The following is a 288,358-nucleotide window of genomic DNA, read 5'->3' as shown; positions in this document are numbered from 1 at the left end:
TCATCTGCCTTGTTGTCCTCCAAAGCAAGATTTTGGAAAGCACAAACACCGTGTCCAAACTTCCCCAAGCCCAAAACCCGGACCTCGCCACAGCTGGTAGGCTACTTACTAGACAGCACCATCTCAGACCTGCAGACCTTCCGAGACCTGTTTGAGGATGCCAAACAGACCGCGCAGGCTCTCGCAGAGAAATGGGGGGTGGGCAAAACCCTCGAGGATACACGACGGAGGGCAAAGAAAGGGCATTTTGATGAACTTTGTCAAGACGAACGTTTAGCAGACGCAGAGTCCTGTTTTCGCTTGGCTGTGTTCAGCGCCTCTCTCGACATTGTGATCTCTCAGCTGACACAGCGATTCATGGGTTTCAGGACAACAGTGGGTACATTCAACGTTGTACAGCCTAAAACACCGTGCACTGCAACAGATGATGGACTTTTTGAGCAAGCAAGTTGTGTGATATTTACAAAGATGACGTCACTTCAGCATTTCCAATGCAACTCGAGTCATTCCGTGCTTGTTTAACAGCAAATATCTCAAACGGCGAAACAGTCCAACAGCTAGCCAACATGTTGATCGTGGACAGCAACTGCATCGCTGCAAGCTTTGGGGAAGTCTGCACAGTTTTACCACTTTTCCTACCACTTCCAGTGACTGTTGCAACTGCAGAACGACCATTTTCAAAACGGAAGCTCATCAGGTCGTATCCGGGGAGCGCAACGGGACAGGCCCGTTTGTCTGGACTCGCCACCCTCTCAACTGAGAATGCTCGTGCCCGCCAGCTGGATCTTAATGGTTTAACTGACGACTTCGCACGGCGAAAAGCCAGAAGAGTGCACCTATGATGTAAGTAGAACTTATTTATTATTTATTTGACTTGTCAATGTGCGGTGCTTATATACATGTTGGTGCGCTGTCACCATAGTGTTTATGTAGGCCCATGTGTTGGTGCGCTGTCACTGTTATGTTTTCATCTGTGTTTAGAGGTGCGCGTTATGGTGATCCGACCTATTACTATAGCGCCCTCTTTGACCATCTTGCATTAGGGCCCGGTGCTGACTGGTTACGCCCCTGCTTCCCTCCACCGTTACCTACAAACACTGTCAATATGGGATTTGTGGAGATGAATTGGTCTTGAAACAAATGATAGTGCAGCTGCAAGTTTGTTCTCAAGTTTCCTTTGCAGTAACTCAAACATGTCCACCCATAAGACATGGATGTGATTTCAGCCACTCCTAAAAAAAATGGCGTCTACAGAAAATGGCACTGCAAGGCCCGAGGCCTCTAGATGAGCACTTAGGGGTAGGTACCTCTACATGAAACACATCTTTGCCCAGTTTGGGATGATATAGGTCACGAAACCGGTGCTTTAGATTGCTTACAAATTTTACGTCATGTGTGTGGACAGTTTAAAGACAACGATGTTTCAACGAGAAAACAAATAGATTCAAACCGTAATGAGGAAAAAGACAAATTCAAAAATAGAGAAACAGGAGAAAGACAGGGTGTTCAGATATTTAAACTGTTTTTTTTAATTCTTCTTAACAGCCAATTAATTGTAGAGTCGTCCTTTACTCTACTGTTTACCATTTTGGGTTCAAATTGGATCTGTGTGTTTGTGTGACTTTTAGCTGAATGGTTTCTGACCCACAAATAATGTCAATAAATGAAAGAAAATTAGAATAAAGAAATGAATTCCTCTTGTTGTATTTTCCGTGTATTAGCACATTAGTAAATTCAAGACCTGATCATTTGTAAGGATATCCAAGTCAGTTTGTCTCACTTGAAATTATTTTTGCACAGAGACAGTAACAGTATTACATAACAAGTAAATTGTGTTTGGTTAAAAGTTTTTCTTTGTTAACTTGCATATGTTATTATGCATTAAAATAATACTTATCAGTTTAAATCTGTGTAATTAGTACTCAATTACAATTGAAAATAAGTAATCTTAGGAGAAGAATTTATTTTCTTGTGGGTTCTGAACTTAATTAGAGTTAAGCAAGAAACCCATTCTCAGGGTTCAGTTAAAGATATTGTTAGGAATATATAGTTTTGCCTGATTTTCTTATTTCTAGAAAATACTGACCTTTTGCTGATACAAGGTTTTCATCAGACCGTAGTGACCCATTAAGACAAGTGTATATACATAGATACAGATGGGATGGGAGAGATGGCTGTGTATTTATGATGGGGTGGTGTTTTAAGGTGGACCATAAAAAGCAGGTACCGGGGTGTATACATCCATCTTCCTGAACAACATCACTCTGAATGTTTGATCGTCATCGGTCACGAGGCGATCAATAGGTGAGTTACATTCACTGGCCACTTTATTAGGTACACCTTGCTATTACCGGGTTGGACCCCCTTTTGCCTTCAGAACTGCCTTAATCCTTCGTGGCATAGATTCAACAAGGTACTGGAAACATTCCTCAGAGGGTTTGGTCCATACTGACATGATAGCATCACGCAGTTGCTGCAGATTTGTCGGCTGCACATCCATGATGCGAATCTCCCGGTCCACCACATCCCAAAGGTGCTCTATTGGATTGAGATCTGGTAACTGTGGAGGCCATTTGAGTACAGTGAACTCATTGTCATGTTCAAGAAACCAGTCTTTATGACTTGGTGCGTTATCCTGCTGGAAGTAGCCATCAGAAGATGGGAACACTGTGGTCATAAAGGGATGGACATGGTCAGCAACAATACTCAGGTAGGCTGTGGCGTTGACACGATGCTCAATTGGTACTAAGGGGCCCAAAGTGTGCCAAGAAAATATCCCCCACACCATTACACCACCAGCAGCAGCCTGAACCGTTGATACGAGGCAGGATGGATCCATGCTTTCATGTTGTTGACGCCAAATTCTGACCCTACCATCCGAATGTCGCAGCAGAAATCGAGACTCATCAGACCAGGCAACGTTTTTCCAATCTTCTATTGTCCAATTTTGGTGAGCCTGTGCGAATTGTAGCCTCAGTTTCCTGTTCTTAGCTGACAGGAGTGGCACCCGGTGTGGTCTTCTGCTGCTGTAGCCCATCTGCCTCAAGGTTCGACGTGTTGTGCGTTCAGAGATGCTCTTCTGCATACCTCGGTTGTAATGAGTGGTTATTTGAGTTACTGTTGCCTTTCTATCAGCTCGAACCAGTCTGGCCATTCTCCTCTGACCTCTGGCATCAACAAGGCATTTTCGCCCACAAAACTGCCGCTCACTGGATATTTTCTCTTTTTCGGACCATTCTCTGTAAACCCTAGAGATGGTTGTGCGTGAAAATCCCAGTAGATCAGCAGTTTCTGAAATACTCAGACCAGCCCGTCTGGCACCAACAACCATGCCACGTTCAAAGTCACTTGAATCACCTTTCTTCCCCATTCTGATGCTCGGTTTGAACTGCAGCAGATCGTCTAGACCATGTCTACATGCCTAAATGCATTGAGTTGCTGCCATGTGATTGGCTGATTAGAAATTTGCGTTAACGAGCAGTTGGACAGGTGTGCCTAATAAAGTGGCCGGTGAGTGTATATATTTTTCCTCATATGCTTTTTGGTTATCGATAAGGCCCATGGAGATGCAAAACCATTGTCTCAAAAAGTCAATATGGAAAAAAGTTCAGCCCTAACAGCTGTCAGCAATAAAATATGCATCAAACAGAGATGTTCAGAAGCCAAAAGCATCTTTTTGCCAGTTATTGTTGAATTTTGCAGGGTTCAGTGAAACTGGACTCATATGCGTGAGGATTGGTAAATCCTTCAGCAGAGTGGTGCTGTTTGACGACTACACTACACTTCCTCGAATGAAGGGTCCCAACATGACAACGCAGAGGAAGTAATATGTGATAAGAAATCCGGGTTATAATCATGATGTGCATTAGTTGTTTGGGTCCCAGAAAGGTGTCGTGACTCCTGCTATGGTTGACATGCACTTGTTGTTTCCTCTTATCCCTGTTTGCTTTTTCTCTGTCTCCTGTGTCTCTTCCGATAACCCAGTGGACATTTTTCAGAAGACGGTGTGTTTTCTTGCTGTTGACTAAATCCAGAACTATGATTGTGAGTCTTCTCACATGGACTGTTTGCCTGCTTGGCCCAGGTATGTTAATGCTGTATTTTGATTTAGTTTACGTACACAAGAAGGTGTGGATTCACCCACCTTGGAAGTGTAAATCAAGTCAAGCGAATTTTATTTGTGTAGTCCATTATCACAAATTACAAATTTGCCTCAGTGGGCTTTACAGCAATACAACGTCCTGTCTTTAGACCATCACATTGGATAAGGAACAACTCCCTAAAAAAACCTTTCAACGGGAAAAAAATAGGAAGAAACCCCAGGGAGACCAACAGAAGAGGGATCCCTCTGCCAAAACAGACAGACATGCAAAGGATGTTGTGTGTATAGAATAAAACACAATTTACAGAATATGACATTGAAAGAGGAGGGGCGTCAGTGTAGTGTGGCGGTCTATTCCATTGCCTACCAACTCGAGGATTGGTGGTTCGAATCCCCGTGTTACCTCCGGCTTTGTCGGGTGTCCCTACAGACACAATTGGCCGTGTCTGCGGGTGGGAAGCCGGATATGGATATGTGTCCTGGTGACTGCACCAGCACCTCCTCTGGTTGGTCGGGGCACCTGTTCAGGGGGGAGGGGGAACTGGGGGGAATGGTGTGATCCTCCCACGTGCTACAGTGAAACCCCTCACTGTCAGGTGAAAAGAAGCAGCTGGCAACTCCACATGTATCGGAGGAGACGTGATAGTATGCCCCCCCCCAGATCGACAGAGGGGGGTAGAGCAGTGACCGGGACAGCTCGGAAGAGTGGGGTAATTGGCCAAGTACAACTGGGGAGAGAAAAGAAGAAAAATATCCCCCAAGAAAACTTAAAAGATGATAACAAAATTCTAATATAATTATAAGATATATGAAGAATATGATGAGGAGGATGCCAAGCAGTGTCCAGATGCCACTGTGGAAGTGTAGAGATGTTCCTTTTTACAGACAATTTTTGCAACGACACTAAGGTTAACCTGCCTGACTGAGTGTGGTCCAAGACTGACAAGGAAGTGAAGCTGTCGCACATAACATGAAGGCTATATTTAATACTCTCAGTCACTATCTTACCGAATCAGAGTTCATTATTACGTACATTTTAGATTTAAACGTCCCTATCCGTAACTGCTTCTGAAACCCCTTGCTACCCTTTTTGCTTTGACTGCCAGCCATTTTATTCGGAGCTACAGCAGATGCATCATCATCTACAGTACCATACTCCACATTAGCTGTGACATCAAGGCCCTCATCCACCCCAGAAGAAACAACCGACGAGGCCACGATGCACCCTGACAACACCACTGCTACCAGTACAAATGGCTCTTTAGTCTCCTCCAGTCAACCACAGGAGGAGGAACTGTCTTCAGGAAAGATGGTGGCGATTACTATTGGCACCATTGCTGGCGTAGCTGCTGTGGGTGAGTGGGACAAACAATCACACCCTCTGTTATGTAAGACCTGTTGTTCTGGTTATATTTACCTATTCATCATTGACCAGACTGTTTTCCTACCATTAGACTTTACAATGGCAATACGAGTTGCATTAGTCAAAATGTCTTTATGCATGCTCAATAATGCAGGTAAGGAAATCACAGAAAGTTGAATCAGTTCATCTGGACACAACATTTATTGAGAGAAAAATTTCATCACTCGTTAATAGTCACGGCAATTTGCATATGAAACCAATCATTGGTTTTGGTTGTCATTGTCAAATAAAGCCAAGCATTTTGTATATACCGTACTGTACATTGTACGTATACTGGTACACTCTGTCATGTCCATCTACTTCATGCATGTATGTAAGTAACTTGCTAACATCTATTTCAGCATCTCCGATATATTCTCTGCACCATTGCACTTTATCACCTCTTATTTCGCTTGTATGTAGTCAATCCTTGTGTATATATCTGGAGGTTGTTGTGTTGTAGTGTTGTTATTCTATGTTATGCACACTGAGAGAGCCACGAAACCGGAGTCAAATTCCAATGTATGTGCAAACCTACATGGCCAATAAACATGATCTGATTCTGATTATGTCACTGCGCTGTTTATAAGGGTGGGGAAACCTGCAGTCAGTTGAGACTGAAGAGGTTACTTGGATGAGTGATGAAACGTTGTTCTCAATAAACGTGTTCAGATGAACTGATTCAACTTTCTGTGATTTCCATTAGATTTCTTTGTCCCCTTTCTGTTCCTCATTATGTGAAACAAGCCAAAATATTCCTATTCAAATGAACCCATCATGTGGTAGCCGGCACTGTAACTGCCATGTCCACAGGCAAATGAAAAAAAAAGAAAAAGAAAGGGGCAAATAAACTGGGGAAAGGATTGAGCAGTCTATAGGTCATAGTGGTAGGGGGTGGGGATAAGATGCAGAAAAGAAAGATATGTGTGAATTAAAACTTGCAAAAATGGCAGATGCATGACCAGTCCTAATTAGAACTAAATCGCCCTCCTCCATAACTCTGACAAAACAAAACTCTCTTTCTTTTCAGGTGGTGGTATATTTGGTATGCTAAAATTCACCGGGAAGCTTTGAGATAAGTTGATGTCAAACAGAGATAAAAGTGGTCAGGAAGTGGATGCTGACAGGTTTACTGTCCAACAGCCAATAAATCTCGTTTTTATTAACTGGACAATGACCATCTCCGGTTTTCTGATTGCAGCAGATTTACCATATATACAAAAGATCCTGCTGAGTTGGTTCAATTAATAATGGGAAACTGTGCTTGACATGCTATCATGGGGCACAAAAAGATCCTTACAATAACTTGCTGTGCATTAACTGCAAATGGCATTTTGATTGCGCAGCATTTATTTCAGGAACTCCCAATTGCTAAAAAAAAAAAAAACTAAAAAAACAACCCTTGACTTTTTGCACATTTGCTGTATTCAAAATGTAGCTTTAAATGCAATCATATAGAAAATTAAACCTGCATGTTAAGAAGGCTAATTTTGAACTAGAAAGGAAATTCTAAGAATGTATTTTGCTGTGTTCAAGCTGAATAAAGTCTAAATTGATTATTCATCCCCTTGTTATATACAGTAAAAGTGATACATGAGTAGTTAGCTATCCCCACTAATTAGCTCAAAACCTCTCAGGGTCCCATCCATCCATTCATTATCCAAACCGCTTATGCTACTCAGGGTCACAGGGATGCTGGAGCCTATCCCAGCAGTCATCGGGCGGCAGGTGGGGAGACACCCTGCACAGGACAGCAGTCCATCACAGGGCCGACACATACGCAGACATTCACATCAAGGGACAATTTAGTATGGTCGATTCACCTGACCTACATGTCTTTGGACTGTGGGAGGAAACCAGAGCACCCGAAGGAAACCCACACAGATATGTGGAGAACATGCAAACTCCACACAGAGGATAACCCAGACAACCCCCAAGGTTGGGTTACCCCAGGGCTCAAACCCAGGATCTTCTTGCTGTGAAGCGACCGCGCTAATCACTGCATCACCATGCCGTCTCAGGGTCCCATAATATAATATGTATAATATAGTAATAAATAATTTGATTTAGGTGTACCAGCACACCTATCAGCACTGACAGACAGATGGAGCCAACAATAACAATTGTCAATAGCACTTTCAGTTGTGGTTCTTTGGCGCAACTACATCAAATAGCCGTTTATTAATATTATTAGCTGCAGCTGTGTTTATCATGCTATGCTTACATCAGAGAGTATCAAAGACCAGCCTGGCATATTTTCAACCTTCAGATGGTTTTTAGCCTGTAGACATCACAAGCTCACTAAAATAGTCTTGGGTTTTGCTACACTTTAATGTGTTTAGCTACACTTTAATGCTTTCTGATACAAAAGGTTCCATTGTCCGTTGTATACAAAGAACCTAGTTGATGACAATCTCATCTAGAAGACAGAGGGCATGTGTGTACACCTAAAGTATGATATGCCCTGCCTCCTGTCGGGCTATAGCACAACAAGCAGCCAGCATGGTAATTTGCTACATGAGTACATCCCTGGAGGTTGATATTCTAGCTTTCCCTGCAGCTAGGTGGTGAACGCCCTCAACAATCTGTCAATCAATAACACTGTCATCACTGTAAACTACAGTGCCTTTACTTGTTCCCATAGCATTAGCATGGTTGTGTTACTTCATTCAGAGTTACATACTGCCGAATGAGGTGGGGGGGGGTATGTAGGTCGGGGGTCGGTGGGTGAAGACATGTTCAGCCCTTTTATTTTTATCTCAGTTCCTCTTTCATCTGGTCCTGTGAGGCCTTGACAATCTTGTGTAATGCATTTTTAAGGTCAAAGAAAACAAAGAGGGCAACAGCACTGAAAAGATTTCTGCTACTTTAATCGTACGTCATCACATGAAAGTCTAATAGAATATTTTCTGTCCCATCTCGGACAAAAAAACCAAAACCCAAATAGCTATATCTTGGAGGTATTTAGCTGTGTATATACGTATAAATATATATATATATGCAAACAGCTAAACATGAATACTTTTTTTCTGTATCTAAATATCTAAGTATGACATGTAGCAAATAGATGCAAATTGTATATCCTCACTGAGACAAAGCGGGAAGAGTTCAAAGGATGTATGAAATTACTGTACATGATGAAACTATTTTTTTTCCTGTCTGAAGTCCTATAATAAGTGATTTTAAGCTGGATATTGCTGATGTTATGATTGCCTATGGATCAAACTGTCAGATCTGAACCACAGTATGATTATAATAAATAACTGATAACTTTGTGGCGTCATTTGTTTTCTCATATTACAATGCACACCTACACACAGGACACAGGATGTACCCAAACCTGTCTGTCTGTCTGTCTGTCTGTCTTCAGGTTGTATTTGTGCCTGAGCAGCACATGGCCTGTGTGGAGTCATGACTATGCTAAAAAAGTCAGCTCCTCTGGTCATATCCTCTCAGGACTGTACGCTCTGCTAACAGAGATGTCACTGTGACAGCTAATTATCTCCCTTCAGTGTAGCTTGCACCAGGTTTCCCCCCCAGAGGAATATTTTGAGTCAGGGAAAGTCCATGTGTTGAACATGCCACTGCTTCTGACCCTGTGTGAGTCTTAGTTACAGTACGTCTCATTATACAAACGCAGTGAAATTACAGTAGGATAGATGTGCAGATGTCAGTCATTGCATTTTCTTCTCTTCTTCATATTTTACTTGAAAACATTCAGATTTAGACAAAATACACATGCATGTGCATGTGTATGACTTTGGAGGCCAAGAAGAGGAAGCGAGTGAAGGCAGAGCCAAAGATCAAATGGTGGAAGTTGAAGAAGGAAGACTGTTGTGTGGGGTTCAGGCAGGAGTTAAGACAGGCACTGGGTGGTAGTGAAGAGTTGCTTGGTGGCTGGGCAACCACTGCAGAAATAGAGAGGGAGACAGCTAGGAAGGTACTTGGTGTGTCATCAGGACAGAGGAAGGAAGACAAGGAGACTTGGTGGTGGAATAAGGAAGTACCGCAAAGTATACAGAGGAAGAGGTTGACAAAGAAGAAGTGGGATAGTCAGAGAGATGAAGAAAGTAGACAGGAGTACAAGAAGACACAGCATAAACGAAGAGAGGGGTGGCAAAGGAAAAGGCGTATGGTGAGTTGTATCAGGTTAGACACTAAGGAAGGAGAAAAGGACTTGTACCAATTGGCAAGGAGGAGAGTGTGCTGAGAAGGTGGAAGGAGTACTTTGAGGGGCTGATGAATGAAGAAAATGAAAGAGAAGGTTGGATGATGTGGGGATATTGAATCAGGAAGTGTTGTAGATTAGCAAGGAGGAAGTGAGGGCAGCTATGAGGAGGATGAGGAGTGGAAAGGCAGTTAGTCCTGATGACATGCCTGTGTAGGCATGGAGATGTTTAGGAGAGATGGCAGTGGAGTTTTTAACTAGATTGTTTAACACAATCTTGGAAAGTGAGAGGATGCCTGAGAAGTGGAGAAGAAGCATGCTGGTACCGATTTTCAAGAACAAGGGCGACGTGCAGAACTGTAGCAACTACAGAGCTGTAAAGTTGATCAGCCACAGCATGAAGATATGGGAAAGAGTAATAGAAGCTAGGTTAAGAAGACAGGTGATGATTAGTGAGCAGCAGTATGGTTTCATGCCACAAAAGAGCACCACAGATGTGATGTTTGCTTTGAGAATGTTGATGGAGAAGTATAGAGAAGGCCAGAAGGAGTTACATTGTGTCTTTGTAGATTTAGAGAAAGCTTATGACAGGGTGCCGAGAAAGGAGGTGAGGTATTGTATGAGGAAGTCAGGAGTTGCAGAGAAGTATGTAGGAGTGGTGGAGGATATGTATGAGGGAAGTGTGACAGTGGTGAGGTGTGCGGTTAGAATGACAGATGGGTTCAAGGTGGAGGTGGGATTACATCAAGGATCGGCTCTGAGCCCTTTATTGTTTGCAATGGTGATGGACACGTTGACGGACAAGATCAGGCAGGAGTCTCCGTGGATGATGATGTTCGCAGATGACATTGTGATCTGTAGCGAGAGTAGGGTGCAGGTTGAGGAGAGCCTGGAGAGGTGGAGGTATGCACTGGAGAGAAGAGGAATGAAAGTCAGTAGGAGCAAGATGGAATACCTACCTATGCGTGAATGAGAGGGAGGACAGTGGAGTGGTGAGGATTCAAGGAGTAGAGGTGACTTAGGCGTATGAGTTTAAATACTTGGGGTCCACTGTCTAAAGTAATGGGGAGTGCAGTAGAGAGGTGAAGAAGAGAGTGCAGGCAGGGTGGAGTGGGTGGAGAAGAGTGTCAGGAGTGATTTGCGACAGAAGGGTACATGCAAGAGTTAAAGGGAAGGTTTACAAGATGGTTGTGAGACCAGCTATGTTATATGGTTTGGAGACAGTGGCACTGACGAAAAGACAGGAGGTGGAGCTGGAGGTGGCAGAGTTGAAGATGCTAAAATTTTCACTGGGAGTGATGAAGAAGGACAGGATTAGGAATTATTATATTAGAGGGACCGCTCAAGTTGGACGGTTTGGAGACAAACCAAGAGAGGCAAGATTGAGATGGTTTGGACATGTGTGGAGGAGAGATGCTGGGTATATTGGGAGAAGGATGCTGAATATGGAGCTGCCAGGGAAGAGGAGAAGAGGAAGGCCAAAGAGGAGGTTTATGGATGTGGTGAGGGAGGACATGCAGGTGGCTGGTGTGACAGAGGAAGACGCAGAAGACAGGAAGAAATGGAAACGGATGATCCGCTGTGGCGACCCCTAACGGGAGCAACCGAAAGTAGTAGTAGACACATGCATGTCGTTAGCCTCATAGGATAAATGCCTAAGTCATTTTTTACGATTTTCGGATAATAAGAAAAAAACGCATTTTCATATCCGCTGAGTACATTTACACTAGGCCTACAGTAAATCAAAGAAATATTAATTATCTTACCAGATAAGGAAAGAGAAAGCCGAGCACCAGGAGCCTTTCTTGTATGCAACTTTTTTCTTTATTTTTTTCAATGTAAAAATGCTCAAGTCACACGAGTGACTTAGGCAGATTGTCATTTTTGAATGTAAAAAGTGTTCTGATTGGTTTAGGACATAGGCACTAATCCAGGGTGATGCAGCAGCTTGAGGAGAACACATGTAGGCAGAAATCTCAATTTGGCCAAAAAATGACTTAGGCATTTATCCTATGAGGCTAACGATGTGTAACACAAACCAAACTTGCACACATGAAGATAATAAAAGATTTTTAAAAAAAACCCTAAAACAAAAAAGCTGTCAGAGATGTTATTACTGAACTGATAGCCGCTTTCAAGACATCGCAAGGGTGGTTGCCATCATGACATTAATTACTTCTACAGGAGATAGTTAATGAATGGACCCCAAATTCTCAAAAACATATATATGATGGGTGGCATGGTGGTGCAGTGGTTAGTGCAGTCGCCTCACAGCAAGGAGGTCTGGGGTTCGAACCTCGTGTCTGCGTGGGTTTCCTCCGGGTGCTCCAGTTTCCTCCCACAGTCCAAAGACATGTAGGTCAGGCCAATTGGCCATACTAAATTGTCCCTAGGTGTGTGTGTGTGTGTGTGTGTGTGTGTGTGTGTGTGTGTGTGTGTGTGTGTGTGTGTGTGTGTGTGTGTGGTGACCCTGTGATGGACTGACGGCCTGTCCAAGGTGTCTCCCCACTTGCTGCCCAATGACTGCTGGGATAGGCTCCAGCATCCCATGACCCCAATTGGGATATGCAGCTTGGATAATGGATGGATGGATTCGTTTGATGTCTTAGATTCATTGAGAAGTGTATTTTCTCCACCTGGGTGATGTTGATCATTTTATCGAGCCATTTCTAAAAGCGGGGTGGGGGGCGGATGACTTCCAGTCCAACAGAATCATTTTCTTTACAACAACCATTCCCAGCATTCTTACCAGTTTTGTCCTCAGGTATAATCTTCAAGCGGTTTCTGAGCATCCAAACTGGGCCTGGAGTGATATCTTTCTCATAGACCTTCAAGAACCATTGAAACATCTTTGACCAAAAACTATGTAATGAATGTCGGAGTCAAAAAAGACGCATCAGCAAGCCTCTGCTCCCTAACATCTGTCAGACAGTGGAGGGATGGTTTGATCAATAATTTTTAATCTTTAAATAGGGATTTTTCTCAAGTGTAAGGCACAAATGCAGAAAGAAACTGAGCAGTGTTCTTGAATTTAGCCATCGCAGGATGTGACTGTGTGGCTCTCGCACTGGTTTTATGGACAAACTAGTAGTGGGTCAACTTCTTATTCAAGGCTTAGCAATTCTGGTGAAAATACGGTTGATTGATCCGGTTGTTAGGAATAACTCCTTTGCATTGCTGCATAAGGCCTATGTATATGGACTATGCATATGGATGATGCATAAGGCCTATGCATATGCCTGTGTATGTGTTTGTAAAAACCCTCCATAGGAATCCCAGCAAGTTAAATCAGTTCATCTGCACACATTTATTGAGAGAAACATTTCATCCCTCATCTAAGTGACCTCTTCAGTCTCAACTGACTGCAGGTGTCCCCACCCTTATTAACAATGCAGTTGCATAACGACCGAACCAATGATCGGTTTCTTATGCAAATTGCTGTGACCACTAACCAGCGTTACAAATGGTGACCGATGTACCCTTAGCGCTCCCCCCACCCGGTTCAGGGATGGTCGTCCCCTCTTCACATAGATGGCCTCTTTGACTCCCTGTTCAAAACAGCATTCCTCCCTATCAAGGATGTGCACATACTCATCCTTGAAAGAGCGGCCACTGGCCTGTAGATGGGTGTAGACTGCAGAGTCCTGGCCTGACGTGTTAGCTCTTCTGTGCTGTGACATCCTCTTGGCCAGTGTCTGTTTGGTTTCCCCAATGTACAAGTCACGGCAATCCTCCTGGCACTTAACAGCATAAACTATATTGCTCTGTTTGTGCCGGGGGACCCGATCCTTGGGGTGGACCAACTTCCGGCTCAGCGTGTTTTGGGGGTTCTCCCACTAAACTTTGTGTCTAGATGAACTGACTCAACTTTCTGGGATTTCCTTACCTGGATTACTGAGCATGCATCAAGACACTCCACAGGAATTCACCAATATCAGTAGAAACATGAGTAATTGAATCAATTTCATGGTGGCAGAATTCACGTTAATATAATTCCAAAGTTTAGATCTTTTCTTTTATTTTCAGATTTTTTTAAAATTTTTTATCAAGGTTAGATCTCATAGCATAGTCAAGTGATCAACTCAAACCCTCTTTTTTTACTCATTTCTCAAATTCTGAGTTGTCTTTAAAAAAAAAATCTGTTAGGCTCTACGACGTACTTTGCTGTTTGTCTGTGACCAGAATGTTCACCGGAGGGTGGTCTGCTTTAAGTGTTCTTCTTGAGGTGAACTTTAGTCCCCATCAGACTCTCCGAGCTTTATAGCACCATCATTAGCTGTGGAACTGTCAACAGAAGAGCTGCTTTGTGAGAGCACCAGCAACAACACTGCTGCAGCGCAGGTGCTATTTTTGCCCCCAAGCTGTGTGCTCAGGCAATATGGTGTGTATGGGGAGCCAGAGACTGTAACTGTGTTGGAGGGAATGGGTCATGGTGTGTGTGTGTGTGTGTGTGTGTGTGTGTGTGTGTGTGTGTGTGTGTGTGTGTGTGTGTGTGTGTGTGTGTGTGTGTGTGTGTGTGTGTGTCTGTGTGACATCATGTAAGGGTATGTTTTCGACACATATGACAGCGCTGTTTACTAAATAAAAATGTGTTTGTATTTATATATGTGAGCCCACAGGGCCTGGTTTCCACAGGTCAAGGTAGACGAATGTGCACTGGCTTGGGGGGTGGGAGGGGGTGGGGGTGGACGATGGTGGCGTCCCCAGCACATCGTCATCCTCTTGCCAAGCTCGGCTAACGTTACAGCTGGAATACCAGTCGGCCCTGCGTCGACAACATTATCTCTTTTCTCCGCACAAACAGATCGTCTGTCTTGGCCGGGAAACCTGATCTGTGAGGGGCACACGCCATTTGTGCGCCACACATGCACACGCACACACACACAGCCGCCTAGACTGGGGGGGGGGGGGATCGGCACACTCACAATCACATGCAAAAATAAAGAAACACAAAGAGGCTTGGACACAGGCAAGCCCGAGTTCCTAGTATTCCAATGCATACTCTGAGCTCGCCCACGTTCTAAAAGCACATCAGGGTTCAACAACCTCGGCGATGAAGGGATTAGATTCTACTCAGTGTGGTCATTAAACCGGCACGTGAGAGAGACAGAAAGAGGGGGCGAGAGAGGGGGGGGGATAAGATTGGGGAAGTGCCCAGTGCAGACAGGGAGTTGCAGCTCTCTCATGCGCTTGGCCTGGACCGATGGCCACAGGGGGAGACCTTGATGACCTCCACACACATATCGGACGAGCGCGTGCGCACGTGCGTGCGGACACGGGCATTCGCCGCGCACGCACCATCCAGTGGCTCTTGTCTGAACAGCACACACCTTCGCTGCCTTGTCTGTCAGATGACAAAACCGGTGACCTTGTTTTATGTAGGCTAAAAGTTTTAGTGACATAACTCCCATCTGCCATGTTACCACCACAATTAACCTTTTAGTTGAAACCCGTCAAGTGCAAGGCAGAATGTACGGTGCATAAACCCCCGCTGTTCAAAAAGCTGATCATGCAATTGATTGTTAACGGCTGTCTAGTATGTTAAAGCCCTTTTTGGTAACCAATTAGATATGCTCTTGTTTATGTCCCCCCCTCCCCTCTCTCTATATACATACATACATACATACACACACACACACACACACACACACACACACACACACACACACACACACACACACACACACACACACACACACACACACACACACACACACATATATATATATAGTAGCGAATTCAAGGGGCAACCGCAGGTACCGCCGCAGCCGGGACGCGAATCTTTATCTCCCGCACCGCGGGAGATATCGCTAACCGCCCGACTAAAGGGTCCGACCCATTAGCCAAGGGCTAACGTGTGCGGGAGATACGGGTTCGCGTCCCGGCTGCGGCGATACATATACACACACACACACACACACATATATATATAAAGTTTCTTTGTTAAGCTAGTTGAAAACAATACAACTATATGATATTTATTGATAAAATATACAAAAATACAGGTCTTGAGTTGACTTTTTTTTATTAATTTATAGACAGTAAATTAAGTACTACATTATTGTTAACACATCTCTATAGAGATGATTTGCTATGACTGGTGGTGCCACAATGCAGTTACATTCAACAGTTTCTTTGATCGGTACAAAAATAAAATGTACAGACTAAGAGTGTCACCATCTTGTGTTTTCTTGTATTTACACCGTTTTTGGAGGAAGACAGTGCTCCTCTGAGCAGTCATCCATTCCTGCCACTGGATGGCACTAGACACTAAAGTCACAAGAGCGAAGGCATCAGATTAAATAGAATAATTTACAACCTAGTGTCGTGGGCTTTTCAAGTGTCCGCAGCAAAAAAGGCAAAATAATAAACTTCATTAATCCATTTTCAAATTGCATGTAAAGGTGTCCTCATTGATGGCCTTGACATGAGACATGCATATAAATGCACCTGCAAGGACACACACACACACACACACACACACACACACACACACACACACACACACACACACACACACACACACACACACACACACACAAAGTCTTTCCATCCCTTTTCTGTCAAATGGAATGGCAGAAGACTGTCTCGTGAAAAAACATCTCAGCATAACTAGCTGCAGTGTTAACCGGATAGCCCCTGCTGTCCATACAGAGTCCACTCTGCTGGGGCCTACTACACGAGAAGTCTGCAAAGCGTAGCTCTCTCAGAGCGGGCCCAGTTTCTTAGGCCCAGTTTAGTACACAGCTCGGCACCTGGGACACTTCTTCCACAGGGTCTAAAGTCTGTAGGTCTGGTGTCGTACTTGATAGTTGGCAGCCAACTCATAGAACAGCACATAGGCATCACTGCTGCACACCTGGCTGGTGGACACGGGGCTCACTCTGCAGGAGAAAGACACGGTTAATATAACGTTTGAGCCTAACACATAGTAATGCGTGTTGTTCAACTGATGCATACATCGCTCTATTGTTTGTTTTTATTTGGATTTCCCCCCCCTTTTCTCCCGAGTTGTACCCAGCCAACTGCCCCACTCTTCTGAGCTGTCCTGGTCGCGGCTGTACCCCCTCTGCTGCAGACTACCACATGCCTCCTCTGATACATGTGGAGTCGCCAGTCGCTTCTTTTCACCTGACAGTCAAGAGTTTCGCCAGGGGGACATAGCGCGTGGGAAGATCACATTATTCCCCCCAGTTCCCCCCTCCCCCCTGAACAGGTGCCCCGACCGACCAGATGAGGCACTAGTGCAGTGACCAGGACACATACCCACATCCAGCTTCCCACCCGCAGACACGGCCAATTGTGTCTGTAGGGACACCTGACCAAGCCGGAGGTAACACGGGGATTCGAACCGGTGATCCCCGTGCTGGTAGGCAACAGAATAGACTGCCACGCTACCTGGATGCCCTACTATTGTGAGCATATAAGTACACAAATGGATGGCCAGACAGACTCAAAGACACACATAAATTCTTCAATACACACACACACACGCACACACACACGCACACACACACACACACACACACACACACACACACACACACACACACACACACACACACACACACACACACACACACACATTTGACCTACATAACCTGTCTGTTTAATTTACAGTCAACATGGTAACAAGCAGACACACCTTTAAGTGCAACAAAGAAATAAACTGCTTATCTGAAATCAAGGGTGTACAGTTTGGTCATATTCAATAGTTGTGTAGTAAAACAGAGGTTGATGTCAATGGCTATGACGCATACCTTGAGTCATTGTAGCTAAACCACTCCCCCAGGGCTGTGTTCCTGCAGAAGGCTGTGTAGTGGCCCCCCAAACTGTTTCCCGAGTGGTTGGACACTGCATATAGGTTATACACTGCGTGTGCTACAGGTAAAGACAATAAAGGGTTTCAACACCTAAAATGTACGCCATTATTTTGTCCTCTAAAACACACACACATGCAGGGACTTACCACTGCCCTCTGAAGCGAATTCACTGAGGTCAAGCTCTTTGAGAGGGAACCTGACAAATGCCGACACCTTGTTGGCTCGAACGTGGGACTCTTTGAAACGCTTCAGGTCTGGGGGGAAGAACGGGGTCAAGGACACTAAACTGCAGCTCTTTTACCATTTGGTTCATGTACCATGATGTCTAGCCAAGGATCACTATCCTCGGCTATGGCCATTCAGATTCGGAAATGACAGCGGGCTAGTTCAGCCAAAGAGTCACCGTCATTGAGTGTTCAAGAGTGCAGAAAAACTCATGTGCCTGCTTGACGTAAAAATTGCTACGACAGATTTTGGTTGGTATAGCAATATTGATGCCAAGTCCATGGCTCATCTGCAGAAAATTATTAAAAAATGTGGTGTAAAATAACTGGGGTTTAACGGCCGTGTCTTTTGGCACACCCAGTGAAGCAAAAGGCTTGAAGTGATCAGGGTAATGGATGTTAACATGCATTAAAAGGATACGGAGCACGAGAATCTGAGGAAACTTCTGGACGGTGAATCTTTTGATGCATTTTGTTTTGGCCGAACACTTGTTGCATGTCTGAGAACAAGAGGGACAAAAGTGACAGTGAGAAATTACTCCTACTGTATATCAGCAGTAAAAATGACAGTGAGGAAGGGATAGTTGTGCCTTACTGGTCTCTCCTCTCCGTCCAACACGTCTGCTCTGGTAAAGAGTCTCATGCACTCTGTCAGAGTCACCTCTGCTGAATTCTTCTGGGGTATCAAAGAACACAAGCTGAATAAATGCCCTAGGACTGCGAACGTGCGTGCGTGCGTGCGTGTGTGTGTGTGTACTGACCTGTGCAATGGGTAAAGACAGGTCCCAGAATGGATCAAACACAGTAGAGCAAGAGCCACACTCGGTGCAGGTCAGAGAGCTCTTCAGCTGGCCGACAAACAGATCTACAAGGACAAAGCCCACACATACAATGACACACAGATCCACAAAGGGCACTGGATTGTATCGCCATGTTGCCTCAGTGCAGCTAACTTACCAATCACTTTGCTGTCCTCTCTCTGCAGGTATTTATTCCACATCTTCTTGCCTTTCTCCTCGTCCCTGTGGAGGAAGCCATAGCCCTCAAGTCAAACCATTGTTAATGTTGTATCCAAGCCTGCCATTAAAAGTGTTGTTTTTTTTGGTGGAAAAGATTCCATTCTATTGCATAACCCGTCTGCAGCAGAGCTTCTTCTTCTTTTTTTTTTAAGTGTAAAAGGTTTATAGGATAAGTTATTCATGACTTATTGGGGGCAGAGGTTGGAGGAAATTCAGTTATGTGACTTACGAGAGGTGGTCAAAGTCTTCCACTGACGCTATGGGACACACCGACACTCTGTTGACCTCATTATGGAGACCATCTAATAGGAACCGCAAAAACTCTTGGGCATCTTGCTGGCTGGAGGGAGATAGATGAGATGAGGGGGGGGGAAAGTGAGCCAATAAGATGAAAAACTGTTTAACTGAGGAGATCAGCTATGCAGGACTGAAGGACATGGGCAGAGCAGTCGGGGATTTACTTTACCTGTAGCCGACAAATTTGGGAGCATATTTCTGGATCTGGGTCTTGAAATCCGAGGGACTGATGGCCTCATTGTTTACAGACGTCCACAGGGTCTGAGTGAGCTTTGCAAACTCTGATAGGGAGGGAGACAACGTGAATGAAGCAGAGACAGGCAGCAAGTGGTTGACATCCCTTTATCAAATGTAAGACTTTAAAGCGATACTGTAACACTGAGAGGACAGAGGAGCTAGCAATGCTCCTGCAGTCCCAGGCCACAATGTGATAAGTACAAAAGCTTTAGGGCAACTTGGAAAGGACAGATTTATTTATTTGTTTGTTTTTTGGATTTTTCCCCCCACTTTTTCTTCCCAATTGTATCCGGTCAATTACCCCACTCTTCCGAGCCGTCCCAGTCACTGCCCCACCCCCCCGCCGATCCGGGAAGGGCTGCAGACTACCACACGCCTCCTCCGACACATAGGGAGTCGCCAGCTGCTTCTTTTCACCTGACAGTGAGGAGTTTCACCGGGGGGGGGGGGCGTAGTGCGTGGGAGGATCATGCTAGTCCCCCCCAGTTCCCCCTCCCAACCGACCAGAGGAGGCGCTAGTGCAGCGATCAGGACACATACCCACATCCGGTTTCCCACCCGCAGACACGGCCAATTGTGTCTGTACACCCGACCAAGCCGGCGGTAACACGGGGATTCGAACCGGCGATCCCCGTGTTGGTAGGCAATGGAATAGACCACTACGCTACCCGGACGCCCCAAGATTTAAATTTCTAACCATTATGCAGGGCTGCAGATGGCAACTAAAATGGTTGCCAATGCGACTAACTTTTTAATTTTGCGACCATTTTTTCCCCTGCCAGTTGCCAGTGACCACCACAAGCAAAAAATAAAAATAAATTGAAAAAAAAAAAGGCCATCCATTTTGTTTGTATACTGAACTCTCAACTCCTTTTGCGCCTGCGTCTACCTGACATATCGCGTGAACTCTTTCTTCTTCTTTTTCTTCTTCTCTCGGTTTACTGGCGGATCGCAAACTACTTTAAAGTGCATACCGCCACCTACTGTACAAGAGTGTGTAACATCATGTCATTTTACTCCTGTACGGTTTCCAATACATAAACTTGTCTGCACTCCTGTCCTGCGGTGGTTGAAGGATCGGATGTACAGATGAACAGAAACAGTGGTTGAAGAAAGTTCCACGTCACATTTATCTGGTTAAAATTTTGAAGTGTTCACTTTATGAACGGTGTTCAATTTAGTTTGATGGAGTCTGAATTTAGAAGTTATATGTAGCTAACTGCGTAGTTAAGCTAAAGTTAGCCAGCTGGCAAGAAAATGAAATGCGCAAACGAAAAACCGGTTTTTTCCCTCACTCCCTGCCCGTCCAAACCAGCCTCCTCTACATCAGATGCCGACGATGTCGAGACCAACTCGACCAGTGAAAGTTCTCAAGTGACATTTGAGTCATCCCAGCCCGATTCAATCAGTGTGCAGTCCTTTACAGATGATGATAACCAAGCGCAAGCGAGTGGAGTCTCCCCTCGCATCCCTGCGTCTCCCATCCCTACAAGACAGTTTCAATCAGCGTGGCTACAAGAGTTCGCCTGGTTACGTTGTGACAAGGGGGAAATTTACTGCACAGTTTGTGCTCAAGTAGGACAAGAGATTGCTGGTAAAACAGAGTTCATTACCGGTTCCAGTCATTTCAAAAAAGAACCCGTGAAGAAGCATGGTGACAGTAAAGAACATAAAAACGCCAGGGATTGTGTCATTGCTCGGTCTGGTCTGACATATCTGATTCAAATGATCAAGTCGTTATGAGCTTCTGAAGCTGCTTCATAACAAACTGAGTGTGTGTGGATTAATTAACCGTAAAGCACTTTGGGTGGCTGTTGCAGCTAGAAAATCGCAACTTGATTGATTGATTGATTGACTGGTCATTTAAATCAGCTGTGTTGGAGCAGGGAGAGATCTGTCCACCAGTAAACCGAGAGAAGAAGAAGTAGAAGAAGAAGGGAGAGATCTAAAACATGCAGGACAAGTGGTCCCCCAGGAGAAGTTCGGGAAACGCTGGTGTAGACTATGGAAGGCAGAAAAAAACAAAGGCAGACAGTACAGAGGGGAAGGAAAGGCAGTGTGAGGCAGCCCTTTAACAATGTAGCATATGACATCACTATATTTTGGCTCCTGAAAGTTTGATTTGGCTCCTAAATATTTTGGGTTTAGATTTTTTTGTTGTTGCCTGGAGCCCTGTTACAGTGAATAAACATTCAAACACAATACGCAGATCCTTAGTATTTCTCCCCTCGGTAGAAATGGATAGGGTATAAACGTAATATGCATTGTAGAAAGACCTTTGTGTGCATGTTGGTTTCGACGTAGTGTCTTACCCTCCATGAGGGTGGTTGTTCTGCAGTTGTTGTTGAGATCGGTGCGATGTGTGTTTCTCAAGCAGTAGTCCCTCAGCTCTAGTGTATTACTCAGACATTGGAGAATGGAGTTCATGAAACACTGCAGAACCAGAAGAAAATTGGAAAGGGTGAGGGAAGCACTCTGGTGGTGACTGGTTTCAGTGGACAAAAATAAACATTGAGTGGAGCAGATACAGAGGTATATTATTCTCTTAAATATGTTGTTGAACTGCAGTATACAATACAACGTGTTGTTTCTCATTTAAGAGTAAGATCGCCCCATACTAGAGGCTATGCTACTTGGTCTATAGGTCTACTACCGGTCTGTGCTACTATACAGACAGGAAAGAGGGAGTGATGCTATGGATCGGACTGTTTCTCTGATCAGTAGGGCTGGTAACAGTCCTACTTTAATTTAGCATGTGATGTGTCTGTGAATAAAAGCACTTGAGATACGTAAGCATTCGGGACTGCATGCCTGGAGCAGAGATCAACCAGGGATTGCTGGCAGATTTATTACAGGAAGTGTGGATATTTTCATTTGCACAGCAATGCTGAAATTTCATCAAGAATGATGCCTTTTATTGAAATGAAGACATACATTCAGTTTTTCATTGAAAAAAAATTGGTGCGCAGTTATTCTTTAAGTAAAAAAACAAAAACAAAACACTTACAGTGTTGCCCAGGTTCCGCAGTCCTACCAGGCCTTGAGGATTCTTGTTCTGCAAGGTTAACAACACATATCACATTTGAGTGCTGTGAGACATTAGCAGGACAGGACCTAATGTGCAAACACTGTCCATGTACACAAATATAACTTGGGGTTTGAAAATTCATGTGGCCAACCCAAGAATGTCTATTATGTTCAGGTATGTGTCACAATTTTCTGCACTAACTAAGAAAGTAATACAGTTGCCTAGCTCGGACACATGCTTTAATCTTGTTTTAACCACTCAATTGAATGTTTTTTTATCATTATAAGGCACTCTAAAGGTTTAATTTAATACTACCAACACCTGTAACACATCCTGGAAAAGTCAGTGAAGGCACTGAACATAAATAACGTTTGACAGTGATGGGTTTAGAAAACCATGCAAAATGATACGGCGCCATTCTGAGTGGTAAAGTCAATTGCCATATTTTACCAAACTCTCTTCCCAAACCTAAATCATGAACGTCAAATAATGCCCCTAGACCTGGCAGAAAACTAAACAGCTATTGACTGCAGGTGTCCCTCTATTTTTCTCCATACTGCACTCCAGATGGAGCTCTGTGTGGAGCCTTGTAAAATTCTAGCCAACAGAAAAAACCTGATGGTGATTTATTTCAGGTTAGTTGGTGAATGTGAGCAGCCTTCACAACTATGTGAAATATTGTGACTTTCCTGGAGCACGAGTGGTACATATCAGTAGGAAGTGCCGAATGGTAATGGTATGATTGACCAAACATTAACCACCAACAAAGTAACCCCAAAGCTATACACCCACACCAGATTTCATAACCCCAAAGTCACACGCACACACACACGCACACACACACACACACACACACACACACACACACAAGCCAGAATACTTGGCTTGCACTTGCAGTGCTCAGCAAACTGCCGCTGTGGTCACAGCGAACATTACTTTCTTACAGATGATGACGAACACGCCATACATCTGTTCTGCTCTATCTGTATTTGTTTATCTTACTTGTTTTGATTTGTTGTTATTCACATCACTGAACCATAGAGGGGAGAATTCAAGTACAATTGCAAATAGCAGCTTTGACTGTGCATCTTTAACAATAACAAGCCAGTCGTAATAAATATAAACAGTAAAAGTAATTTGACTAATAAGTGTTGGACCGGATGGATTTCATATGATGCTGCAAAAATGAAAAAGCTTGCTTGGTGATGTTATCTTATATCCACGGGTATCTAGCGTAATTTTGCTGTTCATCGTTGCTGTTCATATAAATGTTGCTGTATATCAACATTTCCTCGAGCAAATGTGCGTTTAATTTCATGTTTTGAGATTTAATTTCTTCATTTGGGATTAGAAAGGAGCGATATTGACATCAACCAAGCAGAATATGTGCGGGTGTCTTGTGTGAGCCGAGATTGATGGGCGTTTTAACTCATTTTGAGGAGCGGCTTGTTTCGATCTTGATTTCAGGGGGAAACACCCCCCCCTTTTTCCCCCCCTTCCAATTGTACTTGGCCAATCACCCCACTCTTCCGAGCCACCCCGGTCGCTGCTCCACCCCCTCTGCCGATCCGGGGAGGGCTGCAGTTACACAGGAAAACATTTGTGCACCCCCGAGACGGGGTCACCGTCACATGACACGCATGTGATCAGTCACTCTCCCACTCCCTCACACGCCCGCCGTCGCTCTGCTCTGGCTAGCTTACTAGTAAGCAAAGATGGCTGAGGGAAAGATGACAGAGCTGTGTGTAAAACTGACCTTCGCGTTCGAACCCAGCCTCTACGGCAGAGCGTAATACCGACTCAACATCAACCGGAAACAACAACAACAACAAAGTAAGCGTGGGGCACAGTCATACACATACACATAGTGGCAGGCTGTCTCCCATTACAAGAGCTGCTCAACTTTTGCCGCTAATTTGCTGTACATCACTCCTGCGGCTCTTGTGTGTCACTAATTAAAGTCCCCCTTGCTACAACAGGTAAACCGGAACTACTTATTCATTTCATTAAAGATAAGGTTGGTACTATACAGACTATAACAGAAAATATTACACACCGGTTTTGAGAATGCTCACCAAGAAGACAAAATATATAAAATAAAGATAACATGAACAACACTCAGCTACATGTGCATAGTTCCCACATTTCAGAAACGTAACACAGTCGGGGCAAGCATGAATTGAGACTGCATAAAAGAGAAATAACAGAAATCCCATGGACGAATAGAAGTAAAAGTACAGCAGAAGCAATAGGGAAGAAACACTACGGGCACGAGTAAATGCATGGACAAGACACAATTTTTATTGGTGAACTGGATTAAAGTAATGTTCATGAAATACTAAAGTCAGAGTCACTCTCTGGACCAAACAAAACAAACAGAATTACAATAACAATTGAGTAAATCTGACTACAGGAGTGAATTGTAAGCCATTATTTGGAATGGGTTGAAACTATTACAGATTGTGTAGAACACACACACACACACACACACACACACACACACACACATTTTTTTACAATGACACCTGCATTACATGACTGATGCTGAAAGCTCAGCGTGCAAACTGTGTTACCGTCCTTACACGAAATCCTATCACCTTCCCTGACCTCTCCCCCAACGATGACCAACAGGTCATGACACCAGTAACACCACAGGGATACATATAAGTGGATCATTACCATCAAAAAAAGGCTCTGATGTGAATCTGTGGAGCATACTATTATGTCATATGGTGGGAAAAAAAACCTGCAAGCCGGCCAACTTAAAGAAACTATATATTAACATTTTACATAACAGATGGTTTGCACTATGAGCAGTGTTAATCATCTGTCGTGTAGCGCAGGATCAAGACCCTTGCACTGTGCCTGCGTCACAAGACAGGAGAAACCTGACTGTAAAGGGCCACCCACATTAAACTGAGCTCAGTGTGGTCCTCCTGTAACACAGAGTGGAATATTAAGCTAGCATAATGACGAATGGATGACTCCGTCCTTCCAGTGCTGCTCAGAAGTGTCCTACTAGACCAGACTGTGTTTTCAGTTTTATAAGTTACATTTTGGTGTCCAGTCTGTTGCTTGGTCTGTCCAAGTCCGATTAGGAACATGGTAACATAGTTACATGTTGGAATGGAGGGGCTAGTGTTCTCATGCGTCAATCCCTCTGCTGACGCCTGTGTGGAGACTGGAAAGCATCCCGAAAATGTCAGCACGCACGCACACACACATTTACATATGCACACTCGCATATTATCATTAACCTGCGTCAATACTGTTAACTGAGTGAGGATGAAACTAGTTAGTGTCCACTTCCTGTCCCTGTTATAGTTTTCTATTCCTTGGTGGTTCTATAATAAAGGCAATCAGAGGATCCACTTAAATGTGGGGCAGACTGATGCAAAGGCAAAAAAAAAAAAAGGTTCACACAACTTGTTCATCAGTTGTTTTTTTTTCTCATCCAGCACGACGTACAATGGATGTGGACAAGGGGCAATCTGAAACGAGTGTGGCAATAGGAGTGCTTTAAAAAGAAACACAACTGGATTTCATGTTAGAATACTGAAATGGAAAGCCGTGACCTCGGTACCGATTTAGATTTGACACCATTTAAACAATAATTGTTAATTATTAAAATGTAAATGTAATGTAAATCAAATATTCCTTGTATGCTTTACAATTATACGATCAATGGAAACCGAATGCTTAACACGCTGTATTTCTAGTGGCATTTTTATCAGTATTGAACTGCAATTACCACCCTGCGTATGCAAAGGCAACTCAGAGAAGTCTTTGCATATTGCTTTTGCCAGACAAAAATAAGATACCCCCCCAAGAAATGATATTTGTAGGAATGAAAAAAGGTAGCTTATTTCCTCATTTGGGTCCGCGGCAACTTGAAAGCACCAATTTGAATTTCTAGATGGTTCAAGGACCCTTCAGTCAGCAAACTTACTTAAACAAATACTCACATATAAGTCCATCAAAACAAGAAAGAAAAGCAAATAATCTACGACTGTGCATGACAGTTATTTTTCTGCAAATGCTGAGATGTGATTTCCCTATCACGATGAAAGTGGTGTAGCTGAAAAGGAATAAATTGTCATAGGATACAGAGCGACTGTTGGGTAACTTTTCTCGTTCATATCGTACAGTGTGCTTCCCTGCACATTGCAGTAGGGACCAAATACCTCACAGCTGTGTTTATGGGTCATGACTGGATCCACATGCACCAACGTAGGAATCTTGAAATGGAGGTATGATTTTAGGAACAGTGATGTCAAGAAGGTGAGTCAGCAAGGTGAGCAATCAAACAGAGAGAAAAAAAGTCTAGAACGAAAGTGTAGATCCACTCCGGCTAACACTTTTACCTAAAGTCTTCCCAAAAAGTGTATTGTAATCCAATTTTGCACATAACCAGCAAACTATGAGGTCGATGTAATCACAGCATAGCATATTACAATGTATTAAAGCTGCAGTGATGGGACACTTTATGAGACATCACCTACAGTATAATAATATATGCATCGCTGAGATAGTAAACAAAATTAAGATTGTATTTTTCCTTTGTATTGTCATTCTTCTACCATATCTGAAGCTGACCATATGGTGCAAGTCACATGCACAGTGTGCATTTGTCACACCTGGTATTAAAAGACCCAGAGCCAGGACAATGACACAGTGGCTACTGCAGAGAGGGCTCAGCATGCGGCTTGACATTTGTAAGGCTGCCCAAAAGCTGAAGATGTGATTTGTTTGGGTATTATGGTGCTTTGGACATGGAAGCATGTCATTGGTTGGCAGGGATTCAGAACACAAGGGAGCAAGGACGCGGTGTTCCAACCTGACTAAGCAGGCCCGGCCAAATGACTTGTGCTGAGAAGGGCATGGGGACACGCTTGTGCACCCAAGCTACTGCCCATGCCACAAATGCCATTCCTTTGGAAATACAATAAGCAAAAATGGTGGCAATACATAGCATCACTGCATGCTGACCATTCTCTCCTTTTCACTTAACATAAACACACAAAGATAGGCATGCATAACATTACGCACGTTACGCAATTAGCCTATCTTCTAGGCTAAAAATACTCCCTTTTAGCCAAAAGAAGGGGCTGTAGTTTGGCCTATGACCTTGCACCATGGCATTTAACATGACATTGACATTCCAACGAAGGACAAATATCTGTCTGAGGACAGAGTGTTCGTACAAACTATATCATAAAGTAGATAAGGGCCATTAACAGAGATACACTGAGATCAGGGGTGTTCATTATTATTATGCAACGTTGCAGACTTGTTGCTACTGTAGTACAGGCTGCTGGTGTGTGTGCCTGGAGTGCCCACGTAGGCACGCCAAACTCAGCCAAATCACATTGTTTACCACCGAAGGGAGTTACATAGGGCTCCTCTATCGCAGAGCTCCAAAAAGTGGGATAGGTTGAGCAAAATTGGCCCACGAAGAAGCTCTATGGCAAACCATCACTGTCACTGGCCACAAGACAATACAGCCTCGTCTCTGCCAGCCTCAACAGAAGGACGCCAAATGTAAGCTGTGCTTTGCTTGAGAGGACGGGTGGCTAGACTGACGTGTGACCTAAGTGTGACGGGTCACTCGGGGCGTTTTCCAAAAGTTAAAGTAATAAAATCTGACCCAATGGGCACCGCTTACATTGACACGACGGCGTGCGGCCCGCAGCTGCTAGCCAGAGTTTAGCTAACTTCGTGCCCCGCGTTTCGGACTTCTCAGGTTGCTTGTGTTTGAAACGGAACAAAACGAATCTGCCCGTTAAACAAAAGCGCAGAATCGAACAGCTTATATTAAATTAATTAACCTTTAATTAAGTTTTTTTTAAACCTGGACAGCGACAGGCTACACGAACTCGTGATGCGCTGCGCTACAGCCACGTTACGTAACGCGTTCAGAGGCGCACCTACAGGTGTATTACGCAATACTACGCAGGTGTACTACACAGGTGTACTATGCAGGTGTACTACACAGGTGTACTATGCAGGTGTACTACACAGGTGTACTATGCAGGTGTACTATGCAGGTGTACTACGCAGGTGTACTACACAGGTGTACTACACAGGTGTACTACGCAGGTGTACTATGCAGGTGTACTACGCAGGTGTACTACACAGGTGTATAACCTTAAACAGAACTTCTGTCCCACAGGCTGTCTCAATTCATTCAGCAAAAGGCGATACGATTCGCCACCGAGGCACATGAAATCCGGGCTGGATAATTCACCTACCTTCCAACACATCACCCAGAAGAGGTTTCTGACCATTTTTTGTCAAAGTAAAAATGTCAACGTGCACCAGCTGACTAACTCACCTTGGCTTGATTGATCAGCAAACCCATGAAGGTGGACATCAGCATGGAGCGCGGTAACGCATGACTCTTGCGCCGCATGTCGTGCTTGTGGAAGGGGAACGCGGCGGCCGGCGGGTCCGCCAACACGGTGACAGTGTAGGACTGTCGCATAGAAGGCATCGCTCTCCAAATACCCTCCCGCAGGTCGTCTGGACGAGGCTGGATACGGTTGGGTCTTCGTTAGAAAATAAAAACAAAAAGTTGTTCAAGAGCAAGATGTTTACATCGACGATGGCTTGCGGCTCAAATAAATTCTGTGATATCGCCGAACGGGGAGGAGGAAGGACGAACAGAAACGCATGTATGCTGCCAAATTTGAAGCGCCGAGCTGCTAATTCCGCTTTGCAGGTGTGCAACTTCAGCAGTACGCGTTGCTGGAGTGACTGCCGAGGACGGGACGGAGCCGCCGCGTTGTGCTTTTACTGCACGCTGTGCACGCCCCCTCACAGCGACACACGGGGCAGAAACCATGCGTCACGCATGTTGCCATGTCAATCACCAAGAGGACGAGGCGTTAGTTTGGAAAACAAAGAATTATGCTAGTCAGAATGAAGGATATTCTATCTATCTATCTATCTATCTATCTATCTATCTATCTATCTATCTATCTATCTATCTATCTATCTATCTATCTATCTATCTATCTATCTATCTATCTATCTATCTATCTATCTATCTATCTGTCTATCTGTCTATCTGTCTGTCTGTTAGGTCAGTGCTCTGGGCTCACAATTATGTCACCACTTAGTCATTACTGTCAAGAACCTCCAAGATGAGATCAAGGCTCACATTTCTAAATACAGTATGTTAACACATGATCATGTGTGTCTCTGATACAGCGTGAATGAATAAGCAGGTGTACTGACTTTAATTTTACAGACAAGGTCATTTCCTGGATTGAGAGCATCTGTGCTCATGTCTCTCTATGAAAAACACAACCAAAAAAAAAAAGAAAAGACTTATCCAGCTTCTCTAATAACATGGCACAAATCTAGCTTGTGGTCTATCTTCACCTTGAGGTGACAGAGCACAAGCAGAAACGACATAAGCCATCCGTCAGGGACCAGGGTTTGGATATTGTGTCCTGATGAAAGCTGGGCTCTGCTCTTCACCCTAAGAAGGGAACAAACTAATAGCAGATCCAGAAAGGAAAAGACGAAAACACAAGAAGTTCACTTTCCTCGGCATTAATCATTACACAATAGCTGAGAGTGACATAGAAACATCCGAGGCCCTGATCAGCGAATCTGATAGCAGCCATGTAAAATTTACTGCTCCTTCAACTTTGCAGATTCATTTCAAGGCCATATCGCCGTAACAGGGCACAGTTAAGTGTGCGGGCAGAGTTCAGTGCTTTTTACAGCCACGTAACACACTTTTCTGTGCTGATTAATCAGATTTGTTTGCCTCATTTGTGAGAGGTATGGAGCTGTGTGACACTCTAGAAGAAATAACTTGTTTCTCTTCATACACAAACACATACTCAAATTCAGAATGCTTTATTGGCATGACATAACACGGTGTACATATTGCCAATATTCACACATACTGTTCAGTCTCTGCTGTCTCATTAAATACAGAAACATGCATGCACACAAATTACATATACAGAGAGAAAGTGCTCTGTTACTTTTGCACAATTCACACAGAAGCCTGACAGAAGTATAATCTGACAAGATGTTAAGGGCAGCATTTTGAATCAGGTCACAATGCAAGTTTATCACTCCCAGAAGAAAACCTCTCTGGCATTGATTGCAACAGCCAGCGGGGACACTTTGACAAAATAAATGACAAGTGATAAGACATCTGTCAAGAAGTAACCCTCGCTATATCATTCATTCATCTTCAGCCGCTTCCCCGGGGTCGGGTCGCGGTGGCAGCAAGCTAAGTAGGCCACTCCAGATGTCCCTCTCCCCAGTAACGCCCTCCAGCTCCTCCTGGGGGACCCCAAGGTGTTCCCAGGCCAGATTGGACATGTAGTCCCTCCAGTGAGTTCTGGGTCTACCCCGGGGTCTCCTCCCAGTTGGCCGTGCCCGGTAAACCTCCAAAGGAAGGCACCCAGGAGGCATCCTAATCAGATGCCCGAACCACCTCAACTGTCTCCTTTCGATGCAAAGGAGCAGCAGCTCTACTCCGAGCTCCCTCTGGATGTCCAAGCTCCTCACCCTATCTCTAAGGCTGAGCCCAGACACCCTACGGAGGAAACTCATTTCAGCCACTTGTATCCGCGATCTCACCCTTTCGGTCACTACCCAAAGCTCGTGACCATAGGTGAGGGTTGGAACGAAGATTGACTGGTAAACTGAGAGCTGTGCCTTCTGGCTCAGTGCCCTCTTCACCACAACGGTCCGGTACAACATCCGCATTACTGCTGATTCTGCACCAATCCGCCTGTCAATCTCCCACTCCATCCTACCCTCACTCATGAACACAACCCCAAAATATATCAAACTAGAGTAAACCATAACTTGACTAAACCCTGCTGATAAGTTTCTATATAAATTAGACTTCAGTAACTGATGGAGTGGTGTGGATTAACACAAAGTATATATGTACTTAGATATTCATACAAAGGCAGGCAGATCAAATCAGGTGGTGTGTGTTTGGCCAGGGCCCGTCACACCACCTCTTTGTATGCTAAAGCACACCCAAATAATTACATGCCCAATCTTAAACACACGCCTTCCATTACAACACACCAGACCATTTATTCAAGTACATGCAAATATGTGTTCTCGCCCCGCCAAGTTTAGGTGGGTACACAATCGGTGAGGAAATACCTCAAGTGGTACTCACAACCCAGCAAACTCAATCAGTGGACACCTCAAGGAATACCATCATATTAATGCCATTATTATCTAACCACTGCAATGACTCCCTCTTATCAGCTGCCTTCACAGAGAGCAAGTTGTAAAACAACTCGTTAAAAAACAAAGAAATGTACACCCAAGCACAGCCCAGCAACAGCTAGCCAATAATCATTCATGTGAACCCCGTCAAGGGCTTAATTGTTTGCAAATCTCTCTTGCTAATGCAGTGTGAGGGAGCCCAAGGTCCAGGGCCCGTGGTTTGCCAGAGTGACGGTCTTCAATGTACACATGCAGAAACGTACACACGGGCAAAAAACAACAACCTCCAAGGCTTATGTAACTGTGCATACACAATAGGCTCAACAGTCAACACCACTAATACCTTTTCATTACACCCTCATATCTCGCACAACGACCTGAGAAAAGATAAGTCAGCGAAACAGGCACGAAATCACCCGAGTTCACCTTGAACTTGACAACTTCAGTGCCACAGGAATCTGAATGTGATCACACCGATTAAATGAAACGTAAATATAATAGGGTCCACTGAGCTAAACAGAGCAGATAGTTGTTGGTTGATCCACTTTTTGAGCATTTTCTCAAGTCAGTGTCCTCTACATATGCAAAACAAGTGTGAAATGAAAACCCGAGACTGATATCTTGTAGAATATGCTGTTTTAGAGGGGGAGACATTTTACATGTTACAAAAGTTCTGAATACACTTGCCATACTAGACCTGCAATGTGCAGCATTTGCACCTCTTAGGCAGACTAGTTATCAGCATAAAGGTGCTGTTAATGTTGAATCAGAATCAGTTTTAATTCTCCAGTTCCAGAGAGCTATGATAAATGATTTGCCTTATCGATTCAGATCAAAACCAGGTAAGGATACTATTGTGAATGCTTTGACAGTAATTTGGAAAACAGATCAGAGAACCATATCAATATTTAATTCAATGAACTTTGCAGTCTTATCGGTGTTTATGACTCTAGATTTAACTTAATTCTGGTCAGTTCTCCTCAATGACCTTTTATAGTTACTCCCATTTAACATGATCTCCTATGGATACATTGCATGTTTTTGTTTTGACACGAATCCAGGGAATTTGTCATAATGTTATTTTTTTACTTAATCATCATCTACTCCCAATGAATCCAAATCAGATAACGGGGGGTGGTCTACCCAAGCAAGCATGAGAGGAAGGCAGGGACGCTCACACACACCAATCATCCCTGCAGTCAATTTAGAGCCTCCAATGCATCTTTACATGCATGTCTTTGGACTGTGGACGGAGCGTATGAGCACGGGGACACCCAAACTCTACAGGGAAGAGCTGGGATCAAATCCAGGGCACTTGCTTTTGACTCAGTTGTGCAAATAACTGAACTACCATGCTGTGCTAATGTAATTTGGTCTGGAAAACAATTCAAATATGGCTAGCGATTCAAAATGATAATTCTGAGTATCTACTTTTCCATGTATCCACCACTATGACTTCCCAGTGCAGGGGACAACATCCTGTCAAGAAATGGTGGACGAGCACCTTTGGATGCAGTCCATCTCATATCTCAAGACTCTTGGGTCCTGATAGCTAGTGGTAATTGCTGACTTTCAGGGCCTTTGCAATCACAAATCATGGGCTATAACCATATTGTTTTACAAGCTCTTTTTTACATTACGTGGGAAGATGGTTTAAGAGGAGTACTGTGCAAGGACTCTACAAGTCATTCTAGCATCATAAGGTGTAGTATGCAGAGCTGCAGCCAACTGCAAAGTACAGCAACCATGTAGAGAGCATTAACAAAGAAACTACATCAGTCATCTCTAAAAAAAGCCATGTTCTCATTTTCAGGGTCACTTGTGAAACTGAAGATTCATAATAGTTATGACACAAGCTCTTCATCTTACCGAGGATGATCTATCAAGATTAGAATAAGTGCGCTTGGTATGCCGTTCACCATGCTTCATATGGTAGAAATGCCAATCACTTATCTTAATTTAAGGTAAAGAAAGTCATACCTTATAAAATCAGCTGTCAATAACTGCCTGAAATCTAATTTCTTGCTGATTAAAAAAACAAAAACAAACAACAACTTGGCGTCGATTCTGTTGCCTACCAACACGGAGATCGCTGGTTCAAATCCCTGTGTTACCTCCAGTTTGTTTAGGTGTCCTTACAGACACAATTGGGCGTTTCTGCGGGTGGGAAGCTGGATGTGGGTATGTGTCCTGGTCGCTGCACTAGCGCCTCCTCTGGTCAGTCGGGGCGCCTGTTCAGGGGGGAGAGGGAACTGGGGAGAATAGCATGATCCTCCCACGCACTATGTCCCCCTGGCGAAACTCCTCACTGTCAGGTGAAAAGAAGTGGCTGGCAACTCCACGTATATCGGATGAGACGTGGTAGTCTGCCGCCCTTCCCGGATTGGCAGCGTGGGTGGAGCAGCGACTGAGATGGCTCAAAAGAGTGGGGTGGGTAATTGGCTAAATACACTTGGGGGAAAAAGGGGCGAAAAAAAAAACAACTTTACATCACAAACGGATGTCAGCAGAACTATTTACAGGAGGTCATTTTTTCAAATACCAGAGGTTTATTTTTTATTTCATCACATCACACAATAAACATATGTCAGTGTTATTATGAACTGACATTCTGTTTCAAAACCCGATAAATATACATACATCTACAGTCAATGTCATTAAAAGCCCCAATCTAGATAATATTAGACCACATATCAGATTTCTCATATAACAACAAACATTAAAACAGAGCTTGAATCCTAGATTGGAAAAACGAGTTACGTGTAATATCCCATTGCAACAGAAAACACAGGGCTCCTTCTCTCCGGTGTTTAACAAAACTTTTTAAAGCCTCCCGAGTCAACCTGTAATTGAACAAAAACAAGTTGAAGACAAATAAATTAAAATGTATGCTGAGAACATAGTGTGCTATAAGAACAGACCACCATATAATAATGTACACGTGTGGGCCTTCAGTGAGGCCTGCAGCACACTGGGTGCAGAAACGTGGCAGCTTTGCAGACGTGTTGAATTAAAATAACACCCAAAATATCCTCAACATCAACTCTTATTTAAGTGACGATTCAGTGACAGACCCAGTTCAATTGGAAAGAGATATTTTACAGATCTACAGATGTATAGGTACCACAGGCTTGTCTACAAGACTCCCCGAATGCAAGTTATACTTTCCAGAAGAAGAAAAAAAAAATCTAAAGAAACACAAGTGAGTGCTTTAATGTGCAAGAGTCTTTGGAGGAGAACGAGGGAGGTTTGCATGTCAAGTTAATCAACAAAATAGAAACATACAGAGACAAAAAGGACCTTCAGCATTGTTTTTACCAAAAAGATAAGGACTGTGATTCTTTTAAGTCTGCCTTCATAACAGAATGTTAGTAAAACCTCTTTTTAATTCATTGTTATAATGGCCGTTTTACATCCACATAGTTCTGTTCTGTGCTAGACCAAACACTCTGATAGTAAACCATATACTAGACACTGCTGTTTATGTGTTTACCTTTGATCGACAAGTGAATGGGGAAGGTCTAACAACTAGCACACACTCCCAGCCATTGGCCTGTCCCCCTCTTTTTTCAATGTAATAAAAACGGCAACAGCACTGTTGAGGAAAAGAGGTTCATGCATGGACTGTGTAAAGAAACCAAAAAACTGGATATCTGGATATCACATCTACCAGATGTGTCAGGCCTGTTGTAACTCTAATGCATCACTTCAGCTCTGTGTCTCCTCTCCATCTGTTGGATTCGAGACCTTACAATGCAAAAATAACCGCTAACAGTTTCCATTATTATTCCCTTTTTTTTCTTCAATTTTTAAAAAGACAAATGGCATTTCTTAAACAACACAGACTCATACAGAAGTTGACTCACGTTAAGAGTGTTTTCACCCTCAATGTTTCCACATTTGAAATGTAACTCTTAAGAAGACAGTTGTGAAACTGCTGAATACCAAAGGACAATTTAAAGAAGAATTCACACTTGTGATTATTAGTAAAAATGTTTTGACCATTTACAATAAGTGGGCAATGTGACGCCAGATGTGAAAAAACAAAAAGAGCTTGACTATCAATTACATGAGATTAGAAATTCCCTTTTTTGATATTAAAACTCATTACAATATGCTGCAATAACATCTGTATGCCAACACAGTCATTTCCATCTCACAGTATATATATATATATATCTTTCTATACATCACACTGTATAAAAAGTATGTACCTGCCTCACACTTCTTTTTTTTTGTTTTATCATCTTAAAATACTAAATGAAATGCTAATACCCTTCGCAAAATTGCTCAAGTTCTGTCAAGTTGGATGGGGTCATCATGAGTAACCAGCGAATTTCATTCCTGCCACAAATTCTTCACTGGTCTGAGATCGGGACTTTGCCATTCCAGGGCAATGATCTTTTTGTTTGTCAGCTGTGTGACTTTGGTTGTGTTTGGATCCAAAGGAGTTGAATCAAGTGCAACTGGACTTGGTATATATCCGTGAAGACGTTTCGCCTCTCATCCAAGAGGCTTCCTCAGTTCGTGCCTTTCTGACTAGACCAAGCTAGTCTGAGGATTAGTCTTAATTTAGTCTGAGCATTCACAGACATGTTGCGGAACAATTTGGGTCTGACACCCTTAAAATGGTGACATTCACAGACATGTTGCGGAACAATTTGGGTCTGACACCCTTAAAATGGTGTCTTGATTCAACTCCTTTGGATAACCATGACCTGGATGAATGAGAACATTCACAGACATGTTGTGTTTGGAGTCATCCCTGCAGGAAGTTGAATCGTCTCCTAATTCACAGTGTTGTTGGAGACTGCAGCAGGTGTTCCTACAGAACATCCCTATACTTTACAGCATACATTCTTCTTTCCATCTTCACAAGCCTTCTATAGGCCCTGCTGCAGGTAAATATACATCTACCCGGCATGAAGCTGCCACTTCTGTGCTTCAGAGCAAGGGTAGACTTCAGTGTTAGGTTTTTCACCTTACATAGTGCTTAGTGCAAAAGGCCAAAAAGAATTTTTTTGTCTCATCAGACAATGGAATCATCTTTTACTTTGTCTTAGTCTGTCAAATGCTTTCTAGCAAACACTAGCCGAGAGCTAAATTGGGTTTTTCAACATCAGCTTTCTTTTGTCCACTCTCCCACACTGCTGAGACTAGTGAGGCGGTGGGCTACTGTTGCAGTTTGCACACTTTATCCCATCTCAGCTATGGAAGACTGCAAACTCCATCAGAGTCGCAGAAGGCCTCTTCATGGCCTCTTCGATGAGTGACTTTCTCATCAAGTTACTCAATATCAGAGGATGACCTATTCTTGGCAGATTGACAATTTTGCCATACTATTTCATTTTCCTTACCATGAAGTTTAATGTGCCAAGGAACATTCAGTGCTTTTTAAATGTCCTCCCTCTGATTAGTGCATTTCAAGAACCTACTCTGATTTGCTTAGGTTTTTTTTTTCCAAGATGGAGTTTGTGTTAGGGAATCTCCTAACCAATCGTGGGAGCTCCCAGACATAGGTGTAGTTCAACTAAAATCCACGTAAAATGCCTAAGATGCACACATGACATGTCTATTTGACTAAATTTATTACTTCTAAAAACAATTAGTTGCGCCACAGCTAACTTGGGGCAAATCATTTTGGGAATTAGGTATTTTCTGTTTTAATATGCAAATAATCTTGATAAATGATAATAAATAAATATACATACAGTATTTTTTTTGGAGGGGGGGAGAGAGAGGGAGAGAGGGAGAGAGAGAGAGAGAGAGAGAGAGAGAGAGAGAGAGAGAGAGAGAGAGAGAGAGAGAGAGAGAGAGAGAGAGAGAGAGAGAGAGAGAGAGAGAGAGAGAGAGAGAGAGAGAGAGAGATGATCAACGGCAAAAAAACAACCAAAACTTGAGTTCACTGTGATCCAGGGCTGTTAAACAATAAAATATGGTAAAGTTCAAAATAGAAAAATACTTTGTACAGCAGCTAACTAAGTACCACGCATAAAACACTGCAACATAAAACTGTTACGAGTGTACCGCTTGAACCAAATGCAGACAAGCTTAGACAAATCCTTAAGAGTTTTTGTCTACAGGGAAAGGCAGGCTAGTCATCCACGAACAGTGCTTTTCTGAATTTTTTCTTTCAAAATTCTCCTATATTGCTGTGCCACAGTTGCCTTCATACCTGTCTAACAAGCAGGCTGGTACTTAATTTACAAATGGAGATTTGCCAAAATCTGTATTAGCTAGTTGTCTGCTGAACACTCAGTCAATCAAACAAATTAGGGATGTCCACAAATAATCAACCAATGTATATATTCATCAGTTTGTAACAGCCAAGCTGTTGAGAGGAGTTTGGGATTTCTGTTGAGTTTGCACACCCCAGTGGACAAAAGTGATTAGTGCTTCATGAGCATTGCCTTCTGACGCAGCAGAGTGAGAGATGTTGTGGTGTTTTCGGAAAAAGAGGTGTTTGCAAGATATATAGAGATGAGGTAATGTAACTGTGGCTATGTATCCCATCTGTGTACTGTAAATCAGATTTTGTGGGGCATCAGTCCCAGAGAAGAGCATGTAAAATCATTATGTAGCAAAATCTTAGATCTCTTACAGATGGTTTTATGTTTTGTCTGTCATATAGAGGCATCAAATTTAAATTAACAATGATAATCAGTGGAAAAACTCCTTGTAGCAGCTTCAATCTAATTAATCAAATGAATAATACCACTTTTGTTATTAAATTCATCTTCTTAGCTGAAGGATTAACTGCAAAAAACTTAAAATTCTTGACATACTCCTGAAAATGTAGACATGCTGATATTTCTAAAATAATCTAGACTGAAAATCTGTTCTTTTTGCACACATTTGCAATTGCAATGGAGTGTATAATGTGTGATATGATAGAGCCGTTGAGAGCTAGTCTCCTAAGCCAGGTGACTTGTCGTAAGTTTGTGGGACTTTGAGCTTATCTGGCTAGCTAGTCCCCAAAAGTCCCGATTATCTATTTCTTAATGTCAATCAAGAAAAATCTTTTAAATAGATATCTCTAAAACAAGACAAAAAAAATCCCATGTCCACTTAGGCTTTCTTACTGAATTGGAGGAAGTCTCTATTTTCAAACTTCTGAATATTTAGTATTTGTTGTGGAGCGCCAACACAGAACTGCACAGCATCTGGAAACCCCTCCATGAGCAAACATCCCTCGCTTGGTTGATATAATCTCATAGGTCATTCAGGTGCATTGATACAGCCTTGTACTGACCAACTAAGACATACTCTGACCTGTAACTACCTTTTTGATATTAATTTTTAGGGATACTTGGCATCTCTTTTAGCTACCAATTGGACAGTTGGAAAGCATTTTAGGTCTAAATCTGAGAAACTGGCTAAAAGAAAGCAAATACCTAAGGTTGCTAAAGTTAGCCACTCTGGCCTGATATTAGCTTTAACAGATAACCACCGAAACGAAGATGAGGATCTCATGACAAAATATAAAATGTGACAATGATTAGAAATGGAAACTGACCTCATTAACTGTGTTTAACATGGAGGGCGAAGATTTAGAAATCCATAGATGCTCACATGATCAAAACAGACCCAATAGTTTCCCTATTTAAAAGCATACAAGTCTTTAGACGGATGTTCACCCACTTCCCTTTTGGGACTATGCTACCCAGAAAACACTTGGGGTGTGAGGGGCGGTGGCAGTCGATTATTCTCCACATTATCAGCATCAATAGCAGAGGCTATAGGGGGTCGGATCTCCAGGGGATACTTCTCCAGGATGTCCTGCACCTCCTGCTGCACGCTGTCCTGCCAGGAGAGAAGGTCACTCTGAAGGCTCTGAGCACATTCCATCAGTTTCTCCTGCCGGCTGCTCAGGCTCGACAGCAGCTCCAGGTTCTGATGGAGCTGGGCCAAAACAGGATTGGTAGTGGTGGAGCCATGTTCTGGACTGGTCTTGGGCCAGCTACCATCACAACTGGGATGTCGGGGGGAGGCCTGACCCGACATGTAGCGCTCAAATTCCTCTGGGGACAGGTTGAGAGACTGGGCATCTAGCTTCTCAATGAAGGCCACAGCGCAGCACTGTAATATTCCACATTAGAGATACAAAATTAAAATTCAAGACCTAGGGATGAAATGAGCATATTATACGTCTGTAAGTATGTATCTTACATAACATCTGTAAGGGTTGTGTCAGGAAGGGCATGTGGCGTAAAATCTTTGCCAAATCAAATATGCGGATCATAAGTTAGATTTCCATACCGGATCGGTCGAGGCCCGGGTTACCAACGACCGCCACCGGTACTGTTGGCCAGCAGAGTACCGGTGGAAACTATGCTACTGTTGGGCGAAGGAGAAGGAGAGGGGGAAGGCATGTCCAGAGGCAGCGGGAGAAGAGGAGGGGTAGGAGTGTGGAAGTGAGAGTCGGAACCTTGAATGTTGGCACTATGACTGGTAAAGGGAGAGAAAGAAGAAAGGTAGGTATACTGTGTGTGCAAGAGACCAGGTGGTAGGGGAGTAAGGCCAGGAGCATTGGAGGTGGGTTCAAGCTCTTCTACCATGGTGAGAATGGAAGGAGAAATGGGGTAGGGGTAATTCTGAAGGAAGAGTATGTCAAGAGTGTGCTGGAGGTGAAGAGAGTGTCAGACAGAGTGATGAGTATGAAGCTGGAAATTGAAGGTGTATTGATGAATGTTATCAGCGCATATGCCCCACAAGTTGGGTGTGAGATGGAGGAGACAGAAGAATTCTGGAGTGGGTTGGATGAAGGGGTGGAAAGTGTAACCAAGGGGGAGAGAGTGGTGATTGGAGCAGACTTCAGTGGGCATGTTGGTGAAGGAAACAGTAGTGATGAGGAGGTGATGGACAGGTATGGTGTCAAGGAGAGAAAGGTGGAAGGACAGATGGTGGTGGATTTTGTGAAAAGGATGGAAATGGCTGTGGTGAATACATATTTCAAGAAGAGGGAGGAACACAGGGTGACATACAAGAGTGGAGGAAAGTGCACACAGGTGGACTACCTTATGTAGAAGGCGCGCTCTGAAAGGGATTGGAAACTGACAGGTGGTGACAGGGGAGAATGTAGCTAGGCAGCATTGGATGGTGGTATGTAGGATGACTTTGGAGACCAAGAAGAGGAAGAGAGTGAAGGCAGAGCCAAGGATGAAGTGGTGGAAGTTGAAGAAGGAAGACTGTTGTGTGGGGTTCAGGGAGGAGTTAAAACAAGCATTTGGGGGTAGTGAAGATTTACCAGATGGCTGGGCAAGCGCTGCAGAAATAGTGAGAGAGACAGCTAGGAAGGTACTTGGTGTGTCATCAGGACAGAGGAAGGAAAACAAGGAGACTTGGTGGTGGAAAGCATACAGAGGAAGAGGTTGGCAAAGAAGAGGTGGAATAGGGAGAGAGATGAAGAAAGTAGACAGGAGTACAAGGAGATGCAGTGTAAAGCGAAGAGAGAGGTGGCAAAGGCAAAGGAAAAGGCGTATGGTGAGTTGTATGAGAAGTTAGACACTAAGGAAGGAGAAAAGGACTTGTACTGATTGGCTAGACAGAGGGACTGAGCTGGAAAGGATGTGCAGCAGGTTAGGGTGATCAAGGATAGAGATGGAAATGTGCTGACAAGTGAGGAGATAGTGCTGAGAAGGTGGAAGGAGTACTTTGAGGGGCTGATGAATGAAGAAAATGAGAGAGAGAAAAGGTTGGATGATGTAGGGATAGTGAATCAGGAAGTTCAGCGGATTAGCAAGGAGGAAGTGAGGGCAGCTATGAAGAGGATGAAGAGTGGAAAGGCAGTTGGTCCAGATGACATACCTGTGGAGGCATGGAGATGTTTAGGAGAGATGGCAGTGTTTTTTTTAACTAGATTGTTTAACACAATCTTAGAAAGTGAGAGGAAGCCTGAGGGGTGGAGAAGAAGTATACTGGTACCGATTTTCAAGAATAAAGGCGATGTGCAGAACCGTAACAACTACAGAGGTATAAAGTTGATCAGCCACAGCATGGCGATATGGGAAAGAGTAATCGATGCTAGGTTAAGAAGACAGGTGAAGATTAGCGAGCAGCAGTGTGGTTTCATGCCACAAAAGAGCACTACAGATGTGACGTTTGCTTTGAGAATGTTGACTGAGAAGTATAGAGAAGTTCAGAAGGAGTTACATTGTGTCTTCGTGGATTTAGACAAAGCATACGACAGGGTGCCAAAAGAGGTGTAGTATTGTATGAGGAAGTCAGGAGTTGTGGAAAAGTATGTAGGAGTGGTGCAGGATATGTATGAGGGAAGTGTGACAGTGGTGAGGTGTGCGGTTGGAAAGACAGATGGGTTCAAGGTGGAGATGGGATTACATTAAGGATCGGCTCTGAGCCCTTTCTTGTTTGCAATGGTGATGGACAGGTTGATGGATGAGATCAGGCAGGAGTCTCCGTGGACTATGATATTTGCGGATGACATTGTGATCTGTAGTGAGAGTAGGTTGCAGGTGGGGGAGAGCCTGGAGAGGTGGAGGTATGCATAGGAGAGAAGAGGAATGAAAGTCAGTAGGAGCCAGACGGTATACATATGCATGAATGAGAGGGAGGACAGTGGAATGGTGAGGATGCAAGGAGTAGAGGTGACGAAGGCGTATGAGTTTAAATACTTGGGGTCAGCTGTACTAAGTATCGGGGAGTGCAGGAGAGAAATTAAGACGAGAGTGTAGGCAGGGTGGATTGGGTGGAGAAGAGTATCAGGAGTGATTTGCGACAGAAGGGTACCAGCAAGATTTAAAGGGAAGGTTTACAAAATGGTTGAGACCAGCTATATTATATGGTCTGGAGACAGTGGCACTGACAAAAAGACAGGGGGCGGAGCCGGAGGTGGCAGAGTTGAAGATGCTAAGATTTTCACTGGGAGTGACGAAGAAGGACAGGATTAAGAACGAGTATATTAGAGGGACAGCTCAGGTTGGATGGTTTGGAGACAAAGCAAGAGAGGCAAGATTGAGATGGTTTGGACATGAGTGGAGGAGAGATGCTGGCTATATTGGGAGAAGGATGCTGAATATGGAGCTGCCAGGGAAGAGGAAAAGGCCAAAGAGGAGGTTCATGGATGTGGTGAGAGAGGACACGCAGGTGGTTGGTGTGACAGAGGAAGATACAGAGAACAGGAAGAGATGGAAATGGATGATCCGCTGTGGTGACCCCTAACGGGAGCAGCCAAAAGTGGTAGTAGTAGCAGATACATCTGTAAGTATATATCGGTGTATTTATGCATAAATGTTCTCAAACTGTGAAATACTCAACACGTGAATACATGAATAGTAAAACCCACAGGTTGCAGACTTTCTATTGTTAGTTTCCCTTTTTTGCATTCTGTAAAGGTGATACTTATTGCTTCATAAATCTCATGATGTCCTTGCCTACCTGATACATGGATACTGTTAGATTCGAAGACTTTTTTTTCAGATATTCTTAGATAATCTAAAATCCTCTCTGGAAAGAAAATGTATTTGCAGCAGAGGTCAACAAATTTTACTTTACCTGCCTATTGACACTGGTCACTTCAGGCAGCGTTACGAACAGCAAAATAATATACTGGGGACAGAACAATATACTGGGTAGAAACCGTGTCAACGTTATCCAACGTCACTGACGTAACCAAAGGAAAAGCCCATTTCAGCATTCTCCAACACCTGGTACTTGTTACTGACTTCAGCTTACTTATCTTCTTATGGTCCTGGGGTAAGCTTTACCTATTCCCTAACCTCCCCTGGCAATGCATTTGCATATCAGAGAGGGCTTTAGTCTACTTTTAGAATGTTTCATTTTGTCTTGTTTACATCAGCTAAGTCAAACTCCTTGTATGTCCCAAACTTGACTTGACTTGAAATCTACAGAGCAAGGCTCATGCACTGTTAATCACTTCTCACACACACACACACACACACACACACGTTTGACCTACATAAACTGTCTGTTTAATTTACAATCAATTTCCACAGACCCAAATAAACACTTACCAGGTTGGTAAAATAGTACCCATCCTCTCCAGTCATCAGTCTGCTGGGGTTACAGAAGCGGGTAATATATTGGATGTTGGACTGCAAACGTGGTGGATTGGCCTTCAGCACAATATATATGAGTGCAGGGAGGAAGTCATCAGCTGAGGCCGGCTCATTCTTTGTTATCTTAATTGCACTGAAAATGTGTTTGCTGCAACGTGTGATGCATGCCAGCTTGTCTCGCGGCACCCTCTTGGAGTCCATCTCAATAACATCTGTGGGGTGTGGTCAAGTGATAAACACAAGTCAGATACTGTACAGGACATTTCTGAAACAGCTTCACAGAAAATTAAAAAGTTTAATTTTCCCATTTACACAGACACAGCTCAGTATAACCATTATTAAATATTACACATTACAACCACTCAACGGTTGTTTCCTACATCACCTACTGTCTGATAAGCTAGTCTAACACACACTCTACAACATTAAAACCCCTGCAGTCATTATACAAACAAGCACTCAAAACCTTAGACAAGACGCCATTCACTTTTTATCATTGCCATATTTAAAAAAAGTATAATCTACTTAGTTGGGAAAAACTCATCAAATACAAAAATGTCTTCCTAATTTATAAGATCATGCATGGTTTAGCGCCTCCTCCTCTGTCCAGCTTCATCAATTTCAAATCTAGAAGTGCTGCTACTTGTCTACAAATCACTGAATGGTGTAGTTCCAGAATACATCACTGACATGCTTGAAGAGAATAAACCGGGTAGGGCTCTAAGATCCATGGACTCAGGTCGGTTAGTTCAGCCCAAAGTCTAAATCAAACATGGTGAAGCAGCATTTAACTGTTATGCTGCATGCAACTGGAACAAACTACCAGAAAATCTTAAATGTGCCCCAAATATAGCAATTTCTAAATCTAGGTTAAACACATTTCTTTTTTCTTGTGCCTATGATTGAGCATTAAAACTTGCACCTTATTCCTACTGCACTTTAATTCTGGAAGTAGTAACTATGTTTTTATTCTATTTTTTTTTGTACTTTGTATTTTCTTTTTACAGTGCCTGTCTTTAATTATATTACTTTTTAATTACTATTTCAAAGTACATTTTATGTAGTTTGTACTCTTTTAATTATATTTCATATACGATTGTTCCCATTTGCTTTTTATCTTAATTATATTTTATATGGCTGTTCCTTTTCTGTTTTTATCTATGCAAAGCACACTGAATTGCCTTGTTTATGAAATGTGTCATCATATAAATAAACTTGCTTGCTTGCTTACCACAAACAGAACTACTAGAGGTGCAGCTAGAGGGGACTGCACAATCCCACTGCATTTAGTCAGGTCGCCTTCTCCTTTAGAGTATCACACCAATGAAACTCAGTACCACAATCAATTAGAGACCCCATCCTATTATTAATTTAAGTGTAATATCAAGAAATGGCTTATGAAGACCCAACAATGTAAACAATGATACTATTCACACACACCTTTAACATGTTGTATGTCTGCCTTTTTATATATATTATTTTCTATATTATCTTTTTCTACATTATTTGTATATTCTGTATATATTTTCTTATTTACGTGCTCTTGTTGTTCTTGTATATTAACTATGTTGTATGTTTTTTTTGTACTATTTTATTATCTTAGGATGCCTAACAACATCAGGCAAAGGGACTGTGCTGAAGGAAACTAGCCTATTAGCTAACTCAGGTACATTTACATTTGCTTCAAATGTAGATTAATGTACATTGTCCCTTCCCAAATAAAAGTTTAAACTAAACTAAATATACAGCATATTCAAAGCTCAGCGTTTTCGTTTTTTACCGATTTTCACCGAAAAATACCTAGATTTTTTAAAAGGAGCAATCAGTTTAAACTGATTTTCACCCGGATTTTATGTTTCCACGGATCCAAAAATTGTTCCTGTTCGTATGAGGTTGTGTAACAGAGTCCTGTTGTGGCGAAATTCGGCATGCTGGATGGCTTTGAAAACTAAAAACCGAAAACACTGAGCCTTGAGCATATTACATATACACCTGGATGTCCAGGTGCGAAAGCAGTTTTGTCCTATCAATAGTTTGCTAGGTCCCAGTGTCACAGATGTCCCTTGTGAGGAGCCAGCTCATCTGGCTCATCTTAATTTAGGTCAATGAGCTTTCAGTTTCAGTCTAGTGTCTGATTTCGAAAATCTTTAGTATACACAGTAAGATTGAACGTTACAGCATATGGCCTGACCTGTTATTGCTTTGACTACGTTGTCGGAGACTTCAGGAATCTCCTCATCCATTGACACACACAACATCTGGATTGTCACCCAATGTAAGGCCCTGGCACACACAGAGACAATATATATGTCTATGGGCTTTCAATGTTGTGTTAGTGTACATAATGCCATGCAGAAACAGAATCAATTGCACTGACAAATAATAATCAACTGCAAGGGTTAAGACGAAAGATTAGACTGATCATTACCAACATTAGTGGAAACGGGTGCTGTTTATAGGGATGTAACTATATAGTTTTAGATAGAAGGCAAGTACCGGTGTAAAACAGGAAGAATTTCTCCAGTATAAAACTCTTGATACTAAGAGGCACATACAATGTGTCAGAAAAAAGGGATTTGATTGACTATTTGACACATAACTATCATGTGTCCCTTTAAAGTGTGCTATACTGGGATGATTAAAATTAATAGTCATAGCCAATACTGTTCAGGGAAAACATTGGATCAAGTTAGTAATGGGCATTGGCTGATTTCTGAAATTTTAACATTCACCACCACCTTATCCTGTTCTGTGTGGCAAGGTCTTTATTCTCATCATCAGTGGTCTCTGGGCAAAACACACTCTTATAAAGACGAGTCATGATGTATTTCTCCACCTGGTCCATCACTCGTTCCACACTCTCTGAGGAGCCTTCAAAAGGAAATTCAAGATTAATTCATTTGACAGATGTCATACACAGCAATTCAATATCACCAATTATTCTAAATGAGACTTAGTGTTCTTGGATGATAACCAATGTAGAAAAGAGCTTGCTTCAATAAGTTAAGAAATATATTATGCAGCTAATTTTACATTCCCTTGAAATTCAAGAAAATAAAGGTCGCCTTAGCCCTGCAAGTCATGATTTAAAAGTGAGTTAAATTAAAAAAGGGTAATTCTCTCACACAGTCTAAACAAACATTACTATTCACAGGTGATAACTCTTCAACCGTGCGACACGCTAAATACGCTAAAGGCAAAAATAAGTATTTGTTAAACTTTCATCAAACACAAAACTCAACATTGGGCTTACTAAAGTTTCTTGGCTTTATTTTGCACATTTGTTGGAAGTTCCTTGGTAATGATGTAAAATCATTAAGATCCTCCTATTTTGTGTAGTTTAACCTACTGGTAACAGTGGTGATGCTTGATAACTGCAGTGGTGCTTGATCAATCTAAATATCAGAGCCATTTGAAACAAAACAGAGAAATGAGTACCATTATGCCTGTACCTTTCCCACCTTCAAACACACATGGCTACACTACAGTTTTAGCTATTGATGTTGCGATACCTAGTGGCAAAAGGACTTCCGAGTCTGTACTACCATATCTGCTTGCTAGCCACAACAACAATTTCACACTCTTCACATGGGAGCTACCCGTATAATGCTCATATTCCTGCCTCAGTTGGTACTTGTTATTTGAAGTTGCTGGCTACAGATTACAACTTTTCATGATCTAACCTTTAAAGTGGCTCATTAGACGTTCAGACATGTTCTGGTAGAAATCTTGAACACACTCTGACAGCTCTTCAGCACTCAAGTCCTGATAAAACAGAAAGTCAGATGGCTATTGCTGGGGGATGTACCTGAAAATATTATTAAGCCTAAAATGTTCATATTAGTTGATAACTTTGTGCATGTTATATGTAAAATTACTATTTTTGTAAAGAGAACTCTCAAAGTTTTTCTCTTGAAATTCAGCATTAGTTGGTTCTGCACACAGGAGGATTGTTTAATTGCTTAGAACACAATAAAAAACGGTGACTGCAAACATTCCCAAATCCTCTGTGAATAGTACACATGGCCATTGAAACTGTAGTTAATGGTCACGCCCATATTTGCATACGAAGCTAGTCTTGGGTTTGGTTGTTATGCAACTGTACTGTTTACAAGGGTGGGGATACCTGCAGTCAGTTTAGACTGAAGATGTCACTTAGATGAGTGATGAAACATCTGTCAATAAACGTATCCAGATGAACTGATTCAACCTTCTTTGACAATAAAAAAATGATAAGTTTGCTAAAAGTTACTTCATCATTTGGACTGACATTGCTAATCTTTCAACCTGTGCGGAAAACCCTCCCAAAGGGTGAACTGGTGTTGAAGATACCCAAGTAGTGTTTTGCCAGTAGGCTTACTCTGAGAAAGTTTCATGTGGGGCAATCAAACGCTGTACTGTACCGTAGGTACTAGGTAGCTTAGATTAGGTAGAGTAGTGCCAGAGCGACATGATTGGCTTTCCCATTGTCATTCATTTATCTTCTGTTAAACATGAGAGGAACTTCCCAAGAGCAGTTATCAAAACTTATCGAGGTCTGTTTATTTTTAAATCCAGGGTCATCCAGCACTACACATAGGCATTACTATATTATACATGGCAGTCTGAATAACTTCTTGGTCTTACTAAAACCTGGTCTTAAGCCCCAGTGGGTACTTATCGAAAGCAACTCTTTACTTGTGAAAAGTAAAAAATGATTACAGACTACTTTTTCAAGATCACATGACAAGGAGCATTTGATATTTGATTAGAAAAAAATAATAAGGGAATGCAAACCTTCTTATTGGATATGCTCTCAATGAACGCCCGGCACTGCTTATGGATCTCCCGGCCGGGCTTCTGTAAGTTTTTCAAGAAGTCAACAAAGTCCTTGGAGACACGATCTGTCTCCATGCTCGACTGGCGACTAATGGATGGACTAGGTGTCTTGCCCTCTTGGGTTTCTAGAGATGACAGAAGACATTTGGCAAGAAATGTAATTTTAGCTGTCTTCGTCTTACTAACTGCATACCTCCTGAGGTTAGCAGAATAAAACAATAAGCAAAACCTTCAATGAATTCAAAGCAAATCTATGGAAACCCTACATGAATAATCCTAAAACACACTGATAACACGTTTGGAAAATAATAAATATAATATCAATCATAAATCCTCCTTCAAAGAGTCAACAGATACATTATCAGTTACGGTTAAAATTGTTCCTTAAACACACTATTGACTTGTCAGCCAGGTAAAACCCTGTGTGGATTTCAATTTATGTGTTTCTATTTGCCAGAGATTAGCCATTGTACCAGGCCTGCAGCAGACTAATAATGTAATCAGAGACATGTCAATAAAACTGATCTTTTGGTCAAGACCAATACATGAGGCTACTTTGACAGCTAGCACCTTGTAAATATTGCTTCTAAATACAGGAATCCATTTCTCCTGTGACATGGTGCTTATGTGTGTTCCAGGTGCATTACAGAGAGTGAGTCAGACCATTTGACAGACACCCACCTCTTAGCCTAGTCACCAGTGCTGCCAGTATAGCGACAATGATGGGGATATCACAGAACAATGAATAGAAAGGGTAAGCCAACTCAGACAAGTAAAATATTAGACAATCAAAATAAAGCAATCAATCATATGAAGCAAACAAGCTTTGGTCACACAAAAATCTCACAACCAAATAGGCAGGCCACAAGTCTGATGGACAGCTAGCTAAGTCAATCAGACTAATTCTAAGCAACATAACTAACTAATTAAAAATTAATCTAAAATCAACCCATGTTGATTTTACTCTAAAATCAACATAGGTTTAATAAGCCTCTGAGGCTTTCTTAAATCCTACCCCTTTCACATTAAGGTAATGACCCAAGAAATTCAGGGGCTGACCCAACAACCCCCCCCCCCCATGCAACATGAGAAACACATACAGCTTGGTGTGAAAGTTCAACATATACTCCATATCATAGTACCCCACCTCCAAGGCTTGTTTTTGGCTTCTCTGCCTTGGACACAAATTTAGTAGAGAAAGTACAGCTACAGTGAAGGATAAGGGATAAAATATGGCAATAAATCCAATTTACAATTTCAAAGCCCGCTTACATGCAAAGGTCTACTACAGGTCTATTTCTAAAAGGATGGCTCAGTTCGTCGTTTTTTTTACTATGTGTCCAAATTACACAGAGTTAGACAAGTTTGGGGATACCATTTTTGAACGTGTCCGTGCAGGTTGAAGGTACACTGAAAAGTGCACTTACCCTAGTTTAGCTCAACTGCTGGATGTCTACCGAGATCATTAGCGGTTCCTCTCAAAGTAAGGCTTCTCTGAAGCCAATGATCAATAATTTTTATTTGTTAGGCTGGCGTTAACAAATTTTCTTAAGAAACACCTTCACAAGCACACACAAAATACTAAAAATGAAATCATAGTTTTGAATTATTTTTTCATAATAAGTATCTTTTTCTGTGATATCCATCTTTTTCCGCTGTAGAAGATGAGCGATATTAATTAATTAAGTTTTAATTAAGTTTCCTTTATTAGTCCCCTTGGGGAAATTCAGTTACTGCAAATTAACCCATTCTAGCTGGGATCTGTGTCGCTAGGAGCAATGGGCTGCCACCCTCATGCTGCGCCCAGGGACCAACTCCAGTTCTTTACCCATTGCCATGGTCAGGGGCACAGACAGGAGTATAAACCGTAACATGCATGTTTTTTTTTGATGGTGGGGGGAAACCGGAGCACCCGGTGAAACCCCCCCCCACAGACACGGGGAGAACATGCAAACACCACACAGAGGACGACCTGGGATGACCCCCAAGGTTTGAACCCAGGACCTTCTTGCTGTGAGGCGACAGCGCCAACCACTGGGCCACCGTGCCGCCAATATGCATCTTCTTCCACCATAGAAAAAGATGGATATGCGTATTAAGTTAAAACAATTCTAAACTATCTTAACCTTTAGGATTTTGAATACACTTGTGAAAACGCTGGTTAAGAAAAATAGTTAAAGACTGCATGAAACGGCATAAGGGTATCACAAGCTTCTGCGATGTGACGCTTTTCTGAAAGAAACAGACTGGTAGGGTGGGAATTAAAAAGGGGCGGGTGGTTGATTTGATTGATGTTCTAACGTGAATGAACTCCGACCATTCTTTCGTAGCCACAGAGTTTTGGGGTTAAAGAGTGTTTTTGGATGCAAACAGGCAAAGATGCAACTACATCCCATGGTATTGCAGAGTGCAGAGAAGCACATTTAAATTTTCATAAGGTGGGGAAATTCAAATCAAATTACTACTGGACAATTTTCTTGATGCCCACCCACACCTGCAAAGAGATGTAACTATGAATCTGATGTCTTTTCCAGAAAGAGAAAACAAAGGATTCTTTAAACCCAAATAGTCAGGGCAATGCTTTTTGTGATTTTTTTTTGGCACATAATAACAGACAAATGAGAACTCGGTGCAGTTAAAAGGGGTAAGCATGTATGTAAACATGGTAATATACCCTGAAACCGAATGGCAGGGACATTAAACAATTTTATATACTCTCATGTGAATTGCCTCCTACTTGGGATGGACATTTATCATTATTGTATACCCAGGTCATATATGTGAAAGGGGTATTGGAGAAACTAGAGGAAATAAGGTAAGCTGGTAGCTTATCACACACTCTCCCTCAGGGTGGGGAGAACATTTTACCTTCAGTAGAAGAGCCTATTTCCCATGAGGGAATAAAGATCCCTCTCCAGTCTCTAAGGCTCCTCTCCTCTTTCTCAGGAGGGGCTGACAGCAAGATGGGAGGAGGCCATTTATTGTAATGAGAGGGTGCAAGAAGGAAAGGCAATGGGGTGAAGAGGAGACAATGTAATGAACAAAAATAACTTAAGTCCAACCAAAAGAGGGAAAATGTAGAAAAGTTAATGTGCAATGGTAACAATGCCAATGCGGAACCACTTGGGTAGTGCAGCACACTAATTTCCTAGTGCCCCAAAGCTGAGGCTCACAATCAGAACCCCTGTGTTGCCCTGGCTTGGCCAGGTGCCTTAAGAAACACAACCTTGGGTGGGTAACCGGTAGGGGTAATGTGTCTCATTATTGTAATCAGTGACTCCTACAGAAAATGGGGCGCTTGTATAGCTGCAGATGAATCTGGGGAGAATAAAATGAATCCTGGCATGCATTACATTGCCCCAGAGGAACCTGCAGCTGAAAGGTGAAAAGCAGCAGTTGGTGATTCCATGTTTATTGGCAGATACATGTGATAACCTTCACCCTCCCCAACCAATGTGCAATGGCGGGAACTTAGAGGAACAGGGGATTGAACAGCCCAATTTGGAAAAAGGGGAGAAAATATGAAATCATAAAAGTAAAGAATAATGCAATGTTAATCTAATTAGAGGAACAGATTGGATTGAATAAAAAAAAGTGGACTGGAGCATGACAGAGGCCACTAGCAGAGGTAGGGGCAGCAGTGATGTAATAAAAATGGGGAATGGTTAAAAAGAAAGACTATATGCATGGGCATTAAAAAAACAAAACAAAAACAAAAACAATGAAACACCACATGTGAAGCTAAAATGATATGTAAAACATAATGGTATGACAAAAGTACCAAAGAAAAAATACTTACCATAATTAACATTTCTCATTCTTGCCCCAGAGAAGTCACGACATTTTTCATCTACACTTATTAGGTACCTTTCAGCTTGGATTGACACAATCGCCCGGTAGCAATGCCTTTCACAGAAAGCCCATAAAAGGGCCTTAGACAATCATAACTGTAAGGAGCTAGGGGGTTAGACAAAAGCTTAAACTTTAAGTCACCTTTCCAGAGAGCACAGTCACACAAGGCATAGAACTTGAAACTAGGTGACAAGTTGGACTGATAGCAGGCTGTATGAAAGTTAAATGCTTGACGTGTGTGCTAAAGCTTCTACCTTTCTTGGGGGCCGTACGTGACGAGGGGCTGAAGAACTTTTTAACAGTGGTCACCTTGCGTGTCTTCTCATTGGTCTTCTTCTCCTCAAATTTGGAAAAGGGACCTAGAGAGGCTGGGTTTGGTTGGGCTTGGGACGGTGTGGTTTGGGACTGGGTTCCCTGGCTACTGGCATAAGCAGCCTCCTCCTCACGCTGCAACCTGCAAAGTAGCCATGGAAATATTTCTTAGTAGATAAATACATTATGTATCTGGATGTTTTCAAATGAAAAATAAAATAATGAATATTCCTGACAGTGGTTCAAAAATAAAAAGTGGCTACAGAAAGTATTCACTCCGCATTGATTATTACTTTTTTGCTGTCTTGCAAAGTGAAAATAAAACCTATTTAAATAGGCTATTTTTCACTCCAAAGGAAGTATTTCCTTACAATGTCAAAATAGAATTAAGTATTTCAGAATATTGTCTTTATGCATGCTCAGTAATCCAGGTAAGAAAATCAAAGAAGGTTGAATCCAGATGAACTGATTCAACCTTCTTTGATATTTTAGATTATTGAAAATAAAAACCTGAAAATTACTTAATTGATACATATTTTTGTATCAACCTAAATTGTCAGGTGTATTCATTATCCTTGAGACGGCACACTCAATATGTTAAATCTCCATCAGTGTCTACCTGGCACAATTCACAAATTGAGAAGGTGGTCTAAAGTGAAACTCGCAGAGAGAACAGAAAGCGCTCTAAACTTGTGAGTTGCACAAGCGGGTTATTGAGTTTTATGGCAGAAGAGGTGGACCAAACAATTTAAACAATGGGCTGAAAGTGAAAGCAAAGCCTATGATTATTGAAAACTGTTGACTGTGCAGTGTTGTTTCTCAGTATGATCAGCAGTACAAGTGATCCTGTTACATAATTGGAAGTCGGTTGATTCACTGTTAATAGTCGTCAATTTTATTTGTATAGCCCAATATCACAAATTACAAATTTGCCTCAAGGGGCTTTAGAGCAACAAAACATCCTGTCCTTAGACCTTCGCATTGGATAAGGAATAACTCCCTAAAAAATAATACTGAAAAAAACATCACTTAATGCAGCTTTAATGTTGGCCTTTCGTAGATGTGTCTTCCTTCTAGCCACTCTGAAATGGCCCAACCGTGTAGAGCTCATAGAGACACTTGAGAAAACTCATGGCTGCGGCTATCATTACTGCCTGATGCCTATCTACAAAGTAGGGACTCGGGGAGGAGGGGTAAAAACTTTTGTGCACGAGAAATGTATCATTTTAGAAAAAAAAGTGTTGAACAAAAAAGAATTTGCTTCATATATGTGATACATTTATTGTGTTAGTGAAGGGGAAAATACTTGCACTGAAATTTGGAGGCATAACAGAAACAAAATATTGAGTTCAAGGGGATTGAATACCTTCTGAGGGCACTGTAGCACATACTTTCATAGTTATGGTTAGTTGCATACCTCGTACACCCTGTCCAAATAATATAAACTTTAAGTAGGATCAATTTAATCAAAGGCCCAGAAAAACATACATGACCGTTTCAATAACTGAAAATGATTCAAGGCAAAATAAGATTTGCATCAGGCCTGAGTTCTATAAACATTTTCATACTTTCTGCAATGTAGCAAACCAATTTGAAAATACAATAAGGTACGCTTCAGAGCTCTGTTTTAGCCTAAAGTAACACTGAGAACCGAGGTTGGTGCTGATACTACGAGCACCTCCTACTCAGCATGCGCAACTAATAATGCCTTACTTCTCAGCCAAGGCCCAGTCCTCTTGGATCTGTTTCTGACGGGCTCTCTGGTACTCTTCCCTCCAGCACTTGGAGCACAGGCCCTGCCATGCAGCGTTGCCATAGTAACCGCATCCCTTTTTGCACAACAGCTCTGACTGGTCCACATGGATTCCGCGCCGCTCTGTCCGCTGACTCATGGTGATGGCCAGCCTGTCTGGCAGGAAATAAAAACGATCTCCAATTTGTTAGCCAATCTATATGGCAGACATTGTTATCTATCTTAGAAGCAGCATTAAACCACTGTGTGACAAGTAAACTTCTTGTCACATGAACACATCGCTGACATTTGGCTCGAGATGGATGCGAGAACTATGTTTCTATGTCGAAAAAATACTGACCGCATACATTTCTCAAAGTCAAGCCCTAGGTCATTTGAAAAGGACTTGTTTAAGATTGCATAACTGCATCCTATCAACATGACGTAAAAGGAGGTGGATGAGACTGACAGCGTCCAGGTGCTTATCAACAGTTAATGACAATGACGCCAAAGGGCGTTATACGGATTCCCTGGCAAAAAAAAAAAATCCTCTGGTTCTGGGGTCAAGCCAAATGAACAGTTAATAAAGGTTAGCTAACGATACCAGTTTTATCTTAACCGAGTGTTTTGTTTTTTTTGTTTTTTTTAAAATTCACACTCAACGTAACTTAATCGAGAAACTATTCTTTTAGGCGTTACATATAAAGCACCAACCAACCTTTCTGAAATGACAAGATATCCCAGTTAAGCTAGGATAAACAAAGTCATAAATGCTACGTTAACGCTACGTTAACGTTACGAATGATATACGTTATAAATGCTACGTTAACGCTATGCTAAACTAGCTTGCTAGCTACACAGCGTTAAAATACTAACATTCACTAACTGAATAAAAACGAAGTTAGCACACATTCAGAACTACATGAACATCGATTCTATTAAGTTATATGAAAATCCCGACCTCTAATGGAGAATTCGTTGAGGACGATTACAGACTGACATCTAGGACATCCAAGGCTAACTACAGACACCAATACCCTTGTTATGGTTGACAAACCCGTCCCGTGTTGCTGAGGTCCCGTTGCGTTCGCTGCAGCCCGGAAGTTGGAAAACGTTTCGAGAACAAGATAAATTTTAGCTTTGTCTTTTTCTCGAAACAAACGCTTAACTGGCTGAGACAGAGATTTATTTCAAAATGCTTGGAAGTAAAATTGTTTCATCCATCCCACATGAATACCTATTAGTAATGAGTGAGATACAATCGCAGACTAATTTCCACTCATAGAGAAGAATATATAGGTAGGCTAGATACATTAAGCGAAAACGGACGGTCTAGAATAATAGCCTACATTTATATTTAGTCTCGAATTTTATTTTTGTCAAATGAAGCCATTGGTCTGATTTAATGGCTACATCAATAAAGAACTGACTTTTCTAAGTGGTTGACTTTTATTGTGAATTCAGTGTGCGCTTGTGCTCATCTTGGTCTGCGAGTTCTACGGGCAAACGCAATACACCTTCATACATTTTACATCGATATCTGCTGTTATTTCTAAACCAGATTGTATTGCGTATGAGTGATAGCCTACACAAAACCCATTAGTTAAGCCCATTATGTGGGGTCCTGGTGAACAAAATGATGCGGTCTTTCACTTAAAAGTACAGGTGCAATGAATTCACAAAAATCGTGGTCCAGTTAATTGCTTGGGTCAAAAAAAAAAAGAAAAGAAAAAGAAAAAGACCTGACACTGAATGAACATGTTTTAATGTGCTTTTATTATCATGGAGAATGGAAAGTCATCTCTTGAACGTTTCCATGACAATATATCAATTTATATAGAATGTTGTCGGTCTTCGGTAGTGCAGAGGGGCTAGCTACTGTGAGGACGCCTATCAATACAGGGGACTCAGAGAAGGAAAGACATGTCTAATTAGTTTTTGGGGTCAAATTTAAACCCATTGCTTGTAATTTATCTAATTCCTTAAAGCACACCGTGAGTGACACATGCGTACATCTCTCAACTTCTCTGTCAAGTGGCTAAAACAAACCTCCTGATAACATTTAAAAAAAATAAAATCTATTACTTTTTGATTTATGATTCTGCTTGGAAAATCAAGCTGAAACTAGATTGAAGACTCACTGAGATAAAGCATCCACATGGTTATTCATTGACACTTAATAATGATGAGACAAAAGACTGAATGCAATTTGAATTAACGATGCAGTGCTGCAGATTAATACCATAAGGTGAATTATCGAATAAGGAAATATGCAAGTTTATGAGCATATATGAGCCAAAACAATTCATCATATCAATAACTAAGTACGTAACTGCATGGCAGAAACCAGGCCCTGCCACTGAGTTTGGCACTGGGCTCTGCTGCAGTTTGCTAGTTTCCAGCGCATTGTACCACCTGCCTGTTTCACTGTTTGTATATAAGATTATTGTGGTCTTGAAAGTTCTCGTTGCTCTGCTTCATTTTCTTTCTATTTTTGGGAACTTTGTTTGCTGTGCACCCTGCTCCCTCAAACACTGACTCAGCAAAAAAAAACCCCAAACAAATTGTATACACCTTCGCATTGCAAACTGCCAAGTGTTGCCCCTGCCGAGTTTCCTGCTGCAGCCAAACACTTGAGTACCTGGATCTCTTCAGTCACCCACGATATGGTTGCTGCTCCTATTACATGTCCAGAAGCCAACTCAAAAGCTTGTCGTCCAATTCTACAAAATCCACAAATTATTTAAAGATGGAAGGTGATACGTCCCTACTTCTTGTGAGTAACGTCTTCAAGTTAATCTGAGATGTTCGCCACTGCTAGCTCCACCTACTGATTCCAGGAATTTATATTTGGCTGCACATAATGAGGTGGTACAAAATTTGAGTACCAGTCCCCTTTAGAGAGAAAGAAAGAAAGCCACTTTATTTGACATTATATTCTTACAATGACTTTGTTCTCTGCATTTAACCCATCCTATTGTATAGGAGCAGTGGGTAGCCGCAGCACCTGGGACCAACTCCAGTTCTTCTTTGCATTGCATTGGTCAGGGACCCAGACAGGAGTATTAACCCTAACATGCATGTTTTTTTGATGGTGGGAGGAAACTGGAGCACCGGGAGGAAACTCACACAGACATGGGGAGAACATGCAAACTCCACATAGAAAGGATCCGGGACGGCCTGGGGTTCGAACCCAGGACCTTCTTGCTGTGAGGCAACAGTGCTAACCACTGTCTTACCGATAATAATAATAATAATTAAAAAAAAACACTTTCAGTGCTTGTGGTTTGCCAGCACAAGACCTTACAAACAACATGGTTTTGCAGCGGAACGGGGCCTTTATTAGAGTCAGGGGCCCGGCAGAACTACTAGCAGCAACTGTCTCCCACTATCCTTTAAATTGCATTATCCGAGTCATTTCTCTTTGCCATCAATCAATCATTCTATGTGTTATCTTTTAAAAATGTATCTCACATTAGAACAAAATTCAGCCAAAAAATTTGATTTAGCAACAACGAATCAGCTGGCTGTGTTTATATTTCACCAGAAAACGAATTACCACACCAACACACTAAGGCAAATTGTGTTTTAACTGCTATAAATAGAATAATAATACAGCAATGAAACAATTTCTCAACACAGGTTGCACTGCAGACTGAATTATGTCAACTTCATAGAGCTGAATTGTATTTAAAATGTCCCTGTGCCATCAGCACCTAGTATCTACAGCCAAGAAATCTGATGACAGTCACCAGCCAGCAGATTGATCCAGGTATTATTGGAACAATGGATCACCCAACCGAAGGTTTTAAAAATCACACCTCCAAAAGAGGTGTAGCACAGCCCATCGTCAACATAGGATTTCAAAAAGGGGGCAGGAGGAAAATGCACGTCATTCATAACTTAAAATACTACTAAAAATTGTGAACTAAAAAGTGAACACTATTATCATAATGGATCAAGTAGGAGCGTTCGACAGTCTTGTTTGTTCAGTTAACAATGCTGCCGCTTTCCCCCATTCATTACTATTAAATAATTTATTGACAAAGATCAAACATTTTCTGGTTACTACTTTTTTGTGTTGGATGTGAAAAGGTTCCGAGTTGAACTGCACATCATCATTCAACCTCAAAATAACTTAAATGCTTGACTTGTGAAAATTATGGCACGGAATAAAATACTTTAACCAAAAGCAAATGTAAAATATGGTACATTTAAGAAAAGGCACTTAAGACGGACATCTTATTCTAAAATGCTATAAAAACAAAATAACATGCAGCAAGAGAAACTGTTTTTAAGTATATTTTAATATAAATACTATGAGGCCAGTATAGTATAAATAACTGAAATACAAAAAGAGCAATTAAAACTATCACATAAGTGTCACCGCTGTATTTTCAACTGCATATCTTGTAGTGTAACTTGTTTAATCTAACAGAATGCCTAAAGAACCATTTCAAAATATAAAGTGTCCGTTTATATCCATTCCTTTTCATTGGCTTTAAGCAATTTGTACAAGATATACAGTAGATTGACTGAATCTTCACTTGAACTGTACCATTAGGGCCCTTTTTTCCTGTCATAACAGGACAACACAGACCAGTAACGCTACCATTAGTACTATTTTAGCAAATGTATTTAGTATGGTAGCAATTATGCTATTTGTAAAAATCAGATTTGCTCTTAAAAGATAGTGTTATTTATATTGAGAGATTTTGCTCCCTAGTGTCTTGGTATCTGCAGCTAATCAAAATTTCCCTGTCTCATGACAAGAGTGTTGTCCATACCAGAGAGAAAGAGCTCAGCATGATGCTGGCATCACTGCTCCTTGCAGAGGGTATTAGTGTTTTGTGGGTGCCAGTTCAGCACCAGACACATCTTTTGGCTTTACAACCAAAATGTTGGGTGTGGTTTTTCCTTGGAAATTATATACTGCTTCTTTTTTGCATGATTAAGACAGGCTCAGAACGTTTGCTCCCATCTTTGCTCTCTCTCTACATCAAAGCCCAGAGCTGTGCAGAACATGTTAAACGGTGGTCATGTGTAGGGAATGGTCAGATTCAAACCAACTCAAGTGAGATGCTTTGTACTCATTTGTAAGATGATCTCTCTTCTATCAACTGTGATCTGGTGTACACCGAATGGTAAAGTTGTCATTCATAAACCCTCACTTTAAATATGTCAAATGGTGAAGTATTAATAATGCTGCATGCACTTTCACAGTGGACTGTGTACTAAATTGAATTGCTGTAATTCTGGCATAACGGATGAGAACAACGCAATTGCAGCTATTTGGATCAGATAAATAAATCTGTGCAACTTTCAGACTTCACTGTGAGTCAAAACAGGTTACAGATGTTTACAGAAAAAAAATAGAGCTATTTACAATAAAATCATTTATAGCCTAAAAATACATTTAAAATTCATCTTTAGCTATTATAATACAGTCAGTGCATGGATAAAGGATTGAATCAATCAATTTGAGAATGATTTGACATCAGCTGTGGGTTGACCTTGATGATATCTTTGTTTCTGGATTACTTCTAAGCAAACATAACCTATAAAAATTGATATGAAATAATGTGTAAGCCAAAATGACACAATTAGTACCAAAAATAGTTATTTACATATGGACATATAGTCTTAGAAACCTCTCACTAGCTTACTTAATTATATCCAGTTAAGTTGAGAAGTCTTTCTTTCATAACAAAAATACAACTAACTACCAAATTAACACTGATTATGGAAAAACATTATAGAGGATTAGTATGTCAGTGCCATGAGAGACAGAGGTTAATGTGAGCAACCAACAGCATTTGCCAATTGACTATAACATTCTTAAGCAAATAAATAAAACAACAGCTTATAAGACCTCAACCACAAATCCTGACTTTTTTTAAGGTAGGGATACAAACAGGACAAACTCAGACTTATGTTTGATGCTACTATTCATTTTGGCTCCTGGAACCTAACCCATCACTCGAGAATCACTGGGATGAAGTAATGCATGTTACACATAAAAAGAATAAGAAAAATAAATGTAAAGGTGCTATGTGTAATATTTTGGCTTTCCAGAAACATGATGACTTGTAAATATCAGCAGAGGGTGCTGAATGGTAGTGATTCTTACGAAGTAAAGGACTCATGTCCTCCCCAATCCCAAGATCTCTGCAGTCAGAAAGCACAAGAGCTGAGCCTGCTGAGCTACTTGTTCATGTTTGATGTCCAAACCATCAAATTACTTTGCTCACACTCATAACTATGCAGCTAACAGCTAAATTACATCTACTGAGGGCATTGGAAGATAGCAGATGTTGGCAAACGTTCTGCACATCCTCTGGCTTTCGATTTGAATTTATTTGTCTTGCTTGCTTTGATTTATTGTTGTTTTTCTTATCACTGAGCGGTACGGGTCAGGCTTCAAGTAGAATTACACATAGCACCTTTAAGCTTAATAATCGTTAGGATGATCAGGACTCTTTGCCTCCAGAGGTCTGGAGAAATTGTCTTGAATCCCATCCTGTCTCAGCCTAGAATAGGGTGAAAAGAGGCCATCATTTCAGGTCATCCATCCATCTGCTTTGTGAACCACTCCCCCGCAGTTGTGAGATGAAAAAGAAGGCCATTTCCCTCCAGCTTTACCACCACGTGATCTTAAACTCATAGATTGGCCTCTTGCAGTAGTAATGATTGATAAGGTGCTTGTCACAGACACCGATGCACTGCTGTTCAGCAGTAATACCACGCTCAGCCAGGTCACTGACAATGCAATGCAGCAGGTCATAAACATCTGCCACTGCCTCCCAGGGGCCGAAGGACACGTCCACCTCGCAGTGGTGTTCGAAGAGCTTGGCCTCACTGTCCGTGCGCTCGAAGCGAAGAGAGTTGAAAAGTGGACGCTCATATGGTGTGATGGGCATCTCCTCCTTATAGACACAGACCTTTAGCTTGGCAAAACGCGCCTTCCTCTGCATGGCTCTTAGCTTGGCAATCTCCATAATGCGCTCTAGATTGTCTGGCAACAATGAAAAAAGATTTGCGCACACACACACACACACACACAGAATATATTTGAAGTATTGGAAGATAACAACTCTGCCTTTTAGCTGTTAAAGAAAGAAGAAAGAAAAAAAATGTTTCTCCTCCACATGGAGCTAAAAAGCGACTACAAGTTGGCCTTACATGCTCAGATTCAGCTTTTGTAATCAGTGTCCAAAATTAAAAAAAAAAAAAAAATCACAATGATAACTTTAGATATCACATGTACTATAATAAAAAGGCACAGGGGGTGGACAAAATGACATCAAGAAATAATGTTCAAACAACTGGAACGTTACGAGGTAACTGTGTTAGCATCTATTCACATAAAATGACTTTTTACTTTGTTATAAAATCATGTAAAGCAATCATGAGACCGAACAAATCCGAAGAGATGGCTGCATGAACCACTATAACTGTGATACTCAAATCATGTGCCATGGAGGGATTGCAGATGTGCTAATTAGTGAAATCAGTTGGTGCAGTGTTGGATTGGAAAGAAAACTTTCATGCATATGGCCCTCCATAGCCCATGATTAAGTATCACCACATTATTGAATTACCCTCATGTTTATAGCTGGTAACACACATTGCAGGTTGAAGGGAACCTTTAGCTTTCTCTAAATATAAACCCATCAAGGTGTGGGAAAAAAGGTCACTGTCTTTAGCAGTTATAAATTCCAAGACTGGTTCCCTAACTACATGAAATATTTTTGTAGTTTATTTGGCTGATGTGTGTATAATTTACGCATCAATTATCATAAATGGCATTCAACATATGATCTTTGATAGCTACCATTGCCATAATCATGATTCACTTATTTTAAGATGACAACCCTTTTTCATATGGTGCTTCCAATATTTTTTTACACCCCCTGCACATAATTTGCTGGTTATGCTAATGTGGATGTGGCTGCAATACGGCCAACAATAATTGTGATAATGAGACAAACAATCCCATTCTTATCAGATGGAAAATTCTAATCACCTTTATAGTATGGCAGCAGATCGAGGAAGGATTGGCGAACTTTCTCTCCTGTTAGAGGCTGAGTGTCTTCCAGGCTGTCCAGTAGGGGTCCAATAGCATAATACTGGGCCTCTCTGTGTACCGCCCTTACACGGTCCCTGTGAGGTAGCTCACCCTCTCGCAGAAAGTTCAGAATGTCCCTTTGAATGGAAATATTCTCATGAGTACATGCAAACACAGCACAACCGTACAAACATATGTTGTATTGTGATTTAGAGATTCCTCTTTGAGAAACACTTCTGAGGTGCTTTTGGTTTTTCATGTTACAATGAATGCTAAACCAACTCAAGATTTAAATCCACTCACCCCTCACGATCAACGCACAGCCAGGCATTGACTAATATAAGCACAAGTCTGTGCTTACCCGAAGTATGCCCCATCCCGGTCGATGAAAAAGCGACCCTCGGCATCGCGTGGGATGTAATGACGTCCACTGAACATGGCAGCCAACATGGTGTCATCGTAGCGCCTCAGTGTAGACAGGCGGGTGGTGAAGTATGTGCCCCCCACATTCAGAGGAATGACCTCTGGGAACTTAATGGAAATTGTAAAGAGAAAGAGGTCATATATCGGGCAGGCTGAAACCAGAGGTCTGGATTATGACAATACAATGACACACATTTTAAAAGGCCTATATTTCAAAAGAAAGTGTGCTATTACAGGCTTGATTCTATACATCATCTGCCTTGACAGTCATAAGATGTGACACATCATTTCAGAGCCCCGGTGGAACAAAAATGGCAGCATTCATCGTACATGTAAGAAAATAAAAGTGTTAATTCCAATTTTAATGATTATTTGGGTGTACAATTGTATGTGTTAGAAGTATCTATCTATGATAGCAATATGTGAAATTCAAACATAATGTCTATCAGCCAAGCCAGCTTAAGCAGATGTTAGCTTGCTCAAAAATGCATATGAAAAACAAGACATCTGACGGCATCCGTGTTTTTATTCATGTATTTATTGTTTTTGTTTTTGAACTTCAGATGTCTTGAGTTCCGAGTTGTCTTGAACGCAGCAATAGGCTTCCCCTGATTAGGCGTTGCCATTTCCGGCCAAAAGTGACAGAGACCAGCCGTGTGACAATGGAAGCCAATAGGGACAGCGTCTAGGGCCTAGACGCTGTCCCTATTGGCCTAGACTCTCGGCCAATACCGCCTCCTTGACCAATCACACGGAAGACAACTGGGACATGCATGGGGAATTATCATAAGCCTGTTGCCTTTAGAGACGCCCAAACTGTGTGAACGCAGCACCGGACAGGAAACGTGGACATTAAGAATGACGACGACAAATGTCATCCGCGTTGTCTATGTGTTGTTGTGACCATGCAACAAAAACGTCATTGTTTACTGTCAAACGCCACTGTTTTGTTTTTTTGGATTTGCCCATGTACAGTCAGAGTAAAACCATTAATCCTCTACCAATGCAACATGCACGATTGCGCTACCTCATGAAGTGTGCCCAGGGTCGACCTGAGAGCCTTGCCCAGGTTTAGATTCGGAGCCGGGAGTGCTGGCTTCCCGAAGTCCTCCTCTGCGGTGTCGGAGCTCGACATTGCACCGCCCGGTTTCTCGGTTTGACTTGCGGCCGAGAATACCACCATCACTCTAGGCAGAGGTAGCGCCCGTCTCTCCTGGACGAACCTCCTCACCCGCGAAGTGGCCGATGGCAACGGGCTGGCGATGCGGAAAGACGGAGACTGGCGCTCGCCGTTGGATGGACCCTCGTCCGATCCATTCTGCTGCATGCACGCCACACACCGAAAAGCAAGCGAGGGGAGCCGGGTGACAATTTAATCCAAACGCCGGTCCGCCGGTGTTGTTTTCGGCGTCAAGTCGGTGGGTTTATTATCGAAAAGGGGGTGGGGCCCGTCATACGCGCAGTCGCTCATGTATTTCGCCTCTGTGCCGTGCAATACCCTTACCACTGCATACGTGTGTCGCATCTTGGGGCTCCAAATCGAAAGAGTTTGTGAGATCGCTGGGCACCCTAATATAGCCCCAATTCCCATGTTAGGGGGCCGATTTACCCGTTCCGCTCCGGTGCTATAATGCGAAGGAGATTTTTGTCCCTTCTGTCTCCTCGTCGTTCGGGAATCCACAGGGGAGGGCCGCCTTTTCCGGCGCTCGTCAAAATCGGAAAATAGAGCACTTGTGACGAAGTCAGGGTTTGTAAATTTCACTGATGAGCAATTCGACCCGTCAAAAGTGCTCATGATTTGAATATTTGTTCATAAGCTGCTGTCTAAAATAGCGAAAAGAAACCTGTTTGCATGTAAATTCTTAGGATTCATTAATTTTTAATTTTTCACTTTTACATTTTTTCCCCAAGTGTCCACGCAAATAGCTTTTGGCGAGTGTTAGTAAGCATTCTCAGTGGCTCTTTGGTATTAACAACTGCGTAAACTTCTTGAGGCAATTTTGTAATTTGTGATATTGGGCTATACAAATAAAATTGACCTGACTTGACCCTGTCCCGAGTACAACAAAAAAGGTGCAGTCGCCTGCAATACAAAAAATGCTAGCTATCAGCATACCTAGGCTTTGCACGCCATCTGGCTATTAGTAGCTATTTGGTCAAATACACGAGATAAGCCACCCCGCTCTCATCTGCCTCTCACCAAGCCACTCATCCCATTAGGGATTTGAGTCCCCCTTACCCTGGTTCCTTGAATATTAAACTTGTCTATATGATATTAAACATGTTTTACTTAAAAAGCATTTCCCAAAGATCGAAAAAAAATCATTAACCAAAACGGAACTCGCTCAAAACCCCTCAAAACCCCCCTGTCTGGTCAGGATTGTGGGCGTGGTCTGATTACGCAATGACCGTGGCGTCTCCCTGACAACGTAAACAATCAACTCAACGACGTGGTGGTCAGAGACAGCTAGCGCTCTGCTAGTAAAAGGTTTTTCAAGCAAACTTTTCTAGGGTCCCAATGGAAAAAACTCGAGTTAGATTCGTTTCCATCAGGTCTGTTTAAGCAACTAAAACCCCAGACGTAGATGTATCCATGCTGTAACGTGCACGGATAAATAGACTCGCTAGCCCTCGACTAACGGACCGGCGTCTTTAGTCGACTGTTAACGTTGTCGTTCGTGATGCGGGAAATCCGGGATCGCGCCCCGGCTTCGGCGGTACTCGGGCTATCCCCGAATTTACTACAGTACTTTAACAACCACGACAAAGATGGACCAGAAGAAACAACTCTTTCCCCCCCCCCTCTTTCTTTCTGTAGAGAAAAAAAAAAACCCATTCAAAATACAACACCAAACCAATAGGGAAATAAAACATTTCACAAACCCATCGAACTCTACAGAATCAAAGATTACAACACAGCTACACAAAACAGAAAAGAGTGAGGTAAACTGTAGGCCTTGGCATGGCTTCCAGCCTACAGACCCCCCACCAATTCAAAGAAATCAAACAAAAAATACACATATACCACACACAGTAGCTAACTTCTATTCACGTTTCGTTTTTAATTCGGCAAATGCGTTTCGATCGCCCATTTAGCCCATTAACTCTTTTTTTCCCTCAAAAAACCCCCAAAAAAACCTCAAGTCAGCTTATAAACTTTTTTCCCAATATTTTCATATCCACACGCCCTCCCACACTTAGATCCTCTTCTGCTCTCCAACTCACCACACCATTGGCCCGCTTGACTACCATGGGGTCCAGAGCCTTCAGTCGTTCTGCCCCCCGCCTATGGAACCCTCTCCCACAAGACATTTGCAACATTGACTCCCTTTCAACCTTCAAATCCCATCTCAAAACGTATCTTTTCAAACTGGCATATTCAGTCTGATCCACGCTTCATTGAGTTCTGTGCAGATGATAATTTTATAATTAGCTGTTGTATTAACTTTTTATTGTCTACCCTGCTTGGTTTTGATTTTATGCTGTCTGATACAGTGCTACTTGTATTTTTTTTAACTGCGTTCTGTAAGGTGTCCTTGATTGCGCTGAAAGGCACCCACAAATAAAATGTATTATTATTATTTTTATTCATCCATTATCTGAACCGCTTATCCTGCTCTCAGGGTTGTGGGGTTGCTGGAGCCTACTATTATGATGATGATGATGATGATGATGATGGGACGGCATGGTGGCGCAGTGGTTAGCGTGGTCGCCTCATAGCAAGAAGGTCCTGGGTTCGAGCCCCAGGGTAGTCCAATCTTGGTGGGTCGTCCTCTGTGTGGAGTTTGCATGTTCTCCCCGTGTCTGTGTGGGTTTCCTCCTGGGGCTCCGGTTTCCTCCCACAGTCCAAAGACATGTAGGTCAGGTGAATCGGCCATGCTAAATTATCTGTGTGTGTGTGTGCGTGTGTGTGTGTGTGTGTGTGTGTGTGTGTGTGTGTGTGTGTGTGTGTGTGTGTGTGTGTGATGGCCTGGCAGGGTGTCTCCCCACCTGCTGCCCAATGACTGCTGGAAATAGGCTCCAGCGAGCTTAATAAGCAGTTAAGATGGATGGATAATCATGATAAATAGAACCTTGAGCAGGAAACAAACAAAATTTTATGCAATATTAACTTTTGCTGGTGTCTTTATGCATGCTCGATAATCCAGGTAAGAAAATAAAAGAAAGTTGAATCAGTTCATCTGGACATAATGCTTATTGACGTCAGTAAATGTTGTGTCCAGATGAACTGATTCAACTTTCTTTAATAATAACTTTTGGTAGGATCACGAGTATTTTAAATGTCAGACTTGTATGACTTTAAGATTTATGTACTCTCACAAACAATAATATTACCTTTATTGCCATACTTGCCTCGATCCTTATCATATACCACGCCTTAGTTGATTGTTTTTCATTCATTCATTTCCTATGTCAGTGGTCTAATCCAGGAGGTCAGCAGTGGGGGACTGGAGCCTATTTCAGCGGGTATTGGCCACACTGTGTAACTATATCATGGCGAAGGCACTGCTCGTAGGACACATTTACTCCAATTGGCTTTTGGATTTACATACAATTTACATAATCTGCACATTCTTGGACAGTGGAAAGCCATGCAAACCCTACATAGCAGGGTTGGGATCGAACCATGGACCCATTTGCTGCAAGGTGACAGTGCTAACCACTAAGACGTGTTGTAAATGTTGTCTTTAAAAATTATACATTTGACACCTTGGCACATGCTTTCTTATGGCACTCAGTACCACGTGGAATCCAGGTTGAAATGAGTGCTTTCTTATTTAATAACTAACATAGAGAAAGTAGGTTGGGGGTAATGATTCACAATGAGGTTTAATTATTCTCGTTTTCCACTGGCAAAGCTCAGAATATGTATTACTCAGGCTTAAGTGTGCGTACTATTTCTTTCAGTACTTTACATCTGTTAAATGTTTATGTATCCCATTGCATCAGAATCTGTTGTCAAAACTTGCAAAGCATTAGGGCCAGTGTAAATAGTTAAGACTGCCGCTGTTGAAAAGGATCCGTTTTCTCAGTGGAGCTCATTACGATTACTGTACCTACGTTCTGCTATGTCATGTAATATTTTATATTTACCCCCAGGTGGCAGCATGGATATGTCACAGACAAACAAATACTGTCTCAAGAGGTAGATGATCTTCTTTCTGCCACATAAAGCTATTCAGACTCATTTTATCCTCAAACCTGCAGCACTCCATACAAATCTGGCATCAACATTTATTCCAGTTTCAACTAAGCAGTGTCACTCAAATGTTCATGGGGGGGGGGGTATTTCCATTGGCATTCTCCAGTACTGTGGACTGTGGATGGCGTTGAGATCAGGCAGTGTCGATATTCACATACTCAGATTCATCTGTCAGAAAGAAAAGTGAAAAGGTAAATTATTTAGGTTTGTGCACTTGTGATGCATATTCATTACATTAGGCACGTGTACTCTGACAGAATAGCAGTGTTTTTCTGTTGCCCTTTTCACAGGTGAGAATTATGTCCCTTTGAAGCTTTTGCTGAGTTCTCTTTTACAGGAAATGCAAGTAAAAGAAATATTAGTCATTGAATTAAGAAGTCTTCTGAACAATACAGAGACACGTTCACATCCTCTGCACATTATCTTGCCCGTAATGTAAGCCTTGCTGTCAGGAATTGATTTAATTACCAAAGGGGTAACTGAATGTTCCTGAAGGCAAATCTAGTACTGGATGGATGGCTATGTAGGAAAAAAAAAATTACAAGGAACTACAAGGTTAAAGGAAACACTTTTCAAGTATTGAACATAAGTTTTAACAAGGTTGGTGGCTGTTTATAGGAACTCACCTTCTTTTGCCATTTGCTCCAAGAATGAAGAGTTTTCATAATCACTCTCATTTTCTGTTTGGAGGCACAGCAGAGGTAACAGATTAACCCTTAGTAACCCATCATCTCGTCGCAATTCTCATTGTGGTACAAGTGGTCATATTTCATTTGTCATTTAGTAATATACATCCGTGTACTTTATCAATGTTTTGGAAACCTGTGAATCCCAATAAACCTAACGGAGGCAATGCAAAAATAATGACAATGCTCAACATACCACCACTGATTGATAAAGATGGAAAAACGTTCTCGTAGTCACATGGATCCTGAGCTGTATCTAGAGAAAAGAACATGATATTTTTACTTTAACTGGAAATACATTACTTGCAGTTATCTGTTTCCACATGTATTGTAAATATTGTATTCTAGTTGTACAATACTTTCAAATTGGTGCACAATCTTTTTAAAACTCTAGATATTGAAATAGGGGCATGTGGAAAGATTGCTGGCAATCATATTTTTATTTCCCACTGTTGTGTTTCATTACCATTTCACAGCGACTTAACTAGAATAATATTTAAAACAGGCTTACCAGTTTCCTTCTTGACTATCCCGTCATCTATATTTTCATACACCGAGTTTGGGAGAGGAGCTCTGCAAAAGCAGCACAAAAGCAGCATGAATTACTTCCATGTCATAATATTATGCATACAGACACATATCACTGTGTCAAGTGATGATTCTTATTTCACAAGACAGGTATTGAATCACTTACACGTATGTTGGCTCTGAATTTTCCAGCGATGCTGCAGAAACAAGTTTCACAGAATGTACACCTTTTTGCAGAATTCAACACATCAAATTATGTCGTAATTGTAACTCGATTAAAAAATGTTTTTTCTGCATTTAATCTTTTACTTAACATCTTAATATCTCATTTTGATTCTTTGGTTGCTTCCCAGTCACGGCTGTTATCACTGTGGTGACGGTCAAAAAAGAAAGCCCTTGTGTGTTCAAGTGACTTGTCAAACTATTATGAGTCAGTTGCAAGTTTATCTAGAATAAAAGAAACTACCTATGAGTGGTATCAGTTAAAATGAGCCGCAATGCTTTCATGCACTGGCTGAAAACCTTTGAGCAACCTGAAAGGGCTTACCTTGTGAAAATTGCATAGGATTCCCCGAAGCGTTGCTGGAAATGATTGTAGCATTAGTTGAGAAATACCTATATTTTGATTTTGAATCCTGAAACTGTCAACTACCCCCCCCCACACACACACACACAAAGAAACAGTCCCCTAGCAACATGTTAAAATGTGTCTGCAATAGGTAATGTGCTGTTTAGGTTTGAAATTATTGCACCACTCGATTGTGCAAACAGCTGATGTTGCACTGCTGAGACGAGGCGGGCAGCGCACATAGGCTGGGGCATATCATAATGTTCACACGCTGATCATTTTACAGGCAGATGGAGGAGGCACCTTGTTGTCTGACTGGGTCTGGTAACTGGAACAAAAGAACAGGAAACGGTAGTGTCACAACAGCGGAGAAAAGAAACAAGCAAAGCAACACCGACTGGTCTGAGATAAGAGGTCATCCAGATTACAAGATAATTATTTTCTTGATTAAATCAATTGCAACATACAGCTGAGTTTGTGGTGAATTACGGTGTCAGTTTTTGTAGGTACTTTATTTACCTGTCTCCGGCTGCATCGTGGCAAATCTGCTGCGCCCATATTGTCTGTCAAAGCAGTGTTATACAAAAACACACACACACCCACACCCACACACACACACACACACATATATATACTTAGCACAAAAAGTAAGGACATTTTTGTTTGGTAGATTATTTCTTTGTTGTAACAATGCTTCTTGGCAATAAATCTTATACCGTTGGAAAGCCTGTTTATTTCCCTTTTAAATGGGGCCACATTTGTAAGGAACATGCATTTGTGGGATGAGCAGCAGAGCTGAGTATGTGGGTTGTGCCCATGAAAAATTTGCCAAATCTTCTCTGCCAATGCCAAACAGCTTATTTTGCTGTTGCTATTGACTCTTGTTTTGAGCTTCTGGTACCCCAGGTGCTGACAATCAGCTGCCTGATATAAGATTTATTGCCAAGAAGCATTGTTACAACAAAGAAATAATCTACCAAACACACATTTCCTTACTTTTTGTGCTAAGTTTACATACATACATATATATACATATATACATATATATATATATATATATATATACATATACATATATATACATATATATATATATATACATATATATATATATATATATATATATATATATATATATATATATATATATATATATATATATATATATATATATATATATATATAGTGTTTTTCCAAAACCGTCAGTGGTGTTGTAAGTGCTCAACTAATGAGGAGCGGAATATCAACACGGATACAGGAAGAAAGATTTTGATACATTGCAGTACAGGCCTGTTCCATGCGTCTCGCACTCATCAGCTGCTAATGTGTTTCAACAAAGAATCATACAGTTTAAGTTGTACAGCATCACGCCCCTAATTTCGGGTTGGACAGCAACCAATCAGATGGGAAAACATTCAAACTATAACAACCAATGGGGTAGGTAGTTATGATGCACAGCAACCAACGGAGGGGTAGAAAACATTACAACCAATGGGACTGGAGTTTGTTTAGAAAAGCATTAGGGGCCAGGGCACTGTTGAAATGGCGTACATTAAAAATATAACAAGGTAATTTATGAGAATTATATATCGGGGTGGTGTTGGGGCACAGTTGGAAGGACAGGTAGTTAAAATATTAAAAACATATATTTAAAAAACTCTAGTGTCATATGTGTATCATCTAATTGGGAGGGGGGGGGGTAATAAAGACGTTTTACTTATAGTTTCAAAGGAGATATTTTTTTCGGTGTCTACAGCTCGTGGCCAGTTCGTTTCTACCCCATTGGTTGTTATAGTTTGAACGTTTTCTCATCTGATTGGTTGCCGTTCAACCAAAATTAGGGGCGTGACTCTGGGCAGCGCAAACTGTATGATTCTTTGTTGAAACACATTAGCAGCTGATGAGTGTGAGATATATATATACTGTATATATATATATATAAATTATTTTTAAAGAATTTACTTGAATCACTGGATTATTTTGGTCCTTATTTGTCGAGCACTTTTCCTACCGTTGTTTCTTTTAACAAAGTAAAAAAAAATACATACATATATATATATATAGTCAATAACAATAAGAACATTAAGAACAGATTGACAAATTGAGTCTGATTGCTTTAAACACTGCAAAAGAATTGCGTAAGCCAATATTTTTCCAAGTGTTGTAATTTTATAATAATACCCCATTTGATGTCTTGCCGTCTATCTATCATTTTTGGTTGTGCATCAGCACATAGCCATAGTGGCCGTGTTCAGTAAAATGGTGTATAAAAATACAGCGAGGCCCTAAATTGAAATCAGCATCCACGCATAATTTGAAGGTGGAAAAATCTAGATTCAGGCCAACAGATTCTTTACCTTGGTTGCACATTTTGCTGGAGGCCTCTTATTTCCATGTGTGACCGTGGTGTTGGTATTTCCGGACTAGGATATAAAAAACAACACAATTAGGCACCACATGTGAAGCACTTTAATTAAGGTCTGATCTAGACCTTTCATGTCGGGTTAGAGTGTTGCTAAAGCTTTGTCTAAATAGATTGATTATCAAAATTGCTAATCTTATAAAATCATAGTGAAAATCAGTTGAAACCCCGGAGCTAGTTCAAATATTTCAACTTTTCTGACACCAGAACCTTCACTTTGGCTAATGTGAAGCCAATAAGTAAGTCTACTTACTGCGTCCGAGCCACGTATATTTGATTTTCCTGATTAATAATTTCTGCAAGAGAAGAATGTGTAATTATTAACATCCGGCCAAGCACACGCGATTGCAGTATTCTATGACTGCATCACATTATTACAACACACTTGCTCAAAAAGAGTTTCACTGAAAATCAGTGTACGTTTAGCAAACCATGGGATGTGATGTAACCATCCTCATATGCCAATTGCAGACAACTGACTAGAATATTAAACCACGTCCTGGCCCTTTCTGCTAACCTATCAGTGGCTACCATAAAGGACATGGTCATGAATCTAGATGCTGCCCGTTTCATTGCAGCATCACTCACCAAACAACTTGAAACAAGCTATTAGAGGTGGGAATGTGCTGGCATGGCATGTTGGGGCTTATCGAGTTGGCGTTTTCCTTTGCTTGTGTTTCATTGACACAGGCCCATGACACCTGAGGAAGGCTCAACAGCGCATTCAACCCCCTTGTATGACAACCCACAGAGGACTTGACCATGCCAACTGCATAAAATACATCTTTCTGAGCTACCTTGTCTCTGTGCTTCAGCTTACCCGGGGCCAAGTTATCAGTCTGCCCACTGGATTTTGCAGCCGTAGGTTAACAGAACAGCTGATTGTTGTCACGATATCAGCAAATCAGAGACACCCACTTGTAGCTCATCGACAAAAACTACAGCAAGGTTATGTTAAGAGGCTAAAGGAGCGCCCGACTGGTGGCTGGAAATTGCCTGCTCAGCATGTCAGAAACTGGATTTTATCACATCACAAGCTTATCACTCACTATAAAACTTTATCTAGGTTTGACCATGCATGTGATATCAGCTCTAAAAAAAAAAATATTGGCTGTTGATTGAATTGTTTGGTTTCATGTATAAAACACTGTGAGGCTGCTGTGAAAGACTGAGAGCGCAGAAAAAATATCTGCCCACATCAGTGTGTTCTCGATATCAACAACTTACAAGTATTTCAAATGTCAGTGTAAATCATGATTTTGATATGTTTCCAAATGTAAAGATATGATAAACATGACATGCGGTAAAAAAAAAATAATCATCCAAACGATGTGAGACTTGACGTTGGTGCTGTTTTCATTTTTCACACTGAAGATTTGAACAAACTAAATAAATCCGAGCATTTGGCCTCGTTCAGCTTAGACTCGGCTGCTCCAGCATGCGTAGAATTCAGTCACTTACTCACTGTGTAAAAGTGAGCACTTAGCCTTTGTAAACTCTGCGTAGGTTGTGTACGTGTCATTTTGTACACCTCATCTATTTTGCCAGAACTTATAGCCTACACTTCAGTGTCTAAATCAAGTCTTCCAGCCTCTTGCAAAAACACTTACTGGATTTCCTTTTGCACCTCACACAAAGAAGGGACAGCATCCCAAGCAAGGCAAGGGACACGATCATGAAGATGGCACCTGGATAATTAGAGGTTACTGTCATACCTAAAAGAGAAGAACAATGACTTTAACAATGCCCAATTTTTAATTTTCCTTTCACAGCACCTTTCAAACCAAGTTGTTTTTTTAATTTTTTTTTATTGGCTCATAGAACGGGAAACTGTGTCAAATTTAATTTAGCAAGTACACTATAGTATTTCTTAGGAAGTTACTGACCCCAGCAAATACTTCAAGTATATCGTTAATTTACCTGCAGTCCGCTGCTCACAACTGTACATGGATGCCCTATTCAGAATTTGATAGCACTATATATATATATATATATATATATATATATATATATATATATATATATATATATATATAAATGTCATACACTGCGACAAATACATATGCATTGAAAATATCCAGGATAACACAATAAAGTTAAAAAGATAACTTATTTCTATTGTGGTCCTCTAACAAGGAAGACAAAGATAGCAAGACAAGTCACCAGTGACTAAAGCAACCTATATATATATATATATAGAGTTTTTTTCCAAAACCGTCAATGGTGTTGTGAGTGCTCAACTAATGAAGAGTGGAATATCAACACGGATACAGGAAAAAAAAAGATTTTAATACACTGCAGTACAGGCCTGTTTCGTGTGCCTCGCACTCATCAGCATGAATGCGAGGACTTATTTGTCGAGCACTCACAACACCATTGACAGTTTCGGAAAAAAAACAATGTGTGTATATATATATATATATTTGCTAATATACATTAGCAGCTGATGAGTGCGCGACGCATGAAACAGGCTTGTACTGCTATGTATTAAAACTTTTTTCCTGCATCTGTGTATATATATATATATATATATATATATATATATATATATATATATATATATATATATATATGTGTGTGTGTGTGTGTATAAATGTATGTATGTGTGTGTATGTGTGTATATATATGTATGTGTGTATATATATATATGTATGTGTGTGTACATATGTATGTATGCATATATATATATATATATGTGTGTGTGTGTGTGTGTGGAGCCCAAAGACATGTAGGTCAGGTGAATCAGCCATACTAAATTGTCCCTAGGTATGAATATGTATGTGTGTGTGTGTGTGTGTGTGTGTGTGTGTGTGTGTGTGTGTGTGTGTGTGTGTGTGTGTGTGTGTGTGTATGTCGGCCCTGTGTGATGGTCTGGCGGCCTGTCCAGGGTGTCTCCCCGCTCTCCACCCAATCACTGCTGGGATAGGCTCCAGCACCCCCGCGACCCTGAGAGCAGGATAAGCGGTTTGGATAATGGATGGGTAATTACGCAAATAAAACAGAAATGTCCCGCTCATTGATAATGTGCATATGGATTTCTGTAAACAACCCATAACTACCATTAGGCTAAAGTGTTGGTTCAGACTTGTTTTTGTTTTTTTTTAATTAAATTTTGTGTAATTATCACTCGTGAGTGGCTAACAAATTCGTACATAATTTCACAGTGCTATCCTCAGTAAGACCAAAGTTCAAATTTTTCACTGAGCTCACTGTTTGTGGGCTAGCATGCTGCATTTATAATCACTTACTACATTTACCATTAGTACTCTGTCCATTAATCACTTTCACTGGAAATGTTGAAATTTTGTGAAGAACTACATCCCTTGATTGCACTCGTGACTCTAAACTCCAGGCCTGCTGAGTGCTTGTTCTCAAGCCTTTCTGCACTTGGATGCATAGCAGTATGAATTTAGCTGTCATCTCCCTTGGCTCTATCTACAGCAGCTTCAACGGACATGGTCAGAAAACTAAGTCCAGGATGTCAAAGGTCTGATCTAACAATCTAGCCACAGACACTTATGCTTCTGCTCAAGAGCATTTCCACTTCTTTTGTGAAATAACTATAAGAGAAAGACTCATTAACTGTGGAAGAGGGGACTGCATAAATGACTTTGACTTAAAGTTAAACGTCATTACCTTGCAACACATCTAACATAGCAAGCGCCCGGAAGTAAATCATAACTGGGTCACTGTCCACAATGAAACTCAAAAATTCACTTTGAATTGGTCAAAAAGCTAAAGTCAAAAAGTCAAAGGTAAAAAAGAAATCTATCATTCACTCTCTGTAACATCTTGTTTGCTTGCACAATTGACTATTTTAAATTTGCCATAAATGTTGGCATGACTTGAATACGACATGCACAATGTTTGTGATGACAAACAGGTCTGACAGCACCATGAGCATCCCAGAATCAGGTCAAGAAAAGCTGTAACAAGCACAAGTTTTTACTGTCTGTACAATTGTCTGTATAACATTTGTTACATGGACAATATTATATTTGTAATATTGCTGTCTGTATAAAATATATAGTATACAATATATACAGTATAAGACAATTCAGATAAGCGTAACCACATAACATTTCTTTTTCCAACATATATAGTAATATCTATTATAATAACACATCTTATGATGTTACCGTAAGTGACCTCCTAGGCTCCTTCTTGCTCACAATTTCACCGAGACAATGGCAGCAGCACAGGAGCTGTGGAGGCGGACGAGGCGAGTGTGTTTCCTCTTTCAAACTGATCTTACCACATCCGTGCCCTTCAGTTTAGACCACCAAAGAAAAGCACATCTGTGGCTTGTAATGGCCAGTCTTATAGAGTCTTACGAAGTTTAGTTCAGTTCAGCTCAGTTCAGTTAAGTTAGATTTGGTTCAGTTTAGTTCAATTCAATTCAGTTCAGTTCAGTTCAGTTTCGTTTAGTTTAGTTTGGTTTGGTTCAGTTCAGTTTAGTTTAGTTTAGTTCATTTTAGTTACGTTCAGTTCAGTTCAGTTTAGTTTAGTTCAGTTTAGTGCAGTTCAAAGTTAAGTTCAGTTCAGTTCAGTCCAATTTAGTTTAGTTTAGTTCAGTTTAGTTCGGTTCAGTTCAGTTCAGTTCAAATTTAGGTTCGGTTCAGTTCGGTTTAGTTTAGTTTGGTTCAGTTTGGTTCAGTTCAGTTCAAAGCTAAGTTAGGTTAAAGTAGATTTGGTTCGATTCAGTTTAGTTCAGTTTTGTTTAGTTTAGTATAGTTCGGTTCAGTTTAGTTCAGTTCAGTTCAAATTTAGGTTCGGTTCAGTTCGGTTTAGTTTGTTTCGGTTTGGTTCAGTTCAAAGTTAAGTTAGGTTAAGTTACATTTGGTTTGGTTCAGTTTAGTTCAGTTCAATTTAGTTTAGTTTGGTTCAGTTCAGTTCAGTTCAAAGTTAAATTAGGTTAAGTTACATTTGGTTCGGTTTAGTTTCGTTTAGTTTAGTTCAGTTCAATTTAGTTTAGTATGGTTTTGTTCAGTTCAGTTCAATTTAAAGTTAAGTTAGGTTAATTCACATTTGGTTTGGTTCAGTTTAGTTTAGTTCAGTTCAGTTCAGTTCAATTTAGTTTAGCTTGGTTCGATTCAGTTCAGTTCAAAATTAAGTGAGGTTAAGTTAGATTTGGGTCTGTTCAGTCTGTTCAATTTAGTTTAATTTGGTTCAGTTCGGTTCAGTTCGTTTAAAGTTAAGTTAAATTAAGTTGTTAGGTTCGGTTCAGTTTAGTTGAGTTTAATTTAAGTTTAGTTTAGTTTAGCTATAAAGTCAGTCCACAAGAGACCAAGACATTTTGTGATCTGGAGAAGAAACCTGGTCACTCTGGGCTGTACAGAACAGTACCCCAAGACAGGAGGAATAGGTTACTTGTCTGTAAAGGTTGTCATCTGCTTACGCCATCAACTGGTCAAAGGTGACATACCAAGTATAGCTGAAGCCTACATACCAGACATTTACCCAATATCCACCTAATATCTACAGATACAGTTACACTTCTACAGGGCTCAACAGGAAGCTTTTAGATAACACACGTTCTTTTCTTCACAATCATATATTTATACTAATGCTTGCAGTCTAGAGGTATCTATATCTAACATCTACTATATTGATTCCTGTTTCCACAAAATATTTATAGGATGGTTTATAGGACACGTGAAGGAACATTGAAGGAGTGGATGGGGATGAAAAGTGATATGGACTTGTGGGGCTCACATCTTGCTGAGTGAGGGAGGAGAGGCCAACTGATGGCCTGGCTGTCCAGGGTGTCTCCCCGCCTGCCGCCCAATGACTGCTGGGATAGGCTCCAGCATCTCCGTGATCCTGAGAGCAGGATGACTGGGACAGTAGTCACAAAGTATTATCATTGTTTTTCTTAGCCACCTATCATATCAAGTTTATCCATCAACATCAGTTATATTGATTTATTTCCTGTTTTAAAAAATTGGTGTATCAAGATTTTCTTTAACTCTATCCAAGTTTGGTGTTAGAGAATGTTTTGTTGTTGTGGGCCCTGTGATGGTCTGGCGGCCTGTCCAGGGTGTCTCCCCACCTGCCACCCAGGGACTGCTGGGATAGGCTCCAGCATCCCGCGACCCTAAGTAGGATAGGCGGCTTGGATAATGGATGGCTAGATGTTATATAAAATTTCCCTCTCACCCTTTTTTGGATGGTGTGTGCTCATTCATTATCCTCAAGCTCGGGTCCTCTACCACAGGGGTCCCCAACCACCGGGCCACGGACCGGCACCGGGCCGCAAAGCATTTGCTACCGGGCCGCAAGGAAACAATATGATATACATTATTCAAATAAAAGCCCTAACGCTAGAGGGCATTTAATTTGAAACGGATACGTGAAGTGTGTACAATGATGAAATTTCATAACTCATTCACGTGACATTCGGCAGACCGATGGTAACTAACTTCATAACTCAGCGACGCACTCAGTCAACTCACTACTAGCAGCTAGTTAGCTACCACGAGTACCGGTAAAAAACAAACGTCGCTTGAGAGTTTCTTTGGAAGAGGTAGGGGAGTTAGAAGGTCCAGTGATGATGATAATGCAGAGACAGCAGAGGCTGGGACAGCAAAAAAAAAGAGAGAAAAAAGAAAGCTTCCGTCAATAGGAAGAACGACAAGTCGTACCTAAAATATGGCTTTCTTGCCACCGGTGATTCGCATGCTCCGAGCCCCCTCCCCTCAGGGGCGTCAATTCCCCAGAAGCCAAGGTATGGCAAAGTCAGATGATGTCACATCTGACATCACGTGACATAAACTCAAGCCCCTCAAATTTTTGTTCCAGCTCAACCATGTGGCTCTGTGCCGGTAGTTAGCTACAACCATTTATTTCATTTATACAATCGCATCACCCTAATACAGTCAGAGCCTTGACTGATTCACTTAGGCATTCCTCATCGCCCGCAACGGAAATTGTATCCCCCACCACAGGTGTAATGCCTTGGCTCTGCTACAGATTATAATATGGCAAGTATGTATTATTGTTTTTTTTTTTTCATAACCCAGCCACTGAGGATGCACAAGCCAGTACATCCTTAGTGCTGGTCCCAAGCCCGGACAAATGGGGAAGGTTGCGTCAGGAAGGGCATCCGGCGTAAAATCTTTGCCAAATCAAATATGCGGATCATAAATAAGACTTACATACCGGATCGGTCGAGGCCTGGGTTACCAACGACCGCCACCGGTACTGTTAACCAGCAGGGTGTCGGTGGAAACTATGCTACTGTTGGGCGAAGGAGAAGGAGAGGGGGAAGGCATGTCCAGAGGCAGCTAGAGAGGAGGAAGGGTAGGCATGTGGAGGTGAGAGTTGGAACTTTGAATGTTGGTACTATGACTGGTAAAGGGAGAGAGCTGGCTGGCATGATGGAAAGAAGAAAGGTAGGCATACTGTGTGTGCAAGAGACCAGGTGGAAGGGGAGTAAGGCCAGGAGTATCGGAGGTGGGTTCAAACTCTTCTACCATGGTGCGAATGGGAGGAGTAATGGGGTAGGGGTAATTCTGAAGGAAGAGTATGTCAAGAGTGTGCTGGAGGTGAAGAGAGTGTCAGACAGAGTGATGAGTATGAAGCTGGAAATTGAAGGTTTATTGCTGAATGTTATCAGCGCATATGCCCCGCAAGTTGAGTGTGAGATGGATGAAAAAGAAGAATTCTGGAGTGAGTTGGACGACATGGTGGAGAGTGTACCCAAGGAGGAGAGAGTGGTGATTGGAACGGACTTCAATGGGCATGTTGGTGAAGGGAACAGAGGTGATGAGGAGGTGATGGGAAGGTATGGAGTCAAGAAGAGAAATGTGGAAGGACAGATGGTGGTCGATTTTGCGAAAAGGATGGAAATGGCTGTGGTGAATACATATTTCAAGAAGAGGGAGGAACACAGGGTGACGTACAAGAGTGGAGGAAAGTGCACACAGGTGGACTATATCTTATGTAGAAAGCGCCATCTAAAAGGGATTGGAGACTGCAAGGTGGTGACAGGGGAGAACGTAGCTAGGCAGCATCGGATGGTGGTCTGTAGGATGACTTTGGAGACCAAGAAGAGGAAGCGAGTGAAGACACAGCCGCAGATCAAATGGTGGAAGTTGAAGAAGGAAGACTGTTGTGTGGAGTTCAGGCAGGAGTTAAGACAGGCACTGGGTGGTAGTGAAGAGTTGCCAGATGGCTGGACAACCACTGCAGAAATAGTGAGGGAGACAGCTAGGAAGTTACTTGGTGTGTCATCAGGACAGGGGAAGGAAGACATGGAGACTTGGTGGTGGAATGAGGAAGCACAGCAAATTATACAGAGGAAGAGGTTGGCAAAGAAGAAGTGGGATAGTAAGAGAGATGAAGAAAGTAGACAGGAGTACAAGGAGATGCAGCGTAAAGTGAAGAGAGAGGTGGCAAAGGCAAAGGAAAAGGCGTATGGTGAGTTGTATGACAGATTAGACACTAAGGAAGGAGAAAAGGACTTGTACCGATTGGCTAGACAGAGGGACCAAGCTGCAAAGGATGTGCAGCAAGTTAGGGCGATCAAGGATAGAGATGGAAATGTGCTGACAAGCGAGGAGAGTGTGCTAAGAAGGTGGAAGGAATACTTTGAGGGGCTGATGAATGAAGAAAATGAGAGAGAGAGAAGGTTGGATGATGTAGGGATAGTGAATCAGGAAGTTCAGCGGATTAGCAAGGAGGAAGTAAGGGCAGCTATGAAGAGGATGAAGAGTGGAAAGGCAGTTGGTCCTGATGACATGCCTGTGGAGGCATGGAGATGTTTAGGAGAGATAGCAGTTGAGTTTTAACTAGATTGTTTAACACATCCTGGAAAGTGAGAGGATGCCTGAGGAGTGGAGAAGAAGCATACTGGTACCGATTTTCAAGAACAAGGGCGATGTGCAGAACTGTAACAACTACAGAGGTATAAAGTTGATCAGCCACAGCATAAAGATTTGGGAAAGAGTAATAGAAGCTAGGTTAAGAGGAGAGGTGATGATCAGCGAGCAGCAGTTTGGGTTCATGCCACGAAAGAGCACCACAGATACGATGTTTGCTTTGAGAATGTTGATTGAGAAGTATAGAGAAGGCCAGAAGGAGTTGCATTGTGTCTTTGTAGATTTAGAGAAAGCTTATGACAGAGTGCCGAGAGAGGAGGTGTAGTATTGTATGAGGAAGTCAGGAGTTGCAGAGAAGTATGTAGGAGTGGTGCAGGATACGTATGAGGGAAGTGTGACAATGGTGAGGTGTGCGGTTGGAATGACAGATGGGTTCAAGGTGGAGGTGGGATTACATCAAGGATCGGCTCTGAGCCCTTTCTTGTTTGCAATGGTGACGGACAGGTTGACGGACAAGATCAGGCAGGAGTCTCCATGGACGATGATGTTCGCGGATGACATTGTGATCTGTAGCGAGAGTAGGGTGCAGGTTGAGGAGAGCCTGGAGAGGTGGAGGTATGCACTGGAGAGAAGAGGAATGAAAGTCAGTAGGAGCAAGACGGAATACCTATGCGTGAATGAGAGAGAGGAAAGTGGAATGGTGAGGATGCAAGGAGTGGAGGTGACAAAGGCATTTGAGTTTAAATACTTGGGGTCAACTGTCCAAAGTAACGGGGAGTGCAGTAGAGAGGTGAAAAAGAGAGTGCAGGCAGGGTGGAGTGGGTGGAGAAGAGTATCAGGAGTGATTTGCGACAGAAAGGTACCAGCAAGAGTTAAAGGGAAGGTTTACAAGATGGTTGTGAGACCAGCTATGTTATATGGTTTGGAGACAGTGGCACTGACGAAAAGACAGGAGGCGGAGCTGGAGGTGGCAGAGTTGAAGATGCTAAGATTTTCACTGAGAGTAACGAAGAAGGACAGGATTAGAAACGATTATATTAGAGGGTCCGCTCAGGTTGGACGGTTTGGAGACAAAGCAAGAGAGGCAAGATTGAAATGGCTTGGACATGTGTGGAGGAGAGATGCTGGGTATATTGGGAGAAGGATGCTGAATATGGAGCTGCCAGGAAAGAGGAAAAGAGGAAGGCCAAAGAGGAGGTTTATGGATGTGGTGAGGGAGGACATGCAGGTGGCAGGTGTGACAGAGGAAGATGCAGAAGACGGGAAGAAATGGAAATGGATGATCCGCTGTGGCGACCCCTAACGGGAGCAGCCGAAAGTAGTAGTAGTAGTTTAATATCCAAACGTTACTTTATATTTTAACGACCATGGATAAATAGGCTCGCTAGCCCTTGGTTAACGGGTTGGACGCTTTAGTCGACTGGCTAACGTAGTCGCCCGTGGTGCGGGAGACACGGTTTTGCGTCCCAGCTTAGACGGTCCGGCTGAGCTACCCCCCGAATTCGCTACAATATGTTATGATATTATTGATTTATAAGCCTAACCTAGTATATTCCGGTCATTATGAACTCACCCCTGCCCCTCCCCCGGTCCACCAGAATATTGTCAATATTAAACTGATCCGCGATGCAAAAAACGTTGGGGACCCCTGCTCAACCAAAAGTCTGGGAGTTTGAGGGTTCTGTGCAGTATCTTAGCTGTAGCAGTTCCTAGGACTGTACTCTTCTGGACAGAGACCTCAGATGTTGTTCCTGGAATCTGCTGGAGCCACTCTCCCAGTTTGGGGGTCACAGCCCATAGTGCTACTATTCATATAGCCCCTCTCCAGGGGTCTGCTGTTATGGTAGCATTCTATCAGTTCCAGTTTATCCGCCCTTGTCCATGAATGTCTTGTTCCAGTAGCCCATTTCTCATCAGGTTGCCTTGGTTCCCCAACCCATGATCTGGACCTTGTTAACCTGGTGACATACAAGCCGGTATGACTCTATTCATGCTTATGTCCCTCATATCTGAGGTAGCTGGCTTGTATAGCATGAGCAGTCTAAGCCACAGACTCTTGATGGAGACTTGTTCCAACCGGGGTTTGACAACAGCGTGTGTGTGTGTGTGTGTATGTGTGTGTGTATGTGTGTGCGTGCGTGCGTGCGTGCGTGCGATATGTGTGCTGCTGACCATCTAGACATGAGGCTGCATCCCTGGAGTTAGAGGAGGCATAGAAGTGATGGATGGAGACAGTCTCTGTTGTATTTTGATTTATATTTCTCAATCAGTTGAGTCTGTGTGTGTGTGTGTGTGTGTGTGTGTGTGTGTGTGTGTGTGTGTGTGTGTGTGTGTGTGTGTGTGTGTGTGTGTGTGTGTGTGTGTGTGTGTGTGTGTGTGTGTGTGTGTGTGTGTGTGTGTGTTTTGGGACTGAATGTAGAAATCTTCCAGCAGCAGTCCAGTATATCCTCCTCTGCCACAGTATCTGTCAAAATGTGACAGATCATACATCTTCGGCTTTTCAGAAGCCACAAGAACTTCAGTGGTTCAAAGAAATTTACAACGGTGCCAAATTATGTTATGAGCCTATTGGAGTATTCAAAAATTACATTCTTTTTTGTACCTTTCATCTAGGCAGCCCTGTAAGGGGCCAGTATATGTGAGAAGGCCAAAAAAAAAAAAAAATAGACTACATCCCATGCAGTATGTCCGTCCCATTTTTGACTGATGATTTGTTTCAGAATGAACTAAATCCAATTCTATTGCTGATCTCCAAGACTGAGGTCTTATCAGACCTCCTATACCTCTACTTGCCCCAAGGCCCCTCAGGTTCTCTGATAGAGACCTCTTTCCTGTTTGACAGTCTGGGGGCTGAAGCTTACAAGAGATGGAGATTTCAAGGCTGTAGTCTGAATTGCACAAGATCTACCTTCTCACTTTTGAAGACCCCCTTAATTCTATAACCTTTGGCTATTGCCAACATACTCTTAAAGCTGTGTGTGATAACATATACTGAAATAAAACAGCTTAATAACTTCACTATGTACTATACTATGTATTATGCTGTGTTATATGTATTACCCTGTATTATGTTACAACTGAACGTGAGAACTTGATTTTCCTAAATGACACTAAATCTCCTCATCTCTGCCAGCAGAGGACAGCAGTATAACTTCTTCAAAATCTGTATCTGTTGGCTTTGATAGAAGTCGGTCTTTAATTATTTTGGTGGGTTGGATTTGATCAGGTCCTGACTGTATTTTTGTAAATCATACCGTTTTTAAACTGTCAGGAAAACTGTTTGAAACGCTCAATTTAAGAGTACCCAGAATGAAACGGAAATGGAAGAAGTGAGTCTGGTTAGGACGATGTATTAGTTTTTATGGGTGTCTTATGTACAGAGGTGTGTGTGTGTGTGTGTGTGTGTGTGTGCGTGCGTGCGTGCGTGCGCGCGCGCGCGCGCGTGTGTGTGGCTGGCTGTCTTAGTTTACAGTGAACGACCACAAGTTGAGTTGCAGTGGGATTACCATTGCCTGAAGGCTTTGGCATTTTCCGTTGTTCGGTTCCCTTAAACAGCCGCTGATGATTGCTTCGTATCAAAATTGCAGCAGGATGCTGTGCACAGCAGGGACCGGGAGGGACACAGGTACAAGCCCTTATTTTGACAGGTGTCCAACTATAAAAAGGGTTTTTGAATAAAACCCTTAATCCTTGCCAGCCCCAGTGAGGCTGTTTACTAGCAAAACCTGATCTCCAGCTTCCCTATGGAGGGAGGTAGGCAAAAATGAAAATTTCCTAGTTAAACATACTAATTATACAATCTTATAATTATGACAACAATGCAAGCAACATCCTAGGCAGTACCCTACTGTTTATCCAACATCACAAACTAGCTCCCTTTGCTTTGTGGCCCCTTTGCAACTCAGTGCAAAGCCATAGAAGTCATCATCGAAACACCACTAAATGTGTTAAAGACATTGCTGTCTTTCACGTCTCAAGGTATATAATTTGCCTCTTTGAAGGATAGGAACAGCACCGCGAGTCTGTGGTTGGTGACTTTGTTTCATGTTGTGATCAGTACTTCCTCCAACTAAATGTCACAAAAACCAAAGGCATGAATGTCTGTTTCCAGACACATTCACCCAACCCTAGACTGACTGTCAGCAAAGGCTTCTATGTTGATACAGCTGTCTGCCCCCATTTGCATTTTGAACAAAATGGCGATGCCATGTCTAAGAAGGTGCACCAACTGTTGAGAATTCATTTTATATACAGACGGGTGACAAATTGAAGGAAAAACCTGAACACTTGACCCCTACAGTGAGGGGGTCCAGGGGCTCTGTTATGCTGTGGGGGCATTTTCCTGGCATGGTTTGGGGTCCACTTGTCCCCTTAGAGGGAGGGGCCATTGCAAATCAATACAAAGTTATTCTGAGTGATCACCCTTATCTTATGAAACATCTCTATCGTGATGGGAGTGGTCTCTTCCAGGGTGATAATGCCCCCATCCACAGGGCACGAGGAGTCACTGAATGGTTTGATGAGGAGGAAAATGATGTAAAACATATGCTATGGCCTTCACAGTGACCAGATCTCAACCCAGTTGAACACCTATGGGAGATTTTGGACCGACGTGTTCGACAGTGCTATTCACCGTCATCATCAAAACACCAAATGAGGGAATACATTTTGGAAGAATGGTGCTCATCCCTCCAGTAGATTTCAGAGACTTGTAGAATCTATGATAAGGAACACTGAAGCTGTTCTGGAGGCTCGTGGTGGACGAGCAAATTACTAAGACACCTTATGTTGGCTTTTCCTCTAATTTGTCACCCACCTGTATATATTTGTTTAGCTATGTCATGTTAGCCTAATTATAGAAGTTTCATTGAAACTGTTTTGACTATGTGCAGTGTTGCATAGTTTGGTAATCCTGATTTGAGCTACAAGAAACAGCTTAGTAGCTTTAAAAAAAAGCCTGAAAGTGGCAAGATTATATTCGACTAAGCAGCTTTAAGGCTTGTTTTATAAACCAGTCATTAGGAAGGCTAACATCATGTCGAAGCGGGGTTCTCCGGGCTCTTTAATTGTGCAAACAGACTAACGTGTCGACACCACTGGGCCTTCATCGGGGTCAGAGTGGGCAAAGACACGAGGCAAACAACATGTGTAGTCAACCCAGACCAGGTGTACAATTGTCATTGGATAATTGGTCGAACAGGATTTCAACTCTATTGGATGGTGAATCCAAAGGTGGGAGTTGCCATAGTAACTGTCCAAGTGCCACACCCCCTAACACCATGTCAGAGACAAAACGAACCCAGACCTCTCTTAACGTTACGAAGATAAAAGTATGAGAAGCTCAAGTACAAACATCCGTCAGGTGTGCCAAGCTACAGTCATTAATGTCAAAGTGCTAACCATGTCAGAAACAAAAGAATAAAATAAGGCTGACTTCATTCTGGACAGTTCTGGCTGCCTCAGATCTGGATTGTGTCCAGATGCCATTTGGCTGTATTACATTGACACCTGTGTTTTAATGTACTGACCGCCCTATCCAATTACAATTTGATCAGACGTATTGATTATTGGGTCATGGAGACAATCAGCAGGCTAAATAGTGCAATGTAATGTTTTATAATAATACTACTAATAATAATGGATTACATTTACTATATAGTGCTTTATGTAGACACCCAAAGTGCTTCACAGTGAAGGGGGGAAACTCACCTCAACCACCACCAGTGTGTAGCACCCACTTGGGTGATGCACGGCAGCCATTTTGCACCAGAACGCTCACTACACATCATCTTGAGGTGGAGAGGGATGAATCATTACGGCCGATTCACTTGACCTACATGTCTGAATGTTTCCCAGTGATAAGCAATCACTGAGAAAAATTCAGACATGTAGGTCAGGTGAATCGGCTGTACTAAATTGTCCCTAGGTGTGAATGTGTGTGTGTGTGTGTGTGTGTGTGTGTGTGTGTGTGTGTGTGTATGTGTGGGTGGGGGGGCCCTGTGATGGTCTGGTGGCCTGTCCTGTGATGGTCTGGTGGCCTGTCCAGGGTGTCTCCCCGCCTGCCGCCTAATGACTGCTGGGATAGGCTCCAGCATCCCTGCGACCCTGAGTAAGGATAAGCAGTTTGGATAATGGCTGGATGGATGGGTGGATGATTAGGTGGCCAGATGGAGATAGCCAGGTTGAGAATTTTTGTCAGGACACCAGGGATCCCCCCTATTCTTTGCAATAAGTACCATGGGATCTTTAATGACCACAATGATGGAGGACCTTGGTTTAACATCTCATCCAAAGGACAGCATCTCCTACAGCACAGTGTCCTAGTCCCTGCAATGGGATGGTTTTTGTTGTTTTTTTATTAGGACCAGAGGGAAGACTGCACCCTACTGGCCCGCCAACACCACTTCCAGCAGCAACTCAGTTTTCCCAGGAGGTCTTCCATCCAAGTACTAGCCAGGCCCATACCTGTTTAGCTTTTGTCATTCAGCAGAACCAGGATACATGTTGGTATGGTTGATGGTACCAGCAGACACACTTAGTGTCTTTATCACTTATTTTTTTATTTATATCACTATATGTTTTTATTTATATCACTATCAGCACCACTGGTTATTGTGTCTGTAACAATTGTGTGAAGTGGCTTTTATGTGCCCTGGTAGCAAACTTTGCCCTGTGTTACTGTGGTATTTTCTATTGTGATGAGTGGCAGCAAACAGAATTTTCCTAAATGGAACAATAAAAATTCAAGTCAGTTGAATCCAATGGATTTTAATTGACTTGTACTGAACCGAACTGTCAAAATGACCCATCTATTCTTAAAAGGTGAAACTGGTTATCACGACTTTATGAAAAATCCATGTTTTTCATGTCTGCATTACTGAAACACAAACAGTACAGTTAAGTCGTAGCATTGCACAACACTTGATTTGTGTGATTTTTGTAGTTTTTATTTTATTATTTTTATTTCGAGGGCTGAGAGTAGAGGGAGGGGATATGTGACGTGTGGGATGACAAGGTATGATGGACAGTCCCAGATGGCTGATGGGGGATTTGAGGGTTGTGATTGGCTCCTTCATTCCGGTTCCTTCTCCTCTCCATGGGTGATAACATAACACAGGTTTTTGTAATCCAGGTTGCCAGCAACATCCAGGGGGAAGTTAACAAACATTTGGTTGACCTAGAACAGGAAGTATAATGTGAGAAGAGAGACTTACGTAGGCAGGTGTCTCATTCGAAGAATCTACTTGGTCCATGTAGGATTATTAAATGATCATAGCAGTATAGAATTACAAAACAGTAAAGCAATTATTTCACCAGTCTAATATCACTTGTTGAAGATTTGTGCTGTGAGGTTCCCTGCCCCCGGCTCATGTCTCCCCTATGAGGCAAGGAGACTGTATATCATGTTTATTATAAGTGTGTACCTGTGGTGTGTGTGTGTGTGTGTGTGTGTTGAGGGGGTCTAAATGGGAAGAGCAATACACATTAAGGAGGAAAGTAAATCACTGAGCATATTAAGTATGAAATTCTTAGCTTAATATTCTTTCTAGGCCAATGTTTTCTTTTGTATGTTACATTATCAAAGCCAACTTTCTACATAGTAGCACTAATCCATCCATCCTTCCATCCTTCCATCCATCCATCCATCCATCCATCCATCCATCCATCCATCCATCCATCCATCCATCCATCCATCCATCCATCCATCCATCCATCCATCCATCCATCACCCAAGCTGCTTTTCCCAACCGGGGTCATGGGATGCTGGAGCCTATCCCAGCAGTCATTGGGTGGCAGGCAGGGAGACACCCTGTACAGGCCACCAGGCCATCACAGGGCCGACAGACACACACACGCGCGCGCGCGCGCACACACACACACACACGCGCACACACACCTAGGGACAATTCAGTATGGCCGATTCACCTGACCTACATGTCTTTGGACTGTGGGAGGAAACCGGAGCACCCGAAGGAAACCCAGGTAGACGTGGGGAGAACATGCAAACTCCACACAGAGGATGACCCGGAACGACCCCCAAGGTTGGACTATCCCGGGGCTCGAACCCAGGACCTTTTTGTTGTGAGGCGACTGCATTAACCACTGTGCCGCCGTAGCACTAATCAATTTTTAAAATATCAGGATTTACAAAAAGAAGATCCTGAAAAAGATGATGCATAGCACAGCCCCAGTCTACAGTCAGTAACTAGCCTCCTCTGTCTGGTGACGGCAGGTTAAAGCTGCTGTCCTCAAGCGAGAGACAGAAATGTGCATGTTCCCAGATTTTTTTTTTTTTAATGCTCATCTTCTCACCTGCCTTTACGGACCTATCTGACATGGCTTCACTAGAACCATGTTTGCTGGATTTTCCACAGCATGTCTAAAATGGTGCGCTGGCCTGAATGTGTTCATGTGGCGGAATGTAAATCTCAGTCCATTGTCTTTTGTATTCAACCTCAGCAAACTCTTGATGTGAGCTTGGAGATCGGAGACGAGATACAGCGAGTGATGGATGGGCTATAGTGAAAGGAAAGAGTGTGATGCTGGTACCTTACCTCATCCTCGGTGAACTTGTCTGCCTGGGACATGAGGTAGTATTTAATTCTATGGAGGAAGAACATCACATTCGATTGCTTATTCCTTTACCGTGACTGGGTGTAATTTTCTCCTACATGCGATCTGAACAATCACGGACTTTGAGCCGTTAATTCTGGGTTTCTTCTTTACTTGTAGCAACTGATATTCCATAATAAGCTCCAGAGCATCGTCATACATGAAAAACTACACTTCAGTTGTGAGCATGGTCTTAGTAAAACTAAACATACATGAAGACACGTTTCCTAAAACGTGTGTCAAACACGTAAGACAAAACAAACAAGTTAGGATAAACAAATCTTGTCTCCGCGGAGCTTCCAAAAACTAACTCAGATTATCTGTGACTACTGTGAAATTCAAAATTGAAAACCGATACTCGTAGTTTGATGTTAAACACTGTATATAACTGGTCGCACATATCTCAGTTTGTGAAAAATACTGAAAATGCTTACTCGTCTCCTTTTAGGACACCCGTTCCCTCCACGTCGAAGATCTTGAAGGCGTTAAGAATGGTTTCCTCCGGGTCGGTGCCTAAAGTGACGGGGGGGAGGTTTTGAGAGATTCAGCTGTCATACCAGACAAGCATTGAGAAGCAAACGAGAAAATGATGTGACCTCAGAGGGATTAAGTTATATGACTGTGTGTCTTGTTCAGTTTACGTCAGTGGCTCGTTCTCTGTAGTACATAGGATTTCTTTCGTCATGTCTTTGCACGCCTATTGATCGCAGGGCAGACGATGCTAAGTAGCGGTGGGACAAAATATCGATATTGGAATAAATCGTAATACTTCCTCTTGCGATACGTTATCGAGACACTGGGGACAAATATCGATATTTTTGTTAAAAACTTTTTTTCCATGATAATTTTTCCCCCAACTTTATAGATAATGGTCAAACTCAAACAATAGTAGCATGTATACGGAAGTTTGAAGGAAAAAAATCTTTACATTGGAATGATAGCACACGTGGACAAGTTGCAGTCAGTGTGTGTGTGTGTGTGTGTGTGTGTGTGTGTGTGTGTGTGTGTGTGTGTGTGTGTTAAAGAGGCACTAAGCTAAAACTCTATGCACTTTGTTGTACTTCGTTTCTTCTCAGTTGTCAAATTCTGTGAAATTGTCACCACAATACAGTGAACAAATACATAATTTCTGATATTTGCCTTTTTAGTTTTTTTTCTTCTCCAGCTATGCAGGTATCGCGATGTATCATAGATGGTTGTCTTGCAATGTATCGAGCATTGCTGTATCGTGATACCATTGGTATCGTGGGCGATGTATCGTGATAGTATCGTATCATATCGTAACTCTGAACTAATTCTAAGTCCTGACTAACCTTTCAGCTTCTCGCCGAACATAGCCAGGAAGATGGTGAAGTTGATGGGACCTGGGGCCTCCTTCATCATCTCGTCCAACTCATCGTTGCCGACGTTGAGGCGGCCTGTGTCAACACATGGAAAATACAGGGGGCAAGGTCACAAGTACTACTTCTGTAGATGATATTTGATTGAGAGGCGCAACATTTCTCTATCGCCTAGCTTCTCTGATCCACTACAGTTTTACCTGCTGACGTGATTCTGGTTTCAAAGTACGTTATTCTCTGTCCCCTGGAAGTTCCTTAAACACCAGTTGCGATTAGTTCGTTTGAATCACATGGAATAGTACATGCGGCCACTTTAACTCTAATTAATAGTCACAACAATTTGCATATGAAACCACTCGTTTTCAGTTGTTGTACCATTGTATTGTTTATAAGGGCGGGGATACCTGCAGTCAGTTAAGACTGAAGAGGTCACTTAGATGAGTGATGAAACGTTTCTCTCTCAATAAACCTTGTGTCCAGATGAACTTTCTGGGATATAGTCTGTGTAATATGTCTCACCAGTGCCATGTTTCTTATCAAAGTTAGTTTGTTTCTCCCAATACAATGCTTAATATGTGATATTGGGTTTATATGCCCAATACAAATGTGCAAATGTTAATACTATATAATAGGGACCCACCGTCTTTTCCTTTTTCCTCTTATTGAAAATGTTAGGTTTTTTTTTCCCGCAATCTGAATATAATTATACCTCTCAGCTTACAGACTTTTGTAGAAGACAGGAAAAAAGTCCTGGACTAATCACCAAATCATCACAGTACCTCCACATGTAACCACTCACACGCCCATTGGTACCATCTGGTAATTTCGAAATGTAGAAATGAACTTACTGTGCATGTCTGTAGACTTCAGGAGGAAACCAGATACAAGGAGGATACCCACGTAAAGTTGAGGAGAACATACAAAGGGACCTAATGTTATCAATTTATGTTGAGTCATGTCCTAGTTTCCTCCATGAGAGTATCCTATCACCCATTACACCAAATTCCTTGTTTGTGCATTCTTACTTGGCCAATAAACAGCTCTCCAATTCTGATTGGGCTCTCTAACCCAACCTTAAAGAAGAAAGGAAAGCTCACCCAGAGCAGCATACGTGTCTCTCAGGTCACCCTTGTCTATGAAGCCATCTCTGTTCTGGTCCATGATCGTGAAGGCCTGGGAAGAGGAACACAGAGAATGAATATCGCAGTCACTCCTGACGTAACGACCTGTCTAACATCACGTATAGTAGTTGACATGAAATAACATTTCTGATCTTTGTATTGCTGAGGCAAAGGAACCTCTACTCTAATGGTGGATCGGGAATCTGGTGCAGTTGTAAAGCCGGGGTAACATTTTACGCAAAAAAAAAAAGTCTAGCTCAAACTCGACAAGTCATTGTTATGAATCCACAAGCTGTCATTTGAAAGTTAACAGTGATGAGACAAGCTACGCTGCCAAAAGTGGACCCACCTCCTTGAACTCCTGGATCTGTGCCTGCTCAAACATGCTGAACACATTAGAGCTAGCTTCAGCTGTCTTCTTCTTAGCCTTCTTCGGTGCCTGAGGGGAAAGAGGAAACTATTTCTTTTTTTTCTCTCTTCTCGATGGCTTTTAATAAACGATGGCTTGTGAGAATGCCAGCCCCTGTGAAAACCGATACGAATTGTGCATGTTGGTTTTAGTTAGTTGTAATGAATAAAGTGAACTTAAATCCTCTGTGTGCTACTGGGCCCTTCCGTTACGTGAGCTTGACATGACAAAATCCGACGGCTGTGACATCTGTGATACTGAGGCGTATCGTTGGCCAACGACTTTGTAACCTGACCCCTCCTCCTCTTGATGAACTAAGGTGCACTTACACTACTACTAAATGCACTTGTCATGACATGAACTCTTGGCTGTGATACTGGCACTGTTTAAGGGCTCTGTGATGCCTGTGGTTAACGCTTGACTCCATCTGCTGATTGCTGACTCGCTCCTAAGTCACTTTGGATAAAAGGGGGCCATTAAATGAGAAAATGTAACATGTAAATTACTCAGCACTTCACTATTAACAGCTGCTGCTCACACCACGTGGTCCTGAAACTCGTTCTTTAATCGTCCGATGTATTTCAAAACTGACTCCACGTGTTAGCGACCTTTGCCCTGCTTACTTTTCTAACCAACAACTCTGCGGCATCTGCATATTTTGCAGTAGTTTCAGTTCAGTTTGGCTGTGCATTTGAGGCTAGGGTGTGAATGTCAAATTTGCACAATCCGAGCGAGGCCCACGTGGTGGTGAAAATACTGTTAAAATAACACTGTTAGAATAATACTCACCCACATCACTTAACATAAGAAGCGATGGGGATTTTAGAACAGTTATTTATAATAAATTCAGAATTTCCTGAGCATGACAATCCAAGCTATCTTTTGAACAACTTCGATTAGCTCATTTTTGTAGTTATTAATCTGCCACAATAATCATCTCACCAACACCTTTATTGTAATAGGGGAACCAAGATGTGGCCACACAATGCCACATTTTAAGATCATCAAATTGACACCCTTATAAGGGTTATATAATACCTGTAATCATCTAGTAAATGTGTAAATTGTGCCTGTCGAAGTGAAGACCAACTGCTGCTGCATTGCCTTCAATTCCGGTATGGATTTGAGAGTTCAATCTGCTAGCATAAGCTGAGATGGACTCCCGCTCAGCATCTTTGACGAGACCTTTCAAGACCCCCGTAGTCAAATCTGAAAAAGACAGACAAAGAAAAGAGACGTGAAGAAGACAGGCAACGTTACCATTGTGAGCGGCTTCTCAATAGATCTCTGTCCACAAACGCCTGAGAGGACAATAAAAAGTCACTCTTAGCAGTTATATAGCCACAAACTTGGCTCCCTCGGCCACCTGGGCTAAGTTTAGACAATAGAGGGTGGATTGGTACCCAAGGCATTCCATCCATATAGAGACTTAGCACCTCGCACCCAGCGCCACCACCCCACCCATTGTCATTGTCACAGGTGGAGGTGTCACTCTGAGCCATTTGTGCCACAGACAGTTTAGGGACCACACAAGCTATGCTCACTTCATCATGCCCTTATCCAGGGTGGCTATTGTTCATTCTGGATATGTGCCAATGCCACAGACTTGACTAACCCTGCGCCGAGCCTCAGGTGCTAACACACGAGCTCAGCTTTCCAAATTAGCACAATGGACACAAATGATTCTCGTGTCAACGTAGGTGCTTTGAACAGATGGCTGCCCTTTGCTGGCAAAGGTAATTGAAATGCGAAAGTCGTCTTACCTTGTTGTCAAGACGGCGGCCTCGGACTTGTATATAGAGATTTTCTCCCCAAAATAAGTGAGCAAATGAGAAATAAATGACAGCACTTTTGGCACTGCAGGACAAGACAGATCAGATAACAGATACATGACATGTAGACGCTGGGTCTTCAAATTAGACTGAACAGCTTGTGCAGTCGAATAGCCTGAATTGTGCCTTGGTAACTGATATGGAGGGAAGAGTGAGAAGTGATTTATTTTTATGTTTTCTGGAAAACAGGTGACCATTGTGATTCCGTCAGACAGTCATAACTCTTGGCCACAGCAGACGACCTTGGAGAGTGGCCTCATAGTTGACTCTTTGCATACACGTTTATGGGTATAATAGTGTCAGAGTTTTATAGAAACTGTATGTGTGTGTGTGTGTGTTTATGTGTCTGCATGGTCACGTTTGAGGATTTAACCACATTCATTTAACCAAGCAGAACACGAGGGAATGGCGCGTGTCCGTATTAGAGAATGTGCATGGTAAAATTGGCGTGTATGCAGGAAAACAGCTTTTCTTGCACGACCCCAGCAGAGAAAGAGAAAGAGCAGGGTGTGAGGCACGTTGTGTAGCTATATGGCTCCTGGCTTGACACTGCGTTTTGGGTTTAAAGGGCAGCAGCCCGGCAATGCTAAAGAGTCGAGCTATCCCGGGAAACCTTGCGTTGTTACAGTAACACAGATACTTTGGGCATCGGCCAGCTGAGTGACACAGGCATTAAACACACCAGCAGCGTCAATAATTCAATTCTTCTTGTGCCCCTCCCTTACTCCCAATAGTCACAAGTGCTGGCAGTCGATCCATCAACTCTTCCTTTCTTTTTTGAGCCCAGCAACACATTTACCATTGTCTTGTTTCCTGGATCGGTGTTGTGGCCTCATTTTTTTTCTTACTTTTGACATTCTTGCATTACTGCCTCCAGTATTATTTATCATTCACTGATACACTGTCAGATTTGGGTGCTCAAAACAGATGTCTACACAAAGGATTAAGAGTAAAAGCAAATTACTGAACAAATTACATCAATAATTGGTCATTGTACAGGTTATATTGCTATTGGTCATCATTTGTGTGTGTGTGTGTGTGTGTGTGTGTGTGTGTGTGTGTGTGTGTGTGTGTATATAGGCACACTATTTCAAGGCTAATGCCTGAGAGTGTGAATGCCTTGTCTCTTTCCCGTGTGCCAAATTTGTATTGCTTTTCATACCGTTCTTTTATACTCGTTTGAAATGCAACATTTGGCTCCTGCCTTATGAGGTGTAGGTCCCTCACCCCAATGTGAGCCACAATCTAAGATGAATAATTAACTAAACCAATTTTGAACCCCTTCAAACCATGACCTACATACCATAATAACCTGTTAAAAGACCTTACACTCATCTCTGCAGTACATTAAATAATATGCACCAGGGATGATCTGAATCTGAACCATGTTACTGGTGTCTGATCTCACTTGTTTAACCATTCTTTACGTACCAACACTGCAAAAAATGTCATTTGCATAAAAAAAACCCATAATCGCAATTAAAGATTAGGGCCGTTCGATTTTTTTTGTGGAAGAACAAAAATAGATGGCTCTTATTTTTCTTGGTTACTTCTGAGTTACCAGGATAGTTTTGGATATAAACAGAAGTCATGTGTTTAAGCAATGCATTCAAGAGCAACAGAGTCTATAGATGGGGTCAATCAGTGAAACCCGTTTAGCCTCTTCAGGGTGCAATTTTGAGCAAGTTTAAAATTAGAGTATTTAAATGGATAATTTCAGAACTCCATCGGAATGAACGTGCTGCATTGTTGTGCGCGCAAATGTGTGTGAGTGCAAATGACCTGTTAGTGTGTTCATTAAACCTAATCTAAAACTATAAATAAACACGGAATTAACGAAAAAGTCATTATGTAATCAGTGTTTAAAGAGGGTGGCTAGCTCACTGTAGCTGTTGTTAGCCTGTGCAGCAGCAGCAGGTCAAGATTTAATTCTGGTTTACAGAGACGCCCATAATCATATTTCCATTTTGTAGCTAACTGCCACTTTTTTGCCCCCCCCCCCCTCTTTTTTTCCTCCCCAGTTGTACCCGGTCGCTGCTCCGCCCCCTCTGCCGATACGAAGAGGGTGGCAGATTACCACGTGCTTCCTCCGATACATGTGGAGTCGCCAGCCGCTTCTTTTCACATGACAGTAAAGAATTTCGCCTGGGGGACGTAGCACGTGGGAGGATCACGCTACTCCCCCCCCCCCAGTTCCCGCCTCCTCCTGAACAGACGCACCAACCGACCAGGGGAGGGACTTGTGTAGCGACCGGAACACCCACCCACATCCCAACCAAGCCGGAGGTAACACGGCGGGGATTCGACCCGCCGATCCCCATGTTGGTAGGCAACGGCATAGACCGCTACGCTAACTGACTGGCATTTTGACACAGATACCAATAGGTAGCAACACACTCTCAGCACGAGGCCACAGGGATATGTATCGCCAGGCGGTCTTGACCAAACAAGACTATCTCCTGCACATGACCTGCTCTCATGGTTGCCTTTAGCAGACAATTTGATTTAACAAGGCAAATTTACAAGCTTACTTGAATGAAGACACATTGCAGGAGCTGGGAAAAGGTGCTGATTTGGTTTGCACAAGTTACAGTATTTTATATTACAGTATACACACAAAGGCTCAAAAAATGCACAAGTTCACACACAAACACATGAGCAAGCGCACGCACAAACATGCACACACAAACACACGCAACCCCCCCCCCACACACATACACTAAGATGGCTTTTCATTGATGCAGCATCTCCAGTTCATCCCTTATGTCTCTTAAAAGGCTAGAATTTCCTTGATTAAAATTTTATCCCGTATGTAGAGCTTTAAAAATCAAGCGCCAACCTCAGAGGGGTTTTACTGGGCTAAAAAAAAGAAGAAAAGTGGGTGGGAGTTGGGGGGGGCGTGTTGGATAGATTGTGTGTGGGCCAGACAACCCTAATTAGACTTCCCATAGGACCCTGGGCAAGAGAGGAGGGTGGGGAGAGTGAATTAGGATATAGAAAAGGCGGGGGGGGGGGGCAGAAAAGCCACAGAGAGATGGCTTCTGGGGAAATGGGAGGTGGGGTGGCCCTGGTGTGTGTTGGAAAAACAAATTGCAATTCGGGTGCTGTGTGTCAGGCTGAGCGGTCCCTGTGCCCCTCATCGAAGTCACAAACACAGAGGCACAGGAAATTACAGGGGCTTCTTATAGTATCTGCCCCATACCACAGATCTGTGCTGTGTGGTCCTGCCAAAGACCTGTATTGTGAGGAATTCTGTTGTCGAGCCGAAACCACCAAACTCAATGAATCAACATTATGGTTTTATCACCTATATGTGTCTAAACTTTGTTGATTTACATAGATCCAAAAGTTTGTGACTGTTCACTGTTGTCCACCAGACATGCAATGTAGCTGAATGGACTTCAGATTTCTAATAGATTTTACATGTGTGTGACACCTATTGGTGTTTTATAGCTTCTTTTCCCCGAATGATTTAGTAGTGTCTGTTTAAAAAGGGGGATCATCAATCCTAAATGGTCGAAGAAATCTGAATTCCAGATGTAATGCGATGCTTAACGGGAAGTTTTAAATGCAATTACATGCACAAAAATGGTTATGGAAATAAGGTATGTTTTCTCCTCTGTCCGAGCAAACAGTCTGCAAGCAGAAGTTCAACTCATCAATCGCATCATTTTTCTCGTGCAGTTTTCCAACAGTTTTCCTTGCTTTGCTTTTTTTTGTTCAGGGGAAAACATCATTTGTTCATATGTTTTACAATTTCCAGCGTGCTAGTTTAATGGTTTTGTTTGATGCAGCAAAGCACTGAAATAATACAAGGGGTCATGCTATTACAAGTGCACCAACTCTGCATATATCTATTTAAAGGACGACAAAAATGTTTTTTGAATAAGAGAGAGGATGCATTCTAGGGAGTTACACAAATCTCCAAATTCTGAAAATGATCAAAACAAATTACACAATAAAAAGCATGTTTCATTTTTGTAGATGTACAGAAATTGCATGCATATGAAATGCACACAAGAAAGAGTCATTTATGAAAGTCAGAATGGGGACAACAAGCTCAAATAGCGCAGATCTTTTTTTTTATTTTCTAAAGTCGTGTAGGTCACAATGACATAAATTAGTTTGACATTTTCGCTTCCGTTGATGGTGAAAGTTTGGCGATGCATAGTAGGCCACTGACAGTTTCAGCATCAAACGTATGGGGGCGCTGTTCCCCCAGCAAACTCGACAGCAGGGAGACTTCTCACGAGTTTCATATAAACCTACCCGATAACATACATGAAGCCCAACCATGCTTTTTTGGTCCAATGCATTTGTGAGCCGAGCCTCCAAAATTATTATGCTGGATAAAATACGAGACCAACGTACATTCTGAGCAATATGTAGAACCCCCCCCCCGCAACAACTTCATATGGGTGTCGCTCAAGTTACAACACGGTGGGCGACAGCTCAAAATAGCATAAAAAATCAAAGAAATTACTCTATTTATATATATCTATATAGGTATATGTAGATATATATAGCCATATATTAGAATGCACACCTGTCCATTAGGATAAAACTTTATTCTCTAATTCTTAAAGTAATAAAGTGTCCAACAGCATTTCCCCGTTCTTCAGAATAATGAATGTAGCCGGAAACTGACACACGCTGATGAATAGTATTTACTCAAAATATAGAAGTCAAAACCAACGTTTACAAGAGATAATAATAATAATAGTGATAATAATAAACGGAGGAATAATACAAAAGATAATAATTGACGAGTTTCAAATGATTTAATCATAAAAAAGAAACCGTCTTAAACTGTAACATACCCCAGCTCTATTGAAAGTGCGGAGCTCAGAATCGGAACGAAAATAAGCAATCGATAATCACATTTCTGTGGTTACAGTATAGGCCAGAAATAGGTGCTCGATGAGTGAGGCTGCAATTTGCATTCTTAAATCCCCTTAGACAAACTGATCAAAAAGCCCTCTATCCCCGTGAGGTACGGGGATAATAACAACAATATTCACACATACAAAAAAGAAATCATAACCCTTCGGAAACGTTGGCCTTACTCTATCCTTGCGTTTCAACTTGAAAAAAAAAATCCATCCCGTGTTTTCGCTGATAAAGAGAAAAAAATGCCATCACCCCATTCAATATTCTCTCGGCCAGCCGTGGTCGATATCGCAGGTTCCTGCTCAATAAACTCCGTTCCGCGTCTGCGTTCAATAAACGACGCTCCTATTCGCATCGCTCCGCTCCGCGTTTTGTTTGCGCTCCTCCTCCTTTTCTCTCTCGACTCAACTCCAGCCCCTCCGCTCTCCCACTATCAGCCGCTCAGTCCGTCTCAATATGTCTCAAGATGGCGGCCAATGCGGGATCGATGTTCCAATATTGGAAGCGCTTTGATTTACAACAACTGCAGGTCAGCTTTTTCCCCCCTCAGTAAAAGTTGCTACGCTGTGTTTTTTAAGGCGATGTACGGAGGGCCGTTCGCCGAGCCGTGCGGGGCTTGCTCCTATCGACAGGTTTTTGTGTGCGCCGCCTCTCCCGAAACTCTTCTTCTTCCATTGATTAAAGCGGCACTCCGGTCGATCGGAAATTGATCCTCTTTGTTCAATTCCCATCGATCCAGACAACATGGCCGCCGTGGGGAAGCGGTCGCCATGGCAATTCGGGCATCGGAGGGAAGACGCGTCCCCCATTCACTTGCGCGACGTTGTAAAAGTTTGAATTTAACGCGTCCGTCTGAGGATGTTGATGGTGTTAATGTGTTTGGAGGAATAATTTGGACCCCCCCCAAAAAACAGAAAAAGTGCGTTCATCGTCCAGAGAGCGCTCAGCGGTGGCGCTGTCGTGCCAAAAGGAGTTTATGTGGCCTTAGTCTGAGTTGGATGACTTGGATAGGTTTCTAATTGCACATCTTGAATATTTTGCTCAAGACTGGGTTTTTTTTAGAATGCAATGTAAAAAACAACAACAACAAAAAAACAGGCGAGGTGTGTTTATTTCTAGAATTGTGCGAGGGATCGCTTGGTTTGGAAATAGTTTGTCCTTCGCGATGCTGTGCGTCTGTTTTGTTTTTTTGTGTGTGTGGAGCGAAGCCAGATTTGTACTAATTGCTTTTATTCTGTTTTTTTATCCGACTGTTGGTAATTAGAATTGAATTCGGGATGAAACACGACGTGTCATCTGGTATCTTGCTCCGTCGGTGTGCTTTAATCTGACGCCGGAGTCATGTTCAAGTTCGATATGGGTACTACTACAGTTTATTATCAGAGCACTTATTTTCTGCTTCTTGTTGAAAAAGAATTACGTGACCGGAGAACTTCACCACGTGTGATAATGGTAAAATGCTTTTGACAAGCTGTTCACTTTTTAAATGTTTAATTATATATATCATATAGGCTGTCATTAACACCCCCCCCCTGTGTATGCTGTCGTCACAAATATGATTACTTGTTTTGGTTGAGCGTGGTGTGGTCCTATAGTCGACTATAATTTCCTTCCTTAATACTCAAACAAGACTTACTTAAACGTGCACTTGGGAGGAAGAGTCTTGCCAGAATAATGTTTATCGCATTAAAAGGCCAAGAATAAACCGCTGAGTTAGGGGAACAAATTTTGTAGTATGTCAGCACGTTGATTTGGCTATATTGACCTCTGTTCTCCCTGACATTTGCATGATAATCAAATTGAGGAGTAATGGAGGAATCGTCGAGGCGTAGCTTGAGATCTGTCAGTCAAATCTATGCAAAATTCACATCTTTTTTTTTGTATCGTATTGTGTCGTTTTCTCCAACGTTGCATGTAGGGTAGTATGTTTATAACATAAATCGTTTTTGCTTGAAGTGCATTAATGCAGATGTGGGTTATTGGCATGTTTTGACTATGATGCAGGTAGCTCTCTGTTGTTGGTGAAATGTCATTGTACAATGTATTGTAAGTTCTGAAATATGATCTGTAAAGAATTTCACTCGTACATTTTACTACGAGTGTTGTATCGGAGCATAACAGTGGTATCTTATCGCCACTCAGATCTATTGCATCTTTGCTCTTATGCTCCATACAAACAGACAAACAAAGAGACCTTAGTGCTTAAATTTCGTTTGAAAATCATCAATGCTCCTTCTGTTCCATTCACTTAGGGGTCAGAAAAAGGGCTCGAATCAATCACTGATGTTCCACTCTCACTTTACAGCACTTCTCCCTTGTTCAGCTGATGATTGGCAAAAAATAAATAAATAAAAAACACCATATGTGGTGTTGTAGCTACTTTAGCCTCAGATGACCTCCTGTCCATCATGTTTTGTTTGTTCATCTCTTTTTCATCTTTCCTGCTTTCCATTTACCTTGTAGCCTGGAAGAAGTGGCATCTTCCACGCGCTCCTTTTCTTTATGAATACATTAGTATTGTATTTGCATTTTATTGAATAACTTAATGACAAATATGGGGAAAAAATGCATGACAACACAGAATGAATAAAGGCCAATGCAGTCCCAGAAAATGGCTGGTGGCGTACCTAGAGTTATATTTTGACGATTTGGTGATAATGGTGCGAAGTAGGCCTACACGCTAAAACCAACATGTCAAAGTATAAAATCTCATCTGCCAATTTGTAATCTTAGGAAATCAAAATGACTTGTACCTGGGGGGAAAAAAGAACTTTAAAAGGCATATTATTTATTCTTTTTTTTTTCTTATCCAAAGTATCTGATTTAGTCAGAAACCAGCACACACAACCTCCTTTTTTCCCCCTTTTTTCCGTTCTTCTCAGTCACACGAAGTTTGCGCTGAAGCCTTCACAATTTCACACCGCTCCTCTTTTGAGTATTCATTCACTGTGAGCTGTGTCATGGACTTTGCAATAATCATGGTGAGACCCATCAGATTAGTTAAGACGGCTGCACAGGAGAAAAGGGAGGGGAGAGGAGATATTTAAGCCTTGAAGTAGAATTTCACTTCTTCAAATTGGCTGTTTCACAGGTATAACCCCCCCCCCCGATTTTAGGATTTGGTATACAGGATCGGTTGCTTTAAAGACAAGAGACTATCTTCCAAGTGGTTGTTGAGGGTTACTAAAAGGCCTGTGGGAGAGGTGCAGCCGTTTTATTGTGTTACAGACTCACCAGTGGCAGACTTATGTGTTTTACATGCTCACTTTTTAGCAAAGGAAAAGCGTGCTATGGATTCTATTATAGAGAAAGTCACATGGCGTTTCATCATCACAAATTTATATCATACCACCCACCCCTAAGTTAAGTCTCATGTTCCCTCGGCTAAGCTTGACTTGTCTGCCCATATTGTGTCTGGTCTGCACTTGTTGGCCTCTGTCCCAACATGTGCTGATTCGATTTATCTGGTTTGCTCTCAGAAAAGATCCTTGACTGACAACTTGTCCGTAGTTGAGCGTGGTCTAAATTGGTACAGGATCAGAGAACAAGGGACGTGCACAACTTTAGGCTTTCGCATTTGAGCATTCTGTTGTGTTTACGCCTCGGTGTTTATGACTGGATATATCTGCAAATTTGATCAAGCCTGCTTTGTGGTGAACACTTCATCAAGGCATTGACACATTGTTCTTTATTGATGCTCTGTTAACACGATGCATGTAATGGGGTTTTGCAACTGTTTTTGGCAGGTTTTATGTGGTCTATGAAAGAAGAGCAGTTTCGTCTATAACTTGTGAAACATTTCATAATTGATGCTTATGGCACACACACCGTTGTGATTTAAAGGAGTGGCGACTTTGGGACCACCACCGTTTACTACATAGTTGGTATGCTGAATTTAGTTATTTTTCCTTAACACATGTTCACTTGTCTAAAACAGACAGTTTTTTCCTTTTTTTTCCTCTTGAGATGGTGATCAAGTCAAGACCGAACACAGACTTAGTTCATCTCAGCTGTGCAAATGAATGAGTATTAAGCAAAATTGAGGTGAAGTATTTATTTACTCACTTTGGTTGAGTCTGAGTCACCGCCTACACGTTTGCATGTAGTGTATCAGTGTTTGTTCACAATTGTTGAGCATTAGAATAGACTGTTTCTTTCAAACAAAATGGGAAGCAGAAGTGGTTTGTCAATGCTATCCATTAATTTCCTCGAGATTTTATTTTTAAAAGCTCACCAGTGCACAGATCAACTGCAGCCTAGCTTTTTCATATGGTTTGCATTAGGGCAGTAGCTAAGTGTTGGTTACTGTTCAAATTTGTTACATGTGTTTAAGAGAAACAAGATATATCCAATAACTTTTGCGCAACGTCCATTTTCAGCGGTTTCTCACCAATTGCAAAGGGCATCTTGAAGACAGGTGGTCCCCTCCACCTGCCTCTGGTGTTGATTGGGCAGGGCTGGAATGTGTTCAGCTGCAGGTAACATACTGTACCGTAGAGCAGCCAGCGCTGTGTGTGGTCTGAGGGCTTGCGTGTCGGGCTGCAGAGATTAAATTAGGAAGCAATGTCGCCTTCGACTCCGCCTTGGAGATTTGAGCCCACAAGCCCCACCAACACACACACACACACACACACACACACACACACACACTGAATGACACAAACTTGTGCCGACCTGCCACAGGCAGCAACCATATTGGTATGATGTTTACGATGTGGCCAAGGCATTGACTCCGATGTGTGTGTGGGTTTTTTTTTTCTTCTTTCTTTTTAAAACCCGCTATTAGTATAGACGGGACAAGTTAATTTGAGAGCCTTTTTTTCTGTTTTTCTGAAGAGTTTGATGTGCTTTGATTAGGCTTCAGTAGGACGTTCTCCCTTGATCAGGATCCACGCCCTTTACCTAGAGAAAAGAATAGGTAGAGGTGTCCTCTTCAAGGCGTGCTATGGCTTCTGACGGTAATTGCTGTCGGTTAACTAGGTGTTGTCTCAAGTCACATGTCGGTACAGCAGGGCTTAACGTACACAGCGGTTCTTGGGCACTTGAGAGTGAATGTCTGGTTCTGAATTGGATACATTCCTGACCTAGCACTGCCAAATTTATGTGTGCAAGGCGAACACCCCCACACCCCCCTCGCACTACGAAACTAAATTTATCCAACTTCAGAAATTAAAGATCTGAGGCTTCCCTTCGCGGGCGCACACACACACACACACACACACACACACACACACACACACACCAACAATACACACTACACACTATTGCTACCACATAACCACATAACACACACACACACACACACACACACACACACACACACACACACACACACACACACACACACACACACACACACACACACACACACACACACACACACACACACACATAATACTGCCCCACCACAGCCCTAATCGATTTCCCATGCCAGATCCTCTGCCACTTCAAAACCTCAACAAGCATGTTAACAAGCTCCAGTTAGACACAACAAGACAGGCATTTGCATGTCCTGATCCAGATTTAGTTTGGTGGTGTTTTTTTTTCTTTCAGCGGGGTTTTCCGTTTTGCTTTGGGATTTTGTGATTGAATCGGAAAGCATGATATTGGAAAGCCTGATATTCGTGCAGTCTCACATAGCAACTGGGACATCTCTTTATTTATATATTTATTTATTTATTTTACGAGTCCCTCCCAGAGACAAGAAGACTTTGCCTTCATCACGTCGTCAGAGAGGGAGTTTGTATGTGTGCCTGTGTGTACGTGTGTTGTTTTGATTCCTGCATCTGCAAGTTATCCTCTGAGGAATTTTTTGGGGGGGGGGGGGATCCTCATTTTCAGATTCACATGTGATAAGAAAAGTAATTGTTTCTTTGTCCGATTTCTTGATTTAACTATAACTATTTAACTATAACTAATGTTCTTTTGCTCATTTTTGTGGTCCACTCCATTAAACTTGGCGTCCCAAATTATTATAATTATTTATTTTTTTGAGTTTTAATTTAAGATAAAACTCTACAAACACTTCAGGTGAAGCTATGCAGTTCTTCATGAGGTTCCAAGTGCACTGTTGCTCTGTTATGGAGTCTATCACTTCTTCTAAGCCATTGAGAAAAGTGTTGTCGACAGACGATTCACAAAACCACACCTTGGTGTGAAGAGTTCTGCTGCAAGCTGACAAAACATTTGTCAGCTTGCCTTTGTCTTTTAATAACCTCCTGTTTGTCTTGTTGAAGCCACAACCCTAGAGATCATTGTGTCATCCTACCAATCCCTCCAGCATGGCGATACTGGTTACAGGTTGGTGAGAGTCCGTGGTATTGTTACTTCGGTACTTTCCCCTGGCCCAGGGGTCGGCAACCTTTACTAGCAAAACAACCATTTTCAGCAAACCCCCCCCCCCCCCCAAAAAAACTGCCTGGAGTCACAATTTTTTTTTTATATGTTTTTTTCTCCCAAATTGCACTTGGCCAATTACCCCACTCTCTGAGCCATCTTGGTCACTGCTCCACCTCCTCTGCTGATCCGGGGGGAGCTGCAGATTACCACATGCCTCCTCCGATACATGTGGAGTCGCCAGCCGCTTCTTTTCACCTGACAGTGGGGAGTTTCGCCAGGGGGGGGGGACGTAGCGCATGGGAGGGTCACGCTGTTCCCCTCAGTTTCCCCTCCCCCCGAACAGGTGCCCCGACTGACCAGAGGAGGCGCTAGTGCAGCGACCAGGACACATACCCACATCTAGCTTCCCACCCACAGACAAGGCCAATTGTGTCTGTAGGGATGTCCGACCAAGCCGGAGGTAACACGGGGATTTGAACCGGCGGTCCCTGTGTTGGTAGGCAACAGAATAGACTGCTACGCTACCCAGATGCCCGTTGCAAAACATTTTTGAGCCTTATAATGCCGATAGCACAGCTGATTAACTCCAAATTAGCCTATCAGCGTTACTAATAGGTGTAAATGAGCATTCATTAATATGTTTTACCACATGTGGGCTATTTATGGTTATTTGGTATTTTAACTTTGTATTTCCATTACAACAATGCCATGTTTTGTTGCATTTATGAAATTATAGAACTACACTAAAGCAAACTGTTAAAATGTTTTGTTATTTTTATTGGGGGATGCTAATACCCGCAAAAAGCAAAACACAAAACTGAACAAATGTCCAGTTCAGTGCGAGGTAATCCTCTTCTTTTTTTCCTCAGCCACATATCAACCATCGGGCCTGAGCATAAAACACAACAGCTAAGGGTCATTTAATGCATTGACAAACTCACAACTTGCTAAAAAGGATACTTTGTTGCAAAATAATAGCCTATTTGGACATCACTGCACAGCTTCTCGATATCAGGGCTGTCCTGCAGCCTCTCATCTGTGAGGCGCAAGCCATATTTGGATTATGTAGTCCATTCTCGAGGTAGGGAGACGCCAGACTAGCCACCCCCATTGAGGTTTGGCAAAATTTTTCTTAGAGGAAAAGGCGCCGGGCCATAGACGTAGGCTATGACGCACATTTTATTTGACGAAAAAAAAAATCTATCCGGTGTATAGGCTACACTTTTTTAATCATTGGAGAATTTAAGACTCACTTTAGGCCTACAGCAATGATAAATGAAAATTAAAATGTTACCATATAATTATCTGTCAAAGCCACAGGAAGGGAGCCACTGAAGATGGACTAAAGAGTCACAGGTTGCCAACCCCCATCCTAGTCAAACAAAACGAAAACAAACATTGTTGAGTTCTATCAATCGATATTACAGTATCCGACAGAAAATATATTTTATATCTGCTTCTTGGACACTGTGCTACCTCTTCTAAACCACCTCTGCTATGGCTACTGCAGCGAGGATGGAAAACCTTGTGTGCCACATCACTTCTCATAGAAAAGTCCTATCTGACAATAACCATTAAAATGAGCAAGCTACAAAAGCCTTGATGATTTTGATATCTGCGGATTAGCGGTCGTCTTTAACACGCCGTCAACAGAAAGTTTGAAAAAGGGGATACATTTGTTTGCATGTAAATCTTCTGGATTGCTGCTTATTTTCAGACTCAGAACTTAGATGCCAACCAAAGGAACTCCCTCACTTGGGGAATAAGGAGTACAGCTCAGGCCTGGAGCCAGCCTCTCATCCACGGCCTCCACATTACCTCACTCACTACATCAGCCACATGCCTCCCCCCTTCCTCTCTCTCTCTCTCTCTCTCTCTCTCTCTCTCTCTCTCTCTCTCTCTCTCTCTCTCTCTCTCTCTCTCTCTCTCTCTCTCTCTCTCTCTCTCTCTCTCTCTCTCTCTCTCTCTCTCTCTCTGTCTCTCTCTGACTCACTGGGAGCTTGGGCTTCACTGAGGCCCCCTTCTTTGCCCCCTCACAGTTTTATAGGATCCCTGACGCCAAATGCATAATTAGCCTGGAATGTGCTGTCCGTCTCAGACAAGTAGGCAGGGTGGGAGGCGTTTTGAGTGGGAGGTGTTTTTTTGGCTAGATGGGCGGGTGCAACGGAGAAGAGAGTCATGGATAGTCATGGATACATAAACTTTTGGCTCCTCCTTACCCTGCCCCCTTCTGCCCAGGGCCTGTGTCTCCCGTGTTACTATGTGGACCATGCCCCTTGTCTTTATTCACCCTTCGTTACGTTTTTTTTTCTTCTCACTCTTGGATCTTTGGTGTTTTTCAGTCTCATCTCTTGCCCTCGTTCAGCTGCATGTGAAGTCCGCTTTACTGTGTGAGAACGCAGGAAGAGGGGACTTGCTCATCTGTGACCCGTTTAACACTCCTTATAAAACAATGTTCAGCTGAGTTTCTCTGTGGTTTTCTGAGTAAACTGGGATTTTCTTTTTTACCCATTTATCAACTTAGGAATCTTGCCTTTGCTCCGGTACCATTCTCAATTAAGCTACAGTCTCCCTGCGCTATAATGAGCTAACGAGGCAGGCAGGAACTAACTCGGTACTGCAAAGTTAGCCGGTGATTTAACTCCCATCTGATTAGTACTAGGTGTCTGAGGTAAATATAACTTACAGCTGTGCCCATGAAAGACTGATGACGAGAGGATCAGCCAGTGTCAAGTTATCGGATATTGCTTCATAAATGATTTTGGGGGGGTCAGCCGCTGAAATTAACTTTTTCCGCTGCTGAAGTTAACTTCTTTTTTTTTGCAATGGGATTTTCTCTATGTCGTCCTCTGCTGTGGATTAAGGCTAGTTTCCTAGCCCACTTGCTGAAAGGTTGTTTGTGGAGACTCCCTTTGCAGGGGCTGTGGGTGGGTGGGTGGGTGTATTTCACTCACATGCCATGTTTAATCAAAGAGGGTCTGCGGGTTTAAAATCGGCCTTCTCTCAAGGGGCAACGATTGAGAAGGCGGACGTGTGTCACGGTCGACAGTTGGAAGTGGACATGCTAGACAGTCAGAACATTTCAGACGGTGGGATTATCTAGATGGATGACTTGTGAGTAAACGGGACAGATTTTTCCAAACTCTCTCCTCCATCACCCCTGTATGCCCTGCGCTGCAGCTACCTGTGGGGCTGCCATGCAGGATGGTGTCTGGATTTTGACTTAGGCTGGGCAGTGGAGACGTAATATGGCCTTGCAACGTTGGTCTCCTCCAGCTTCCCCTCAAGCCTGGGACCCACAGAGGCAATTAATTTGGGTTGTGTCAGGCTATACACAAGGATGTCATCCTCCTTCAAGCATAAGCAGCTCGCTGTTTCTCCTGACTGGCAGTTACCTCATTGTGTTTGCCAAGTTTAAAAGTTTAGCTCGGCCCTGCTTCTAAATATAATGCAGCACAGAATATTTTGTTCAGCCCTTGGAAGTGGTCAGGTTATCATTATGGGAAGTAAGGGAGACACCAGATCACTGTGTTCGGTTTGCATCGCCTTCTGTCACACCACGTTCAGAGAATGGTGTTTATCATCATGACAAGGCAGCTGATAAAATGATATGTGTTAGAGAGGCTAAAACCTTGACAGCTAAGTATAGGATTTCAAGATTGGCTCTAAAAAAGGTTTTTAAGTAGCATTTTAATCTGTGGATGAGGAATGGCTTAATGTAATAACAGTAATTTGCTCATGGAAAAATTGCAGCTTACAAGAAAAACATGCCAAAAACCTGTTTGCATTGTTGTCCAACAGTATCCCAGAGATGATTAAAATCTTATATGTTTCATAAATGGTGCATTAAAAATTATAATGCGAATTACAAAAGTCTTTATAGCTGTTTTCCGCAAAAGTACGCCTAAATGAGCAGACCCACTTGTCAGACGTTGACATTATCTCATTCCCATTAAATACCGTTAAATACCATTACTTATCTGTAATGCTCCTAAAGCTTTTGTAAATGACATAACTGGGAAAATTGAGTTAGTAGGTCTGTTAGGTCAGTGAAGTCTCAGCAGTGATCTTCAAATTGGTTTCCTGTTATGATTTGGAGCCTTGTTATTCTCAAAGTGATGCTGCTGTATTAGACATGCTTGTATTAGTCATCGCTCTTTCTCTCTCTCGCTCTCTCTCTCTCTCAACTCAGTCTTACTTGGATACTCCATGTGTAGCAGAATCAGCAGTCACTGCTATGTCAATACCCCAGCCCCGCTGTCAGACTAGCTGTCACTAAAAATCCGTGTTTACTTCAGTCATTCTTGTCAGGCCCAGGGAGTGCCTTGCTCTGCTGTTTAGTGTGCCAGCGCTGGATGCCCCAGCTCTGCTCCTCTCTTGTGCGGCGTTGTCTGCCCCCTCGCCTGAACCATCAGCCCGCCAGGCCGTCTAGAACACGATTTTTACTTTTCCCTCTCCCTCCACCGATAAATTATTAACTCGGCTGAATTGATTATGGAGCTCTTACATGTCTAGACTGCATGTGGACACGACACGCTGCCAACATGCGCCGCTTTAGCATCTGCAGGGACCGGAGAATGGGCTGACTGTTGCTTTCATTCCTGCTGCTTCACCACTGAGTCTACACTGGACCTGATACCAGGTGTAAAGATGGTGGCTGTGCATGAAGCTGTTAAACTATTAATTCTGTGCAAGACGCATTGCAGTTACAGTCACATGTGCGACACATTTGTAGTCAAAGGCAAAAACTGATGAAGACACATTTAAGATGGCTTTTACCATTTGTCTTTTGTTATAGATTTGGTTGTTTAAAATGGTCTAATTTGTTACATCTGTTTTTCTCGAAGGTTCTAAACTTTTCTTGCTCAATGCAGCGCATAGGCACACTAAAATAAATTAATGTAGCAAGTGAAGCACATGTCTGAAAGAGGATTTAACAAAGTGCTTTGCAAAGCGATATAAAACAAGATAAGTAAAATGTATCCAGTTGAGATGAGAGGTATCGGTGTTGTTGTACGGAACAGCACAAGGTTACCAAATTAGAAAGAGTCAAAAATGGTGCATAAAAAGTTAAGCAAGTAAAAAAAAATGCTGAAATATTTAACCCTCAGATTAAAAGGCATAAAGTGTCCCGGCGACAAAGCATTAATGACACAGGAATAAAAGGACCAACCAAAATAAAATTAGAACATTTGGAAATTTCGGTCATTTACTTGAGGCCGTGCAATTTGCAGAAGGCAATCTCAAACCGAATGACTTGAAGCCATTTCATGGCAAAGGTTAACCATGCTTAAAAGCCTCTGTGGGTTCAGAATATGAATGCAGTTATCCCAATAGTCTCGGGCGATCCAATCAGTGCTTGTAGTGGGTGGGTGTAAGACTAGACTCCATTCTTTGATGTTGTCCCAATGAATAGCTAGACAAGCAGTGGTTCACTGACCACATGGACTCATAGAAAGTCTTGTTTTTCTTGAGCTCTATCCAAACGAGAATGATGCCATAAGATTGCCTATGGCTGAACAGAATAGTAACCGCGTCTCAGTTCTTTGTAAGGCTAAACTTAACACTGAAAGACAAATGAAGTTTTTACCTTTGCTAGCCAAACCCCCCCCCCCAAAAAAACAAAAAGGCAGCAAATCAAAACCCCAAACTTGAGTTATGTACCAAGCAATTAAGTTTGAGGACCATTCCACCCTTTTGAAAAGCCTTCAGTGTGTCATCCAGTAAACATAAAATGTTGTGCATCCTATTCAGCAATTCATTTTCAGCAATTCAGCTTTCTTAATATGTATGTATGTCTGTGTGTGTGTCATCTATATATAGGACAAAATGGGGAAGCATATCAGTGTTTGTCCTGTTGTTATGGAAATGCTTCTCAAATCCCCAAATTACAAAAACAAAACAAAACCAAAAACGTGGAAACTTACAATAAAAAGAAATACTGAAGACCATTGTGCAGTAAATGGAAGATGACTTTGTGTTTAAAGGTACAGCCGATTTTTCATATAACAGAGCGTGGCTAATTTAGCTCTTGATGTGCTCTTCTGTTCTTACGAGGTTTCAGTTGTTTGATGTTGTTTAGAGGAATACCCGTGGCATAAAGGGAATGAATCCTCAACTGTGACCAAACAGGTGAGGCGAAAGGGACTTAGCCTGGTTTCTGCTTGTCACGGAAAAGACGAGGAATTAAAAAATCTTGGGCTCTCATGTTATAAGGCATCGTAAGACAAAGTCACACATGATTTTTTTTTTTTTTTACGTTGATGGTAAGCCTGGCTGCACTGGTTCAACTGTCGGAGGGAGCCCCGGATAGTCAAAGCAGATTATGGGTACCCGGGATCAACAAGAGGCATATACTGTTTTGTACAGTGAAAGGCATTGGGATGTTGATTTTAAGAATTTGATCAGATCTGCTGCTTTCATATAGTATGTTGGAGTTGGACAAAATAGGCCTATATTTGATTTTGTTGGGCCTGGTTTGAGTAGGGCTCAGTAGCCAAGACTAACCAAGAATAAAATCTGAGAGTCTGGGCATTTGGTCTTTATGAATACATTCGCATTTGCCTCTACACGTCCAATACCATAAAACACACAAAAAATTGGTGTTTCACGATATTGTATGTGTAATATGCTAAAAATAAATAAATAAATAAAGGAAATTAGGAAACACAGATTATCAACATTCACATTAATGCTAATCTTGCTCGTTGAATTATACAAATACCCAGAGGTTGTGTGGAAAGTCATAATTCTATCTTCTGTTAACAAAAAAAAAACAACCTTCTTTCAAATTTATACAACTTGCTGTCATGAAAGCTGTCTTTTTCTAGCAGTATCCCTTACACAGGTTTGTTACCATTTATATTTTCCATCCGTATTATTTCATCAAGCCGTATGTAACAATGATTTAAGCGTTCCCTGATGACGTCACCCCGAGGACGAACTCACACTCCCAACTTCAAACGATCCTTTTGCCAAACAAAGCTTTCATGAGATTGTAGATGATCTGTGACGAATGTCGATCTAGAGTGATGTAAAAGACGCATGAATTCCGATATGACTGTTCAGACTGGTCGCACTGCAAAAAATTAGACCTGTATCGGATTTAGGACCACATATGAAAGGCTTTGTTCAGACTGCAGGCAAATTGGATTTGTTTCACAAATCAGATCTTTTAAGACAGAATGTCCCCACTGTTATTTGCAAGTGATCAGATCGGATTTGTGTGTCCAGACATCACCAGCCTATCTGCATGGACTGCTGCGGTAACCACATAGGCCTGAGTAACTATGTGGCGCGGTTCACCAACGCAGAAACATGAGAAATGGAGATTCATCAATCTCGCCCTCCAAACAATTGCGCTGTCAAGTCGTGGTGCAGTACTCCTCCGTCGTACAAGATAAACTCAGCAGCAGAGAAGGCTGGTGTACATTGCGATGTTCTGCGCTGCAGTCATAGCAGCCTTCTCTGTGCAGCATTGCAAGTGACGCAAAAGACAATGTGAAATCTGATTTGGATGAAGATGCAATCCGATTGGAATCGCATTTCAGATCATCTCCAAACGTGGTTTAGATCCGATTTGCATTCATTTTTGTTGTTGTTGTTTTTTTTTTGTTTTTTTGTTTGCTGTCCAGGCTTCCTAAAATCAATCTGGACACAATCTGGATATGCAAAAAAAAAAAAAAAATCAGATTTGGGCCACTTTTGCCTATAGTAATGTAGTATTGTAGTAATTACTATAGGCAAAAGTTAAAAAATTACTTTTGCCTGTAGTAATGTAGTAAACTAATGTAGCCATAATGTTCCCTCCCTTTGTCTAGCCAGCTGGACACAGGATGTTTTTCAAGAATTTTGGAATTAAAGGTTCCTACTAGACCCGATTCACATTTTTTTTATATAACCAAGCACAAGTCCAGATATTTTTAGCATCAATACAAGGATACAATACCAGGGAGTTAGAATTAAAGTACCTTAATCACAGACTTGTGTGTAATAACATTTAGGAACTCCAATGCTCTCAGTTGACCTTTCCCATGCAACAGATCCATGCATACATACCACAACTCAACAACCTAGATAACAATGTCGCTCAGTTGTTGACTGATTTATCGCCGTTTGAGTCTAATTTCATTCCCCTCAAATTATCAGTAATGTCTTGATGAAGAGAGATTATCTGGGTTAGAGGCCCCGAGAGTTTACCCTGGTTCTATTAAATGAACTAAAGGTATTACTATGAATGCTTTTAAACTCACAACTGTGTATGTTGTATGCTTGTTAGCGCTGACTTTTCCTTGTGCATGTCCAGACTGAATGAATTGAAAATTTAATTGTAGATATTATTTTAAACTTGTTTTCCTCCTTGAAAGAGGTTTAAGTGTGTGTGTGTGTGTGTGTGTGTGTGTGTGTGTGTGTGTGTGTGTGTGTGTGTGTGTGTGTGTGTGTGTGTGTGTGTGTGTGTGTGTGTGTGTGTGTGTGTGTGTTTGGGGGGGGGGTGACCCTACACTCCTCCATAAATATAGACCGATTTCCAGACTTTCTTATAGAAACTCCTGTCTAGAGTTGTTTTTTTCCTCTATCATCTCTCACCTGAAACTGTTCCTCTCAGTGCAGGGAATATATTTTGATCACTATTGATACACGGAAATACTCTGTTCTACTGACACTTTATCTCAGCACTGTAATTTACACCACTGATTCCAATGGATCGAAGGTCTGAGGATAGAGAGTGTTGTCCATTGTCTTTTACTCTCTTTGCCAATTTCTCACTTTGTGACTCTAGCCCTCTGAGACTGTAATTCTGATTTAGGGCCACACAAATAAACTTGACTAATAACAGCTTCTCCCAATGTGTCATATCTCCCCCCTTGAACAGCACTTTACCACCCATCTCAAAACTGGACTTTTTTCCCAACCTTAAATCTGCAGGGTCTGACTTAATATTTGTGAGTGTGGCAATGTGTGTTGTGTTTTCTAGATTTCTTATGTCCACGGCATAATTTTGTTTTCATTATTGTATTACTCTTGACACTATCATTTACAGAACACTGTGGTCAACATTGGTTGTTTTTAATGTGCTTGTTTAGCCTATAATTTAGCATATAGCCTAACTAATACGTAGCTTTAATTTTTGCTTGTAAGAGCTTTAGGTGGAGCACCAGGCCTACTTGATCTTAGGCCAAAAGTACATAAGTGGACCACTCAGACTGCAGGATGCTATTTTGGGATGTCGCACCGTGCTTTGCAATTAAGTCATGTGTGTTATAACATAGATTTTTAGTTTTTGACCTAAACGTTCATGCCTGGGGCTGGGTATACCAGTAGATTTTGGCTGTCATTGCTTCCCTCTCCCAAGTTTAATGAGAACAAGACTTAATGGTCTTCTGTTCATGAAAAGTGTAACACATTGAAGAAAATTGAATATTTTGCTGTTATTATGAATACAACAACAACGATAACGATGACAATGATGATGAATTCACATGTCAAAGTGTGGCTCGTGCAGTTCCTGACTCCATGGACGACTGCATTCATTTGCAGTTCATGTACTTCCTGCTGCCTCTTTTTGCTTCAGGTCGACTTTCCTGCTGAGGGCTGTCTGACAGGGCAGCCAGGCAGGCAGAGGAGGAGGAGGAACCCCCAGCTTCACTTGGCCTCTGCCGTCCTCTAACCCCTCACATCACATTCTACATTCTCTCTCCCCTGTGGTCCCCAGATACACATCCATCAGGGGGGCTGCCCTGACAAACCACAACTACAGCATTTCCCCAGAGAAAGAGAGGGAAGGGGGAGTGGGTGGTTGTCTGAGTCCAAGAAGGAACACCCCCACTGGTTGTACTCGCCGTCCCCCCTCAGCACTCTGGGTGAACTTTGTGCTTTTATGTGAAACAGTTAATATTAGCGACCTTAAACCTTCGGGAGTCTCGGGAAATGAAAGCCAGATGCCGTTAGCAAATGGTAAACGATACTATGTGCCTTTCTGACAGACGATTTGGGGTCGTATATATGTGTGTGTGGGGTGGTGGAGTGAGGAGACTCTGCTGGGTGGGGGTACGTTTTTCCTCTTCCTTCAGCTCGCAGCCCAGAAGCTACCAGAAGGTCATCCCTCCTGAGGTGTGCTGTTCAACCCCCTCACACCAGTTTGACTCTTGTGCTTTAGCCATGTGATGTCTGATAGAGAAATTAAGAAGGCTTTTAGTACTCTTTTCTCATGTTCAGTTTATTAAGGTTATATGGGGTAGTGTTGCGGTATATTTTGGTAAATGTGGGTGACTTTCATCCCTTTTTGGGGTTTATTCACCAATTCATTAAAGTCAGAGGCTTGCATGAACGCCAATGCCCTTTAAGTTTCCATGAAGTCAAAATAGATGTTTTTATAAGTTTTTTATCACATTTGTCTTGCACTGATCATCGCCTATATGCCAGTATCTGGCCCAACAATGACAAAAAAGTTGTTTTGTAGGTATTCTTAATGGTATTTTAGAGTTTGTCATTTCCTGGAAAACGATACAAAAAATATTGACCCACTCATCCTGCACTCGGGAGCATATACTAATTTTGCATCCAATGAAATCCTTTCTCGAATTTTTATGTCCGTCCCCCATGACTATAAATTCTGCCAGTTACTGACCATTACACAGGACTTATGAATAAGCTAGCAGTGAAGGGCCCGGCGCGTGTCCAGAGTCGCCGCCGCACACTGCCAAACCCAGTCCCCTCCACCGGCCCGCCTTCCAGCACGGTGTCAGACATCATCTGCAGGGCCCCCTTTTTCTGCAGTGCATTCAACGCTATTTGGCTACTGTAAATGCCAATCAATATCCATGACAACTCCCTCCCTAGCATCCTGTTTTTACAGGAAACACGTAAATATGTAGAATCAAATAGCATTCTACTAGCCCGTTTCATGGGAACTTTAAGGGAAGCATGCATAAAGACGCTTTAAAGGAAGTTGCATGGTTATCTGCCCTTGACCTCAGAAAGCCAGTCCAATGAGGGATTCTCTGTGCCCTTAATAAGCGGTAAGATCTTGCAGTAACCAGCCGAACGACACAACCTCTGAGCAGAGGAAACAGTTACTCCTGTGATTTCTTGTGTTTGGTAGAAGCAAACTAGGCCAAACTTACATTTGCCTGGAATAGCTCCGAGCTTCAAAGTTGCATTTAAAGGATCAAGGTTTTGATCTTGGGGTTTTATTAAGTTATTATATGATATATTGTATTCTTTTGCATCATCCAGGCAAAAAATAGATAGTATTTCAGCTAATCAGATATTTGAGGCTCAAAACCTAAACCATGCCTCTATGAAGGAATGTCTTCAACTGATGTTTCCAGCCGTTAGATGGATGTGCCACGTTTCTCCTTAGAGGGTTCATGAAACGGACAGAAAATGCCTTTTTTTTACCCCTCCTCATTTTTGAAATTAGCAGACTTGTGGGTGGAGTGAGAATGGAAGTGGTGGTGGTGGTGGGGTATTGTGATTGACAGTATGAACCACGCCACGGTGCTTGTGAATGCAGTTCGTTGCTTGGTAGCAGAGTAAACAATGGAGTCCACAAGGTTGTTTTCCACAAAGGGATCTGTTCTCCTCAGTCACCCTCCTCGATAAATTGTAAAAGGATTGGGTGATTATTCGCAATGCCGATTGCGAGACTTGAAACGGCATTGAGCTTGGCATAATGTAAATGATATAAATGGCCAGATATGGATGGAGTCAGGGCCAGAGACAGGAACCGCTGTAATGTCACCAGCCACTGATGAGCCTTGAGTTAATAATGCATCTACACACTATAATCCCAATAAAATGGAAAAAAGTGGGATAAGGATGTTTAATTATCTTTAGCTGAGCATTCTTAATTGCTAACATGCGCACCTCTCACTGATTTTCTTACCTTCGAGACAGCTGTTGGTTTCCATTCATTTCAATTCTGCATGAAAATCTGCTTCCAGAGACTTGAAACTTGAAGTTATGTTATTGTTACTTGATGAAAATTTTTCGACTTAGTTGGTGACAAGAAGATAAGCTTTTCACAGGAAACTGAAAAAACTATATCATGCAATTTATAGTCAAAATTACACCATGGATGTGTGTGTTTTCTAACCAAATTGGCATTAACGCTGATATGCAGCTGGGGAAAAAAGCTAATTTAGGGTTTCATGCCCCTTTAAGTGCCCCATACGATGATTTAATTACATGGCAGCACTGCTTTATTATGATAACTAGTGCTTGAATGACAAGTGGGTAAGCTATTAAATGAGGTGGGTTTCAAATTACAGCTGTGTAATTTTGATTCACCGCCCCACTCAGTTTAATTGATTTGATAGATGTGGCCCGGTGTTGAAACTGTAATTTTACAAACTTTCTTCTTTTCTTTTTTTTTTAATCAATGACACTCATAATGATGCTTCAGAATAATGCCCCAGTTTCTGGATGACATTGCCGCAGGCCATGACTCAGCAAACTTCCACACTAACATGGATAAATACAAACGTATCGTGGAAGGTGACTTCTTTTCTATATGATCAGCATGTCAAGTTGATTGGTCAAAGGGTTGCATTTCCGACATGGTGTCAGCTGTATATGCTAGTGTAAATTCTGCTTCTTTTCACTTTCGGTGTTGTCTCAGCTATCCAGTAGAAAAGCCATATTGCTTCAGATGAACTTGCAATGAACTTTTGAGCTGAGCTGTACTATGCTGCCTTGGCATGTGGGCTTACGTAGCGGCAGACTTGTATCACAAGCCGTTTCCAGTGGCACGCCTGAGCTGTGGCGAAAGAAAAATAAATTTGGCTTTGAACCAAGGTCAGGTTCCACTGAGGAATGACTTCTAGTCATTCTAGAATTACCCACATTGCATCATATTTGCCTCATTCATTCCCGCTCTTTATCCCACTGTTTTTCTAAATATATTTTATTTTTTCAAATACATCATTTCATTCACATCCAGTTCTCCTGCTATTTACTCTTCCTTCATATCCGTGCTCCGAGTATTTAAATCAGGGGAAGGAGCATACATGCTCAGTTTTGTGTGGTGTATGAGCAGTTTCCTTAAACTGAACACACAGCAGCAGCTCTAGCGTTAGAAAGCTGGAACGGAGAGAGCTAATGTGTCGCCACACTTTGATAAGGGAGGATGAAGAACATTACATGAGCATCAAATGCCAAATCCTGATAAGATGTAAAGATGGAAACACATCTAAGAAGTGTTTTAATCTTGTTAAAACACTTCTTATTAGCACACGGTGTGAACGTAGGGCAGTGCACCATCTGCGTCTGCCTTGAAAAGATGTGCCCAGCACAATAGCAAGGACATGATGCTGCAACAAGAACATCACACATTGAAATGTGCTTAGCTTATCTAGGGATCTAGTTTGTCATCCTTATCAAAGTATTCCTCCACTCACACTTTTTTTTCTTCAAATGTTTGTCAAGGTTGCTCTGCTATTCATGCCTTGTCCCAAAATTTGCATGCACAATATACAGTTGTGTTATGTACTGGAAATTTTGCAGACTATATTCAAGGTTAATTTGAATAACAGAATTATTTAATAATATATTATGATGAACAGTATATTTTTTAATCAATTTTAAATTGGGTTTGTAGAGTAATATCATCTAATTTGCATCATATTTAAGTTCAGACTTGTACAAAGTCCCTGTCATGTAGATGCAGCTTGATGTTATCTCTGGGTACAAATCTTAACTCACTTGCATGATATTTTTCGATCAGTATTATTGATCATATTTGTTTTGTTGCAACATTCGCTCTCACTTGGCTGCCATTTGCTAGTGTGGTATTCTAATGGCAAGTTGTTTCAATACACATTTTTCCAATGCCAGCCAGTTCATTCAAAGTGTAACTAGCTCAGACTTGGCTTATGTCTTGTCAATGTGCAATATCGAGATATCAGCCTGTCTCCAAGGTCAGAGGAAATGCACGGTATCTTTCATTTGAAAACAGCACACTATTGAGTTTGAGCCACATACACCGTTGCCATGAGGTGTCCATTTCCACAGGGGTGCCGTTCAGCATTTTTTTCAGTATTACATAGGATTTTCCAAATACGTGAAAATATCATACAGTTCTTTCAATCAACTCAAATCATAAAAAGCAACAATCGCCAAGACACATACACTTTATTCACAGTGAATTCAGAATCAGAATCATGTTTATTGGCCATGTATGTTTGCAGATACATGGAATTTGACTCCGGTTTTGTGGCTCTCTTAGCGTACTTAACATAGAATAACAACACTACAACACAACAATCTTCAGATATATATACACAAGGCTTGACGGACTTCTGTAGCTATATGACGTGTCCCATCAGCCTGTATAAGCTATGTATTTCTTATTTTCTCTTCTCGTTTGGATTACGCTGTGGGCTCTCACCATACGAGATCCATTTCTTTTGTAAATGTACCGTTGCTGTAAGATGCACTGTGTTAAGAATGTATAAGTGTTTGACTTGTCACTTTGTCGATTAAAAAATACAAAAAGACTAGGGTGTCTAGATAGCATAGCAGTCTATTCCGTTGCCTGCCAACACGGGACTCACCGGTTCAAATCCCCGTGTTACCTCTGGCTTGGTCAGGCGTCCCTACAGACACAATTGGCTGTGTCTGTAGGTGGGAAGCTGGATGTGGGTATGTGTCCTGGTCGCTGCACTAGCACCTCCTCTGGTCGGTCGGGGCGCCTGTTCAGGGGGGAGGGGGAACTGGGGAAAATAGCATGAGCCTCCCACGCGCTACGTCCCCCTGGTCAAACTCCTCACTGTCAGGTGAAAAGAAGCGGCTGGCGACTCTACATGTATCGAAGGAGGCATGTGGTAGTCTGCAGCCCTCCCCGGATCGGCAGAGGGGGTGGAGCAGTGACCAGGACGGCTTGGAAGAGTGGGGCAGTTGGTCAGATATAATTGGGGAGAAAAACGGGGTAAACAATCCAAACAAAAAACGAAAAGAAGACGTGTCCACACTTCTGGAGACCACCGCTAGATGTAATGAAATTATTAGTGCACTTTTTCTTACTCGGTGGAAACACGGCTGAAAACATGCGTTATTGATTTAGCGCTCATTCAAGATGTTTTCCCAACAATTTATAATGAATTGAACTCAGTTGGGCCTTGATGTTTCGTCACGCTCAAGCCTCATTTATTCATTTATCGATTTATTTATTTATTTGGATCTACGTAAAACACACTTTGTAATACCAAAACGAGCCAAAAATCTGAGAATTATGCGATTAAGATTAAAGCTCATCTAAAGCATTTCTATCGCTCATTAAAGCATTTTTTTTTATCTTTTTAGATAATCAGATTGTTGAGGTTTAGATTTTAATCCGGAGCGTTACTTACACTGTTTGGGTCTCTTGGCCTCGGCTATACCGAGATCCCTTCATCAGACGGGAGGATTACTGCAGCGTAAATGCATCCAAGAGCATCCTTTTATCTTTGACATCCTTCCTGAAACATTATATCGGAATGCAAGGCCAAATACCCATAGGTCTTTGCTGTTATCTCATTAAAGACAGCAAAGTTTATTGCTGTCCCATATTGTTAAGACCCGAATTTGTAAGAATCTGTCTAAAAGCCTCTTCAAGCCTCAGCAAGGTGGATAGATTGCAGTTTTTGCCAACAGGCTAAGGTTTTTGAAATATGGCTTGTGTAAAATGGTGCAAACGGTGACTGCGTATAGCATTATATACATATAATGTCCAAATATATGAATGAAGATAGTCTTGGTTTCTGACATGGCATAAAATCCCCACCGCCACCGCTTTGGCCCATGTGTGAGCTAGTACACAGTAATAGTGGTTTTCTTTTGAAAGAACAAAATAGAAAAAAAATGAACTGATATGTATTTATGTCCATCATAGAGTTAACACAGTAACGTTATAAAAAGGTGAATAATTTAGCTGTTCTTCTTTTGTTTCTCTCCCAGCATGCACAGCGTCTCTTGGTATCAGATTTAAGCATTTTTTTCTGCACATCCCTGTTTCTTTAGCCGAAGGCCAGGCCTACACCCTGTTTGTGGGGTTTCTCAAGGCTCATTTAATAACACTAAATACCATTCACAGAAGTAAAGCTCATGATATTGGTGTGTGTGTGTGTGTGTGTGTGTGTGTGTGTGTGTGTGTGTGTGTGTGCATGTGCGGAAGCAGACCTGTACTGTGGATATGGGTCAGAGCCAGACATACATGTGTGCACATGGTTACTATGTGTGTGAGCGAGAATTGGCAGCAGTACAGTTCCCTGGGAGGCATTGTGGTGAAAAGGGATCCCCTGGAATGGAAGAGGAGAGAGAGAGAGAGAGAGAGAGAGAGAGAGAGAGAGAGAGAGAGACAGACAGAGAGACAGAGAGTGAGTGAGAGAGAGAGAACGTGCCCTGAGGGAACTGCAAGCCAGACGCTATTCTTTCTTTTCTATTTGGGCTGACACCATGTTTCCCATGTTCTAACCAGTTTTCACTGGACGTCTTCCAAAGGGTGTAAGGGAAAACCCTCAACCTCCCTCCACTTTCGATCCTCTTCGAACCCCCCCCCCCCCGCTGCCTTCCCGTTCCTCTGACTTGGCCGATGTGGGCCTTTTTTTTCCTTCTTCTTCTTTTTAAGATCAATGACTGGTGAAAAGGCACAGCCACATGTTAAGGAGAATACAAATTCTTGAAATGTAAAACCTTGAAGTTTCTCGATTGTTTTTTTTTTCTCCCTCCCTCCCCACAACATTAAAACTCCTCCTCTTTCCCCTCTCAGTGCCAGCAGAGCAGAACAGCAGAGAAGTCTGCTGACAAGAAGGTTTCCCAGCTGTTTCCCTCTCTGGGTTTCCTCTTAAACTGTAGACAGGAACACATGAGCTCTGACTGAATGGGCTGCCTTCCATGCTGTAGTAGCAGCACACCAGAGGAAACCTTAGGATGTCAAAAGTGAAGCGTGGCTAATCGGGGTAATCTCGGCTGACAGCGATTGTTCTGCAGCACTCTGACGTCCCTGAGTAGTGGGCAGGTTCAGAGAAATGTTATCTATGGCGATCAATTAAGCGCCACATTACAAGGATGTTCAAATATAGTTAGTTGCATTAAATGCATTCTGAGCATTACAGAACGTAGACCTTCTCAAGTCTATGATTTGTCGCACTAAATCACCGAGGGCTTTGCAGTCACATGGTGAAAAGTGGGTAGATACGGTGAACAGCAATGGATGACAGGCTTTGTACTTAGAACGTCGATTTGAACATGGAAAAGCACCATAGTAAACCTCAGGAAAAGCATCAGAGGAGGGATCCATCTTGCAGGACGGACAGGTGTGCAAGTGGGTGTCAAGAGGGCGGAGTAGATAGTGCGGTACCAGATTTAGAAATGAAGCCTTCCGGGGTCGTCTGGATAGCATGGCGGTCTATTCCGTTGTCTACCAACACGGGGATCGCCAGATCGAATCCCCGTGTTACCTCCGGCTTGGTCATGCAGCTCTGCAGACACAATTGGCCATGTCTGCGGGTGGGAAGCCGGATGTGGGTGTGTGTCCTGGTCGCTGCACTAGCATCTTCTCTGGTTGGTCGGGGCGCCTGTTTGGGGGAGGGGAGGGGGAACTGGGGGGAATAGCATGAGCCTCCCATGTGCTACATCCCCCCTGGTGAAACTCCTCACTATCAGGTGAAAAGCAGTGGCTGGTGACTCCACATGTATTGGAGGCGACATATTGTATGTTCCCCGGAATGGCAGAGGGGGTGGAGCAGCGACCAGGATGGCTCGGAAGAGTGGGGTAATTTGACGGGTACAATTGAGGAGAAAAAAAGGGGAAAAAATCCGAAAAAGAAAAAAATAAATAAAACATTCAGGGAAATCACTTAATGAGTAGACCAAGTGATAGCGGATAAAAAAGCAGAGAAGAAAAATTGACATTGGGTTAACAGTGCATGCAGTAGCATGATAAGTATCCTCCCTAAATATTGCCACAGAGCAGCGCTGTCCCATGCGACATTAGCATCTGACTGTTACAGAGCCCTGGAAAAACGACTAGAGCTCTTGCACACCTTGCAGGCAGATCCAAGAAGCATCACTCATACAGACAGAGAGTACAGAGTGAGAATGATGGGTAGCCAGAACTGTCACAAATGACAAGGAAGCAGTCATGAACAAAAAAAAGTGAAATAAAAGACAGACGAGAGAGTCCAGAGAGGTCCGGGGCCTGGATCGATGGGAGCAGGGAGCAGAAGCGGCAGCCCAGACAGAAGCCTCATTCTCCCATCATGTCCCAGAGTAACACGAACTCTCACCCTGAAAGGAGTAGAAAATGGACAGAGACCATACACAATAGATGGACTCATGCTCCCCCCCAGCGACATACAGATACTGAATTAGAAAGGTGCAAGAGCTGTCAGGAAAGGATGGGGGGGTATGGTATGTATACATACCATGCAAACATACCAAGGGCCAGCCCTCTGTGTGTGTGTGTGTGTGTGTGTGTGTGTGTGTGTGTGTGTGTGTGTGTGTGTGTGTGTGTGTGTGGCATAGAAGACTGCTCAGTATTATGCCTGCTAGTAGAGTATTATCTCTGCAACACACATACTGTGTAGAGAGAATAATAATTTCCTTTTAGGTTGAGCACTGACAAAACCAATTGACCCGTTGGTCAAAATAATAAGGAGAATAAGTTGGTTGCTATTGAGTTGGGTTTGATAAAAAGCGTAGCTAGGTTTCTCTGCACAAGCTGTATATAATAGGGAGATTTCTAGCACTTTCGTGTCCAGTATTTGATTTTCCCATGTGCATTAAAAGGATAGCACATCCTGGACATCAGATGAAACTGCCACCAGACAACGCTTCGCGAATTTGCCTGAATGTACAGTGAGTTCATTTAAAAAGGGGATTTGTACGTTTTCATGATCTTTATCCCTGTCTTACTCTTATATCCTGTGTTCCCCACCTTTGCACTGGCCAGGCAGCATATGTATCTGTCATTAGCAGCCCAGACTATTTTACAATTATTTTGAATGTGTACAACATGTTTTCTTTTCTTTTTTTTTAATGACCTACCAACACGGGGGTTTGCAGTTCGAATCCCTGTGTTACCTCCGGCTTGGTCGGGTGTCCTACAGACACAATTGACCGTGTCCACGGGTGGGAAGCCGCATGTGCGTATGTGTCCTGGTTGCTGCGCTAGCACCTCCTCTGGTTGGTCGGGGGCATCTGTTCAGGGGGTAGAAGGAACTGGGGGGAATAGTGTGATCCTTCCATGTGCTACGTCCCCCTGGTGAAACTCCTCACTGTCAGGTGAAAAGAAGCGGCTGGTGACCCCACATGTATTGGAGGAGGCATGTGGTAGTCTGCAGCCCTCCTTGGATCAGCAGAGGGGGTGGAGCAGCGACCGGGATGGCTCAGAAGAGCGGGGTTATTAGCTGGATACAATTCGGCGGGAAAAAGGAGAAAAAAAATACTCGCCCCCCCCAAAAAAAACAAAAAAATGGTGCGCTGGCCAAGCAGCATATGTATCTGTCATTAGCGGCCCAAACAATATTCCAATCATTTTGAATGTGTAGGAATTTTTTTTTTTAAATGATGTTTCAAGCTTGTTTACACTGTCATTGAACTGGCATTTGTAGTGTTAGGTGATTTTTCAAGTGTTGTCTTGGGTTCAGATGAGCTGTAGTCGTGTCTGCTGCTCGTGTGTACGAGCGTTCACAGTCTCACACTGGCAGCGCGAATATGCTGTAAACCAAACTCTGAACTGTTATTCCTCTCGTAAATGATCAGGGTATTGTAAGTAAAAGTTTAAAATGACATATTTTGGGCTGGTGAAACCGCACACCATAAGCTGGATGTTCCTCATTTGTACTGGTGCCTGGATAGGATCGCTGCTGGGTGAGGTGGCATGCACCGAGAAGACCTTTGGGAATACTGACCGGATTCCACACATATGATGGATTTTGCTGTGGTTTCTCTCTGTAATATGTTTGACAGGCGAAGTACCTGGCCTTCCTATGTTTATATGTGGGGTTAAAGGTTCTGATTTTTTTTTCTTTTACCATACAAACATAGCATTAACTTGATCAGGGTGACTCGTTTTGCTCTCACACCAGTAACGTTTCTGCCAAAGTAAAAAGAAATGTAGTGGCTTGCACACTGTCGTCTCCCCCAAAGTGACACTGGATGGGAAAATCTCTAAATATTGTGCAGTGTTTTTCACAGTTACATTTGTTCATTGTGTAAGATTCACAGCAGTGGTCCAAACCAGGGTATGAATTTACGAGTTCATGCTTAAAATGTTGCATCTGTACCTCATTTATAAAGTAGTTGAATCGAAAATGAAGTGTTTATGTGCACCATTTGAAGAGAGATGATGCCGTCTAGCAGATGACTATACGACTGACAGATGACGATCAGCCCAGAACACTATAAAGAGTGCAGGTTGTTAGCGAAATCACACAAAGGGCATCAGTGACATAGGAGACAACCCGACAAAATGTAGGTGGAGCTCTGTGCTACCCCCCCCCCCAGATGGTCTTTGTTTTCCCTTCTTTTTTTGTTTTGTCCCTGAAATAAGAAACTTTCTAGAGTTCTGTGTGGGATCCAACGGGTTAAGCCTCTTCGATGGTCCTTCTGCTCTAAGTGGGAACTTCCCAGATTAACATGTCACCCCAGATGGCCTCAGACAAGCTCATCTAGAGCGTGGCTAAAAGACATACAGACAGACACACACAGACACGCACACACACGCACACGCACACGCACGCACACACAGGGGCAAGTTAGTTATCCAAAGATGACATCCATTTTGAATAATTAACTCCGGCAAATGAAAGACTGTAGGCTGAGGAGGGATTTGGTGGGTTAAGATGGTCACACTATCTTTCTGTCAGATGATGAATAGTTTAAGCACTTCGGTACATGCGGTGTGGAGGCTCCCAGCACATTTCATACATTATTAAGCTAATGAGAAGTGAGGTGCTCCTGTTCTTTTCTTTCTCTCACTCTTTCTCTATCCCTCTCTCCCCCTCTACTGTGTCTCGCAGTCTCTTAATCACTAAAAGCATAAGACAAAAGATCCTTCTGCTTCCATATTTCAAGTAGCCCCTCTGGCTCATCTCGGAGATGCAGGTCAGTTGAATTAAAAGCCATGTTCTGAGCACTTGTCTTCTTTCAGGGGCATGCTATGACCATAAGGTTTCTTACCAAGCTTTTTTTTTGCAATACACTTTAATGTTGCATTTTTAATTTCACATATTTGTGTTTCTTCTTTCAGACAAAGGAGCAGGGTCATTTAATTTCGGGGAAACACACATCAGCACATAAACCCCCCCCCCCCCAAAAAAAAAACACACATTTGTTTGCCCCAGGGGAATGATGCAATATTTCAACTGTATCGTACTTGCAAAAAAATACAGCAATGTGCGAGAAATGAGTGTTGCTATCGATGGGGGCAGGGCTAAAATTAGAAGTGCACACATAGGGTCTGAATCAGCATGTGGGGCCTGCTCTTTTTCTACATAGGAGCAGGAGCTTTTTTCTTTTTTCTGCTGACCTTTTTTCTTTTTCCTTTTTTTTTTCTCCTTTTTTTCCTCCCAAGCCCAAAGTGCACATGTTTTTCTTCCATGGTATGGTGTTAAATTTAATGTGTTGGAATATGATGGCTCATAATTCAAATTAGTACACACACACACACACACACACACACACACACACACGCACACACACACACACACACACACACACACACACACACACACACACACACACACACACACACACACACACGCATGCGCGCAAATGTGCAAGGCTGGCCTTTGGTTTGTTCAGTTTTATAGATGGATTTGAACAGTCTGAAATTGTAAATTAACCCAGATTATAATCTGCTGGAGTCAGGATCCAACAGTATCCCAGTGTTTTATAGGCAGTAAATAACAGCAGTAATTCTTGAAGTTGAGGTATTCATACTGTTGTGTAAATCGTGTCTAGACTTTACTGGTAGAAGAGATATTTTCAGAAATATTATTACATCAGTATATTTGCTTTATTTAGCAGCCCCTTGGTGTACCAAGGGGGCGGGGGGGTTCCACCTCCATCGAGATAGTTTTGTTTTATTTACCATTTACTTGTACGAGTTAGAAGCTAGTCTCTTCTAAGACTAAGTTGTATTTGTACATCCATAATGGATAGCTATGAATGAGGTTACGTTGGACTCAATGAGACCATTAGACAACCTGACCATCATTTTCCACAGCAGCTTGAACAACTCATGCATCCTTTGTCGGACCTAAAATATCTATATTCGGGCGTCCGGGTAGTGTAGCAGTCTATTCTGTTGCCTACCAAAATAGGGATTGCCGGTTTGAATCCCCATGTTACCTCTGGCTTGGTCGGGCGTCCTTACAAACACAGTTGGCTGTTTCTGCAGGTGGGAAGCCAGATATGGGCATGTGTCCTGGTTGCTGCACTAGTGCCTCCTCTGGTCGGTCGGGGCGCCTGTTCGGGGAAGAGGGGAGACTGAGGGTAATAGCGTGATACTCCCACACGCTACGTCCCCCTGGCGAAACTCCTCACTGTCAGGTGAAAAGAAGTGGCTGGCGACTCCACATGTATCGGAGGAGACGTGGTAGTCTACAGCCCTCCCTGGATCGGCAGAGGGGGTGGAGCAGCGACCTGGATGGCTTGAAAAAGTGGGATAATTGGCCGGATACAGTTGAGGGGAAAAAAGGGGGAAAATTCCACAAAAAAAAATCTATATTCTCCTGCTTCAGGTTCTGGGTTTTATGGTACTAAGTAGGCTTGTCATAGTGGGTGGTTTTCATGGCGGCATATGACATTAGATTAACATTGGTGGTACAGTAAGCACTTAATACAGTACTTACCATTATTGTGTTGATGAAAAAGCTGTGCAATATTGTTCCAGTGCTATGTTTTGTGGCCTAGGTAAAAAAAAAGGGCTTGTAAGGATCACAGTCACAGCATGTTTGTGAGAAAGTTCTTTGTGTTGCGATCATCGGCAGCATAGTCAGATGCATTCTGCTGTAGTATTTATGTGCTTGTCAGGCACATGAAACTGACGTGCTACAAACCGAAAATGCATTTCATGCTGCTTACATTGTGTAGTTGGTATGTGGCTTTGAACGCAGCCTTAGTCCGACACATGCATGCTTTTCCACACAATGCAATATGATCACAATGGATTTAGAAATACACTTGTACAAAAGGTAACATGCGAAGTTGTTATGAAGTTGTGTATTGAGCATCTGTGATTATGACCAAACATTAAAGGGACTGTTCACCCCAAAATCAAAAATACATGTATTTCCTCTTACCTGTACTGCTATTTATCCATCTAGATCGTTTTGGTGTGAGTTGCCAAGTTTTGGAGATATCGGCCATAGGGTTGTCTGCCTTCTCTTGAATACAATAGAACTGGATGGCACTCGGCTTGTGTTGCTCAAAGCGGCAAAAAAAATACATTTGAAAAACTCAACAACAATGTCCCTTTGCAGAAATCATGACCCGGTTATTCAATATAATCCACGGACCTTGTTGTGAGCAGTTTCATTTAAGTGTAGTTCGGTCAAAGAAAATAGTTCCTACATAAAACAGCAAAGAAGGCTAACAGGCATCGCTACTTTAGCTAGCAGCTATTTGAAGCTGGGTGCGTTTGCTGAGCCAGCAATCCACTACTGACTAACTTGGTGCCACACATCTGCACTTGATTTCGCTGTTGTTGATATATATATATATATATATATATATATATATATATATACACACACACATATATATATATACACACACATATATATACACACACACACACACACACACATATATATATATACACACACACATATATATATATATATATATATATATATATATATATATATATATATATATAAATCACAGTGAAAGCTCACTTTGCATCATGATATCACCATTTCACAGAATTTCCCCTTCCTTAGTTCCAAATGGATGGTGCAAAATTTGAGCCATGAATGAAAATTGAAAAAATGCAAAGACTTGGATCTTTGACCATCAGCCATTTCCAAAACAGCAGCATTGGAATCCACCGTACTGTTGTGTTGTAGTTGTTTGATTACAGTATTATTGATATGTTTTGTACGCACTCCTTTCCTCTTCTTACTCACATCCCCTGACACACACACCGGATCACATTTCCAACTGTCTCTCGTGTACACACACACACACACGCACGTACACACACACACGCACGCGCACACACACACACACACACACACGCACGCACGCACACAAACATGAACAGGCTCTTGGCCTCTTTGGGCGGTACCCCGCTGGTTGATTGATTAACTGTTGGGTCACATTTCGAAGTGCGGGGGAGATGTGCACTGTAGCTAATAATCTTCTCCTCTGCATCCCAGCTATCTGCTCCCAGCCACCATGGTCACCTCCCAATCCGTTTGCTGCAGTTTCAATAATCCCAACAATGAAACTGTCACGTAGTTTACATGTCAGTGCCTCTCCAATATCACACACACACACACACACACACACACACACACACACACACACACACACACACACAAGAAATAAGAATCACACACTTAAAACTGGCAGAGCACTTGCAGAGGCGTGTTTGAAACAAGTGGAGATTGGGGGAATGCAGTTAAACAGTTTTCAAACACTGGCTGCTAGTTTAATAGCTCACACGAGTAGTTTCTGCTTGCTCCCTGGGTGCATTTGTGGCAGGTGTGTAGAATTTTATTGTTCTCTTTTTGTCTTTATACTGGAAGAGAATTGACATATTACCACTGTACATAAATTGTATCACCAGTTAAGGAGATACAATTTATCGTCATGATTTTCAGAATAATAGAATTTCTACATTTTATTATTGCTCTATCAAAAAACAAAACAAAACACGATTTGTAGAAAATAAAGCCTAATGGAGTTTGATGCTCTAATAGGGATTCTCAATACCAAACACAGCATTGTGAGAGATATAGTCATGTACATTCTGTTCAGCTATGAATTGGACTGCCTTTATATGTTCAAGCACAATCTTGGATTATTAGGTTTTCAGCACAGTTCCTCATTTCATTCTGTAAAAAATGATTTGCTGGTTTCTTCTCCTTGCCTCTTCCTTCCCATTCAGGTCCCCTTTTGAACTCTCATTTTCTTGCCGGAACTGTACAGCGGGATAACCATCTTCATTGCCCTGTTGTATCTCTGTCCAGTCCTGATAACCACAAACCTCTGGAGGATAGAGCAGAGAAAAAAAATTAAGCCCTTTTGAGTTGATCAGAGGTCATGTTATCCATTGCCGTTTCCAATCTGAGCTCTTGCTGCCATTCAGGCTCATTGCACTTTGAATGAGCAAGTTAAGCAACACCTTCCTGTTTCACCCCCTTGTTTAACCTTTAAATTCTCCTCATCTAGGTTGAGAGAAAAAGGCTGGCACAGTTTTTCCATTCGTGTCACATTGGGCCTGATGCAACAACTGTTCACATGCACAAATCTTTTCATAAAGCATGCTTACAAACTATTTAAGGCATCCACCAGCTTTCTGTTACTGTGGACTCATTTTTTGGAAAGATTAGATTTTGAGAGTGGCGCTGATGCAGTTGTATGCAATTATGAGAAATTCATAAATCAGTCTACGTCACAGAAAGGCAAGTTTTGATATTGGAGTATATAGAAAGACACAGTTAGGCTTCATATAACTATGCATCTGCATATAAACAAATGTTATTTGCAGGTAGGATGACTTGAGAGGAGAGCATTCGCTTTTACCATTACAATTTAATTTAGCAGATGCTTTTATCCAAAGCGACATACATCTTAGAGCTGATACTATACAAGCAAGGACGAGGTAGGAGAGAACAACACGAGTAAGTGCCATAAAGCTAAGTTCAAGTCCGATAGGACGTAGGCCACCACAGGCAGTGAGTGCACAGAGGCAATGCATAGAGTGCATAGAAGTAGATATTTTGTTTTTTATCAGTCCATCAAGTGCAGAGGTGTTTGCAAAGAGCTGGGTCTTTAGTCTTTTCTTAAAGTGTGAGAGGGGGGGTGCCCAGGTAGCGTAGTGGTCTATTCCGTTGCCTACCAACACAGGGATCGCCAGTTCGAATCCCCGTGTTACCTCTGGCTTGGTCGGGCATCCCTACAGACACAATTGGCCGTGTCTGTGGGTGGGCAGCTGGATGTGGGTATGTGTCCTGGTCGCTGCACTAGCTCCTCCTCTGGTCGATCGCAGCACCTGTTGGGTGGGAGGGGGAACTGGGGGCAATAGCGTGATCCTCGCACGCACTACGTCCCCCTGGCGAAACTCCTCACTGTCAGGTGAAAAGAAGCAGCTGGCGACTCCACATGTATAGGAGGAGGCATATGGTAGTCTGCAGCCCTCTCTGGATCGGCAGAGGAGGTGGAGTAGCAAATGGGACAGCTCGGAAGAGTGGGGTAATTGGCCAAGTACAATTGGGGAGGATAAGGGGGGGGAAACAAGATTGGGAGTGACTCTGTCAATTGAACAGAGTTTGATAACGCGTTCCACCACCATGGAGCTACAGAAGAGAAGAGTCTAGCTAGCGACTTAGGACCCTGTTGTGGGGAAGTACCAGATGCCTTCCATTGGCAAAGCATAGTGAGCAGGAGGGAGTGTAGACCTGAATGAGGGAGTTCAGGTAGGCGGGAGCTGTTCTGTAAGCAAGTGACAGGGTTTTGAATTTGATGTAGGCAGTGACTGGGAGCCAGTGGAGGGATATGAACGGCGGGGTGACATGTGCTCTTTTGGGTTGGTTGAAGACCAGACATGCTGCTGCGTTCTGGATCATCTGCAGAGGTTTGAGCATACATGTGGGGGGGCCTGCCAGTAAGGAGTTGCAGTAGTTAATGCATGGTGTTACGAGAGACTGTACCAGGAGTTGTGCTGCATGCTCAGACAGGTAGGATCTGATCTTCTTGATGTTGTACATGGCAAGTCGGCACGACCGAGCAATCGAGGTCATGAGTTTGGAAAGAGGTTAGCCAAACTTGACTTACTCATTTGTCAGTGTTGAATCTATTAGATAAAAGATGTATTATTATATACTACCCAGACAAGCATACAGACAGTAAATGTCCCTCTATCAGATATTGGATTGCATAAACAGTAAATAGCAACAGCAGCAGAGACATTTACAGTATGATGACAGAATCATGATTTGAATGAAAACTGTTTGAGCCATTTTGATAAATAAAGCTGAAGGATTTGGAGGAGACTGGTTTGTTTTAGATAGCCAAAGCATTTATCCATTGCACATGATCGGCTAGTTTAAAAGAGTCTTTTCAGTATCATTCAGCAACAGACGTATTTTGAAATTGGTTTGAATTATCATTTCATCAGGACATCCTTATCAAATCATACATCATGTTGGCAACGGCTACATCCTGAGATCTGGCTTCCTTATGAAGGCTAAGTTGAGTAAGTCATCGTTATTTACAGCTAAACCAAATATATGCAAATATATACGCTAATAACAAGGTTGTCATTTTCTTTTTTTCTCTCTCAAATATTCATTTCTCTCAATTTCAAAGTTTTTTTTTTTTGTTATTCATTTGTGGTTCACATTCCTATAACAGACCTTTGCTGTGCAATATCCTTTGTTAGGGGCCATGGAAACCTAAACAAAAGCTTTATTTCGCAAGGCCTGGTGTGACACAGAAAAGGAAGCCTGATTCTAACCACGTACCATATTCACAGTGTGCCAGCCTAGTCTGTCCCAGGTGTTGAGCAGGAAGTGCAATCTCTAGAGAGGAGAGATGAGAGATTAACACCCATGAACATAGTTCTCGTTCACATGCTGTCTACCATTACACCACCGGCGCTGGTATTTCTACTACAGCTACAGACTGCTGTGCCTTGTTTTCCCTTCTGCTGTATGGAGTGTCACCGGGCCTTGTGTCTGGTGTTTACACATCACTGTATGAGAGTGTGTGTAGAGATGAGTGAAGGATCTCTGCGCCATGACGTCAAGGAAGTGAGGGCTTTGCATGGACACAGCCCATACTGCTTCAGTGCACGCCTCTGTGACCCACTAATGACAACACACACACACACACACACACACACACACACACACACACACACACACACACACACACACACATATCCGAGCCACTTGGTTGTGCCTACCGTGTACTGTCTGCTTGGCTTACCCAATGGCGACAACAATCGTGTGCTTGTTGTCTCTCTCCACTACAAAGACACCAACAGCCCATCCCCTCATCCACCCACCTCCTCCTCCTCTACTGTTCATTCATTGTGTCCTTCAGCCATGTTACTATTCAGCTTAAATTCTGCATCATAATCATTACCACACATAATGAAGGGTAAACACATTCCTCCACTGTGTTAAAATGCTAATGCATGGATGGCAGTGGGGAATGAGATACCATCAGAGATCTTTCCTCAGTCCACAATGCTGCGCTTGTTCGACTGCCACTGAAAAACACCTCGCTCTTACAACAGACTGTTGAGAAACTTTCAGCCAAGCCGAGCTTTTCATCGATTTATATTTGTCTGTTATTAAAACATAAGTACCTCCAAATTAAATTTAAACGGTGATATGCATCTCTGTAACCCGTAGTTAAATTCTAAATTTTACTTTTTGATGGTGCGGTCAACGAAAATTTTGTGATTTCATAGCCATGCATCACAAGAATATATGCACTGTCTAGGCTAAATTCAGTTGGCCTTGGCAGCTCTACAGAGGAGGCTCAGACCTGAGGATGGTGATAAGTCAACATAGGATTAAGAGCAATCACTGTTGACATGAGACTGTTTAACCACAGCCTCCATTCTCTTTTTTACCATATATAGTGCGCTCGCTTGCGTTTGTCTCACAGTATCACATTGATCTTATCTTACTACAAAAAAAACAACAAAAAAACAGTAGTACCTAAACAGCAGGAGCTGATTGTGAATTTCCATGGAAGAATCTTTTGAGAGTAGGTGGCTTTTTCAGTGCAAAACAAAAAGGTTTCATTCGGTTTATGGCAAAACTTATTGTCTGCCCTGTTGCAAGCCTAAAAATATAATCTTTTATCCATTTATTTCAGTGGCGCTGAAATGAAATTAGCTCATGCAGCCGGCACTGACAAGACCCATCCACACCTCGGAGCTCAGGGCCTGATACAGCTTCTCAACTGTTCCAGTTTTTTCTTCCTCACTGCGAGGTTATAGGAGAAGGGTGTTTCACAGCTGTTTGATGGGTTTCAACTTTCGTTGATCCCTGAAACTCCTGTCTAACAACTTTGTCAATTCAGCTCTCCCAGTGAGATGTGCAGTTGGGCTACTCTAATAAAGTGCAAAATGGAGAAAGTAGGCTATTTCAGGAATGTCAATATCTTTGTGGGTAGAAACGCTAAATTTATAATCGGCTAAAATGGTCTCCACCCATAGTACCATCAGCCCTTCCTGCCCTTACCACCACATCCTGTCCTTGAGCAGTTGTAGCTATCGCTACTGTAATTGAGAGACAAGTTGTGTATTGTAAAGGTTTTTTTTTTTTTTTTTTACATCTCCTGAGCATGAAAACTAAATGGGGGCATAATAAGTGGGACCAGAATAACATTTTTCCCTGACCAACTCACATTTTTCAGATAATGAAACCAGTACATGATGGTCGCAGCATTTTGCTTTTCATGTTGAAATAATGAGTAAACATCTTAGAACATATTAAATTTGTGTTTGCGGTCAAATTTGTTGCTATTTTTGCTAAAATTAAAAGAAAATAATTGCACTTCTCTCATGCAAAATCCTTTTATAACGGATCACTTTGCTGATCAGTCTGTAAATAAGATCTCTTTGACCTCCCCATTGGTCCCTACATATTCCTTCTCTTCAGCCTATGGAGGAAAAATTCACTAGAATACGGCTTAGAAAGGTAACATTGCCTGACAAAATGTACTTACTTCTTATTAGAGCCCTTCTGTAATAATCCACAGCAGTGGAAAACCATTTTTAGGAGCAAATCATGATACCTGTCTTGCATAATGAGTCTGAACAAAAGACAAGACATTGGATATTGCTTTAAAAGCGAACAAGTCCCCAGTCGGTAAGAAAGGGGCTTTTGATATCATCCACTTTCCTCATCATCTTCCTCTATAGATCGCAGGGCTGGGCCATTCACGAAATATTCAAGTTTCTTGTAGTCATACTAATTAAGTTTGGTGCCATGAAAGATAAAATGGATGGAAATGGAAAACTGGATTTGTCCAGTCTTGGGGTGCTGCCAGCCAATCAGACTAGCGACTCATATTTAATGTTATGTTAATAACCCCCAAAAAGCCTGTTTCATTAGAGGTGGGTGTGGAGCACTGTGTTTTTTGGTAAAAACTAAACTCTCACAATCCAAAGACATGTAGGTCAGGTGAATCGGCCATACTAAATTGTCCCTAGGTGTCGGCCCTATCATGGACTGGCGGCCTGTCCAGGGTGTCTCCCGGCCTGCCACCCAATGACTGCTGGGATAGGCTCCAGCATCCCGCGACCCCAAGTGGGATAAGCAGCTTGGATAATGGATGGATGGATGGATGGATGGATAAACAATGTTTGGTGAAGATAATGTCACCAGTTTGTTTCAGAGATGTACATCAGTTCTACCAATTTGTCCAAAAAGTAGGAAACTGCCCCGTAAGTCGAATGATGATATAGTAGAGCTAGCTTTAGTCATCTGCCAGCTGAAAGCAATGCTAAAATATGTAGTTGTAGAGATGTAGCATAGTTGAAGCCAGCGTCCATACCAGCGAGCTGTTATGCTATAGCTTGAAATGATCACAGCATGCAGAATACATACTGACATGTGTGTGCAGCCATACTACGCAGTGTGCACTGCAGAGAAGACCACAATTACGACATTGTAATTTCATTTTATGGCTCAATGTGTCGTAAAATAATGATGTTACAATTTCCTTTTTTTTTTCCTCTTACAAATCCAAATCCTAGCTGGGAGTGCATCTAGAAAGCTTCATAATCAACTCAGTAGGTGGGCGTATTTTTAGTCCTAGTCATACTTTTAGTTGCAAATCTTAGGAGTCACTCTGAGACACTTGATAACTATGGATTCAGAAGTGCTCAGAACATATCCTTGCATACATTTCTGGGTTATCTAGATATTGTTGGATGAACTGCTGGCCCCTATTGAATGCATTCTACATAGACCTGTTGGCTGTTTAAGCAAATTCTAGGTAGTCTAACAGGATGTCTGTTATAGATGTAAGATGGTCTGATAAAAGTTATTCAAAGTTTTTTTTACAGGGTGGCACGATGGCACAGTGGTTAGCCCTGCTGCCTCATAGCAAGAAGGTCATGGGTTCGAACCCTGGGATTGTCCAACCTTGGGGGTCATCCCAGGTCGCCCTCTGTGTGGAGTTTGCGTGTTCTCCCTGTGTCTGCGGTGGGTTTTCTCCGGGTGCTTTGGTTTCCCCTACCATCAAAAAAGACATGCATGTTAGGGTTTATACTACTGTCTGTGCCCCTGACTGAGGCATGGCAAGATGAACTGGAGTTGGTCCCCGAGTGCTGCACGGTGGCTGCCCACTGCTCCTAGCTACACAGCTAGGATGGGTTAAATGCAGAGTGTAATTTCCCCATGGGGATCACTAGAGTATATATATAGGGTTCATTAAAGTATATCAAAATCAAAAAAGAGAAAGAAAAAAAGTCTTCATGACCACACAGGTGAGGATGATGGGTCTGTCATTATTTACGCTGTAATTCTTGGCTTCAGGAAAATGGTACAATGGTGGACCCTTGTAGGCTAGCCACACTGATGAGAAATTGCTCACTGAGAACCAGGTTTTCATTCTCGCCCATGTATGAGTACACCTGCTTGGCAGCTCAGATTACCATCACCTCTGTAGACGTTTTGATTCCCATTCATAGAGGCGTTCTTTGCCTGGTGAACCTGCCTGAGTAGTACTACAAAACGAGGCTCATAATTGCTGTATTTAACCCAGTTCATTGAATGCAGCTATCCTTGCTAAAACTGACGTGTGGTATCACAGTGTTTGTGTACTCATCCAGGCTGATGGCCATTTGTCTGGCTGATGGCCATGTGTCTAAATATATTTGAGTCTGTGAAGTCAAAGCAGCTCTGTAAGATGCTGCTTGTCTGGCTTGTGATCATGGTCATGATGCGCTTGGCAGATTTTATTTTCTGCATGTTGTTCAGGATACATTTGACAATGATATGGGAGGATTGCCCTAGAAATGTATAGGGAGGAAAGTAATTTCCGTCTTTGATTGTGGTGGGGGAGTGATCAAGAATTCTACTTTCAGATGGCACACATGATGAGTGCCAATGTTTAGTTTTTTTTGGGGGATTTTCCTCCCTTTTTCTCCCCAGTTGTACCTGGCCAATTACTCCAATCTTCCAAGTTGTCCCAGTTGCTGCTCCATCCCCTCTGCCGATCCGGGGAGGGCTGCAGACTACCACATGCCTCCTCCAATACATGTGGAGTCACCAGCCGCTTCTTTTCACCTGACAGTGAGGAGTTTCGCCAGGCGGACGTAGCATGTGGGAGGATCATGCTATTCCCCGAGTTTCCCCCTCCTCCCTTAACAGGTGCCCTGACCGACCAGAGGAGGCGCTAGTGCAGCGACCAGGACACATACCCACATCCAGCTTCCCACCCGCAGACACGGCCAATTGTGTCTGTAGGGATGTCCGACTAAGCCAGAGGTAACAAGGGGGTTCAAACTGCCGATCTCCGTGTTGGTAGGCAACGGAATAGACCGGTATGCTACCCGGACGCCGCTGTTTAGATAGTTTTTGATTCAAGTTGGCTGTATCCTAATATGGCGGGTCTGGGCTCCTCCTTTCCATGTGACTTACACACAGGTGTATAGTAGGATGTAGACACCAGGTAACACAGACACACACACACACACACACACACACACACACACACACACACACACACAAGCATGCATTTAAAATAAACATTTCTGGGGCATCTGGGTAGCGTAGCCAACCAACACGGGGATTGCTGGTTCGAATCCCTGTGTTACCAAGCATGGGTATATGTCCTGGTCACTGCACTAGCGCCTCCTCTGGTCAGTCGGGGCGCCTGTTCGGGGGGGGGACTGGGTGGGAATAGCGTGATCCTCCCACACACTATGTCCCTCTGGTGAAACTCCTCACTGTCAGGTGAGAAGAAGCGCTGGCGACTCCACGTGTATCGGAGGAGGCATGTGGTAGTCTGCAGCCCTCCCTGGATCGGCAGATGGGGTGGAGCAGTGACCAGGATGGCTTGGAAGAGTGGGGTAATTGGCCAGATATAATTTGGGGGGGGAAGGGGGAACCCCCCCCCCCCCAAAATCCTGGGAGTATACAGGGTTACAATGAAAATTGTTCCACGTGAGGGTGATATTTTAGTAGGTTTGTTAAATGGATTGGAAATTACAATTTTGTTTAAATTCCTTAATCTTTTACGTTTTAGACTTTCATGTACACTTTTTAATTTTAGGGTTTAACTTTCTCATAGCCAATCCCCTTTGAAAAAGTAAAGTGCATACTGTTGCATTTTGCTACGTAAGACACATACTGTACTTGGCTGCTGTAGCAGAGCTACACACTGTGTGTTATTGTGCATCTTGAATGCAGTGCCACAGACCACTGTACTTCTGGCCCGACTGACTGTTTCAAAAACAGCCATTGTACTGTCAGTCTAGGACACACTGAGTTCTGATTTACATACTGACATTAAGTACACAAATATGATACTGGCGATGCATGTTGTTTTAACTGGATAAAGAGATTTTAGTGTTACCGCCTGCAGGTACGTGCTTCTCTCTTTTTAAGAGCTGCTATGCACATGGGGGAGAACATGCTCAGAATATGCTGGAAATGCGGCGTTTTCCCTAAAATATACTATAGTAAAAAGCTCTTACATAAGCAGTGTTTAGGTTACAAGGTATGACAGTTGCTTTGAGATATGCCCCCCCCCCACCTCCCCGTTCTGTTTAATTTCTCCTCGGCAGTCAGTCAGTCGGGCAGGCAGGAGGGGAAGGTCAGGGCCAAGGGGAACCTCTCTAGGCTCAATGATGCCATTGTTGCCCTGCTCGGCTAGGTGAGGTTGTCCTGGGGAAATTCCATCAAAACACACACATGCACCCACCCACCCACCCACACACACACACACACACACGCGTGTACACACACACAACCATAATGATCACATTTGCTTTAATAGTCCCATGTGTGTCCAGCCAGACTCCACCCCCAACAAAAAATAAACGCTGTAATCATGTGTGAGGCAAAATCAATTAAATTAAAGCTGAGTCATGGGCTTTAAAAATGGAACGTACTGTATTAAAAGAAACAATAATGTGATTCCCAAACACAAAAACACTCACACACTCCAAACACCACCCTGTAATTGAGGTTAAACTGACATATCAATTTATGTCCCACTTACCTCCCAACTGCCAAGCCTCCTCAATTTAACACACACACACACACACACACACACACACACACACACACACACACTTCACTGGAAACAGACCATTAGTGGCGTCTTCATTAGCAGTATGCAGATTGAAATCAGTGTGGTTGGACAAAAGGTTTAGTTTCACAAAGACGCGTTTATATACACACTCGTGTTAGGATGCCACTGATAATGGATTTACCCACTTTGCATTATGCGCTGTGAGAGCGGGACTTTCGTAAACCGACCTAGCCGTTGAGCTGGGGGGTCAACAGACTCGGCAAGCAGCATGGCAGACAAAGCAAAGTCTGTCCTGACTGGTGGCAGTGCAAAAACAAAAGGCTTTGATCACAGGTTCTGGGAGCTGCTTGGCTGGCAATTCAAACAGATTAGCCCTTCCTCTTTATGTTACCAGCAATTGTCAGAGGCAGAAGGGAGAGAACAGATACTCATGTTTGCTATTTGTTGAAAAGGCTCCTTTGAAGTGGTGCTCATTACTCCTTCATCCACCAGCAGCCTGGGACCCATTCACTTTTTCACTCATGTCTTTTGATGATGGCTTAATGCCCCTGTTCATCATGCTCTGTGTTTGGCTTTGGCCAGTGGGAACCAGTGACGCTCATGGTTAAGGTTTTCGAGACCTAAATAGCCTTCACACATATATATAGCAAACTATAATTTGCACAAAACAATCTCTCGTTTCCATCTCAGAGCAAGAGACCTGGATAAGACGTGTCTCAATTAATTTTAGCAACTTGTGTCTGTAAAGAAGTAATCGGCTATAATAAGTTATGCACAGATACACACTATTTAAGAGACAGCGATAGCTTGAAATAGATTGAGGTTTTGTGTGCCGCACTGAAATAATTGCTGCACGAGAGTGTGAAAGGCGGTTTTGTTACTCTATTGAATATTTAAAGATAATGTCCAATGATTACTACCTAATTGTTGCATTCAAATTATTGTAATTTTGAGTACTTTGGGTCGCCATTTCAGACTAGAAAGCACACTTCACAGATGGCCAGATGTTCCTAAAGATTTCATCTTGGAAACTCAACAGAACATGAATTCAGCCAAAATTAAAGCACACTCAATGATTTTCTGGAAAACGCCCTTTTTGATACTTCATTTCACTGGCATATTTAAGGCAAACGTGATTCGTCAACACATTTCAGTTTTGGTGCGATGTGACCATTCTTGGGAAAATTTGCACATCAAATGCATAAGAAAAAGGCAGGTTAATGTAGCGAACAAACAGCCATGACAGGACAGGCTCGTAAGACATTTGCCGATAGGTGGCTCATCTATAGATGAAATACTTGTGAAAATGAACCTACAAAATGTGTGATGCATGTGATGGATATGACTGTATGTAATCCAAAACTAGAGTGAACATGCTGCAGACCATGGCGACTGTTTAATTTCAAATGGTCCTGTAGGCCTTGGATGAGAATAATCATAGCAAGAAGCTTTAAACAATCAAGTAGGTTTCCTCTTGTATCTTTAAAGTGAGGGACAAACCAAACTCTCCATCACACTCCATATTCTACTTTTTTTGGATTTTTTTTTTAATTCTCAAGATAACATTTTGATATGAATCGAAGCTGATGGGAGGATGAAGAAGATGGCGGCATGGTGCTGCAGTGGTTAGTGTGGCCGCCTCACAGCAAGAAGGTCCTGGGTTGAACCCCGAGGTTGTCCAACCTTGGGGATCATCCTCTGTGTGGAGTTTGCACGTTCTCCCTGTGTCTGTGTTGGTTTCCTCTGAGTGCTTCGATTTCCTGCCACAGTCCAAAAACATGTAGGTCAGGTGAATCGGCCATACTAAATTGTCCCTAGGTATGAATGTGTCAGCCCTGTGATGGTCTGGCGACCTGTCCAGGGTGTCTCCCTGCCTGCCGCCCAACGACTGCTGGGATAGGCTCCAGTGTCCCGCGACCCCAATTGGGATAGGTGGTTTGGATAATAGATGGAATGGATGAATCAAAGCTATTAATGTTTACGATAGAGAGACAGTTGTGCTGCAGCCTAGCTAATTGGCTATTTTTATCTGTCCAGTTTATATTGGAAATGCATGGCTACCAATAAGATCCATTAATATGCTACGACAAGACCTTAAATAATTGGTTCATTCAACACTACTTTGGTTAATGGCACAAAAAAACATTGAAATAGCCATAATTTAATTATTTCATTTTTGATTAAAGTACAAGCTAATTCACTTTGTATGTTGCAGGCTGACCTCAGTTTGACACTGAATATGAAAAACGCTAGACAGATTATTACAGATTATTATGAATCACGGGATGTTCACTGCTCTTAACAATGTCTTGATTCATTGCTAAATTTAGGCTTTGAGTCCCATGCTTTTTGATAGCCATGATGGTATTTCTCCACTTCCTGAGAGCTATTCATGTTGGCCCCGTCTTCTCTTGATTCATTTAGGGTATGCACAGCAAAAGTCAATTGTTGTCTTTGTTGCCCTATGCCTGTTTGAAACAAGAATTAATGAGAGCTCTGTTTTGAAACTCATCAGCAGTGGGCAACGAAGCATTTTGGAAGCACACATACTTAGTGCACCTGCTTACTTTCACAAAATTGGGTCAGCCGATGCATCAAAATAACTTTGTTTTGCCTGCTGTTGCCCAGTAAATTACTAGAACTGTCAGCAACTGATAAAGTGGAAAATGAATTTGAATGCATCTGGTGTGATTTGACAAATCATATATTATATGACATTTCACCCAACAATAGGGTCCATAGACAAAGGAGGTTTTGTTCTGGATAGGTTCTACTGTGATGATTTGCACAAGCAAACTACCCCCCCACACACACACACACATACACATACACATACACACACAATTCATTCTCCCCTTAATAACCCCAAAATTAAATTTATGCTGCTGACAGTCTTCATGGGGTCTCAGTGGTGGTGGGAGGAGTTAACTACGTGTTATTCAGAGTTAGTCAGACTTAGTCAGGACTCTCTCCCACCCACTGATTGTCACTTCAGCCTCAGTTCTTCATCATGTTAAGTCAAATGGAGGATGTAAGAAAAGGGGGGGGAAAGAAGGAACCAAAGGGGGGGAAAAAAGAGAAGTCCCCCCCCCCATGTGTGCAGCTGATAGCATCTGGCACAGGCAGGCTCTCCAGGGAGTTGGATAATCTGTTCCATCAGCATTTACCACTGAACAAATTAACTAAGACAAGCGATGCTGCCTGAGCCAGCAAAATTCATCCATTAGCAAAATTATAAAGCCATTATGGAGCACAATTTGGTCCATTTTGTCCAGCGCACCGCTCTGAAAAGCACCTGATGAAGGCAGACAGGCCAGAAAAGTGCTGTATGATTGGCCCAACATTTACAGCACAGGCTTCTTTTCAATATAAAAGTAAGACCACGGAACGACATATGGTGGTCAGGCAGTAGGTATTGTGAAAAGGAGCTAGAAAAAAACTCCTTCAGTATGACATGGATTGGGTAAAAAAAAGGTACAGTACTTGCAGTTCCTTTGAATATCTCCTTTGACATTGCTTTTGGTCATAGTTGTAATTCTGGCAGATAATTCCACAGAGATCTGTTGCTATTGCAAAAAATCTAAGCCTTCATCAAAGCACAGTCATTTCAAATACCTTAGCCTGATCCACTTTGCTCTGGAAGCTATTTCTCCTGTGTCTAGAGGGATTTGTCCCCTTGCCTGTCAGTGGGGGCTGGTGGAGAAAGGTGTGTTTGTAGCTGTTGAAGAACTATGAATTCTTGTTGATAAGATTATAATTATCCCTCGTCTTTCCCCCTGGAAAGTGCTGATGAGGGCCCCCAGAGGACCATTAGCACTGGGAGGAGGTGGGGTTGAGGCTGCTGTTAATCAATTAGAAATAATAAACCCAGTTGTTTGCATAATGATTTCAACTGCAGTATCTGTTTATCAGCATTGGGACTGAAACTTTGGTAAGGCCCCATGCACTTCCTTTGTGGGCATCTTTCTCTATGTTGCCTCCCCCGTTTTTCCCATCCTCCTGTTCTTCACTTTTGCCCTCACTGCCCCTGAAGATACATTCTTAGAAGAAACCCAGCCGTTCCCAGCTAAAGTAAGCCCTTCGCAAGTGTGCCGCTCTTAACTAGTTAATGAAGGCAGATCCATGTTGTGGATACTAGGTTTTATGTATTAGTTCTTCAAATAGAGCTATGCGTGCTGACTTCCATTAGCACCCTAGCTTACTTGACTATTTCAGTTTATAACACTACCTTCAGCAGCCTTTCCATCAACTACGCTCCCTACTGAGGCAGCCAAGTAGGAGCTAACATGCCATATGCCTCCAGCTGACCCCAAGTCAATGCCATCAACTTGTGGCAAGACCAACTCGGCTCACCCGCAGAGCTGACCCTGGGAACAGCCCCAGAATCCTAATTAGTGTGGTCACTACAACATGGACAAGCTGACAAGCTGAGCGGAGTTGAGCGCCATGTTAATGTTCTGGTGCCATGTGGCTTTAGAGCTTTTTGATGTGGGGAACTTGGCCCAATTGTGGCATGACTTGCACGCTGGTTATTACTGGTTGGCGTCACCATCAGAGAAGGCCCAGCTGAATTTTAGCTATATATTACATGAAGTTATTATTGGAGTTGTCCACCACCTCCTCCTAGATGGTTCATTAATTACTTTAAAGCTCATTCATTCATTCAGTCCTTCAGTCCTTTCAGGAGCAGAAGTTGTATATCTGTTTTTTGTCTTGACTACTTAAAAGGCTCATATTTTGTTGAAGAGTCACTGCATTTTCCACACATAACATGGAAATTTAAACAAGCAAGATAAATGAAGAGAACTAACTACATCAACACAATAGTAATCGTAGGAGGAAGATGGTAAGGCTGCACACTGTCCACCCAGCCTCAGTTGTATTAACTCTATTTATTTCACAGCTTGGCTACCAAATAACTAGGTTGCCTTGTCAGCCAGCCAAATTTGACTCAGAATCGCAGAGAGATGCATAATCTCCCCTCTCTTCTTATACTTCAGTCATAAGAACACATTTAAAATGGGAGAAAGTTGCAACGTCATTTGTCACAAGAAATGGATTATGGTCTACCTGCTTCAGCTATTCCTGTATGTCTTTGTGGGGTGAATTGGCAACGAATGGTGAATTTTAACAAGATGTTTGAATTTGAAGTCATGCATTAGCCCAGTCGCTGTAAAAATGGGCATAGTGAAAGTAAAGATTGAGCATGCTTTGACTCAGCTAGAAGAGAGGTCAAAAGGTAGTGGTGTATGTGGCACAACACCACCACCACCACCAACACAACTCCAACACCACTACCAACAACAACAACACCACCACCAACACCAACACCACCACCACTACCACTACCACTACCAACAACACCAAACACCACCACCACTACCAACAACAACACCACCACCAAACACCAACACCACCACCGCCACCACTACCAACAACACCAAACACCACCACCACTACTAACAACAACAACACTACCAAACACCACCACTACCAACACCACCACTACCAACAATAACACCAACACCACCACCATTACCAACAACAACACTAACAGCACCACTACTAGCAACAGCAACAACAATGTCATGAATCGCTACAAATAGTTTAAAGTTGTTTTGTTTTGTAATGGCATGAAATAAAATATGATCAGAATAGAAATAGCATGAATAGTATAAACATTGTTGATTTGGGTAACTAGTGATTTAGCAAAAATGACAATTTTCAGAATCATCAGCATTATTGGCCATTGATTCAGTGCTGACATGTTTGTGTTGCGTCTCCGTTTCCTGTTTAAAATGTTTAAAAAAAATCTAAAAGGTTTTGAGATATTAGTCCATATTTCAACCTGCCTCTAACAGTGATTTGTATCTGGATCAGCTTCACTGTGGTTAGGTGATACATTTTTGCAGGGCTTTCTTCTGAGTTAAAATGGGTTCTTTCGGGCCTGGTCACATTACACTATATTTGAGCTGAATTTAAGACTAATTGGACCAACTCAACTGTTGTGAGTCTGGGCTAGTTTAGTTGGATCGGGGCCACTCGGGATCGATAATAGGCACAGATTATCATGTTGAGTGAAAGGGTTCCAGATGCTGGAAAATGGCCTACCTGATTGCTCAGACCACTCAGAGGGGACCAAGATTTTGGTTGGTTTCATTGGGTGCAGTCTGGGCAGGATCATCCAGAATGAGCAGATCAGAGATAATAAGGACAAAATCGAGAAGGAAGGAACCATATGAACAGAAAGAGAAGTTGATTTAAACAACATAAGCAAGAGGAAACTGAAGGGAAAATGAACAACTGGACAATAGAAATTATAAAGGCATTTCTTTGAATCAAGTCATTGTCAATAAGAAAATGGACCCACATAGTTATCATTATAAAATCCTATGAATTTATTGGAGCTCAACCTCAACCGTTCCAGATTCATTTTTCTTTTTTTGTTCATTGAACATCAGTGTGGATGCTGTTCACTTTTTGACCAATATGAATAATGATATAGAGCAGGTAGAAATCTATTTAGCTAGGTTTGGTTAGATATTAAACATATTCTATGGGTGGAACATGAGAATATGGCTTCACATGCTTTGTGGGTTTTTCATCATCTCCCTTTAAAATGGAATAAAGATGTCTTTTCAGTGCTTGCTGCAGATACAAGTGATGTCCATGATAGAGGTCAATGATGAATGAAATCTGATCACAGTTTCTTTTGTCCCCTCTTCCCTCATGTCGTTCACTCTACCCCCCCCCCCATCTCTCGCTGTACAGAAAGAGCTGGATGCCACTGCTTCAGCCTTGGCCAACAGACAGGATGAGAGTGAACAAGCCAGGAAAAAGCTCATTGATCAGAGCCGCGAGTTCAAAAAGAACACACCTGAGGTGAGTGACGTCACTTGAATTACATGAAATACAAGGCTGTTGCTTGAAGAAAAGGGTTTTCTTTTCAAGTATGAGACTTTAGTGGGGAATATTTTTCATCGACACGATAATTCAGATGTGTATTTTGTTCATCGTCTTGACTAAATTTATCTGAACTCTCTCCATTAAGCCTTTTATGGCCATTAGAGGAACACATCACAGCTCCTAATCCCAAACAGCGGTGTCTATGTATGTGTGCTGAGAGAGGTGGTGGTGGCCAGCCAAGCGGAGGAGATGATGTGTTCTCATGGGTTCTCCCCCCACCCTTTTCCTCTCCTCTTAGGTGGTTCTGATGGCCTGCAGATCATTTGTAACCTATATTTGGGACCTTATTAACCGCCTGAAGCCATTTGGTGCTCAATGAATTGATCCCACATTTGGCCAAACTGCAAAAGATTAAGTTAGCGTTTGATCAGACCGTTAAACCCGAGATTTAGCGTGAATGTTGTCTGTCCTCTTTCTATCATTTCCAAAGAACCTTTTCTCAATATATGTATTTGTATCGCATGTGCAAAGCACATCAACCACATAATTTGATGCAGACTACATACTATACATACACTCAATATACATATATATATATATATATATATATATATATATATATATATATACACACACACACTTTCAACAGCTGAGTGGACACACAGCACAATTAAGAGCCTCCTACCTTTTTTTAAAAACAGTAAAATAGCTTTCTCTTTTCTCTCCATTACATTCCCAACACCACTCTCTCTCTCTCTCTCTCTCTCTCTCTCTCTCTCTCTCTCTCTCTCTCTCTCTCTCTCTCTCTCTCTCTCTCTCTCTCTCTCTCTCTCTCTCTCTCTCTCTCTCTCTCTCTCTCTCTCTCTCTCTCTCTCTCTCTCTCTCTCTCTCTCTCTCTCTCTCTCACACACACACACACACACACACACACACACACACACACACACACACACACACACACACACACACACACACACTCCAGTAGTGGAGCACAGCCTCCTTTTAGGGAATATTCTTATCGCATGACTGGCTAAGGCCAGGCTGTTGCCAGTTTTAACTGGCTTGCTGTTCTTCTGTGAAGTCATATCCTGAGCAAGAGAGGAGGGAGCTACCCATGCATATGAGGAGGTTTAAAGGGTGGGCACTTCTTTATTTACACTAAACTCATTGGGTAACTTTGAGGTCCTGCAAACATGGGTGGCAGACAGGCAGGTAGGAAGAAACGGAAGATATAGCTAGCCAAGCAGTCTATTCAGCAGAATGTAAATCTGTTTTATTGAGCTGTTTAGCGTTTAAATATCTTAACCATACAGACAAACACATCATATAGCTCCAAGACCGATCCGAGGGGCCAAATCTAATGAATGATATATCAACAGCTCATTGGGATTGTGTGTCTGTATATAAAGATAGAGGTGCAACTAGATTGAAAGTAGACTGTAGCTGTCCGCTTTATTCTTTTTAGGCTTTAAAGTGTGAAAATCGGTCACTTTTTACCTCTCTTTAATGTTGAAGTTACGAAATGGGAAAAAGTCAAGGGGTTGTTAGTTGTACGTTTTTGCCCTGAAACTGATGATGAGAAAGACATGTTTTCCAGCAATATAGGATTGGATTCCTACTAATATAGGAAAACATCTAACACCAATCACATCCTATTTGCTCCAAAGCAAACCATGATCCCCCCCCTCACATGTTGTGATGGTTATGGTCAAAAGGCATCCAGATCTCATCAAATCTGCCACCATTGTCTTGGTAAATGCAAACTGTTGCAAAGTCATTTAATACACAGCATCAATAGCTGATGCAAAGGACATCATATATTAGTTAACAAACTTGATCAAATCAAATGAAAGTGACAGTCAGCACTGAAGTCTAAAGAAGTAACAAAAACACTTATTGTACCATCCAAAGGATAAATTCGTCATCGTCATTGTCCTTGGCATCTCTCGTGTCCGAGGATCAATTCCAAGAGATGGAAAAAAAAATTCTTGGAGCCATTCACTAAAGCCTTGATTAAAGTGGTGATCAGGTCGCGACGCTGGTCCACACTGTTTGGCCTGGGAGGATCTAGCTCCATGGCAACACAAGAGTGAAGATGATGGGATCTGCCACAGGTTGCACCCAAGTGATGGTCGGATTGGGAGTCTGGACTGCCCACTTGTTAGGCACTTATGAGCCAGGGATGTGTGGGATTTTTATAACTGCCAGTCTGCGGTCCCGTTAGGCTTTAGCCAGCTGAGTGCTGCCCACCCCACAAGGGAAGTCCGGTCAATACCGTGAGGAGGGGCCTATCCGGGGTTTGTCATGCATGCAGGAATCGGTAGCCTGAACCTTTCAGCCTACATCACATGACGCTTCAGCAACCCAAAAGGATAAATTATTAGATTTAGATTTAGAGAGTGTGATGAAATTTGATGGAATGATCATGTTAGTGCTGTCGCCTCACAGCAAGAAGGTCCTGGGTTCGAACCCTGGGGTTGTCCAAACTTGGGGATCATCCCAGGTCATCCTCTGTGTAGAGTTCGCATGTTCTCCCCATGTCTGTGGTGGGTTTTCTCCGGGTGCTCTAGTTTCCCCCACCATCAAAAAGACATGCATGTTAGGGTTAATACTCCTGTCTGTGCCCCTGACCGAGGCATGGCAAGACCAACTGGAGTTGGTCCCCAGGTGCTGCACGGCAGCTGCCCACTGCTCCTAGCTACACGGCTAGGATGGGTTAAATGCAGACTGTAATTTCCCCATGGGGATCACTAGAGTATATCAAAATCAAAATAATCTAAAAAAATCAAAATACAACAGTTTAACTCTAGCAGGACAAAACAGTAAATACCCTCTGTCCATGACCCACTGATATGTTGCCCTGCTTCTGCTCACAGCGGTTAGAAGTAGACTCCATATTCAGATAAAGAATAAGGCCATTATTACACCTGGATCTTGTTTTCTTTAGAAACGTGCAGATTTTTCCCCCTCTCTGTAGTTCCTGCAAATGCCAGGAACTTGTGACTGTCCAGCTGCATGCAAAGTGGTGCACCCATTGTATCGTGCAGTTTTATCTCTGCCCCCTAGAACGCAAACAGGAGAGAGGCCGTATGAGCAAGAGAAGTGTTGAGAGAAAGAGTTGAGCTGAGTGATAGGTAATGAGGTGGGTAGAATAGCAGAGAGGCAGAAGAGAAGGATTGAAAGAGGGGGGAAATTGTGACACGGAGGGAGAGACTGCTGTACTTTCATTAGCAAGAGGACAAAAAGTTAATGAGAGTGAAGATATAGCCAAGACATTATGCAGAAAGGTTATTTTTGACTGACTAGCTGACTGTTCTTACATGAAACCGCGCACGCACGCACGCATGCGTGTGTGTGTGTGTGTGTGTGTGTGTGTGTGTGTGTGTGTGTGTGTGTGTGTGTGTACTTGACGTTTGTATGAGAGGCTATGAATGAGTTGCATCATAGGTATTGCTTGTGTTTCTTGTTTTAGAGTCAAAAACAGAATCAGTTTTTGTTTCTCAATTAGGTTTATCTCACACCAACATTTTGACTCAGTGGGTTAAACACAACATTTGAATACAACATGAGGTAATTGATATTCTGAATGTAATACAGGCAAAAGGAAATAGGAGATAGTCGATTTCAGCTGTACCTTAATTCAAACACAGTATTCGCAGTTGAAAATGTGCAAAGAACAAGAATATTAAATATATGAATATGGAATTTTTGGAAAATTGCTCTGTCTCGTGCACGATTGAATGAGAATAGATTAAAATAGTTGGTGGGTGGACTGGTTCCTGGGCGTAAGCAGTTGAGTGATAATGTACATGGTGCAGTCCTGTGTTGAAAAAGAGAATGACAGAAGGTTGAAGAGTTGAAATAAAGAGCACACGGAGGGTTGTGTGCAATTTAGTAATTGATTAGAGCCACCATTCTGGACAAAAATCTGTTGGAGGCTTATTGGGCTAGGCGTTTGTCTATCACTTTTTTTTTGACTTGGGCACATGCATGCCCCAATGACAGGGAGTTAAGAACTGATGGGATTTTAATCAGGAAAGATATACCAGAGATGGGTAGAAGGAAGAAAGAGAGAGAGAGAAAGAGGCAGAAAGCAAGAGAAAGAGGCTCGATTTATACGTACGTAACAGGGAAGTTGGGTCGAATACAGATGGTCTATTTGCATTTAATTTATCAGCACAGTGAAGTTGTGCACGGAGGACATGGTTGTAATAGAAGTTGAGTTAAGGACATCAAGGGGCGTCTCCAATGTCAAGGACAGCTCCATGCTGAAAAAAATGCATTTTACAGAGATTAAATGGCATTGACAAAATTTAAAGAAGCCTATAAGCATAGCTGGAATATTTGATGTGACTTTCACTGTCAATAAGGCAGGAGGTAGTTAAAGGTATTGAGAGCATAGAAAATCAATAATACTACGAGGATGACAAAGTTGTGGTGCCTGCAGTTTTGTCTGCCACCATGGCTAATGTGACCTGTGACATTATATGAGATGAGTGATATCAAAAGTGAAAAGGGCTGGCCAGCACTCATGTAAGCAAACCATTTGTAGTACGACATTGCCTTAGTTATCTAGCTTTGCAAGGGAGAGGGATTCTGGGACTATCTATATTTAGCTCAGCAGGAGTTGAAATACACAGAGCTAAAGTTGCAGTCATGCAACTGCAGTAGTCAGGGAAAAGGTAATTGATTTTGAAGCAAATAAGGCAGCTTGAATAAATAATGAAAGTGTAAAACCAAATAAGGTTCAGTATAGGTGCAAGCAACAATGTTTTACCATCTCCTTGAAACCTCGGTCAATGGGTAGGTAAGAACCTTGCCTGTAATTCATCTTCATTTATAACTTACTACACATACTTGTATTCCATGTAAAACAAATCTTTCTCAAGAACCACAAACGTCAACATAATCAAGTGCTGAAATATTTAGCACCAACAATTCAGAGCTAAGGGTTAGAAATAGATTCATTAGCTGATGAGAAAGAACATATTAACATGTATTTCTTCTGTGAGAGGGAAAAGAGTAGGGACAAAGCATTTTTGGGAAAGCGTATCGTAGAACAGGGTCAGCAGAGATTGGCGAATGATCGTAGATTTGGGGAAACATATGAACAGGTATATGAAAGGAGATTGTGAAGAAATGCTGATTTTGCAGCAAAGGTGGAGCAGCAAGGTTAAAAAACTACTGTTCAAGGTTGATGCCAAGGATTTGTAGATAAGTCCACGTTAACTTCTCAGTGAAGTATAGTTTAAAGTTGAGAGTAAATGCCATGATGTAGGCAGCAGTAGGCTTCCGTGGCTGGCCGTGGCTAAAAAGAAAGTGTATCAACAGAGTCCAAAACTAGCTAAGGAAAGTGCGTTTTCTTTATTGGGCTTTGAATGTTTGAATGAATATTGTTTTGTTAGTTTTTTCATCTTGGTTTGTTGGCTATTATTTGCTTTTTGATTTGCTGGCATATTGATGCCACATCACTAGGACCTGAACTTACCAAGGTAGCTTTTGAAGACGCCCATTAGCAAGCACCAACTGGCTGAAAAGAAGAGACAATAAGCACAGGATTATTTTCTAGCCTACAAATATATATTTTACTAACATCCACTTGACATTTGCGGGAGTTACATTTATATGATAGCATAGCTGTGGCAATAGAAGAGAGCAGTGTTACGATTTTCAGCTCCTATATAGTTAATCTAATTTATTTTTTTGTTACAGTCAGGTATCTGAACTACTAAGCAAGCCATTTGATTCCAGCAGTTAGCCACCCCCTTAACCTGTGTTTGTTAGCATCGACTGCTATGTCCACTGCTGAGCAGGCAGTTTCAAGTCAGGGTGGTTAGCTGTGTTGTTAGCCTAGTTGCTACAACCAGTAGCAGATCAATAAAAGCCTTAGTGTAGGTATACGGTAGTGTTGATAATTGTAATTTTGATAAGTATACTGGTCAAAATTGGGCCGTAAAAATAAAGGAGATCTTCTAGGAAGCGTTAGCAAAGTTTCACTTTGCCAAGGTTTTACTTTGCTACTACACTGATATCTCGAAAACAAGGACGTTGTCCTGGAGTCACACTGTGTACTACCACGTGCTGTATACTGGAGTGGGTATCTCATCTGCGATCAGGCTTTTACTGGCAACACAGCTGTAACACAAACAGCCTGATCAAGCCACTGCTCAGCTGTATATAAATAGGGCAAAACACATGAGATTCACAAGGAAACAACCAAACAGGAGCACAGCGGGTTAAATATGGGGGAAACCCAGGAAAAGTGGGGGAGGGTTGACAGGTATGCTGTTATGTAATGAGAGGGGTGTAGATGGTGGGGTTTGTGAATGCTAGAGCATAATGTTTAGTCTTCTGGAGGTTTACACTGTTTGTTGTAAAGAGGTATGTAGGTACCAACGTCTTGCAAGGCCTTAAAAAGCAGTAGTACAGTTGAGTTGGGTTTGTTGTGTGCAGGCTGGTTTCAGGGTGCTAGAATACGCCATCAAGCAGCCTAGCATCTTGAGCCAAACACAACAGAACTTAGATGAGAAAGGTGCCCCACTTAATGGCCTCCATGACATGCTTGCTAAGGGTGTAATGGTTCACTAAACTCATGGTAGATAGAAAAGACTGGAAAGAGTCAGGGACTCCCTCTTGATAGTTTTCCACCACAAGACTATGGGGTAAGCGTGCAAAATTTTAAATGTTAAAGACTCCCTATTATTCTTAAACAATGTCTACAAGAAACCCATTGTCTTTTAAAACACTGGCGTGTTATTAATATGTCTCTATTTGTTTGTTTCTCATTTATTTCTAGTAAGAGTTGATGAAATCCTCCACCTGTTTACTGTTCAAATTGTGGACGTTGAGATGTAATTGCCTACAGTAAATGGAATTGATTACAATGATTATTAATTTACATTAGTTTTCTAATAGGAACGCTCATGTAAAAGTGTTCTGCAACAATGTGTGTAAAGGAAAAAAATCTCAAACAGGTTTAGAAAATGATCAGATGTGCTTGGTACTTGTTTGAGGATTGGTACTTTCATTACTGGGTAGTGATAAGGCTGGATCATGTCTTACACACAAAGTCCATTACTGTCAGGGGCCCTTTGAATAGTTCCATTCAAATCTGTGTAATACATTTGATTGCAAAAATAATCCACTAGCAGGTTTTTGGCATCTTTAACATAAGGGTGTAATAATACAACATTATATAAAAGTTAGTTTTTTGGTGTTTTTGTGAATGTGCGCAGTACACAAAGTGGCAGTAAATACAGATCACTTTGTTTTCTGGACAGTGGTATGTAATTAGAGACTGTGCCTGCTCAGTTTCAGAGCTTTGTCAAGGAGATTTCAGAGGGTAGCCGACAGCATTTCCCTGAGACAATCTAACGCAAAAACTGAAATCAACAATAGACTACATATTAGTCAAAACTGTCTGCGTACATGTTAAGTTTATTCACAAAGACACGTATGCGACTCCGCAGTCCATTAAGGGCGCCCGGTGATCCATGAACCGAGGCCCGTACCAAACAGTAACGGGGTGAATACGTAAACTGTTAACACTCCCCAATTGTATCCGGCCAGTTACCCCACTCCGGTTGCTGCTCCACCCGCTCTGCTGATCCGGGGAAGACTGCAGACTACCACATGCCTCCTCCGATACATGTGCAGTCGCCAGCTGCTTCTTTTCACCTGTCCCCAGGTGAAACTCCTCACTGAACAGGCACCCCAACTGACCAGAGGAGGCGCGTGCAGTGATCCAGACACACACCCACATCCGGCATCCCACCTGCAGACATGGCCAATTGTATCTATAGGGACACCCGCCCAAGCTGGAGGTAACATGGGGATTTGAACTGGAGATCCCCGTGTTGGTAGGCAACAGAATTGACAGCTTTGCTACCCAGACGCCCCTAAACTCAAAAACCTTTTAACTTCAAGATTTGGTAGTCGGTATATGGGGTTATCCATCTGTATGGTATGATGACTTTTATGTGATGTCTCTACAGCCACAACACAGGCTTAAATACAGAAGGGTCTAAATCTCACTCACAAACTCAGGCATAGAGACAAAAGGATGACCTGTAACATGGGGAGAGGGTTGCTCCTCTTGGGGAGGGGGGGGTCCTTATATAGGCTAGGCCCCCAGGGTCTGGGTCATTAGATTATATCCTGTGGATTAGTCAATATCATCATACACCTGATTCACTTGTTCAGCTGCTCTGCTGTTGAGGGAATACTTTTATTCTTTTTTTACTTGTGTTCTTTCCCCAGAAACCTGTAACATCATGCAGGAAAACATCTTGCCATAAACCAGCCTTCAGATAGCACAACCTATTGAGTTTCAGCAGTGTAACAGAAATACAACTACACAAACCTTGCCCCAAAAGTATAATCATGACATTCCTGCAAAATCCTTAGAAGTTGAATAAAAGTATCTCGGGTATAGTTATAATAAAGAGCTTCCAATAGGATGAAAAGGGGTTTGCACTTCTGTACTCTGCCCTTCTTTCTTGCTGCCCTGCTTTTCCTCTGCAGCCAACCTGCAACCCACCTCTGCTTTACCCCCCCCCTTTTTTTTCCTGCTTCACTTATTCCCTTTTTGGGTGTCTCAGGATCCCTCCCCCAGTTCTCCCTCTGAGTGAGTGTCAATGAATAAATGGAAAAGCAAAAACCTGTTTTGTCTCCAGCCCCCTAATAAATCAGGCTGATTTTCCATTGAAACAGTCCAGGACGGCAATTTATGTTCAGGCTTAATAACCCATTACTACATTAATCGTGCCGGGTCTTTAGACTGGAGGCTGTGTTTTCTGGGAATTCTGGGAGCTCTCCAGGAGAAGGGAGGGCTCAGGGGGGAGACGGGGGGTGGGTGCAAGAAGTGAGGGGCAAGACAAAGGAGTGAAGATAGAGAATCTTTGTGATAGAATGAACTCAGAACCAAGGATCCAGAACTTCCAGTGAGCTCTAGCAAGAAGAGTGGAAATTTCATTCTGTCTCATGGCTGAGGTTGAAAAGACCTGGGGTTTAAGCCAGTGTAGTCATTGTTTTCTCTCTCTTTCTGCCTTTCTCTGAGGTGGTGGTAGGTGGGGGTAAAAGATCTTGTGCCAACCAGCTTTTGAAGTGCTGACTGTCACTTCCTTTGCTCGTTCTCCTGCTACTGTGGACCTTTGACTTGATCACCTGACCTCTATTTTGGCTCAAAATGCACTTAGCTGATGCAGCTGGGAATTTTGTGTCATAATTGTTTTTGGGTGAAATCGGTGAAATGGAAGTACCACATGAGCTGCTGTTTAACTGAGTTTATTGAAATTAGATTTCATTCATCTTAAAACTTGGAAGGTAAATTGAAGCAATTCATGGGTTCACCTTTATACTGCTTGATGTATTACTATTGAGTGTAATGCAAATGAATTGCACAGGTGCCTATCTGATCTCAAAGTTTCTTGCATTCAAAAGGGGGTCGAGAATTTCTTTCTAATGGTAGACTTGGATGATAGCTTATCTGGTAAACTGAGACAAATGCATGAGGTACCGTTTTGTGTGTAGTAATTATGGATTTTAGCCAAAATTTTGGCATCCTGAGGTAATTACACCATTGGCTTACACCCTCTACATTCCTCCAGTTATTTTAAGATCTTTAACTGTTCAAGCTCACAATGGTCAAAATGAACACTTTTTTATATTAGGTGAAACACATTTACAAGATCAAAAATGAATTTTTCAGCTTGTGTTATATCTCCCATTTTATAGTGATTTACTTGGAGAGCTATTTCGAAAAGAAAATGATTTGGTTGGAAAACACTGAGAAGATAAACTGTTTTGTTTTTTTAGACAATAATGTATACGCACTAGCATATTTCTTGGGGAAAAACAGAGATAAAAGGGAAGAAGCTAGGAACAGTCTATCATGGTTCATTTTCCAACGATACACTGATGAGTTGTATTTATTTAGAGATTATGTTAGAGTTAAAATGATGTGATTTTTATTTCTGGAGAAACCTAGTGAGTGTGAGAAATACTTTTATTTATTTATTTGTTTATCTATTTATTTATTTATTTTCCTTGATGGCTTGCTCAATAATCCAGGTAAGGAAATCAACAGAAAGTTGAATCAGTCCATCTGGAAACAACGGCAGAAACATTTTATCACTCATCTAAGTGACTTCATCAGTCTCAGCTGACTGCAGGTATCCAGATGCATATTTTCCAAACACTGCGTCTCAGTTGCTTTCAAACCCCAAAACACACTGCATCAGAAATTTGTCCACCCCAAGGATCGGTCCCCCGGCACAAACAGAGCAATACAGTGTACGCTGTTAAGTGCTGGGAGGATTGCTGTGACTTGTACATTGGGGAAACTAAACAGACACTGGCCAAGAGGATGGCACAACACAGAAGAGCTAACACGTCAGACCAGGACTCCACAGTCTACACCCATCTGCAGGCCAATGGCCACTCTTTCAAGGATGAGGATGTGCACATCCTTGATAGGGAGGAATGCTGGTTTGGAAGGGGAGTCAAAGAGGCCAACTATGTTAAGAGGGAACAACCATCCCTGAATCGTGGGGGGGGGGGCTAAGACATTTGCTGCCATTTTACAATGCTGTTATTGCAACTATTCTCCATTCCTCTGTGAATAGTACACATGGTCATTGTAACTCTAGTAAATGGTCATGGCAGTTTGCATATGAAACCGATCATTGATTTCGGTTGTTATGCCTCTGTATTGTTTATCAGGGTGGGGATACCTGCAGTCACTTGAGTCTGAAGAGGTCACTTAGATGAGTGATGAAACATTCCTCTCAAAAAACGTTGTGTCCAGCTGAGCTGATTCAACTTTTTGTGATTTTTTTTTCATTGTAACATTTTCTGATGTCTCTCAAAGTGTAGTAAGGGATGGATAATCTTCAATTTCATTCGCTCAATCAGTCATTAATTCATTAATCCAGGTAGCGTGTTCAGATATAGTTTTTAAGTCACCTCCGCATCCACCGTCATAAACGGTCCTGTTTATCCAAAAGTGTTGTCACCAGGGTTGGAAATCGATTGAACCAGAATTGGAAGAACTGGTTCCGACATTGCAAGAACTGACCAGAGAAACGACAACATTTCACTTGACAATTCCCCTAATCGATTCTCGGGTTATTGTCATTATTCTCCCTGTTTGGATTTTCACATGACGTGATGTGACGTGACTACATCAGGGACATAGGGACGTCACATAGACAAGTTTGCGACTGCAAGCGTAGTGTCAGCGTGTGTGTTTAGAGCACAACAGAGAGGCAATTAAGGCCAGCAGAATGCAGTGCTCTGAAGTATGGCTGCATTTTAATAAAGATGGGGAAGAACATGCCAAGTGCATGAAATGTCAGGCATACTTTTTTCTCACAAAAGAACTGTTGATCTACACTACAAAAAAACTGTTGAACAACTACAGACAGCATTTTGTTGCTGTGATGCCCCCCCCCAACATTTTTTCATTGGTTTTAAATCACTTCATTAAGCTAATGTGGAACACTGAAAAATGAACAGCATGGTGTACAGTTCATTGTTTTCTGTTCCCTCTAAGTTTGAATTGGTAACAGAAATACTTTAATTACAGATTTAGTGGTTTAGGGAGTTTTAAAATTGATATATTAAATTCAGACAACTTTTGAATTGAAGAAAAATATTTCTGCTGAGAGTAAATGTACATGAGGCTTAGTTTGACGACAGGGGCCAGGGCTCTCCCCATCACTCTGAAAAGGTGGCTCCATTTTAGGAATTGATAAAGGGAATCATCAAGGAATCAAACATCAAGGAATTTAAGGGGGAATTGTTAAGGAATCGATGTTGATAAAATCATACAAATCCCCAACCGTAGTTGTCAACCTGTTTTTTTCCCCCGCCAGTTGTCTGAAAAGTATAATTCAAATACATATACCACAGTTTGTCAACCAAGAAAACCATTTACTATGGTTGTAAAGCTTTTCTTCAAGATGGAGTCAGCTATTGTAGCCACTAATAATAAAGTAAAAGTCTGAATAAAAGTCTGAATAAATACTCGATTTGGAGGCTGAAAGCCAAAAAAAGTCACACCGAGTATTGAAATATTACCATACTTAAGCTAAATTTTGCTTCAAAGTTATAAAGCCTGTGGGATTTTTCCCCTGAAAAATCTGAGGCCTCTGAGGAGTCATTCCAAACATCTGTAAAGTCTGTGACATACTGATACAATGAAGGGGGCAGCCATGTACTATTGTATATGTAGGAGGAAGTGGATACAGTTAGTTTTGTCAGGGTGGCCTACTATTTTCTGTCAATGCAGTTGGTAGTGGAAACCACTTCAGAGAGAGAGGAAGAGGGCTCGGGTTTGCTGTGGATTTGCTTACTGTCAGGAGGGTATTTCACTCGGGAAGGATTGAAATACTCCAAGCTTTAAATCTTTTTTCACCAGGATCACTGGGAGGAGCTAGCCCAGAGGGTATTTTAGCAGACTTGTGCAGGCTGTCTGAAAAGTAACTAGAAACAGGCTAACCCTATTGTGCATTATCTGAACATTTCAGAATAATTTCCATTTGACACTTCGCAGGCTGTTCAGTAGGCCCTCTCATTTAACAGATGATGAAGCCCATCTGAATAAGGGCTGTGTGTTTTTTCTCCGAGTTAACACACACAGCATGGAATGATATCTCCACAATCAAGCTCCCTTGGTAGTGCCTCATTAATTTGTATTCTATTGATTCTGGCCCCCCTTCTCTGGCCAAGGCACCACAGTAAAATGAGATTTGGTCTGGGATTTACACACATGTTAACAGTTAACTTTATTTGCAGGATATGCTCCTTGAGACGAAAATGCAGGGAAAAAGGAAATGTCAACACAACAACAAATCAACATTTACTCGAGTGCAGTTGTGTTATATAGTACAAAATGCTATTTAAGAAACCCGAAGGTGTACTGTATATTGAAAAATCACTGAAACGTGCGGTTAACTTTGAAATAAGTAATTTAAGTAGTCTTAAACAAGTCTAAAGAGTTGATAGATTGTTCCTATCTGACGGAGCCTTGAAAATAAATGTTCTTTGACCAGTTTCTTTGAATACTTGGGAAAGAAGGAGAAATAGCTGATCTGATTGTCTAAGTGAGTATTTTGCGCTAAATATTTCATATAACCATTTAAAAATAATAAGGCTTCATGAAATGGATGCATAAACTGCAGCCAATGGAAATGTCTTGAGTTATTTAAAATTTGTCATTTGAGTGCATAAAACATAAAGTGATAGGTTTCAAAAAGGAAGGATCACCGAGCAGCCTACAAAAGCTAATTATCATTAAGTGAAAGTGTGTTTTAATATTTTGATAGACAATATCAGCATAGTCCAAAATAGGAAATTGTCATTGTGTAACCATTTTTTGTGCATACAGTTGAAGTATAGGCTCACTTTTTTGAGTTCAGATTTCATTAAAATGTCAGAAATCTGGGCATCCGGGTGGTGTGGTGGTCTATTCCGTTGCCTACCAACATGGAGGTTGCCAGTTTGAATCCCTGTGTTACCTCCTGCTTGGTCGGGCATCCCTACGGACACAATTGGTCATGTCTGCAGGTGGGAAGCCGGATGTGGGTATGTGTCTTGGTCGCTGCACTAGCACCTCCTCTGGTCGGTTGGGGTGTCTGTTCGGGGGGGAGGGGGAACTGGGGGAAATAGTGTGATCCTCCCATGTGCTACACCCCCTTGGAGAAACTCCTCAATGTCAGGTGAAAAGAAGTGAATGGCGACTCCACATGTATCGGAGGAGGCATGTGGTAGTCAGCAGCCCTCCCCGGATCGGCAGAGGGGGTGGAGCAGCGACCGGGATGGCTTAGAAGAGTGGGGTGGTGGGCCGGATACAATTGGGGAGAAAAAGGGGGGGGGGATGTCAGAAATCTCACAGACAAAATCTAAAATGACTGCTTTAATGTTGAGAGCACCTTTTTTGAGTCTTCTTGCTGGGTTAAAACACAATTCATTGGGGCAATTGTTAAAACCTTCAAAAACCATTATATCTCCTTTGCAGACCTGGAAGCTCACAGCAGCATCACATAAATCTTCATTTCAAGCTTCCTCTTAAAAAAAAAAGCTTCCCATTTTCATCCTTTATTTTTGGTGACCCTGACCATGACCTTTTACCTGCTGTGCACAAAAATGTAACGGGAACCCTCCGAAATGGTAACCTGCACTATCAGTCACTTACACCTCATTTGAGTTTTTCTGTAATGTTGCTGACAGAAGCTCAGGCACTGTTACAACACTAATTTGCAGGAGGTAGCAAGAGTGAAAGAACTCTTTTCATTAGGATTCAAAACATTGCTGTAAAAGTTCTATAATGCATAAGGGGAAAAAACCATGACCATATTGAGAGAAGTGGGGGAAAAAAGTATACACCACAAAAGCAAGAATTAAGCGTAACTGGGTGTCTGGTCCTGAATTATCTCTGCACTTAAAGAACACTCGGGGACTGTCACAAAATGCAAATTTGATGACCTGCTTCCATTTTTGCATTCATCAACCTTATCCGTCAGAAGCGAGTTCACTTTTTTCTAGCTGTTGGATCCAAATCATATGTTCCTAAGAGACTTAATTGGCTAAAGTAGACAATGGACTATGTCTCCATCTATTTGTGTCCAAGTACATTTTAAGCAGTCTTTGTTAAAGTAGGAAAAAATAACAAAATGTGAATAAGGTGCATTTCCATCAGATGTTTTTAAGCCAGGGATTCCCAAAGTGTGGTGCGCACACCCTTTGGGGTGCGCGAGAGGAAAAATGTAATGGTGGTGTAATGGTGCAATTTGATTCAAATTACTGGTGTTCTAATATCTGTAACCGCTATGTTACGTATGGTTAATTGTAATCTAAACTTGATGCAGTTTTTCTTTAATGCAGCTGAAAATATGACAGCAATTTCCCCCATCTTACCTCATGATGGGCCTGTCCTCGCCCTCACGCATCCTCTTGGCTCTTTAAAAGCAATGACCTGTGTGTAACTTTGTTGCCATTTATTGAAACTTTGTTGCAGTGTAGTTTTAGTTTCATTTGAGTGATCTCTGGAATATTTTGTTATGTGTTCTGATTATTTATGCGTGATTAAACTTGATGCCTTTAATGTGACTATAAATAGGATATGTTACTTTTTTTTTGGAAGGTGTGGGGGATTGGGGGTGCAACCCTGGTCGGGATGTAGAAGAGACTGCATTGCCTAAAATGTTTGGGAACCGCTGGTATAAGTGAATAAAATCCTGAGCGTAGTTTCTTACAAGTTCTGCTTCATATATAGTACATACTTTAAAGATGAGCCAGTTAAGATTAAGAAAGAACTGATCATGTGAGTAAATTGTGTTCACGTTCCAATTTTTTATTCTACAGGTGCCCTCCCATCAGCCATTTAGCACATAAACCCTTTATTGACAAGAGCAAAAACCATTTTGAGTGCATGTAAAAATTTTGTTTGCTATATGGAAGAAGTTTTATCGAATTTTGCTGTTGCCGTCCAGCTTTTCTAATGTGATCCTTCACAATGTGCATAAACATGCTTTGATGTAAACATGGCTAGTGGATGCCACTCAGACAGGTGTGGATAAGTTCCATTTCCAAATCCAGAAGGATCATCAAATCCATTTTTATCTGCTGAATGGCTTACGTACAGTATTTTTTAACTCACAAATGTTCCCTTCAGACAGGTCTTCAAGCTAGCAAGCATTCAACTGAAATACTGTTTGTCAGTCAAATCACATAAATACCCTCCACAACTTAAGATGGCCTTTAAGTATGAACTCAAATCCAAGCTTTTACCTGGATCTCAAGCATCCAAATGTTTATTCAAAGGTGAATACAAAGATGTATTCAGGCCATGTGGAAAAACTGTTTGATAAAATCTGTATATCAGACAAGCTAAAGTAAAATACTGGATCTGCCAGATGTAGGAAAATAACCCTTTTTCCACCCAAATGTAAATCTTCTTAAAATAGGAAGATGGCAGACAGAAAGCAAACACATCCTAGATCAAATCAAAGCCATAAGTTAACGTGAACTATAGCCGTAGCTGTATCAGTGACGGTATTTGAAATACGGACCCATCATCATCCGAACTGACCTAACAGAAAAACAAAGCAAACAATCAAACTGAGCAGTAATAGTAGAAATAGGAGTCTATAGATACATTTAGCGCTCAAATTTCAGTTCGCTTCATAACCTTCAAATAACAGATGAAATCGCCTCTGAATGGCCTGAACACTGTCGGCCTCTGTTTCGTCAGAGATGGCAAATATTTCATTGCCAGCAGTGTGATCATTCTGTCTACTTAAGCTAACTCTGTTCACTTCCATCTCGGTATGATGGGCACAGCCTATTTGCCTGCCTGCCTTAGAAATTTGCTGTGCAGGACTGGGGGATTTCTCCAGCTGCCAGGCTCTATCAGTAGGAGCAGTGAAATGAGCGTTCCTGACAAAGTGAATCTTGTAATTAGGGCTGATCTGTTGGCATAGCGCCCATTCCCTGGCTGACTGGCATCTCACACAGTTAATTACAGGCCTCCTGTTTAACACCACAATGAGGGGATATCGGGCAGGCAGCTAAATTCGTCTCGTCTCCTCTCTATTGATTTCATAAGCAGAGCTGGAACTCTATGCTGATGGTGGAATTTGATGGGAGTAAGGAGTTATAGTCCAGCTGAAACGGCACTTCGAGAGTATCTAATTTCTGTATCGTGATGTGTTTCCAAGTGAAATACGATAAACAGGCGGGACATAACGGGAAGAATTTGGTTTGAACATTGAAAAGTGGGCATGTTGCTAGCTAGCTAACTAATGACTCTTTGCTCTTCGCCGTTAAAAGTTGAAGATTGATTGATGGGTGGATGTCACCATATTATTGGTTGAAATTGGTTGGTTCAAGCCTATGTAAGCATGTGTCTTATTTTTTTTTACAGGAAGAAAACATGATTGGATTTTGATATAAAAATACAAAGAAATTGATTGTTTGTATTTTTTGGGGGGGCATAGTATATTGTTAAATAAGTGCACAATATGACTGGAGATGTAATATAACGGGGTTAAAAAGGCATTTTTCATTTCATCTGGACTTTAAATCGGGAGAACTGGAATAGACTGGAATAGAGAGGGGCAGGCCTGTCAGACTGACAGATTGCGAGGTTCATCTAACCAAGGCAGACAAGAAGGCTCGTCTGCTATATCAAATGTTATGGTGAGAACAAGTATGGTGGCGGCTTCAGCACGAGGTTGTTTTCTCTATATATTCCCCCAAGGTATTTTATATCAAGCCCTCAGCAAGAGGCTTCAGTCTTTTTACATTAGCCTCCTTCACACAAAGCGGCAAAGAGCAAGCATCTGTTTTATATGTGCTGAAGTATATGATTTGCAGCTTTAATTGCACATATCAGCCAAATGAAAGGAATTTGGTTAGTAAAAAGAACAAACTATGCACAAGATACACCACATTACACACCAGGGGGACTATATTAATGTATGCCTATAAATACATTTAGAGGCTGCGTATATCTAAGGGCTCATCAACTAATATCTGCCCTCACTGAAGCACATCAATGACTGACTTCCTCCTTTCCACAGTCCTTATTCTTCACCATCCCACCCAACATCTTCCCACTGTTGCAGAGGAGCATGGAGGGGACCCCTATTGCAGACTGTCCCCCTCCTACTTTAAAACTTGCTGTAAAAAAGTTAAATTTGCATGGGTGTTTTACCGCACTGTGAGCATTTGTTAGTTTATTTGCAAGAATTATGAAATTGCATTCAAATAACACTAAAATGAGGCTATGATATATATACCTTGTGTTTTTATTTTGATCATTGTGAGAGCACAAGGTCCATCCTGTCCTAGCACGTGTGCTTGATTTTGCAAACCGTAGCCTCAGCATATGACTTGGCCTTGCCTGTGGAAAGTTCCAGACTGCACTTTGATGTGTAGTTGACTAAGAGGGTTATTGACATAATTCAAAGTTAATACAGAAGTGGACAGACAGCGCTTAGCCCCTTCCCCGTGCACAAGAGTAAGACTTTAGGAGGGGGGGGGGTGAGGAAGCATTAGTATGTGCACATACCAGAACATGATGTTGTATTACAGTGAACCGACTATGTAATAAAAAATAACCAGGTTACTAAACTTTAGTTCTGAATTTGAAAACCCAAATGATGGCTGTTTGCAATGTAGTCCTCGTTTAATGTGGCCCTTTAGATTTGCAGTTGACTTTTCCAACTTCAGAATGCAGAAAAGATAAGGCTGTTCAACTAGTCCCTTTTTCAGACAGCAAGGCTACTTGGATTATGTGAATATTAGTCTGTCATGCCAGACAGGGCAGCTTCCGCTTATCCCCGTCTGTGATTCAGGTTCTCTGTGGCTCCTATCAGAAGTGAGCCAGCAGACATACTTTGATTCCCTCACATCCGTTTCCCCTGTGCAGTCGCGTAAATAACTCCTACTGGGGAACAAATGAGTACGTCAAATTATGTCTTAACATCATTGGCATCTTCTTTCACCGATTTAGTCAGATAAACAGATGTATGTTACATCCTGCAGGATTTGAAACATTACAGATATGAGCCGTGCATAGCTAGCATACTACTAGCATTGTAATTTGAAATCTTAGCAGTACGATCACCTGCCTTGGTTATGTTTCTGAGGGGGATACATTTTCATGAACACTGTATTGTGATTGTTTGAAATACTTTCCGGTCTGATTAGCATGTTCGGTTAAACCCGACAGCTTCCGGAAGAGTTTCTCTTAGTCTCCTTCTCAATTTAGAATAGGCTGACTGACAGACTGTCTCTGGAGCAGTATCGTGGAAGAGAATGGCTGGTTTAAAAGACTTGGTTGTGAGGCCATCTTGGCCCAAAACTGTGTTAGATTGAATATGAGATTTTCATTCTCTACATCTCACATGCAGAATGTTGTTTGTAAATGTCCCAAAGGGAACAACAAAACCTAGTCTCTACATATACTACTGTAAAGGCTGCATTAACATTATAACCAACAAAATCAGTACCCACCCCTGCTCCACCTCCATCCTGTTTTTATTTTTTTCCCCCTTGCTGGTAAATTGAATATCTGCCTAAAGGGTTCTGTCCATCTGCCCAGATAATGCTGTACTTGATGGACAAATGGAAGTGACAGAAGTTGAGTGTATGCTGTCCCCCTGCTCCTCACCCACGGCTGTGATTAGTGAAGTCACTCTGCATTCTCCATGGGATGAAAAGAATGACAGAAAAAAAGGAGAGATCTTTTTTCATGGTGTGGGGGGACATGGTCCGGGCATTTTCCACTAACCCTTCCTGCTTCCTCTCCAATGGGCATTCTTTATGGGCCATTACATGGTAGCTCGGACATGCAATTTTGCTGCCGACCAGGGGCTAAATGAAGATACAGTGCCATGCTTTACTAATCGCAGTCAAAGCCTTTACTTTTTCAAGTGTGGTTTTCAGTCAATATAACTAATATAAAAATTAGATGGTCTTGTCAAACTTTTTAATAGTAGATGCTAAATATAGACTTGTGGTGTTCTTGTGTACCATTTCAACAGTCATCTATTGAGTGCCCGGACAAACATTATCACGGTCTTGGAACATTCTCCATAACACAAACCTTTTTTTCTTTAACATTGCTTTACCACCAATGAATGAAACACAGGACAGCATACATGTGGCTATAGTGGGACACTCTGCTATGTTGAAGGATGCAATGGCAGGGACCTAGCTCTATATTCTCAGGAGGAAGACTAGGGTGACTTAAGAAGATGGGGTTTGAAAAGGAAATTGGATTTTCTTTGAGTTAACCCCTGGTTTCAGTGTGTGTGTGTGTGTGTGTGTGTGTGTGTGTGTGTGTGTGTGTGTGTGTCCACGTGTGCCTTTATGTGGAGTAAAAGCTGTTCACGATCCATTATCTATCATGGCTTACTAAATTGCTAATTTAAATGTTCGAGGAATAGGTTCAGTGCAGTTTATTGGGGTTATCAAGTCTAATCCACCATTGGTTCCCAGTGGTGAATTAGAATCCCAGCAGTTGAATCCCAGCATCATTTGGCCAGTTAGGCTGCTAATCCAGCTAATTCAAAAAGCGCACCTCAGAAATTCAGAACCTCCGTGTATCAACAATTATTAGTTGATGGGATGAGTAACTCGGGCCAAAAAGGCAGACACAGCTGTTATGAAACAGACAGCTCAGCAGTTCAGAAACCACATTGTAGGGGCTCCCGGGTAGCAAAGCGGTCTATTCCGTAGCCTACCAACATAGGGGATCTGGTTCAAATCCCTGTGTTACCTCCAGCTTGGTCAGGCGTCAGACACAAGACACAATTGGCTGTGTCTGCGGGTGGGAAGCCAGATGTGGGTATGTGTCCTGGTCACTGCTCTAGCACCTCCTCTGGTCAGTCGGGGCGCCTGTTCAGGGGGGGGGGGACTGGGGGGAATAGTGTGATCCTCCCATGCGCTACGTCCCCCTGGCGAAACTCCTCACTGTCAGGTGAAAAGAAGCAGCTGGTGACGCCACATGTACTGGAGGAGGCGTGTGGTAGTCTGCAGAGGGGGTGAAGCAGCGACTGGGAAGGCTCGGAAGAGTGAGGTAATTGGCCAAGTACAATTGGGGGGAAAAAGGGGGGGGAAGAAAAGAAACCACATTGTATCAATACACAATAGCTCAAACCTGTCATCCCAGATGGGGAAAAGGACTCTTTTTCTGTGACTGTACTAACAGTCTTGATCCATTTGCCCAGTCCGTGCAGGATCTGCTGGTAAGGGGAGAGTGCATCTGTCTCTCTGTGGTTGCATTGTTGACAGCAGATGATCTGTCTTAATTTGACAACCCCCCCTTACGACTCACCCAGAGCCTCACAACTTCTCTCTCATGTACACAGGCACACGAACACACACTTTTAGTACCCTTCTTGGTCTCATCCCTCCGTTGTGCATATTGTTGTTTTTTTATAGCTTCATCCATTTATTTTTTTTACTCCACCGTGCTGGTCTGATCACTACCCATTATTTGAATACAAATGGCCGTAAGATGTTGTTTTTAGAAATGTCCCTAAAGCGTGCCAAGGAAACCTTAGTTTTGCTGCAGCAGCTTCGATGTATGTGTATGAAAACGAGCACTTCAAGGAACAATCTGCCAGAAAAGTGTCGGCTATTTAATTGAGGCTGTCAGACGTACGGTTAAATATAGCCGAGTAGAAGTTGTTCTCATTACACCTTTCTTCTGCACGACATCTGAACCTTGGGAAAGTATGACATTTTTGTTTATATAGGTGAGAGAAGATGCGTTTAAATCTTCTCATTTCCATAAACTTCGATGCCAGGAACTATAGTGGCTTCAGGTAGAGAGCAGCGGGAGAGTGCCGCAAACACAGGCAATGCAACATGGGATTGTCCTTAAAGAAGTTCCCACAGAATTACACCTCGTGTCCAGTCAGGCAGTAATAAGGTTGCATCTTTTTTTTTGGCTTCCCCCCTGTATCCGGCCAATTACCCCATTCTTCTGTCACTGCTCCACCCCCTATGCCAATCCAGCCGCATCTTTTCACCTGACAGTGAGGAGTTTCACCAGGGGGAAGTAGCGCTATTCCCCCCAGTCTCCCCCCCCCCGAACAGGCGCCCTGACCGACCAGAGGAGGCGCTAGTACAGCGACCAGGACACATACCCACATCCGGCTTCCCATCCGCAGACACAGCCAGTTGTGTCTGTAGGGATGCCCGACTAAGCTGGGGGTAACACGGGGATTCGAATGGGCGATCCCTGAGTTGGTAGTCAACGGAATAGACCACCACGCCACCCGGACGCCCATAAGGTCGCATCTTTGAGTAGAATAATTAGCAAAAGCCTTGTGGGAGTTGGATTATTTATTGCCATTGAGGAGGGAAGAAATGAATGAGAATGTGAAAAACCAGTATGGCATTGGGTTTGATTTGTCAGTTTTACCGTTTTTATGACTCAGTTTTCAACATTTTCAACAAGGGATGGGGACTGATGACATTAGGTCGCCGCTTTAACAGCAGGAGGGTTTGTATGTGTGTGGGTGTGAGAACGTTTCTGTTTTCTGATACTCCACATGTAAGTGATCTTCGCTGGGGTTTTTTCGAGTTTCTTTTCTTTTTCCTCTAACCTTGCTAGCTCTCTCATTGTGGGTGGTCTTGAGGCAGGGCCCCCAGCTAGCTCCGGCAATTAGGCTCCAAGTTTGTGATGCACTGAAAGAGGAGGGGAAGGCTTCTGTCACACTGAACAATATGTCGCCCTCTAGAAAACATACACACACACACACACACACAGAGTCCACATAAAGACAAACACACACACATGTGAACACACCATTAGCACCCGTAAGCAGTGACCCCCCCCCCCGACACACACACATACGTGAATGCACATTGTTGAGGATCTGTTACACACACTGCCCTTTACATCAGTCAATGGTATCCTCAACTGTCATTTGGTTGTCACCACAACTCTCACCAGTAGCCCCCTGCACACACACACACACACACACACACACACACACACACACACACACACACACACACACACACACCATTAACAAATGTAAGCAGTGATTACCCCCCCCCCCCGGCAGACACAAAAATACGTGAATGCACATTGTTGAGGATCTGTTTACACACACTGCCCTTACATCAGTCAATGGTATCCTCAACTGTCATTTAGTTGTCACCACAAGTCTCACCAGTAGCCCCCTGCACACACACACACACACACACACACACACACACACACACACACACACACACAGCATCATACACCGAGAGCCCAAAAAGTTAACTTTTTATGGAATATCCGATTTAACACATACATTCCATGCACAAACTCTCTCTCTCGCTCTATCTCTCTCACACTCACAGACACACACACACACGCACGCACGCACGCACGCACACACACACACACACACACACACACACACGCACACACGCACATACACTTGTCACATTACAGAAGCCTTCTGTCAAGGTTAGTTTCAAAGCACAATCAACCATAGTCACACGGTGGCCATATTCCCGTCACAGGACGGTCCGGGGTGTCAGACCTGCGTGCCGGTTTGTTAGTCATCTGGATGTAACGAATCAGACAAAAATCTTTCATTCCCCTGGTTCCCATCGGACATAATCCAGCAAAAGGAATGGTTTACTAAAATCCGGAGCGATGTTGGGCCACATTTCAAGGTAAAATAATCTTTGTTCGACCATTTAGATACTGTTAACGAAGATGATTAAGAAGCTTACGATGTGACACTCAGGTGGCTGCCATGTTTTACCAGAACACTTCTCAGAGATGATGGAGTTGTTGCAATAAGCGCACTTACAGTTACTCGTGCGATTACACCTGACACGCCGCACGTGTTCTCCAAGCGCTTTAGCAGAAAGTTAACATGTGTGAAGCTGGCAAGACATGTGTGTGTTCAGATTTTCTTAAATCAGCCTCCTTTAACAGTAGCTGCCTGCTTGAACAAAGATTATTCGCCTTGGAATATGGCCCGACATTTACCAGGATTTTAGTAATCCATTCCTTTCTTCGTCAGATTTTGTCAGTCGAGAGCCGGTGAAGTGAAAGCTTTTGGTCTGGTTCTTTACGTTGTTATAAGTTAGAACCTGGCACACGGCAGTAAGACAAACTGGTTCACGTTAGGTTTCCCACCCTGGGTGTCACATGATGGCAAAATGGCCACCGTGGGCATCCGGGTAGCGTAGCCATCTATTCCGTTGCCTACCAACATGGGGATTGCCGGTTTGAATCCCTATATTACCTCTGGCGTGGTCGGGCGTCCCTACAGATAAAATTGGCCGTGTCTGTGGGTGGGAAGCTGGATGTGAGTATGTGGCCTGGTCGCTGCACTAGCACCTCCCCTGGTCAGTTGGGGTGCCTGTTCGGCTGGGGGAGCTGGGGGGAATAGCGTGATCCTCCAACGTGCTACGTCCCCCTGACGAAACGCCTCACTGTCAGGTGAAAAGAAGCAGCTGGCGACTCCACTTGTATCGGAGGAGGCATGTGGTAGTCTGCATCCCTCCCCAGATCAGCAGAGGGGTTGGAGCAGCGACCGGGATGGCTCGGAAGAGTGGAGTAATTGGCCAAGTACAATCGGGGAGGAAAAAAAGGGGGGAGGGGGATGGCCACCGTGTGAATAGGTCATTGTCAAGTAGGAGATGGAAGAAGAACCTCTAGAAGAATCTGGAGGATTTTTGTCCATAAAGGGAAAGTTCAGAAGTTTTGAAGTCTATTCCACAAATGTTGACGATTGGCAGATTTTATTTTCATGTTTATCCATCCTGTACTTCATACTGGACATGCAGCGCCAACTAGCCATGTAGAGTGCAAAGCAGGCCATGGATGACAATACTCATTAAATTCTAAAGCCAACAGGAGTCTATCATGGTGAATTCAAGTGGTTATTGCGCAGTCTTTGCTGTGTCCGTTGAAAACTTAGACAGTTGGACAGTAGTCAAGTCAATCCAAAGGAGTTGAATCAAGTGCAACAGGACTTGGTATATATCCGTGAAGACGTTTCGCCTCTCATCCAAGAGGCTTCCTCAGTTCGTGCCTTTCTGACTAGACCAAGCTAGTCTGACCAAGCTAGTCAAGTCAAATCAATTATAGCCCAATATCACAAATTACAAATTTGGCTCAAGGGGATTTACAACAATACAACATCCTATCCTTAGACCCTTGCATCGGATAAGGAGCAGCTCCAAAAAAAAGAAAAAACCTTTTAACAGGGAGAAAAAATAGGGAAGAAACCTCAGGGAGAGCAACAGAGGAGGGATCTCTCTCCCAAGACAGACAACGTGCAATGGATGTTGTGTGTTGTCACAGCCCGGCTCGTAGGCTGCGACGAAGATGGGAGACCAGACGAGTTTGCAATTTTGCTGAAGCACATTTATTTAAAAAAAAAAAACCGACAAAAAGCAACTAAATAAACGTGATAGTCATTACTCAGCTCATGAGCAAAAATGACGAGCCTCCACCCCTGACCCAGATCCTGCAAGACAAAAGAAGAACACAAAACCACAGGCATCCCTAGTGGAGCGGAGGGGTCGTCACAGTGTACAGAATAGAACAATTTGCACAATACAACATTGAAATAGGATGACAGAACTATAATGGAATTAGAAAATATATGAAGAATATGACGAGGAGGATGCCAAGTAGTGTTCAGATGCCACCGGAACAGCCCAGGACCTGAGCCATGCGACCACCATCACCATGTAAAAAATTGTTTTTTTTAAAAATAGTCACACATCTTAGTGAGAGAAGGATATAACATTAAAACAGGAAAACAAAATTAGATGGATTTATGGCATTCAGGTGGCGTAGTGGTCTATTCCGTTGCCTACCAACACGGGGATCGCCGGTTCGCTGCCTTGGTCGGGCGTCCCTACAGATAATATTGGCCGTGTCAGCGGGTGGGAAGCCGGATGTGGGTATATGTCCTGGTCACTGCACTAGCGCCTCCTCTGGCCGGTCAGGGCGCCTGTTTGGGGGAAATGCTAGTGTGATCCTCCCATGCGCTATGTCCCCCTGGTGCAACTCCTCACTGTCAAGTGAAAAGAAGCGGCTGGCGACTCCACATGTATCGGAGGAGACATGTGGTAGTCTGCAGCCCTCCCCAGATCAGCAGAGGGGTTGGAGCAGCGACCGGGATGGCTTGGAAGAGCGGGGTAATTGGCCAAGTACAATTGGAGAGATAAAAGGGGAAAAAATCTAAATAAAAAAAAAACAACAACAATTATATGGATTTATAAGATATAGAAAAAGAAAATGTGATGAGGGGGATGACAGTGCAAACTGGTAGCTAGTTACAAGTGCCTGTGCACAACACAGCCTACCAGTGAGTACCAGCAAGTATCGGTCCACTGGTTGGCTACCAGTGAATACTGGCAAATGTTGCATCGCCGCACACAGCAAAGAACAGGTGAATAGAAAACAGGAATAGACTTCTAAAATTCTGAACTCCCCCTTTAAGTGTATGATTGCCTCTGTGTAAAATCCCAGGCCAAGACTGGATTCGAAATGCTTTAAACGGTTTGTCCAAATATGGACTATACAGAAGAGGCGTTATTCAGTGAGACTTACATAGGTGCAAAGAATTTTAAAGTAAGCACATATTCACGTGTCACCAACGTTGCAAGTAACAGAGCAAGAGGTACGAGGGGCAGAATGACAGTTCCAAGACAGCAGAAGTAAACATTCACCTGGAATGCACATTTCATCAACAGAAGAAGTAGGGAAGAGGAGATAAAAATCTTGAGCCAAGCACATTGATTCATATGACTGCTCTGAGTTATGCACTCTATAACAGCATATGAAAATCTCTCAGCCCTTACTCTCTTAGCATTAGGCATTAGTACATCAGCAAAGTTCAAGGTGTCAGTGCTCATTGTGCTGTTAAAAGCAGAGTCTCTGCAGGGCAGTGCATTCAGAACCCATTAGCATGAAATGCCAAGCCTTTAAAAAAACCTCTCAGGTGGCCCTAAAAGTAACCGGCACCATGCAAATGCTGTGCTGAATCGCTCTGTGTGTGCGTGTGTGTGTGCATGCGTGTGTGCGCGCACATTTAGGAGGTGAATAAATACTTTCACTGTCTAAAAATCAACCCCAACTGCCTAGACTTCTGTGAACATTAAGTATTTTTTTCCCCAAGGACATGCATCGTCAGCAGTTGAAAATATAAAGGCTAGATTCTTTTTTCATTCAGACTTGGTAGTCTTGGTTTGTTTTTGACAGCATGTAAGTCTGGTGTGACTTGGCAGGAGATTTTGCAAGGACATTGGGATGAGTTCAAAGTTGTTCCCAGTGGGTCCTTTTCATATTTCCACTTTGTTCTATTTTTGTACAGGCATATCTGTAAATTCAAGACCAGAAAAGCACAAGGCCATTTCAGTCTGCCACATGTCCGTAGGTGTAAATGTGAGTCGAGCGTCTGTGTTGTCCTGATTGGAGCACGTGAAATTCAGTATGTGCTTGGAAAATGGCCCCTCTTTTGAGCGCATCCATCCTATATAGTTAAAGTCTCTGGTGGCTGGGTGTCCGGGTAGTGCAGCGGTCTATTCCGTTGCTTACCAACATGGGGATCGCCAGTTTGAATCCCCGTGTTGCCTCCGGGTTGGTCGGGCATCCCTACAGACACAATTGGCTGTGTCTGCGGGTGGGAAGCCGGGTGTGGTTGTGTCCTGGTCGCTGCACTAGTGCCTCCTCTGGTCAGTCAGGATGCCTGTTCAGGAGGGGGAATTGGGGTGAATAGTGTGATCCTTCCATGCGCTACGTCCCCCTGGCGAAACTCCTCTCTGTCAGGGGAAAAAAGACGGTTGGCGATTCCACATGTATCAGAGGAGGCATGTGGTAGTCTGCAGCCCTCCCCGGAGCGGCAAAGGGGGTGGAGCAATGACTGGGATGGCTCTGAAGAGTGGTGTAATTGGCTGGGTACAATTGGGGAGAAAAGGGGAGGGAGGGAGTCTGTAGTGGCAGTTTATTATTATTACCAGTTATGGGTTAAACAGTGCCACTGCCTAGTGGATACCTCGGGGGAGGACTAGGCTACGGGAGTAAACCCCTACAGAAAATCAACGTCTACAGTGCTGTTATTTTTTTGTTTTTCTTGCCCTTTTGCCCTTATATCTGTGTTATGTTTATCTGTTGTCTCGTTTCACCGCTGTTTATTAAAGCGACTTTGAGTGTTAGAAAAGCGCTATATAAGTTTGATTTATTATTATTTATTATTATTCAGTTATTGCTGAGAACAGCTCAGGTAAATTGATAAATGCCAGATACAATGGCATTGAAAGTCAGGCTTTCCAGAATACGAAACTGTTACATGCCAAGGAAAAGCAGCCTTGCTAAAATGAGAAACTACTCCCTAAACAGACCATTGACAAGGTGTTTAAGGCAAATGTCCATTTGCGCCATTGCGTGTGCGTTATAAATGGTAAATGGACGACATTTATATAGCGCTTTTCTAGTCTACAGACCAGTCAAAGCACTTTACAGTGTATGCCTCACATTCACCCATTCACACACACATTCATACACTGATGGTGGAGGCTGCCATGCAAGGCGCCAACCTGCTCATCAGGAGCAGTTAGGGGTTCAGTGTCTTGCTCGAGAGCACTTCGACACGGTCTCTGGAGGAGCCGGGGATTGAACCAGGAATCTTCTGAGATGACTCGCTCTACTTCCTGAGACATGCCGCCCCGTTACGTCCTGCTCGCAGTCATATCATGTCCACAAACACAGGAAATATAATGTAATGTCCACACAAACACAAGAGAACAGCAGTGTTATTGGGAAATTTGCAGTATTTTTGTACTTCAGATGTGAGTGAGATATGTATCAACTGAAATATATAACTATTTTAACTGTCGTCATATTTAAATTGATTTCTAGTTATTACTTGGCAGTTGTTTCCTAGCTCTAGGGCTTGCTGGCTAGAAATCTATTCTTAACACATTGAGGTTTTCCAGGTACACAGACTTGGAGCAGAAAGAGAGCGGACCAGCATAAGTTACCACATGTTCTGACTCTCTCGTGTATCTGAGCCACACCCAGCAGGACACGGCAGCGCTGGATAACATGGCTGCTGCTCCAACTTCTGACCTGGCTATATTACACCCACTGCATTGAAAATGCTCACTGTGGACATTGACTTTTATGCCAGCTGTTTTAAAGAGGAATTTTTGGATGTATGGGACAGTGTCTGAGAGCCTGGGTTGCCCACACAGTAGTTAGTCCCAGCTCGCTCTTTTGGGTTTGTCTGTTTTCGGGACCCTGTGTTCGTTTTCTGTAACAGGCAAATAATTTTTTTGCCTTGTGCCACAGACAACACACAAGGGAGCTATTAGAAATGAGTATGTGTCAAAATACAAACACATATAAAGAAAGAAAGCCACTTTGTTTTGTTATTATAGGTTACAATGAGGGCAGCACGGTGGCACAGTGGTTAGCGTGGTCGCCTCAGAGCAAGAAGGTTCCAGGTTCGAACCCCAGGGTAGTCCAACCTTGGGGGTTGTCCCAGGTGGTCCTCTGTGTGGAGTTTGCATGTTCTCCCCGTGTCTGCGTGGGTTTCCTCCGGGTGCGCCGGTTTCCTCCCACAGTCCAAAGACATGCAGGTCAGGTGAATCGGCCGTATTAAATTACCCCTAGGTGTGAGTGTGTGTGTGTGTGTGTGTGTGTGTGTGTGTGTGTGTGTGTGTGTGTGTGTGTGTGTGTGTGTGTGTGTGTGTGATGGCCTGGCACGCAATGACTGCTGGGATAGGCTCCAGCATCCTCGTGACCCTGAGAGCAGGATAAGCAGTTCGGATAATGGCTGGATGTTACAATGAAATTTGTTCTCTGCATTTAACCCATCCTATTGTATAGGAGCAGTGGGCAGCTGCAGCTACCGGGGACCAACTCCAGTTCTTCTTTCCATTGCCTTGCTCAGGGGCACAGACAGGTGTATTAACCCTAACATGCATGTCTTGTTGATGGTGGGAGGAAACCGGAGCACCCGGAGAAAACCCACACAGACATGGGGAGAACATGCAAATATAACTTGATAGTGTGTACTACACATATACTATGATGTGTATTACACATTACAGTGTAGTATACTGTACCCATGTACTGTGGCTTCTTTTAATATCAGTTCAGACTCTTACAAAGTAGGTTGGATGGTGTCATTTTCCTGACATAATTTCCCCTGTGTGTATGTGCATGTGTGTGTGCGCGCAGGGAAAAGGAAGTACATACGCTTCCAATTCTATGGGTTTATATGTGAGGACATAACCATCAATCATCTAGTCCCCACTAAGTCCTAAAATTAGATAAATCAAACTCTAAATAACACAACAGATTTTCTTATTCATACCACAAAAAGAAAGCAACATGTAGAAGCCATGTGTGGAAAAAATGAGTGCGCCCTTAATGCATCCATATCGATTAAGAGAGCAATTAGAGTGAGGTCATGCTAATCAAGTGCACTCGATTAATTGACCGGGAAGTGCTTCCACTGCTATAAAAGCAGAACTTTTGGCAGTTTGTTGTGGCGCATTCAGGGTTGTGTTACCACCCTGCCAAGGATAAAAGGTATCTGCAGTGACCTCAGAGAAGCTGCTCATCAATCTGCGAAGGTTTGTAAGGTCTTTTCCAAAAAAGAAAAAGAAATTGTAGCCTGTCATTCTACAGTTAGAATGATTATTTTTAAAAGGAAAACCGTTAACAGTCGCTCATCTTCCTAGGTGTGGGCTTCCCAGCAAATTCGCCAAAAGATCAGACTCTATAATCTGAGAAATTACAACGAGCCCAAAAGCTGCATCCAGACATCTACTGACCTATGTCAACACAGTTATTGTTAAGGTCATGATTTTACGTCTGGAAAAAGACCGAGAAAGTATGACTTTCAGGGAAGAGAAAGCCACTTCTGTCCAAAAATGAAAATTTCAGTGCGGCTTAGGTTTATAAAATTTCATTTGAATTAACCACAAGATTTCTGGAACATTTTCCTCTGGACTGACGAGTCCAAAGTGGAGTAGTTTGGACATAATGCACAACTCTATGTTTGACGAAAACCAAACAGAGCAAGAACCTCAAGACGGTCCTTCAGGCATGTTGGTGAAGGGGCGATGATTTGGCTTTTATTGAAGCCGCAGGAGATGGATGTTATACGATCACCGAGTCCACCATGACTATTTAAGAGGAAAATGGGAGACCATCTATCCAACAGCTAAAGCTTGGCCAACATTGGTTTAGGCGACGGAACTGTCATCCAAAGCACACAGCAAATCTACAACTCAATTACTGAAAAAGAAAAGAATCAAGGTTTTTGAGTGCCCAGGTCAACATCCAGACTTCAACCCAATGGAGATCCTGTGGTGGGATCTTATAAGAGCTGGGCACCAACAAATGCCCTCAGAAATCAATGAACTGAAGCAGTTTTGTAAGGAAGAGTGGGTCAGAATTCCTCCAAAATAATGTAAGACACCGATAAACTTCCAAAGTTGGTTCTGTAAGCTACTTACTTTTTCGCACATGGCTTCTTCATGTTTTTGTATTTTATGATGAATAAACAATGACAGGTAAAATCTGTTTTTGTGTTAACTGTCACATGAGTTTTGATTTATGTAATTTTAGGACTTGGTGAGGGGAAGATGGTTGATGGTCATACTCTAATATCTAAAACCATACACAACAAAACGGGTGTATTTTCTTATTCATATTACTGCATGTGTTTGGTGACTCAGTTACTTCCTTAGGAATTGGACAGTATGCAAATATGAACATTAACCATGCTTGCTAGTGTAAGTGTGTGTATATATATGCACACAGAAAATGTATAACCATACAGTCTGTACTGTATTGGCCCAGCCTCTCACATCTCCTCCTACTCTTCTCTTGTCTCAACGTCTCATTACTGACCTAATGAGTCACTGTCTGTGAATGCAGCCATGCATGGAGGTGAGGAGTGACGGTAATGTGTTTACTCTGGGTTTGTTTTACTGGCTGGGCCCCAGTCCTGGCCCCGCCCAGACCCCATTCCCCAATCCCTGACCACCACACTGCAGCCTCCCCCTCCACCAACACCACCACACACACAATCACACGTGACCATCACACACCTCGCTTGTAGCACTCTGAAGTATTAAATCAGTTCCTAATATCTCATATTACTGATGAGGAACGTGACTTAGCGAGACCTTGAAGTACTGCGGCAGTCAATTAAAGAACTTGATCTGACCTTTTAAACTGACCCGTAGCAAATTACAGTTTTTCCCCCACTTGTCTTCAGTGGGGAAGCACAATTAAAGACCAAGAATATTGTTTAAGCTGAATTTTATTTCAAAATCTGCAAGGCTCACTGCTGATGTCACCTGACCCACCCTTTCTTTACCAAACTTAGCATATAAATTAAACATAGAGTGTAGCTTTTGGTTCTAAAGTCGGAACTCAGTCAGATGGAAGAGCCTCATTAAACAGTCATGTTGGGACCATGAACAACAGCAGCAGATCAAAAAACGAGTCACTGAGACATGCTGCAGGTCCATGGAGGGTTTTAATCAATAAAGCTCTTGTGAAGGTCTCCGAGAAGGTAATCCCATCACTGACTGTCTAATCGTGGCCAATGCTGATTATTTGGGATTGTGATAGATGATAAGGGTGAATAGCTGTTGACTGGTCCTTGTTTCCTTATCATAGCAGCACAGCTTCAGGAATCAGGGAACACTTTATGCGTCATTTCCCTTCATGTACTTGCGTACATGAAATGAAATGAAATGAAATATCATTTCCCCCAGCCCACAGCAGTGCAACACAAAAACAAAAACACATATCCAAAAACTACAAGAACATATACATCCAAACTAGAACACATATATCCAATTAAGAACGCATCTATCTATCTATTTATCTATACATATCTATCTATATATCTATATCTATCTATATCTATCTATCTATCTATCTATCTATCTATCTATCTATCTATCTATCTATCTATCTATCTATCTATCTATATATATATATATATATATATATATATATATATCGCTATCTATCTATCTATACACACACACACATATATATATTTAAATATATATTGTTTTTTCCCAAAACTGTCAATGGTGTTAGAAGTGCTCAACTAATGAGGAGCAGAATATCAACACAGATACAGGAAAAACACTGTATTAAAACTCTTTTTCCTGGATCTATGTTGATATATATATATAGCTTGTATATATGTGAATATATATGCAAATATATGTTTGAAGCATATAGCTTGTGAAGACAGTGAGATTAGCTGAAGACAAGAAAAAGGGGATTGAATGTTTGTATTGGCATTTGTTTTTCAATGTATATGGTGTAATCTATATTTTTCAAGCAAAGCAAAGACAAAGCAAGTGAGAAAATCAAATTCCAGTGCCTCGCAAATGAGTTTAATTTTGGGAGTGTCGGCATGTACACCAAAGTAACCTGGTTAATCTCCTGGAGTTGAATTTGAACAGGTGAAAGACACCCAGAGTGATCTGTCAGATTTATTGATATGCTAGGCCTTCTCAATCTCCACTTTTGATTCAAGCAGTATCGCTGAGCATGAGATTAAATTTTATTTGCTGCAGAAGTTAATTATAAGTGTAACAATTTTACAGATCAAAGTGAAGTAGATCTGTATACTTATAATGGGCAATGCAAGTTGCAGCAAGCTTGCTTTCTATTTCAAACCCTTTTTTAATTATGTGAGATTATACAGTCTGGAGAAGAAAGATACTAGGTCAGGGTTTGAAGTCATACCCAGAGAACAACAAAATGTTGATTAAAACCATCTACTGTAGCCTGTCTGCAGAAAGCCTACTGAAATTACTAAAAATTGACTTTGACATCTTCCACCTGCTCAGTTATTTTCCTCCATGGAAAGTTTGAGTAAATGGATCTGCACAACACATTTAGCCTCAATGGTCCCCCAGCCACACCCCGGCACACACCTTTTGAAAGTCTAATTTAATAGAGTCAAACCAATGTTCCAGCTGAAGTGGTTCTGACATCTGCTGTGGCTGAAAAGGCTCCATCCACTGGATGGTGGGAAAGAGGGAGGGAAAGGAGGAGCTAAGAGTGAACGAGACACACAAAACACTGATTCTTGAATAAGGACCCTCCTTAATCCTAATTATAACCGTCAACACTACATATCTAACATAAAATCTTCCCTCTAACCTCTTAAATGCTCCCTTTTCATAGTTGGAGCCATGCATTACTTAAGTGCAAATCTCAAAAGGGTCTTAAAAAGTTCAAGTTGTTTATTGTTAATCAGGCACGTTATATCCAGGATTTAACTTAGTGGGATTCTCTACAAGAAACACAAAAAGGACGTAATACAACAACTTGAAGTGGAAACACTGGTGAACTAGAATGGCGGCCGGACTGAGTATCTGCATATCTTAAGGATATAGAATGTTGTACATAATTAAGAGTTGCCGTACATACCGTGTAGAGTGAAGAAGACACACACACACACACACACACACACACACACACACACACACACACACACACACACACACACACACACACACACACACACACCATCATCAGAGGCAGAGGGACATGTGGCTTTCTCTTAACCTCTCTCCCCTGTTTCATGCTGCAGTCTGCATGGCTCGCTACATCACAGGTTTTTATCCTCAAGCCACAGCTAAAAATAGGCTTTCTAGTGCCTCTCTGCCAAATGACATCCAGCTCATCAGAACTAATTGCAACGGAAAAGTTCATTCTTTGCTACCTTTATCACTCCTCTTCCCTCCGTTGCCTGGCCTCCCTCGGGAAGAGGAACAGGTCATTTTCGGGAAGAGTGATTGATCGTTCTGTCTGGCGTGTGGGAGAGAAGAGGGTGGTGGTGGCAGCTCCTCCCACTATGGGCTGCCATTATCCTAAATGTTGGACTGTTCCCTTAGGCCTCATGCCCGGCCTGGGCGCATGCTGGGTGTGGTTAGTGCCGGGTAATGCTCGGCGACATATCGAGCTGGTCGGTATGATCAATATTTTTTTGCGAAGAAATATATGAAAAAAAAAGAAAATTAATTAAGGATTTTCCTCTCCTCTTCATCTTGATAAGTCTCCCCTACCTCTTTCACGGCTCTCTGTGCGGTGCCTTTAAGCATAACCTCGTGTCTCCTTGTGATGTTTGTAGTCCCTTGTGTAGTTTGCAGTTGAAGTAGTCCTCAAATAAAGGTTGTCAGCTCTTTCGTTTGGAAACGGTTTGGTTTCAGACTGGCAGTCACAACACAAACAGCCATTGTGTGTGAAGTTTGCCTGAGGGAGGTTGTAATGAAGAGGGGTAATGCTACCAAACTTTTCGTTCACCTCAAACTGAAACTCATTCAGTTTAAGTGGAAATACTGATGCCTGTCGCAGGGATTCCCTCAACCCTGAGACTGCAGACAGGCTGGCTTTCCCCATCACGTAACTCATAAGCCTTGGTTTAGGTTTTATTTTTTCTTGATTTTGAGCTTTACTCAATAATATTCTAGGAGTTACATATATTTTTAAGTCAGAAAATATTGTGAGATCAATCTTAGGCCATATTGCTCAGCAGTAGGTGTGGGTCTTTATTCCCAGATGAGCAGTTGGGTCAGAGTAGGCAATTGAGGATGGTGGTAGTGGGCATCTGCATCTCCAGCATGCATCAGTTACCTTCGAAGGTTTTTGGAAGAACAAAAATGGGGACACGTACTTGCCTTATCTTCTCAGCAAACTACCTGCCTTCTTGAGTGCTCATAACTGTGGGAAATGTGAGGAATGGTCAGTTGTGCCCTAATTGCTTTGTCAAGTTACGAAGTAAGTTCATAAAACCTAAACATTTGGTAAATAATTTTGCACTGGATACAGGTTGTCTGGGTCACTAATTTACATCTATGGCGACACACCTGGGGAATGGTGAGGGTAACATATTGTTAATGAATTATTGGTAGTGTTAACAGTGTGCGCCGAGTGATGTATTCCCCACGAAGGGAAAATAAAGATAATATGAAATCGGAAAAGAAATTTGGAGCAGCTTGAGCGATACCAGGAGCTATGCTGAACATTACTTTATATTATAGGTAAATACAAACGGGGCTGCAGTTAACAAGTATTGTCATTGATTAATTTCCTGATTGTTTTTTTTTCCAATTAAAGGTTTAATTATTTAGTCTATAAAATGTCAGAAAATAATGCCAAATGCACATTGTAAGTTCCCAAAGCCCAAAACTGAAAAAAGAGAAACTAAAAGAATATTTATTTTATAATCATATGAATCAAATAAAGGCAAGCAAATATTGCATTTGTGAAGCAGCAACCAGCAAGTGTTTGGTAGTTTTACTTGCTTACTTAAATGACCAAATTAATGAGGCTTACCCTCGGCTCATTGCTGCAGTGTATAGTTGACTGGAATGCAAAGTATTATATATGGTATGTAGTCAAATATACAGAATTATAATTTATTAATTTTCTGTCGATTGACTAATTGCTTATATTGACTATAATTTTGGCTATTGATTAGTTACTTGAACACTAAATCTATACATTCATATTGTGTCTAGATATATACAATAGTCTATACATTTCTTATAATTGCATTGGTTGCCTCCATTTCTCCTGGTTGCTGTTCTGCCTGTGACCTTTTCCGTGCCCATTTCTTCATCATGAATTTATTCTCCTTTTTATTCTCATCTCCCTCTCCATGTGCTCCTGTCATTTCTTCTCTCAGTCTCTCTCCCAGCCTCACTCCAACACAATATCACTCTTTACCCATTCAAATTTCTCTCACATACTATATATATACACTCACTGGCCACTTTATTAGGTACACCATGCTAGTACCGGGTTGGACCCCCTTTTGCCTTCAGAACTGGCTTAGTCCTTCATGGCATAGATTCAACAAGGTACTGGAAACATTCCTCAGAGAGTTTGGTCCATATTGACATGATAGCATCACGCAGTTGCTGCAGATTTGTCGGCTGCACATCCACGATGCGAATCTCCCGGTCCACCACATCCCAAAGGTGCTCTATTAGATTGAGATCTGGTGACTGTGGAGGCCATTTGAGTACAGTGAACTCATTGTCATGTTCAAGAAACCAGTCTGAGATGATTCGAGCTTTATGACATGGCGCGTTATCCTGCTGGAAGTGGCCATCAGAAGATGGGAACACTGTGGTCATAAAGGGATGGACATGGTCAGCAACAATACTCAGGTAGGCTGTGGCGTTGACATGATGCTCAATTGGTACTAAGGGGCCCAAAGTGTGCCAAGAAAATATCCCCCACACCATTACACCACCACCAGCAGCCTGAACCGTTGATACAAGGCAGGATGGATCCATGCTTTCATGTTGTTGACGCCAAATTCTGACCCTACCATCCGAATGTCGCAGCAGAAATCAAGACTCATCAGACCAGGCAACGTTTTTCCAATCTTCTATTGTCCAATTTTGGTGAGCCTGTGCGAATTGTAGCCTCAGTTTCCTGTTCTTAGCTGACAGGAGTGGCACCCGGTGTGGTCTTCTGCTGCTGTAGCCAATCTGCCTCAAGGTTCGACATGTTGTGCATTCAGAGATGCTCTTCTGCATACCTCGGTTGTAATGAGTGGTTATTTGAGTTACTGTTGCCTTTCTATCAGCTCGAACCAGTTTGGCCATTCTCCTCTGACCTCTGGCATCAACAAGGCATTTTCGCCCACAGAACTGCCGCTCACTGGATATTTTCTCTTTTTCGGACCATTCTCTGTAAACCCTAGAGATGGTTGTGCATGAAAATCCCAGTAGATCAGCAGTTTCTGAAATACTCAGACCAGCCCGTCTGGCACCAACAACCATGCCACGTTCAAAGTCACTTAAATCACCTTTCTTCCCCATTCTGATGCTCGGTTTGAACTGCAGCAGATCGTCTTGACCATGTCTACATGCCTAAATGCATTGAGTTGCTGCCATGTGATTGGCTGATTAGAAATTTGCGTTAACGAGCAGTTGGACAGGTGTGCCTAATAAAGTGGCCGGTGAGTGTATATATATAGCGTTTTTTTTCCCTAAACCGTCAATGGTGTTGAGTGCTCGACTAATGAGGAGCGGAATATCAACACGAATACAGGAAAAAAGATTTTAATGCATAGCAGTACAGACCTGTTTCGTGCATCTTGCAGCTGATGAGTGCGAGATGCACGAAACAGGCCTGTACTGCTATGCATTAAAATCTTTTTTCCTGTATCCGTGTTGATATATATATATATATATATATATATATATATATATATATATATATATATATATATATATATATATATCCTTCCTGTCAGCAGGTCTTCTATCCATTGAGAGTTTGCAGGCTTCCATCCTGGCGTATGGTCTGGTGGTGGGGGGGGGGGGTGATGGGGGGGGAGTGCTCCACACGCCTCCCTTGGACCCTTCCCTCGCTCAGAAGAGGGGGGAAATGAAAGAAAAATGACGCACTTGAGGAGAGAGGAGGCTCAACTGAAGGCACTAAAGATGCACAGTATAGCGAGGGATGAGGAGATTAATAATGCAGATGATATTTCTCGCCAGTCACATAACCTGTATGAGGAATTTAAGACATGACAGTAAGTGGCTGGGTCAAACGACCAACTCAGTGAGTGTATTGTGTCACAGCCCGGCTCAAAGACTGACAAAGAAAGGAGACAACAAGAGTTGTCCGCTAAGAAAAGTGTTTTTTTTTCTTTTTCACCAACACGTCAACACAAACAATGTGTAGCAATCAGTATATCAGTAATGTAGAGCATGTATGGATGTGTGTCAATGTATGTGGGGACACAAAAGCACATGTGGTCACCATACCCGCCATGGAAGAGGCGATCTGCCCAGTCTTCAGAGTGAGGGAGGTATTTATAGAACAGAGCACACCGGTCCAGGTGTGGCTCATGCAGCTGATGACCCTCCAGCCAGGACTAGGCCCCTGCAATACAAAGAGACGCAACCAACCCAAATAAGAAACAGGGGCACCCAGTGCCCAGCTGAAGGCATCATCTGCCCCCCCCCCCAAAAAAAAAGGTGTTCCCACTGGGAATCCCAGCAGATGACAGGACAACCAAAACTATTCAAATAACAATATCACCAATAATATTTAACAGTAATACAAAAGTTATATCTTTTCACACCGATCACCTTTTACTAATGTACATGATCTTCCCAGGTATCACTAGATCACCATGTCATCAGGGTACACAGCACAGCCATTCAACCCAGACACAACCATATATTCATCAGGCGCTGAAAAGTCGCCGGTGTGTTCCGCACCCAAAACTCATCACTGTATAAGAGAAGAGATCAAAACAAGTTATAAATGCTGAAATCTCATTTGCTCTTTGAGACAGTGGAACTTGCTATTATCCTTAATTAAATCAAATTTACTGCCAAAGGTAGCGAAGCCCACCAGATCCACACAGTCTTTTATGCATGGCAGTGGATATGCATCTGGCTTAGGGGTGGCATGGTGGCCCAGTGGTTAGAACTGTTGCCTCATAGCAAGAAGGTGCTGGGTTTGAACCCCAGGCCGTCCCAGATCCTTTCTGTGTGGAGTTTGCATGTTCTCCCAGTGTTTGTGTGGGTTTCCTCCAGTGCTCCCATTTCCTCCCACTATCAAAAAGACATACATGTTAAGGTTAATACTCCTGTACTCCTGTGCCCCTGAGCAAGGCAATGGAAAGAGGAACTGGAGTTGGTCCCCGGGTGCTGCAGCTGCCCACTGCTCCTATACAATAGGATGGGTTAAATGCAGAAAACACATTCGTTGTAAGAATATAATTTGTTGCAAGAATACAATGACAAAATAAAGTGGCTTTCTTATTCTTCTTATTTACCCCATTTACCTTGCAGTAATGTGTGCAAAATCAATGACTTTTATCAGCTTTGTACACCAGCAAATGGGGAGATGCCCAGCTGGAAGACGAAGGTTCAGCAATGTTATTGTCAAGCATACATTTTATTTCTTTTTCCATTACCTTGCGTTTTTCCTCTCATACTGTAAAAACGCTGGCAGATTGCTGCTCATCACCCACATCAATGTCATACTCTATCCAATGTGAACAGGATGGAATATCATTAAGTATACATGTGTTAATAAGAACAGACAACTCAGTGCACTGCTCCTTGGACAACTGCCCGAACAAAGACTCCAAATTACCCAGCATTACCGAGTTCCTTAACTGGCCCCGCAACAGACTCTCATCAGGCGAAACCACCCCATCACCCTCATGCACAGACAAATGCCTTCCCAAAGTATCTGCCACTAACACGGGTTTAACAGGCTGCTGTTGCACCCCCCCCCCCATTGCACAAGACTGTGACACATGTGTGTAGTGGGGTTTTAACAGATTAACATGGCAAAGTTGTTTTTTTTTCTTTTACTGTTTAGTGTCGCCAACAAATACTTCCGATCAGAAATCTTTTTTTTTTTATAAATTTATTTCTGATTTTTCCCTTTTTCTCCCAATTTAGTGGCCAATCAATCCCTATTTTAGTTCAAACACCCACCCTCATACTGCATGCGTTCGCCAACTGCATCTCTCCGGCTGGCAGTCTCGAAGGAGACGCCTCACCACTTTCGTGACAAGGCGAATCCAGGCCGAACCACTGCTTTTTCCGACACACACAGAGACGCATTCATGTGACAAACACAAGCCGACTCAGCCCCCCTCCCGAAGACAGCATTGCCAATTATTGCTACTTCATCGAGTCCGGCCATAGTCGGATCTGACGAGACCGGGGCGCGAACCCCGGTCCCCAGTGGGCAACTGCATCGACACAAAGCCGATGTTTAGACCGCTACACCACTGCGGACCCCCTGATCAGAAATCTGGCACAAAACTCTAAACGGACCACGGCATTTATCTTGAAATGGAGAAGCAAGTGGCAATAAAGCAAGAATGTGGTTGTCCGGACTGAACTGGCAAGGTTCAGCTTTATGGTCATAATGATGCTTAAGTTTTGTCTGTGAGGAGGTTAACCTTTCTTTAGCCCTCTCTCCAGCGACATACAACTGATGCTGGGACCCATTAACATAGTCGATCAAGTTATGAGGGGGTTCAGGTTGTGCCACCGGATCATGCAGCAGAGTTAGCGTTCCATACACTGTATGCCCAAACACAAGTTCATTCAGACTACACCGCTTGTTTTCTTGCACAACCTCCCTAGCTGCTAACAACAACCATGGCATCCCCTCCTCCAATTCCTGATTTAGCTCAATGCAATATCCATGCAACAGAGACTTAAGGGTTTGGTAAACCCTTTCCAATGCCCCTTGGCTCTGAGCATAGTATGCAGAAGCTTGGTTCGGTTTCACCCGGAGTTGCTTCAAAACTTAAGCAAACAAGTGTGATGAGAATCGGGGCCCTGATCACTTTGAATCACTTTTGGAATTCCATAGATTGCAATAAACTGTGTCAGCGCTTCGGCCACAGACTTAGCAGTAATGGTGCACAATGGATTTACAGCCATATATCTTGTACTTTGACACATTACTGTCAGCAAATGATTACTTCCAGACTTTGAAAGTGGTAAAGGACCCATGCAATCAATTATGAGATGCTCGAATGGCTGAGCGACCGCTGGAATGGGAGACAGAGGAGCCAGCTTAATGGTCTGGTTGGATTTCCCGTCATTTGACATGTATGACATGTTTTGATGTAACGAGACACATCCCTCTTCACACAAGACCATAAATAGTACCTGAGAATATAGACATGCATCTTGTGGACCCCAGAATGCCCTGATTGATTGTGCGACATCCTCAACACCTCTTCCTGGAATTTGGACAGAACAACAACCTGAAAAACAGGATTACCCGCAAAATTTTCCCTGTGCCGCACCCATTTTCTCACCAGCAACTCATCCTGCAGCAGATAACCCTTCACAGCATTCTTCCCATCAACATTCGTAAGCACTTTGTTGAACAGCTCATTAAGAGTAGAATCACCTTGTTGTTCTGCTACCAAGTTACTGCGGGAAACAGACAAGAGAGAGTCAGGTATAGACACAGAGAAGGCCCCACTCTTCTCGGTGCTACCCTGTTCAGTTGGAGGTTCTGTCTCCCCATGACACATAGCCCGTGTAACTGCACATGCTGTGAAAACACCAGGGAAACACTGCACACTCTCATCAGGTTTTCTTGTAACAGAGGGAGAAAATATTACTATAGGGGAAGTTGGATGATCAGCCCACACACAGCTGCCAGCCAGGCAGCTGTGTGTCCAAGCCGTGGACTGCACTGCTAGTCCACGGCTTGGACTAGCAGTGCAGGATGCATGCCCATAGCAACCTCGCCCTGGATCGAAACCACAGTCAAGCTCCAGTTTATGCAGTGGCACAGGCAACACGGTTAAACCCATTCCCCAAATCAGAGTGTAGTCCCCAGTATCAGTCGACTGAGAAAAAGGCAGCAAAGAGCTCACAATGAATGAATTAAAAGCCCAAGAATCTCTCATGATTTTGACCAGTACCTTGACAACCCCCCCCCCCAGTGACACATGGCCATTGCATACAAAAGCTGAGAAATCAGACTGCTCCAGGCTGCAATCCACTCCAGGTTCTATCTGTTCACAGGGAGAAGTGACACAGGAAGAAATGATGGGACTGACATTTCTGACAGGAGCAGCAAGTGTGACAGACTTGACATGCACACTACCATTCCCACTTTCAGCACTGGACCTAACAGGGCATTCAGCTTTCCAATGTCACCTGTCTGTGCAGTAATTGCTTATTTTACATTGATCAAACTGCAATGGACTCCATGCGGCCCTTTCTGGCTTAGCAAGGAGAGGACTAGCTACTTCCTCCCACTGTTTACGTGTTGGGCAAAACTTACTTCCATCCTTCCTTCAACAAGCATCATCCCAAGCCCTGCACTTATGGTCACCATTGTGTGTCAACACATACTCACCTGCCAGAGTAGTGGCCTCTGCTGCTTTCTTCACTTTATATTCATTTATGTAGGTAGCAATGGGACTGGGAACAGAATGTTTAAATTGCTCCAGAACGATCAAATCACACAAAGCAACATAAGTACGAAACCCTAGTGAAGTACACCAACGATAAATATGAGTGACTAATTCCCTGGCAAACTCCACGTGTGTCTGCCTACCAGACTTCTACCAAGACCTAAACCTCTGGTGATACGCCTCTGGCACCAACTTATATACTTTTAACATTGCAGCCTTGACCAATGCGTAAACTACACTGAGCGCAGAGTACGCTTCCTGCCCCTTACCTGTCAAAATGCATTGCAACAGTGATGTGCGTTCAGCATCAGACCAAACTCTCCTCTCGGCTACTCACTCAAAAAGTGAGAAAAAAAATGTATCCCGGTCCCATTCACAAAATTGAGGAACCAAATAGAGATTACTGGAAACATCAAAAGAACTTGAAGGCCCAGGAGAAGCAAAAGAGACATGCACCACATCACCAATATTACCCAAACTTAACCTGCATTCTTCCAGATCAAGCCTTTTAATTTCTGCCTCCCTTCTTTATGTCCCTACAGCCAACATTTTCATTTCAGCTTGCAACAACAGCAATACTTTGCACTGTTCGAAAGTTAACCCAGTACTCACCCCAGGTCACTAGAGCCAGACATACTAAACGTCTCCGACCCAGCATGCAATTTAGGCTGGAGAACACCCACTTCTAACAAATTTGCTTTTAGAATAGTTTTAATGTTCACCTTCAACTGCTTATCCCAACAGCCATCTTAAAATGTTCAGCGAGCTTTACTAATTGCACATGCGAACAAATGCTCCAATAACTCCTCCGATGGAGGTCTCAAAAATTCCTCAAGAGTAGCCATAACTGGGGGAAACAAGAGGGTAAACCTTACCTGCCCATTTAGGAATCAGGACTCAGTAAACAGTATCCAAACTACAAGAACACATATATCCAAAATATAAAAAAACTACAAAAACACATATATCCAACATATTAAAAAAGATTCACTGTCCAAGAGAGTGAGCACCAGCCTGGATGACTGTCCGAACTGCCGGTCTGCATGGGCTTGCAGTTAGCTTAGCCTGCCCCCGCTTCCGCGTCCTGTCAGACCACCCTCGGTGCTTCCTCTTTGGGCACAGCTCCAGGCAGGGCTGTGGTCCTTGGGCCCACCAGACGCAGCAGACCAGGCTCCCCCAGCCCATCTAACACCAGCTCTCCCAGCCAGACACCCTCAACACACCTCCCTTCACTCCACATGATGACATCAAAAACACAGTCAACGCCAAACGAGGCCGCTGCCAGACTGCCCTCAGTGTTATCGGAACTGCCGGTCTGCATGGGCTAGCAGTTAACTTAGCCTGCCCCGCTTCCACGTCCTGTCAGACCACCCTCGGTGCTTCCTCTTCATGCGTAGCTCCAGGCAGGGCCATGTTCCCTGGGCCCACAAGATGCAGCAGACCAAGCTCTCCCAGCCAATCCAGTGCCAGCTCTCCCAGCCATCGGATGAAGACAACTTAGATGCAGACGTGGACAAAGACACTACATGGACAGCACTGGGAAAAGCGTCACAAACTAAATTTCGTGCCACCATCCTCCCACTCGGGTACTGGGTGAGGCCACTGCAAACGTGAGTTCGAGCTGCCGTCTTCCTGCATTTACGCACAAAAACCCAAACTGATGCGAAAAGAAACAGATCACCATTATGCCAACATACCAGCAACCAGAGCTCAAACAACCTATACACAGCCAAAACATCATCACAGCCCCATCCCTCTAACTGCCTATACAGAATCTAACTAAACTCCACCCTAGTCTTCAGGTGATACTTGTGGTGGATACTTATGTACTGTAACCCGATAGCCCCGTAAAGCAACCAGAATTTGATGACCCCACCTGCAGCCTCGGATGGGCCCCAAGACAACTGCTCTAGACACTTTAGTCACCACTCCATCAAGCCCCCCAGGGAACTCCAAAATTAATTTGCCCTTAAGCCTAACCAGGGCCAGAACAATGACAATTTACTACGCAACATTTACAGGACCACCTCCATGCCACAAAGAAATCACCAGCACAATATGGCCTGGCAACCCAATCAAACTCCACAATCTGGCGACCTGTTTACACACAATACCCTCTCTAACCCAAAACAGAAACAAAGGCCACTAACCAACTCGATGTCTCCTCAAACAAATTGCACTACTCATTCCAAAAACAATGCACCTACTAGGCTACAACCAAATGCCAATGCCACACCAACACTACAACCACTGAGTACCCGTTTCATTCATGAAATCGTGGTCTCCACGCATCAAGCCAGTTACAGCCAGCAGGACCACCTGCACTACAGAAATCTAAACCAGATCAAACAAGGAACAGACAAGCCCCTGTTTGTCACAACCCGGTTCAAAGACTGTGAAAAAGTAGGGAGACGACACAAGATGGCGGCTAAGAAAAGTAATTTATTTACTAAACAACGTGTAGAGCTCAGTACATCAGTAATGTACCTGTATAAGGAATTTAAGACATGACAGTAAGTGACAAGGTCGAACAGGACCAGCTCAGTGAGTATTCTGTGTATACATACAGAGTACTAGTACACAGATATAGAAGACTGCAAATAAGCAGAATACATGATGTACAACCACTTACTAATAAAGAACTGGAAGGGATAAGTTAAAAAAACGGAGCACACATTAGGAATCAACGGTGACATTTGTCTCGCTGTCTTTATTAAAAAAAAAGTCCCTACCCTCTTCCACTGTGGGAGCTAACACTTGCTAAGCCCTTAAAAATATTCCAAAACTCTTGACAAACTGCCCAGTATCGTGAAAGCTGAGTCGTCTCCTTCCTCCTAATTTACATCTGCGTCAGTCTAAGTTCTCTCTATAATTAGATGCAGCTGTAAGTGAGACATTTTCTACTCCAAGGTAACAAACATGATTGAAAAATACACCTTATTTTGCTAACTGTCTAATTTGTGGAAGGAGCGTCAAAGGATTGCACGATGATTGCACCCTGCAGGCTACTTTTCCATTCAGCCGCAGCAACATGGTGCAGAGGCACTCAAGCTCAAGAGCTGCATGCACTTTGTGGTTCAGCCATTTGGTACCCAGGACAGGCTTAGTTTGAGAAAAAAAAGAAAGAAAAAAAAGTTTGAAAATGAAAAGAGGCATTGTCCCTGACCATGCCTGGTACTGAGGGGAAAGAGAAAAGCGGCCTTAAAACATACACAGCCCTGGCGTCACTGTTTCAGCATTTCTGTAAAGGGCTCATTTGTGTGAAAAGTAGGACCCCTGAAGAGAGGATGATAGCAGAGTGGAAGAGGAATATTGTTAGGGCAGAGTGGCTAGGACATGAGACTCCACTCAATGCATTTTTTTAAACTTTCCCAGTCGTTTTTCCCAATCCATTTCCTTTTTTTAACTTTGTGCATGAGTGCCATTGGGGTGGTGGTTGGGGAGGTATAGAGGCTCGTTGCTGCGGAGGTCTGAAGGATGCCCTACATATAGACTGTGCAGACTCACTGCTTTACACGCCACGATATCTCACTAGCTCCCCATAGAGAAATATGTTTTTGTTTAAACCACACCAGGTGCCATCTACCCTCCTTTCCACATCGGTTTGACCCTGTTACAGCATAACCACCTCTGATTCTTTTGGGAGATGGTGCCGCATGCAGACTTTAAATGCTCTTGTTCTGTCTCTGTGTTTATTTTTTTTCTGTCTACGCCACTGCCTCGTTGCCAGTTCCAGCCTTGGCCCTATTGATCCCCCACACTATATTTTATTTGTTTCTCAAAGGGAGATAGCAGAAGAAAGACGTGGCTTCTTATCAATTGTGGCTTCCTGCTTTTTTAAAGTGCTGCTACTCATTTCTCAGACCTCCGTGTGTATATGTAGTGTATGTGGTTAAAATCTCTGTATCAAATTCAAGAAGCATTAAATTACATTTGCAGACGTTGTCCATGCATATGTTTACTTGTGCTGACGTGCACGCTTGTGTGTGTGTGTGTGTGTGTGTGTGTGTGTGTGTGTGTGTGTGTGAGAGAGAGAGAGAGAGAGAGAGAGAGAGAGAGAGAGAGAGAGTGAAAATGTGTTTCTATTTGTGTGGAGCAGCAACTTGGGAGCTGTGTTGGCCAGGGCAGGAGTGTTATGTTGAAACCAGATGTGGACTGATGTTTCCTCTGTGGTCACGTGGTGGGCCCTCTGGTGCTACCCCGCAGCTTACAAAAACCTCAGCTGTACAGTAGCCCAGTGCTGACAGGGAATCAGCTGGGTCCAGCTGCTCAGCTCGCCCTCTCCCAGGGAGTGAGCAAAGTTTAAGCTGCAGCTAACGTTATCCGCACTCAGTCTGGGTTTGACATAAGCTTTGTAAAGTTATCACTGCTCGCGGAATTTCCAGGAAATTGTCGGATATCAGAATAATGGATGTTCTTGGATTTTTTGCAAGTTTTTTTCTCTGCCTGTCTTTCCCCTTGTTTGATCATATCTGTCTTGTGCGGGGTCGTACAGGCCGAGGCGGCCTCCGTTTGCACATTTCGTGTTGGGGAAAATGCAGAAAAGCTGACTCTAGTAATCACATTTAGGGACCTTTTTTTGCCGTTTCTAAATACTGATCATTGTAAATTATAAAGTGTTATTTCCTCAGCAGGGGGATTCCCCGCGAACACATCAGTGAAGTCATGTCAGGAAATGTTTGAGACTGTTGTCGATTTGCTGAAATCACAAAGAGCTACCACATAAGTGATTCAGGGTTCATTATTCCTGTCGGGGCAATGCAGGGAACCAAGAGTTTTAGGCAAGATGGAAAGCAACTGGAGGTGGCAAGTATTTCAGATTTCTCTCAGCGCTGGTCTGATCCGTCGACTGGGCTTCATTGGTCAGTCCTGCCCTGGAGCGCGGTTGGTGTTCCTTAAAGGACTGACCTCATGTAAGGCCTTATCTAGTCGTGCTGAGATTTATTCAGCAGCTTTTTATTATAGACATTTCAGGATCAAACACACTAAAGCTCTGCCTAATGAAAGGGCACATTGAGAGCAACTGTAATTCAATATGTCCTAATGACAAGGCATGTGCAATTTGCATGAGATTTGATCATCGTTGGCGTGTTTCAGAACAAGGGCTCTTTTTTCCCTCGCAAAATAAAGTGCTTGTGCCCTCTATTTTATTGTTAATGTAGATTAAATCAGTTATGCTTAAATCTACATGTAAATCCTGGTGGACATCTCCCCCTTATTTGTCTGCTCTTGCGAGCTTCAGCGTGGTTTCCAGCCTAAATGCAGCCGAAATCCTGCTTCAAAGGTGGCGTAGTGAACAGAGCGGAGGGATACAGTGCCCCGACGGTTTTTCCCTTCTGCTCTTTCTTTCTTTTTTTTTAGGAGTGGTAATTCAATGAGGAAAAAAAAACAACAACCAAAAAAATAACTGAGTCATACAGAATGTGTGCAGTTGGGGAAAAAAGGAGGGCATGAGGAGGAGGAGGAGGAGGAGGAGGGCTGAAAGAGAGTGCAATGTACAAGATAAATAGTCGCTGCCAGCATGCTTTTCCTCTAAGCACATATTGTCCTCTTCGCTCTCATTCAAGGAGAAGACAAGGTGAATCTATGCCTTTTTTGTACTCTTTTCTTTCCCCTCTGAGAACGAATCGCCCCTCGGGGATCGTTTTGCAAAATGGAGGAGTCTCTTGTCCTGTGTTTTAACAATGTTATGTCCAACATACATTTTGGCACAAGGCTAGTGAAGTCTGTGCCGCACGTCACATCTGACAGAGCGCCGCCTGTGGCTGAACAGCAGTCAGTTGAAACCGAGTCTCAGAATTTGCACCATAAGCAGGCAGTTGGTTTGCCCCCGCCCCAGCTAAAGAGATGATAGAGAAAAAAATGCAAGTTTATAAAAAAAGAATTTGGTGTGTGGGGGGCATCTGGGTAGCATAGCGGTCTATTCCTTTGCCTACCAACACAGGGCTCGCTGGTTTGAATCCCCGTGTCCCTACAGACACAATTGGCCGTGACTGCGGGTGGGAAGCTGGATGTGGGTATGTGTCCTGGTCGCTGCACTAGCGCGTCCTCTGCTCAGTTGGGGCACCTGTTCGGGGGGTCTCCCGCGCGTGACGTCCCCCTGGAGAAACTTCTCTCTGTCAGGTGAAAAGAAGAAGCGGCTGGCGACTCCACATGTATCGGAGGAGGCATGCGGTAGTGTGCAGCCCTCCCCAGATCGGCAGAGGGGGTGGAGCAGCGACCGGGACAGCTCAGAAAAGTGGGGTCAAGTACAGTTGGGGAGAAAAAGGGGAAGAGAAAAATCATTTGGTGTAATGTAAAATTTGATCAAATAAGAGACAGTTTCCCCTCATGGATGAAAGTATTTCTGGTTCTGACAATTTAAGATTGAAATCGGTTGTTCTCATTGCTTTCTCGATTTGTGTTTTTTTTTCTTCTCCATTGACTATTATTATGAAATATGTTATTATGTGTGAATAATCAGCCTCTACCTGATGTTGTGTGTTGCAGGATCTGCGAAAACAGATAGCGCCGTTGCTAAAGGGCTTCCAAACAGAGGTGAGTAAAAAGGACAAATCAAATCTTCCAATAATTTGTGAGCTATTTCTGGCTTGTGAAAAAGGGGACATTACATTGCCGTCAAATTTCACCCTTCTTGGAAGGAATGCATGGCCTTCTTTGAGTGTTCGCTTGACAGCATTTGCTACGAGCTTTTCGAGCGTTTGGGCGCTTTCAGGCGACCCAGTTTTTGGCCCTCATGTCATGACATTTCGGTATGATATGTAATAACCACAAAAAAAATAAAAATACATTTAAGCAAATCTTAGTCGAAACCAAAGCCGAGATCTTAAGTCCCAATGAAAGGCTGTCCTGGTCATCATTATTATCGCCGTAGTTGCTTTTTTGTTAATTTATCCCACATATGTGTTCACTTTGAACATGGGACATTAAATCCCCTCCCCGACCCCCGAGATAAAAGCCCCCCTGACACACCTTATAAACCCTGACATGTGCTGTCTTGGGGCAGGCCAAACTCGCGCTAGCTGCCTTCCTGTCTCTTGTTCCCTCTCTCTCTCTGGAGAAACCCTGACTGTCTCCTCTCGCTGAGATCTCTCTGGGGGGACTCCATTATTTGTGTCCTTTCATGAGGTGTTCTCGCTTGCAGCCATGTTTAAATTGCATCCCTTAGAAAAAAAAGAAAGAAAAAAGAAAAGAAAAAAATCGAGCCCGAGCTGCTCCCGATCAGACCAGTGCTGTCTTAAAACCCCGGCGCAGACATACGTCTTTACCTCCAGCGTGTTTCATAACCCACCCCTCCCTCGCTCTCCCTCCATTCCTCGCCATGCCCTCACCACCTCACAGCCATGTGTCAATTTGTGATGCTAAAAGTGCTCTTGATAGAGCAAGGATGCAATGCAGCTGGCCTCGGGTATTTTCATCATACACCACCAGTGAGGCAGAATCCCAAACTCATCCTTCTTTTTGTCCTGGCTGTGCTCTGTTGGGGCAATGCAGCAAGCAGAGTTGGATTAATTTCAAATAAGCCTCTGTGTGTGCATGTGTGTGTGTGTGTGTGTGTGTGTGTGTGTGTGTGTGTTTATAGCTGGGGCTACTGTGAGATATGTTAAAAGAATGCAAGAGCAGTTAATTTCTGTAGACTCGAGTGCATGAATCATGAATAGCAGAGTCCATGATGGTGGTGGGCTCTGGGGGCACTGTATGCCCACAGTGCCCGTGCTAGGCTTAAATCCCTGACCCTGAACAATGCAGGCTGACAGACTGGATCTGCCATAGGCTAGAGCAGCCCTGCAATTTAACATTTTGTCCTCAAAGGGCTACCCTCACATTTTTATTTATTCATTTATTTATTGTGTGCAAAGTATGGGAACTTCAGCAGTGATTTCAGCAACTTTGATGCTAATTATATGAGCTGTGAGTCTTAATGGAGTGGAGTGGAGTGAAAGCTGTATCTCTGGCGCCAGCTTCTAATTCCTCCTCCCTTTCAAGTGCCACTTGTGTAGTAAATTAGAGCTTTAATGGAGCATCTTAACAGGCCCAGTCTCACTCCCAGCCCCAGCTGCTGCTACGCCGCCTGATTCTGAGATTGCAGCTTACAGCAAATATGTCGTTAGACCGTTCAAAAATCCAGCTTCAGTTTGGAGGAGGTAGAGCGGGACTCGATTTGAAATTCTTTGCGGCCGCTGTGGGAACCAGGCTGAATTTAGAAGGTCGATGGAGGCCTGTGATGTTTTGCCTCCTTTTTTTGCAACGGTGCACTTATTTTAGAACATGCAGGGGTCAGAGCTCAGTGACATCGAAAAATATCAACGTTGCGTTATTTTCTTGATACGTTGTTGCAATATTAAAGCATAAAAAGGAGTTATGTAATTTCCCCAGCTATATGCGGCTTTTAACTTTCAAAGTCCCGTTTGCAAAAGATTCATTGCTTGGGCGATGATTGGAGTGATTTTATGGAAGTCGTCGAATTAGTTAAAATGACATTATTTGCCATATGCGCTAGAATGTTTTTCCTCAAGAGTAGTAATAAAAAAGCGGACCATGCCACATTTTGTTTCCTATCAAGCAACACGAGTTTGAGCCGAACATGACTGATGGGCCCAGTTTGCTTTTCATTGAATCCTTTGCAATGTGACTCTTATTACACGTGTCTATTGCATTGTCGGTTCTGAAACGTTATATTGTAAAGCCCTCGTGGAGGCGCGTTCGGTTATAATGAGCCATAAATAATGTCTCCGTGTTTTTTCTTTCAGCATACGCGTGCAAGCATGCATACTGCAACCACGTCCCATTATTTCAGTTATTCGGCCACACAACACAACTAAGCAGTATTCCCCCGGACAGAGAGTCATTTCCTGGATCATGATAACACATCAGGTTAAACAAAAGCAGCAGAAATGGGACCGACAGAGCCCTAAAGCAGAACGGCTTAAATTGATTCCCGAGTCCCCTGGATTTGTTTTAGACCACGCAGCTCTGAAACTTGAAAAATATATTCTATCTCCCAATCATCTAACGTCTAACAAGATCTTATGTGTGCATAGTTCAGAGTCAGGATAAGGAGTTTTACTTGAAATTGGATTAACACTTGTGATGTTGCTATGAGGATTTCTGTGAGCACCGTTTCTCTCGTGACTTGTTTCTGGTACATACATACATACATATATATACATATATATATATATATATACCTGAAGGGACTGAGTTGCTACTCTCTAATCATAGACTTCTCCCTGCGACTGTTTAAGTGTTGTTTAGATGATTGCTGTGAATGCCTCTTTCTCTCACTGACGCGGTCTTCAAAGAGTTTGCCAGCAGAGGAAAATTTATGGCATTGGCCCAGTTTCAAATTCTGCATTTGGATGAAAGGCCGGTTGATGTGATGTTTAGGATATTACTGTTCTGTTAACGGTTATTCCCAGTTAAACCAGCCTGCCAGACACTTAAGGTTGTGTGTCTAAATCTAGAAAAAATAAACATTCCCTTAGCTATGCTTGAGAAGAAAGTAGCTGTTATTTGCCCTGGCTTCACATATATATACCCCTCTGACCTCTCTTTGCAATTACTTTTGCAGAGCAATGCCTCCCCCGGTATAGCTTTTTTCTTTTGCATAGCACATACAATGGGGTGGGGGTTAACAATTGCTTGCTCAGTTTCTCGGAGTTGAGATAACTAAACATAACAGGAAGCATCTTGGACGGATCAGTAATAATCCCAGTGAGTCGGCTTAAAATAATGCAGAGCTGACTATGAGTCATAGATTTCTAGATGTGAAGCAGCTGATGGACCTGGAAGGGAATTCACTCATTCATGTAGTCATGGTTAACTAGTCCATATCTAGAGGGGAAACTGGTGGAAGAGACACAAAAAAACGACAGCAGGGCTGTAAAGTTAAAAAGTGTGCAGTGAGGCTTGAGAGGCTTAAAAATGAATATGGGCAGATGGAGAATGGATGCCACTTGTTGGTGCTGGAGGTGAGCACTTTGATAAAAAGCGGGCACTGACACGGTTGCCAACATGGCAACCTTTTTCCCCACCACCCCTTTTTCTCCCCAATTGTATCTGTCCAATTACCCCGCTTTTCCGAGCCGTCCCAGTCTCTGCTCCAACCCCTCTGCTGATATCCGGGGAGGGCTGCAGACTACCACATGCCTCCTCCGATACATGTGGAGTCAACAGCCACTTCTTTTCACCTGACAGTGAGGAGTGTCACCAGGGGGATGTAGTGCATGGGAGGGTCACGCCATTCCCCCCAGTTCCCCCTCCCTCCTGAACAGGTGCCCTGACCAACCAGAGGAGGCACTAGTGCAGTGACCAGGACACATACCCACATCTAGCTTCCCACCCACAGACACAGCCAGTTGTGTCGTAGGGATGTCTGACTAAGTCTGAGGTAACACGGGGATTCAAACCGGCAATCCCCATGTTGTAAAGCAATGGAATAGACCGCTATGCTTCCTGGACGTCCCCTAGAACTACTGCTTTTCTGATCATCGGGGTGAATGTTTGCATTGCAGCCAGTAGATTTAGTGACAAAGTAGAAGGATGCACTGTGAGTCTCCTTCTCTGATCGCACAGTGCACATACAGGTCAGACTCACTAAAATGGCCATGGTCCAGACTTTGAGCGCAGTGTCTGATGTTAATAGCTTAGTTAGACACCAGACCGGTGTCTATAGCTTCCTTCAATATGCAGGTGTGTACCAACACAGGATCGCCAGATCGAATCCCCGTGTTGCCTTTGGCTTGGTCGGATGTCCCTACAGACACAATTGGCCGTGTCTGCAGGTGGGAAGCCGGATGTGGGTATGTGTCCTGGTGGCTGCCCTAGCGCCTCCTCTGGTCGGTTGGAGTGCCTGTTCGGCGGGGGAGGGGGAACTGGGGGTAATAGCATGATCCTCCCATGCGCTACGTCCCCCTGGCAAAATGCCTCACAGTCAGGTGAAAAGAAGCGGCTGGCGACTCCACATGTATCGGAGGAGACATGTGGTAGTCTGCAGATCGGCAGAGGGGGTGGAGCAGCGACTGGGACGGCTCAGAAGAGGGGGGTAATTGGCCGGATACAACTGGGGGGGGAAGGGGGGGGAGGGATATGCAAAGTGGGAAATCTGAAACACAGCCAGGGTTCTCCGGCACAGAAACATGGACACAGATAAACGCTTAGGGTGCAGCAGCCCACTCATTAGAATACAATAAGAATAACAACACCAGATATAAATCAGTTTAGCAACATCAAGTCAGTTTGTTGTTGGTGAGAGAGCCGCGCTGATTCACATCGTCGTGTTTCTGCTCTCTCTCTCCGCCTGTGGTGCATCTTCTGCCGTGCAGCCATGTTTTAACCTGTCACGAGCCAATTAGGCCGACCCGAGAGACAACAGAGGTGTTTTAGCCTGTCGTAACTGAGGCGGTGGGAACAGGGTTGGCTAGTACCGCACCTGCCTTGCATCATTTTCATTGTTTTTTAAAAAGGAGGAATGGAAATCTGTCACCCGACTTCGTGACCACTTTTTTTTCTTTTCTGCCCTGTTGCCAACATGTCCCAATACAGAGCCCATTTGAGTGGCTAAAAGCACCGTGTTTATAATTCAAAAGCAAGGAGCACAATTTAACTTTAATGAAGCTCGCAGTGCAGTGTTCTCCATATCCACAGCACACGGGCCCCACCAACCGCAGCCCTTGTTGAGTTCACAATGGCTGTGAGGCTTTTACTGTTGCATTGCTGAGAGGATGAGGGCTCTATTATAGACTGGGGTAATTGCACCTCCTCGAATCATCCTCCATTTTAAAAATATCTGCAATGTTTCATAGCTGGTGCTGACACCGCAAACGATGCCAATGCCATCCATTTCATCTCTCACCGTGTGTGTGTGTGTGTGTGCGTGTGTGTGCGTGCAGGTGTGTGTGTGTGAGTGCGTGCAAGACAAGGGAAACACAGTTCCTGACCTTGGCGGCTGTCCAAACTTGTCATCCTTAGAATTTCCCCCCCCTTTCTTTCCTCTCTTTTCGTGGCCAGCAGGCAGGAGATGGGAGATAGGTAATTTCTCACGTTTAAGTTCAGAGTGCTTGAAGTGAAAATGGATTGGGTACTATTTCCATAGTGGGGGGTGACATGACAAGATGGAGTATTTACGTGAGTTCTTTGACCCAGTCGTGACATAGTCGAAATGCATGGGAGCTGTCTGCAGAGAGGAGGGGATAGAGGAGGAAAGGTCGCGTGGTGGGCTTGCCAGCGTTCCCCTACGCACACAAAGCAAGCATGGCTCTCAGCTTTTGAATAACCGAGATAGTCCATCCAACCTTGGGATGGCCTGCAGAAGGTGACGGGGGAAGCAGAGGTGAAAGCTGGCAGATATATTTAGTATGTTTGGACCGTTATGTGCCCTGTCTTTCTCTCGCTCGCTCTCTTTCTCTCCCTCCTCTTCCTGTCAGGAAATGAGGAGACGGCGCGGGGAGCAGGGCGCAGCACTTACTGGTGCATTCAAAGTACCCACGTGGACATACCAAGGAGCTGATGATGGGGTTGGAGAGTGCGCAAAATATCTTCTTTATATTGTGTGTGTGTGTGTGTGTGTGTGTGTGTGTTGTCTTTATAGGTGAGCAGTTGGTGGGATCCATCAGTAAATGTGACATAATGGCTGTAGTACATGTTAAAACTCATGGATCTCTTCCACATGCAGAGAAATGTGCGACAGCTGTGGCATGTGCATTTTGATCTATGTATGGGTTTGTATGTGAGGGCTCAGAAAGCTGTGAATAACAAGTTTTCAACTTCCGCGCCAGTGCTGTTGAGATGTGTGCCTGTTGACTGGCTTTACCGAGAATACAGCTCAATAATGGCTAGCGGTAATAATGATGCTGCTGATCCCTACAAGCACAGCTGCCACTTATCTGTCACGATGTGACGGTGTTCAGACACACTGACCAGTATGTCTACAAAACTGCATCAAAGCAACTTGCTCTGGAAAAATCTCAATTAGGCCAGGGAGGAGACACGTCTCTCTCTCTCTCTCTCTCTCTCTCTCTCTCTCTCTCTCTCTCTCTCTCTCTCTCTCTCTCTCTCTCTCTCTCTCTCTCTCTCTCTCTCTCTCTCTCTCTCTCTCGCTCTGTCCGTGTGTGTGTGTGTGTCCAGAAAAGAGGAAAAAAAGGAGGGAAATAGTTTAGCTAGACAGTAGAGAAATGCAAGCCATATTAGTAGGTGGTGAATTTATACACCTTACCCCACACATGCGACGCACATATACTAATAATGTATGTACGCAGAGCCTTAACGCAACAGACTAGTATTGCTGACTCGCCCCGTCTCTCTCTAACACCCATACACACTAACAGATGCTAAGTCATTGTCTTATGCTCATACATATACACTCACACAAAAGCTGTAGCAGACATATGGTACACTAGTAAGGAACACACACACACACACACACACACAATGTAATAAATGTGAAACAATACTGTTACTGAGTCCAAGCAAGTAGGGACTTGGTGAATTTGCATTCTGTACACTTAGTCTAGAGACTTTCCACTAGAGATATGTCAGAAAGCACCTCCTGTATTTGTACATTGTTTTCTATAGAAAGGCCACTCCTTGAACTCTCTCAACCTGATGCAGGGGCCTGAGCGCTTTTTAAAGCTATCAGACTGAAATCAAACTTCTGTTTTCTAAAGATTTCAAAGATGGTGCGTGCTTGTGCTTTTCCGAGCTGTTCAGACAGTGTCCTTGACACCATGTAGATTTCATCGTCTTCTGTTGAGGGGTCTTCGCCTTAGACAGCTGTGGCTAGTTGCTCTGAATATAGGCATCAACACTCCACCTGCAACATTATGACAACTCTGCATTTGCAGTGATCATATTTCTGAAGAAGATTATGTAGAAACCACCACCAGGGCATCCGGGTAGCATAGCGGTCTATTCCATTGCCTACCAACACGGGGATCGGTAGTTCAAATCCCCATGTTACCTCCAGTTTGACGCCCGTCTGTGGATGGGAAGCCGGATGTGGGTATGTGTCCTGGTCGCTGCACTAGCGCCTCCTCTGGTTGGTCGGAGCACCTTTTCAGGGGGGAGGGGAACTGGGAGGAATAACGCGGTCCTCCCCCTTGCTACGTCCCCCTGGTGAAACTCCTCACTGTCAGATGAAAAGAAGCAGCTGGTGACTCCACTTGTATTGGAGGGAGCATGTGGTAGTCTGCAGCCCTCCCCGGATCGGCAGAGGGGGTGGAGCAACAACCGGGATGGCTCGGAAGAGTGGGATAATTGACCGGGTACAATCGGGGAGAAAAGGGGGGGATCCCCCCCTAAAAAAAAGAAACCATCCCCAAGTAAGCCAGATAGACCCTAGCTGAAGAGCACTGCTGTACCCAACCATCAAGTAAGATAGCGCTAATGACCTACAAATAAATGAAATGACTTACCAAACAACCAAACAAATTTCAAACACATACCTACCTACCTATTGTATTGGCTATAGTAAGGGTATCGTATCTTTTCTGGTTTGTGTTTATGATGGAGATGTAGGCCTATAAGCAATTAAAAAAATCGAAGTCGAAGCTTTTGTCATATGCACCGTTAAAAACAAGTTTCCCTGTACAATGAAATTCCTCCTTTGCCTTCCACTCAGAATGCCATTATAAAAAAACATAAGGAATTAGAACAAGAGAATATAATGCAGATCCCTGACAGGTGGATCTCCACATCTCCGGTGCTCAGGCGTAGGCGAAACACCAGCTGAGGAGTTAGCACTCAGTTGCGGTATTAAAACAGGTTTTTCAAAGGTTTTGAATCACTGCAACCATGAGACATCCTTGATCATACACAGTCATAACTGTACACAAAAACCATCAGGCTGGCAGGCCCAGTCGTATGCCAGATTAGCAGCGGACAGATACACGCACACACAGACAGAAACCCAGTGTTTTTCCTGTCATTATGACTTTTAAGCAGCACTCAAGTCGATTGAACAGGAAATATGAAGAAAAAAAAGTTTTTAATATGCTGCGCTCAAGCTTAAAAAATCTTCCTAATAAAAATATTTTGCCTGTCAGTCTGTGGATGTGTAGCTTCCTAGGTGGACCATCTCACACAAATGTGACCAAGTCTAATGAGAACTTGCACTTTCCAAAAAGAAAAGGTTTTGCTATGCAACCAATCTTGGTCACAGTCTAGTAGCTCTGCTTTTGCTTATGTTCTGGAAAACCACATTCAGGCCATCTCTGGCTTCAGACGAGAGAGAGAGAAAGAGAGTGAGAGCAGAGTTGGTCAAGCGAGCTAGAGAGTGAATGAAGAGAGGGAGTGGTGCTTGCGAGAGCAAACGTTTTTCAAAGATTCTGAATCACCGCAACCACGAGAGGTTCTTGATCATACAGTCATAATTGTGCATAAAAAGTATTAGGCTGATGGGTCCAGTAGTATGCGAGATTAGCTGCGAGCAGACACACACACACACACACACAAAACGCGACCAAACGCATAAACGCCCCCTGAGTATCAGCAGAGATAAAAAGAGAAATTAGCAAACTGTCCAAAGAATACGCATAATACAGGGCACGGCACAGCTGCGCTTATGGGTAAGAATGCAGAAGTTCTACCACTGAGAAGATGTAGTGTAAAAAAAGAGCTGTCTGTAGCAAAGGTACTACCACCAGTTTTGGCTGCTCCCATTAGGGGTCGTCACAGAGGCTCATCCATTTCCATCTCTTCCTGTCCTCTACATCTTCCTCTGTCACACCAGCCACCTTTCACCACATCCATAAACCTCTTCTTTGGTATTCCTCTTTTCCTCTTCCCTGACAGCTCCATATTCAGCGTACTTTTCCCAATACACCCAGCATCTCTCCTCCACACATGTCCAAGCCATCTCAATCTTGCCTCTCTTACTTTGTATCCAAACCGTCCAACCTGAGCGGTCCCTCTAATATAATCATTCATAATCCTGTCCTTCTTCGTCACTCCCAATGAAAATCTTAGCATCTTCAACTCTGCCACCTCCAGCCCCGCCTCCTGTCTTTTCATCAGTGCCACTGTCTCCAAACCATATAACATAGCTGGTCTCACAACCATCTTGTAAACCTTCCCTTTAACTCTTGCTGGTACCCTTCAGTTGCAAATCACTCCTGACACTCTTCTCCACCCACTCCACCCTGCCTGGACTCTCTTCTTCACCTCTCTTCTGCCCTCCCCGTTACTTTGAACAGTTGACCCCAAGTATTTAAACTCATACGCCTTCATCACCTCTACTCCTTGCATCCACACCATTCCACTGTCCTCCCTCTCATTCACACATTAGGCATTCTGTCTTACTCCTACTCACTTTCATTCCTCTTCTGTCCAGTGCATACCTCCACCTCTCCAGGCTATCCTCAACTTGCTCCCTACTCTCGCTACAGATCACGATGTCATAGTCCATGGAGACTCCTGCCTGATCTCATCCGTCAACCTGTCCATCACCATTGCAAACAAGAAAGGTTTCAGACCCAATCCTTTATGTAATCCCACCTCCACCTTGAACCCATCAGTCATTGCAATCACACACCTCACCGCTGTCACACTGCCCTCATACATATCCTGCACCACTATTACATACTTCTCTGCCACTGCCAATTTCCTTATACAATACATCACCTCCTCTCTCGGCACCCTGTCGTATGCTTTTTCTAAATCCACAAAGACACAATGTAACTCCTTCTGGCCTTCTCTATACTTCTCCATCAACATTCTCAAAGCAAACATCACATCTATGGTGCTCTTTCGTGGCATGAAACCATACTGCTGCTTGCTAATCGTCACCTCGCCTCTTAACCTAGCTTGTATTACTCTTTCCCATATCTTCATGCTGTGGCTGATCAACTTTATACCTCTGTAGTTGCTACAGTTCTGCACATTGCCCTTATTCTTGAAAATCGGTATCAGTATGCTTCTTGTCCACTCCTCAGGTATCCACTCACTTTCCAATATTTGTCTGCAACAAAGGTAAAGCAGTGAAAATGTTCTAAATGTAGCATACACTTAGACTGATATTGATTTTTTTAGGTGGCTAGAATACGTTTTGTTTCTGCCCCTGTTCACAGCAGTACGTTGCTTGCTAACCCTGCTGATACTCTCTCGGCTAAATGACGTTTCCAGTGGTGTAAATGACGTCTTACAACACTAGCTCAGAGGATTGTATGGATGACGATTCAGAGGCGTATGCGCTATGCATTCTGGTACGTGTAGGCGCTATGGGATAGACTCTGTGAGCAGGTCAGCATCGATTTTTCCGTCAATATAGTACAGAGTGAGGACTTTATTGCTTCAATCGTTTATATTATTCATCAATACTGATTGCACATACAAAAAAAAACATTGTGAAATTTCCCTTTAAGGTGTTGTGATTTAGTACTGATAAAGCTAGTAACCCGGCTGCACAAAACACCTCAAGTTTTCCCCTTAAGTATGACACTAAAGGCTTTATTCTCCTGAGCTGAAGGACTTAAAGGGTATTGCACAGAATCCCTTAAAACGTTTCCTTAGTTAAGGGCATCTGGATAGCGTAGCGGCCCATTCCATTACCTACCAACATGGGGATCGCCAGTTAAAATCCCCGTTTTACCTCCGGCTTGGTCGGGTGTCCCTACAGACACAATTGGCCGTTTCTGCGGATGGGAAGCCAGATGTTGGTATGTGTCCTGGTCGCTGCACTAGCGCCTCCTCTGGTCGGTCGGGGCACCTGTTCAGAGGGAAGGGGAAACTGGAGGGAATAGTGTGATCCTCCCATGTGCTACGTCCCCCTGGGGAAGCTCCTCAGTGTCAGGTGAAAAGAAGCGGCTGGTGACTCCACATGTATCAGAGGAGGCATGTGGTAGTCTGCAGCCCTCCCCGGCTCGGCAGAGGGGGTTGAGCAGTGACTGGGCCAGCTCAGAAGAGTGGGGTAATTGGCCGGGTACAATAGTCCAGTGTTTCCCAACCGAGTCCTCAAGGGACACCTATATCCTGCAGATTTTCTTTGCAACCCTGAATAGGTACCTGTTTATAGTTATTCAACCAATCAGCAATGAATTATGTCAGCTGTTGCACACCTTGCATAATTAAGTGCTGTGAGATGATTGGTTGAGTAAATACAAGCAGGACTACCTATGCAGGGTTACAATGAAAATCTGCAGGATAGGTGTTCCTTGAGGACTGGGTTGGGAAACGCTGCAATAGTCAATGCAAAATTGGAGCGGTTGAAGTGAGTTACCCCCTTCAATGCGAAGCACTTTGGGTGTGTAGAAAAGCGCTATAAAAATGTAATTATTATTGTTATACTGCAGTGACCAGGACACATACCCACATCCAGCTTCTGCAGACACGCAGACACGGCCAATTGTGTCTGTAGGGACGCCCGACCAAAGCCGGAGGTAACAATGGGATTCAAACCGCCGATCCCCATGTTGGTAGGCAACGGAATTGACCGCCATGCTACCCGGACGTTCCTTTAAGGGAATCTTAACTTAAGATGTTTTGTTTAACCGGCCCCTGGTGCTTATTTGTTCCCCCATGTCTGAGGTCATGTCTGAGGGAGTATGTAATTGGGTATGGGGGGTGTTGATGTCACATATCTAGATTGTAGGAGTTCATCAGGTGAGCGCGTGTGCATGTGTGTTTGGGTTTTCTTTGTCTACTCATCGCGTCCTGCTTTTTGTCAGTCTTTTTTTACAGGCTGACACGCTGTAGAAACATTAATAAATTCAATTGGTTGACTTTCGTTTCCTACTTTTATCAAAATAAAGTCTCCAAATAAGAACAGACCGAGGACTGCAGTCTGCACACAAATCAAATTAAGAACCAAAACCCGGCCAGACGTGGAAGCAAAACTAAAATTACCTCCAGTCGTCACTGTTACCACAGAAAAATCATGGAGGAAGCACTGTTGACAATATGTCTAGCCTCTTTCTTTGTCTCTCGCACTCAGGGCTTGGCAAGCTGGAAATTTGAACAGCTGTGAGTGTGTATACACTTTTTTTTGGGGGGTCTGTGTGTGTGTGTATGTCTGCGTGCGCACATGTTTGCAATAGAGTGAAAGAGTAAAAACAGGAGTGAGCAGAAAAGAGGGAGAAAAGGGACCTGGCTCAGCCTAGTCAGATCCAGATGTTTTCCGGCTGAAGCCCAGCTGAAAATGTTTAATTTCTTCCTCTCCCTGTCGGAGCCACACAGTGGCTTATGCTGCATTAGCTACTTGCTGTGGCGAACGGCCTGTCTGCGTTCATAAATTACACAATTCCTCAGCAGACTCTGGGCACTCAGTGAGTTGTCTTAGAAAAATGATTTTATATTTCTTTGTCCTTTAATGAAAAGATTTAGGAAAGTGTAAACGCTCTAATAAGGTCTTTGTAAGGAAGACAGTGAATGGATAAACTGTTGTTTCCAGGGCAGATGGGATTTGTTAGGTAGTGGTAACAGTGCCATCCCATGGATCACAAAAGACATTTGGAAGTAGGTGTGTGTGCATGTCTGCATGTCTGCATGTGTGTGTTACTGTAATTACAGCACAGCGGGTCTGGTTACCCCGGCTCCTCGTACTCCACTCTCCTCATACTCTCTCCCTTATCTCTCATCCCCTTCTCTGGTCAGCACTGACCCAGTTAGCGGGCCAACGTTTACCAGTAGTGCCAGAACCAGCTGATTGACAGGCTGCTTGCATTGCATACTGCTGGAATTCTATACCAGCCCGACCAAACTATCGCAGGTCTATACCAGCCCGACCAAACTATCGCAGGTCTATAACAGCCCAGCCAAACTATCGCAGGTCTATACCAGCCCAGCCAAACTATCACAGGTCTATACCAGCCCGACCAAACTATCGCAGGTCTATACCAGCCCAGCCAAACTATCACAGGTCTGTACCAGCCCGACCAAACTATCGCAGGTCTATACCAGCCTGACCAAACTATCACAGGTCTATACCGGCCCAGCCAAACTATCGCAGGTCTATATCAGCCTGACCAAACTATCACAGGTCTATACTGGCCCAGCCAAACTATCGCAGGTCTATATCAGCCCGACCAAACTGTCGCAGGTCTATACCAGCCCAGCCAAACTGTAGCAGGTCTATACCAGCCCAGCCAAACTATCGCAGGTCTATATCAGCCTGACCAAACTATCACAGGTCTATACCGGCCCAGCCAAACTATCGCAGGTCTATATCAGCCCGACCAAACTGTCGCAGGTCTATACCGGCCCAGCCAAACTGTCGCAGGTCTATACCAGCCCAGCCAAACTATCGCAGGTCTATACCAGCCCAGCCAAACTATCGCAGGTCTATACCAGCCCAGCCAAACTATCGCAGGTCTATACCAGCCCGACCAAACTATCGCAGGTCTATACCAGCCCAGCCAAACTATCGCAGGTCTATACCAGCCCGACCAAACTATCACAGCTCTATACCAGCCCGACCAAACTATCGCAGGTCTATACCAGCCCAGCCAAACTATCGCAGGTCTATACCAGCCTGACCAAACTATCGCAGGTCGATACCAGCCCAACCAAACTGTCACAGGTCTATACCAGCCTGACCAAACTATCACAGGTCTATACCAGCCCGACCAAACTATCGCAGGTCTATACCAGCCCGACCAAACTATTGCAGGTCTATACCAGCCCAGCCAAACTATCGTAGGTCTTATTTTGTCTCACCCTTGAAGGGAGGGGGAGGGAGAATTTCATAGACAGAGGGTGATTTTACAAGCATGTGATTGGTAGTTGTTGATCGCCAGATGTCTGTGCCCATTAGTGATAGTAAACCAATCTGTGTTAGCTTGTGTGTGTGTGTGTGTGTGTGTGTGTGTGTGTGTGTGTGTGTGTGTGTGTGTGTGTGTGTGTGTGTGTGTGTGTGTGTGTGTGTGTGCCTGTGTGCGTGTTTGTATGCTTGTACAGTACATCGTGCCAAATCATAATGAAACGCTTCCACAAGCTGATCAGACCACACACACACACACGCACGCACACACACACCCACCCACACACACGCACACACACACACACACACACACACACACACACACACACACACACACACACACACACACACACACACACACAGTGCAGCAGTGAAGGAGTTATTTCAATAGTGTTACAGTAGGTGCAAAATTGATGTTTTGGAATCCCAGTATGGAAAGAAAGCCCTGTATTTCCCACTAATGAGAGTTTAAAACAAATCCCAACACCCCCGTAACCCATCATCTCTCCTCTATTTCTCTCCCTCACCCTCTAACCCATCATCTCTCCTCTATTTCTCTCCCTCACCCTCTAACCCATCATCTCTCCTCTATTTCTCTCTCTCACCCTCTCTCCATTTAGCTCCTTTCTCCAGCGGTTGCAAGAGTGTTACTGTTCTGTATTTAGGGCAAGAGAGAGCTCGCGGAGAAGTAAATCTCTGGCTTGAATTTGCCCCCCCCACAACACACACACACACACACACACACACACACCTACTAACGCCTACACACACGCACACACACACACACACACACACACACACACACACACACACACACACACTCCCCCACAAACACCCCCCCCCCACACACACACACACAAACCACCGCCCTAACAACACACGCCTTACCTCTCGAGGAAACGGGGCGAAAGTACAGCACCAAATGTGGCAAAGTGGAGGTACTTTTATTGGGTTTGAGGTGTTGCTCTGCTACTGAACACAGGAAATTCCTCTCAACTTATTCCAAAGCGTATGATAGAACACAAGTCAAATATTGTCAGCCGTTGCACAAAAGCATGGATTTGGATTTTCTTCCAGCTGTATTTTATTAGATAACATAGAAAACTGGAGTGAAATGACTGTGAATAACCTTCTTTCTTTCTTTTTTGGAGATTGTGTAGGTGTGGACAAAAAAAAATCATTATTTTATCTTGAGTATTTCTGTATTGAAAAAGTTGAATGTGCATCATCATTCTTGCTGTTAACCGTGCGTGTGAGAAGTGGTGCTGTAATTAGCCAGGCTCTCGACCTCCACCAGCTCAAGTGGAGCGCGGCTCGGCGCCCAACAGCAAAATATTGCGGTTGGACTCAAAAGCTAAAATCTGTAAATATCGAACGGGGTGACTCTAAAAAAGAATCGTTGTGATCAGTCAAACCACAGCAGCTAAAAAGGGCTTTCTTTTCTGAGCTCAAGTGTCCACGGAGCAGCTCAGTTTGTCATGGAGTTCTTCACTTTTTGCCTTTTGTGGTTTTGTGATTGCAGATTGACGCAGTCAGTAAAAGGAGTAAGGAGTCAGAAGCTGCCTTCCTTAATGTCTACAAGAGATTAATCGATGCCCCAGGTAAGATGAAGCAGTTCCTCCGGATGTGTGTGGGTGTTTGTGTGAATTAAAATCAGGATGACATAAGAGTTAGCCAGGCAAACAAAGATGGGTGGAGGAATGAGTTGGAAAGGAGCTGAGGCAGGATGAGTGTCAGAGTGTGAATGATTGAAGGAGGATGTCCAGGGGGCTAAAACCAATGAAATGGTGTCAGCAGGTTTAAGGGATGTCACTCAACTGATGTTTTGTCACAGAAACAGTGGGACCATTTGTTATCTCTCTCTCTCTCTCTCTCTCTCTCTCTCTCGCTCTCTCTCTCTCGCTCTCTCACGCACACACACACACACACACACACACACACACACACACACACACACACGCATGCACGCATGCACGCATGCACGCAAACACACATTCCACTTAAAAAATCCTTGAAGTTGAGCATCCGGGTAGCGTAATGGTCTATTCCGTTGCCTACCAACATGGGGATTGCCGGTTTGAATCCCCGTGTTACCTCCGGTTTTGTCGGGCGTCCCTACAGACACAATTGGCCGTGTCTGCGGGTGGGAAGCCACATGTGGGTATGTGTCCTGGTCGCTGCACTAGCGCCTCCTCTGGTCGGTTGGGGCGCCTGTTCAGGGGGGAGGGGTAACTGGGGGGAATAGAGTGATCCTCCCACGTGCTACATCCCCCTGGGGAAACTCCTCACTGTCAGGTGAAAAGAAGTAGCCGGCGACTCTACACTCCACATGTGTCGGAGGAGGCATGTGGTAGTCTGCAGCCCTCCCGTGATCGGCAGAGGGGGTGGAGCAGCGACCGGGACGGCTCAGAAGAGTGGTGTAATTGGTCGGGTACAATTGGGGAGAAAAAGGAGGTGGGGTTGGGGGATCCAACAAAAAAAAGTAGCTCATCTTTATCATTTTCTTCCTCCATTCATCAGACAAGGCATGCGACCGGGATGGCTCAGAGAGCAGGGTGATTGGCCAGGTACAATTGGGAAGAAAAAGGGGGGGGGGGAATCCCCCCCCAAAAAAAATCTTTGAATTTCCCATAATGTACAGATCTTTCCCATAATGATTGATGTTGATAATGATTATATTGACTTGTGAATTGGCATTCCCATACACACACACATGCAAATAGAAGACTGGACATGTGTGTGTGTGTGTGTGTGCACGCGCGCGTGCGCATGTATGAGGTGAGCTGAATTTAGTGATTCTGTCACAGACTATCGTCTCTCACTTTCTGTCTCTCCATCATTGTCTTCCTCTCTCGTGTGTCTCGTGAGCAATGGATATAATACAATCATATGTTTGCATAATGATGCCAGCTGTCTCATTAAAGAAAATCAACTGGAATTGGGGCGTACTGTAATTAGCGGTGCAGCAATTAGCTGTGATGTCAGCGTTCAATGCCAAGCAGGCCAGGCCATGCAAAATCTGCCGTGCTCAGACATCCCTCTACATTAGCTCTAACATTATTTGCTTCAGTTCAGAGCAAAGTGTTGTACAAGCTACTTCCAATCAAATTAACCCAGTCGCAAGACGACTAGCATGCTGCTGCAGGGCCTTCTTCACGTGTCCACAATGGAGACAGATAGATCTGACTTGCTGCCGTGGCGTGGAGTTAAAGGCAGACATGGTGTTCCCAGGTGGGACATTAGTAAGTCTGGAGGATGGGGAGAGCAGCGTCTACTACCAGCCGGCAGTACACACGTACAGCTGTTGTGTTGCGTTGCGTGCAAGGCACACTTCAAAAGGACAGATGGCATGCATGTACACCTTATTGTCTTGTTTGTGCCTTTTCCCCTGTGGATCTCACAATTCAAGCTGGTCCTCAACCAGTTTCAGTCTGTTCCACCATCTTATCATTTGCTGTTGTGTTTTCCTGGCTTTTTTTTTTTTGCCCTTTTTTTTCATTCATCATGCCGGTTTGCACCCACCTTTTTTGCTGAGATGGCTTCTCCCGTGACATCAATATGAAGCAAATACAGGCGTGCATGTTATGTTGGCAGTACATCGCAGCCCTGTGCCAAACAACAAGATTGCCATCCAGGGGTGAAAGTAAGGATTTTTCAGCCCTAGCTGCTATAAAATATTTACTAGCCCCGATAAATTATTAGAAGCCCAATATGAGTAATGCAGCTTTAAAGTTTAGACTCTGGAAATTGTACATCAAAAGGCTGAGCGCCACAGACTTAAATGGTGTGAGGATAGCCAAGGCCCCACCGGTCCCCCAGCGCTCCGCAAACACTCTCACTTTTTTTTTTTTTGCCACTCATAATTTTTGAATGAGGAGTTTTTGGTTGAGGCAGTGGTGGAAAAATATGCATAATGTATCATTCGCAAAGTCAATTTAGGCTAAATTTCTTTGCAGCTGTCAGCTCTGTTTAAGCAGGTCATGGGCAATGATGATTGGCTCACTGATTTTGTTTGGTAGGCCGATCGGTTTTGTACAGACCCCATTAAATTTGTAGAGCACTTTACTTTTTTAATTGTTTTATGGCAACATATTTGCCACTTGCCAGATGTGCTGCTTTGTTTTTCGAACTCACCCATCCTCTAAACCTTTGCATTGGGCGACAAGCTTAATTTCAAGCCCTATTGCCATCATATTGAGGAAAAATCACTTCTAGATCTTGTTCAAATATAAATCATCAAAATGGATGCAGTTTTTCCTTGCTTATGCTGTATTTTGTTGTGGTAAAGAGGTTTGAGACAGATGTTATTAAAATGCAAACTAGCCTTGCAACTCCAAACTACCTGACTTTAAAGGTTTGCTTCAGTATCAGCTGTTGTGCCAGATGTAGGCTGTTCCCTAAACAACTGAATAAGTGAGTTATCACTATATAAAAATAAATGTATATTGCAACTAGAAAGTAGCCCATCGGGGGCATCCGGGTAGCGTAGCGGTCCATTCCGTTGCCTACCAACATGGGGATCGCCAGTTCGAATTCATATGTTACCTCCAGCTTGGTTGGGCGTCCCTACAGACACAATTGGCTGTGTCTGCGGGTGGGAAGCCGGATGTGGGTATGTGTCCTGGTTGCTGCACTAATGCCTCCTCTGGTCAGTCGGGGCATCTGTTCAGGGGGGGGAATAGCATGATCCTCCCACAAACTATGTCCCCCTGGTGAAACTCCTCACTGTCAGGTGAAAAGAAGCAGCTGGTGGCTCCACGTGTATCGGAGGAAGCATATGATAGTCTGCAGCCCGCCCTGGATCGACAGAGGGGGTGGAGCAGTGACCGGGATGGCTTGGAAGAGTGGTGTAATTGACCGGGTACAATTGGGGAGAAAAAGGACGGGGGGGTCCAAAAAAAAAAGCTCATCTTTATCATTTTCTTCCGCCATTCATCAGACAAGGCATGCAAGACCGTGTGCACACTCAAAATGATCTTTGAGGCCACTCTCATGGCTGAGCGGAATAAACCTCCATTCTTGCAATCCACTCGTCATGTGGCTGGGAGGTTCGTATCCCAGACTCGCCGTAACCGGTCACGGCCAGAGCGTCCACGGGGTTAGGCGTTCATTAGGCCACCCTTACCCAAGGGATAGTGGGTGTAGATCGGTGTAGGGTTTGGGGACTCGTCGTTCTCCAGTGACTCCTCTGGTCCATCCGGGCGCCTGCAGCCAAGCAACCGAAAGCATTCTCCCTACGTCTCCTTCATGGCCTGAAGGTAATGCAATCCATGCGAGGCTTCAGCGTGTAAACTAGCGAGAGCAGCCGACACGAGTTTGACGGAAGCTGGTGTTACGACTATCTCCTTCCTGTGGAAACGGGAGCCAGGGGAGTTATTCGACGAGAGTTCTGGCCATATGCCATTGGGTTAATCAGGTGGGATAAGGGGAGAAACTAGAAATAAATTTATTAAAAAAAAAAAAGATCTTTGAAACCAATACCCATACACGCATGACCCTCACACACACTTTCACTCTCTTAAATGAGCTGTATACAGTAGTATGAATCACAATAAGTTATAGTCAGTGGAAAATGATCATGCTCCCGCTCCCCATTCTCCACAGACCCGGTGCCGGAGTTGGAAGCTTGCCAGCAGCTCCAGCTGACAGTGCAGAGCATGCACGATGTGGAGACAGAGAACGAGAGCCTCCGGCAGGCCCTGGAGGCCTACAAGCAGGACCGAGCCCAGCTCCAAAATCATGGTCAGGCCAAGCACATAATCACTCGTTCACGCAGGCACACACACACACACAAACACATGCACATTCTTGTACTTCATGTTTATGCCTATATTTTATATTTTGTCTTGTAAGGTAAAGCACTATGAGCTTACTTGTAATGAAATGTGCTATATAAATAAAGTTGCCATTGCCATTCTATCTTTGTGCGGACCCCTCGTTGACTACATTCACTTCCTAGCCTTTAACCCTAACCTTTACCATCAGAACTACCTGCTTAACCTCATTCTAACCTTAACATAATCCTAATCCTAACCCTAAACCCAAGAATTGACCCTAAAATAAACCCTTTAAGAAGTGAGGACTGGCCAAAATGCCCTCACTCTGATGGTTAAAAACTCAAATGGGTCTGCGCAAAGATAGAAGTAGTGCAAGAACACTCTCTCTCTCTCTCTCTCTCTCTCTCTCTCTCTCTCTCTCTCTCTCTCTCTCTCTCTCTCTCTCTCTCTCTCTCTCTCTCCCTCTCCCTCTCTCTCACACACACACAGACTGTGTGTCTGAGTCAGTCTCCTGCGTGTTTTCTTTGATTAGATTTGAAAAGTGCTCAGATGAACGTTACTAAGAAAAACAGGTTTGGAGAGGAAGGCAAAAGCCAAAACTGGGGAATAGTATAAAAACATAACAGTAGTCCACCTGTGAATTTGTAGCTTTTTTTGTAAGTATATAGAAAAGTAAGAACGTAAAACAACATGGCATTTATTAACTAAATGTATTTTTCAAAAATATCACATTTCGTGGCAAGCCCAGCAGGCTGTCAAAATGTGAGGTTGCCCCTAATGTGTTGCTCCGCAGCCCTGATACTTTGGACCCACAAAATGTGAATTTGTATTCCCAGAGAGATTATTTTCTGTAGTAACGAGTTTAGTTGTCAATCAGAAAATCTCCCCTTCACCTTAAAAAAGTCCTCCTGGCGGCTCATGGCCGCCCTCGCTGATTTTCTTATTGTTTGTCTTTGGAGCAGCTCCAGATTTTACCTCTGGTTAATGTCAGAGGTTTCACTTCTGCTGCACTGTTTTCTGGCTTTGGGGGAAAGTTTATCATGTTCACAAACAGTGATGGCTACGCTCCCTCTCCCTCTCCCTCTCTCTCTCCCTCTCCCTCTCCCTCTCTTTCTCTCTCGCTCTCTCTCTCTCGTGCTCTCCCTCTTTCTGTTTTTCTTTCCCTGTTAGAGAGGCTGGGTAATTGAGGGAAAATAAGGAGGGGAAGAAAAGGGTGCAAAGACTTGCCCTCCCTGCCTTTGGAATCCCCCTCTGACCAACAGCTAATTGATAGCTCAATAACGGCTATATCTTATCTACCTGTTGTTTTTTGTTTTTTTTGTATTTGGACCCTTATTCTGTTCTCTTACCAATAACCTCACCCCCTGCCACCATCACCCTTGTTTCTCGCCTTAATCCCCCAGCTTCAGTAATACCTGATTCCTGAGCCATTCTCCCTACTGAGACTCATCTCTCTCTCTCTCTCCCTCCCTCTCCCACAAGTCCCCCTCTCTGTCTCTCTGTCTCTCTGTCTCTCACTTTCTCATTCTCTCGCTCTCTCTCTACCACAAGTCCCCCTTTCTCTCTCTCTCCCACAAGCCCCCCCCTACTCTACCCAGACTAAGGGCTGTATTGATTGCCTGTAAACTAGATCTGTGAAGTGAAATTGAACAGTTTAGGGGAGAAAAGGGCTCTGAGGGTGACTTGTCGACATTGATTATATGTCAAGGCTAAATTGTCCAAGTTTAAATCACCATAGAGGAGGCGGGAAAAAGAGGGTGGACTTGAGAAAAGAGAGAAAAATAGGAGCTTTCCCTTGGTGATACTCTCTGATCTGGTTACATCGCTGGAAGTGTTGGGCCTCCGTAATGAAGTGACTGCACACACACACACACAATGCTTCTGCACTTTCTGCACAGAAATAAAAACTTCATTATCATTCATCAGCTTGATTTAATATTCATTTTGGCTGGACTGGCCAGCAGGCTGGCCCTACAACCACGAATGTCAATGAGTGATCATGTTTAGAGTGACTGACTGAGTGATCATGTTTGACCCTATTGGGCTGCTGGATGAGGTGACCAACAATGTCACTGAAGTTACATGACTTTTCAGCAGATAGATATCGCATGCTAACAAATGGAATATATTGCTGCTCGTGGATACTACTGAGTGGCACAGTGGCGCAGTGGTTAGCGCGGCTGCCTCACAGCAAGAAGGTCTTGGGTTTGAGCACAGGGGTTGTCCAACCCTGGGGGGTCGTCCCGGGTCGTCCTCTGTGTGGAGGTTGCATGTTCTCCCCATGTCTGTGTGGGTTTCCTCCGGGTGCTCCAGTTTCCTTCCACAATCCAAAGACATGCAGGTCAGGTGAATTGACTGTACTAAATTGTCCCTAGGTGTGAATGTATGTGTGTGTGTGTGGGCGGGCGCTGTGATGGCCTGGCGGCCTGTCCAGGGTATCTCCCTGCCTGCCGCCCCGTGACTGCTGGGATAGGCTCCAGCATCCCCACGACCCCGAGAGCAAGATAAGCGGTTTGGATAATGGATGGATGGATGGGTACTACTGAAATGCTAAGAACAGAATATTCTGCTGCTCTTTCCACATCTGGATAGACACTGTACCAGTCCAGCATTGGGCAGAGTAGGAGAGGAAACAGCTCTCCATGCACCAAGAGGCATGAGGGAGAGCGCAAAGTTAAAGCAGCCCGAATAACAATCACTCTGACAAAACACTCAATACAGAATGAGTCTGGAAAAAAACAAGAGACATACACAGATACAAGCAGATGAACAAGATGGGGGACTTAACAGATAATTAGAATAGATATTTAATTTAATAATTACAATTAAGTTTTCTTTCTAGTCAAACATACCAAGATATAAGTGGAAAGTTTTGTTCTTGCAACTGCATTTATAACCTATTTTTTCTCAAGCCTAGCTTAGCCCTGTTATGTGATATGCTGCTTCAGTACACTTTAACAAAAAATATTACTGGGACCACTACAGAAAATTTCAGATGAGCATTTAATGTCCAAGCATTCACATTATAGACACTACCACTGACTATCCCTGTAACAACCTGGCCACAATTTTGAACATTAACCACACACTGTCCAGCCATATACTAGGTTTTGACCTTGTCTTGTTGTTTGACATTCAGGCACAAAATCCACAAGTGAAAAGGCACAGAACAAAAGTCACAGAACAAAAACTGATAAGATCACAGAAACGTATTACTTGCCAAAAAGCACAGGTCAACAACAACGTCAGCAAGACGCTTGAAGGTTGTACAATATAGCTCAGGTCAGTCACACTCCTAGTCAACTTCCTGATACCAAGAGTTGAATGGACTGGCGTGAAACAGAATTTTAGACCCCGGAAAATCCTTTCTGGTCTTTCTCCGAAGGGGATTGTTGGCACAGTACATGCCATATAACCATTTCACCCTCACCACTTTGGTTTGTCTGGTTGGGAATTTTGATAGAGATTAACAAAACATCGTTAGACTCAAATGTATTGGAGTAAACAGAGTGGAAGCCTTCAATCTACAGAAGAAAGTACTCTAAAACATGCAATTTGACAACGCAGTACAGATTCGACTTATATCCTGCTACCAACCTTAGACTTATCACACTTTTTAGTGCTGCGTCCACCAGAACTTTTTCAAGGGATTAACATCATCACGTTTGGCTGATCTCCCTGGAGCCGTTTGCTTGTTAGATGGTTTTCTGCTGACTGGATGGACCTGCTCGCAGTTAACTAAACATTACAAAATGAAAGTAAAGCAGGAATTTTCATTATCTTGTTAATTTGCCAGCATCTTAAATTGAAGACTGCCACCATGTCTGTTTCTCATTATTTTGCAGTTGATTCCTGGTGCAGTCTCTCCCTAGCGAGTTGTTCCAAATGCAGTTATTACTTCCTTTTAATGGCAAATGGCAAACCTACAGTGAAAGTTTTTCAACCATAATTTTTTTCACTTGAGGATTTCTTGTTTATCCGAAGCTACTGGGAAACAACAGCGTTTTTGCCTGATCACATTTTAGTTCACAGAATATGGCGATGTTGTTATAGGTCATTGGGACTTGATGCGCTTCATAAATTGGCCCAGTTTTCATTTGATGCAGAATTCCAGCGAAGGCTGAATTATTTATAAGCATCTACTATATAGGTCCTGTGGTCCACCTGCAACATGATGAATTGAGTTTCAAATTTTTACCACATCCATATGTCTTGCCATCGCTCTCTTCTCAGAAATGACAATTAAGGCGCTAAAAGAGCAGATCCAGGAGTATGAGAAGACCTTGAAACAGCAGGCCAAGGACCTGGGGCAAGAGGAGACGCAAGCAAGCCAAAAGGGAAAGCAGGAGGGCGAGAAGGAGGGGGTGACAGAAGAGAGCGAGGAGAGCAACAAAGTCCACAACAACCACACAGAGGAGAAGAGGTAAGAGCTTTCTCTCTCTGCTGCTATTGTTGTTGGCCCACCGCCCATCAGCTACAAGCAAACGTCGGTCTACCATAAAAAGCAAGTTAAGTTGTTGGCACCTTCGCTGGAAAATGTCTGCACACTGACAACTCCCGTGTACAAACTACCTGATAATCATCTCCACAGGCTAATTAATTGAGACTATTGCCAAACCTAAGCCTTTTATCACTACCCTTGATTTTATGCTTGCTGACATCTCAGGGAGTTCTTTAAGTCCATTTCGAATTACAGTTATTTGATTTGTCCTTATCAACTGGCATTGGACTTGCCAACTTGAAGAATGCAGTCACTTTTTCTACAACCCATTCTTGCGCTTTGTTTTGACTTTTATAACCCTCTGTTAATGTTTTTTTTTACACATTACAAATAATCCAATATGCTCTACCCTTACTGTTGACTAACTTAAATGAGACAGCATGGTATCCCCGCTTTAGCTGCACATCAGCCTTACATGCCAGTGTAAATAAGAATACATTTTAAAAATGTATTCATCACCTTGAAGGTATCCCTTCTGTCTAGGGCCAAGCCATATCGCTAAACCCAGGGAGTTAAGGCCATTTCACATGACAACCGGCAAAATGGCGCATCGCTGGCGGAGCCATTGTTTTCCTATGAAGAGAGCATTGACGCTTAGCTCACCACAATGCCGGGCCATTTATTCATCCTTTTATCATGAAAAGTAGTCAAGTGAGATTTATTTGTATAGCCCTGAATCATAATTTAGTCTCAAGGGGATTAACAATCGTAATAACCTTCTGTACGATGTACGATGCCACCTGTACTTAAACCCTCGATTCAAATGAGGAAAGATGCCACAGAAAAAAACCTTATCGTGGGAATAAAAATTGAGAAACCTCAGGAAGCAAGTGTGACAGAGGAGGATTCCCTCTTCCATAGACATGCAATGTGTGCCAAATGGACTGAGTAGACTGCAGTAACAGATTTACAGTAACTACTCAATGAGGCACTAAATGATTACACACAGGATAATAGTGCAGATTAATACAATTAATACACAAGACACATTTTGTTTCGTACAGTAGAAGCTCTTGGTCCATGGTACTGACAACAATTCAACTGAGCATTGCATGTCAAATCCCTTCAGTGGCAAGAGGAGGAGAAACCACTCTGGCTTGTAGCGGTGTGAAACCTTGACCTCAGCTGCCAGAGTTTTACAAGTTGAATTTGAAAATGGAATTTTGTTTTTTCGTTATCTTAACTGGAACGATTATATCTGTGCTTCTTGTGTCTGGTTTAGAAATCTGAGTTTGCAAAAAAAAAAAAAACCTTGCGTATGGGCAGCACGGTGGCGCAGTGGTTAGCGTGGTCGCCTCACAGCAAGAAGGTCCTGGGTTTGAACCCCGGGGTTGCCCAGCCTTGGGGGTCATCCCGGGTCGTCCTCTGTGTGGAGTTTGCATGTTCTTCCCATGTTTGTGTTGGTTTCCTCAGGGTGCTCTGGTTTCCTCCCACAGTTCGAAGACATGTATGTCAGGTGAATCGGCCGTACTAAAATTGTCCCTAGGTGTGAATGTGTTTATGTGTGTCGTCCCTGTGATGGCCTGGCGGCCTGTCCAAGGTTTCTCCCTGCCTGCCGCCCAATGACTGCTGGGATAGGCTCCAGCATTCCATGACCCCGATTGGGATAAGCGGCTTGGATAATGGATGGAACCTTGAGTATTACATTTAACTTGAAGTGGTTTGATTCGAGCTCTTGTTGCAATTATCCATCTCCAGTCTGTGGCATCAACAGGGTTAACAACACTTTTGATATCTAAGACTCATATTTGGACAAATCTGGATGATTTTTTGTGCAGTGGGTGTGAGACTGACAGTGGCACAAACGTCTGACCCTGACTGGCATTGGGAAACTACCAACTCATTTCCCACCTGAAATGATAATAGCTGTCTTATACGCATTACAACATATTACTTATTGTAAACTGACTGAGGTGCGGAGCATCTGTGACATTATGATCATGATGCTATTAATGTAACATTAATATTGAGGGCTTGTCATGCAGCCCACACAGCTGTTACCCACGGGCTTTTACAGCTCCCATTCTCTGAGACGGCACACACAAAATCCACATACTACATGCCCACTACATACCCACTGACGATCTCATTGACTGGTAATACCTTTAATTTACCGTTGTTTATTTGGCACTAAAAGCCCTTGTATGATGTTAATACCCTGGCTAAGCTCTTCTAATGATACTGGCTGCCAGCTTGCCACTCGAGACATTTGCTATGTCTCTCCTATTATGTAAGCTGTGACTGGTTGCAGACATCAGTGCTCTTCCCACTTTCGCCCGTCTCCTGTTTTTTTGTTTTTGGTATTCTGCTGCAATGTGGCCATAACCCCATTCTGCTTCCTCTGATTATTGTACTGGTTCAGCAGATGCTAAAAATAGCATTTTAGAGGAGGGGTGTGAGAGCAAAGGTATGAGGGGGTCAAGAGGAGGTGTGTAGTGAACCGGGCAAACAGCCAATGTAGGGCTAGTCAGAGCTAATGTATAAAGGAGAGTAGGCCTTTCCCAACGGCTGCTTTTGGTAATGTGCCTTTTTTTGTTGTTGTCACCTTTTGAAGTTGAAAGGTGGGACAAGTAAGGTTGATAAAAATTGGAGGCCCTCAAATCTGTCATCTGCCCTTTAAAGTCAAGAGGGACTAGTGTGGATGGACTAGGCTGTGTGTTTGTCTGGGATGAAAATCTAATGATTTTCAATCTGTGTTAACTTGAATAGTTTATATAAGATGTTAAAGGAAGGCCAGCAAATTAGGGGGGTTTAGGGGAGAGCATGGAAGACCCCATTTTAGGGCAAGCCATTTCACCAACTTTATTTCCTGAGTGAAATGAATTCCCAACAAAGACAGAGCTGTTGCAACGTCATAGCACATTAGAGTGACACGGTGGCCCAGTGGTTAGCACTGTCGCCTCACAGCAAGAAGGTCCTGGGTTCAAACCCCAGGGTTGTCCAACGTTGGGGGTCATCCCAGGTCGTCCTCTGTGTGGAGTTTGCATTGTTCTCCCCGTGTCTGCGGTGGGTTTTCTCAGGGATCTCCGATTTCCCCCACCATCAAGAAGACATGCATGTTTGTGTTAATACTCCTGTCTGTGTCCCTGACCAAGGCAATGGAAAGAAGAACTGGAGTTGGTCCCCGGGTGCTGCACAGCAGCTTCCCACTGCTCCTGGCTACACAGCTAGGATGGGTTAAATGCAGAGTGTAATTTCCCTATGGGGATCAATAAAGTATCTCAAAATCAAATTGAAAAAAGCATAAACCTCACAGGGATTGTTTGAATCGATACATTGGGACTGTATGATATGATGATATATGTATATCGTGTGGCAATAGAAAAACGTCTATCGTTTCATATTATGCTCTATCGTTTGTTTCATTGTGCTGCAAATCACACTCTACAATGTTTCTCATCATTTGGAATCTGCCCATCTTTTGTGTGGATAACATTAATAAATTACTCTTATTGGCTTTTTACTTGTGAAGCTTTTATTGCACTTATGTAGTAGTAACATAACTAGTGTAGTTGTCGTTGACTCTCCAACTCTCCACCACTATCTGTCTCGCCTCCTCTCTGCAGAACTCCGTGTGTGGAGGGGCGGAAACAGAGAGGAGAGAAGACTAGGAACCAACGCGACCAAAAATGACAGCAAAATGCAGTAGAGCCTATGTTTATTTATGTTATTCACCTAATTTATGTGCACTCATTTCATCTCAGCTCAGTGTGAGATTTTCTACTGCGTTTTGCTGTCTTTTATGGTCACTCTGCTTTCTGTGGTTCAGCGATGGCGGGGCTGCTCCTCCACACACACACACACACACACACACACACACACACACACACACACACACACACACACACACACACATACACACATAGCGTGTGCACATGCTGGGGGCACACAGACCAGAAAATATTTATACATTGAATTTACACAAAATATGCTATATCGTGATATGTGTTGTTATGGGGATATGAAATGACCTATATCAGGATGTGTTAACAGCAACTAAAATGGCTCCGACCTACCTGGACTCCCTCATTCAGGTCTACACTCAGTCCCGCTCACTATGCTCTGCCAATGAAAGGCGCCTGGCACTTCCACCACAACGGGGCCCTAAGTCACTAGCCAGACGCTTCTCTTCTGTAGTTCCCCGGTGGTGGAACGAGTTGCCAAACTCCATTCGATCCACTGAGTCCCTCGCCATCTTTAAGAAGAAGCTAAAGACCCAGCTTTCTCGAACACCTTCACACCTGACAGTATTAAAAAAGAAAAAAAATTTGCTCTGTGCACCCTATGCATTGCCTTTTGCACTGCCTGTTGACACCTATGTCCTGTTGGACTTGAACCTAGTTTTTTGACACTTGCGTTGTCACCTCTTGACTAGATCCTTGCTTGTGTTATATTAACTCTCAGATATACGTCGCTTTGGATAAAAGCGTCAGCTAAATGAAATTGTAGAAAATTGTAAATATGAGATTTTGGTCATATCGCACAGTGCTACGATACAGGCCATAAAATTCTGCCAATGTCCAGTATCGCATGTGGTGAAAGAAAGTTCTACCAGCAGGTCGTGCCAGGTCAGAACAAAACCAGTCCACCCTTTAGGTAGACTAAGGTGTTTGCCTGGGTCGACATGTCAGACACCTGCTGTTGTCTTTCTCCGTCCACTGTTCCCTTAAATTAAGGACTCCATTTGATACTGCTGAGCACCAGTTTAGCAAACAGTCAGACAGGGTGATAAGTTTAAACCACAGATTTGGTGGTGAAGATAGCTAATGTTTAATCAGTACTTTTAGGTTTCAGGTTATACAGCCAATGTGGTGTTAATGATCACATCTCAATGAACCAGTCAATCAATCAATCAATCAATCAATCAATCAATCAATCAATCAATCAATCAATCAATCACACACATGCACACACACGCACTCACACACAGATTTACTTACTGTTTGTACTGTTATTTGTGTTTTTGTGGCTATGATATGCCTATATATAATGGCAATGAAAATGTACAAATATTAATCTTATCTAAGTAAACCAATCAATTTCAAAATGGTATCAGTTCATTATAAAGGTAGGTAAATGTCAACATCTTTCCTTGACACCAACTTTATCAGATAATTCCTTGGAAAATCAGAATCACTGAAGTTTATAAATAATTTTTTCCCTGGTCTTAGTGAGACTTTTTCACCTTAGATGTGATCTCACACAGAAAGCAGTGGGACAATGCAATACATTGATAATAAATGCAGATTACATTCAGCAGCCATACATATTTCTGGATAGGTGGATAAATGCCAAATAATGAATAGCTAGGAATAATTAAAAGTTATAGCTAATGGTTTTTCTGGCAAAGCAGAACGACTGACCTCTGTCTTCATTAGCCATTGCTAATGAAACCAATTATGTCATTCTATTCATAGTGAGGACGGTGAACAGCAGGACTTGGCTGAATCAAATATGGAGGAGCCAGACACCGAAGCCCAGCCCCTGCAGATAAACGGTAAAAGAAAATCCAACAATGTATTTCATCTTCAAAGTTTAAACCATATTCAGATATCCCAGAAAGTTGAATCACTTCATCTGGACACAACGTTTGTGGGAGAAACGTTTCATCACTCATCTAATGCCCCTTTTTCCACTACATGGTACCGGCAACTCGACTCGACTTTTTCGTTTTCCATTACTGGAAGGTACCGGCATTTTTGTAACTGTTACCACTTTTCTGGTACCGCCTTTGTCGAGATTCCAAAAAAAACTGGAGCGGGTACCAAAATCAATGCAGACCAGCTACACTGAGGGGGTACTGTTACGGTAATGGAAAACGACACTCTGCAAGTCTAGTCGAGTCGAGTTGAGCCGGTACCATGTAGTGGAAAAGGGGCATAATTGACTTCTTCAGTCTCAGCTGACTGCAGGTAACCCCACCCTTATAAACAATACAGTGGCATAACGGCTGAAATCAACCATCAGTTTCATATGCAGATTGCCGTGCATACGAAATCAGTCGTTGTTTTCAGTCGTTAACATGCATGAAAACATTTAATTAAGTGCTTTCTTAAAAGAGATTCAGCTACCACTACAAACAGAGCCAAAATCAAGGACTTCTGCCTTTTGACTCTCAAAACCATATCAAAACCCTTTGTCCACAATCCAATCTCAATCCATCACGCGAAACTGGTCATTTGCAAATACAAGGAATTTGGTACCATGATTACATGATTGACATTAATGTGCATTTACAGTGTCCTTTTTCCTCAGCTTTTGAAATGGCTGAAGAGTTGTTCACGTCTCAGTTCTCAGTGCCACTTACAGTTCAAAGGACTTTGTCGATGCAGGAAAAAATTTTCTATTTTTCAATGAACTACCGCTGTTTAGTTCCTCATTGCTTACCCACCTGAGTTTGAATAGACACGCCAGCAACTGTGAATAAAAATATGCTGAATATGGATAGAAATCACAACTCCCTGTACACATTATTAAAAGGTGTTTAAAACACATCCCTGAACACTTCTGAAGGTGGTTTTGGTAGTTGGATCTCAATCTATCCTAAATGTGTCTTGGGTCCATTGTGTATGCCAGGAGTAAAAGCACCACAGGACAACCTAAATATCTAAAATATTCAACAGTATCTAAGTTGACATGGGAGTAGAGTTTCAGATAATGATAGGCATTTTTCTGCACTGTACTGTACTGTACAGTGCAGAACACAAAAACCTAAAGATTTTAGATATCGGAAACATAACCAAAATATGGCCCAGGCGTTATTACAGTGACAACTCAATTCTGTTTTACTGCTGATCTCTGGGCTTTGGGGCCACCATGGATGTCTAACGCCCACACTCTTTCCATCTCACTCTCTGACAGGCATCGTGCTAGTGCTGGCCTAGCAAGTGTCTGATTCATTGTTGTCATCAGGCATGACCTGCTGCCCGCATGAAGGCCAAGCGCAGCCTGTCACAGTCAATCAGTGCTGTCCCCCCATGCAGGCTCATTGTCCTTTCCATGCCACTAAACTGGCAAAGTGTGATGCTCTGTCATAGCTAGATTAGTTAGCCAACTCAAGTGGCCATCTAGCCACATTGGATGGTAGCGGGAAGAGGAAGAGGAGTCAGTCAGACTTTATTTAGTTTCAAATCAAACTTTAGTTTACTTTTAGCACATTATATATGTTTAAAATGCAATGCATTAGGGGCGTCTGGGTAGTGTAGCGGTCTATTCTGTTGCCTACTAATACAGGGCTCACCGGTTCAAATCCCCGTGTTGCCTCCGGCTTGGTAGGGTGTCCCTACAGACACAATTGGTGGTGTCTGCGTGTGGGAAGCTGGATGTGAGTATGTGTCCTGGTCGCTGCACTAGCGCCTCCCCTGGTCGGTTGGGGTGCCTTTTGGCGTGGGGGAACTGGGGGGAATAGTGTGATCTTCCCACACGCTACGTCCCCCTGGCGAAACTCCTCACTGTGAAGTGAAAAAAAGCGACTGGCAACTCCACATGTATCAGAGGAGGCATGTGGTAGTCTGCAGCCCTCTCTGGATTGGCAGAGGGGGTGAACTAGTGACTGGGATGGCTTGGAAAAGCGGGGTAATTGGCCAAGTACAATTGAGGAGATAAAGAGGGGGAAATCCCCCCCCAAAAAATGCAATGGATTGCATTTTACACAAGACAAACATGCACAGATAAACCTAGGAAAAGATAAAAGAATAATTTAACTCATTTTGAAAAGCAAGACTGTCAATGTAACCAGTTGATAGAACATTGTCTTTGGTGTGTTCCTATGTAATTAATATTTGAATATAATTATAATCTAATATATTTATGTACAAATATTGCACAAACTGGGCAACTTTCTACTTGAGAATTTCAACCTTTGGGTCCTGCACCTAAAAGCTGCCTCCCCATGATTCATTTTAGTTATATGCAAACACACTGGCGTTCCTATATCTAAACAATACAATTCATCTTGCAGCCTTCAAGACAACTCAGACAGAGGTTTTGGACCTGAAGAGCAAGTCTGACAAAGAGTCAACAACAAAGTAAGTTATATTCCTATGTCAAACAGAGTATACTGTATCTCTCACACACATGCCTTTGTAAACAGTCTCTCTCGCTCTCTCTCTCTCTCTCTCTCTCTCTCTCTCTCTCTCTCTCTCTCTCTCTCGCTCTCTCCCTCCCTCTCTCTCTCTCTCCCTCTCTCTCTCTCTCTCTCTCTCTCTCTCTCTCTCTCTCTCTCTCTCTCTCTCTCTCTCTCTCTCTCTCTCTCTCTCTCTCTCTCTCTCTCTCTCTCTCTCTCTCTCTCTTTATTTGGCTGTTGCCCAGAGATCATTGACAAGCACAGAGACACACCCAAACACCGTATCATTCTACAACTCTCATATTTAAGACAATTGCTAATCCATCAATAGCCAAACCATGAGCACTTTTGTAGTTGCTCACATTAATGGTCACTGTGGAGTAAGACTTTTCCAAGATAAAGGCAAATAAGCTGGGTTAAAGAAGAAGTAAAGCTGTTGTCGCTTTCAGTCAGGTATGGCATACCAAGCTCATCGATGACCTTTACCGACAGATATCACAACAGCAGCAGCTAAAACCCATGTTCGACCATGTTTTGTTCGTTTATTGGTGGGCATTGTGCTGGCTGACATAATAACTCTTGCGACTGTTAAATTTTCATTGGATCTCTGGGATTTGGGTTGCGCAATAACCACTGCAAATACCACATAGCACCACTGGTGTCAATAAGTTAAATAAAAAAAAAAGATTTTCTGGATTGCATCTTTAACTACACAAGAGGTATGATGCTGGTATATAAAGTTGAGTTAAGAAGAAAAAGAGGTGTCCATACCAAAAGTAATTCAACATCATTTTCTTTTTTGGGGGGGTGGGGGGCTTGTTTGTGCTTCTCTGTCTGTGTCTTGCCCCCATGTCGTAAATCTACTGTTTCTTGTCTGTTAGTGTCGCACAATCTGCTGTTTCGATGATATCTGTGTATTTGTTACACCTTGGAATATTGTCTGGCGCTTCCCTTTGCTTTCCCTACATTTGGTGCCGAGGGGCATCTCTCTCTTTCTCACTCTCTCTGTTTCTCTCTCTCTGTTTCTCTCTCTCTCTCTGTCTCTCTCTGTTTCTGTCTCTCTGTCTGTCTGTCTCTCTCTCTCTTGTTTTTTTTTTCCCGGCCTTTCCCTTTCTGCCACCCAGGCTACTCGAAGAGACATAATTATAACCGCCATCCACCCAAATGAAAGACCTGAGGCCTCACTTGGGAGAGGTGTGCCAATGAATAATTTCTCAATTTCCAATTTTCCAAGCGCTCATCTTTTGCCACCAATTTGGAAAGGAAGATTTGTGACTCCATCTGTATAAGTGCCTGTTTACCTCAGGGTAACCTACAGCTAGACTGTCACTGTACCGTGTGTGTGTGTGTGTGTGTGTGTGTGTGTGTGTGTGTGTGTGTGTGTGTGTGTGTGTGTGTGTGTGTGTGTGTGTGTGTGTGTGTGTGTGTGTGTGTGTGTGTGTGTGTGTGCTTGTATATGTTTGAGTCATGTGACAGTGGAAAATATGAGAAGCAAGTTCCCAGGTAGATGGGAGCCTTCATGGATGCAGTTTTGCATCTTGTCATCTGTGAAGACAATGGATGCTTGCATTTTTTTATTGCACAAATGGAACATGGCAGTGTATGAAGTGCTGTAATCACCGGGTAAACACTATGTACTGACAGGACTTTGAGTTTCAAATTAACAAGTGTGGCACTCGTTGGCTTGAGGTTTGGAAAAATATTTATACTATTAAATATGTTTTGTAATCACTGATGTTTGGGATACAAACCCCTTATCAGAAATGAGCAGAAAGAGGGAGGGACCGACACAAAGACACATGCAGCTGTAAATAGCAGAAGATACATATTGCATAATATGATACAGCTAGCAAAACTTGGTGGGGACAGGTAGGTCACAGTCTGCAGAGCTGGTAATGCAAAAAAAAAAAGGGGAATTTAAACCAGAGAAAGTCAAGACAGCAACACAACAAAAAACTATGAGGGGGCACCAGATCTGAAGTGTGGGCACCCCCGGGGCCCTATAACCCTTTGAGGGACCCCACACAGCATTGGAGCAGTATGCAGAGCCATGATGGATGGCTGGTGGACTGAATCGGGTGATCTATAGTTGTGTGCATTCTCTAGAAGGGCAGAAAATGTGCGAGTACACCATGGCATGAGTCGCCATCGCACACATTCCAAATTCAAGTGCAAAGTAAAATAAGCAAATTAAAAATTAAACCTAAGTTAAACAGCTCTTCTCCAGTTGTAAAGTTTGCCGCAACTCCAATGTATGTCTCTCTCTCTAGCTTTTTAAGCTTTTACTTTATTCCCCTTGTGGTGTGAGCCTTTTGCCTATTTGATGATGGCAGAAGGTTGCCATGTTTGTTATGATGATGAGCTACAGTAGTAGTGGGTCCTCTATGCTGAACAGCACTTCTGCATCAAATCAAATCAATTTTTTTGTATAGCCCAGCATCACAAATTACAAATTTGCCTCAGTGGGCTTAACAGCAATACAACATCCTGTCCTTAGACCCTCTCATCGGATAAGGAACAACTGCCTAAAAAAAACCAACCCTTTAACATGGAGAAAAAATAAGAAGAAACCTCATGGAGAGCAACAGAGGAGGGATCTCTCTCCTAAGACGGACAACGTGCAGTGGATGCATCGACAGGTTCGAGTGTGTAGTACTTAGGAGGATACACAAAATGACACTTTTTGTGAAGTCTATTCTAGCCTGCCTCGACAATTTACATATATGAATAAGTAGATAATACTTGGAAATTTAGACGTTTCCATTTGTATAACTTAATGCATTCTGCGGATTACTTGTAAGATACAAACATTTTCTCAAACCATTCTGACCCCTGAAAACCTTCATGAATACCACACTTCTATGTGTAAACGTCTATGGGAACGATGTGCAGAGAAAAGTGTTCATATTCAGCTTGATAAATGAGGCCCTTTGTAGACCCTTTTTTTTGGCAGCTTGTTAAAGGGACGGCCAAGATTGAGGTTTAATTCTAATATGTGCCAGTCTTTCTGTGATTTGTTTGGCTTTAGTGGATTAGGTGGTGGAGAGCCAATTCCAAATACACAGATACATCAATGTATGTAATTGTAAAATATCCTACTGTCTCCCAAATGCAAAACTAATATTGAACTATGAACTATGTGGCATTTATTCCACTTTTGACTAATCACACAAAGGAGCGCGACGGCACCAGTGGTTTTACAAGTGTTCTTTGGCACCTTTTTGGTGCCAAAATTAAAAGGACAGAAACCTTATGCACTCTACGGTCTGCGTTACACCGCTGAAACCATTGAATTACATTGGCAAGACAAGAAATGTGCCCTATTTCAGTTTGCCGACTACCACATGCCTCCTCCAATACATGTTGCGTCGCCAGCCACTCCTTTTCACCTGACAGTGAGGAGTTTCGCCAGGGGGACGTAGCACGTGGGAGGATCATGCTATTCCCCCCCCGAACAGGCGCCCTGACAGACCAGAGGAGGCGCTAGTGCAGCGACCAGGACACATACCCACATTCAGGTTCCCATCCGCAGACACGGCCAATTTTATCTGTGGGGACACCCGACTAAGCTGGAGGCAACACGGGGATTCGAACCGGTGATCCCCGTGTTGGTAGACAGTGGAATAGACCGCCATGCCACCCGGATACCCCCATTTCCCGGGTAATTTTAGGGGCTATAGCTAATCCTTGTCCATGTATGATTAAGCTTCAGCTCAATAATTACTTCGTGTTTTTGGTCCCTTACTTACTAGAATTAGATGTAATTAGACATAAATATGCCCGTTTGCATGTGTGTTTCAGTGTATGTGGTGATAAAATGTGGTGACAGCGTAGAAAGAAGGAATAATGGTCACCACAGTGTTTGCTGGCCTTTTGTTTTTTTGTCCACACATTGGCAAACAGGGGGGAAGAGTGCCTTTAAACCTTGCAGGACATTTTACTTCTTCAGTCACAGAAAGGTCAGATAAATTCACAGGAGAGGGATGGGAGAGAGGAAGCAGGAAGAACAAAGTGGAGGAACGCCAAAACTGCTTCCCTGGAAAAGAGTCTGCAGAGAGTAAAAGAGTGATGAGAGGAAAGAGGTGGAGAAAGATAGAAAAAGAAGGTGGAAAGAAGAAGGGCTGAACAGAATTAAAAGCTAACGTGCTTAAATGAAATGTGGGGTTAGCCCTGTGGTCCAGGAAGCTGCGGTTAGGGGGCCACAGGAGATAGGGAAGAGCAACGGAGTGTTACCGACGGTGGGTAGATCCTAGTCGGAGTCCAGGGGTCAGTCTGTCAGGGTTATGGCAAAGATGACAGCAGTTAAGGAAAAGGAAGAGGTCGTGTTGGGTTTGATTTAAGGTCAAGGTCACTTTGGAACAGTTGAGACTGAGGTACGTCTTGCACATATGGTCTTCGTGTAGTATGTACCTTGGGTCCTTTAAATATAAAACTAGCTTAGGGCTAGAATTTTTTTATGGCTGGGTGAATGCATTGTAAGATACTGAATTATAGCTTCTTCAATGATTTAAGGCCAAAGTCTTTATAAAATGTTTGGTTTAGAACCCATCAAATTTAGTATTCAGCCAACTACAGTACATCTCTATAGTTCAGCGTTTGAGTGATCTTGAAGATGGGTTTAGCAGATGTCTTCCTAAGAGAGTCTAGGAGAGTCTATTAATATTTCCACAGAATTCTAGTTCCCAAGACGACAGTTCGACAGTGAAGCCCTGACCACCCATGTGCGGAAAGGCTGAAAGCTACATCTGTTTCTTTCTCTTTTCCCCTCTGCAACAAAAGATCCATACACTGTCCAGCCAAGCAACTGTGCAGGAAATGTGATATTAGAGCTTTTCATTTGCGTGTGTGCGTGCATGCGCGTGTGTCTGCATGCATGTGTGTGTGTTTGTGCATGCATGTGTGTGTATGTGTGCGTATGTGCACGCATGTGTCAAATAATATTAAAGTTTATTTGTTAATGCATAATAACAGCACAGCGCAATAGCAGTAGTTGCTGGCATGGCAATGAAATGCTCTGTCTGCAAGATCGGTAAAAATTATTCAATGAAATACACCTTTGTGTTTGGGGTGTTTGCATGTGGGCATTTATTAGTGTGTGACTCCCTCCGCTTGATTACTTAAAAAAAGAGTATGTTTCTCACTGGGACTGTCTTAGGGTTTGTACAGAAAACACCTTGTGCTAAGAGGCCACCTTCTGGTCTAGCTAGTGTCAAAATTGAGCACACAAACATGTATGCCATCTCACTTGAACACATACTGAAGTTTAGTCTCTCTGTATACCAGGTCATGTGTGTTTGGTACAGTGAATGGATTCTGTAAGCTCGGGCATGTGCACTAATGTATGAGAGTCTGTACTTTCTCATGAAACATTGGAATTGCTATTGCCTTAATCCACCAATTTGGGTATTATGTGCAGTCATTAAATTGGCAGTAAATAATCTCAGATAGCATCAGGGTGGTGAGGACATTTAGGACGACGATTTGCACACCATCACTGGTCAAAACCTATATAATACAAAGTTATGATGAAACGGGGTAATCGCTATCTGTTCTAGATAACCCAAAAGATTATGTACATCCATAACTGACATATTCTATTCCATGTCAGCCTCTGGCTGTTTTCATATGGTCTCAAGATAAGAGCATCAGGGATGGATGGCTAAAATTTAAATACAGTTTTAATTGAGCCATGATCTATTCCTACTTGATCCTGTCTCTGGTGTAATTGAGTTTCATTTGGCGATCACGCTCATCAGGGGATTGGATGTTTGGTACCACTCCACCATCCCTTCCCAACCATCTCCTCTACCCCTCCCTCAGGCACAATCTCTCTTCCCTCACTAATTCCCAAATCCGGGCAAATCCAGAGGTATTTAATAATTCATTGCATCTGTGTACCTTGATTGAACTATCAAATTCCATGGTATTTGGGCTGCATTAGCTAGGCACAAGTACACATTGTTAATGCGCCTGCTATCTACTGGCCGGTTCATATGAAAAAAAAAAGCTTCTTTTACTTTGAATTGGATCTGGCTCTTGGGTTTTTATTCTGATGTGATGAAAAAATAGACGACTACAACCAAAGCCCTGCGGGACTACCTTGTGATTTTGGGTTATACAATTAAACTTGACCTGACTTACTTGTAACATTGTGAGGAATCCACTGTAACTGTGTGAGTTGGACCAAACCAAAAGATAGCCCTCCATATTTTAGCCAAAATGAGTAGCCCCATTGGTCAGCATTGCTATAGTATTGGGCTGGCAAACTATTGTTTTTAATGAAATATATAGAATTTACTAGGTGCCTATACAAAGTACTTAACAATGCCATGAATGCACACATTTGATCCCACTGGGAATAAACTAACTCTTACAGTGTTATAATTGATAAGCTACAAAGAACCACAAGCCAACCCTTTGAAACTCAATAAACCTGATACATTTTACTTAACGAGTAACTAAACCCTCGATCATTTTAGTGAGTTTGCTGACATCTACAGGCTGAAAACCATCTAAAGGTTAAAAACATGTCATGCTGGTGTTGGTACACATACTCTGTGATGTAAGCATAGCAGGATAAACATAGCTGCAGCTAATGAAATGTTGGATTTATATGTGCCAAAGACCCTGCGTTGACAGTACTAATGACAGTTGTTAGTGCTGGCTCTGTCTGTCTATCTGTCTATCTATTGACTCATTTTCTATTGTTTGTCTTCATGTCTCATCTCTGCTAGCATCCCTTGCCTTTCTGGTCCCACCCCTCCTCATTCTTATGATGTAACTAGAAGTGACATTGATGAGCTGGGCACCTCAGCAAAAGTTGAAATTGTTTTAACGGGCAGTGCCAATAGCTTAAAAAGAGATCAGGTCCTTGCATTGGGATGAGAGAACTCAAGGAGTGGCCTTTCTATAGAAAATAATATACAAATACAGGAGGTGCTTTTTTACTGATCTGGAAAGTATGTAGACTTAAGTGTACGTAATGCAAATTCACCAACTCCCTACTTGCTTGGACTCAGTAACAATATTGCTTCACATTCATTACAGTGCGTGCGTGCGTGTGTGTCTGCGTACGTACATACGTGCAAGGATGCGTGTGTATGTGCGTGTGTGTGTGTGTGTTTTTATACTCTAAAGTGGATGTAATAGTGTTTTGTAAGCTATTCAAACATTGTGGTATTTTGCATATATATGTAGTAATAATTAAAAAGTTTTTTCCATTTTATATATTTAATTTTCTACTATTTTCATCCTGTCCAGGGCAGATGAGATTAAGGTGATGATGTCAGAGTTGGAGAGAGCCAATCAGGTGAGTCCCTGTACTACCCAACAACCTCTCTGCTGGTCTATACTGCTTAACCTAACATTGTAATTCTACTTAAAAGCACTCAAACATGCAAATGAAGATAATTGTTCTACATTCTGAGTGCTCATTACTCTTAAAGCTTTCATAACAGTCAAACACTGTATGGTCTCTCCAATGTCTCTCAGCCACTGTGGCCCACATGATCCGTTCAACAGCCACCTGCCATTAGCACAAAAGTTAAGTTTAGACCTAATAGTGTGCTCACACTGAACGTGATGCCAAATGTGGCGTCTCTCTGTTTGCACATATAAATTGAAAAGCACATGAATAGCATGACAATAACCCGAACATTAATATGGCAGCATTCTAGCAGTTTGCTAGCATGCTACCTTCTCTCCCAGTGAAGACATACATAATGTTATGCACGTATTGATCTTTTCTTATGGCTGGCATAACAACTGCAAGTTAAAACTTTCACAGTGAACATGTGGAACTTACCAAGAACTCGAACCTCCTCAATGACCTTCCACGCCTGTTGTTTCGTATTTTGGTCCCAGTAGCACATTATCATATAGCATACAACAACAATTTTGTCTCCCATCTCAACCGGATGACATTGACTCGAGAAGTGGGAATGTCTTTTATTTTTTTTATTCTTCACCCTTTTTCTCCCCATTTGTATCCGGCCAATAACCCCACTCTTCCAAGCTGTCCCAGTTGCTGCTCCACCCCCTCTGCCAATCCGGGGAGGGCTGCAGACTACCACATGCCTCCTCCAATAGATATGGAGTCACCAGCTGCTTCTTTTCACCTGACAGTGAGGAGTTTTGCCAGGGGGACGTAGCACGTGGGAGTATCATGCTATTCCCCCCAGTTCCCCCTCCCCCCTCGTCCCAACTGACCAAAGGATGCGCTAGTGTAGCGATCAGGTCACATACCCACATCCGGCTTCCCACCTGCAGACACGGCCAATTGTGTCTGTAGGGTGCCTGACCAAGCCGGAAGTAACATGGAGATTTGAACAGACGATCCTCGTGTTGATAGGCACCGGAATAGACCGCCGCGCCACCCAAACACCCAGGATTGTCTTTTTATTAGCCACCTTTAACCTGATTGGTTATTGCTTCTCTGCTACAAGTGAAGCCTTCACTCAGGTTGAACATTTTTCAGCTCCAGAGAACAACCGTTTTGTGTAGCCAGGTGCAAAGCAGCAAATTGTGGCACCACACTGCCTCTTTCCATTGACTTCTCACTGATTTGCATTGCCTCAACATTTAGCGTCGCGTTCAGCATCAACAGACAGTAACTTATTTCGGTAAACATATGAACGGCAGTTGTTTACACCCACAGCACCAAGTTTTGAATCCCATCTTTGTTCTCTTTTTCACTCGAGGATAATTTTTACAGCACTGCTTATAAGCTCACCTATTGTAGCCTCCTTTGTGACTCACTATGACATTGACGAAGACTAAAAAAAAAAAGCTTATCTTAAAACTGTATATCTAAACGCCCCCCCCCCTTGTCAGTGTGCAAGATAAAATAAAAGCATAACTTTCATATAAGATAGTTTTAATAGCCCCGCAGTAGGGAGATGCACGTATGAGCATTTCTGCTGTCACACACTCATAACATTGAATTTAAAGGTTACTGTTTAAAAATAGACAATGAAAAAAAAGCATTTGTACTCTATGACATGTCGTCCTTTCATCCTTGTAAACACATTTACACTCACGTATGCACCCATACACGCACAAAGTCATCGTCTCATCAGCTTTCACACAAATCTTTCGCCCTTCATCACCTGCTTATAGCTGTCAAGGCATCGGTTGTTTCTCCTCATCAGATGCCGGTCATCAGGGCAGCGCTATGTTATACCTGCCTGTAAAAGTAATCATTACTGGAAGTAATTTATTTCCTCTGCAATCCGTTTGCTAAATACGACAGTTTTGTTTTTGTCTTTTTCACTCGGATGTAGGCCTGTTATACGGTCAAACTAAGCCCTTTAATTATGTCTTGTCTGTCAGTGGTGCTCTATGTGGATGGTGATTTCTTTTGAATTGAAATGTAATGCTAATTGTATATATGTTATGTGTTATACAGCATGCCAGCGTGTCCGATTGCCCTGATAGGGAGGAAAAAATTTTGTTTTGTATTGTACAGCGCTTCACATCACACCCCACCTCATTGTCACACACGTGGTACTCCACTGTGACACACTACATGTGTTTGCATCCATTTGCATGTGTGTTTGTGTGTGGGAATGTGAACATTGGCAACTGCACCGAGAGAGCAAGGGATGGCTTCAAAAGACAGCAAGATGAGCATCCAGATAGCGTGGTGGTCTATTCCATTGCCTACCAACATGGTGATCGCCAGTTCGAATCCCCATGTCACCTCTGGCTTGGTCGGGCGTCCCTACATACACAATTTGCTGTATCTGCGGGTGGGAAGCCGGATGTGGGTATGTGTCCTGGTCGCTGCACTAGGTCCTCCTCTGGTCAGTCCCCCAGTTCAGGGAGAAGGGGGAACTGGGGGGAATAGTGTGATCCTCCCATACACTACGTCCCCCTGGTGAAACTCCTCACTGTCATGTGAAAAGAAGTCGTTGGCGACTCCACATGTATCGGAGGAGGCATGTGGTAGTCTGCAGCCCTCCCCCGGATCGGCAAAGAGGGTGGAGCAGCGAGTGGGGTAATTGGCCAAGTGCAATAGGCGAGAAAAGGGGGGAAAAATCCAAAAAATTAAAAAAAAAAGACAGCAAGATACATCTTTACCAAATGAACCCTCTGCCATGTGTCAATGCATTGATGAATATTTGCAGACATTTCATTGCCAATAGTCTGTTGTCGTTACTTGCTTTGCAGTGTGGGGGCAGTATGGAACTGTCCTGAAATGAACCCAACAAAGTCCTTAATAATTCCATTTCAGTCCATATGCTATTCGCTCTATCGGCTATAGATTAGAGAAGCAGGTGGAGCCATTGGTTGCTGGAAGAGTTTTTCCCACTCACTCTACGTGTTGGAAGTTTTACTTTTGGCGGCAGTCAGGAACAAAGCGATTCACCATAGTTCTTGTTGCTGAATTGATCAGAATTACCGATGAATTAACATATCCAAACAATTTAGCTAGCTGCAAAGCTTCACCAGCGCGGGCAAGAGAATTTTAAGCTGTGATCGGATGTCTCTAAACAAATGCACGTTGCCACTTGTAGCTGACTTATGTCCTAAAGTTGTCATGTATACTACACAATGGTACCTTTTTTTTTTCTAGGACTTTTTTTTTCAAGGAACCAGAATGTTTTTCAGCGCAGTCGCTAATTGTTCATACTAATGATTCAACCAGGAGAGTTTCACAACCATCCAAGTGTTAGAAATGCGCCAATGGCCAGTCACACGACGATGTCTATGGAAAAAATTAATGGGATTTTTATTCCAGGAAGCAAGGCCCCACTGATTTATCTCTGCTCACTTTTCTCTATTCCACCCTCGGAAACTGCATAGTCTCTCATCCGTCATAATGTCATATCATCATCATAGTTGGTGTTAAGTTGTTGCTTGTAGCGCTGAGGATCCATGCTATACTTTAGTACCTAACAGCAGTTGTATAAATAATGAAGCATTGCACATTAAAAGATTTAGAAATTCGCTGTGGGAATCCTACAATATTTTACACAAAAAACCCTTTCAAACAAGACAGATATAGGGTAACATTATTTTAATATATTCTATCTTCATAGCTTTATTTGCAAGATGAAAAATAAACCACGAGAAAGATTTAATCATGGGAAACTAATTTAAATTGTATCATATGTACATTCTAATAAACTATGCCCTTATTACTTCCCACATACTGAATAAGTGAACAGTGTGACAAATGTTGCATTTTCATAATTCCATAAAGATGAAAAGGGATTCATCTGAAAGCTGGCTGTTTGCACACGTAATAAAGCACTATGATGTACTGCGCCCTTTCGCTTCATGTTGTAGTGAATGAGAGAATATTGTGTACATAGAGAACATTGTGTATTAGTATGAATAGGAGTGACAAGTTATTCCAAGACAAAACAGACAATTATTCAACACATGACATGGCCTTTTTTGATAATGAACAACAAAACAAGTGCAAGTGTGTTAGAATTTGAGGGACATTTTATTTATCTGGCTAGCATAGCGGTCTATTCTGTTGCCTACCAACACGGAGATCGCTGGTTCGAATCCCCGTGTTACCTCCAGCTTGGTTGGGCGTCCCTATAGACACAATTGGTCGTGTCTGTGGGTGGGAAGCCAATGTGGATATGTGTCCTAGTCACTGCACTAGCACCTCCTCTCCTCGGTCGGGGCGCCTGTTCGGGGGGGAGGGGGAACTGGGGGGAAAAGCGTGATCCTCCCACGTGCTACGTCACCCTGGCGAAACTCCTCACTGTCAGGGGAAAAGAAGTGGCTGGCAACTCCACATGTATCGGAGGAGGCATGTGGTAGTCTGCAGCCCTCCCCGGATCGGCAGAGGGGGTGGAGGAACGACCGGGACAGCTCGGAAGAGTGGGGTAATTGGCCGGATACAATTGGGGAGAAAAAGAGGGAGAAATCCAAAACAAAACAAAAAAACCTTTGTCCAATTGCGATCTCCTCTACTCCATTTGAGGTTGCAGCATCAAAAGCAAGCATGTTCATCCTGTCTACTTTGTGAGCCTGGGTAAAGCCTGCTTTCTTTTTCTAGAGAGTCTCCTTCAAGGACTTCAGTATTCGTTATCTGTGCAGATTCAAAAAAGCTCAAATTTCCCAGTCTGACAATTGTTTGCTACGTTCTTGAACATTTAAAATACGTTTCTAGAGCTACAGTTAAAACTGGTAGAGGTGCTTGCATTTACAGGAAAGAAATTGAATTTGAGGAAGATTTAATGTAGGTGAGGGCCGGATGTAGCTTGTAAGCCAGTAGTTACTCATCCCAGTACACTTACTGTAAATCCTTACTCCAGTTTCTGGGTTCTCTAACATTTTGCCAACCAGATTTATATAGAATCCAACAGGTTCCCTTTGATCAGTGGTCTTCAAACTTAAGGTCAGGATGCACTTGCTGGGTGTCAGCTAACCTTTTCAAATCCTTTATCATTAACGTTAAAAGGGAGGTTTGATTAGACTTTCCCATGTATAAATTGGTGCTCAGAAAAGTACAGGCACCCTGTCCAGGTTGTCTCTCTGCCTTCTGTCCATTGCATTCTGGGATAGGCTCCAGGTCCGGGTGACCCTGAATTGGATTAAGTGGGTATCGTAGACAATGGATCGATGGAGTGCGATGGGAATGTTTAATGGTTCCCAAGATTCACAGCAATCTGTGTTTCTGAGTGTTTGCACCAGAGAACGCCGTACATCCAGTTGTAAAATTATCCACATGCTGGTACATTTTGGCTGTGGTTGGTCACTGTGCCTCCTCTACCAGCCAATGTGCCAGGTTATTCAATAACTTATTGCAAGTCCAGTTCCATTCTGACAATTTATTTGACTATCAAAACAGAGGATGAGTCCTGAAATGGTGAATACTGTGGTGTATCAGCCACTATAAATGATAGACAGGGGAAAAAGCCAGTTTCCTGCCTCAAATATAATTTATATGTAAGGCAGCTATGAGAGAATGAAACTGACCGGGGTCTCCTTTTCTATTCCTTTGTCAAAAGAGAGCAGATGCAGCAGAACAGGAGATCGAGGCTCTGCGGGAACAGCTAACATCTGCTAACAACTCCCTACAGCTGGCTACTCAGATCCAAAATGCTCCAGATATGGTATGTTGACCGCAGTTCTTCAACCAACAGGTCTGCTTGAGGACACTGACTCAGACCTTCCATTATTATCCAGTGTCACAAAACACTCAGCAATGAAGGGAGCACCATTCGTATGGGGACAAGAAATTGTTTTGTTTTTTTTATCTCTGTGATAAGACTGAGTATAAGGACAAAGTGCAGACTGCCAAATTTCATTTAGGTAGTTTCAGCCATGGCAGATGATAAGAGATGCATCCTTGCCATCCACAGGAGCAAGCCTTGGAAGTGCTATCACGCTCCAATCTGGAGGTGGAGCTGAGTGCCAAAGAGCAGGAGGTGCTGCAGTTGGCAGAGGATGTGCAGAGACTGCAGGCCAGTCTGGACAACATGCAAGAGACCTCAGCCTTGCAAATAAGCCAGCTTAAACAGGAGCTCAGCACCAAGGAGTCCACACTCAAGGTCAATTCAGCAACACTGTTATAAATGCTATCACCACTGTGAATGTTATTACTGTCACAAGAGTGGCAAGAAAAGGATTTTCGATCCATCCCAATTGTATTGTGTCCTTTTTGTGTTCACTTGTTTGTTAACCAAGCATACGGTTTCACATTTACCATTTGAAGGGATCTGGCTCAACTGTGAATTTAACAGTTTCTTCATATAACAGGGCAAAGAGTTAGACATGATCTTCAAATTAAAAAACTCTTTCACATGGCTAAATGTAAACAAAAGCTAATGTCGCTGCTTGCCTGCTGTCTCATCCCAGCCCAAGATGACAAGGTTAAAGCACGCCATCCCTGCATGATCCAACTGCCTCTGCGGAGTGATGCAACCAGATTGGATAATTGGCCAGATAAGAATAAAAGCAGTGATCTAAAATTTCAAGAGTATGCAGCCAGGAGCAGGAGGAGTCTCGTCCTCGTCTGTTCTTCTAAAGACACACATACACTTAGTGTAGTGTCTGTGCCATAACACTTAAAACCCATGGTGCATTTTCTTTTGTCTCTCGTAGACAAGCAGATTTTCTACAGATGTGTCAGACATGTCCCACTGCTGTACCAAACACTTACTTTAAATCCCAAAATACTACAGTTTCCTCTGATTAACATCACAGCTCTATGCCCTTAGTGCCTCTATAAATGTCAGGGTAGTTCTTTTTTTTTCTGGACTCTGCAGGGTGCTCTTAGCACAGGCTGAAATTTTATGGCCTGACAAATTTCATGCATCTTTGGAAACTGGACAGAAATGTCATACACATATATTTAGGCTGAGCCATTCTATGAGACTTCTCCACCTGAACGTGTGTGTGTGTGTGTGTGTGTGTGTGTGTGTGTGTGTGTGTGTGTGTGTGTGTGTGTGTGTGTGTGTGTGTGTGTGTGTGTGTGTGTGTGTGTGTGTCCAGGCTGTTAAAGACACTAGGAAAAACGATGGTAATTTGAATTGAATGCTGTTAAATGTTGTTAATGTACACACACATCTCATATATGTGTGTGTGTGTGTGTGTGTGTATATATATATATATATATATATATATATATATATATATATATATATATATATATATATATATATATAGTTCCGCCAACTACATAATGCAGTAAATGCAGTAAATGTATGGGTGCGTCTGTATTTGTTGTAATGTAGAATGCCCTTTAGTGGAATATGGAATCAAACATAGTATATATGAACTCCAAAAGCACTCAGCTGTTTCACCTAAAGCCATGAGCTTTCCTTTCACTTGTCAAAAGACATTGAAAATATACATCCCTCTTGCTAGTTTCTAACAGAAAAGAATGCTGAGCATTTTATCTTGTGTTTGCCTCTGGGTAGTAACCATTTGTTCTTTTATACAGCAACTGGAAGAGAAGCTCCATGAGCAAGCCGACTATGAGGAGCTCAAGAAGAAGCTTAGGTAAATGACTTGTGCATTTGTCCCCATTTCCATCGGCCATTTTGCCACCTTAAGCGACGGTTCAGCAAGCCACACAAATGAGGCGGGACAAATTTCATTTCTTCCTTCAGGCCGTAGACGTGCCATGTGGCAGAGTTGAGAGCAAAAGTAGGCTGGGTTTCAGGTTTTCTCTTTTCAGACCCATACTGATGACATTTGCACTCTTTACCAAGCCCCCCTCTAGACCATCATTAACCTTTAGATATAGTCTTTGAATAAAAGCCCATTGAGGCTATGCCTCATTGGTTAGCCTCTTCCCTTTGCTTATCAAAAAGGTGCTTTGATGAGATGGAGGCAGCAGTTGCATTTGGCCTTTGCTGTTTTCAGTGGGACTGAGGGGTTATTCCGAGCTGTTATTATGACTGCACCACGGGATTATTAGAGTGGTCCATTCTGATATCTTCTCTAATTTTGGGGTCATAGGTAGTGCTAGCTATTGCATAAGCATACTGGTACCGATATTCAAGAATAAGTGTGATGTGCAGAGCCGTAGCAACTAAAGAGCTATAAAGTTGATCAGCCACAGCATGAAGATATGGGAAAGAGTAATAGAAGCTAGGTTAAGAGGAGAGGTGATGATTAGCGAGCAGCAGTATGGTTTCATGTCACGAAAGAGCACTACAGATATGATGTTTGCTTTGAGAATGTTGATTGAGAAGTATAGAGAAGGCCAGAAGGAGTTACATTGTGTCTTTGTGGATTTAGAGAAAGCATATGACAGGTTGTCGAGAGAAGCAGTGTAGTTTTGTATGAGGAAGTCGGGAGTGGCAGAGAATTATGTAATAGTGGTGCAGGATTTGTATGAGGGCAGTGTGACAGTAGTGAGGTGTGCAGTTGGAATGATGGGTGGGTTCAAGGTGGAGGTGGGATTACATCAAGGATCGGCTCTGAGCCCTTTCTTGTTTGCAGTGGTGATGGACAGGTTGACAGATGAGATCAGGCAGGAGTCTCTGTGGACTATGATGTTTGCAGATGACATTGTGATCTGTAGTGAGAGTAGGGAGCCGGTTGAGGAGAGCCTGGAGAGGTGGACGTATGCACTGGAGAGAAGAGGAATGAAAGTCAGTAGGAGCAAGACGGAATACATATGCGTGAATGAGAGTTGGGATAGTGGAATGATGAGGATGCAAGGAGTAGACGTGACGAAGGTGGATGAGTTTAAATACTTGGGGTCAACTGTTCAAAGTAACGAGGAGTGTGGAAGAGAGGTGAAGAAGAGAGTGCAGGCAGGGTGTAGTGGGTGGAGAAGAGTGTCAGGAGTGATTTGTGACAGAAGGGTACCAGCAAGAGTTAAAGGGAAGATTTACAAGAGATGGTAGTGAGACCAGCTATGTTGTATGGTTTGGAGACAGTGGCGCTGACGAAAAGACAGGAGGTGGAGCTGGGGGTGGCAGAGTTGAAAATGCTAAGATTTTCATTGGGAGTGACGGAGAAGGACAGGATTAGGAACGAGTATATTAGAGGGACAGCTCAGGTCTGACGGTTTGGAGACAAATCAAGAGAGGCAGGATTGAGATGTTTTGGACACGTGTGGAGGAGAGATGCTGGGTATATTGGGAGAAGGATGCTGAACATGGAGCTGCCAGGGAAGAGGAGAGGAAGGCCAAAGAGGAGATTTATGGATGTAGTGAGGGAGGACATGCAGAGGTGGCTGGCGTAAGAGAGGAAGATGCAAAGGACAGGAAGAGATGGAAACGGACAATCTGCTGTGGCGACCCCTAACAGGAGCAGCCAAAAATAGTAGCAATAGTAGTAGTAGTAGTAGTAGTAGTAGTAGTAGTAGTAGTAGTAGTAGTAGTGCGTAGTACTAACTATTACTGTTTGGGTTAATGTAATTGATACCACTAACAGCTATTCTTCTCTTTCCATATTTTATTTGAATTCACTCTCCATGTTACATAAACCAGCCCTAGATGTGAAAATTAATCTGTATTGTTCACAATTTGTCAAGTAGCAATTGGATTTTTTTTTTTATTGACTAAAAAATCTGGCCTTTTTCTCTTTTGTGTCAGGCTATGCCTTATCTCTGTTTCACCCAGAATCAAAGAGCCTAACTTTGTTAAGGTTGGCTGACAGATAAGCTTATTAAGTTTATTGGGAAGCACTGCTCATGTTTTGGGACTCTGGCTGTAGCTGGTTGGCAGTAATTTAACTGCCTCCAATAGTCTGTGATGATGTCTGTCTTGACACTCATTAGGAGCCTGGCGCTCACTCGCTGCAGTTACACAGACAATATTTCTTCCTCCTGATTGAAATAATTCTGATTAGAGATTCCAACTTAACTGTTTACATGGACGCTGAATAAAGTGATCCAATAAGATGTGCATTTACATGCCCCAAAGCATCTAATCAGAATATAACATTTTTGACATGCGCAAAGTGGTTCCGCCCTGTGTGAAGCATCTGATTTACCGGAAATATAACAAAAGAAGAAGTGGTTCCGCCTGTTAATACAATTTTCAAGATGGACCCACATCGTGTCCTGGGTACAATATGTGCGTTTCTGCTGTTCTTTCTAATTAAGCAGCACTCGTGAGCAGCAAACGCGGGAAAAAAAGTTGGCTGAATGATTTTACACAATTTCACTTAGGGTGTTACACACTGACAGTTCATAAAGAAATTAGGACAAGGTTTATTACATATACAGACAAAGATATCACTCCATAACCATCTGAACACAGGTGTGTATTTTGAAAAATTAAGATGGACACCTCAACGAGGACGACTGAAAAAAGGCTGCGACCAAAACAAGCAAGCAAACAGTGTCCTCACATATTCACAGACAGCGGCAGCAGAATGCAAGCTGGCTACTCAACACGTGATGAGAAGAGAAATGAAGAACACTTTAATTCACAAAACTGTCAAGGAAATCAATGAAAATCGATATTTGGCCGTGAATAAGCCGGTCAGTTAAGTGGTGGCGTGTCGTCGGTCACTTTTAATAGTACGGGGACAAACTCGTTCACTTCACCTGATGTTACCCCCACGTGGGCCAAATATGTGTAGAGAGAATATATTTCTTCCAACCAAAGAGAAACAATCTGATTAAGCGTTCACATGATTATTAGGTGCTATTATTTTCCTATTGAACGGATTATCAAAGGTTTACACCACCCCTCTCAACCCGATTGAAAATTCCTTCCGATCGGGCCAGTCTCATCTGGTTGAGGTGGTTACATGAGGCATTTTTATTCTGATTGGACTATTATTCCAGTTATTAGTGGAATACAAGGATCCATGTAAACACAGCTACTGTAATTTTCTTAATTAGAATCTATGGAATGTGATATCATTATAAACAGCTGTTTATAAATTATTTGATACAAGCCGGATGTGGCTGTGTGTCCTGGTCGCTGCACTAGTGCATCCTCTGTTTGGCTGGGGCAACTGTTCAGGGGGGAGGGGGAACAGGGGGGAATTGCATGATCCTCCTATGTGCTACATCCCCCTGGCGAAACTCCTCACTGTCAGGTGAAAAGAAGCAGCTGGTGACTCCACATGTATCGGAGGAGGCATGTGGTAGTCTGCAGCCCTCCCCGGATTGGCAGAGGGGGTGGAGCAGCAACAGGGACGGCTCGGAAGAGTAGGGTAATTGGCTGGATATAATTGGGGAGAAAAGGGGGGGGGGTAAAAATAAATAAATAAATACATTCTTTGATACTCCACATACGAGGGTTATATAGTGCATTCTGTGGCAACCTTTTGAATAGAAAGCAGATATTCCCTTCTTAATAACTCTGTAATCACGGAGCATTTTATTGCAATTTTTTCATTCAAAGTTTTCCTTTACTTTGAAGTCATTTTGTGTCAAGTAGCTTATTGGGTTACCACCATGTATGCCAGTTTAATAGCATTGAAGGATTTAATTGAGTTATCAGACTTCAGTAGTTTGTCCACCAAGCACTTGGCCTTAGTTACTTGGAACAGATGAAATGTTTCTGTATTTGTGTATGCCGCTTGCTTTATGGTGAATCTTGTGACCAACAAATTTTTTTTTTCTGTTTCTTAACAGTATCCTCAAGTCCACAGAGTTTGGCTCATCAAACTGTTCTTCAGCACAGGTATCATCATAGATGGAGAAAACTGACAAATGAGGATGAAATATGTACCGGTAGCACTTAGAATTTACGATAGCCATTTGATTTAATTCCTAATAATACCCCTCTCCTCCATCAGGACTTGAAGCCCGTGGATGTGTTGCTGCTAGGGAAGAGTCAAAGCCTACAGTCAGAGAGGTCCTCTCTGACCAACAATGAGCTAAGTGGTAAGTGGAAACACACACACACACACACACACACACACACACACACACACACACATACATACATGCAGGGAAATAATCTTTAAAGATGTTATCAGAACTTTTTGAGACCAGCCTGATGCCTGTGATTGCAGTAGATACAGATAGCGTAATGTAATCATTCTGGTTGATGTAAAAGCCATGATTATTGTTGGAGATCTATCCACGGGAATGTAACCTTCCCTCAAAAAATAAAAACCCAGAGGGGCACTTTTCTCCATGGTGGGTAACAGCGTCAGTCAGGGATTTATAGATTGCTGGGGCAGCTTACCTTGAGCTCACATCCAGCATACAACCAATATTTTATGTGAACACTTGCCTGGACATACAGTGTTGGGAAAGTTACTTTTTAAATGTAAAATGTTACAGATTACTAGTTACCCTGTTAAAAATGTAATAAGTATTGCCACTATTTTAATTCCTTCATCAAAGTAATATAACATTTGATTACTTTTTGATTACATTTCTAACAAATGTTTTAAACTGGGCAATAAAGCTGAAAGGTCAAAATTTGAGCGCATACTGCCAATGAATAGAACCTGTCTAGATGCAGATACAGCTCCTTGTAAGCCATCCTACCCTTTATGGTGTTGAACTCAAATTTGTCCCAACACCTTTGCTGACCTGTGTTGTCTGGAAATAAGACAAAAGAAGATATTTCTGAAAGGCAAAAAGATGCAAAGCAACAAAAAGAATGTTATGTTCCACATATGAGTTTTTTACCGAAAAGAATATATCTGGATATAACCCCTTTATATTCACCAACATTTTGATCAGTAGTTGTAACTTAATTATATATTTTTTCCCAGTAACTGTAATGGATTAAAATTACATTTATTGAGCATCTGGGTAGCATGGCGGCCTATTGCGTTGCCTACCAACATGGGGATCGCTGGTTTGAATTCCCGTGTTACCTCCGCCTTGGTCAGTTGTCCCTACAGACACAATTGGCCATGTCTGCGATGGGGAGCCGGATGTGGGTATGTGTCCTGGTTGCTGCACTATTGCCTCCTCTGGTCGGTCGGGGCGCCTGTTCGGGAGGGAGGGGGAACTGGGAGGAATAGCATGATCCTCTCACACACTACATCCCCCTGGCGAAACTCCTCTCTGTCAGGTGAAAAGAAGCAGCTGGCGACTCCACATGTATCAGCGGAGGCATGTGGTAGTCTGTAGCCCTCCCTGGATCAGCAGAGGTGGTGGAGCAGCGACCGGGGCAGCTCGAAAGAGTTGGGTAATTGGCCATGTACAACTGAGGAGAAAAAGGTGAAAAAAGGGCAAAAAAAAGTTTACATTTATTTTGTAATTTAATACTTAACAATGTTACATGTAATTAGTTAATCCCCAATACTGCATACTGACAAACACATACATAACACAAGCAGAAAAAAGATAGGAATGGAGGCAAAAATTGAGGCTGATATACATTTTCACTGATGGAGTAGTGTGCCACGAAGCAGAGATACAGCACAGCTCCTCCATTGGGCTCAAAGACATTAGCACATTCTCATGCTGTGACATGCCAAGTTCTATAAACTAAACACACTCACACTCACCATTAATCTCCACACTGACAAATCCCAACATAGATGGTCTCAAAAATCTGAAAGTAAACTCAGTTCACAAATAGAAATGTTCAATTCTAGTTGCTAACGATACAGGCAAACTGTTAAAAAGGCCTCAGTAACATTAACTAACCCCTTATTCAAAAGGTGCAAACATTCATACCAGATTATATTGGTGCAGGGTTTTTATGTGCCAAGGTGATTGAAGTTGTAAAGTGCTTCTTTAGTTCCTACATCTGTGAATGCCTCCAGGGATTCCAGATGGGAAGTCTGGCTGGCAGACAGGAAATCACACACAGCTTGAAAAAAAGCTGTCGAACTCGGACAAACATACTACAGTAAATTACCGTATCTGGGGTGAAAGAGCTTTGGTAAACAGTCTTGCTCTAAAAGTATACAGTTGCTTTTTCACATGATCTAAACCTAGGAGGAGAAGAATAGAATTGGGAAAAAGTGGACATCTGAAGTGACGATATCAATATTTGTCCCTCGTAGCACATCCGGGATCCATTCAATTGTACATCTGTTGAATGATAAAAAGGGGTTTTGCGTTCCATTTGCAAATTGCTCTGAACTTACAATATGTTTAGTTTGTAAGTATTCATGTTATATGCTGCAGACATGTAATTTTAAAAATGTGCTAACAGCTGTTTTGATGATGCTGGGCCTGATCAAGCATGTAATGTAGCTCTCTGAAAAGCTGCAAATTTTCTATTTGCCCAGATACAGAATGGTTTTTACCCCTCTTAATGCTCATCCTCACAACATTGATACAAAGGTAATATCAGCAATTGGCACCGCCATGACACCACATGACATTGGAGGGCAGAGTTGGCAAGGGTATTCACAGAAATGTTGACACTGAATAATGCTAAACTAAGCAATACTCCCAATTTTTTAACACTTTATTGCAACCTCAAAGCCGACCAGAATTCATTTCAACAGATATAAAAGTTTACAATTGTGGCATAATTGAAAGTGAAATAGTCCAAAAATAACCCTAGCCATGGTTAGAAGCATGGTTGCTCCTGGGTTTTAGTTGTTGATGACATGCTTTCTGTTGGTAAAGGTGTTTTATGAGCTTGTTCTGCCTTATCTCTTTGCTAGCTACAATGGCTTTGTTTCCTCCACTCTGGTGAAACGCTTCATTTCTAGCCGTGATTGGTCCCTGTTTGTGATGTTTCATCAATATCATGTTCATTATACTCCACAGGTGCATCAGGGAAAAAGGTCAAAGAGTCACTAGAAGGGCCACAGCATATTCCGGCTAACCCCATGAGCACGAACTTGCAGGGTTCTCCCTCCTCGCCATCCCGGCTGCATCTGCGCACTGGCATTAGTAAGGGCAACTCTGAGGATACATCTACTGTTGCTGCCAATGGCACCCATCACTTCTCACCTTCAGGAATTGGTATAGTGGGTGGGCAAGACTTCTTCAGTCCATCTTCTATGACATCAGTAAGCACTGCCTTTCCCCTAGCAGGCAAGATAGCACTTAACTCCCTGCTCCATCGGCAGCTCATGCAGACCTTCTACTCCAAAGCACTGCAGGACTCAGCATCGTCACCCAGCCCCACATTGCTCTTCTCTCCAGCCCACTACCCCACAGCCAACTCTCTGTCAGGTAGTCCCCTGTCATCCCACCAGCCTTTGCAGTCCCAAACTCATCAGCCATCATCCGGCAGCCCTGATGTCAATGGCTTGGCCCCTTCTCCCAGTCAATCAGAAGGAGCAGGGAGTATCTCTGAAGGGGATGACATGGACACAGCAGAGATTGCACGTCAGGTCAAAGAGCAGCTGATCAAGCACAACATCGGCCAGAGGATTTTTGGCCACTATGTGCTCGGGTTGTCTCAGGGCTCTGTGAGTGAGATCCTGGCTAGGCCTAAACCATGGAATAAGTTGACCATCCGGGGGAAGGAGCCCTTCCACAAGATGAAGCAGTTCCTGTCTGATGAACAAAACATCCTTGCGCTGAGAAGCATCCAGGGACGCCAGAGAGGTGAGGCTTTCAGTGGTGTGATAGAGGTAAACTAGATATTTTAGATGAAAATCTTTCATTGGGGTGCTAAGGTTTGGTAATTCGAAAGCTCATATTTTTCCTGCAATTGGTAATTAAAAAAAGGCCTCTTATCACACTGCACATTATATCTTACGTCTGTTTTAATTTAACTGTTTAATTCTAACTGCTTAACTCAGGGGTAGGGAACCATGTTGCATGGAGAGCCATGTGTGTATGCATGTTTGCATTCCAAGCGGACTCCACAGCAATCAGTTTCATTTATTAGTCCTTCCTCCTTCGTTGAAGGTGTGCTAATCAGAGAAATCGCCTGGTGTGAAGTCCGACGAGATTGAAAACCTGCATACCCTTTGCTCTCCCTATGTCTTCCTGTGACTTTCACAGTGAGCAGGCTCCTTATTACTTCCTGTTGATTTTCAGTCTTAGATGGCAATGTAGCCGTGCTTTTGGAAACTCTGAGGGGCATTGTGGAGCTCACAAATGGGACTTGACATAGAGCCGATCACATTGCAAGGAGATAGCGTTTGCTTTATTGGTGTTGCTAGGCGTAAACAACTTCAAGGAGCATGTATTTCTCAACAGTTGGTATCACAGATTGAAGTATTTGTCCTTGAATGTTTTAGCTGACAGCACTGGTTATGCTCTGGTTTCCAAACATATCAAATAGCTTAAGCAGGTCCTTGAGGAGGATTGTAAATGGAATTAGTTACTTGCCATGAAACAAAACTGCTATCTCCTTAGTAACAACTGTCAATATGACTCAATGCTATTTTTTCTTTCCTCTGAGTGTCTGCTATCTCTCTCACTGCGCCCCCACTCCACACCCTTCATCTTTTTTGAATGACTGAATGAGATGTTTTGACCATGAGCCTGATGGTGGTCTGCTGGTCTTCTGATAAGAGACAGGTCACAGATGTGATTCCTTACAGCCTTGCATAGAGGCATAGAAGATGGTGTATCATACACTCCTCCCTCCCTTTGCTAAATGTTTATTTTTTGTGCATCTCAGATTGATATGAAACCAATCCACAGTGTACTCCACACTATTCTGTATACTAGCTTCACTTTGTGGAACAGTGGACTGTTGTGACAGGTAGTGTTTGCACAGTAATACAAGACAAGACTAAGGAGTTGAGAAGCATGCAGCTTTAACACTCTCAAAAAACTCTTATTTTTATGCAGTATTAGTGCTCTTTTGCAAGGCAGGCATATTTTGAATAGCGCTGTACTCAAAAGCGTGCACCTTTTCTCTGTCTGAGCAGTACGTTGAAACAAAGAATGCACACGTGTCTACTGTTTCTTGTTTGGAAGTATTTCAAGAAGCTGGTCTGGCACCCATCCTCAAATCTGTCTCATGAAGGGAGTGAAGTTTAAAAGATGTTGGGCAAGAGGAGCAATGCAGCTTGTATGCATTACAGTTAGATATGCTGTAGTGCAACGATCGTTTCTACTCACTACACCCAAAACCCCAGTATGCGGTTCAGTTATTCCAAAACCTCATAAATGTCTGTTTCACTGAATAAAGGGACTTTGATAGGTGGTTGGATTATAGGAAATGCAAATTTAGCACGAGTGCTCTCTTGAGTATAAGCCCTGCGCACAGCACTGTTAGCAACACTAACTGTCAAAGTTTGACATTTCCAATTGGTCCTGCTGCGAGCAGTTGGTCTAGCCAACAGAAAAAAAAACCATGTTCCTATAAGTCTGTGCACTGCGGTCTGTTCTGGAGGTGCAACATAGAACTTCTTGGTCAGACTTAAAGTCTTATCTGGTCTGCATTATGTCATGAAGATTTATGATATTTTCTTTACTTTGAAACTGGAAGTTTGTTTGTTTAGATTTTTCTCTCATGACTTGTTTTAATATAAATCTAGACCCAGAGATGGACATAAATACATACTCATTGACACAGCTCATACAGCACCAGATAATACAACAGGAACTTAACAAATCCCCCCTTAAAAAAAATCAACAACAGAGTACAAATTTTGAATATCCTGACTTCGCTGAGGGTAATAAATGGAAAATTAAGGGGTGTCCGGATGGGGTGGTGGTCTATTCTGTTGCCTACCAGCATGGGGCTTGCCGGTTCGAATCCTCATGTTACCTTCAGTTCGGTCGTCTGTCCCTACACACACAGTTGGCCGTGTCTGCGGGTGGGAACCCGGATGTGGGTATGTGTGCTGGTCGCTGCACTAGCACCTCCTCTGGTTGGTCGGAGCACCTGTTTGGGGGAGGGACTTGGGGGAATAGTGTGATCCTCGGTGCTATGTCCCCCTGGCGAAACTCCTCACTGTCAGGGAGAAAGAAGCGGCTGGCAACTGCACATGTATTGGAGCAGGCATGTGGTAGTCTGCAGCCCTCCCCAGATCGGCAGAGGGGGTGGCACAGCGACCAGGATGGCTTGGAAGAGTGGCGTAATTGGCCGGATACAATTGGTGAGCAAAAGGAGGTAAAAAAAATTTTTTTTAAAAGGGAAAATTAATAGAAGACTGGCTTTATAAACATGGTAAAAGTAAAAACCGTTGTAATATGTGGGACTAATAAAGGAAGAACACTGAAAAGAGGAAAAGTCTGGTAAACCATAAATAAATACTGTCCACCTTAAAATGGCAAAAAAACAACAAAAAAAACCTTTTCACAATATTATAGAAAATGTTCAATAATCTTAGGTTTCCATTCACTTTTCTTACAGCCTCAAAATTAATGTAGAAATAGCTTTACAAGGGGCATCCAGGTAGTATAGCGGTCTATTCCATTTCCTACCAACACGGGAATCGCCGGTTTGAATCCCTGTGTTACATCCGGCTTGGTCGGGCGTCCCTACAGACACAATTGGCCATGTCTGCGGGTGGGAAGCCGGATGTGGGTATGTGTCCTGGTCGCTGCACCAGCGCCTCCTCTGGTCGATCGGAGCACCTGTTCGGGTGGGGGTGGAATAGCATGATCCTCCCACGCACTACATCCCACTGGCAAAACTCCTCACTGTCAAGTGAAAGAAGCGGCTGGCGACTCCACATGTATCGGAGGAGGCATGTGGTAGTCTGCAGCCCTCCCCTGATCGGCAGAGGGGGTGGAGCAGCGACCGGGACGGCTCAGAAGAGTGGGGTAATTGGCTGGGTACAACTGGGGAGAAAATGTGGGGGGGAAATCCCCTCCAAAAAAGAAATAGCTGTACAGATATGTAACTAATGATGTTAAAGGAATATAGGGACATCATTCAGTTCATCTTTAGTAGTGCAGTGGAAATGAAATTTGTTTTGATGTAAGAGCTATCTCGAACTTTTTCACAAATGGTGTCAATAAAGCAGCTCCAGGTTTTAATTCTTAGACCCCATTTAATACTGGCATTATGCAATCTATATCTGTATGGCTCAACGATAACACACCGTTCAGTCAAACCCTTTGTACTTACAGCTGATTTTATATGCGTTCTTGTACGCATCGTGTCGTGATTGTAATTGTATCTAATTTTTTGCATGCACTATGCAAAGAATTGAGTTTGGTGAGAAGGTGGAAAAGTCTGTCTGGTGTCATGGAAAACAGCAGTAAAAAACAAAACAAGAAGATAAATTGTCTTTTAAAGGGCTATTTTTAATGGCTCAGAGGCAACAGAGAAGGCGAGTCATTTGACACATCGTGTTTGCGTATGTTGTGAGTATCACTTCAGTGGCTTGTTAGCTGTTGTGGGAATGGATCATACCAGAGTTGGTGAGACTGGGTAAATGGAAACCTTTAAAATGACCCACAATACATTAAACTGCTGGCTGGAGATTTCTACCCGCTAGATGTACTTTTTTACCCATGCAGGCGCTTTGTACTGATTGCATTTGCACATGGCTGAAATTCGATCCCGACGCGAACCAAACTACCTCTTAAGATGGTTTTGCAGATCAATCACGCTTTGATTGCAGTGTGTGTTGGATGCATTCACAATTTACATCATTATGCTTTTTTTCTTATCTAGATAACGTATTTGGATATTGATAGGATGTTACTTCCAGTCGGTAATTGGTTCACAGAGACTTAGCACTCCAGCTTCTAGCTAGGAGTGATGTTGGTGTTGACAAATACCTATAAGGCCGGATACCAAGACACAGATTAAGTTTAGTGCTGGATTAAACTGAATATTGAATGGAGATTCTCCATACAACAATCAGTTTAAGGGCGTCCGGGTAGCATGGCGGTCTATTCCGTTGCCTACCAACATGGGGATCAAGTAGTCTGCAGCCCTCCCTGGATCAGCAGAGGGGGTGGAGCAGCGACCAGGACAGCTCAGAAGAATGCGGTAATTGGCCGGATACAATTGGGGAGAAAAGGGGGGGGGGACTCTGTTAAATCCAGGACTAAACTTAATCTGTGCTCAGGAAACCGGCCCATAGAGCTATCAAGGAACATAGTAACTTGTTACTTGTGTTTTAGGGCGACTTTCTCTTTTAAGTGTAATGGCAATGTTTGCCACTGATACCATCAGTCTTATTCAAGTTTCAGTTCCAACAATGATGAAGCTTCACCTAGTCAAAAAAATATCTCTTATCAGTAGTAGTATTTTCCATCTGGCCAGATAGATTTCAACTGGTTGTAGCTGTTGGCTTTAATGAGAGCTGATTAAAACATCCTTTAGAGTAGCAGGACAATGTTTGACAACTGTAGAATCATTTTCCTCACATTCCCCAGCGAAGAAAAATTAGATTTGAGATTAAATAGTCAGGTTGTCCCATTAACCAATCCCTCAACATAGACCTCTCCTTCCTTCACAAATATATATGAGGTGATAGTTAAGACTGCGGATTAGAAGTGGCGTTCTGAGATCCATCATCTTTTCCAGCCATTCAAGCATTCAGTCAAAGGGCCGTGACTTCTTACTGTCTTATTTGTCTTATCGACGCTTGTTTTCCAACAGAGAATCCAGGCCAGAACCTAAACAGAGTGTTTCAGGAGGTTCCGAAGCGACGAACCAGCTCTGAAGGCTCCTCCAGGCCAGGTCTGTTCTTTGCCTTCCTATCGAGAATGGAGCTAGATGTGTGCTTATTTGGAGCGTGGCTTTTCAGCTATTGGTTAATGTTGTATAGATGCTGTATATAGTTTTGTCTGGCCTGGAGTCTGGTTGAAAAAATTGTAAGGGTTTAGGTTTATATTTGAACAGCCTTAAGTTGTATGTGTAAATATATATATATATATATATATATATATAAAGGTTTTTTTATATTCAAATCATTACTAGGTGAATAATCTGGGGTTAATGTGTGCAGGTATAAATGCATTGATATGGAAAGTCACTGGTTTGGGGAAAGTCTATGCTTGATCCAAAAATGTATAGGAGGTTTTATATCCTGCGAGATCTTGTGTGAGATTGTATGTTTAAGCCTTTAGAAACAGCCTTTCTTTAAAAAAATATATATAAAAAAATAAGTTATTCCAGACCAGTCCGTGCAATCATTCTCCACACATGTGTGATTAAGTCTTTAAAAAGCTCCTTTCTTTGCCCAAGTATGTATTTTTCTTCAACCAGACAGTGGTTCATGTGTCATGAAAGTGGCCTAAGTTGGTACATGTTGTTTGGCACTTTAGCAGGCCACATACACAAAGCGTTTTCAACTTCTACTTTATGGACAGACGTAGTTGTGGCCTAGAAATCCCTGTAACCTCCAGTGTTTCCCACAGAATGGCAGTTAACCTCGGCGTAGCAGAACGGCACTGTTAGACACAGGCTGTTTATTAAAAACACACCCTATGCTTTCTATCGCTCTATACAATAATACATTGAATGCCAGTTACTTTAGAAAGACAGTGAACAGAACCATGTTCTTATCCGTCATTTACCAAAATTTCCTCCATCAACTACCTGCATTTTTAGTAATAAAACAAAAATTGCAAAATGAATATTTTTGTCAATTTTATCCACAAAATGTTTCCGCTATAAGCTCCAGAACAGAGGGCAACGTGGCATGGGCACCCAGCAGTGTTAATGGCTGCCTCTCTCCCTCACCAGTGGACTATTGATCAATTAGATGTCTGTTGCATTTGTCAGTTGAGACAGTGAGCGTCATCAAAACTCTGTGGAAACAATCGTTATACTTGCATGCATACAGTCAAAACAACGGTATGATAAGAGAGAGAGGAAATTGAATGGCACACAAAATCTTCACAACTCTACTGTTTCCAACCACATTCTGGCAGATACACAAGAGAAAAGGAAATTGAATAACTACTGAATATTGTGTAATATTTCAGTGTAATAGTCTAATTTTGCTCTTTTTTTGTCTTTCAATTCAGCTCTCATAAACAAATGTGAGATTTGTTCCCATAAACTTAAAAGACAGGCGATAAAAGTGAATACAGTGGTTTCAAAGCATTCGATGAAATATTTAGTCGCGCTCTTTAAACATTTGTGTTTTGCACTGTTGATTTTTAAACCATACAGGTTGATTATAATTCATCTCTAAGAATGCAGAAATCAACACTTAATGATGACAACGATGGATAGGCCCCATGGCTCTGAAGGTCATTTGGGTACCAAAAAAAAGGGTTTAATTGGCTGGCAATGTCATTGTAAACCGTTGTTGTAATCATGCTAGCTGGTTTTAAGTTGGTTCTGCATGTATTTGAATAAGCTATATCTTAGCAACATTTTTGCAGAGCTCTGTATCTTTTTTGCTAAAACCCTAGCCTCAACTGAGTTTCTCAGTTTATTGTGAGAATATTCTCTCTGAGTATCATATTCCATCTCATTATTTTGCAAAGCACGTATATTGCAAAAAAAGCAGTTAATAAAAGTAAGTAAGTAAATTATTTCGGCTACCTTTGTTACTTGTGTTAACTCTGATCGTGTGTGTATGTGCATTTGAGTAGCTTTTTCAGTTTGCACATAAATACACAAAGATGTGTGTGTGTGTTCATTTGTGTGTAATAGTTCAAACTTGGACATCTCGCTTGTACCAGCACTGGTCACCCTCTCCTGTCAGGCATAGTTTGCCCTTGGCAAGGTCATCCTCTTTTTATCCTTCAAATTACTTCAACTTCAGGCTCAGCTGCTGCCCCGTTTTACACATATATGCACGTACATGCACACATAAACCTAGTACAGCCACGCACATTAATGAGAAAAACCTGACTCACCTCCTCCTCCACCTCATACTGTCTGACCGCAAATTTAGCCTCGGCAGTGGTAACATATGTGTCCTATCAAATACAGCCTTTAGTACCAATTGCTCCTCCCATTACTGAAACCTTTTCTAACGGCCTAGCTTGTTTTCTATGGAGCCCGTCTATGTTATTCTTGATCTCGCTCTCTGAGAGACAGACAGAGAGCGAGGGAGGGAGCTGGAGGAAGCCTTCTATGGTTTCTCGGTTCATGTGGAACAAGTGTACACTGGCTGCGGTGGCCTCTTGTGTTAACAGGATTGAGCTGTGTTGGAAAGCACAAGCCCAGGAAAGCAAGCTCAGCTGTGTGGGGAGGAGAAGTGGGATGAATGTCCATATTCTGTCCAAGATTGCAGCAGGAGAAGCATTGTACCATGGTACAGACAGAACCACGAGCAAAGAAGGACAGGTAGCCTTGAGTTGAATAAAATAACCTGCTGGCCTTTTTCTCAGTGGTGCTGCAACTTGATACCAGCATCAGCCAAATTGGACCAGGCATATGACTTAAACTTACTGGGATATAGTTCCTCCTGTTAATGCAGTCCGATCAGATAACAGTAAAACCAAATATCTTGTGCTCCAGTGCAACATCAGTAAATGTAAAGGACATTAAATATCAACTACTAAAACATGTAACAAATGTAAAACCCTTTACAGCCCTTCAATAACACTTCCTAACACTGATACAGATAGGCCGCTGGCCCAGCTCCCCCTTATACAGAAGGGTCTGAGACACTGTCCTGTGCTGTCAGGCTAGTTTGCTACAGTAGCCTGCTTATTCTCCTCCTCTGTTGATTGGCGCATGTAATTTTTGCATGGCTTTTCATTTTATGTCCTATGTTTTGAGTTGTACCTGAAAACATACACATACTCATCTTTTTTGTTTGAACAATCAATCACCTTATCTCAAATGTCTCGGGTGATCTGTTTCTTGATGCCTTTGTGGTTCTTTGTTTCTTCTGCTGACATCTGCTATTTTCTGTTTCTCATCCAGGTAACATCACCACCCGCATCCGCACTTCAGAGACCAGCTCAGATGAGGCCATCAAGTCTATTTTGGAGCAGGCAAAGAGAGAGCTACAGGTTCAGAAGGCTGGTGAGGAGCCAAATTACAGATGTACTGACACTGGAACTGGACATTGTAACCACAGCTGAACCCTTCGAGAAAAAGTGTAGTTTCTAAAAAAGAAAAAAAAATTCATGAAAAAGTCATTGTACTGTTTTAATGAGGATATGTAAGTAACAGATATGTAAGTAACACCTCCATGCCTCCACAGTTGTGGAGGCGAGGCATGGAGATGTTTAGGAGAGATGGCGGTGGAGTTTTTAACTAGATTGTTTAACACAGTCTTGGAAAGTAAGAGGATGCCTGAGGAATAGAGAAGAAGCATGCTGGTACCGATTTTCAAGAACAAGGGCGATGTGCAGAACTGTAACAACTACAGAGGTATAAAGTTGATCAGCCACAGCATGAAGATATGGGGAAGAGTAATAGAAGCTAGGTTAAGAGGAGAGGTGATGATCAGCAAGCAGCAGTATGGTTTCATGCCATGAAAGAGCACCACAGATGCGATGTTTTCTTTGAGAATGTTGATTGAAAAGTATAGAGAAGGCCAGAAGGAGTTACGTTGTGTCTGTGGATTTAGAGAAAGCATATGACAGGGTGCCAAGAGAGGAGGTGTGGTATTGTATGAGGAAGTCGGGAGTGGCAGAAAAGTATGTAAGAGTGGTGCAGGATATGTATGAGGGCAGTGTGACAGTGGTAGGTGTGCGGTTGGAATGATGGATTGGTTCAAGATGGAGGTGGGATTACATCAAGGATCAGTTCTGAGACCTTTCTTATTTGCAATGGTGATAGACAGGTTGACAGACAAGATCAGGCAGGAGTCGCTGTGGATTATGATGTTCACGGATGACATTGTGATCTGTAGCGAGAGTAGGGAGCAGGTTGAGAAGAGCCTGGAGAGGTGGAGGTATGCACTGGAGAGAAGAGACTGAAAGTCAGTAGGAGTAAGACGGAATACCTATGCGTGAATGAGAGGGAGGACAGCGGAATGGTGAGGATGCAAGGAGTAGAGGTGATGAAAGTGGATGAATTTAAATACTTGGGGTCAACTGTTCAAAGTAAGGGGAGTGCCGAAGAGAGGTGAAGAAGAGAGTGCAGGCAGGGTGTAGTGGGTGGAGAAGAGTATCAGGAGTGATTTGTGACAGAAGGGTACCAGTAAGAGTTAAAGGGAAGGTTCACAAGATGGTAGTGAGACCAGCTATATTGTATGGTTTGGAGACAGTGGCACTGATGAAAAGACAGGAGGCAGAGTTGGAGGTGACAGAATTGAAGATGCAAAGATTTTCATTAGGAGTGATGAAGATGGACAGGATTAGAAACAAGTATATTAGAGAGACAGCTCAGGTTGGACGGTTTGAGACAAAGCAAGAGAGGTGAGGTTGAGATGGTTTGGACATGCGCAGAGGAGAGATGCTGGGTATATTATTAATAATAATAATAATAGTAAATCAAATTTATACAGCGCTTTTCTAACACTCAAAGTCGCTTTACAATAAATGGCGTTGAAACAAGACAACAGATAAACAGAACACAGACATACTGGGGTGGATGGGTAGGGGGGGCTATGAGAGGGAGAAGCAGCAGCCACACACGATGCCAGATATACTCTCCGACTTAAACAGATACAAAAGGGGAAGAATGCTGAATATGGCCAGGCAAGAGGAAAAGAGGAAGGCCAAAGAGGACAGGAAGAGATGGAAATGGATGATCCTCTGTGGCAACCCCAAATGGGAGCAGCCAAAAGTAGTAGTAGTAGTTGTTGTTGTTGTAGTTCTGATATTTATGTTGGTGTTCACTTTTATTACTGGATAAATACAACAGCCATGAAATAAAGCATCTGCTTTTGACACTTGAAATATTAGTTATATATTGTAAACGGCCACAAGTAGAGATGGTCATGTTTTTGTATATAAAAGAAAATATGACACTACATGACATGCTAATAAATGTCTGTTTGTGGAAAATAACATTGAACAAGATACATCCAAGCCCACTAACACTCCTCCAGCCTGTGCCCTTCTGTCTTCTCCAGTGGACACTTCTCAGCCGTCCCCAACTGGAGGCAGCGGCACAGGAGGCTCCAGCTCAGATGACACCATCCACACCATCCTGGAACAGGCCCGCAAGGAGATGGAGGCCCAGCAGGCAGCCCTGGAGCCCATCCTGAAGGCCTCTTCAATGGGCCCCACTGATCTGTCCCTGCTCTCTCCTAAACTGTCCCAGTCCTCCTCCACTCCTCTAGCCCTGTCCCTCAAAAAGGCCTCAGGACTGCCCGCCTCCTCACCCTCGCCATCTTCCTTCCTAGACTTCCATTCTGGCCTGGTGAAGAAGGAGGGAGGAGAGGGGATGCTGGGAGAGGTTGCCTTGCAAGGAACAATGGTGGATGGGAGAGGCAAACAGGGACGGGGCTCCTGGAGGGAGCAGTGGTGGAACAGTGTGCACCCAGGAAGTTGGACTGTGAGCAAGGTTGAAGAGGTTCGAAATCCAGAGGACTACAAGGAGGTAAAGAGACAATGCTGCTCTGTTCCCTGGTCCTCTGGTACTATGTGGAAAGTCCCCAATGTTCAGTAGATCAGATAATATAAATTCCCAGCTGAAGAGTTAACTCTTGGGTCTTCACTGGGTGTGTTATGAAAGCAGCATGTAAGTAACAAAATGTTGTTATCTATTTCTGCCTATTTCTATCATTTCCATAAAACTTGTCTGTTGCATATTTTCAATCTATTTGGACTGTCTTTCTACCCTAAAACTACCAAGATTTGTAATATATGATCCAAGTCTAGGGCCTCTCACTAAACAACATTTTAACTGTTATGTAAGTACTATGTTATCTTAACTCAACCAAAGGGTGGGCCTATGTCAGTGGCTGACATAAATTAAGTTCTGTGAGGACCAATTCCCATGTGTTTGGTGTGTTCTTTCAAATATGTGAAGTATGCAACAGACCCACTAAACTTGTGACCACACACAAGAGATAGCTTCGATATGTTTCTAATCTAACATGGGAAACACTGAAGCTGTTGCCTGCCAGAGACCTAATAGAGTACATAGTGTGAGGTTTAATGAAATAAACCATTTTATTTGCACTTCCTTTCCATCCCTGCATATCACACACACACACACACACACACACACACACACACACACACAGATTCGAGACAAGAGAGAAAGAGACACCCAACAAAAGTGGTAAATCCTACCCCTGAAATAAAACAATCTTACTTAATGTTGTGAGCTGGACTTAAAGCAGAAGGCATCTTAACCCCCATCAGCATATTGTTAGCGTGTTCTGTAGTGGTGGCCTTAAGGTTAGAGGACTGGACTTGTGACTGGAAGGCTGCCATTTCGAACTCCTGCATAAAATTAGTGCCATTTTTTACACTACAGCTATGTCTTTCAGCCAGTGATCACTCACTTTACAGTAAGCATGTAGTATATGAAGGCTTCCATCCACAGTATCTGTAGGGTCTACATTTTAGCTGCAGGGGAATAGTGCTTCCTTTATTGTTTACTTCCTAGACAACTAGACCCTCTGTCTGAACTGATTGTGCAACTCTCTGTGTCTTTGTCAGAGGCTTCCACGGTTGGCTGGCCACCCCTCCTCCTCCTCCTCCATGGATTACTGGAAGGATTGGCCACGGGCTGACTCTCCATACTCACAGGCCGGCTCCGAACCCCAGGGCCCCCCAAGCCTTGCTGACACCCCCAACAGCAGCCCATCACCCTTGGGTCTAGTGACCAGCCTGGGCCCCTTGGGCCCCTTGCTAGTGTCCGGTTCTACTGTGGCAGCTGCTACAACAAAAACCCCAAAGCCGGTGGTGGTGCCGCTGAAGCCGGAGCAGTATGAGTTCTACATGTACCAGGAGCTAGACACCCAGGAGCTAACCCAGCAGGTCAAAGACAAGCTGGCCAAGAACGGCATCTGCCAGCGCATTTTCGGAGAGAAGGTGTGCCCCTCCACTCCTCCTAGTCAGTGTCACTCCATGAGCCAGTTACCTGTTGTTCGATGGTTGGGCCTACTGCTGTCAACTCACTCAGTAGTTCTCCCCTCATTTCCCCAGAGGCAGCTGTTTTTTTTTCATATAAAGAGTAGAAACATGCAATGTTTTTTAATCTCAACCCTTTCAAATGCACATCATTTAAAACAAAGGCAGAAAACACCCTTTCAAATAGAACAGTGTTACCACCTGCAGATCTCAGTAGTTTGAAGGAAGTGCATGTACACAGCCTACATTGAATGAATAAGTATATAGGCAGTATAGTAAAACTGTAAGTGAGAGCAAAGCATTGGGTCATTATAACTCACCAATAGTTTATTAATGTATGTGTATTAATCTATGTGAGTCACCGTTTGCATGCTTTGCTGTGCTTGTTTTTGTCTGTTGCAGGTTCTGGGCCTGTCTCAGGGGAGTGTGAGTGACATGTTGTCCCGACCCAAACCTTGGGCTAAGTTGACCCAGAAAGGTCGCGAGCCCTTCATCCGCATGCAGCTGTGGCTCAACGGTGAACTAGGCCACAATGTCTTGCCATTACAGAGCCAGCCACAAGGTAGGAGGTCCCAACATGCACAAGCACACATGCACAGACCTATTCACACATGTGCTGCAGTGCCAACATTCTCAGAATCACTTTGTGTTTGTAAGTATCAAAACGTACATGAATTTGTCTTGGTGATGTTTGTTAAGTCACATAACTTATAAAGTGCAGGAAATCAGCAGAGCCGATCCTAGTGCTCCAGGATGCGAATTTACGAATCCTACTATGGCCACGCCAAGACCTGATGCCTCTGATTGGCTAGTACTCGTTGCCTCCGTTGGTTAGGTTGGTTAAGGTTAGGGATAGGGTTAGCCAATCACAGACAGAGTAGGGGGGGTCTTGGCGTGGCCATAGTAGGATTTGTAAATTCGCCTCCAGGACCAAAGTACTGGTCTTTTTTTTTTTGTTGCATTTTCCCCCCCTTTTTCTCCCCAATTGTGCTTGGCCAATCACCCTGCTCCCTGAGCCATCCTGGTTGTTGCTCCACCCCCTTTGCTGATCCAGGGAGGGCTGCAGACTACCACGTCTCCTCCGATACACGTGGAGTCGCCAGCCGCTTCTTTTCACCTGACAGTGAGGAGTTTCGCCAGGGGGATGTAACGTGTGGGAGGATCACGTTATTCCCTCCAGTTCCCCCTCACCTCTGAACAGGCGCCCCGACCAACCAGAGGAGGTGCTAGTGCAGCGACCAGGACACACACCCACATCCAGCTTTCCACCTGCAGACACAACCAATTGTGCCTGTAGGGATGCCCGACCAAGCCAGAGGTAACACGGGGATTCTAACCGGCGAGCCCCGTTTTTGTAGGCAACGGAATAGACCGCTACGCTTCCCAAAGTACTGGTCTTTAATTTTTCAAATTTTTTTAAATGGACATGTCATTTCAAATATTCTACACTTGAGAAATGAAGCAGCAAAATGCTCAATGTTCATTTTCTTCAAAGTCAGCTGTATTTGGACTGACTGTCATCTTAAAACTTCAAGTTTGAAATGCAGTCCTGACTACAGATGACTACTGTCTCTTTGAGACTTACAAACCCAAAATGCTAATCGCTTGGAAGAACATGTCTATAACAACAGAAACATTGATGAGGGGTAGCGCAGCAGACTTATACACCAGCATCCCAATACTGGGGTTCCTGGGTCAAACCGTGGCTTAGTCTCTGGCTCAGCCGAGTATGGCATGGAGCACAATTGATAATTCTCCTGGGTGGGGGAGCTTGTAGGCGTAATGTGTCCCACCATTGCATTTCGCGAGTCCTACAAGTGATGGGATGACTGTACAGATTTGGAAGGATCTGGGGTAAAGAGTATTAGCCTCCACACGGAATACAGTCCCCAGGGAAACCAGCAGCTGTGACTCCACATGGGTCAGGTTGCACATGTGGTATTCAACACCAACCATCATAGGGTTTGCATAATGACAGAACTTTAGGAGAATAGGCCATTGGACATGCCAAAGTGGGAAGAAAAGGAAGAAGAAATAAAACCAAAGAGACAGTAATGAAACCTAGCTTTCCATGTAGAAAATAAAGGCAGAGACTAAATGTATTTCTTTATTATATTTGTTATGAACTGAAGTCCGGTGTACAGTGCTATGATTTGGCTTGCAAGGGACTAAATCAAGTCACAGAATACCTCAGGTGGTTTTGTTCAATGAAAATTAACTATTCATGCATATCCCCATTATTTGATATGTGTAATTCATATTTGAACAACTCTGTTGAAAACAAAAACACATGGCATTAGCCCTGATTGTTCATTACGCAACACACATGCTCTAATGCACACATGTGTACACACAAAAACACCTACACATCACACATGCAACCAGAGTCATAAGCTGCATCCCAGCTATTTAAAGAGGATGTGAGCCATGACTGGGGCGTCTCAAGGCAAGACACGGCCTCGCCTGAGGTGGAACTCAAGGACACTTCTCGCCTGCCACACTCTCTGTGCTGACATCATTTGTGGGGGGTTTTTGGCATCTGAGATGAACTGCAAATTGACCTCTCAGACCTGAGGTACATCAGTTAAAGCAGCAACAATCAAGATAATGCATTGTAAATGGCAAAATGTGAATTCAGGTAGAGATTTTTTATACTTGTAGTAAAAGTGATTGTTGACACTTTATATATTCCTCAGCATGCAATTTACTTCCTCGGCCCGCAGCAACACATTATAATTTTCTTTTCAGCTTTCCATATACTCTGACCCATTGGTTGTGGTGGTTAGGTTATGTATAGTAAAACACAGCATTTTATTTCTTTTAATTTTGCCACGTAACACTACATAATATGATACTGTCCAGTTGGAGTGGATTTATTAGCCAAGGTATTTGACTCAATGGGTTGCCTACATAGGCCACCGTAAGCATCAGACATTAAACAGTAACAAAAGTAAACAACATGGAGTGAAAGCTTTTTGGAATTACCATTTAAAGAAATAGGGGATCCCTAACATACAAAGCCTGACTAATAGAAATGCCAGTAATAGTAGAATAAAACAGAAATATTCATAGCTCTAGATCTAGAGAATGACCGGGCGGCACGGTGGCCCAGTGGTTAGCACTGTTGCTTCACAACAAGAAGGTCCTGGGTGGGGGTGTCCGGGTAGTGCAGCGATCTATTCCATTGCCTATCAACACGGGGATCACCGTTTCGAATCTCCGTGTTACCTCTGGCCTGGTTGGGCGTCCCTACAGACACAATTGGCCGTGTCTTTGGGTGGGAAGCTGGATGTGGGTATGTGTCCTGGTTGCTGCATTAGCGCCTCCTCTGGTCGGTCGGGGCGTCTGTTCGGGGGGAGGGGGAACTAGGGAGAATAGCGTGATCCTCCCACGTGTTATGACCCCCTGGTGAAACTCCTCACTGTCAGGTGAAAAGATGCGGCTGGTGACTCCACGTGTATCAGAGGAGGTATGTGGTGGTCTGCAGCCCTCCCCGGAACAACAGAGGGGATGGAACAGTGACTGAGATGGCTCAAAAGAGTGAAATAATTGGACGAGTATAATTGGGGAGAAAAAAAAAGGGGGGGGGGCCTGGGTTTGAACCCCAGGTTGCCCAGGTCCTTTCTGTGTGGGGTTTGCATGCTCTCCTCATGTCTGCATGGGTCTCCCCTGGGTGCTCTGGCTTCTTCCCAGAGAGAATGCAAAGAAACTCTTCGCCACATTGCAGCTACTCCTTTTTGTCACGGTTCAGCAGTGACAGCAGCTACAACAGCAATGCGTTGACAAAGGGTAGATTTAATGCATCAAATCTAACATGTACAGTGAACATGTGCATTGAACTGGCCAGGATTCACTGAGAATCTGTGCACAAGGACAGTGAATAACAGTCTAAACCTTGGGCAAAGTCATTGACTCTGAATTGCTCTGCTGTTCCTCTTGTGACCACCACTAGAAGATTGTGTGCTGAATAGCTCCCAGGTGTGAAACTGGAATGTGGGTAAGGTATGGGTTTTAAAAAAAAAACAAAAAAACAATTTGTACATTCACCACAACTGCTGTCATTAATAAGGGATCAAATAACCCAAATAGATCTTTAGTACAGAAATATCGTGTCATTAAACGAATAATGATACTGTGTATGCCTACGTCCTGCCTGTTTACAAACTTCAGTTAGGAATTTAACCACGGTAGAGCGGGCCTCAATGACTTAGCCCTCTTTGTACTGAGTTTTACTGTGGAATGTAAGTAAAAAAGCAGAAACGGTGAAAGGAGATTAAGACAGATGGTAGATCTGGATGGGAAATAAGGACTACGAAAAAAAAATTAGATTGAGAGCAGAGGGTTAGAGGGAGGGTGGTCTGTGGGTCTGTCTTGGCGTCTTTTCGGAGGGGGGGTCACACCCAGAGCTGTTCTACTGAATTATAGTGCAGAAAACATGACATATGATAATTAGAAAGGAGAATGGTGCCTGCCCCTCCTCTTCCTCCTCCTACTCCTCCTCACCACCTTACTGTCTCCTTACCCTTTCTCCCCAGACTCCTCCCATCCCCCACCTCCACTAACACACACAGACACATGCACTTGCACGAGCACACAGACTGGCAAAGACTGTATCACATTATTAATATGCAAATACAAGCAGTAGTGAATGGTGAATGTGGTCGGTTGCAGACCCCTTACCAGCAATGTCCACAGAGCAGCTTGACTGATATCTCACACAAGCCTGCCCTGTGTAGGATTTTTATTGGTAAATAGCTTAGACAATTAGTTGATTCCACTGATGACTCAAGCGAACAAGATCAGATGGGAAAATTAGAAAAGAAAAGGTTTTGGTTTCGAGTGCTGTGATTTGGTTTACACTTACATTTACGTCCACAGTGGCTAACTTGAAAATGTATTTGCTGCAGACATGGTTGGGGGAAAAGGAAGTGATAATTCCTGTCAACTGTAATTCTGCGAGGGATGGTTTTCAAATTGAAAAAAATGTATATGATGCATTTGCGTGGTAGTGGTGCGATGGATGACCCGAAGCCTGTATTATATGATGAAGCAGGTTGAGTGAAGAGAAGAACAAGCATTAAATCCATTAATTGATAAATATTCGATTATTTTATATAATGTTGGTGTGCATGCAGCTAACACTAATGTTCGTCTTGCGCTTTATTATTCTTATTTTGCCCAATTTTTTGTGTACATTTTTCAGCTTTTGTAATTTTTAAGATATTGTAATGTGCACAGATAAGTAGACACGTTAGCCCTTGGCTAATGGGTCGGACCCTTTAGTCGACTGGTTAACGTTGTCGCCTGCAGTGCGGAATACACGAGTTCGCGTCCCGCCAGTGGCGGTTCACGGTTGCCCCCCCTGAGTTCGCTGCATTGGTGTCAGAAGTGGAATGAGGTCATCGGAAGCGTGTGCGCCCAGAGGCGTGAGGGAGCTGGTATGCTGAAGTGCGAGGGTGCGCTTCCCGAAAGAGGGGGGTAGTGTAACGTGCACGGATAAGTCCAATGGGGAAGGGAGAGGTGCAACATTGAAAAACACAACGTTGTGCACGTGATGTGCATGACGAGGCAGTAAATGGTATGTCCTTTCCCAAGTAGCTTTATTGACAGCTGATGATTGCTTATGGCATGAAACAGGCTTGTACTGTCTCATAAAGAATTTACTTGACTCACTGGATTATTTTGCTCCTTATTGTTGAGCACTTTCCTTACCATTGAGTGTTTCTTTTAAAAAAGTTATATATATATATATATATATATATATATATATATATATATATATATATATGTCAGCATTGGCCTTGCAAGGTTCAGGGCAGATTTAAAACAGTAGACGGCGTGTTGAGCCATTTTCAGCCCATGAAATGTCGATTTTTATGAATTTGGTAAGAAATGTCAATATTACACCAGCATTGGTGCGTTTCATCACCGTACAGTCATATCATTCAGTTTACAGCTCAAAAAAATACCTATAATGTTTAGTATATCTTATTTAAGGCTTTTCAACAGCTGCCATCGCCACGATGGCCACGGATACGCTCGGCTTAAAGTCACCTGAACACAGTCACTGGTTAAACCGAAAAACCTGTAAGAAAGAATTCGCATTGTTACTGCAGTCGAACATAATCTACAGCTCAGACTGCTGGGGGTTTAGTCCAATCAGATTGCAGCTCAATGTAAACAGTGTCTCAGAGCCAATTGAGTACTCTGCTATCTCATTCCCCCCTCCTCTCCCCCCCAGGTTGGTCCTGCCTAAGAAATTTTAACCCTTGTTGTATTTGAGAACTTTTTTGACGAGAGTTGATCGTTGTTATTGGGTGAAAAATTAGGCTATAGCTCCCGCGATTAATCGACTACTCGACTACTTTTTGGGAGTAATTGACTACTACTAAAATGCAGCTGGCATGAATGCCCTAGTACAGAGTTCCTTGTCAAAGGAGAACAGTAGCTTCTTAAACATCCTCTCACTGTCCTTTCTTTTCCTCTCCATCCCTCCCCTACGCCACCCAACCACCCCTCCTTTGCCCTCACTGTTTTGCTTAGGGGTCATCAGGACAGTTACATGCCTGGGCTCAGAGGACATCCTCTCATGTGAGGCCCTAACACTATACCCGACAGTTAAAATGAGTCTCGGCCAGTGAGCGAACGGTGCGGGATATGCAAGTTGACTCGTTGCCCCCACCCCACCCTCAGGCTCTCTCTCTCTCTCTCTCGCTCTCTCCCTCCCTCTCTCTCTCTCTCTCTCCCTCTCTCTCTCTCTCTCTCTCTCTCTCTCTCTCTCTCTCTCTCTCTCTCTCTCTCTCTCTCTCTCTCTCATACACACACACACACACACACACACACACACACACGTTTTAGCTGTTCCAGGCTGTGCGGCATGGCAGTAATCACTAGTGATGGCTCCCCTTGCTTGCTCATTTGCAGGCTGCAGCCGCCAGACACACACACACACACACACACACACACACACACACACACACACACACACACACACACACACACACACACACACACACACACACACACACATGCACACACATACATAGTATATGCCTCTCAACTGAATACTTGAATTTGTCTGGTATCCAGTGAGTATGCCATTGTTGCACTTACCTGCACACTGATGTTTGTTATTACATACTGCTGCCCTTTAGTTCATCTAAATACTTAAAATCTGTTGTTTGTGGTTTCTGTTTTTTTTTTTTTTTTGGATAACATTATATGCATCTGTGCTTTAGTGGATTTTAGGACCCAAAGTACAGAAGGTATGTTCCAATGCACTAGAACATTTTGTTACTCAGAGAATAAATCCTTGGTGCTCATATCACATAATGAAGAAGACCCATTTTGCTAGATTGATAGGCAACACATAACCTGGCATCCTGCTCTCAATTTTTCTGTGGCACTGTCTCACTTTGCTACTCCATGATCTTCAATTCGCCCGCCGACGTGCTCACAAACATGCTGTTAGAAGCTCACTAATTGTCAGTCTTATTAAGAAAGGGGGCTAGCCTGGTAACCAGACGAATCTGGTTGCTCATGTTTCACATTTGCTCTGGCAGAGACGTAGCCGCCCTCCTGTTCATGGTTCAGACAGGTTTCCAGCCGACCTGGCCCGGGTCGGGCCAATCACAACAGTTTATCTAATATGAGGCGGGTTTGATACAATGATGATGACGTACAGCCTTATTTTTTCCTCACCCGCATTCCGGGAACTCTGCTTCTGTTGGTTAGGTTGGTTAAGGTTAGGGTGGGGCTAGGGATAGGTTTAGCCAATCAGAGGCAGTGTAGGGGCGGAGCTTCACAGAATGGAAAAATAACGCTGCTATACAGAGCGCTGACGCTGATGTGGAGCAGTCTGTTGAATCCGCCATTGCAACAGTATTAAACGAACTGGACGGAATATTTTCTCCAAAAGAATGACAAACAACTGCACTTACAGCTTTTGTTGATAAGAAAGATGTGTTTGCCGTACATCCGACAAGATTTGGTAACCGTTTAAGCGCTACGTCACACATTCCGTTGCTCTGATTGGTTGCAGGTCTATCCAATTGTGTGCAGAGGCATTTTGTTCTGTGCCCGTTGATAACGCCCCTTGGAAATCGAAAATGAACTGAGAGGAGCCAGTCTAATTCGCGTTTTCAAATTCATCTGGTTCCCAGGCTAAAATGGGGGCATTGATTTCCCAAGATTCTGCTGTTTCTGAAGCAAGCCATGATAGGCGGTGAAGACACTTTTTTATCTTTAAATTTCCCTAAATAAAGTTGCAGATTGGCAAATCATTTATTATAAGGAAACATCTGAAGCTTTAACCATTTACTCCAAGAGGCTGAATGTTCTCTTTATAGAGTTGTACCTTGCCCTGGCCCAAAAGTTTGGGAAATACCGTGAGTATTTTACAAATATAGGTTTTTCTATGGAATTGCAGTGATATTTGAGGTGGTATTTAGTGTTGTAACACCTTTTTCATTCTAGCTCATATATTGCTTCAAATAATATGTTACATATGCTTTTATAAACATACACGCAAATGACGTGGAACAGAAAGAGGAATGAATTAATTGTGTTATTTTTCAATAGTTGATTCATTTGTCATTATTTTAAAGGTTGATTACATAATGACAACTTTAAGGGGTTGACTGATGTGGTTTGATTTAAAAGTAAAAGTTAACTTGTACTTTAGTAAAGCTTTTACAAGCTACTGTGGCACTCAAGTACAGTAGTGCTGGTGAAGGCTGCTTTTGTTTGTGATTAAGTAAATCTTCCATCGGATAATCATCAAGTACAAGTTTTTAGTAGTCTGCTCACCCCTGATGTGACATAGATGTTTTTCCAGCATCCCAGAAATTCATCACAGGTGAAGGCGCTGTTTTCCTTGTAAAGATGTGATATAACAAACATCATCTATTGGTTGAACAAGCAGTGTTAGACTTTGTGTGCTTATATAATCCCCACACTTGCTGAATAGCAGTCAGCCCCCATTATACTAACTGCTCTCTACAGAGTTGAAGGAACTGTCCTTAGATTAAGTATGTGTATGGAGGCGTAAGTGAGAATGCATGGCTGGATGTTTGGTGTGTGCCTGTTTTTGTAAGTCTATGCATCGTTTTTTTTCCATTGAGACCCTAGTAATGAATTCTATATAGGTCCTTGTATGTCTGAGCAAAACCTAGCCAGTTTAGTTTTTAACATCCTTTGTACATACACTTACAAATTCTGCATCATATGCTTACAACATGGTGTGTCATCTGTGTCATCACTACACTTTATCTTGCATGTTGACAGACAAATGCTCTTATAAGCACACACACCCCTGTATTTCCCCCATATTTTGCCGTTGTAAGGACCTTGGTATGCTCAAAGTGTATGTGGGAAAGGGTTTGGCCTTGCCACTGGCCCTGGCTTAGAGAGATTGATGATTTGTGCCTGCTTATGTAGGTCTCTCTCTCTCTCGCACTCTCTCTTGCCCTCTCTCTCTCTCTCTCTCACACACACACACGCACAAAGCATCCTCATGTACACATAGATGCAAGTGTTCATACAGCACATTGAGCTTTGTGAGAATTTGCACAGCAAAGAATTGTTTGTTTCAGCCACATGATCTTATTATGTGGGATGTGAGAGCAGAGCATGGCTATCAGGTTAAAATGCATTGTTAGCTTCAATGTAAGAGCATTTTCAGACATATCTTTTAAACAGATAAAAGATCTCTTACATTTTTTTAAAGCTATTTTCAAAAGGAGTATTACGTTTTGAAAATGCAGACTTCCTACTCGTCGTTTATCAGGTTATCACAGCAGGCTGAATTGACTGGCCATGCAGTGGGTATCATTACACAACCATTGATGTAGGGTGGGTGACAGAATTGACTGAATCACAGCAAGACTGTTCGAGTTGCACAAGACATTTTCTGATCATTAATGTTGACAAGTCACTGAAGTGAAGGGTGAGTAATGACAGCAGTCCATGTAGAGCCAGCATTCGTAATGTGGATTATGGAGAAGCTATAGCGGTGTGGTCGCTTTGCATGATGCCCAGCTATTAATCTTCACAGTAAAGACATGGGGCAACTCATCAGCTCGTATGTACATATATTACTGGAGGGATGGTGCAGGTCTCTCCCTCTCTCTCTCTCTCTTGCTCTCTCTGTCTCTCTCTTTCTCCCTCATTCTGACTCCTTCGCTTATTCACATTGTCTTTCTTTATAACCCATTTTCCCCTCTCACACAGAGAACACTCCTAAGACCTCTGCTAGCTGCAGCCCTGCTCCAGAGTCACCCCTGAGCTCGGTGGAGGACTCGGTTAAGAGCCTGGGAGAGCAAGTGACGACAAGCTGCGAAGGGCTAGGTGGCGATGGCGGGGAGGTGGTGCCAGCTGGGCATGAGCCTCCCACCAGGGAGGCGAGTGAACCCAGCGAGTTTCAGCCAAGCATGCCACTGCCCATCACCAGTCACTCAGGCCTCAGCATCCAAGAGTTGGTGGCCATGTCCACAGAGCTGGATACCTACGCAATCACCAAGAAGGTGAAGGAGGTCCTGACTGATAACAACCTGGGTGAGTTTGGTAGCAGGCATGGGGGATTTCAAGATATCATTCTGTGACATGGAGAGAGGATGAAGACTGATATCAATTGCAGAGTTTAATGGTGGAAATTTGCTATACTTGACTGGCCTCCTAGTGACTGAGGCTTGTTGAGGAAAGGATTGGCTTGATGTATCTCAACTATTGTACTTCAGTTTTTCTTGTCAGTCTTTTTGTTTTAACATCATCTTTGGACTATGATAACAAATGGCCCCATGTAAGTGTTATCTGTCTTGTTTGCTGTGACAGGGGTAGTATCATATTTTTCAGTCTCCAGTATCTATTTTGTTAGAGAAGTTTTACACTTTCTTCAGCCACCGCCACCTTTGTCAATATGCCAATTCTTGGCCCAAGCAGTGGGGTAACTCTCCTTTCAGCACATTACCCTTCTTTCCCTTCTGTCTTCGGTCCCATTGTCTGTGCTATATTATCTTCAGAGGCCCCTGTCCTTTGGACAGTAGTTAGCAAACTATCAGGTCAGGCCTTAGTCACTGTCTTGTTTCCTCTATGTACCAATTTCAGTCTGTCATTCCACCCATACAGTTTTTCTTAAAATTCATAAAAGTTCACTATCATTTATGGACACAGAACAAAACAGCACATCGATATGAGTCGTTTGTGTCTGTTGGCTCAGAACTGAAGAACACTGATAAAACATACTGATGTATTTTACTCCTCTATCAAGAGTCTCAACAAAGTTGTTCTTAAAGGGGTTTTCTCTCTAAGCTGTCTAGTATGTTATGCGAAACCTCACGCACAAGATCCTAGTAGAGGAACTGTTGTTAGCTGTTGGCTTGCACTCGCTCACAAATCGTTTGCTGTGTAATGCTGTCTGCACCTGCTGTATGCGTTCTTTTCTCTTCCTCCACAGAGAAAGGCACCTAAATCCTAGATCCCAGCCCTGACCCCAATTCACTTATGGAAAACACCGTAAAAACGAAGGGATAAAAGCCATACAACTAGCTCGCCCAGCTCCGGGTTTTTTAAACTCCTCTATGACTTGGCAAACGGGAGGCGGAGTGCCATAATTCTGTCAAGGAGCTCATTTGAAACCTTTCAAGGGACTCTTTTATAGCTGGAACACTAAACTAACCTTCAGTTGTGTTCTGTTTTTTCTCATGAATTGACTGTTCACATTTTTGTACCAGTGGTTCTTTAAAAGACTGATACCTTCAGAAAAGGGAAGACAAAGTTTTTCAAACAGTCAAAATTAAAATGCTGCTGACTTTTCTAGACGTCTAAGGCAACCCTTTTCTTATGCAGCCCTAGAAAATTGTTGCTTGCAGAAGCAGAGGAGAAGTAGAGAAGCTGCAAAGCTTCTCTGCGTGTGTAATGGGTTTAAAATTGCAGTAACAGTTAAACATCCCTTACCTTTTCTTATCTCTAGGTCAGCGTCTGTTTGGTGAAACCATCCTTGGCCTCACGCAGGGCTCTGTGTCGGACCTACTGGCAAGGCCCAAGCCCTGGCACAAACTTAGTCTCAAGGGCCGAGAGCCCTTTGTCCGCATGCAGCTGTGGCTCAGCGACCAGCGCAGCGTGGAGAAGTTGATGGACATGAAGCGCATGGAGAAAAAAGGTAGAGCTTGCTTTATCCAAGGAAAGAATTTCTTCATTTTTTTTCTTCTTTTCAGTTTTCAGTATTTTGGCATGTCCAGATTTCATTTATCTGAGATTACTGCCTTTCTATTTTCTTACATTTCATAGTTTAGAATGTCTTACAGTCAAATCTCCACCAAACAATGTGTTACATTTCTAAGTTATGATTTTGATTTAGAATATAAATCACTGGGTTATTTTGTTTTGTCCCACCTAGTATGAAAATTGTATCCTGTCATGGGCTCAGATTTTCTACTATAATGCCACTTGCTGGTCTCTGGGGTACTGCAGCTAGCTCTTTAAGACGTAATTACTCAACCTAGCTCAGAAATTGATTATGTCAGTAGTTCCTATCAGTCAACTTATCTCATAAGTGAGTTCTCTCAAAAATGCCAAAGAGAAAAATGTATCATACATACATACATACGCGCATCGTACATATCTTCTTTTTTTTTAGAAAACACATGATTACTCCATTTGGACTAAATTCTGCATTACTTTGCAACACCCGTTTCCAGAAGAACTGCGTTCCAAATTGTTATCAGTACTACACGGTATTCACCGAGTATGTGACGTTGACACTCAACGCCACTTTTTCAGTCAACACTATTAATAATGACTATAATTCATAATAATTTGGCTTTGAATATTGCAAAGCTCAAATGATAGTGTTTATTTTTGAAACAAAAAGCAAGAAAAGATCAACATGGCGGCACTGTACCCAAAACCATTCTGTAGTTCTATGATATAGCCCACCAGCCTATATAAACGATAGATTTGCTATTGGATGCTGTAACTTGGGTTGCAACAGTAGAACCACCAATGATCTTTTGATTTATTGCGCATAAAGGCATTTTCCTAGAGAATTTTGAACGATTGAATTTACTGCAGTGGGTCTCTTGAGAAGGAATTGAGGAATTACTTTAGTAATGATGGGTTTGTTCAGTGATGCGCCGATTTTAAATATATCTTGGCATCATTATTTTTGCTCCCATACTGAGGGAAAACAGGTTCTTTTTTTTCCCTCCCACTTGTGTTGGCAGTCAGTGTAGCCTTGCCAGTCTTCTCCTCAGGTGTACAGGCCGGTGCTGCTACTTCAATATCTCACACAGAGGGTGGGATATTAACAACAAGCAGCCGGGAAGCTTGTTGATGGTTCCAGCTAGGCTGGTGTTGTCTGCTATCAATTTATTTGCAGAGAAAATTATTTGAGGTAATCTTCTATCGTCACATTTTTGCCTTTGCCAAGGAAAGTCTCTAAAAGCTTTATAACAATTTAAAGTGACAGTGGTTGTCCCTTAGGCTCAGAGGCATGTTTGCCCAAACACAGAAGGCTGTTCGTGTATTTTGTTCCCACATCTCCAACTCTCCAAAAACTTGGATGCTAAATTTGTCTACCTCGTTTGCAACGACATTTTTCACATAGCTGTTCCAAATATGTGGCATCAGTGTGAATTTATCAGTCAGTTGACACGCTTGGGAAGGGGGGGGCTGCAGCTCCCCCTAGTGGTGGGTGCACCTCCCCCTGCCCCCCAGTAGTGGCAGGTGACTGTGTAACATCTTAGACCGAACAGTATGCCTAACTTTCCCCAACGTACAAATGCAAAAAAAAAAACCCAAAACATACCTTTATTTTGGGGCTAGTGGGCTAGGGCTGTGTGGAATGTACATTCTTAATAATAAAGTGAGTAAACACTCCATTCCAAATCTGCTACACACGCACCTTACAAACAAAAAAATGGCGTCATACTGTGGCGCCTGGGGGAGGCGGTCGCTCTGACTGTCGGCAGTTCTGCGCTGGGGGAGCGCAATGGCTGATGGGACTGTTAATGTTAGATTTAAAATTGTGCTTTAATGATGTGGTGTTCATGTTGTGGTTATTCTTGTGTTGTTGTTTCGGGGGTTCGACTCAGACTAAGTAGAAGACCGTTTCCTTACTAACTGACTGTAGGACCGTGACTGACTGGGACTGATGTCGCCGCTTGAGACATGGGGGGGTGGGGGAGACTCGTTATGTTCTTGTCAGTTCTGGCACTCACGGGGTCGTGCGGTGTATGGGGCACAGGTGTTGTGATTAAAAAGAGACCTCAGCCTCTCGACTCATTCTGCCACACCGGCTCGCCACAATACTTTTCGTTTTAGTTGGCAGCCCCCCTACTTAAAGCATTTTCCCCTGCGCCTGCACGTGGGCCCTTCCTCTCCATACACCATACTCAAAACACAGGAGTCTCGCTATTTCTCTGAAGCAATTCAGTAGAATTGACTCTCGGAAAAGAAAAAAACACAAAGCCCAAAGTCACCTAACGAGTAACTGTCAATATCAAGCGTTTTCCCATCAATTATTCCACATATGTATAAAAATGCACTGCTTTCTATTCATCCACAGACAAATCCCCCATTTCATGTTTAGCAACCTTGTGCGCCTCACTGTGTCTCAGGCTTTATGTCAGGTGACTTACAGAGTTGGTTTTTCGAGGTTTACCTTTACATTATTACGCCAAAAAATACTCATCCTCACACTAAAACCTTCATCTTCATCATCACCCTGTCTATGTGAAGAGGGAATGACCATCTCTGAAATGGGGGGCCTAAGAGTACATCTGTCGCCATCTTACAATGTTGCAATTGCAACTATTCCCCAATCCTCTATGAATAGTACACATAACCATTGTAACTCTAGTTAATGGTCACGGAAATTTGCATATGAAACTGATCGTTGGTTTCATTATGTCACTGTATTGTTTATAAGGGTGGGGATACCTGCAGTCAGTTTAGACTGAAGAGGTCACTTAGATGAGTGAGTTATTCAGTTACAGTGCCCCAAACTCTTCATGCATTATTTTAACCCTACCATTGTTGTAAAGTGTGTGTAATGAGGGGTGTCCGGTTAGCATAGTGGTCTATTCCGTTGCCTACCAACACGGGGATCGCCTATTCGAATCCCAGTGTTACCTCCAGCTTGGTCGGGCATCCCTACAGACACAGTTGGCCGTGTCTGTGGGTGGGAAGCCAGGTGTGGGTATGTGTCCTGGTCGTTGCACTAGCGCCTCCTCTGGTCGGGCAGGGCACCTGCGGGGGGGAGGGGGAACTGGGGGCAATAGCATGATCCTCCCATGCGCTACATCCCCCTGGTGAAATGCCTCACTGTCAGGTGAAAAGAAGCGGCTGGCGACTCCACATGTATTGGAGGAGGCATGTGGTAGTCTGCAGCCTCCCCGGATCGGCAGAGGGGGTGGAGCAGTGACCGGGACAGCTCGGAGAGCGGGGTGATTGACCAGGTACAATTGGGGAGGAAAAAAAGGGGGGGGGTGTAATGAAATATGTGAAGTGAGTTTTGATAGTTGATGGTGTAGACCATGTCAGCGGGTCAGCAGTATGCGGCGGTCAATTCAAATTATGAACAGTGTGCTGGAGGAGATGAGGGCATCATTTGTGAGGGAAAAATACAAAAAATGGACAACAAAACTTGGAAACTTTGCAACAAGAAAAAAAAAAGCAGTACTCAGTGTTCAGAGGACTGCGGTAGAGAACCTCTAGTATATACTGCTTGGTTAATGAGGGCCCTGGCCTTTTTACTGCCATTGGTAGCTGTAGTCATTACAAGAATTAGCTCAGTATCTTGCCTTGTGTTGTCAGGGAGGATGAATTTTGTATTCTTTGACTCAAATATGTTCTATTAGATGTCTAAGCTGTGTGTTCAAGGCCTCAAGAAGGGAAATAATGAAATGTACTGACAGAAAGGAGCTAATGGTTACTAAGGCATGTGCCACTGTTTGTTCTTGTTTTGGCTTTGGTTGTTAAAACCTATTTTTCTGAGTTGAAACCACTGTGGTCCAACTGTTTGCTACATTCAATCAGATTCGATAAGCTTTGTTTTTCCTTTTCAAATGATCATACACTCCAGAAACCCAAGTCCACATTTCCTACACACTTCCATGAGTTCGTGATATAGGGCTTTTCGGAGTCTTTATTTCTGGTCTTGCTTTGAACAGATGTACTGTGGAAAAGGGGGGGGAAATTAGACAACTAATGATATCCAAATTGTGTGCTTCTTGCTTTTGCAAATTGTAACTGTGAAAGAAGAGTGGAGAACATTGTTTTTTTGTTTCTTCGTTCCTCATCAGACATCCAAAATAAAAAGGGCACAGTATTGTGCTGCGGTAGCACATCAGTACAGAGAGGTAGCATTAAACAGTTCAGCTGCTGCCCTACTGTAAATGAGCTGCAACCTGGATGTGGGGCATAAAATGGAGCAGAATAGGAGCGAAAGAGAGAGACTGCTCTGCACATTTCCTCCTCTGGTAGCCCAGATATACGTCCATAAGCTTTTGAGTCAAAGTGCGCGCGCACACACACACAAACACAAAATGCGCTGCAGGTAAAAGAATGGGCAAGGGCTGTGCTTCAGACTGTGTGCATGTATTGGTTTGCGTATACTGTATACGATGTGTCTGTATATTTGTTTGTGCCGCCTCCACGGATTGGGTGTTGGGCACGCGTTTCGAGGTACTGTCAAGATGGATCTAAGTGCCAGATATCAACACTTTCATAAGACATGACAGCACCCAGCCACTCCGGGGCCCACTTATTTAAAGACCAGTGCACTCGTCAGGGTCTTCCTCCCCCCACTTCACTCCATCTAGCTTTCGCTCCCTCTTCTGCCAGTTAAGTGAACGTTCCTGGAGTGATTAGGCCTGCTTAACACATCTCTCTGGCTAAAAGTGACATTGGTGGTCCTTGGTGTCATGGTCCCAGGCCATGCTGTTATACAGAGCCGCGGCCTGGTGTTATGTGATGTTGTCTGCCTTGTAAGCCTAGTGTAGCGACTAATGGCACAGAGGCTAAACCCCAGGGACGTTCCTCATTAATAGTGATGCTTAAGGCCCTACCGAATGCTCTTTGCCATGCCATGGCCAGAAAGCATGAGACGGGGAGGGGGCATGGTTCATTTACACTCCATTGCCCAGGCTATGAATCTGTGTAGAGAAAAGGCATCGGGCTTATGAAATGGCTGTGGCCCGTCGTGTCAAAGTCAGGAGCAGGAAAACGTATAGGCACGGGTATATCAGTTAAAACGACACTGTCCACAACAAATGAATAAAGCACAGATAGTATCTACAAGTAAAATATTTGGGGATTTTAAATATATCTCCCGTTGCAGCAAATTATCTCCTTAGAGAAAACTTATTACAGTTTTATTTTTCGTCTTCCATCTTCACTGAATTTATCCAAAACTTTTTTATTTTTTTATTTTTTTTTTATGGTCATGGAGATGACCCATGTGTGAATCTATCATAAAAGCCACGAGTTTCTTGAGTGTCATGTTGAAAATTCTTCAAGTCTGGCTATGTGCTTTTATTTCCTTAATTGGATTTTGGAGTAATGGCTTATATGTGATAACAGTATTGTGTTTTCAGTAAGTGATAACTGTCAAAATTGAACTCACACTTCTGAAATACAAATCACGGCTCCAAGCATGAATGAGCTGCCTGGAAATCGTGAGTGATGATAGCAGTACACAATAATGAAACTGTTGAAAAATGTCTGTAAAATATTGAAAGTTGTTGCCTTGACTTTTAAGGGAAAGTGAAATAAAAGTTGGTAAGTATTCAGCGAACAATACTTAGATTGATTATACTAGACGATTGCAGTGATAAAGATCTCTGATCATCCATATGTGTCCCGGTGGAGAAGAAAAGCAGAATAACAGATTCCTGTTAACTGCAAGACTTACAACCCTATGTTATTAGGAAAGACCCCCTCATACTGTATATCAGCTTGTCTATGTCAACAGTGCCCTCTGGTGGTATATCTGTATATATTAGTGTATCGGTCAGTGGAGTTTGTATTAATAATTCCTACGGTTGGAATATAAATTCCCACTGAGGGAATTTACAGTAAATTTCCATCAGGGGGATGCTGCAGTATTTAGACATCCTTGCTTCCTTCAGCGGATAGATGCTGCCCGAGGGAGAACAAATCTAAACTGCTCTCGCAATGTCTTTATGCATGCTCAGTAATCCAGGTAGGAAATCACAGAAAGTTGAATCAGTTTATCTGGACACAACGTTTACTGGGAGAAACGTTTCATCACTCATCTAAGTGACTTCTTCAGTCTAAACTTTATAATAAATACAGTTGCATAACAATCGAAACCAACGATCGGTTTCATTGCAAATTGCCATGACCGTTAACTAGAGTTATAACGGCCATGTGTACTATTCACAAAGGATTGGGGAATAGTTGCAATCACAGTTCTCGCAATTTTCATCCCTCATGTTTTCTTGCTTATGTTTTCTGCTGCCCAGTGACTGCTGGGATAGGCTCCAGCATCCTCACGACTCTGAGTAGGATAAGCGGTTTGGATAATGGATGGATGGATGGATTGATAGATGGATGTTTTCTTGATTCTGTTGTACATCAGGAGCACTCTTATTAGGTCTGAATAATATTCATATGTCAAACTTGAATTCAGTCATGGTACTTCTCCAAATTTGTTAAAATAATGTAATTTAAGTTGTCATTTTAGACATTAATCTCTCGGTGCGGTCTGCTTGTGCTTACCTGACAGTCTCTTGACTCGCAGTTTTCAATCAATTTGAGTTTGATTTCCAGAGTTTCCAGAGAGGGGCACATTAGCTTGTAGGTTGTATTTCTATGTGAATGTTTTATAGGGCCATTTTACAAGGTTTTTGGGTATTTTAATGACTGTAAGTGATCTTTAACACTTCAGAAATAAAGATAGGTCTTATTCTTCTGTGCAGATCAAGAGTTATGGGCACACATGTCTCCCCTTGACAGCTCTATGTGTTTTATTATTGTTTTAACCATCAATTAACCAAAAATACCAAAAAACACCATGTTTAATGAAAACTTAACATACATTGGGATTATTGTAACATAAAAATGTACACACATGACTTCTTATCCTTTTTTAAGCAAATATTAGTACAGTAATGGTATATAATAGTATAGTGTACTGAACATTACTGAAATAAGAGAAGATGCCAAAAACTCTTGCAGCTATTCATTTAAATAAGGTTAAGCAGCCAAGTCTATTTTCACTGTTCCCAAAATAAGCACTTAGGAGGTACGTTTGACCAAGGTCAGTTGATGGAATTTATTTTTCAGAAAACATTCAATTTAAAATTGATTAAATGATGAACCGAGTTAAGACCTCCCATCATCATTATGCAGAATTTGAGAATTTAACATGGGGGGGGGTGTCTAAGCTACTAGCACAGACAAGAAAGTTGGACTATTCATTTCATCATTTCATTCATTTTCCAAGCTGCTTATCCTAATTAGGGTCGCGGGGTGCTGGAGCCTATCCCAGCGTTAACTGGGCAGACAGCAGGGACACACCCTGGACAGGTCACCAGTCCATCGCAGGGCAGACACAGACAGACACATTCACACACACATTCACACCTAGGGGCAGTTTAGTATCTCTGAGTCACCTGACTTACATGTCTTCGGACTGTGAGAGGAAACTGGAGCTCGCAGTGGAAACCCACGCAGACATGGGGAGAACATGCAAACTCCACACAGAATTGAACTCAGGACTTTCTTGCTGTGACGTGACAGCCCAAAGTGGGACTAGACTGTCTTTAATCAGTGATGGCAGTAACATTCATACTAGTGTGTGACCTGTACCTGTCTGTTTTAGGGGTGCATGCCCGTGACAGAGTTCAAACAGCAGGAGCACAATGTCAGCAGATTTATTACAGGAAATGCAATATTATCAAAATTGCAAGGAAGTGTTGAGTTTCATCCAGCACTGAAATCTTTCATTGAAACGAAGTCTTTTTTTTTCACTTGAAAAACTCAGCTAAGGCGTACCCTTGGAGAAACCTTTTTTTTTCCATTGTGCTTAACTTCAATCATACATGACATCTTAACCTAATCACTCTTTCCTCTTCCCTCACACCAGCCTACATGAAGCGGCGCCACAGCTCATTGAGCGAGGGCCACGGTAGCGCAGAGAGTATCCTGCCAGTGCCAGACCACAGCCAAGGGGCTAGCCCTCAGGATGGGGCCCAGCAACAGCTGCAGCTGCAGCAGCTGACACAGCCCCATCTGAAAAAGCCTCGCGTGGTGCTGGCTCCAGAGGAGAAGGAGGCCCTGAAGAGGGCCTACCAGCAGAAGCCTTACCCCTCACCCAAAACCATTGAGGAGCTGGCATCCCAGTTGAACCTCAAGACAAGCACAGTCATCAACTGGTTCCACAATTATAGGTACTACGAGCCTTGGTTGGTGTAAGAGAGATGTGCATACATCCAGTAGTGGGTTTGGGGGTGGGGTGGGTGGTGGCAGGGTTATTTGGTTATCTGGGGTAGTGTGTGGGTACACAGTTTATCTTTTGTCCACTATTTTGGTCATTCTTCTTCTTTTATCAATAGCCATCGAGGCTAGCCTCATCTGTCAATAGCCATCTTATTGCTGCTGTTATAAGTCATTTGACTTGAAGATTGGCTACAAGCATTCATCAAGTCTGAGGCTTATATTTGTTGTTGATGTTCCTGTGGTCTTCTCCTCCCTCAGGTCTCGGATACGGCGGGAACTGTTCATTGAAGAGATCCAAGCTGCAGCGAGTGAAGGTAGCTCCCCATCCAGCCGTGTTGCCAAGGCCAGCGAGGGTGACTACTGCGACGGCACAGAGTCAGATGGCACAGTAGAGAGCCGTCAGAGCCTGGATTTGGGCCCCACAGGAGGAGTAAACTCGGATGTCGACAGTAGGCCGGACCTGATGGAGGAAGGTACTGTTGGTTCCACTGTCAGCAGCAGCGAGCACAGGGGCGGTGCCCTGGATAGCCTGTTCGGCATCCCTGACAATAGTCACTCTTCTTCTGTAGTAGCCTCCTCTGCTGCTGCCTTTAACCCCCATGATAGCAGCGTGCGAAAGAAGAAAGCCGCCAACCTTAATAATATTATCTACCGTTTAGAAAAAGCTGCCAGTAAAGACGAGCCTCACGAATGGGAGTTCTAATACGTTCCTTCCTTGACAATAATGGGGGGTGAGAGATCCTATTTTTTTAGTGCCCTGACTGCAGAGTTCAAGGCCAAGCCAGGTGCAGCTGTTATCAGATGTGAACTGGCCTCTTCTAAGACATTTTCATACCGTAGAGGCTGTATGGGGCTTTGGGTTCTGAGTGAGATTAACTGAATGCAAAAACCTAGGGTTTTTTTTTTGGTTTTTGGTTTTTTTTTTGGTTTTTTTTTCGGAGATAAAGGAAAAAAGTGAAAAGCACTTAAAACACAGCCCTGCTGGCCACAGGGCCTTAAAACTATTGGCCAAAGGTGTCAAAGAGACTATAGACACTGCACAACTCACGAAGAAGTATCACTCCACAGGAAAAATAAAAAAAGATAAAAAAGGCAATGTTAGTGTTTATATTTGTATGTATGAATGAGTTTCCCCATTGAAAGAATGACTTGCCTCCTCAAAGAGTTTTTTTTTTCTAATCGTTTATTCAATAAGTTTTCATCCTGTAAAGCAGACGTATATATTGCAATGCCTTCTCCTTTATTCTTTTTTTCCCCCCCTAAAATTCTTTCCATTTTCTCTTTACAGTTGTAGCTATATGACTTTAACCAGTAAGGATGATCACGCTCATAAGATATTGTTAACAATAACAGTAGTGAGAGGCTCAGCATCAGGAGAGCGGACAGACCGGAGGACAGAAAATCCAAGTTTCTCCTCTCTGTTGCCTGGCAACTTGTCCTTCAAGGAACTTGAATGACAAAAAAAACAAAACTTTCTTGTAAACAAGAAAACTGTAGACTTTTCTTGGAAGGAATCAACACTCGTATCAAATACTTTGGGCCCAATGAGAAAGGGGGGAAATCTTTTGCGTCAGAATTTGGTTGCCACTAAGAGATTGAAAGTCGTTCGACTCTAAACAACACTAGTTTTGACTCCTCCATCTTTGAGACGGATAAAAGGTTAAGATACCAGTCATGAGTTATTTGAAATTAATGAAGTAATTGTAACATCACATTTTAAGTATTCACCTTAATATGCAATGGTCACGTCAGGAAAGAGTTAAAATCTCATGGTAGTGAACTTTTAAGCATTCTCTCTTATAACTAGAGGCTGTTTTTGTTTTTGTTTTTTGTTTTTTAAGTAGTGCACACTTCTTTCATAGCTTTAAAAACTGCTGGGGGCAGGATTTTTCTTTTGGTGACGACAGCTCAAACATTTTGGAATACGAAAACTATTTCAAGCTAGATATTTTTTAAAAGACAAAGCCTTTCCTTTTAACCTCGACATAAACCACAATATAGAGACCTCAGAGCGGGGACAGGCAGTGGAGCTGAAGGCTCGGCCCCTGACAGACTGCCCTTAAGACGAGAGGCATTTAACTGGACGAGAAGCCAGGAGATGCACGGCTCACTTTACTGTATACTCCAAGTTTCAGGCTCTTGACTCTATCCTATGATTGTGTATATATATATTTGTAAATTGTCTAAAAATCAGAAAGTAAGGAAATCTAGTATACTGAACCAAGGTGAGCCAACATAGAGTTTGGCTCGTCTTGGCTGGTGCACCGAGACAGGCAGGAAGGAACTGTCCATAGGCAACCAAAGCATTGCTCCTCGAATGCCCCCTATGTGATACGTTTCAATTAGTGCTCATTTTATGTGTGTACATCTTTAGATGCCAGATTTACTAAAATGGTGCCAATGACAGTTTTATGAAATTTTGGGCATAATATCAATAACGGATACAAACTCGAAGTCAAAAACCGCTACTCAACAAGTCTGGAGTTCGGGCACCAATGCGATCTCCATTTGGCTCTCCAAAAGTCATCAGCCAGTTGTCTGATTTATAGATAAATGACTGTTTAGTACTTTCTTTACAAATCATCACTAGCCCTCCTGCTAGGGAATACATCCCAGAGGTCATGCTATGACACAGGTCAGTGGGACAAAGTCCTCCTCCCCCTCCCAGTATGAAACCGCATTACATTTACCCCCCCCCCCACACTCACACACACACACACACACTCAGAGTGTAACCTTCACTTCTCCTCGTCCTTCTTTGCCACAATCTTACAGTGCCTGCCTGCCCACTGCCTCTCCCTTTTGTACTCCTATGCACATATGTGCGTAAAAAAAAAAAAGAGCACGTGTGTGTAATAAGTTTTATATGCATACTGCAAGCAGGGGTTGTAACATATGTGAACGAGATGGGGCATCCTCACTCCGTTACCCACCTTTGAGGAAATGTGTGTTCATGCATACGCATGTTTTTCCAAGTCTGAGCAGTTTTGATAAATCAAACCTGCACGCATTTGGTGTTGTCTCTTAACAAACAAGCTGTATTCTCAGTTTATAAAATATATACATATATATATATATATATATATATATATATATATGTGTGTGTGTATATATATATGGCTTTGGTAGAGCAGATTTACTGAAAAGTAGGTCCCTTTATGCCATGTATTAAAAGACTCAAGTATTTTTATTTGTTTTGTTGTTTAAAGATTGGTTCTGGTTATTTACTGGTGTTCTATTTTACATTTTAATGTCTTACATTTCATTTTTCTATTTTCTCATTATTATTATAATTATTAATATTATTGTTATTATTATATTGTTGTTTTTGTTGTAATGGAAGGGATGATAAGGGGTCTTGTTACATTTATACGATTAGACTGGTAGACTGCCGGCAGTATTGGATCATACCCACACAATCAACTTGTCATTTATGTATGCAAAAAAAAAAAATAATAATTCGTTTTGACTGTGTCATTTTAAGTAGAGTCCACAGTATGGCATGTGTGAATTTAGCATTCATCATACCTTTTTTTTTTCATGCGCAGTAGCTTTAGTCCAAGAGAATCACTCAACTCAACTTCTAGTTTAACTAGACTGTTAAGTTGGACCTCCCTTCAAGCCGTTGATGTTCTCAAATCATATTCTGCTCCAAGCTACAGCTTAAGAACTCTTTATTCGTTAAACAATTTAATACAAATTGTGGCAGTCAACTTGCAGTGGATTTTTTTTTTGGGGGGGGGTCAAATCAATGAATGAAGCAACAACTTGTTGGCTAAACGCTGGCTTTCAAGGGTCTTTAGTTCAGACCAGGTAAAAGTCCGATATAAGATGAAAACAGGTCAATATTTGGTCCTATAACATCTGATCAGTTCTGCTAACGTGGCACAACTGACTGGGATAGAGAACTTGTCTAACAATGGAAAAAGTGAGCGCACCCTGGAACATGCTGCTGGCACAAGCTAGCAAGTGTAGGATCAGACCTAAATGCCAAGTCCTGGGTTCAGACCTGGCTTTTGACATTTGTTGCATGTTATCACGTCTCGCTCTCTCTATCTCTCTCTCTCGCTACCCTGTCACCCTTCACTGTCCTATCAACTAAAGCAGAAAACTGCCACAAAAAAAAGAAAAAAATTAAAAGCACTCTACCCATAGAAGGAACCACTTTTTACTAACAGAAAAAAAGAAATGATATTTTTACTTGGAAATTATATAAACTGCATGTTGATTCTTTCCTGTTTCAAACCTTGTAATGGCCTTGGTCCTTGAAGCCTCTAAGACTATTAGCAACCAGCAAAAGCTGGATTTTTGCACTTGTACTTCACAGGATATCCTTGGTTCCCAAATGATCTTGGACTCTCGTCTTCTACTCCTTTAGGTCAAGCAAAGACTA

The 288,358-nt window shown here is 42.9% G+C and overlaps 6 protein-coding genes across 11 annotated transcripts; 1 reads left to right on the top strand and 5 right to left on the bottom strand.

The window, feature by feature from the left end:
• Positions 1 to 15,686: 15,686 nt before the first annotated feature.
• LOC130116991 (ubiquitin carboxyl-terminal hydrolase 2-like) lies at positions 15,687 to 29,070 on the bottom strand. 2 transcript variants are annotated; one of them, XM_056285115.1, is made up of 12 exons: positions 28,635 to 29,070; positions 22,280 to 22,327; positions 21,585 to 21,705; positions 19,205 to 19,316; positions 18,968 to 19,078; positions 18,677 to 18,741; positions 18,481 to 18,584; positions 18,315 to 18,395; positions 18,141 to 18,219; positions 17,642 to 17,749; positions 17,433 to 17,553; positions 15,687 to 16,556 (listed from the first exon to the last, which is right to left on the bottom strand). In XM_056285115.1, the coding sequence occupies exons 1-12, from the start codon at positions 28,791 to 28,793 to the stop codon at positions 16,451 to 16,453; spliced, it is 1,215 nt and encodes a 404-aa protein (XP_056141090.1). In that variant the 5' UTR covers positions 28,794 to 29,070; the 3' UTR covers positions 15,687 to 16,450. The 2 variants fall into 2 exon arrangements, with proteins under 2 accessions (XP_056141090.1, XP_056141091.1); XM_056285116.1 differs by having other exon boundaries at positions 18,315 to 18,392.
• An 8,273-nt stretch (positions 29,071 to 37,343) lies between these two features.
• On the bottom strand, positions 37,344 to 55,300 carry rabgef1 (RAB guanine nucleotide exchange factor (GEF) 1). 3 transcript variants are annotated; one of them, XM_056284907.1, is made up of 9 exons: positions 55,233 to 55,300; positions 54,253 to 54,444; positions 52,482 to 52,681; positions 48,334 to 48,500; positions 47,241 to 47,322; positions 46,296 to 46,428; positions 45,749 to 45,840; positions 43,513 to 43,769; positions 37,344 to 39,601 (listed from the first exon to the last, which is right to left on the bottom strand). In XM_056284907.1, exons 2-9 carry the CDS (start codon positions 54,429 to 54,431, stop codon positions 39,182 to 39,184), a joined length of 1,530 nt encoding a protein of 509 aa, XP_056140882.1. In that variant the 5' UTR covers positions 54,432 to 54,444; positions 55,233 to 55,300; the 3' UTR covers positions 37,344 to 39,181. The 3 variants fall into 3 exon arrangements, with proteins under 3 accessions (XP_056140882.1, XP_056140881.1, XP_056140883.1); XM_056284906.1 differs by having other exon boundaries at positions 54,253 to 54,448; positions 55,233 to 55,297; XM_056284908.1 differs by lacking the exons at positions 47,241 to 47,322; positions 48,334 to 48,500; positions 52,482 to 52,681; positions 54,253 to 54,444; positions 55,233 to 55,300 and adding an exon at positions 46,811 to 46,934.
• Positions 55,301 to 58,514: 3,214 nt separating this feature from the next.
• On the bottom strand, positions 58,515 to 64,194 carry kctd7 (potassium channel tetramerization domain containing 7). Its single transcript, XM_056285227.1, has 4 exons — positions 63,790 to 64,194; positions 62,701 to 62,870; positions 62,298 to 62,476; positions 58,515 to 61,286 (listed from the first exon to the last, which is right to left on the bottom strand). The coding sequence occupies exons 1-4, from the start codon at positions 64,087 to 64,089 to the stop codon at positions 60,910 to 60,912; spliced, it is 1,026 nt and encodes a 341-aa protein (XP_056141202.1). The 5' UTR covers positions 64,090 to 64,194; the 3' UTR covers positions 58,515 to 60,909.
• Positions 64,195 to 67,578: 3,384 nt separating this feature from the next.
• On the bottom strand, positions 67,579 to 76,351 carry si:dkey-183i3.6 (LAT2 domain-containing protein). 2 transcript variants are annotated; one of them, XM_056285471.1, is made up of 12 exons: positions 76,309 to 76,351; positions 73,780 to 73,884; positions 72,423 to 72,465; positions 72,105 to 72,170; positions 70,267 to 70,310; positions 70,051 to 70,075; positions 69,727 to 69,761; positions 69,346 to 69,406; positions 69,163 to 69,224; positions 68,848 to 68,907; positions 68,592 to 68,645; positions 67,579 to 68,133 (listed from the first exon to the last, which is right to left on the bottom strand). In XM_056285471.1, the coding sequence occupies exons 2-12, from the start codon at positions 73,880 to 73,882 to the stop codon at positions 68,099 to 68,101; spliced, it is 588 nt and encodes a 195-aa protein (XP_056141446.1). In that variant the 5' UTR covers positions 73,883 to 73,884; positions 76,309 to 76,351; the 3' UTR covers positions 67,579 to 68,098. The 2 variants fall into 2 exon arrangements, with proteins under 2 accessions (XP_056141446.1, XP_056141447.1); XM_056285472.1 differs by having other exon boundaries at positions 69,346 to 69,376.
• Positions 76,352 to 87,893: 11,542 nt separating this feature from the next.
• myl10 (myosin, light chain 10, regulatory) lies at positions 87,894 to 93,677 on the bottom strand. Of its 2 annotated transcripts, XM_056284436.1 has the most exons (7): positions 93,513 to 93,677; positions 92,415 to 92,504; positions 92,042 to 92,117; positions 90,918 to 91,022; positions 90,039 to 90,117; positions 89,547 to 89,595; positions 87,894 to 88,168 (listed from the first exon to the last, which is right to left on the bottom strand). In XM_056284436.1, exons 2-7 carry the CDS (start codon positions 92,448 to 92,450, stop codon positions 88,064 to 88,066), a joined length of 450 nt encoding a protein of 149 aa, XP_056140411.1. In that variant the 5' UTR covers positions 92,451 to 92,504; positions 93,513 to 93,677; the 3' UTR covers positions 87,894 to 88,063. The 2 variants fall into 2 exon arrangements, with proteins under 2 accessions (XP_056140411.1, XP_056140410.1); XM_056284435.1 differs by lacking the exon at positions 93,513 to 93,677 and having other exon boundaries at positions 92,415 to 92,530.
• A 5,935-nt stretch (positions 93,678 to 99,612) lies between these two features.
• cux1a (cut-like homeobox 1a) lies at positions 99,613 to 284,990 on the top strand. The gene is made up of 24 exons (XM_056284797.1): positions 99,613 to 99,725; positions 146,753 to 146,863; positions 195,871 to 195,918; positions 211,593 to 211,671; positions 215,675 to 215,812; positions 220,081 to 220,270; positions 225,766 to 225,845; positions 228,309 to 228,375; positions 235,674 to 235,722; positions 241,391 to 241,495; positions 241,745 to 241,933; positions 243,328 to 243,386; positions 247,438 to 247,486; positions 247,602 to 247,689; positions 250,501 to 251,289; positions 256,211 to 256,291; positions 259,445 to 259,546; positions 261,549 to 262,018; positions 263,089 to 263,463; positions 263,905 to 264,064; positions 273,733 to 274,056; positions 275,471 to 275,659; positions 283,613 to 283,916; positions 284,224 to 284,990. The coding sequence occupies exons 1-24, from the start codon at positions 99,663 to 99,665 to the stop codon at positions 284,666 to 284,668; spliced, it is 4,554 nt and encodes a 1,517-aa protein (XP_056140772.1). The 5' UTR covers positions 99,613 to 99,662; the 3' UTR covers positions 284,669 to 284,990.
• The last annotated feature ends 3,368 nt before the right edge of the window (positions 284,991 to 288,358 follow it).

This window comes from Lampris incognitus, chromosome 8, assembly GCF_029633865.1.
Source record: "Lampris incognitus isolate fLamInc1 chromosome 8, fLamInc1.hap2, whole genome shotgun sequence".
Taxonomy (NCBI): Eukaryota; Metazoa; Chordata; class Actinopteri; order Lampriformes; family Lampridae; genus Lampris; species Lampris incognitus.
This window is presented reverse-complemented; position numbering and strand designations above follow the sequence as displayed.

What these genes read in the sequence shown, in the direction of transcription:
- LOC130116991 (XM_056285115.1), bottom strand. Translation starts at nt 28,793, where the DNA reads ATGCCTTCTATGCGACAGTCCTACACTGTCACCGTGTTGGCGGACCCG. An exon ending in CCCAAATTTGTCGGCTACAG is followed by an intron (nt 19,079 to 19,204) that starts GTAAAGTAAATC and finishes ATCTCCCTCCAG; the next exon opens with CCAGCAAGATGCCCAAGAGT. An exon ending in TCCTCAGATTCTCGTGCTCC is followed by an intron (nt 17,750 to 18,140) that starts GTATCCTTTTAA and finishes TCTTCCCCCCAG; the next exon opens with ACCTGAAGCGTTTCAAAGAG.
- si:dkey-183i3.6 (XM_056285471.1), bottom strand. Translation starts at nt 73,882, where the DNA reads ATGACAGTAACCTCTAATTATCCAGGTGCCATCTTCATGATCGTGTCC. An exon ending in TCCTATGCAATTTTCACAAG is followed by an intron (nt 69,407 to 69,726) that starts GTAAGCCCTTTC and finishes TTCTGCAAAAAG; the next exon opens with GTGTACATTCTGTGAAACTT. An exon ending in GATAGTCAAGAAGGAAACTG is followed by an intron (nt 68,908 to 69,162) that starts GTAAGCCTGTTT and finishes TCTTTTCTCTAG; the next exon opens with ATACAGCTCAGGATCCATGT.
- cux1a (XM_056284797.1), top strand. Translation starts at nt 99,663, where the DNA reads ATGGCGGCCAATGCGGGATCGATGTTCCAATATTGGAAGCGCTTTGAT. An exon ending in GAGATTAATCGATGCCCCAG is followed by an intron (nt 211,672 to 215,674) that starts GTAAGATGAAGC and finishes CATTCTCCACAG; the next exon opens with ACCCGGTGCCGGAGTTGGAA. An exon ending in CAAACTGTTCTTCAGCACAG is followed by an intron (nt 247,487 to 247,601) that starts GTATCATCATAG and finishes CTCCTCCATCAG; the next exon opens with GACTTGAAGCCCGTGGATGT.
- rabgef1 (XM_056284907.1), bottom strand. Translation starts at nt 54,431, where the DNA reads ATGAGTCAGCGGACAGAGCGGCGCGGAATCCATGTGGACCAGTCAGAG. An exon ending in CGTAGTCAAAGCAATAACAG is followed by an intron (nt 43,770 to 45,748) that starts GTCAGGCCATAT and finishes CACACCCCACAG; the next exon opens with ATGTTATTGAGATGGACTCC. An exon ending in GGTACTATTTTACCAACCTG is followed by an intron (nt 39,602 to 43,512) that starts GTAAGTGTTTAT and finishes GGAATATTACAG; the next exon opens with TGCTGCGCTGTGGCCTTCAT.
- kctd7 (XM_056285227.1), bottom strand. Translation starts at nt 64,089, where the DNA reads ATGCAGCAGAATGGATCGGACGAGGGTCCATCCAACGGCGAGCGCCAG. An exon ending in CGGGATGGGGCATACTTCGG is followed by an intron (nt 62,477 to 62,700) that starts GTAAGCACAGAC and finishes TTCCATTCAAAG; the next exon opens with GGACATTCTGAACTTTCTGC. An exon ending in TCTGCTGCCATACTATAAAG is followed by an intron (nt 61,287 to 62,297) that starts GTGATTAGAATT and finishes CATTGTTGCCAG; the next exon opens with ACAATCTAGAGCGCATTATG.
- myl10 (XM_056284436.1), bottom strand. Translation starts at nt 92,450, where the DNA reads ATGTTTGAGCAGGCACAGATCCAGGAGTTCAAGGAG. An exon ending in AGATCCAGGAGTTCAAGGAG is followed by an intron (nt 92,118 to 92,414) that starts GTGGGTCCACTT and finishes TCCTCTTCCCAG; the next exon opens with GCCTTCACGATCATGGACCA. An exon ending in GTTCGGCGAGAAGCTGAAAG is followed by an intron (nt 90,118 to 90,917) that starts GTTAGTCAGGAC and finishes CCGTCACTTTAG; the next exon opens with GCACCGACCCGGAGGAAACC.